Source organism: Corvus kubaryi, unplaced genomic scaffold (genome assembly GCF_017639235.1).
Source record: "Corvus kubaryi isolate FWS band 111438036 unplaced genomic scaffold, C.kubaryi_AGA036_p1.0 132, whole genome shotgun sequence".
Lineage (NCBI taxonomy): Eukaryota > Metazoa > Chordata > Aves > Passeriformes > Corvidae > Corvus > Corvus kubaryi.
The window spans coordinates 3033344-3321701 of record NW_024580666.1 but is presented as its reverse complement, the minus strand read 5'-3'; the positions used below and the strand labels follow the sequence as shown (position 1 = coordinate 3321701).

At 39.1% G+C, this 288358-nt stretch overlaps 4 protein-coding genes and 2 long non-coding RNA genes across 17 annotated transcripts; 3 read left to right on the top strand and 3 right to left on the bottom strand.

The window, feature by feature from the left end:
* The first annotated feature begins 49659 nt into the window (after positions 1-49659).
* GREB1L (GREB1 like retinoic acid receptor coactivator) lies at positions 49660-125517 on the top strand. Of its 8 annotated transcripts, none has more exons than XM_042030104.1 (33): positions 49660-49759; positions 64748-64907; positions 65182-65379; positions 72081-72257; positions 74946-75122; positions 77033-77155; positions 80341-80478; positions 82369-82506; positions 82829-82948; positions 84638-84775; positions 86565-86750; positions 92356-92682; positions 93535-93663; positions 94237-94371; positions 96295-96492; positions 97274-97454; positions 98872-99064; positions 100430-100563; positions 102631-102970; positions 105963-106078; positions 106431-106675; positions 107700-108262; positions 108720-108822; positions 111732-111887; positions 112097-112236; positions 114218-114379; positions 114677-114881; positions 115569-115734; positions 116397-116624; positions 118000-118141; positions 119239-119439; positions 121141-121279; positions 122817-125517. In XM_042030104.1, exons 2-33 carry the CDS (start codon positions 64751-64753, stop codon positions 122978-122980), a joined length of 5919 nt encoding a protein of 1972 aa, XP_041886038.1. In that variant the 5' UTR covers positions 49660-49759; positions 64748-64750; the 3' UTR covers positions 122981-125517. The 8 variants fall into 8 exon arrangements, with proteins under 8 accessions (XP_041886038.1, XP_041886010.1, XP_041885987.1 ...); XM_042030076.1 differs by having other exon boundaries at positions 114674-114881; XM_042030053.1 differs by having other exon boundaries at positions 77018-77155; positions 114674-114881.
* Positions 125518-126057: 540 nt separating this feature from the next.
* ESCO1 (establishment of sister chromatid cohesion N-acetyltransferase 1) lies at positions 126058-159754 on the bottom strand. 2 transcript variants are annotated; one of them, XM_042030115.1, is made up of 12 exons: positions 159659-159754; positions 156937-157040; positions 156580-156778; positions 154643-156005; positions 153880-153991; positions 152634-152697; positions 150444-150558; positions 141031-141162; positions 133089-133178; positions 130456-130599; positions 129410-129597; positions 126058-127029 (listed from the first exon to the last, which is right to left on the bottom strand). In XM_042030115.1, exons 3-12 carry the CDS (start codon positions 156774-156776, stop codon positions 126882-126884), a joined length of 2553 nt encoding a protein of 850 aa, XP_041886049.1. In that variant the 5' UTR covers positions 156777-156778; positions 156937-157040; positions 159659-159754; the 3' UTR covers positions 126058-126881. The 2 variants fall into 2 exon arrangements, 1 of the variants encoding a protein (XP_041886049.1); XR_006016438.1 differs by lacking the exons at positions 126058-127029; positions 129410-129597 and adding an exon at positions 133767-133889 and having other exon boundaries at positions 130526-130599.
* A 6579-nt stretch (positions 159755-166333) lies between these two features.
* Positions 166334-190935, bottom strand: ABHD3 (abhydrolase domain containing 3, phospholipase). Of its 2 annotated transcripts, none has more exons than XM_042029999.1 (9): positions 190629-190920; positions 188919-189082; positions 186115-186297; positions 184371-184416; positions 181424-181536; positions 177436-177609; positions 176749-176797; positions 176499-176664; positions 166334-168439 (listed from the first exon to the last, which is right to left on the bottom strand). In XM_042029999.1, exons 1-9 carry the CDS (start codon positions 190773-190775, stop codon positions 168261-168263), a joined length of 1221 nt encoding a protein of 406 aa, XP_041885933.1. In that variant the 5' UTR covers positions 190776-190920; the 3' UTR covers positions 166334-168260. The 2 variants fall into 2 exon arrangements, with proteins under 2 accessions (XP_041885933.1, XP_041885943.1); XM_042030009.1 differs by having other exon boundaries at positions 168357-175628; positions 190629-190935.
* Positions 190936-190944: 9 nt separating this feature from the next.
* LOC121665605 lies at positions 190945-195755 on the top strand. The gene is made up of 2 exons (XR_006016425.1): positions 190945-191113; positions 194758-195755. It is a non-coding gene; the product is annotated as an uncharacterized LOC121665605 (long non-coding RNA).
* A 6527-nt stretch (positions 195756-202282) lies between these two features.
* MIB1 (MIB E3 ubiquitin protein ligase 1) lies at positions 202283-280688 on the top strand. 3 transcript variants are annotated; one of them, XM_042029984.1, is made up of 21 exons: positions 202283-202804; positions 211726-211897; positions 214615-214744; positions 216538-216642; positions 224052-224118; positions 225369-225573; positions 227032-227215; positions 227523-227667; positions 228774-228907; positions 229931-230038; positions 233728-233925; positions 236368-236519; positions 254583-254715; positions 255097-255183; positions 257901-258029; positions 262782-262963; positions 264223-264415; positions 266721-266799; positions 268344-268457; positions 269575-269675; positions 274297-280688. In XM_042029984.1, exons 1-21 carry the CDS (start codon positions 202576-202578, stop codon positions 274435-274437), a joined length of 2988 nt encoding a protein of 995 aa, XP_041885918.1. In that variant the 5' UTR covers positions 202283-202575; the 3' UTR covers positions 274438-280688. The 3 variants fall into 3 exon arrangements, with proteins under 3 accessions (XP_041885918.1, XP_041885908.1, XP_041885898.1); XM_042029974.1 differs by having other exon boundaries at positions 257901-258062; positions 268344-268430; XM_042029964.1 differs by having other exon boundaries at positions 202284-202804; positions 257901-258062.
* On the bottom strand, positions 240850-247124 carry LOC121665588. The gene is made up of 2 exons (XR_006016416.1): positions 246134-247124; positions 240850-244734 (listed from the first exon to the last, which is right to left on the bottom strand). It is a non-coding gene; the product is annotated as an uncharacterized LOC121665588 (long non-coding RNA).
* Positions 280689-288358: the final 7670 nt, after the last annotated feature.

Sequence of the window (288358 nt, the reverse complement as noted above, 5' to 3'; positions counted from 1 at the left end):
TGTAATTAGCTCTTTTCAAGACCCCTGATCAGAGCACTTTGAGGCTGAAGAAGTTAGTTACTGAATGTAACTGTGGTCTGAAATACACTCTATTAATAGTCTTCCTTTTTAAAATGAAGATTCATCTGTGTGTCTCACCAAAAGTGGTAATATTTCCCTAGAACCTACAGTGTGAAGTTTAGTTAGATGGCTGACTATTTTAAGCTGCTGAACATTTTCCTGGTATTGCTGTCCTTTTGCACCTCCCTCTGCAGCACTGATTCTCTGTTGAATGGAGTGTACAGCACCAAAATTTCAGAGAAATCAGTAGCCTTTTTTGAATGGCTCTGTTTATGCTGCTGTTTTTCTCCAGAGCCATACTAAATTTAAATGTGGCTTCATAAAGAAGTATAAATGTGCATATGAAACATTTTACCTTTAGCATTCTGCATATTTGAGAGATATTAGGATTTGTCCCTCCCCACCCCCTTTCTTTTATAATGCTACCTTCAACTTCAAAACTTGCTTTCCTATAGACTCTTAGGTCTGTAGGCATAAGGAAACCTAAGGACAAATTTTCTGGGAGTTTGATAGTTAAATGATGCTTTTAATTAGGTAAAATTCCCTTATGCCATTCCCCCTGCTTTATTTCCAGCTGTCTTTTAAAAGATAGAGGTGGTTAATATGCAATTGTAATGCCAATGCTCAGGGAGACTGTATATACTCTGAGCTGTATGATCCCTTGTTGTGTTATCCCTTAAGAGTAATTGAGTAATTAGGAGAGTGTTTGGAAATTGCTGTGTGCCTGCTCCTCAACAGTCTTCCTAGTAAAGAGGAAATGATCACTTATTAAAAAAGTGAAGTGTGGCACAGCATTCTGGGCTTAGAGAGATCCGAGCTCTTTCTCCATCACACCCACTTCAAAGAGATGGTGTAGTGGTAAGGAACAGCAGATGGAAATAGCTGAACTTAGCTGCTTCTGATGCTGTGAGGAATTCTCTTTACACTGGAATCCCTGGTGAAATTGGGATGTTCACAGCAAAGTTCTATAGATATTACTGTTGCCTACCCTTGCTACTGATGTCTCAGAGTGAAGAGCATATGTGACAAAACTTTGTCTTGATGGGTTGACTTGAGATTTGCAGAGAGCCAAGTGCTCTGTTCCCTGTCCTGAGCCCTGTGTCCTTTTACTGCTGGTACAGTACTTCACTGCTATTAGTTCTCTACTTACTATCTCCTTGGTGATAATGTGTTTCAGTGTACGATTGCATCTCAGTTTTGCCATTCAGGAGAACAAGCCATCTACTTTTACTGCTTTTGTTCCTGCCTCACTGACCATCTCCCTGTGGCTTCTCAGGAAGTCTCCCAAACTCTTTTTGCTTTGGAGCATTAGGTGGCTTTATTCTCCTGTTCTTTAACACTTTCAGTCCACTTTGAGAACAGCTGTTTCATAAAGGAAATGTAATCTTGTAATTTCTTTAAACCACTTATACAGAATCAAATTCTTAGTGCAATTAGGTGATTCCTTTGGGAAGACTGGGAAATAGGTCTTGATTTTTACAACTAAAATGCACTGAATCAAGAAGAGGGAAACAGCTTCCTGCCAGTCATGTTGTATGTGACATTTAAGAATGTGGTGGTTTCCTATTGTAAAAAATGCTTTCAAAAATTAATTTGTATAGATGAGATGTTAAGATACTGTTGTTACTCTTCTGAATCTTAACCTCTTAGAGGGAAATTTCTGGTTGTGAGGAAATTAGATGGATTAGCCAAGTGATTAGTACCACCCCACAGAGGAGCAATTTTGAAGAAAACCTAGAGGGGAAGGGTGGGAAGGACAAAGCCATCCAAGAACAATTTAATGCCTCCAATAAAGGCACACAGAACTACCAATGGGATATTTAAAGCAGAAGTTCAGAGTGAAAAATATGCATATCCTCACAGTCCCCTTTGCAGCAGTTTTGGCAATTTTTGACAGTTAGTGCCTGCCATTTTTTTTTTCAGTAGGAGAGTCAGCACTCAATTTCCAAACCATTTGAGCAGGGTGAAGAAAACTTGCTTGCCAGACTGTGGACTTGAAGGAAGAAGGTGAAATAACAATCATGATTATAGCAGATGTGGAAGGTGAGCTGGATTTCAAGGGCACAAAGATTAAAAAACATTAGCTGTCACAAACTTTTGTGTCAAGAGCTATGAAATGACAAGGCATCTAAATATACATTTTTTTTGTTTCGTTTTGCTCCATTAACTTAGTAATACTCTTCTTTCTTACTACATCTAAAAGTGTTTTGGGTGCTGTATGATGTAGGCATAGGCAGTTCCCTCCTCCAGAGTACTCAGAGATAGAGAGGATAGTGTGTATGTTTGTGCATATACATATATGAATTAGAAAGGGACATGAATTAGAAATGCTGAGGTCTTAATATCATACTGGTCCAGTACATTAGTGGGTCTTTAAAGGATTCTTTTTCTTTAATGATTGATTGGCTGAGATGATTGATAACTGCTTTTTGTGTTCGCAGTTTGCCTTTATAGACCAGAAGTTCTTAGTGGGTAGTAGATGTGCCACTAGTAACGTTATTCAAAACAGTATGCCTTGGAAGCTCTTAAAAAAAGGCCACCACCACAGAAAAAACCCAATTTAATTTTAAGCAGCAGATGTGACCTTGTGGCAGAAAAGCCTGAGAATGAAGGGGGGAAAAAAAGGATTCTCCTGGCTTCTCTCAGCTATCATAATGAACAGTGTTGCTTGTTGACTGTCCAGCTTGGCTGTTTTATTAAGAGAAGTCTTGTGTCTGGTGTCTGTGTAGATAGATGCTCAATTTTCATCTGCAGCACAGCTGACTGGCTTTCTGTCAAGCTTGGCTTTGGGGTGATTCCAGTTGTCATGTGGATTTGGTGTAGAAAGAGGGAAGCTGTGCTTGCAATAGGAGTTAAGCACTCCCCTACACAGTGCAATGTAGCTTTCAGCTCCATTTGCTGTCACTGTAGCAAATCCATTTCTGATTTTGTGTTAAAGCCAGACAGACAACTCAGCAGTTGTGAAGTTGTGTGTGTGTTGCCAGAGTCCCTCCTTCTGGAAAAGGCAAATCTATATAACCTGTAGATTCAGAACAGTTGAAAATTCATCCTAACATTGTTGCTTTGATGTCTGTTTGAAAGCAAAAAAACCACGTTTGCTTTTGATTATCGTGTTTAAAGGATGCTGTCCCAGCAGTGTAATAAATGAGTATTGGATCTGGGACTTAGTTTCACTAAAAGACAGTGTTCTTCCAGATGCTTTTTAATAGACTCTTCCTGTGAAAATGGGCTCAACTTTGAACTCAATAACATGCAGTTCAGGGGTTTAGGGCTGAAAAAGAGAGAGAAATGCAACAGATGCTGCATAGTTTTGATACTTCTTATGTCGGATGATACTGATATTTTAAGCCTGTGTTCTCTATTCTGATTCACGATATAAACAAGTACAGCATGAACCTCAGTGTATAACCTTGACACGACTGGATCTTTGCTTTGTAGGTCACTAGCAGTTTGTCCAAATTGCAAAAACTGCATGTTGGGAAACAGATGAAGTGTTTGCATCAATAGAACATTTAATTTCCTTTGAAAAAAGCTGTTTTGTGCCTTGGGCTTTTTATTTTTAAGAAATGGACCTTCAGTTCTTGAATCATTGTACTCTAGCTGAGAATCACTGAGAACCTCACACTTAAATTTGACAGGATAATAAGTCAAAACTATCAATGCAGATCAGCCATGAACCAAAATACATCATAGTATGTGTTGTTTCAATGGGATTTCCAACATGGCCCTGCCAAGAGTGTGAGTTTGGACTGTTTAACCTTCAGACATCCCTTCCAACTGGAATGATTCTGTTGTTGGTTGCAAAGTGGGGTAGTACAAAACCCATAAAACTTGGCAGTATTACCTACTGGTAAGATAGAGCTTCCTGAAACAATTCATCTGGCCCAAGGGCTTTGCGAAGATACTCAAGGAACAGGCTACTGGCAGCCTGAACTGTTTTGGTGACCTGCTTTCCACTTTCTTTTTCTGCTCTGTGCTAGATACGCTTTTTGTATATCATCAGAAACATGCGCTGGTTGCACATCCAGTCACACACATCGACAGAGAGACTCCGTGAGTTCTGCTAGTGGCAGCTCTCTGCTGGTCTTGTCACGTTGGTGGATGGCAACAGAAATTGTCTGGTGATTGAGGCATTGCTGGGCATGTGTTAATAGGAAGGCTGCAAGGCTTGAGTGACTCCATAAGAGCTTGTTTGGGCTGTCTGGGATGGAAGATTGAGCATCAAAGGGTAATAATGATACCTGATGGATTGACATTTTTGTATTGTCTAAAATCAGTCTGTTTAAATTCATGTTGAAAATTGAATGTTTTACTCTAAGGAAACTTGAAATAAGCCCAGTACTATTAATTTTAAACCTTTTTTCAGGACTAAAATAAAGCATGCGTAAAAAGGAGATACTTGTTATTTCAGTTAATCACTTCTTATTTTGTTAATTAGTGAGATTTGGGAGCTGCAGTTTTCAATGACATGCCCTCCAGCATCTATCCGCTGAGTTGTATGTGTGTCTATATGTTTTATTTTTCTGGACATATTGAGTCTTATGTGACGATTCAGTATGTGGGTTGCAGTTTCTCCCTAGTTGCCATATTCTAGCTGAACATGCTCCATATGTAGAGGAAGACCAGCCAAGTGTGGAAAGAAGAGGGTTGTGCTTTTTCTGTTGCAATTATGAAAAGAGGAACAGAGGCTGGATGATAACATACATTTTCTTGCTTCAAATGATTAGCTGAATAAACTGTGGGAGGTGAAAGTTTTGTAAAAAACATAACAAGGAGGGAAAGAACTAGAAATTTGCAACTGCAGATTGAATTTTCTTTGAGAAATTCTATCTCAGGAAGAAATTGACTGGCAAGTTAACGAGAGCCAGAAAGCAGAACCATTTTATGCTTCATAACTAATCCTTTGCCCCAAAGAGAGAAGCAAGTGTATTTTGAGGCCATATGCCTGGAAGGAGGCTGGTCTCAGGATGAATTCATTAAAACAATTCTGTCCTCCCTGTTCCAAAGTGCAGTACATGCTGAGAGAGACTGATAAATTTCTCATTAAGAAATGCTTGTTGAAAATGTGGTCTATTCTCTGTGCTGTCACACTGCCTTTCTGATCTGGAATAAATTACATACACTGTGTTCCTTTCAGCCAGCATACAGAGATAAGAGAATGCACTGGTGAATCTTGTGTCGGTTCTGTCGTTATGTGTGCCAGGAAAAATAGTCCCAAACTAAATATATAAACAGAAAATTGTTTTAAGAGAAGCAGCCCTTTTTTAACATGGGTTGATGTCAAACTGGGGAGTAAACAGTTAAATGCAATGCCACCATATAGCCACATGAAGAATAATATTCTGGTTCTGATTTTCTTTGTTTTGGAAATGAGGCTTGCAGTTGTCTACTTGCAGTCTTTACTGGCTTACCTATCCCTGTAGGTTATCCCTTTTGTAATTGCTTCTCTGTTTCTATGGATAAACTTATTTTTACTTAGCAGAGCTTTTAACTGATGATCACTGTTCTTTACCATTCTATTCTTCTGCCCATCCTTTAATGAAGAGAAGCACTATTGTGATTTTAATAAGACTGAGGAATGTTCTTATGTTTTGAACACTGCCTAGCGCTATTATGTTCTATGGCAAAAAAAGATGGGGACTTGCTTGTATCATTCACAGATACAAGCTTTATTCTGCTGTTGAATGTCTTAGTTCAAAGTAAAGAGTCAATTTAAACTAACTATTATAATAGACTGTATTAGAAGACCTAGAGTTCTAAACTAGCAGTTTGAGAAATAGAGAATCTAAAGAAAATCTGTTGTGATTTTTCTAAGAAAGACATACTGGAATGCAGTCTCTTCAGACCTTATTTCATGGAATCATAGAATATTGACAGAGATTTGAGGCAAACTTGTGTCCTTTTACATTTCAACCAAAAAACATGCAGTGTGTCTGGAGATACCATCTTGGCCAAGGAATATGGAAATTTCTTTGGTCACTGAAGAAAAAGCCTGATGGTTTACTTAAGAGGGGAAAAGGAAACAGTCTTTCTTTCCCCTCTTAGGTGGTTCTCTCTCTCTTACCATGGCAGAGTGGTGTAAAGGACATATATTTGAATATAAGAGAAAACTCCTCTTTGAAACCTATAATAAATGCTTATGCAAAGCTACAGTGTATGTTTTTCTCCTAGATGATGGTCTGTGTATAAGCAGGTAAAGAGTATGGGGCTTTTGCTGCCATGGTATATTTTGCACCATTTACACTGATGTACAAAAGAAACAAAACCCTTGCAGTCTGTAATTAATTTAATGTTTATAGAGAAATTGCTAACATGCATTAGAGATGAGTTGTAGTTTCATGTCTTATTTAGCCATATTCTGAATGTGTTGGAAAAATAAGTATATCCGTTCCTGAATAACGCTGGGATGACTATCACTGCCTGCCTGATTGGAGAGACTAATTTCGGTAAAGACTTGGATTTAATCTACAGGTCTCTTGCTAAGCTGTGAGAAGCCAGGAAAAGCAGCTGTAAAAATGTTGATGTTGGCCATGAATTTACATAAATAACAACTTGCTTGTATGCTCAGGGTGATATTACAATGTGGACTTGGGTCTGCAGAAGATCTGGTTGTATTTCCAAATTCTGCCACTGAGAGAGAGCACATGGCTTCTACATTCGTCAGTTTCCCTCTCTCTAAACCAAGGGTGGTTGTTGGCCTGGGAGTTTCAAAGCACTATGTGACAGTAATGATTTGCTGTTAAGGTCTTCTGTGGCTGAGCCTAGGGGGCCCTTAGTTCAAGTCTCCTGGTCAGGTCCTTGGGCTGCTAAGCTTCATGCTTCTGTCAGAAAGCTTTAGACCTCGAAGAACAAGTGGTGTTCTTGGCATACATACAAGTAGCTATTTGGCTTTTTTTGTGTTCTGTTTCATTTCAATTAACTTAATTTTAATTAATTGAATCTAGACATCACACTCTCTGGTTTCCCTGTGAAAACTATTTGTCATGTGCAGAGAGCCGGGGCAGCGCCTCCACCAAGATGACTTTGTGGTGAAATGGATTTGAAAGTGCAAGGCCCTTGGTCAGTGAAGCAGCCCATGGCCAGGGCTCTGTTTACCCACCATAGTGATGGTAACCAGTATCTGCACTGGTGTCAAAGGAGTACATTAAATACCCAGTGAAAATAGGCTCTGTCTCGCAGAAGGTCTTCAGCTGGCTAAAGCAAGCAGGAGTTGAGGAGGGAGAAAATAAAGCTCTTGCAGACCACATGCTGCCACAACCTTTCCCCTCCCCCCAGCCCCCCCCCCCCCTTTTTTTTTTATTGGCCATATGTTTTAGTAGTCTAAGTATGTGTCAGCGGTAATCCAGGCTCTGTGCTTTTAAAGGATGATTACCCAGTTTGTTGCCGAAGTGAGACTTTTTCTTCCCCATTTAATTAATTTTGTGAGGGTTGTAATAGTAAACCTTTTTTTTTTTTTTTAAATTTATTGCAAATTACTTTTTGTGTGGCTAAATTTAATTCCCAATTTTTTTTGTGGGTTGCTGGTCTGTCCCCGGTTTGTATGGTGGGGGGGGGGGGGGGTCAAACAAACCGGTTTGTTCCCTGGATGCTAATCTGAATTTCAGAGGCGCTGTCCTTCACCCCCGGGCTCTGCTCCCCTCCCCCTGTTCCCTGATCTCCGCAAACAGCCTCTTCGGGTCTCTTTCTCCCCTCCATTCCACCCCCCTGCTCCAGCCCTTCTTTCCTCCCCTGACTCACCAGAACAGTAAACGTTGATTATCCTTTCCTACTCATCCCATACCCCAATTCTCACTTAGGGTGTTTGATGTACTAGCAGATTAATGCTCCTAAAATTCCAAGGGTTTAAAAGTCCGCTGGTCTGTGTGTTATATTAAAGATACCATGGTGCTTTTTTTTGGGAATTAAGTTTTATGGATATTTATGGGTTAAAGCAGGTACAGAGTTTTATGACAAGTTTTAAAAAGAAGATGGCGACCTTTTTGTCATGGTGTGATGAGGGTTTTATATAAAATAGTCATCAGGAATTCCCTTCTTTAGGGAGTAATTTCTCAGGTCTCCTTGGCCGAGCAAGGAGGGGTTACTAAGTAAAATTGGATCCTGCCTTACAAACCTGTCTTCATGGTAGTTCTCATAGCATGGATACAGTTAACCTCCTTCTTGCCTTAAAAAAAAGGAAACATGGCTAGTGGGCATGCAGAAAGGTGTTGTCATTGCACCGAATAAACCCTCCTACCTGTTATGTTGAAAATAAACAAACCCACAAACATACCGCCCTAGTAGATTGAAATGTATGTGTGTCGGGGAGGAGGGGAATAACACGTAGGAAAAGATTTATGCCTTCCTTTGGGCTGTTGCTTGGTAACAGAAAATGCCTCTTAAGCCTGTTTTTGGAGAGGGGAGGGGTGAAACTTGATTCAGTGACCATCTGTCCCAAGCTGGTTGATTTCCTGTTGAGCTCTCCTTTGTTTCTGTCAAACAATTGATTCTTACCCTTTACAGATAAGAATACTGTTGGTGAGATTGCCCTGAATCAGCAGGTTGGCTTGTGGCAACCACAAAACAGACCTATTAATTTTAGTATTTTTTTAATGTTTAAGGGATTTCTGTTTTTCAGAGGCTACTGACTGTGGTTTTACTGGGATTTATTTATCTGTGTTGTGGTTTTGGTTTTTAGCTCTTTGGGAATGCCTGCAGTACAGTAGGCAAGTGTAATAAATGTAATTGAAACATTTTTAGAGAAGATGTAATAAGCTGTTTTTTCAGTCTGAAGTTGTTGGGGAAAAGCAGCCATGGTTTTGAGCCCATTAAGCCTTTTGTCAGTGGTGGGGAGCAGAAGTTAAATCAAGTCACTATTGAAGAAATCCCCACTGTTTCTGTGAAAACAAAACCCAGATTCTTAATTGCAAATGGAGTATTTGCTACTGTTCTTGCTTAATTGTCAGAAAATCATTCTGTTTGAGTACCTCCTGATGTTTGCTTAGTAGTAGCATGCTGGATAGATTTGAACTCAAGTTATTTTAAATTTATCTGTTTTATTTATATTGCAGAAGCCCATATTTTTCCTTTAGTTTTATGCATGCAGGGTACCAGGCCCATGCATATGCCAATGTGTGTGTCCTCAGTAGCTGCAATTATTTAAAAGCATTCCGATACCATTTTCTTCCCTGCCCTGAATTTCAGCATTCAGAGAAGCATTTCATAGTCCCAGGTATCTGCTGAAGAGGAACTAAGGCATGTGTGACACAAAGAGAAAGGTAGTATCTGCAAAAATGGAATGAAGTCCCCCAATGCAGTAGTAAAATGATAGTCACTGTTACTTCCTTCAGTCATTGAAACTTTCCTGGAGTATTTCCATGATGATGTGTTACAGAGGAGGGTGAGAAGGAAAGACCTTCAATACAAATGCCTTGGCATCTTACAGGTCTTTGCTTATTTGGGTTTAGCCTACTTGTCACTCAGTAGATGAAATTTGGAGGTAATTCCCAAAGGTCACTTCACAGACTCAAAGGTGTTAGAAAAGTTAATTTCCCTTTCTCTTCTATTTTTCCCACATGCTTTCCAGATTGCTTTCCACAGGTAGGAGATCTGTTGTCTGCAGCTTTCAGCATGGTCCTGGATGCATGTGGATTCAGCTCTTTTTGAAGCCAATGGCAAAGTGCCTACTGAACATTGATTTAGTGAGTGTTGGGTCAGGGATACTTGTGAGGTTTCCTTCCTTTTAAAGGAAAGCTGCATCTGTGATTTGACTCAGTAAGGGAGGTTCATATCAAGCCATGTGAATGAGCCTGTGTGACAGGGCTGTAGTTTGTGGTCCATCAGCCCTTGATCCTTGATGGTTGCCCATTTCCTCACCCCACTCTCAGCCTTTCCCCCTGTTTTGCTGCTGTTTGTTTGGAGCATGCTGAGATCTGGCAGAAGAACTGATCCACTTGAAAAACAGCATAATTTTCCAGGTTACTTTTCAGATGGATGAATTCCTTGATCCAGTTTACTGCTGAGTGATGTGCCAAGTTTGGCGGGTGCAGTGTAATGGGGTGGAAGCGATCAGTACTGAGTAGATTTTTTTTTTTTTTCCCCAAACTGCTAGTGCCAAATGTGCTGTGAAGTGTTTTTAAACATGCATTCTCTTTTAGACTGGGAAATCCTACTTTTGGATGTTACACTGGACAGGTGTAAAATTAATTGAACATGCATATGTGCTGCTTTTTGCAGGTTTTTTTGGTAGAAAGTGATTGCTACCACCAACATGCCTTTTGGGTATTTCCAGTCTGTCTTGAAATTACACTGAGATCAAAAAATAATTTGTAGAACTAGTGCCAACTAGGTCAATGTTGACGTGGGAGTTTAAACTTGGCAGTGAAGGAACTGTTCTGAACTGTTTTAAGAACTGATTAAATTTTGTTTCTTCCTGCTGAATGAGTTCTGTGAGGGGGAAAAAAACCCCCAGGCTTGAAAGCCCTGTTCTAGATACTTGGAACACAATTTTTTGCATCTGACATAGAGAAGATGATGAGTGGTTGTTCTGATCCAGGTTTTCTTGGAACCCTTAAAAAAGAGCATTACTAAGCTGTATGACTCAAATTGTAGGGAATTGACAAAAAGTCCAGTTCTTCTGGCATCTGGGGCAAGCATCTGAGTCTGTGCAGATGACAGAGTAGTTAGAATACAGGCCTGCACTTGTCTTTGTGCTTTCTGTGCCTGGATTGTACTGCACTTTTCCCCTTAGAACAGATCTGATGCATCCTTTGTTCCTGGATAAAAGCACCTCCAGATCTGCCAGTCAGAAGGGACAGCACCTGTGGCTTGCCTTACAGACAGGAGGGCAGTAATTCTAGAAGGGGAAGTTGGTAGAAGACTGGCATCTGCTTGCATTTACCTTCTCATATTGCTTTTGCAAGGGTGGAATTATTTATGTACATTTTTTTCTCATCTGAATACAGTCAACCAGAGTCTGAAAAAACATTGTTCCATCTCAGGGTGTTTGGCAGGGTTTTCTTTTGGGAGGGGGAGCACAGAGGCAGGGTCATGATGAGCTGCTTTTCCATGCTGGGTGAGTTCATGTACGTGCCTCAGGTATGTCATTGTTACAATGTCCCTATTGCAGTTCTGACTCAGGCTCCATTTACAGAACTGACAGCAGTATCATCGTTAATACGAGTTTGAGAAATCTTCCTCTCTTGTGATAAAAAGGCTTATTTGTGGTTTGCAGGACGGAGTTTGGGCACTGTAGCAATGACTTTATGCTGTAAGGATAAGAATGATGCTACCCTTACCTTCCCAGCCAAAGTCCCCAACTCTAAAACCACATGCATCAAAGGTGTCAGTGCCAAGCTTCCCTTCTAGGAAGGTATGGCTGTCAGCATCACCGACAGGCTTTCTAGGGAGGAAGCAACTAAGAAAAGACTTTTAGAGAGCCTTTTGTTTCCAGCAAATAGCCTTCTGAAACTCCGAAATGGAAACTTAACTTTGGAAAGAGCCTCATGTTCCTCAGTGGAGTTACATGGCCAATTACTTCCTAGTCTACCACAGCCCTCTTCGGTGTTAGAAATTATTGCTTAGGTGAACACTCACCTTTAAAAGAGCTCTGGGCCTTGGGGATACTGGCGTGTGCTCTTCCTCTAATCTTTGCTTAATGTTCTGAGGCCTAAGCTAATGTCTCAAAACCTACCTTCTGCATATTGCTGAATAAAATGTGCTCTTTTGTAAACTGCTGGCTCAATGTTGTCATGAGTGCGCTTTCCTTTGTAGAGATGAGCCTGTTTCCCACTAAGGAGTGGGGAATAGCCACTTCTATATATATCTACAAAACATGTGAGTGTTTCAGAAAGTATTCTTCCATATGTAATAACTGATTTGATTAAATCTACATATTCTTTTTGATTTAACTTGTAAGTTGCAGTTGCCTGGAGATAAACTGCTGTTTTGCTCTATGAGCAGCGCTTTGAAAGTGTAACTTTGGTGTTTACTAATAACGTTTAACATGATCCAGACATTTCATGTAATGTAGTGTAAAAACAGAGAATCTGGACTACTGCATGTTAAACAAGTGTTACTTCTTTCTGGTACTGCTTTATGTGTGTGGGGAAAAGACTGCAGAAGACTGCAAATAAGCAGAGGATGTAACTCTTACGTGTGTTAATGTTATCCTGGAATGGCAGCTTCTGTGAATGGAGAAACACCTTTTCAGTTGAAAGAGAAGTGAACCAAGGCAAGGCAAGGCCAGAGTCTCTGAACTACTATTACTTTCCAGGCTTTTTGATGCAAAGATTTTTGTCACCACATGATGACCAAGTTGACCAATATTTCTACTTTTTTTCTTTTTTCCCTTCATTGAGCAAAGATATGTTACGTTCCTTCCCCACCCTTGTTCTCATAAGGCTGAATTTCTTGCTCATTTTTCCAATGATTTTGCCTGGAGATTTTTTCAGATTGTTTTCCGAAGTGACTAGATAGCAGCAAAGAGTAAGGGAATGGACTTAAAATTAAGTCAGCTAAAACCAGCAGTTGGGAGATCTTTGTTCTGTTCAGTCTTGACCACAAGCTTCCCAACAGACATGGAATCTCAATTCTTTATCTTCTTAATTTTCTTTTCCCCGTTCATGAGTAAAATGGAAATACAGTGTTACTTAAATGAGCAGCTAAATTCTTCTTAGTGCTGGTGTTGAATTAACATACTCTCTAAAGCCTGTAATAAACTGTGGGGTTGCAGAAACATCCTGGGCGGATATGCAGACTTTTTATTTTTCTTGCAGTACATTTGTTTAAAGTGAATTATCTTAGTACCATGAAAATGGGTCTTCATTTTACTCTTCTTTTTGGAATACAATTTATTAATGATATCCAGAGGGGTCAGCAGCATAAATAATGTTTGTTTCGAGGCTTGTTGGGTGTAAAGGAGGGGGGTTCACAGTGAAGAGCTGTTTTGTTTGGTGTGGCTGATGAGGAGTGAGGCTGGAATTGCTCATAGCTGTCATTCAGGTTTTGTTTCAAAGTCCAAGGACCTACTGGGAAAAACAAAAAGCTAATGAAAGCTGACTGTATTTCAGCCCAAACCCTGTGGAATCCAAAATGATGTCCTGACACTGCGTGTATTCTTATTCTCCTGCATTCCCATGGTTACTAAGGTAACAGGTTTTTAGAGGCTTTACATCTTCATTGTCAAGTATTTGCTACACTTATTGTTGCTGTTTGCAGATTAGGGCAATTTAAACAATGCCTTTTGAAATGGTGACCAAAAAAATACAAAAAGAAATATAGTAGAAATAGATGTAATGAATCAATTACCTTCCCTTGTTTAAATTTTCAGTGCTGCATTTCAGAAGCTATGTACAAGATGCCACGCTAGTTTAGTGTAGGGATTTTAGGCCGAGGAAGATGCTTTTTTGTTAAGGCATGTTAATTACAGAAGTTTGAATACAGATGTGAGGAGTACCACATGTGACTTAGTGCTTTTTTTTGACAACAGAATTGTGAAAAAACTGAAGTTCGTGTTTGCATCAGGGTATTGCCTCTCTGCTTATAGTACATCTGAGACAGTGACCCAAATCTTGTAAGCTGTGTTACCTACTGCATCGGTGAAATCATACTTGAAAAATGAAGCAGATAGGAGAAAAAAATTACTTTTTTCTAAGAAAGTTTAACTATATGCAGAACTCTGGTGCTTGAACACACTTCATTGATGCTCCTCTGTGTCCATTTAGATCAAGCAGAAATATGCTTGTTCACATCTTCACTGGAAAAATGGATTATAGATGAGATGGTCAGGCTTGTAACTGTTATCTCCAAGAATATGATATTTAAATTGATTTAGTACATGCTGACTTCTTGAAAATTAGTGCATTGCTGCAGCAAAAACCTTTAGCATCCATGCTAGGACAACTGTTGTTTTTTTTTTTTTTAATTGGTGTAACTGCTAACTCTTGAAAGTATTGAAGTCTTTACATCATGATAATTTGGGCTATGCAGCTGAGGTACAGTATATAATGATTCCACTTTGCCTGACAGAAATAAAATGTGTCTAGTTGAGAAGAATCCTGCTAGACTGGGAAAATACAGATACTTTTCTCCCTATGTGTCCTTGAAAAGAATTGTTTGCTATATGCTCAAGAGACCTTTATTGGACAAACCCATGCAGTGGGTGAGATCCTCCCGCTGCTGAAGTGAATCACCACCAGTGTCCATGCTGTCTTCGTCTAGATAAGACTCAGAGTATGCCCTTAGACCTCTTTTTAAATAAAGGTCGGTTATATGAAACAACTTTATTGCTGTTTATTTGCAATAAATAAAGTGTTGGGGGCTGTTGAGCACCATTTTATTACAGTTTTGCAGATGCAGCTGGTGGTGGTTTGTGCTCAACCAGGCACATGTTTGGTTTCAACCATCTCTACCCCCAATATCAGCAAGAGGTAACTTTCTTGAGGTAGACAAGACTTAGGAGTCTAGTGTTCAGATAAGTACAGAGCAGATTACCCCAGAAAAAGGGAGGTGACAGATGGGTGGCTGACGCCAGAGGGGTGAAGCTGAATGCAGACTGAATTAGTCCCTGCAACCAAGGATAGAAGGTGCTTGGCACGCAGCTCTCACAAGTTATCATTTTAAAGTGTTTGTAGGGAAGCCTTTAATTTGATTAGGTCATTTCCTTAATAGTTTTGTACTTGAGGTTGTTACATTGCCCCGGACAAAGGTGTGATTTGACATCAAAATGTCTGTCAACCTTTAGCTTTATTATAAGCTATTTATGTATAACAAGGTTTAAATCTTTCTGGTACATACAAAAAGCTGAATGAGTCAATGTACGTGTATGTATGAAAATAAGTATACTTCTATAAAATTACTGAAGGAAAGGTCATCTTCCTTCCATCTCACTTAAAAATATGTGTAATGCATAAGAGGAGTAAGGTATGCAACTCAAAAAAAATTATGCTGTTCACCATAGAATGACAGTTGTTTATTAAATTTTTATTTTGTTTTTGAGTTTTTTTAAACTTGTTTAAACCTGTTGTCATACTTTCAGCACTTCTTTAAGTTTTCTGGAAGGTGTAGAACTAGAAATGAATTTATTATTAATGCTTTTTTGAAGCTTTTGACGTCCAAAGCTACTAGTATTCAACATGTGTGAGCTGTAAGCTTACTAGGAGGGCTTGTAAATTCCTTAGTTGGGAAAAGAAAAAGTCTCTGAAGTGTACGATTTTTAAGGACAGACTTGAATGCAGAAGGGCCCACAAGAACTTGGTTTTTAAAAATAAATAAAATAGAAAAGCCATACTGGTGTTTCACAGACTTGGAATAATTGAAAACTAATGTGGCAGGAGGCTGTAGCACCCCTCTGGCAGAATTTTTCCATGCTATAATAAGTATCTTCCTTCCCTTCTGGAGCAGGGATGAATGTCCACCCATCTCTCATGTATGGAGCCTTTCAGAGGAGTCTGGAGTGGACCTCCCCTTCAGGGAGCAGGGAGGATATCAGGGTGCTTTGTGTATGCTTTGGCATTCCAAGTATAACCAAACATCATTTAAAAGCATTTCTATTGGCCTCAAGGGATCCTTCCACTTTGCAAATGAAAATCAACCTTGCTCTTTCTTTCTTTTTCTCCTCCATCCAAAAGGCAGGAGCAAGTCTTTCACAAAAACATATTTTTCAATCCACTTTAGTGATCAAAAAACCTCTTTTGGTTTTTCAAGCACTGTTTTTTATCCCTTTTTGGTTAACTTTTTAGATTCTGTTTTTAATTCCTGTCCAAACCTTCTCTTTCATGATAATCTTAATAAAGGAGTCTATCCAACAGAAACCTTTCTCTTCAAAATAATTGTTTCGGACAAACTGAAAGATGTTATATAATAACATAAATATATAATAACAATAAAATTATATGAAACTTAAACTTTCATGACTCGTTGGGTATGTGTTCTTCCCTTCAATGTGCTGGTCACTGATTAGATTCTAGGAGATTCTACTACTGAGTGCTTCATAAGTAAGAGTGCCAGCCTTGACAGTGAATTTGAGATCAGAATTTGGCAACCTTGATTTAATTTTTCCTTTAAAAAGCATTGCATTTGTTGTTGTTTGTTTTTTTGGTTTTGTTTGTTTGTGTTTTGTTTTAATGGAAGATGTTTGAATGCCCTTATTTTTAAATAGCAGCCAGAAGGATTTACTTCTTACTTAACTCTAGATCTTTCAACAGTAAGTTACTACCCTCCAGTGAGGTAGAGCATATTTACCTCAGTAAGATACAACTGTGGTTGAGCACTAGAGAAAACAGGGGGGTTTCTTTTTCTGTATGGTTTGGCTGTTAAAAGCAAGTTGGAATTAAACTCTGAGTTGACTTAGCTGTTTGCTTTCTTACATATGGCATGCATTTCTGCAGTTGTCTTAAAAGATTTTGAAGACTGAAAGTGTGGGTAAAACCAACAAAATTAATTAGTTGCTGGAATGTTTAGTGTGCTCCTGGCTCAAACAAGGGAATAACGTTTATTCTTTGTGGATAAAAACAACTTAATTCTTTAGCAGACATATAATTTCTAGACTCATAGCATAGTATGAAGCATAAATGAGTTATAAATTTGCATAATCTGCAGAAGATGCAAATTCTGTTCTCCTGAGCCATTAGGCAGCCTATCAGTTTATTTCCATTGACCAAGATGGCTGATGAAGAGGCACAGACATTGCAGGATCAAGCTATAAATTTAATTTCTGGCACAGTGGCAGCTCTTCAAAGTGTCTTTTGTTGGCAAACAAGAAAAGTTCTTGCAATGTAAATTAGTGTTGTATCTTACAGCCCACACTGAACAGAGATGGAACGAAATGGAAGAGTATTCTTTGGTTTTTGATGAAGTGGTTTTCTCTGGGAGAGCAGAACACAAATCATTCAAGAACACTTTTAAGGCTGCAAGATTTAACTACTTTGTATCTTCTTAGAGCAGCCTGTGCTGAACTCCATTTGCTATAAGAAACAGTAACTAAGTTGGGGGGCTTCTCCTCAACAACCGCATAAAAGAGACATTGATAAAAACCAGTACAAACTGTTCTTTTCTCATCCTCTTTTTTTCCTATAAACTGACTTTGTGGAATTTCCACCCAAAAATTCTTAAAGAATGTCCCATTTTTGACATGGCATCTCTCAAATCTGGGTGGAAAGACTAGGTCATGCACTAGGGCTAAAGTAAATTATTCATTGAGTAACCTCTTCATCTGACACTTAGTGTTATAATAGAAAAATTGTTATCATGTCTCATTTATTCAGACTGTCTAAACTGAATTTATGCAGTGATAATTAAATAGAAAATTTTTGTAATATTTGCATTAGCCTATTAATATTTTTCTTCATGAAGTGTATGGAGTGCTACAGCCTCTGTTTAGATAGCTATTGGTTGAATAACCTTAAGGGAGTAGATTTGCTGTTTTTCAGCTCTGTTTCACAAAACTAAAGTACTTGTAAGGCCAAAAAAGTACAAAAGCAACTAACTTAGGTTTGCAGCAAGGAAACCAGTGGAAACCAGAAGGCCAAGGGGTTGTCTTCCATCTGTGCTGAAGATGCAAAGTCATGCTATCTATAGGAAAAGAAAGATGACATTGCCCTTTAGCCTGGGTTTAATGTAGGTCAGTTGGGTCACCAGATGACATGACTTTAATGGCCAAACTGCTTTTAACAATTGCCTTGGGCAGTGTTTAATTTCACTGATCTTTGCCAGCCTTCAGGAGAAGAGAGAGGAGAAATCCACCTTATCTTCTGGTTTACACACAGTGATGATTTAATCCTCTTTTGTACTGAAATTTCTGTAATGAAACCTATTACCTAGTACACACTTTCTTGTTATAGCTGAACACAACACAGGTTTGTATGACATTTCAGAAGGAGTTGACATAGAGATTTTTTAGTGTTCTTGGGCCGTTCAGCTGCTATATGCAGAATTCCTAGTCTACTTAAGGTGACCTATGGTTTATTATCTCTCTTTCACATGCAGTATCTTCCTTCTCACTGCAAAGCACTGTAACAGAATCAATCACATACTGTAATAACAGAAGAGGAAGGATAGAGCTGAATTCCAGTTGTCCTATTTTTCCATCCTGGTGATGTACTGGAATAGCAGTTCAGGGAATATGCAATGTTCTCGTTTGGAAATACCTCAGTATATATCTTAGGAAGTGCATGAATGTGTGTCAGTTTTGTATAGATGCTCTGAATGGGCTATTGCTCAGAAACAACGTCTCGAGGTTGTAATGGAGGGTGCTATTAACGTCCTAGCTTAATGGTCTGTAATGGTGGGGGGGAAAGACAAAGAAAAGCAAATGTTGAGGCATTAGTGGGGAAAAAAGGAAACCAAAGCAAAAAAAAAATTATTCTGCCATCACATGCATCTTCAGTATACCTACATCTTCAAGGTCACATGGAATTTATCTCCTTCCTCTTGCTTCTGTGATAACACATACTGAGATTGGAAAAAATACAGAGAAAGAAATAAGGTTGATCCAAATGTAGAACAACTACTGTTATGTCAGGAACAACTACGTTGACTAGACTTCAGCCCTGCAAGTTAGACAGCTGAGGTCCATAAAATACTGTGGGGCAGAAGGTGAGAGCTGTTTGTGTCTTCTGGAGGAAAAGAACTGAGGAGCATCAAATGAAATTAGCAGGGGCCATGCTGAATGCAAACAAAAGGTGAAAATTACCAGTGTGAGGTGGGTTATGGCACTTCTTTCTCGGGTCACAGGCATGGTGCTTTCTAAAGAAGCTGGATAAATATATGGTTCCTGTTAAATGAGCCTTGAGCTGCAGATCAGTGGAGGTTGGGAGAATATTTCAGGTACTTATGACTGCAGGAACATCACGGAGTTTGTGTTCTTCTCTGAGTATCTGCCATTGGCAGTCACTGTGTGACTTAGGGAAGGCAGCCTGTGGTCTGACACGCTGTGTCTGCTTTTAGGTTGATCTGACCATTCCATTGTACTTCTTTGATTAGTGTGGGTCGCTGCGTTGGGCAAGGTGGGCTGCAGAAAGTGTTCCAGGTCTGTTCTTTGCTCAAAGTGCATTTCCTGCAGGCAGTGAGCCAGATGAAAGCAGCGTACAGGTGTCTTGTCTGCACCATGTTGGTTTTATAGGTAATAAAATTAAGTATTAACAAGCAATTCCAGGAGTGCCAGAACTGAAGAAGCTAGTTTCCTAGAGGTTTGGCTTTCTCTTTGTTAAACTCTGATTTAAAATGTTTTCTATATTTATGATGTGGTTAGGATCAGCCCTTCCAATGACTTCCTTTTGCACACTACCATTACACAGTCAAATGTCCTGCCTAACTGGCTAAGTTTCCTCATGAATATTGAGAAGCTGAAATATTTTTCAGAGCTCTGTTCCTTTGTTTCATTTGCATGGAATTGTGGATTTAAGAGGCGTTTGACAGAAAACATGTAGTATGAGCCATGTTTCTCGTGGAAGCCAGGCAAAAAGAAATAGTATGAAATAAATAGAAATAATACAAATAAGCTAAATAATCCTTCATCTTGCCCCAAAGTAGTAATAAAACAGTTGAAAAAGTCACATGAATATTAAAAATAGATTAATTTTAATCTTTCTGAAGTTTTGAGTGTAATACAGGTTAGTCCAATGCTCATGGTTGTGCACAGAAACAGTGGGGTATGAGTGTGACATCCTATTTTTCTTACTTTATTTAGTAACTGACACACACGCTGTGTTCTTGCTGGTTGTTAACAGCATGTGAATTATGAGGCCAAGGGGGTCTTCCTCATGACAATGGCTAATGTTTGCAGAAATGCAAAGGTCATGATCATGACTACTGTTTTTTGATGCCAACTGGATACTGATGACAATTACTGAACTAGAAGATCTTAAAGGGTCAGTTTATTGACTTATCTTCCCTGCTTTGTGAGGGGTGATGGAGTCAAAGCAATTGCCTGGCTTCTGGGCTCTCCAATTTAAGTGAGTTTAGCCTTGCATAGTTTTCCTTCGTATTCCTATGAAAAACAAGAGCAGCTGGTTCACTAGGTTTATTTTTCTGTGAGGTGCTACTTGATTAGCAATATTATTAACATCTTTAAAAGAGAAAAGAAAATCATCTTCTTAAAACAGACTTTATGCTTTTCAGGTAACTTTCTTTTCCTTCTAACCTCTAGTTTAAACTTTAATGGAGAAAAAAATTGGTGGTTTTGTACTTCCAGACTGTAAGTGCCAATGGTGACTGTAGTATACTTTTGAGAAATAAATTTTTAAAACAAAATGGAATATTGACATCTTGGAGATAAGCCCAGGATGTTCAAATAAATCTCTTTACTTACCTTTGGCTGAAAATAAGTGAACGTATATTTTGGGGTTTTTTAACAGACATAATGTGTTTGGAGGGAATTGCAGCTGTAGGACAAATGACCATGGGTTGTATCTTCTCTTTCCCAGCTCAAGTATTCAAAACTGAGCATCCATGGGCTTAAAATAGATTCTGAATGAATTCCTCTGTAATACAGTGACCTTACATCTGTGGGATGCTGGAAGTCTGCACTGCAGCGTGTTTAGTCACCCCTTACAGTGATGAAAAATTTGGAGATATGAAGGCTATTATTTGTTTCTTTGGAAACCATACTTTCCAATTACTGCACGGGGTGATTTCTGGAGTAGCAAAATACTAGACTAGTATTTTGAGAGAGGGTAGGTCACACATCAGGAAGTTGAGTCACAATTGGAGTGGGTATAGCACTAGGAAGTGTCTTTCTTAATAGCCTGAGAAGACAAGGGGTATTAGATGACCTAATCTTTTTCCTGTGAAAGTTTTGCTCTTGTGACTTTATTTTCCTGGTTCTCAAAACTAAATGTAGAGGTTGTCTTCTTTTCTTTTTTTTTTTTCCCCTTTACAGAGGAAAGTTTCATCAATATACAGCTGATTAGTTTGAACCTTGCCTGAATTTGTGGCCTTCTGATGCAGGCATGGTAGGTGTATGGTAGATCTGATACTAGAACTTAGTTTTATCAGTTTACAAAACTGTTGAATAATTACTAAAAAGAGGACCTTGTTCTTATGATGAGAATCCTTGTCTCAAGAGAGGCTGGAAATTATGCAGTCAATGACTTTGTGTTTGGTTATAGCAAATGGATATGAATTTTGTCTGAAGTCAAAGGAGTTGGTCTAAAGCCAGATGTATCAATGCAATAGTTGAGTGTAACCTTCAAAGTTCTTGTTTGCATCCTCTTGAGAGCTGGGGGATAGTGGTGGCAAAATGAAGGTTAAAAGATTTGCCGAGGTTAAAACTGGCAGTGAAGGAAGACTCACTTTTAGAAACAAATGAGAGAAAACAGCAAATACTTTCAGACAAATTATTTTATTTTATTAAGTAACTGTAAGTGAAACTTGTAATCTGCTGAGATTTGCAAGTGGTTTCTGTGACACAATTTAGCATCCCGGTGCTTTACCAGATTTCAGTCATTTGTGTGAAACCTGGGCTTGTTGAACAGCTGTTGCAGACTACTCTGTCCCCTTATTTCAGTTGTTGACAGTTTTTGGCATCAGGCACAGAGGTGGAGCAATTGGCTTGTTTGCAGAAAGGAAAATACTGTGAAAACATTGTTCTTGCTTGCTTTTCTTTTTTAAAAATCCTTGCTGTCTAATTACTTTGTACTTGGCAGGAGTCAATTTAATCTTGAGTTTGCATCTTTGCTGTCCCTTCAGAAATTAGCCAAAGCTATTTGAGTTAAGAGCCAAAACTTCTAGTTTATTCATGCTCAGAAACTTGCCAGGGCTGCACTGCTAAAATTCTGCCTCCCCTATGGTTCTGTTAGAACCTGCGGCTGCACAACCTTTAGTTGTACCCCCTGATCCTTACAACCCCTCTGAAGATCAGGCACACTGAAACTGAGGAGGTTTTTAAGGGTGAATGTTGTGTGTTGGACACAGGAACCTTCTAGCAGCTTCTCACAGCAGTCACCCTTGTACCCTTCCACCACCATAACCTTTCCACATCACCCAAATACATACTGTCAGTAAATACCATAAATCTTTTGGCTGACAGGGTCTTGCCTTATTACTAGTGTTCCACATGAAGCACCTGACTCAAGGAGAGGAACTCCAAAGACCTTTGCTGCTCCAATTTCCCAAGCAGACATGGGAGAAGTGAGAACCACAGTGTTCTCCCTAATCTGTAGGAATACTGGCAGTGCTGGTTGACTTGTGCTTGTCTTCATGAAAACAGACCATCAGCTGATAGCTGCCCACCTCCTTCCTTAATTATCCTCACAGATACTCGAAGCAGTGTGATCACACACTGCTGTAGCCAGAACATTGGTGGGTTTGGCTCAGTGGTTGTGTCAGGCTGGAGCTGGGATAGACAGAAGGTCACAGTCAGGGTCGGGAAAACCCAAGGTCAGAGACCAAAGAAGTACAAACACATGAATTTTGAGGGCAAGGCAGGGGTGTGGATGCCAGGCTGTGATGTGGATGCCAGGCTGTGATGTGGATGCCAGGCTGTGATGTGGAACTTCCATGATGTGGAACATGGGAAGTGCCGGTGTGCCAGGGTAAGCATCAGAGCCTGTAGTCTGGGCAGAGGCCAGACTCAAACTCTGCACCAGAGCACAGGAGTGCTGAAAAAGGAGGCTGGTGAAGCAGAATTGTTGGGAATGAGTCCCAGAGTATCAGAAAATAGGGTCAGGAATTAAGTGTAGAAAATGCAGCATAATACATAGCTTTAGGAAAATTGGCAAGCTCACAGAAAACCTTCTGTAAAGACGTACTTACCATTTTCTGATGGTATGGCTGAATTTGGGGCAGCTGCCAGGTGGGGCAGCACAATGGGGGACTCCTTTCAGTCATATGTAAGAAGGGCTGAATCAAAGCACAGTTGTATAAGTGAAGATAATAGTGGTTTTTCCTACCTTACTGCACATGCCTAGGCTTCACTCTGTAAGGATACTGCCACAAATGTGTTTGTAGTGTGTGGTGGTGTCCTTGTGTTGTCCCTGGTATGGGAGGTACACTGGCACAGAGGGAAGAAAAATACTGTTATGGTGAAATCTGAGCTCTGATTTTACAAAGGTTAATGAAGAAGGTTCTGAGAGCAGTTAGAAGAGTAAAATCAGTTCTCTAGGAAGCAGCTAAAGCCATAAATTATTACAATTATACACTTGACTGTTTCAGAAAATTAGAATTATTAACTTTTCTTTGAGGAAAAGAAGGAGGGGTGTGTGTGAAAGCTGGTCTGAAGGTTAAAAGAAGAAAAAGTAATTAGTGAGGTTTCATGTTGGTGAAACCAATCTCACTTACGAAGGCTAACTAGCCCCTCATTTTCATGACTCTAATAACATTCATTTATTCCTGGCTGCTGGCAACATAAAGTAGCTTAACAATTAGTGTGGGATGGGCTCATGTGTGGGTGGCATGTGAGGTAATACCAGTTATTCCTGAGGGGAAAATTCATACCTAGCTACCTAGGCTGTCATATTTTTACCACCACTAGCACACTCAGTGGACTGGAGTCCTGCACCTGTGGCTCCACTTTAGCCATGATAGAGTGAGTGTGGGATTTTGAATGTGGATTTCCACTGGATTTTGGCTCAAACAAATCAAGTGGCTTGCACTGTCTTCTGTAAGGTGGAAATTCAGGTAGAATTAAGCTCAAAAACTTGCATAAATAAATACCCATTTACAGTTCTTGAGGTGTGATGCATTCTGTTGGAATACTCAATGTTAATTCAGTGCTCTGTGTGTGGAAGGGGACAAAGTGGAAACAGAAGTGACTTGATGTTCCTTCAGTCTGTCTTAGTGTAGAACACATGCCAGAGGATTTTCCCAGTGGTTTTCACACTAAACCTTGGGTCACAGGAGATGCATAATAATTTTATTTGATTTAATTTGGTTTTCCATCCCTTAAATGTAATAGTTGTCATTGGGCGTTTGTTTGGGTTTTTTTACTTTTGAGGCACACACAAGGTCCTTTCCTACAATTTGTTTCACAAGACTAGATGATGTTTTGGTGTATGGACTTTAAAATTTTGTGGGTTTAGGGTGAGATTGCCTTAAAAATGTAATCTCTAGCTGGTAAATCAAATTGAATTGAGAAGCATTTCTATGTTAAATACAGTTAAATTAATTGAAAGGATATTTGAAAATAAAGCTATTTCTTCTTTTCTTTTTTCCTCCTCCCAGCTCTACTCCCTGAGCTCTAGGAAAAGCCTATTCATTTGTAAAACTTCATTCTTCTTTCAGGACTGGTATTTTGGGAAGGCAGTCATATTGTCAATTGTAAAGGGGCCCATAAAAACCTACAATTTTTATTTCTTTTTTCTACCTAGTGTGTTTGTCCTGCCTGCTTTTGGTGCAGAGAGCATAGAGTGGGTAAGGGAAACAGGGACAGAGAAAAATGCAGTGCTTAATTTAATAAAATTTGGTTTTTTATTTTAAAGCCTGAATTGTTATTTCATGCTTTTTATAACACTGGCTTTAGAGGAACATTCGAAATAGTGAATCCATTTTCTAGGTTGTAGAGAAGTGCTGTTTATTAGGCAGCAGTCACAGGCAATGATAGCAATTTTTTTTGAGCCTGCATGCACTGTAATAAGGTTCCAATGACAGTAAATTTTACTAAAATATTTAGTATTACTTAGGAGAACTGCCAATCCACAAATTTCCTAAGCACAAAGATGTGCAGTTGGTGGGGCCATTATTTGTTGTATCTCTCCCTGCCCCCCTCCCCTTTGATTTACTAATAACTCTGATTCTCTTGAAAATTTTCTTCCTTCCCCACCCAGCAACTGCTTTATAGCTGACAAAAATAAGCCATTTCCTCGCCTTATCCTCTACCTAGAGAGGTCATAAAAATTGCTAATGGAAACGCTGTTGCCTTCTGTTGTGTGATTCTAATAGGAAACGGATCACTGCAATTTATGGGGTACTTACCCTTTTCGGTACATGATGAATGGCTCACTTCAAATGATGTTTCCTCATTGATTTCCTAGTATTTATCACCAGAAAAGACAGAGCAGGAAGAACAGCATTTAAACATGAAGTTGATTTTGAAGATGTCGTCTTTTCACTATGGTGTGAATTCATGGCAATATAGCATTTGCTGTAGTAGAGGAGCAAAAGATGTGAAGTCAGTTCTTTACATTGCTCTTAAGATTAGGTCTCTAAACCCACTTTTTGTTATGCTGTATTAGCTTTCTTGCCTGTTCTTTGGTAGGGAGAGTGAGAGGCTTACTCCATGAAGAGGTTTTGCTCACACTCTGCTGATTTGTTGCCATGTTCTTGAAACAAGCACATGTGATATTTATATGTCAGTAGTCTCTTTGCTGTCAAGCTTTTTGGGATATTTTCGGTTAATTCCCAGGAAAATCTCTATGTAAATAGATTCTATGTATTATTTAGCAGGTGACTGAAATATTTGTATTGGTGTGATGTGTTTTATTTTGCTACAGGAAGTATTAGAAGAGACCCTCTGAACCTGTTCGGTTTCTCTCTGGCAGGGCTGGATTGAATCAAAATAAAAACCATCCCTTTAGTTTCTGCAGTGTTCATACAATCTTTTTCTGTGTGTTGCTGCATGAATCACTGGGCAAAACCACATGTAAGCAAGGTAGATCATGGACAGATACAATCCTACAAAATATGTTTGTTTTTAAATTGCCAAGATTAGAAAATGAATACATCCCTGTGCCAAGTAGGATAACTTGCTTCAATTTAGAAACATATTGCAGTTTTGCTGTTTGTAAGACTGGCTTAAATGTCCTTGACTTGAAAAATGGTTATAGCTCTGCATAACTAAAATTTACATATTTTTAAATGGTAGTGTTAAAACTTGTTTGCATTCTTCATTTTCAGAGAATACAATATTAGCTAATTTGCTAGCAAAAATGAGGCTATGTTGGTTAGAAAAAAGTGTGGAGTTTCACAAGTCACTTTGATAGCTGCTACTGCAATTAGGTTTACTATTAAATGGATATAAGCTGATTTTTCATTAAAGCACTATATGAAACCATTGATGTAAAATGCACCTGTTCCAGAGAACTTGTAATAATTTTAACTTTCATTATGTAAGAGCACATCTGTAGACCATCCTCTTACATTTTTTATCTGCTTCTTGGGATCTGTGATTACAGCTTTGCTCTTTTCTTTCTTATTGTAATGTGCTTTACAAATTTTTAGTTTCAAACCATGATGCAAACAATGGAAATGAAGAATAAAACCTGCAGGCTTTGAAGTCTGTGCAGTTTCCATTTTTTTTTCTCTTTTTCTGAAAACTGTGTTGAATAAATCTCTAAACAAGCTACCAGGCTGCATGTAGATGATTGCCAAAAAATGTTTTGTATTGTCCACTTCCATTGCTAAGCATTATAGAATGGTCTTCAGATGTCTGTGGTGTAAACACACTGGATATCAAAAGAAAACAAGTGAAGGCTGTCATACCTCTCTGATTATATTTGCTCTAAAATAGGCTTTGTATAATGCACAATTTCTTTCTAAATGAAAAAGCAAAAGCACTTTTCTATAAAACCATTCCTTTCAGCTGTCCTTTCCAAAATCAGTATTACCAAGTATTCTGTACTTAACTTCACCTGCTTTCTCATGTCACACTGCAGTTACTTTCAAAAGAAGAACTCTGATATTTGTATGAGATGTCTCATGTAAATAACAACAAAAAACTAGTTACCAGCCTTGCAGAACACTAGATTATATGTTAATTCGTGTTCTGGGCTAAAAGTTGTCCTATGAAGGGTTGCCTCAATTCCCACAGTGTTCAAGTGGAACCACCACAGTGAGTGATTAATCTGTGCTCCCTTTGGAAGCAGATGTTAATTGGTTGGACACTGAGTATTGGGTGATGGTATGAAGAATAGGTGCAGCTTTAGATCTGTGTAATATTGGAACTTAAAAGATAATTGAAACAGTATTTTCGAAACACAAAAATATTATGTCGCTTATTAGAAGGCAAGGAATAAACTGTATTCTTACCTTGGGTATGTGTAAGGATATGGGTGGAAAAAGGGAAGGAAAAAATATAGTTGGTTTTCTCTACTGTACTTTATTTCAATGAAAAACAAGCATAATTCATTTCAACATATCTGCTTTTCTTTGTAACTTAGGTTTTGTTGTACATGCTTGAATGGCAGAGAACAAAATGTACTTTTTGAAGATAAGTGTTCTGAATAATGAGAACAACATGCACTGAACAAGCACAAATCATTCAGACACCTCTCTAAATTGCACATGTTGAATTTCAGTGACTTAAAGTAATAATCTAAAAATACATAGAACCTCTTTTTTCTAAATCTTGCTTTAGAATTTATGTCCTTATTGTACATCAAACAGCTGTCGATGGCAAGTCTCTAAGTGACTGGCCCAAATCTGAGCTGAATAGTATTTTGGAATGAACCGTTCCTAGTCTTTGCTCTTCTAAACCAGCTGTGTCTCTGAAAATTATTAACATCTGTATTTGCAGTCCTGCCATTTGCTCTTGCTGTTGGCATGGCCTGCGTTGAAAAATCTCGGGTCTGGAGATCCTGACATTTTGCTGCAGCTAAATGAGCATCTAAATCTTGGTAGTCACAGAGCTGCAGTGGGCACGCTTGTAAGGTTGGAACAATGCTGGTTTTGAATAGTGCTGGTGAGTGTTGCTGGAAGATCTGTCAGTCAGGGGATTTCAAAACAAGGGCAATTGCAATAAAGCGTTGGCAGAATTTTAATAAAGTTACAATTGCTTAAAGAATGCTCAAACTTATTTAACTTGTATTTTTTACCTTCTTATTATCTGCCTCACACTGTTAATATGTAAATTTAAGAGCTGATTACAAAAGAGATGATGTAGGTTCATGAAGTATTTTAGCAATGTTACCCAATACTTTCATTGCCTTTGCAGTAACCTTTGGCAGAGCTTCATGGAAATGCCGACCTCACTGAAAAATATTGACCTGAATTATTAAAACCATGTATGGATAGGAGTAGTTTTATGAAATCTTTGGATATGATTTGGATTTTCTTTATTCGAATAATTTATACTAACCATCATAAATCAGTCATTTATCGAGAACTTTGAAAACATTTGTATTGCTGTTTGTCTTTTAGAGAATAGTGGGAGAGACTCTTGTAATTGAGAGGAATCATGTTTTCATTGGTAATTCTAGTGGGGGGTTGTTTTTTGAGGTTTTTTCTGGGAAAAGAAATTAAATGGGTGACTTAACAAAGTTGTGTTATCTCTGAAAACAATTATACTTTACTACTGGTCATGTTTGAAAGTCTTATTTTACTGTAGTCTAAAAAGCATTGGGTTTTGTTCATTGAAGCTGAATGTTTGAACAGAGGATTCTGTTGTAAATGAGAATTGCTTATTGCTTTGAGTTCCAAAAGGGCAGATTTCGTTTAATCTTTGCTATCTGTATACCACAGAAGAGCACTCCACTGGACTTCCTTCTGCGGGTGCCAGGTTCTGCATTGCCAGAAGGTGCAGCTGTGGCTGTAAGCAAAAAGTGGAGCTGTGTTAGTGCTACTTTCCAGTGTGTTCCTCACTACTTAGTGCTGTTAAATATAGACTAAACCTGTTATATGTACTGGGCTTTTACATCTGTTTATTCTATGCCTTGTGTTTTCTTTCTGTGTTGTTTTCTGCTCTATCTGAAACAAGTGTTACTTGTTTGTTGTTTAGTAACTCGTAGTTTCCCTACTTTTCTGGGGGGGTGGGTAAAGTCAAAACTCCTGACCTATAAATGAGTTGGCAAAGAAGAAAGTCACACAACCTGTCATGAAACTTCATCACCATCACTCGCCTCTAGTACAGAAATACGTTTTGTTTACAAAAATGCAAACTAACAAGTATTTGCATGTTTAGTGTTGAGCGACATGACTTTTATTTTTATGCATCAGAACTTAAATCATAAGGTCAATAAAATTGTCTGCTTGGATAAAGCTGATAGCAGCATCTTGTCCATCAGTATAGGGATGGAAAGTCATGTCCTTTGCTCTGTGAAGGGAAACGATAGTATCCTACAAGCAGCTGACTGGTGAAACCCCCCTCAGAGGGTCAGCAAGGAGAAGACATCAGTCAGAATATTCTTTTTCAATACTCTGAGGAGTCATTCAGCTTCAGGGTGGAGCTTCACTGTTGGAGTCAGCTTTCCCTTTAATGCTCCTCGAGAGACTGACATACCACCTATAGCTCCTGGTGTTAATAGGACTGCACCTCCCTCTATCTGCAATTCAGACATCGGGATGGGAAGAAGCATTTGATGTGGTTAAAACTTGTCATGGTGCTGTAAATTATGACTTAGAACCTTAAGCAAGCCAGAAAGTACTAGTGGAGGTTGTTAGTAAAGAAGCAAGCAAAGTCTCTATCCTAGCTTTTTCTTCCCTGGAATGAAATCATTGCCCAAGTGCCCTCTAGTCTCATATTTCCAAAGCAATTCTGTGTTTCTAGTGAAGAGAACCTCGCATTCAAACTCTGCTCATTGGGACCCAAGTGCCCAAGAGGTATTTAGCATGGGGAGGAAAATGTTTTGTTCTCACTGTTGTGACTGTTACTTCCAAGACAAAAGCATCCGCAACTCGGCTCCATGAATTTGCTTTAAAGGAATGTGCATATGGTAACAATCTTCTACTTAATATATACAGGGGGATAGCACCAGTAACAAATGCACTGCCTTCTTTTAAATTAGCAATTTATTGTAAGGAATTTACTGTATGTAAATGTCCTGATCCATTCTACCATCATACAGAAAACCCACAAACATGGTATTTCTTCATGTTTTTTCAGTGCAGTGCAAAGGTACCCAAACGTGATTGTTTAGAGAAAGGTTGGACTTGGATATACACTGACCCCAGGATAGCAGGGAGCTCCATGTGAGCTATCCAGTCCACTGCTCAGAACATGATGCCCACAAAGCTGCCTGCAGCTGTGGGTGGGCTTTTTCTGCTTCTTAAGCTACCTCCTCCCTCCAGATATCTTTGCTCTGCATGTGCTGGGAAGATACAGCCTAGTCAGGGCTGTACGTCAGCTCCGTGCTTTGTTAACAGAAGAAACAGACGCAGAGGCATGTCTTATCTTTGCAGGAGCCACTGCAGGTCCCAGTGCTCTCACGGTCCACCACTGGGGGAGAGCTACTCTTTGCTTTCAGGCATGTAATGCAAAATTCATCAGTCAGATACTGAAATTGTTGCATTTGTTGTTAAACTGCACCTCTGATTGACAGACCTTCAGCTTGCTTTTGCATTTTGCAAATAGGAAAGGGAATACAGACCTGTTAGATGAGCAACACTAACAATTCTTGCGTGGTTGGAGTCCCATTGAAAATAACCCTTTGCAGTTCTCTGGTGATCTTTAATGCCCTTGTCCAGTTCCTGTGATCCAGTAATACTCTATACCGTGGCAGTAAACACTTGATAAATTTTTGCCACTGACTTGACAACAGAGAGAGGAAGTGTTCAGCTGAGGAGTAGAGAGCTTTCATGGACAGAAAGCTGTGATCTCTCTACTCTGGGGAATTCACCTTTGCCTGGCCTGGGCATTTGTAAAGCTGCAACTTAGCATTTATTGATCTACATTTTCAACCACTCTAGTTGACTCAGCATTCCTAGTTTTAAGAAAATATGTGGGACTGCAATCCAGAAAAAACCATTATTATTTCTGAGGCAAACAAGATGGCTCAGGTATGAAGGAAGGCAGCTTTTTTGGTAGCTTATACTGGGAGAGTGGGGAAGAAGGGAGATAGTCTTACTTGTATTTTCACATCCCTTATATGACAATCTGCGTTAGTAGTGTTTGATATTTGGATTACAGAATAACCTCAAATTCTGCACCCTGAAGTTCCAATATTCCTTTTGTTTTCCGTAGCCTTGTGTTCCACAGCCCTTTGTTCATATTTACCTTTCCTCTGGACTCAGATTGCTTAGCTTTGCTGATCTGTGTTTTATCAATTTCAATCTAGTCCCTTCCAGTGTAGAAAGTCCTCCTTCTTTAGCAACATGCAGCAGAGACCACCTTGCTTCTTCCACCTATGTCCCTTTTGCCTCCCAGCTGGAATCCTCCCTGCATTTAACCTCTTTGTATTTGGATAGCCTCTTCACCCATGCCAGCATTCCCCATCTCTGCTTCGTCTATCCTGTTGGCACAAGGACCAAGAGGTCTGTTGATTCCTGAATCCAGATGGGGAAACTATATAAGGAAAAGTAGGAGACTGCAGGTGGCTGTTCCTATTGTTGCCTCAACATCTGCAATGTTATTCATAAAATGCCAGTGAAGAGACAGGGAGTTCTTCCTCTGGCTTGTGGTTTACAGTATTCTTGAGAAGAAGAACATGTAATTTTTTACACTTGCTCTGACATAAACAATATTTATCTGCTCCAGCCTGGTTGGTATCCCTTGAAAGTTCATGCAGTTTATGGCAAGAACGCCATGTTCACTTTTTGAATGGCTAATTTTACTCACAGAGTTAAATAGTGGTAGTTGTTCTGGTGTAAATGAATGAAAAAAGACTGCTTGGAGAACTGGTCTGGGCCAGATAGCACAGGCAGTTATTTTTATGGAAGTGTAAGTCCTGAATGAAACAGTCAAGGTCAGAGTGGCATAGCTAAACCCAGGAGTTACCAAGTTCCTCTGACCCAAATGAAGATCTTTTTCTTGGCAGCTTCAGTAAGAAAACACTGGCTCTTGTACACCTCTGCCTTGGTTGTTACATTGGTGAGACATAGATTGTGGTCTGATTTATATCTGAAATAGATCACCAAGAACCAGCAATTATAAAGAATTTGAGTTTTTAAAAGGCATGATCAACATAATGTCCACCCCTTATGTAAATATAGAAAATAATTAAGTAAACATATAATTATGCCCAAATATTTTGCTCATCTATTTGGGAAGGTGAGGGAGATGAGTGGAGAGAAACTACAAAATAGATATAAATATATATGTAGTGTGTGTATGTAAGAAAAATATGTATTTCTACATGAAACAACCAGTGATTTGTATATTAAGTATCTGTTTGTGAGAAGGGTGCAGAATCTTCTTTACATCAGGACACCTGTACTTTGGTTACACCAAATCAATATCCTCAAAGATATGTTACTAGTGTGGGGTTTGGGGTATTTTGTAGTATATGGTACCCCCCTTTTAGGAGGCATTGTATAATGTTTTCCCCTCAAAAACTGGAATTCCTCACAATCTTTAAAGGAAGATCTATTAGCACTTGGGGTAGATAAGGGAAGAGAAGGAAATTTCAACTGCATTATAATAAAAATTATTTTGATTAATTAGGAATACCTAGCAGGTCCATGATTGGGAGAGAAGGAAAGTGTATGATCCTGCTCACAAGGGAGAGTGAGAAGAAACCATAATTCAATTCAGAAAGCATAACCTCTGCAAAACTTTTTTCTTTACAATTTCTGCACTTTTGGTGCACAGTAATGCTGACTGTCTCTACAATTTGTCTGGATTTTAAATCAGATCAGTGTAATTAGCTAACTTTACTTATTAGTTTGAGCTGACTCTAGTGGCACAATGCTTGAATTGGTTGCCATTATATTTGTTTAACTGCTGTAAAGTAAGATTCTAACAATAGGTTCCTACATTTAAATAGCTCTGTCGAGCACTGGTGCCCTATCAATCAGTCAGACCTTTCCCTCCTGCTGTCTGCTCTGGTAGACAGTTCTGCTGATGTGAGGACTCTGGAAGAAGAGATCAGGAAGAAGGGATGATGGATAAAGACCATCTCCTGTCTTGGGAGGAAATCAGAAAAATCCTTTCTTTGACTATCAACAAGCTGCTTTGTCTAGGTGTCAGAAGATTAATTATGCTCATGCAAGAGGCGAGAGTGGCTGTTTTCCGTGCTGGTTTTGGTGTAATGGGGTGGCATTCTTCTGAACTGTGGCAGAGAATTGCAAAGAAAGAGGCTTAAGAGATTTCAGCCCCCTAACATCACTGTCCCATAAGCGTTTGTAAAGCTCTTAGGCACACATTGGCAGTACTGTGAAGTTCTGCCAGTAATTGATTAATCAAAGTGTTTGTTTCGAGTGCAGTATGGACTTGATCTCGTGAAGCATTTGGTGCCAACTGCTGTTAAAGTCTGTCAGCATTATGGGCAGTTAGGGTTCTTTATATAGAAAACACTTTCAAGGAAAAGATGCAGAAAACCTTTCCACAGCATAACGTGAACATGAAAACATGCAACCACTCACTAGCTTTTGGAGTTTATAAATCAGTTAAATGGAAAATCTCCAGTAAGTGTTTGGAGTATCTTGTATTGGAGCTGAGCAAGTCTGCTTCATGTTTTCTTTTATCCATCATGCTTTTGTATGTTTTTGAATAAATTGAAGTGTAATAAAAAAAGAATGATCTTACATTTTGAATTAATCTTTTTGGGAATAAATAAAATGTGCTAACTTTAATTCTGAGCAAATTAGGTTTAGATAAAAAAGAAAAAGTGGGGGTTTTTTTTAGAAAAAATCTAAATTGTAGGCTTGAAGAAATTCACTACTTGAAATATGAGGTGGTTTTTACTAAGTCAATTGATATATTAAGTAAATATCTTCAAAAGCTTTTTAAATTTGAACAAACTATGTCAGTAAAGGGACTCCTTTCATCTGGCCTAATCTGTCTCACTTAATCCCATGCTCAGATGAAGAAGAGCGATTTTTGTAATCTGCTAATTTGATATAATTTTGGGGTTTTTTTCTTGAAAGGATCAAGTCTTGAGTTAATAAACGGGAGAGTTGAAGAGCCACATCACTTTATTAGTTTTGGTTTAAGATGTTTTGAACTCTAGTATGCCGTAGTTGAAACTGTAACAAAATCAAACCTTTTAAACATGACTGTGCCTGACCTTGAAATGCTGCTGATAAAAGCTAATGCTGTTAAACTGCATGCCAAATTAACCCTCATTTCCAAATTCTTTATATGTGTGTTTCCTGTAGGATAGGCTTTGATCCTGCCAAGCAACACTTTTTCTACAATCAGTTATTTTTTAATGAAGAAAAATCAATGAACAAGTTCCAGTAACTGATTTCAGTAATGAAATGAAATGTTTTCTTTTACATCCTTCTGCCACTGTGCTTTGTCTACTGTATCAGATGCCTGACATGATACAGTGTTCTTGTGTAGAGGTAATGGTGATTTTCAACTTAAAACTTAATTTTTACATGTGTAAACCTTATCAAGGATTACAAGTTCATGTGAGAAAGGCACAGGAAACTGGTTTATTGACTGAGCAAGGAATGCTTTCTGAAACAGTGGTTTTTGGTTTTTTTTTTTTAGTCTTTCTGAGGTTTAGCATCAGTAAACTAGGGGTTTAATCTACATCAAGAGAAAAAGTGTTAATTGCCTCACAAGTGCTTTTTTTTTGAAGCATCCAGGTTCACATTATTTTAGCCGTACATTTTGGAGCGTTTGTTTTTAATTCAGAAGTTATGTTGCGGGAACATCTGCCTGCGCAATCCAGAGGTTTTTAATTTGCATCTTTTGAGAAGTACGGACTAGGTATGGGATTTAATGGGATATAATCATGTGCCTTTTTGGACCAGCAGGCCTGTATAGTGTAAACTCCCACTAAAATCAGACAACAGGCATGAGCAGAAACTGCTCACATACAGATCCTGGCTTTCTGTTTGTTCTTGTCTGCTGAGGACCTCGAGTGTTCTTGTTTTAAAATGAAAGTGGCTCTTTTTGTCCTCTGACAAATGAACTGTTGTCTGCATAAATTCATTCGAGGGGGACATTATCTTCCTGTGTGAACTTTGGCGGGAAGTGCTTTCAGGCCATAAAGTGAATCATTGGTCTCCCTGGGCTGGAGCTGATATCTTGGCCTCTCTCCCTGGCATCTCCTCCAGGATGTTTAGCTCCTGGTCCTCTGTCATGTGTCGTTTCTCTGCCGCTGTGCATGGGCCACCCAGACCATGGCTGTGTCCTGTGTGTAAGGTCTCTGACCTAGCAGTATTACCATTTCATTTGGAGAGGGAAATACCACTGTCCAAGCTTTCACCTTCCATCTGCACCACATCAGGACCACATTCATTGGACTGGGCAAATATCTCCTTATGCCTGGTCTGTGTGGCAATTGTTTTCTGAGTCTGCCACCTTGATTGTCACCTTTCTTTTTGCACTTCTCTGCAGCTTTTTTTTTTTTTTTTTTTTTGTCTCTATAATGTCAGACCTAAGCTCTTTATCTTTTCTTTCAAGGCCCTCAAAAAAACCCCCAAACCATGAGGGTTTTTTCTCTCCATTATCTGCCACTTGTGCCCCCTTGTTATTGAGATGCCCACCCCAGTGCCTAATGGGGCAGCTGACCTTGATCTAGGGCCAGCTCAGCACTGGTGAGCCTTGCTGGGTCCCTGCTCCCTGGCACTATCTCACTTGCATGGTGCTTTTGCATATGCTGTGGCATTTTGGCTGCAGGAATGGAAGTGTGGCTGCATGGAGCCTGCCCAGCCAGCTCCTGTGCCAGGGTGGATAAGCTTTCTTCAAGCCAGTGGTGGCCAGTTGCTGCACTGGCACCAGCCCTGCTCTGGGAAGGGCTTTTTTTCACCTGACCTTGCTGCTGTCAGGAGAGCTGCCTCAACCTCTCTGCGCTGTGGTCCCACTCTCTGGAGTTGGATTTTCCTGTTACCCAGTGTATTCCAGCACCCACTTGTCTGTGTGCTGGGAGTGACTGTATTCCTTTGTGTGGCCTGTTGTCTCCTGTGGATGCTTGGGAAAGCAGCCAATCTGTAGGTCAGAGCAGCATCTTTCCCTGTGTATATACTGCCAGCTCCAAGGTAACACAAACCATCAGAAAAGTGTATTGTGCTTTACCTACACACTTCGGTGCAGGCCATTTTAGAGACTCCTGGGGGTGGGGAGGTGTGAAGAGTTGGGAGTGAGTGAGTTCAGAGAGCAAGACCCAGGATTTTCCAAAGGCTCTGTTTTGTCTGTGAGCTTTTAAAGCAGCATCCTATTACTGTATCCCGCAGCCATAGGGAGGAGAGGAGAGAAGATCCAACAGGCAGGAATTGTGCAGCAAGATTGATTTTTTAATTATTTTACAAACTCTTTTATAGACTTTTTTCTTCATAGTCTAATTGGACAAAGGATCAGCCACCCCCTGGGTGGATTGGCTAGAAATCCTAAGCATCCACTGTCAAAATATTTTCCTACTGTACCATAAACATAGTTCTACAAGGTCGCAGGTGTTCATAGTTGACAGAACTTCTGCTAATCTCTTCGTGAGAGAGAAAAGTATCCCACGGGGTTAGAAAGAAGCAAGAAAATTCTTGCTAGCAGCAATATTGTATCCACAGCATCTTCTTTCCAGCTCTAAATACAAGAATTAACATTACTTCAGCACAGTAAACTTTGATGCACAGCTGTTTCTTTATGCAAGCCCACATAGCTTCCTGCCTACTTTGAAGGACCCTGGATTTGTCTCCAGGAAAATCCAGGGGCAACGTTTACAGTTCGTGGAAATGGTGGGGATTTGCAGCGGTGTGGATGGAAGCGAGGGGAGGCCTTCCCTCTGGAGCAGCGATAGATGCAGCTCGTGGGCGAGCGGGTTGCTCGTGGCAGTGCTGAAGTGCTGCTTGGAAGGGGCGTCTGGAGGTCTAGTCCACCTTCTGCTCTTAACAGGTCCGTTGGCAGCATTTGTGTTGAAACTCCTGTTAGAGGAGGATGAAAAGGTGATAGGGTATAACCAAAGATATTGCTATATTATAGCCGAGAGAACTTTAAGGAAATGCTAATAGCGAGAGGAAGAGGTGATGGGTTTGTTGTTGTCACTTCTTAGCTGCATTTCTCTGAGAATTTAAGAGAAAATGAATTCTGCTGAAGTGACCTTTTTTTCACCTCTTACTGGCCCTTGAAAATCCTGTGCTCCCTGAGCCGTCCACAGAAACACACAAATAATGAAAAATCCAAGTGCACATGCTCCAAGGGATAGTTAAGCATGTCTAAAAAAGTCCTCATCGCTGCTATTATGTTAGAGGGCAGTAGTTCCTGAGGAAAATGGATTTTTTTTCCCCCCATTTTAATACCTTAAAAATGTTTTTAATCTATCCATAAGGAAAGTGTGATAAGTTCTAAATAACTAACTAGAAGCTTTTTGAAGCCATATCTTTGTTGTTCTCCCTTTGCATATGTTTTCCCGAGACTAAGGGCTTTGTTAAAATGTAGAAATAATATTTAGAAAGAGATAAGGTATCTGATCTTGCCAAGTCCTGTACTTTTCTGTGGAAATTCAGGGTAATGGAAGATGCTTGTTTTTCATTTTAAAATTGGGTGCACAGCATATAAAAAGTGAGCTTCAAAAGAGGCTGTTCTGGAAAGGAAGTAACTTGAGAAAAATGGGCAATTGAACAGGAATTGGTTTTTTAGCTTTCCTTTGAGCAGAAAGTGTTCTGTTACACTTGCTGACCTAGTTGTCTCACCATTATTTCAGAGTGTACTTATTTTCTCTTTGCTATTTTTTCTTTCTATTCTTGGAGGAGTAATGTGCAACATTTGCCTGGTACCTGACAGTAGATCAGTCAAATCTCTGCCTTCTTAAATGAGACTATTTCTGTCTAATACTATTTTGGTTTTACTGAAAGAGAAGAACCTGTATTTTTCTGTCTTGACAGATTAATGGCCATGAATGACACCTTGCAATAAAATCAGCATTCTGGCACAGTCCCTGTTGGCTCTTTTGTATTTACAGGGTAGGAATCCCGGATCACCAGGTTGTTTTCTAAGCAAACACTGGGAGAATGCTGGGACCAACAAGGTTGAGCTGACCTTATGTGCTGGCCTGCTCACTGCCACTGACTGTCATGTTTCAAAGGTTAAACTAACTGTGGATGAAATGTAATCAGTAGTGCACTGGATCCTTTCCAGAGCTCACTGGAGGAGTGCAATAACCAGCATTGTTAGCTTTGGGAGAGCAAGAGACAGAGGTCATTACCTGTGTGCATCTGAGCATGAGGAACCAACTGCCTTTCCTGCTACCTCCCACGTATGTTTATTTAAATCTTATCTGGAATTGTTATCCAGCTGGACCCTGCTTTTTAAAAAAATATGTCTGTTTACTCTTCATACACTGTAATTTCCATCTTTCTCAGATTTGTTGCTTTCTCAGAGTTTCCGTGAGAAAAATGTTCTTCTCTCAAACCCTGTCATTAGATGGGATGAGAATCGATACTTGGGGAAGCAAAAAAGGCTGAAAGAAAGAATTGCTGTGTTTTTAGAGGACAGCCAAGTGTAGGCCAGGGTAAACCAGACAGTACTCTTAAGACAGACATATAATGCATCATCAGAGGGAAGACGATCTTGGTAAATTTTCCTTCCTTCAGTAGTGGGTAGCTAGGAAAAGAGCTGGTAAAATAGGAAGCTGGTGAGGGACAGAGAGCAAGTGTGGAAGGAGGAGGCCAAACAGAAGCACTGAAGCAAAGATAGCATTTCTGAGAATTGATTTCCTGTTTCTTTCTATACTCAATCACTCATTTTCCCCAACCCTCTGCCATTTGTGCAGTACTTTCAGTCCTCGGCATTCAGATCTGCAGCAGGATCAGATAAAAGGGCTTTCTGGAAGGCACCAGAAGCATGTAGGATGTGGGGGGAAGTACTGCTTGTTATCATGTTAGGAATTTCAAGGGTGGCAGGCATTGAAGCCAGGGTTTTTTTTGTCTATATAGCTTTTACACTACCTGCCCTCTGAAAATGCCTGTACAATAACAGTACATTTAAGTGAGGAGCAAAAAATTGTCTTCCCATTGAATTCTGTGGAAAGATTCTTTTTCACTCCATCAAAGCATTTTGTTTTCTTTATAGATTGGGGTGTGGGTATGGCCTTGAAAACCAATACATTTAGCAGAAATGGAGACTTCTCCCTTGAAAGAAGAAGAGGACAGATGGGGGACTTCCATTTCAGAGCCAACAAGAGCTGTAGAGAGGATTAGATTATTTTAATATATGTTTTGGTATATGCTTGTGATTATTGTGTTATAATCAACTGGTGGGAATATGAATGCCTTTTTCAGGATCTTTCTGTACTGGCTTTTCAGTTTGAGGTAGTTTCTAAAGAAACCCTGACAAAAATAGACCCCTGTATCAGTTTATAGGAAAGTCAGCTCCATTCAGAAAGCTCAGTGTAAGTTGGTTATGATTTCTTGAGAAGAAAATGCCATTATCCTTCTTAGCCCACCTTTATCAGACTCTCTCAGGTTTGTAATCACAAGCAGAGAGAGTTCCTTACCACTGTTTCTATCTGTTGCCCCCTCCTGTACTTCAAAATTAGAATGATCTTTTCTTTATTCGTGAGTCTTCATGAGATCTCTCTGCTTCAGTCTGTGAGAAAGGACAAGGTTACTTTTCTTATGAAATTCTTGTTTCTGAAAGGCCTTTTTTTTCCCTTGGCCATTTTTTCTTCCTTTCTCTTTGTGCCAGAGCACTGGAGATGCAGAAGAACTAAGTAAAAGCACTAGCAACTGTCTTATCCTTGTGAATGCAGAGCAGTATTCTTTCCCAGTCCTGCGTTTTTCGTGTGTCTCTTTCTCTGTGCTACATTTCTTTTCTAATTGTTCAAAGAGCAGCTTGGTTTCTCTTCCCACCTTGAGGTAGAATGCTTCAATACCCACTTTTGTAAATATAGCAGTGTCTAGATTAGATACAATTTCTTTATGAATGGTTTTTACTCTATTGGGATAACTATTCTAATGTCCGATATTTGTGGTCCAAAATTTTGCTCGAGGAAACTCTCTGGGCATTGTGCAAGTCTTCATACAGAGAGCTTCTCAACAAAAGCAGTTTTGATGTGAGAAAAGATGTGGACTCAACCTGCAGTCACAGAGGATGTAGGTCAGCATGAGTAGTGAAGATGCCCTGATCTGTTTCTGGTTTTCCTATCAGGTCTATGAGGAGCCAATCCATTTTTTTGTGTATGTGGGGGTCTTTCTAGAGACCTTGTGCCAGCTCTGCTGAGTGACTTTAGGAGCAAGAAACCAGTTTCCTCTACCTCCCACATGTTCAGTCAACTGCCCAGAACTGGGTCCATGGTATTCCCAGCTGAGGGAAGACTTGTGAGTCAAGTGCTTGCCCTATGTAGAAATAACTAGAATTCCTCAAAGACAGGAAAGCTTTTAACATTAGCATTTTTAGGAAGGTCTGGCCATACTGTGTCTTTCTGCACCAGAAACAGCAGCTAAACAGTAAGCCTTGATGGAGTTTCTGTTTTTCTGGAATATCTTAGTGATGGGGGAACTTGGGCAACACAACTTGAAATAAATAACCTTGCTTGGACAAGCCATTTGTGATTGAAACATGGGATCTACTCATATTAAAGTATTTTTTAATATTCTGAACTGATCAGCTTCTTTGTTTAGAGTGCTCTGACATTTTTATTAGAAAGATACTGTGTAAAATAACTAATCGTAATCTAACTGTTCATGACTACCAGGCATGTTGTTTTCTCTTTGCAGTATAAAGGCCAACTGCATTGAAGTGGATCATTTTATGTGATTACTAGCTGCATCCGTCTTTGTATTCAGACTGGCTGATTGCTATAAATACAAACACAAGTTCCTTTGAATGATGATAGGCTGAATCTCCTCAGTATAAGGGTTCAAGGTGAGCCAGATGTACAACTTGTGTTTCCCCTCCACCTAGATTTACACAGCACATATGTGTGCACATTTTGGCCACAAATCATATTTCTTTGTGAAATCTCCTTTTTTCTTGACTCTGATCATCACACCCTTCACATTTTCCTTCTGTGAATTTATAAAGGTGTATTTATGCCTAAGTGTTGTTTTGGATAAGAAGATACTTTTAAAAGGGCAGTAAGAGAAGAGGAGCTTCTACTCTGTCTATCTTCTGCCCATCCACCTTTTTCTCTTGGGTCCTGTATGTGGCAAAAATACTAGAAGCAGCATGGATGCCATGGTAGTACTCCAGAGCAGAATGGTTTGGAAACAGGGAAAAACCGCATGTGCACAGTATCTACTCCATACCATTGGACTTCTGGGCTGTGATGTATGTTGGTACAGATGTCCTCAGAGATGGCCATATTCTATACATAGAGGCCTGCATTACATCTTTCCCCTTTCAGATGTGTTTAATGACTTTGTATTTTGACAAAGTCACCAAATAGCAGAAGGTGTTTGCAAAGCTTTTTCTGACAAGCCTTTCAGTGAGCCTTGATAGCAGGATTTCCAGGTCAGTGCATACCATATATTTGTATCTGGACACAGCTGCAGGTTATTGTCCCCACCAGACTCTCCTGAGATGTTTTTCTGTGTCTGTTTTCTTTGCACTTGTCACTGAGAGGAATCAGTTGGCTGTGGATAGATATGCTTCACATGCAAGATCCCATCCTTACTGATGCTAACAGGTTTAGTTGCTGTATGTGTGCAAAAACCAGGGAAGAAATGTGTTCCAGGAAGCCTTGTTCCCTCACCACGTCTCAGGTTTCTGTGTTGTGTGCTGGAAATGAGAAATGCAGAGAGCAAAGCTAGCAAGCTGAAATGTTCTCTGTATACCACAGTGTTCCTCAGAAATTTCTTCTAGCTCATGAATATTTCATAGCAGGACAATGAACTGTCTTGTGAAGAAGGAAAAATACTTATTTTGGCTTTGAGTATGTAGAATTCTTAATTGTATAAGACAAAGTTGTGGCAAACTTTCCAATTTTAGCCTGGAAAGCTTTAACTTCTCTCCCTCTGGTGTCTACATTCCCTTACAGACTTTTGTGTTTGAGTTTTGCAGTTTGGTCCTCGTGATTATAGTGTGCCTAGGCTTTTTCAGGATAAAAATCCTGTTTTGAGTGTCTGATAAGGAATATAATGTGATTCTTCCCTTTCCTGTGTTGACAGTAAGTGAGACACTCATGTGAGGAGATGGGGACTGGGGAGAGAAGGCAACCTTCTAATGTAATTACACAAGAATATTGTGGTATGTGCATTCTCTGCAGGAGACTTTTAAATAGAGATAAAACTAATGTATCTTCTTTTTGTCCAGGCTAGCCATTCGTGTTAGGTCTTCTAAGTGAAATCTGTACAACAGATTTAAAAATCATTATTAGACCTTTAAAATGTCATAAAAATTCAAAGACAAAGAGGCCAGTTTGCCTCTTTAAATTATATGGCGTTCAGGGATGTGTTATTTCAGGAGCTTTTCCAAGACACTGCACTGTTACAGCTTCATTGCTTCAAATGTCACTTCAAGTAGGAGCAGTTTTTATAACTACACAGTAAACTCAAGATGGTTTAATGGAAATGATTTCTTCATGTGTCAAAATGACCCCTTTGTTTCTCATTTTACTCTTTTGTTGCCTGCAGCTAATCTGGTTTTTGGGTTATCAGATCCAAGCATCTTACAATGCTGACTCTAGCAGCGGCATTCAGCTGGAATGCTGCCTTTTGTTTACTGGTTTCACCAGGCCTCCAGTGCTTTCTTTGGTCATCTGGTGGCTCCACTAATGTGATTTGCACTCCCAGGCTCTGCAGGTAGTCATGGGCTTTTAAAGGGAATTAGAGGAAAGCCTGCCACCCTGGTTGCTAATGAATCCACAGGGTATTTCTTATTGGTGTTCTGTTTTCCCAGATTTTTTTTTCTGTTTTATGGTATTTTTCTTCTGTCTGCTTGGACTTCAGTTTCTACAGTTGGTTTACCTGGCTGTAGTGTGGTGACATTCACTTTGCTTGAAATAGAAGTACCAAATCCTAGTGTGTCTGTTTGGGGTTTTCTCAGGAACTGTAAATAAGTATGGAAAAAATAGATGGCTACACAAATATTCAAAACTTCTTTATTACAATAAATAATATACAAAGCTTGTTCTTGGTAATAGGGGATGTGGTAAAAAGAGACAAACTTCTACCTTCATGAAAACTCTATTAAAATAGCAAATGTTGGCCCATGTGGGGAAGTTGGAGTATTTTGCTAATGAGGCTGCAGCTGGAATCATAAATTTTTGCAAGCACACCAGGAGAAGATGCAAGTTTATAAACACCCTCAGCGCAATCTTACAAATTTGAGCCAGTGAAGGACATAATCAAATAATATTCTATTACAGTTTTTACAAAAAACCAAAGTTATACTGGAGAGGGTTTTTTAATATGAAAATTGTGTACACGAAAGAGGATATATTCTTAAAACATCTTTGACTCTTTTTCTGGAGCAGAGGAGAGTTTCAGACTCTGAGGAGTTAAGCTGAGTTGCATGTCAGATGCTGAGTAAGATGCCATTCCTTCTTATATCCACAACCTCTTACTTAAGTATCCTTGTGGATTTGAGTGGGGATTAATAGAGTGATTAGGGTTGGTTGTTTTTTGTTTTTTTTTTTTTTTCCAGATTAGTGCTGCAGTTTTGTTAGGGCCAGTATTTGGCTTGAACAAAAACAAGCACAATGTCAATGTTTTTAAAGCTTCACTCTAGTCTAATTACGACTCAACCTATAGTGGCAGGATGTGCACATTTTTATGTTTTCATAAAAAAAAGGTCATCCATTTCTGTTGTTCTAGAATGGAAGATACAAAATCTGTGATAAAAGCAAAATCTGAATAAGACTTTGGAAATAAATGGGCCCTTTCCATGCAAAAATAGATAATATTGAATCTATTCTTATTGTTGTTTACCATGAGAGCAAGTCTATCTGTTTACCCAAGTCTGAAGAATTTAGACTGATAAGAGTTGTGCCACTGATATGACGTTTATAGGGTTGGGTCTTAAGAGTAGAAGAAAGCTTTAGAAAGTTGAAGTACACAAACATGTTTCAGTGCCCTTGCTTTGTGCTCTTCTGTGGTGTTGGTGCTGTAGGATTTATGTTTGAATTATATGTGTGTGTTTATGTTTTTAACATACTAACTGAATATCAGAGCATTAAATTCTGTTCAAAGAATGTCAGTAAAGTTGTTGAACTGGTATTTTTGCTTCAGAAAAAAAGCCCTGTAGTAATTCAGGTGCAGGGGTTTTAAGAGTGGACATAGAAAGCAAGAGTGTATCGATTGAGTTTTACCAGGCTGACAGCAGCACTGAAGGTCCTCGTGACCCAGAAGTTTGTGACCCATGAAATCTCCATTTTCCTTCTATTGGTAATGTAACTTGAAGTACAGAGGCCTGGAAAATGCATCCTGGGTGACCGAACACATTGATTATCTACAAACGGAAAATTATTTGAGCTTATTGCTAAAAACGTGTTTTATACTGGTAAATATAAGGGATAGGCTTAAATTAGATTGTTAAACAAGTGATCCCTGAGCACAAATTCACTAAGGCAACAGCCAGTCCTTACAGGTATGAATAAGATCTGCTATATTTTCCTTTAAAATTCTGATCTCAGATGCTTGGCCATTTTGCTGATTCAGCTTCATGAGCTTACATGCCAGTACCCAAAAATCAAAATTTTGCTTTATAAATGGTACTTGTGTCAGATTGAAGGAGATAAAGGGCAGTAAGGAATTGGGCAGTTATTTCTAAAACCAGTAAATATCCAAGGTTCATGAAAAGAAGCCTGTAGCACACAGACACACCAGCAGGCAGATTTTACAGCTCTGTCCAGAGCACAGAAGGAAGATAAATCATGGCCATCCCCCTCTCATTTTTGAGATGGTTCAACCCTGGGGTTTAGCTGAAGGACTTAAGGAGTTTTTGAAGTGCAAATAGACTGGTGAAGGGTAATGCTTTTCAGAGTTTCATTTAGATGGATTTTTTTTTTTCTATGTGGATTTCTGGCACCAGCTGAGATCTGGAAAGCCACAGGATTTTTTTGTTTTTGATCAATCAAGCAAGCAGAACTTGCCATGGGGGTGTACATTCTCTGCATACATATTGATCCTATTGTGTTTAAAAGTAGTTAATTTAATCAGGGCTTTTTGAAACCTTCCCTGGTAAAACTTGCATTAATGAAGCTGTCATTTCAAGGTCATGTTTCAGTGTCAATAACTTAATGGTAATGACAGAAGTTACCTGTAAGTTTAATATCAATATTTCAATCATTCTGTGTTAAAATTGCGTTGAATGAGGACTGACTTTACATACATGCATTAAAAATGTTCAGCTTCAATTGGAAAATGTGACTCTCATTAAATGAGAGATTTTCAATGCAGTCTGGAGTTATCAAACACTTTAATACTGACAGTTCTGATACTATTCATTGCTGTTTGGATCAGTACCCTTGGCCTGCCCTATTCCATAGGGAGTTTGACTCCAGTAATCTATTTTACACCTTGTCTCTTCCAGCAAAATGATCGTAATACCAGAGTTTTTGTTCAGGACTCTTTCTAGTAGTTTTGACTTCACATTTTGTCTTGTTTAAAAGCAGCAGCATGCAGAGGATGGATTGCATATTAACTATGAACACTTCTCTCTACTGTGATAAATATTTGGAGATAAAATGTGTAAGGGCTGGCTGTTTGATAAGATGCCCATTTGAGTGCAGAGTACAGATTTTATAAGGCAGGATGCAGTTTACGACTCTTTCATCCATATCTAATGCCAAGATCTTCAAGTATTTTGGGTGAAAGCATTATATATTTTCAAGACTTTTTCCTGTGAGGATGTTAAGTGGAGACTTTATAATTTGCTTTTTTGATTTACTTGGGTTGGAAGGAGCTTCAGAAAGTTGTTCTGGACATGGTGACACTCATGGTACAGTGGAGTTAGTGGATTCAGATACCACGGCAGAATATGCCTGAACATCTCCTAGAGTCAATTTTATCATTGCTTTTTTTCTTGGTAGTTGCAGTATGCCTTGAACCCTGCCATTTGCTGAGATTTGAGGTGGAAAGCAGAGTGTTGCATAAAACTTTTTCAATCATGGATCAGTAATGGTCTTCTGTAGAGTTCCCTGTTAGTGTTCTTCCCAACTGAATGGGATTTTATCTAAGATTTCAGTGTCAGATCACTCGGTGGCTCAGAATGGGAGAGGAACTCTAAAGGTGGGCTGAGGCCCAGAGTTGGGATCCTCTTTAGGAAGGACCAGACTGGTTGTTAGTTTAATTTCTATGTGTTGGATGTCCAAAATGGTACTGCAAAGTGGCATACTATGGGAAAATGGCCTGTATTTTAAAATGGTGTATTTATACATTACTTCTGTATTTACAGTCTGGTGGTTTGATGTGGTCTGCTGTGAGAGCACAGTAGAAACATTTCACATGAGAATAGGGACCTAAAATCATTACTCATCACAAATTAATAAATGTGGCTAAATACAATCAATGAATAAGTCCTAAGAAGTCCATGTTGTGATTTTTCCCTGACTTTACACTGGACAGGAGATGTTTGGTTTTCCAGCCCCCAATCCTGGTCTTTTATTTTACAGCTCTAACTTTACATCTGTAAAAACTCACGTTCTCAGTCTCGTGTACTGTCATGATGGTTATTTCATGTGGTGTTTGGAAACTGAACATGAGATGCTGTTTAAAGCTTTACTGAGAAACAGGGAAATTCTTTGCATCTCACTGCAGAGAAGGGATTCTCAGCATTTGTGGTGTCACTTTTGCAAATATGTGACTGGGAGAAGCTAATCTGACCTTTCCATTTTAAAGTAATATTTTCTAGCGCCGCCCAGGACTCTTCAGCAAGTCCCATTCCATTTTGGGTATATTTCAAATCAGCAGTTTTTAGTTCAGTCTTACAGGCACAGAGGGCAGATTTTTGTTTAGGAATAGACATCATTCTGTTGCTGAATATGTGGGTGTTGGCTGGAAAATCTATCATTCTAATTTAATTTTTTTTTAAGTGGTGGATGCTCAAATGTCAAAACACTGGGGGGCTGCTACTTGCAGCTTGCAGATTTATCAAGCAGCTGTGACATTAAAGTAATCTTACTCTGGTTACAGTATGCATTTGTCAAGGGCACAGCCTTGCACAATGATTCTGAATTCCTGTGGAATTTAACTGAGCAACAGCTGGTCTGTAGGATGTGTAGATTTTAACAAGGTAATGTCTGTGTTTTGGCAAAGGACTTGTGTGACCTTCTGCTGAAGCTGTTCCAAAGTGCCTTCTTCCTCCATTCAAGTCTGTAGGGGTCCTGAAACAGTTTTTGTGTGAAATTTCTCCATTCTCTATTCCCTCGATTTTATCACAGGTAAATTTTACAAAATTCTTCAGTGGGTTATTAGGGGGGAAAAAAAGAAAAAAAAAAAGGCCATCAACACCACTAACTACGGCTTAGGATAGAAAGAATACTCTTTTTTGGCTTTTAATTGTGTTAGATTCCTTTTCCCCACAGTTGTCGGTTGGGGTTTTTTTCACTTGAGAGAGGTTTATGGTGCTGTGTCTGCCAGGATAACCATGTCTTAGGGTTGAAGTTGTATTTCTCCCCGAGTTCCTAGAGGTGATGTTATCTTTTGTTCACTCAACAGTATGGTCATTCCCGAGAGCATCTGTCACTTTAGGCATTGTAAGATGGATGAGTCTCAAGTGAACTGCTAGTTGAAGCAAATGGTAAAAATAAGAAAAGACATGGGGGTTGGTGGTCTTCAGAGGGGACAGACAACAAGGAAGCACTGTTGGAAATCAAAAGTAAGCCATAGTGGAAGAAAGAGCCAAGATGTGGATCATGTTAGCAGATCTCACAGGTCTTGGAAATGAAGATTGGTGGCTGATGAATTCTGAAGAGATCTTCTGCATCTTGGCAAAAATGCTATTTATTTGTTTCCTACTTCATTTGCAAATAAGAGAGGATAAAAAAGAGATGACCTAAACATAAGATGAAAAAAATTTTTTTTGTCACGTTGTGTTATAAGGTTAGGGCAAATTCATGCTGCCAGTAATCAGGAAATATTAATGATATTTTGTGTGTCTTAAGTATTGCATGATAATCTGTCGGTTCTGAGTGGACACGTACCAGTATAAAAGCCAAAGCAGCATAGCAGCAGTTTAGCTTTTGGAAAAAAAGTGTAAATTAAAAATGCATAGTTGGTGGTATTTCAGAAGGTACTTAGTATTTTTAAAAGAGGTAAGGTTCTCTAAAGCATCTCTGATTTAGCTGGACTAATTGAGTTAGACTTTTTAACACAGAGAAAGTGGTGCAAAAACACATAAACCCCAAGAAAACGCTCTCGAATGCACTGACAAGCAGATCCATACCCCCCACCCCCAAGCTGAGCAAAGGTCTGTGTTTGCAAAAGCAGCCGGCAAAGGACAAAAGGCACTTACAGCCCAGTGTGTGTCAAGGTTTGGGAAGGGTCCAGGAGGATCTTGGCTTGAAAAATTATTTTGTCACACTGTTGGCATTGGTCCATAAGGGGAAGCACTGGTTGAAAGGCGAAGAAATTAAGATGATTAGAAGCTTTAAAGCTTCACAAATGGTGGAGTATCTCTCTTCTCAATGGATGTAAATAATAGATGAAAGACCGAGAGTGACAACAAAGGCTCAGGGCCTTTAAGAGAATGTGTGCAGCCTGAATAGAGGTCTGTGGCCTAGGGCCAAAGGTCTTAGCTTTGAGTGTAATTAGAAGAAAATACAAAAATGTCATTACTAGCAGGTGAAATGTTCAGCACGTGTCTGAAAAATAGCAATTTCAGAGCCAGGAGCTGTTGGAATTGGATTACTGACATTCTGCAATCACTGAAGACTGTGCAGAGCCCTACAGTTTGGTCGGGAGTCGTGCGTTGTCCCTGTTGTCCATCTGTGCCGGGCCCGCTGCCAGCGTGGCGGGGATGTGCCGTGCCGGGCAGCATCGGTGGTCCCTGGCAATAGAGTTGTTTAGTGCCTTTCTTCAGAACACAACAATCCTGCCCAAAGCCTTCCCTGAGCCAGAGGTGAGGGTTACAGCTGCTCTCTTAAACAGGCTTAAAAAGGCTGATTTTTAAAATGGTGAGGGGGCAGGAAGCTTTAAGGCCTTTAATTTTAAAACCTGGAGTTTGAATTCTGGGTGTACGGCTGCGTTCCAGTTTTCACAGCGGGCCTGTGCCTGTAGTCCCAGCTTTAAGCCTTAAAATCCCATTTGTGAGCAACAGGGAAAATTCCTTTAAATCTTTTGCAAAATATGGTCTGTTGCTATTGAGAAACCAAACCAGTTTGTCTGCCTAAGAAAGTCTTGTCAAAGTCCACTCAATGATAACTTAATTTAAAGCTTTTCCTGATGTTTATTACTGTTCTATACAGCCCTAGGTATTTTAGGAGTTATTATTTTGCTTTCTACATAATTTTTGCCATTCCTTGGGGTATTTCAGGTGTATTTTCTCTTATAAAATGCAATCTCTATTAGTAATGTTGTCAGTTCAATACTTTTATGGAAACCCGGATAGGAGAGCAACCAGCTAATTCTGATTTCATTTTGAACATTGGTCTCCAGGGTAGATAACTGCTCATCCATTTAGTCTATCTTTTTAAACCAGTAGTAAAATAATTGCTTCTATTTTATAATATTTTTAAATGTTTCTGCAACAGTTAATTTTATCATATTAATGTGATAAATGCTTAATCTTTCATATAGTGACTTCAGTGCCAAAAAAGTGCAAATTCTAAGTTTGTACTTCTGGTAGAATATAGAGAAGCAACCAAGCACTTTCAACCAAGTATTCCTCTAAAGAAAAATGTACTTTTTAAAGTCATTGGCCCTCCTTTTTTCACCCCAGTTCAGTTTTCACCCTAGACCAGGTTTCCACAGGAAGGGTTTTTTGACTTGTTTTAAACTATATTCTGGCATGAGTAATTCTAATTTTTTTCTCCCTTTTTATTTTTCAGGTGTAAAGGAGTTTTAAAAAACTTTGCAGCAAGGCTTCACAAACTCTTAGCTGCATCCTTTAATCATGACTGCATTTCAAATAGGTTAAAAGGAATCTGAGAAGGTACCGTACTTGCCTTTCCTAGTAGACAATAGATTGTATGTTTGTGATCAGCATCTCTGCTTTCATTTCCATTGACTGCATTTTAGGAGCAGTGTGGACTGTAAATAATGATTTTATTTTTGCTTCAGGTGTGTAAAATGTCCAAGTTCTTAAAAAAAAATCGTGAAATCCAGTTCATATAATCAAAAAGCCTTCAACGGAGGGCTGATTTGTCCTGCCATTTTTTTCTTATATACCCACAGTGAGGTCAACTTCATTATTTAATGACACTTCTTTTGAAGCTGTAACAATTTTCTTCTGCTGTTTTACTTAGAGGCTTTGCAAATACCTAAGCAACTAGCTAAATACATGTTTTATGCACTTGGAGGGTGAATGTTTGTTTGTTTATTTGTCCTCTCAAAGGGTTTAAAACAAATGGGAAGAAGAATGCAGATCTTTGTAATGATTGGGATAGATTTGTGCTTCCAACTGAGATTCTCACACGTCTTTTTTTTTCCTGACTTCTGAGAGGGGGGAGGCTTGCCTCAGTACACAATATTGGGCTCACATAGTTTCTTGTTGCATTTAAATAGCCAGCGTACCCAGAAGGCTGAAGATCTGTTCCTGCTTTATGACCTGTTGTATCCCTGGGGCAAGGGCAGCCCTGAGCGGAGCAAGGGGGTCATGGCCACAGCCCAGGTTCTGAGTGGCACTTGTGGGCTCCCAAAACCTGCCTGCAGGAACATTTTGGCAACATCTGGAACATGGCATAAATCTGGAAGAGGGGGGAACCTCTAGGATTTTGCTTCGCCAGGTGCTAGGAGGAAGCAACATTAGCCTTTTTGATGGGGGGGGAAGGCAGATTCTGTGGCCCTGAAGTTAGGCTAAACAATTGCAGAGGTCAAAGGACAGCTGAGTGCGGTCAATGAGACACCCTGGGGTGTATTTTGTTACTTAGTAAAAGGAGCAGCATCCTAAAACCCTAAAGGATTCTCTTGAAAATCTGTGTTGTGAAAAGGTTTTATGAGTCTGATGGCAAAAAGTGCTGATTTAGCTAAGGAATGCTTGCTTTTGTCTAAATGAAAGGCTAATCCTTACCAAATGTTGGCAGCTATTATAGTGCAGTCAATGCAGGTCTGAAAGGACAGTTAGAGTAGAAGTGTACTTCGGGATCCCAAATGTTTATCATTTTAATTGTTGTGTAACTGAAAAGATTTCAGAAACTTTCACCTTTTATCCTAAAATTTAAACCATGAACAAAATAGCTGAAAAAGTGAAAAATAAATCTTCACTCATAATTTAAAAAAACTGTTCATTAGGGAGCTGTGCCTGCCTGGTTATTCTATATTCCCTGACAAATTTGCTTTAGATTTGCAGGGTACTGCCTGTCTTAAAGTGTAATTTCCTTTAATCTGCTAACACTTACTAATTGGCTGAAAAAAAAGTGTGGGTTTTTTTTCTGGTCTTGAGTAATTTTTACGGTTCTTGTTTCAATGCTCATGAGAAAAAAATAAAGAATAGGTTTGGGGTAATTAATTCCTGTAATTTGTTTAGCATTATCTTTCTTTAAAAGGACAGCTTATTAACACTTAACATTTGTCATAGAAACAGATAAGAAATCAATGTCAGAGCCAAGACCTTGTAAATAACCCAAAAGGAAATGTAATAATGGCTGTCTTCACCACAGAGGTGATGGGGGAAGGACTGGGCATGTGGCAGAAAAGGTTCAGTGCTTTTTGTTTTCCTTTGGAAGGGGGGGTTGCTGCAAGGCATGACCCGGGGCCTCTGACTCGTTGGCCCTACTGTCTTACGCAAACACTCATGGTTGTATTAGGAAGAAAAACGCACTTGGGAGCCAGCAGTGGTGGCGTTTTTGTACTGACTAGCCTGGTGATCTTCAGAAGAACTCCATAAGAAGAGTGGAAAAGAATAAACTGCATAATTTTCAAGGGGAGGAAAACGTGAGCAAAGAAGTTGACAAGTTGGTTTGGCTTATTTTTAAAAGAAACCTGCTTGCAAAATATTGCTCTTTGTAGAGTTTAATTTTTAAACTCTTCAGAAGTCCTCCTTACAGGTGCTTAGCATTGATTTATGTCAAGGTTAAGGCACCTTTAAACAAATAAAAGTTGGGAATGGATAAACCTACTAAATACAAATTGCCTATTAAACACAGAAGATGTTTGTATAGCATTCAGGTTGCCACAAAACTGACACATGTTCTGAAATTCTCCTGATAACCCCTTCTAAACTCATCAGGAAATGATGGCATGTGTTTGAGGGGTACACAAGGGAGCAGCCAGATAGGACAGAGATGGAAGGTCAGGCCTTAGCTTTGACTTTCTAGGCTTCAGCTTCATGCTTTTGCAATAGGGTAATGGCAAATGAAGAAAGGATTAAGTGATTTATTTATCAATGAGATTGGCCTGGCTTTTGCTGTAGGAATTCAATGAGATGTCTATTTTCAGCTTTATCCCTAAAGACAATAACTATCATGTTTTACATATCTATCTATATGGAATTAAGTGCTGTATGTGTATAATTAAACTGCTTAGAGGAGTACATATTTGAGCTGTAATGCTTAATTTTGTAACTTCAGAATTTAACTACTCAGAGTATGTAAAATAGGTTTAGATGTGTTATTATATTTTTTTTCCTCATCCACTGGAGAAATTTGTTCTGTATCTATAAACTGATTATTTATCAGGTATTTGGGTTTTTGATATTTTTTTGAAGTGGATTTTAGCCCACAGTGAGAATTTTATGCATAGTATTTAGATTCTACTGTGGCACCAGTCACAGAAAAATATTTTGAGCACTAGTTTCTTGAGTGTCAGGATGTTTTATATGCATACCATCAAGAATGCATAGAACCTGTGAATTTTCTTTGTTGTTGACTTGTTAAACCATAATAGGAGCTTTAGGAATCAAGATTGCCTGTGCTAGCATGTTTATGTTGCAGGTAAATTAATTCCAGCCTGTAAACATCATTAAGATTTTGGGGAGAAAAGTAGAGAAGTACAACTAATGTCTCCAACAAGTCAAATATTTTATTATCATTTTTTTCTTCCTGCAAGATATAGCCCTCCCTCCATCCCCCCCTCAGTTTATCATAGTGGCTGATGAGTTGCATCACAGAAAAATACAAGCATTAGAAATGGAAAATTGTTTCCTTCTCCTATTAAGTGTTAATAGTATGCGATTTGATTTTTTGGATTTCTGTTTTGAGTAAAGAAAAAGATGGATTTTTTCTTTAGATCTAAATGGCATTATAAAAATGTCATTTGTGGACATTTATCCCACAAATAACTTTTGAGATTCCTAAGTTTCTAGAAAAGGTAGCTTGGATGTGAAGACTCTTCTTTTTTAGCTATATCCTTGGATATGGTGTTCGAGTGGTGTTCTGTTGATTGCCCATTTCTTGCAACTTTCATCCTATCTAAAATCAGGGGTATTACAGATGGACCAACAGAGATGTGCAGCTTTGATCAGGGTGGCCTCTGGTAATTTCAGAGATTCTGAACAGAACTTTATTTTACAGAAGAATTTGTGGTATTCTGAGGAGGGGAGAAAGCAGAGTCAGCTTTGACACATGACAAACATGTTGCAGAAAAGGAAAAGGAAGAACTCTACAAAGCACTCTGCACTTGGAAGTTCGTTTCCACTAAAATTATCTATGAGAAATTTGGACAGTTTCCCAGCAGCAGGGAAGTTGCAAAAAGTGTCTGAATGATATTAAATTGACATTACTTGTGGACTTAAGCTGATTTTTATGGTTTTGACCCAATAGAGGGTTTTCTTGTCCATTCAGTGCATTGTTTTTTGCATAGAAATGGCCATGAAAGCAGCTGGGTTTGCTGTGTTGGTTTTTTCTTGTCTCTGCATCATGGGCTAAAAGTGACTGCAGAAGTGCTAGATATGCCTCTCTATCTAGTGACAACATGGGGGCTTCAGGTAAGAAAAATCTTGTTTGCTCCTTTCTAAAACATGTTTTGAGTTCAAAAGAGCAGACACATGATCATTTTGACTTATTTGAAAATGGTACTTTTGGAAGAGCTATGCAGGTATGAGCTCTGAGGGAACTTGACAAACGTTTTGACACAACCCTCTGTGAAAGGAGAGGGGCTCATTTTCACCTTTGCTGATTCCTTTTTAGGGATGACTAAGCTTGTAAAACCAAGGAGGACTCTTGTTCAGGCTTGCCTGTTTCCAGATGGGGATCTAGAGAGAAAAACAGTCCTTTTCAGAGGATGGGAGGAACCAACAACTTACCTAACCTTCTCTCCAAGTGCATTAATGAAGGCTAGTTTAATTACTTAAGGCTGAGTTTATTTCTTCTTGATTTGATTTTTTTTTTAATGTAGAAATCTGTGTTAGGGTTTCATTTAATAATCTTTCTGGCAATGGAGAGGAACAAAACTTGATGGTGCTTTTGGCAGAATTGTGCACTTTACGGGTGAAGGAGAAGGGGGAAATGCCATGTGTGAGTTGCTTGGATGCAGGGTGTTATCCTCTGTAGAGTCATAGACACGTTCTGGCTGCAGAGACTTTTTTTTTTTTAGTTGGTAACCCTGAAATTACTTTCAAGTTGCATATTTGAAGAAGTGCCATGGTACATCTCCAGCTCAGCCAACTTTAGGGGGGAAAAAGTTTGCTTGCAACAATGGAAAGGTTGAAGTCAACAAAATGTTACTCCAGTGCTTTATTTTTAGCGTGTTGCAGCTGTCAAAAACCAGAACATGCATCAGATAAGATGAATACTGTGGAAAAAGAAAGTATTAAGTGGATATTTGTGAAGAATTGGGTCATCTTTGTTTGGAAAGTTTTAAGAGCCAATGTAATCTGTACTGCCATTATGCCTATTATTCAGAAAGTTTTATTTTTATTAGTGTCAGTTCGTATGTGTTTTGAGAACTGAGAACTTTCAGAACCACTAATGTCTCTGCAAAAGGAATAGCAATTCGTTTATGTTGCTTGGCAATAAAAATATCTTTGCCTCCCTTATTTAGCATCACTTTCCCATGAGAAAACTTTAAAAAAAAGAAAGAAACATGGAGAAAAATACTTTTATTGTAGTTATATGTATCTGAAATGATCTTTATCAAGGATTTTCTTTTTAATGCTCATGCTGTACAGTCTGAGGTTGAGATGTGTCAGAATGGATTACATTTCAGCTTCTATTTTCTGTATCTTAATAGTGAAATTTTTTTCTGTTTTCTTATCAAGTAATGTCATCTTGGTGAGCAGTCTTTAAAAATGTCAAGCATAAGTTCCTATACAAATAGTACCTTCTGCCTACAATAAATAAATAAACTTAAAATTTTGCAGCCTAGTGGCCTAAGGATTTACAATAATTTACATACAGAGTTTTGCTAAGCCATGATGCAGAGTCCTACTCCATAGTCCTATTGAAGGCAATACCAGGCAGGTGAACATGTTCTTACAGTACTGAGTTCTGAAAGCAGATCAGGAGAACTGGTGTAGAGAAAATTTGCACGAAAAAAATGAAACACAAGTTGAGCAAACTCAGTGGTTGGAAATTACTTAAATCTCTTTAGCCTTATATGATGGTCTTTGTTAGTCCAGTTGTATTGAAGCGTTGGTCACAAACTTAATTGAGAAGACATTCAAAGTATGCCTGGGATAGTAGGTGAAGTGCTCAGCTTCCAAGTGCCCAGTCCTAAAATGCTTGATGGATCACCATCCCTTTCATTTTCACATGCAATGCCAGCTGAGATGCCATTGTGATTGCTTCTTTTTATGGCGTTATATGGCTCTTTTGAAACATTGGTGACTTTCCCTTTCAATTTCTCAGGATAGAAGCAACTGGGAAAAAAGCCCCAAACAAAAACATAATTCATAAAAGTCAGCAGTAAGTGATAATTACCAGCATTAATATTGCTGACAAACACAGACTTGTGTTTATTTAGAAAGACCATTCACTGAGCTTCCCAGTTATGGAAATTAATTTTTTTAAATGGTGGAATATTAGACAATGTTCTATTGAAATGAACGTTAAATCTTCATGAGAAACAAAGCTTTAAATTAACTGGTGCATCTGAGAAGATAGTTTACTTCATAGATTATTGTAAACGACATAAATAGATTTTATGTCTCTGATGCTTCTGAATAGTTCATTTTAATTGGTAATTACTAAATATAGTTGTTAGCTAATTTACAATAAGATCTGTGTATTAACAGAATATGTGTTGTCAGTGAGTGGCTGAACACTTATGTATATGAAAAGTATATAAAAGTAACAAAGTTTCAATTAAAATATATTGGCTTTGGGAACAGTTACTGATTTTGAATTCATTATTTGGGGAACAAATTTGTGCTTATTTTGTTAATTGCTCATATACTAAATTAATTTTATCTGCTGTGTTATTAAGAGTGGTAGCTGAATGAATTCATAGAATCATAGAATGGGTTGAACTGGAAGGGACTTTCAAGACCATCTAGTTCCAACCCCTGTGCCTCACCACCCTCACAGTGAAGAATTTCTTCCTAATACCTGATGTAAATCTATCTTCTTTCAGTTTAAAGCCATTTTCCCTTGTTCTATCACTCCATGCTCTTGTCCAAAGTCCCTCTCCAGCTTTTTTCTAGGCACTGGAGGTCTGCCTGGAGCTCTCTCTTCTCCAGGCTGAACAGCCTCAACTCTCACAGCCTTTTCTCACAGAAGAGGTGCTCCAGCCCTCTAATCAAACTCATGGCTCTCCTCTGGACCTGCTCCAGCAGGTTTACATCATTCTTAATGTGATGGAGACCCCAGAGCTGGATGCAGCACTCCAGGTGGGGTCTCACCAGAGCAGAGTAGAGGGCCAGAATCCCCTCCCTTGGCCTGCTGACCACGCTGCTTTGGATGGAGCTCAGGATGCAGTTGGCCTTCTGGGCTGCAAGTGCACATTGCTGGGTCACATTATGCTTCTTGGCAACCAATATCCCCAAGTCCTTCTCCTCAGGGCTGCTCTCAATCCATTCTCCATCCAGCCTGTATTTATGCCTGGGGTTGTCCCAACCCAGGTTGGGACTTCCATGCAGTTTTCATGGGACCACCTCTCAAGCCTGTGAGGTCTCTCCACACGGGATCCCTTCCCACCACTCTAATCCCATTGTAGAAGATTACCAAATTTTCAGGCATGATTTATCCTTAGTGAAGCCGTGTTGGCTGTCACCAGTAACCTCTTTATTTTCCATGTGCCTTAGCATAGATTCCAGGAGGATCTGCTCCATGATCTTGCTGGGCACAGAGGTGATTCAAACACATAACTGCCTGCCCGTGCGAACATTTCAGGTGCTTAGAAGAGTAAATTGTAATTATGTCTGCAACTAAATGCAAAATCAAAATTTTGCAGCAAAAATATACCTTGATCTTACAGCTAGGATTAAGCATCATTACTGATTTGGTTGTACTGCACTGGCATTAATATCGTGGTTAATACTCCTATTGATTTAGGACAGAAAGCATAAGTGGGGAGAGCTATGTATGAGCATGCATGTTCTAAGGAAGCAGGCTGAGGTTTTCAAAAGCGCTCCTTAGTGATTTATTTGTGCCATCCCTGAATGACTGTGTGAGTATATACTCCCTTTAAAATAATGAAGTCTTTTAACAACACCAAAATTTCAAAACCAAAAGCAATGTTTGTGAGTTGATAACTGTTTTTTTCCCTACCTGAAGGTTTTTCTATTGAAAGAGAAGTGTATCCCTTCTGTTAAGGGTGCATAGTAATGTTCCTTTTCCCATGTATACTGTGAAAGATTCCCACAGCATAAAAGGATTTGCTCCATCTTCTACAAATTTATTTAGAAAACCCTACAAAACCTTCACAATAACTTATCTGCTCATTTCATAACTTCATTTGAAAAGACTCCAAAAGCTTTGCAGTTAGAGTAGGCTAAATCAACATAACTAACTCATGAAAGCTTTTATATGTTTTCCTTCATCTACTTATTGCATCTGTTTTCTGAGGAAATGGCATCAAATGAAGCTTGGAACATGCTTAATCTTAAATCACCTCAGTCCTCACTAGAGGAATGTGTTGGTGCGCTGTCTGCACCAGTTTTTCTCTCACTGTGTTTTAAGAGTTTAACCTCTCCAGAATGCAGCATTTTTTTTCCTGTGTGAGAGCCGTAACCTGGAGAAAAGTAAAGCCAGTGCAAGGCCTGTACAGTTGTTGTCACAAAGCTTCATGTGCAGAAATCTTGCAAAATGACTTCCACTATCGTTGGGGAATAAGAAGAACTGACTGTTGGGTTTACGTAGCTTGATTCCAGCTACAAAGACTTAACTGTAAAATAGTGGTTTAGAACGTCAGGCTTAGAAAAAGATTGCATCTAAAGATTCTGGGAAAGTATTGTCAGAACATTTGAAAGATGAAGGAAAATGTGTAGTGTTAGGCAATAAACACAAGTGCTGAACTTGTAACTGAAAAGTGCTGAGCTGCCATTTTGTAAAACTTGACTTGAGCTCAGCTTGCAGGGACTTCTGCACCATTGTGCCTCTCAGTGTATTCTGTGTTTGATTGTGGTCATAAACTGCTCTTTGTGTGTACAGCTCAGTGGATAACACCGTTAAAAAGGGCTGAAGAGGCATTTCAAACTTTAGGTAAAAGAGATGGTGTTTCACTTGCTATTTCTTGGTGGTTTTCCTTTGCCAGCCTCAGTGTTACATCACTGCTGGTTTATTCTGTGAAGCTGAAAACTCCCAGGTCACCAAATTTCTGAAAATGCAATTCAGGCTTAATTTTTGCAGCATTTGGGGGTGATTTGAAGTTGGTAGCTTCATGCATGTAAGTTGAACTTAGTAACAGCATCCTGCATCCAGGTGTTACTTTTACCTTTAGTATATTCATTGTTTTTATGAGCCGTTCCTGAGGACTGTAGGAATAGTCTTGGGGTGGAAGGGATGGAGAAGTAAGGGCATAGCAGCCTCCATATTAAGACCACTTGTGATTTGCTTTCTGTTTGGTGTTGTGGGGAAACAGCTGCCCTGTTCCACCATCCTGCATGTGGCTCTGTAGTGTATGCATTTTTCTGTTTCTGTCCAAGGAATTGTCCAAATCCCAGATAATCTTATGCAATACTCCAAGTACAGATACCAATAATTGAGCAATAAGAGAAAGAACCTTGTCAGGAAAAAAAAAAGTGTTCTTGATCTTTCCCATTACTCTTACACATTACAATGTAGTGGCAACATTAGACTGAAAGACGAGACTCTAAATGGTATTGGATGCAAACAATATTTTCTTCAAAATAAAATGAAAAAGATGAGAGGAAACTTCACTGTAAATAAGGTAAATCCAAACTAATTCATTTTTCTTGAAAGGTATTGTGAATGACTTGTCACTTGCTACACAAGATTGTAAGCTCTTTTGCAGTTGAGTTTGAATATCCCTAGTGAAGACAAAACAGGGTGAGAGTCTCAAGATGTTGAAAAGACTGTGAGGGGGAAAAAAGGGATCTTACAGTGTTTATGAAGTGAGCCTTCTGCTCCACCTTACAGTCTTGTTTTGAGTCACTCATAAGTCTTCCCCACTGAATGCTATGGTTGATACTGTGTAGAGACTTTTGACTTTGAAGACTGCACTTTCAATTAGTGTTTGTTTTTGTTACTGCCATTATTAATTGACATCCTTTCTGCTGTATGCATGTTCATAGATCCTAGTGGTGCTCTAATGGGAAAAAATAATACAGAACATGACTAAGAATGATGTAAACAATCAAAACCAGGAGCTGTACCTGAAACAACCGGTTCAGTTATTCTGCAGCATAAATAGATGCCTGGTCTCTCTTTGCCTGAGATAACCCTTTGAGATACAGAAGCTGTGCTGGGCCTGGCAATGCCTTTGTGGAGGAACTTGCTTTCTTTTCCTTTGAAGAGACAGTTTTCTGTGGGGTTAGGCCAGATCAGAAACCAGATTATGTGTTTTGGAGAACACAATTACATTATTAGGTTAAACACAAAGTAAGGACTTGATAGAGCTGACTTAATGGAGGGTGTTTGCATCAGATTCATCATTCACTATCAGGTAATTGTGAAATTGCTTTAAGCCATAACAACAACACTCACCCCCTCCCTCATCCTCCAGTTCGGTTCCTCTCCTTTAAAGTCTCTGGGGTCATGACCCACCTGGAGGCCAAATATGTGGTATCTGGTGTACTGAATGATCTGATTATATTTTTACTAGCAGAGCCTTCAACTCAATGTGCAGTTCTGGCTACCAAGAGTTATTGAGTAACGATCCACTTTTCAGAAGTGACTTTTTTTTTTTTTTTTTTTTTTTTCAATGTAAAGGAGCATAGTCACCTTTTTTCCTAACTAAAAGTGGGTAGTTTTTACTGTACTTATACACTGTTGGACCTAGGCTCTGGTTCTTTTCAAACATCCCATGTCATGTTTCTGCACAGATCTTTTGAAACCTGGGTGACCACATGGAACATTATTTGCTTGAATTGACAAGGTTTTCTTGTAAGTTTAGCTTCTGGGTTTGAAAGAGTGATTAGAATTTCCCTGAGTCCTTCACCACACAGTTAAGTGATGCAGTGTTAAAATTAATCCTCTCTAAATTTTGCATTTGTTATTTCCATTTCTGTCTGCTTTGATAGAAGCTCATGGTAATTGTAGTTTTGCTTTCCAAAATGAATGCCCATTAATTGTTTTATTAAAAGCTATGGCAATAATCCTCCTTTACCTGTGGTCAGGTTAGAGGAATTTCACAATTGCCTTGTTCATGTGTCTTTGTAAGAAGACAGATTGAAATGTGAGAGCCTCCTTCCAGCTCTGTTGTAAGGCAGTTCTCACTCCAGCAAACCTCGTGGTTAATCTTCTAGTTCAGTGATGGGCCACTGCAAAGAAGACTTGAAGTGGGTTTAGGAAACTTGCTTTGAGGAAGCACAGCAGCAATGGAGATGTGTGGTGGTGCCTTAGTACCTGAATCTTTTCAGAGAATGCTGAGAGTGATAGCACCTGGAGATGCAAGTAATCTAAATTTTAGGAAATTCCCCTATTATTTCATGGTTTCTTTCAGATTTAATTTTGAAATGATTCAATTCTGATAATGTCTTCTAAGCCCCACAGTAAGTTTTAAGGAAATTAAATAAAATTTGTCTGTGTACAGCAGGAAAGTTATTGAGGTAGAGGGGAAGCCTTAGAATGACTGTTGCCAAATTGAACCTCCTTCCTTGGTAGGGTGGTGGGGAAGGAAAAGGTATAGCAGCTAAATACATATACCCTTTGCACATAATAACTTTCTGTAGGGTTCAATCCAAAACAGACCTCAAAAGGTTGTCAAGAGAAGTAGGCAACTTAAGAATTACACTGGTATCCATCGGGTGGTGCAGGTAAAAGGAAAGCTGAGGGCTGGAATAATGAATTAGAGATGTGCAGATTGCTCATTGCTGGGAATCTGAGCAGCTCTGTGCTGAGCTAGCTACAATTAGTGTGCATGTGGATGTGGAAATAATTATTTACCCTCACATCAAACCTCCTGCCCATTAGAAACCTCTAGGTGCATACAGGTGAGCTCCAGCAGAGTTCCGTGCAGTGTTGCTGGATATGGGACAATGGACACGAGGGTGAACCCCGATGTGCCAGTGTTGGCAGCATAAAACCAGGTTTGTGAGATCGGGGAGGAGCTCCTGAGTCAAGTCCAGCTCTGTTTTCTCTCAGTCACTGTGTCAGATCAGCTCAAATGAACTCAAGAATGGAAGGTCTTTCCCACATCCTTCCGAGCTCACTGATGCATCAGATGGGCAGAATTTTAAGAAAACCTTGTCTTAATTTCACTATAGTAAGAGGGGTTGGTTTGTTTGTTTTATTTTTACCAAATGACCTCATTTAGGAATATTGGATAGACATATTTTTTGGGTAACTTTTTTAACAATGAACATTAATTTAGTCATGTTAAATCATTGGCTTTGGTCACATTTAAGTGCAGATATGGCAGACACATGTCTTAATAAGAGGAATTGGTTTTCCTCTTTTTTTTTTTTTTTTTTTTTGCCTCCCTTTAAATTCCATCAATTTATTTTTCCTCCAGGCTCTGCTACCTCCTCAAGCCCTCTCAGCACATCTGAGCCCATTTAAAGCACATTTTGCTGTCTCCTCTGCTGCTGCTGAGGTGTGCTTGCTGGGGGCTGCCTCCCTTTTACCCTGAGAAGAGGAAAATTAACCACTTCCTAATTGCACCAGGCACCTAGGGGTAGAATCAAATGCAGAAACACTGAGGAGTTACTACCTTGAATTGGTGCTCCTGGCTTTTGAGAAGGATGGATCAAGATGGCATAACCTGATCTGGGCAGTAGCTCACTGCAGGAGGGTCTTGCCACCTCCTCTCCCTGCAGAAGGAAAGGCCCCTGCTCTCCCCTCCCCTGCTCTGTTGAACTCCAGATGAGGCCCAGCTGCCCTAATGGCCTCAGGCAGTGTTAGGAAATCAGCTGCCCCATGCTGTTCTCCAGGGCTCCCAGCTTCCTCTGCTGCAGCCCAGCAGGACCCGCAGCCACTCCGCCCTCTGATACCTCTGCCTGCCCGATGTTGCACAAGCACATCCCTGACGAGCCTTCCTCCTGCTCTGCTTCCACGCTGCAGGGACCAGAGCTCACACAAGCTGTGCTTCCTGAGCTTTGCTTTACTTGGCATTTCCAACAATCTTGTTTTCTCTTGGCAAACTAGAAACATCCTCTGGTAACATTAACCAGCTTTCTCAGGTAAATCCGTGACAATCCCCATCTACAGGCAAGTCTCCTTGTATAGATGCCAGGGAAGCAAATCAAATAGCTTTGGTTTGCCAGCACTTTTGCTGTGTGCATACTGTGTTTTATTAATAGCTTCCCATCAAAATTAAAAGAGCTGTCATAGATTATATACAACATGTAGGCTGTAGAAAACATGGAGAATGAACAGACTTCAGGCAGACGTTGTGCTGTGGGAATTACAAATTTTCTGATTCATGAAGATTGCGTCATTTTCGTTATGGTATTTTAACTAAAGTCTTTTCATTTGAATACATTCCTGAAATCTTACCTTAAGCACATCATAACTGACATAAATAGCAGAGAAATTAAATTTTATTATATGAAATTCAATAATAGTCTGTCATGATTTTGCTTATATTTATGGAAGTATATTTATGGATTTCAGTAAAATCAGTATTTCTTTCACTTAGCTGATTTTCATCAGTTCTTTTTTTTCAAAGGCACCTGACAGTCTTTAGTGTGCTGCCACCTTAATACTGCTTCAGTGTAACTTTTTCCCTAACACACTTTGTAATTGTGTGTTTGTACTCCCTACCATTTCCACAGGAAAGGAAAAGAGGATCTACTTATCTGAAGTATTTTACTGCTGAAATAGCAGAATTTGTCATGTTAATGGTTTTTTATCTGGTATTGTCTCTGGTTGGGGTAGGGAAGTGTAGTTGCCACAAAATTTATTAAAAGCCAGTCTGATAGTCAGAAATGGGGAATTATTTTCCCACAGCTGCATGAAGTCTCTGAACAGGGAACTGACCCTCTCTCCCAGGTTAGAGGTGAGTAATTTGATTTGTTTCACGCCATGTATCCAGTAGTGTAGTAATAATTAGCTCTTAGATATTTGTCTACACCAGCAGACCTCAAACATTGCTGGAAGCGGCTGTTGTGATTATTGCCCTTTAACAGGTGGCCCTGAGGACCTTGAGCAACCCAGTGATAAAGCAGGAGTGGAACTGTAGGTTTTGAAAATGCCAGCGTATCTTCTTGGCCAAAGTGTCTTCCTGTTTGTAGGGCTAGGTGACATCTAGTGAGGGGAAGTACAAAGATAATGTTGTAAGTTTTTATACTTTTCTATCTATTGATTTAACTGGGGAAAACTTTTCTCTGTGGAAATCAATTTCTCCAAAAGTGCAGTCTTGTATTCTGAATATTGGAAAATGTTAGATTGGTGTTTCTTTGGAACAAATGTCATTTGGTATAATGATCTAGCGAAGTGGAAAATTTCATATTTCAGTGAGTCTCCCTTGTATCGTTTTAAAACCTTCCATGGCCACCCTGTTACTAAATGTTTATGTTTGAGAGCCCATATCCTAGTGCTGAGTGCACAAATATAACAGTCTATGGGCTGTGTAATGCCATCCAAGGGGAAGAAAGGATCTACAGGTCTGTTTGTGCTTGAATATTTAATTAAGTTCCTAAACTTATCATTGATATAAACAGAGATATTAATTGTTAAAGCAGAGATTTAAATTATTGTTATCACCATACAAGTGTAAAGCATAATTTCAAATAAAGACGTTTCACTGCATTTGCTGCATATGGTTTAGAAGTTATTTATTTCTCTTTTATTACTTATATCTTTTGTTGTAAGAGTATGTTTAGATTCTTTAATGGACGGATTACATGTAAATCATACTGTTACACTGAAGACAGGAGGTGAAATTTCTGAAAAGACAGAGAAACTGACCTTCCATGTAATTTCAGTTAATATGAGCAAGAGCAAAAAATCAAGTTACTGGATGTCTTTGTGTACAGTTTCTCTCCAAGTAATGGCATACTGACAGGTAAAAAATCATGTAAACACACTCTTTGACAAAAACTGATGAAGCCCAACTTGATTTTTTAAAATTTGGGGGTTTGTCACATACCTTCTGTATTATACTCTGAATATCCTAAAAAACCCAAATAATAATGGTTTTATCTACCCTCCATTAATTTTTTATACCAGGCAGGTTCTTGAGGCTGTTGAGAGGTCATGTATGCAGAAGACACAGAGCAGTGTGCTGGAAATGTGCTAAAAGCTTAGTGGAACAGAAGGATACAGTCTGCCAGACTGAGAGAGAGACATCAACATGTCATTTTAAAACCTTCCATGGCCACACTGTTACTAAATGTTAGTTAGAGGTGTTGTTTCCGTAGCATATTTTCTTGCTAACTTTATATCACTCTCATGGATGATAATAAGACCTCTGTCTTCATTTGTAAATTCTCTGTGCATGCACTCTCCCATCCCCTTATCAGCTGTTTCCTTTCTGTTTCTAGATCATGGGGAATTCATATGCAGGGCAACTAAAATCTGCCCGTTTCGAAGAAGCTCTCCATAACTCCATAGAAGCTTCTCTGAGATGCAGCAGCGTTGTCCCACGGCCAATCTTCTCACAGCTGTACCTGGATCCTGACCAGCCTCCTTTCTTGCCGGAAGGTAACCATGAAAGTATGGCACATTTCACTTGTTTTTCTGTGTGTGAAAAGGGTGGGGTGTGTTTCATTAAGAAAAGCACAAAAACTGCACAGCAGTTCATTGTGTGACAAAATCTGAATGTTGGGCATTGTTAAGGGGAAAGAATGACATGCTGGTTATTTTAAAAGGAGATATGTGTTGTTGTTTTAAAAGGAGATACTGTTGAAAAGTTTAATTTTCTAAGTTATTTTAATTTTTACTATCTCCTATTATTTTTTCTATTTTTATTCCTCAGATGTGAAGCCAAAGGTAGAAGAGTTGGATAAAGAGTTAGTACATCGCTATTCACAAAATGGAAACCTGGACTTTTCTACCAACCAAACTGTTAATGAAATGGAAGATGAAGAGGAGGATGAAGACCTGTCAGATTCGAGTAGTCCACCAATCCCATACTCGCAAAAACCTGCCCCAGAAGGGTCTTGCACTACTGATGGTTGGTATCCTTTTTTTTGCTGTAGGACCGTCACAACTGATTCTAATGATAATGTGCACTCTCTACAGTTAGAAATTCTTGAGCTAGAAGATCTGAAAATACAGTTTGTAGTCAAAGCCTTAAATCTGACAAAATACGTATTAGAAGGACTTGTTTGAGGACATAAAGTTTCGTGTATCACTGGAAAGCAGTGTCAAGGACTGGCTGTGGCACTTAATTCGTTTCTGAAAGCCTCTTTTTGTCTGTGGTTATCATTGATTTGTCGTCCTCAAAGAGGTTACCTGAGTTGGCATCACTATGGCTGGTTCTCAGTCTATCCCTAGGCTGTTCTTGGAAACATTGGCAAAGCTGGATTTAGTTGCATGGGCAGAAGGAAGAGTTTGGAGAAAGAAAATGGAGAGGACACTTAGTGTACTTTCTGCTGCTGAGGTGATAAGAGGGTTGGTAGTGGAAGCTTGTCTGTTTTGTCTTCCCCATGTGCCTGCTGGCCACTGCTTCCTTACCCTGAGCTGTCCTGATTTGTTGTTGCTCAAGATGAGCAAAATTGTTGACAATACTATATTTTTTTGGGTTTAAATGTGTTAAAGAAAGGGCCATGTCATTATGCGTGTACCTACTTGTCCAAAGAAAAATTGGTGTGATTGGTTCATCTTATCCCAAAATTGTTCTATTCTGAAGGTTTAACTGCCTCAAAAAAGGAAGATCTACTTGTATTTATTGGATGTGCTTCTTGTAAAAACATCTCCCTGCCAACTTCAGACACCTGTAAATAAGAAACTGTTCCCACCAGGTCCAAATGCCCTTCTTGACATTTTATTCAATATCCCCCTGAATCTTTGTGCACAGTTCATCAAAAGCTGTAATTTATAAAATGGTTTCGAACCTTACTGAAGTGTCTGGTTATATAAAGTGATAGAAGTAACTACCAATAGCTGGTAATTCTTTGATATTTTCGGGGGGCGTTTAGTGGCATGTGTTGTCATCTTTTCCACTTCCAAATGCAGCTTATTCCGAGCACGTTTACCCTCTGTAACGCTGCTGCCCTGTAGCACAAAGAACAGAAGGGCTGGCTGGCTGCTGTAAGAAGCTGGGGAATGTTGCTGGGAAAATTTGATATTCACACAGAAGGGTGTTTTCTATTCTTTGAAGGCTAGTAAATTTGAAGGAGGAGAGAAGGAGAAAGTATAAAACGATGTATTTCTAGGAAAGTGTTCTCAGTTGAGGACAAGTATCAATAAAGTCTGCAAAATCTCCTGTGGGAAGCAGGAGCAGTAACTTTTTCACTTCACATATTATATGTATGTGTAATATTAAACTTTTTAGTATGTCCTGGAAAAATTAGACCTTCCGGGGCAGGTCTGTGTTTTGATTTTTATCTATAAGTCTTTTATGATCAAAGGACTCTAGAAGAAAGTTTTGTGTGTTATATCTGAAGAATTTTAGGGTTGTTCATTACTCATTTTTAAGTTTACCATTCTGAGTTTACAAAATCTGCCTTGCTCTTCAGTGTTCTCAAGGAGCTGATTTAAGAGAGCAATGTTTTTGTATCTGGAAAAGGAAAGGAAAACAGACTTTTTTCCAAATACTTTTGGTGATCTGTTAGGACAGTTTTACATAATTGTTTAAAATGCCCTGGTTCCCAAACATTCACACTGCAGACCATATCTCAGCAAGATATTAATCTGATAGCTCATCTTTCATCTCATGAATATGCCTTCCAGAGATGTAAGACAGGATCACTACCATTGTTTACATCCCTTATCTTAGTTATTTAATTGCAAAGGTAAATAACATGAAGATGTTAAAGAATACTGATAGACTATTTGAACTCACTGTGTTTGGATACTTTAAATTAAGCACGTATTCAATTGCTTATCCAGGAGCAAAACGTTGGTACTAGAACCTGCAGTTTATAGCTCCTCTTGCTGTAAAACCTGTTTCCCTCCTTTTGGATCAGATGGGATGAAATCTTTTTCCCTTTAAGGTATTTGTGCTGTGTGCTTTTCCTGAATTCAATTCTTTGTCTTCATACAGGCGCCTCAAATAGGCAACAAAATTCTTGCATTAGCAAGAAGCTGTTCTGAACCTCTTGCTTGCTGTAGCTTTAAAAGAGGCCGTTTCTAATTTGTGGAATAACATTTTATGCGACCTGTGGGAAACACAATAATATCACCTTTCTTTTGTTAGCAAATCCTCAATTTACCTGATGCTTAAAGAAAGGCCAAGGTAGTTTCAGAAGCAATTAGGTAAGCAGGTACTTAACACCTGATCAGTTACTGTGAGGTTACAATAGCAAGTGACAGTGACCCCTAATTCATATGTAATTCTTGGAAGCTAATTCCTTATGCAAATACCCCATTTATTACACTCCAACAAGGGCCTGGCACCCCCCATGGAAACTGTGTCTTGTTATGTTGGGGAAAGGGAGGATAGATAAAAATTTCTTTTTTAAGAAGATTCTGGCACTTCTAGTTGTTGAGAGATGTGGGGATACGTTTTCAGGAAGATGGGACTGCGTTACTTTCAATGAAGTAGTTTTGGAGAATGCAAATGTGCTTCTCAGAAGCAAAAACTAGTGAATTTTCTCTCAAAGAAATGCAGATAATGTCTGTAAAAGTTGTTAATATTTTGATTTTTGGTAAGTGCTCCTGCTATTTGCAAATCCTTAATTGAAATATAAGTGCCTATTCCTTCTTTGAAACAAAGCTGAGATCTGGTGAGAAGATGCTGGTTCTGTTTTTTTTTTAGTAGTTCAGCAGTTTAACTTTGGGCTTTTGCTTTTTCTAATTGCATGTTGGTAAGGGATTTCACAAAGAGAAGTTGGTTTGGTTTAGTGACTCATGTTTTCTCCTCTTGGTACTTAGATTTTCATAAAAGGTACACAAGTAAATTAAGGTGCCATTCTTTCTTCTTTAGAAGAAATGTGTTACTGCCGTTTGACATAGAAATGTAGGTGCCAGCGCAATTAGAAGTGAATAGCTATGAAATGTAAATGGATTTTAAATGTTTTAAGTCTTGGACATTGACAGCACAAGTTCAGCTAGTACTGAGACATTATGTCTTGTCTCTCCTAGTGTGGAAATTATTATTTCTACCAGATAATTAACTACCAATGCAAAATAATGCAAAACAGAAAAGAAAATAAAGTTGGGGTCTCTGTGGTGCTTGCTAGCTAGAAAAAGACAATGTAACAGAGAGAGGGTTAATTCCCCTTCATCTCCCTGCAGTCTGTTACTTGCTTCCAAATCAATGTGTTTTGGGTGGAATTTCCTCATTCAGTTTCAAAAAGCAGCAGAAACTTAAAAGAGTACTTTTCAGCCCTAAAAGTCAAGAGAAAGAAGGATAATGAAAGGCTCTTGAGGTATACCATCTGCATGTCTTTGAAGGAAAATTCAAACCTTTTACTGCACAGAAGCAGATTTGCATACTCTCCATATCTCCTGATGGAAGTAAGTAAGTTCCAGCTGTACCTGGCCAGCGTCTGCAGCCCTCCCTGCTTCTCCTGTGGCAGCTCTTGAGTAAGCAAGAGAAAAGCTCATGGAGGCTCTGAGGGTCTGTCTGTCTGTGCTGCCTCTCTCACTGCCCACCCATCCAGATCCCTTTCCCTCTGCAGAAGGGGAGCCAGAGGAAACCGTTTGGTATCAGCCCTGTTTCTTGTCTCACCACCTTAGAAAATGAGGTTTATGCAGTTGCCTGTGAGCTCTGAGCTGGTAGCTGCTTTCTGCCATTGCTGGCAGAGGGGTAGAGATGATGAAGGTAGTGAATTTCAGCAAGATTTGTGAAGTTCAGGAGCTGGTTGGATGACATCAGTGTCCCCAAACTTAAGTCCCCTGGGGCAGCGGAGTAATTACAGTTCTCTGACAGGCTGAACATTACAGAGGCATGTGCTGGTCAGCCAGTCTACACTTGCATACCTCTCTGATCCAGAGATGTCGCCAGCCAAAGCAGAGGAGGATGCCAAAGGAGATTGTGCAAGGAGGGAGAAGGGGGAGCGTGCAAGGGGTCTGAGAGCACTGTATAAGTAAGAGATGATACTGGAGGTAAATCTTAGGTACTGTTTGGAGATTAGGCAGGATGCAGCATTTCTGCAGTCCAGTCCTACATATCCTAAATGGTGGGAAATATTAAGTATATTTAGATCCACAGCCTCTCAGGTAAGAGGCTGCTGTTCCCATGATAGCAGGCTGTCACTGAGTTATGCTTGTAAACTCGTAAAGATGTTGTTTCTTAGGGTTCTCCTGTAGCTTCTCCCCTGGGGACTGATGCAGAATGGTGACACACAGCTACTCCAAGTGTAGCTGAAGTTGTTTTGCTCCTAGCCTGGGTAAAGCTGAGTCTTTGCTTTCACCTGGGATGTTGTGGAGCACTGCTTCACTTTACTGGGACATCAAAACCCTCAAGTGCTCCAAGGGGCTCGAAGCTTCTCGTGTAATATTCACCGTTCTCAGTGTGTTGTGCTCCTTTGGAAAGCAAGTCTGTACTGACATGCAACAACATTGACCAGCTTGCTTGTGCTAGTATTGCTACTGCTAACAATTCCTTCAAAAGCCTCCTGTTGGTCACCATTTGTGCTTCTGGGCATTTCCTGGACATTTTTAGGTAGAGACTGGGCTAGAAGCTAATTGTGTAAAAGCACAAGTGTTGAAATCTTACTGCACTTGCTGTTTCAAAATCCTTATCTACAGATTTCCTGTTTGCCCACATTGTCAGCAGTGGGTAATTTTTCTATTTTAAATCTAGATGTGAAGTGATATTTTCTGAGCATGTCAGCTACTCAGATTTCACTGAATGCCTAAGTATTTCAGGTCAGTTTTGAAAACTCAGGGTATAATACCCAAGTGGCATAAACATTTGAATAAGCAAATTTTATTTTGAATGTATCTGTGTTTATCTGTGACAGTTTCTTTCTAAATTACATCAAAAAGTCTAGATAATACTTAGCCTGGTACCTAGTTTTCTATTTGACTAGGATCAATATGTTTTTAACGAACATGCTTTAAGAAGAATTTAACATTAAAATCAAATGGCACCTAATCAGGAAATAACTAATCGTGCTTTAAATATGCAGGTTTAATACTTTCCCCCTAAAACATATGTAAGTTTTTGTTGGTAAGTTATTGATATAACCACTGATTCGTACATGAAAGCTTTAGGTACTTCATTTTAATTCATTGCCTGGAAAAAGCTGTGTGTGAGGGGTGAATCCAAGCTAGCTTTCTATGAGCTGCTGCTAGGACTGAGCTGATTGAAGAACTAAAGAAACCATTCAGCCAAGAACTGGTTCAACAAATTGTGGGTGTAGGCACAAGACTGCACCTGTATTGGACCCTGTTTTCAGCAAGCTGCTGCTTGTCAGGAAATTCATGCAAGCTGATTCTGTGCATTCCACTTTGCACAGGCTCTGTGCCTGGTACAGTTCTGAGATAAAGCCAGAACACATTAACTTCTGTAGTTTTTGCTGAAGTTGCTATAGGTTTTGGCACAGGAGCTAAGAGCACAGGCATATGTATCTATAATGGCTGAGGTGGCTATTGGTCAAGCTGTGGTCACATTGTGTTCCCAGATGCTTAGACAGTGTGTTTCTCCAGGATTTTTTCTTCTTCCTTAAAATTTCTGTGACAATTAAGGACTACATGAATAATATTTTAAATTAAGTGTAAGTAATAGGTATTGATAGCTGAAGTCTTAATGGCTGTTGAAGTAATTTCAAAATTAGTTCCACAGGCTCTTTTTTTTAACTGTGATCTTGTTTCTTGTGATTATGATTTTCTTTGTTTATTGTTTATTTAGCCTGGACACTGCTCTGGGTTGCCTTGCTATGTTTTCTGTGTGACCCAGCCTGCTACTTGCTCATTGCAGGACATAGAACAGCAGAAACTCTCTCAGGTCCCCATTTTTGCCCACTTTTGCTGCTTTAGCCCTACATTGATTAGAAGCCCATGAACAAATGTTATGTCCTTATTTTGTGTGCATATGTGTATTTGAGTGGGGAAAAAACTTAATTGAAAACTTGAAAGTTATGCAGTCCACTGAGACTTCAAGAGACTCAACTGGAGACTTCAAGAAAACATGATTCGCATATCCAAAGCTAGTGAATTATTTATTTGCTGCAATTCCTAAAATGTGTAGAGAATTTAAAATTTAGATATTTAATTATTTTAATACAATAAAATAATTTTTAGTAGCCAGTACTAAACTTCAGTCATCATTTTTTATCATTATTTTTTATTATTTAATAGTGTTTATGTATCAATGCTAGCCTTTTACGAGCAACAAAGACAAAATTGTTTCTGTTGAAAAAACTGTAAACTTAAGTTTGGGAAAGAAAAAATAAGCTTTGGCATGTTTTAAGACCTGTTTTCTGTTATTAAATCCCAAGCTTACCCTCTTATTTTGGTTCTTTTTGAAAAAATTGAGTTTTGGAGCCATTTGATGTCTAGTGTTCGGACACTTAAATTTCTTCTGTGCCTGTATATGTTCAGCATATTTAAAATAATGTTATCTATTGTCTCTGAAACCCTCAGCTAGTGGTTCTGATGAGATGCTATCTCAACTTCCTCCATTTCCCTTAAAAAGGGTATATTAAAACTTCAGTTACAGCATCAAGTTGTGAAGCCCCATTTGCTTTCGTAACTGATAAAACGAGGAAAATTAAATGAATTCTTTTGAAGAGTTATCATTTGCTTTGCTTTGTTTTGTAGGTTTTTGTCAAGCAGGCAAGGATTTACGGTTAGTATCTCTGTGCATGGAGCAAATTGATATCCCAGCAGGCTTCCTGTTAGTAGGAGCCAAATCTCCCAACCTTCCTGAGCACATTCTAGTCTGCGCTGTTGACAAGCGGTTTTTGCCAGATGATCATGGAAAAAATGCACTTTTAGGTAAGAGATCTTTTTTCCTTTATAATAATTCAGAGGGAAAAAAGCCAGTTGAAAATTATCTAATGTCATTTCAGCTAATAACCTTCTATTAGAAATATGTTGAGGAGAGGACTGATATAATCAAATCAAATCTGTAGATGGACCTGCCTTAAAAGCCCATTTTAAAACAAGTCCCTGATTCCACAATTAACCACAATTGAATCTTGTGGATTTCTGTGTGGGCAGAAGTCAATTGCAGCCCTGGCATTCTAAATGTGAACTATCCATATACTCTTTATCTCTGCTCGAGCTTAGAGCATTTTCATTTAAGAAGAAATATGCTCGTGCAAGTATTGAAAATGAACTATCTATTTTTTGGTGGATTAAGGGATGAATTCTGGCCTTGGCTTCACCAAGGTCATTGCTCTCAGCAGAAGTTCTGGGAGGAATTTGCTTCCCAAAACCCAATACATAGGGACGCTTCCCTCCCCCCGCCATTATGTCCTAATCTGTTACATTTATGAAGTTTAAAATTTTAATACAGCAATATCTCTTGGTAATTGAAGACAGGCCTATGTGCACCTAGATTTCCTGCCTGGGTCACAACTGGTACACATTTTAACAAGCTAGTAAAAGTAATTTAATGTACTTTGGCTCCTTTAGCCTGTTTTGAATTTACTCTTTCATTTCTCCCTCCTGTCATTGTTCTGCCTAGGATATATTCAGAAAGACCTTTCAACAGGAAAGAAATTACAACAAAGGATAAATACCCTGATTTAATTGCACTGCTTGAATTCTGGTCCAGACCAGCAATATTTTGTGCAACAATTGGAAACAGCCTTGTTTTGTGCTTTAATGTTATCTCTCCATTGAATCCATTTGGTATGCTACTACACACTGTAAACCTTTGGGCCTGAGGCAGAAATGCCACTGACCTGAGTTAGATAGGGGCTGTGGTGTGATGTGCCCTCGCTGGGTACAGCTGGGGATGTGGGATAACGGGGTACTCTGGTGGACACTTCAGGATTCAGAGGAGCTTCTCCCCTGCTAAGCAGGGGAAGTGTCAGGAGGTGATCAATAAGAGCTATCTGATAGACAGGCAGATGGTGTTTAAACCTGATTAAGTGTGGTACTACTTGTCTTTGTTGGTAAGCCTCCCCCACATTCCCAGCTTTGTATCCATCTATCATCTCTGGTCTCATTTGATAATGAGCCCAGTGACACATCTCTGGCATTGCTGATGTATTGAAGTGCCTCAAGGCTTCTGTACCTGGCACCTATGAGCAAAGAACTGACTCAGTAGCTCTGTGAGACCCTGGTGACTGTTTCTGAAAACTGTGGAGATACGTTGGTAGGTCCTGTGGGCTGCAAGGGAGAAAGGAAAGAATGATTCAGTCCCAGGAGAAGCAGAGCAAACAGGATGAAGAAATTTGCTTCTTGGCATGCTCGTCCAAGCTGACAATGAGGCACAGAAAGGCTAAAGACAGTGGCCTAATTAATAAGGGTTTTATGGATAAGGCATTTTGTTAAAAACACTGAATATCTTTGTCATAAACCTATTAATTTGGCTGACAGGTGAATGTCGGAACCAGCATTCTCCAAGGTGTTTGTCATTGTGGAAAATAATGATAGTAGCAAGAATGAAAAATCGATTCTCTTACAGATCTTGAACTGATTAGTAAATGGAAAAAAACCCAAACAAACAAAAGGAAAGCATTTCCACTAGGTATTAATCTGCTAGCACTTTTATAAATCATTATTGATATTCCATAGAGAATATTTTTTCATTAAAGGTTGAAAGCAGTTCAGAGATGGGTGGAATGGCAAGTGAACGAGGGGAGCTTAATTGTTCAGCATTAGATAATAGAGGACTGATTTAAACAACAAAGATTTTAAGACAGACCCATTTCAGAACATGTCTTGTGCTTTGTTCTATGAAATGTTAGACTGGTGCCATCATTATGCCAGATTCCCATTAACATAGCTGTGAATGGCACTGGTAATCAAGGCTGCTTATAATTCTTAGTCTGGACCCTGTTCTCCAGACTTCAACTCAAAGTTTCATGCCTTTCTTTGAAAGCTTGTTGGAAATGTTGCAGAGAAGCAGTCTTCTGCCTTTGTTCCTAAATTTGTAACTTTCATGAGAGGCTGTAGGGTTTTTTAACTATTTTGAAGCACTCCTAACTTTGCCATGCAAATCTTGACATCAAACGATTGCTTTCAACACTTTAATAAAATGTAAGGTTCAGCTTATTTTGTTTAAGAAGTCTCAGGGAAAATTTATTTGATTTTAAAGTTAATTTCAGTCATATGGAGTCGCTCTGATGGATTAGCCACTGTTTTGAGAGAGATGTCTGCAGTTTGGAACTCATGTTTTTTTAATGTAGAAAAAATAGCTTTTTTTTTTCCCTCATGGAAATTTCCTAGCGTGGCAACATAGTTCTCCCCCTCCCAAGTAGTTATTCTTCTCTGCGCTGTGTAGAGGGGAAAATTGGTGGTAGGATTTTGGCATAAGTCTGTATGCCCCAGAGAGATGGAGGAGTTTCAGAAGAGCTAAGACTGACACGCATGTGCTGTGCCTGCAGAGGCTGGCTGTCTGGAGGCCTCCAGTTGCTTGGAACTTGGGTGTGCAGGTAGGTTTAGATGGCCTTATTCCTAGCAGATAGTACAAGACATTTAATCTGTCTATCTTCTGCTTCATTCTTCCAGGATTTTCTGGGAATTGTATAGGCTGTGGAGAAAGAGGATTTCGGTACTTCACAGAGTTTTCCAATCATATCAACCTGAAATTAACCACTCAGCCAAAGAAGCAGAAGCACTTAAAGTACTACCTAGTAAGAAGCTCCCAAGGTGTACTGTCAAAGGGACCCCTTATTTGCTGGAAAGGTAATAAAGGTGCCCATTCAATTAGGGATGTTTTATGCTTACTAGGGGTGATGTTGAATGAAAAATTGAAAGTTGCTGTTGAAAATGTATGCATTCAAAAGCAACTGCTTGAAGGAAAAATTCTCACTGATTTCACTCAAGTCTGGATTTTGCCAAAGAATTTTAAGTCTTAATAATAACCATGCAGTTGTAAACACTCTTCCATCTCCCCATGCTTTTGGTGGGAGCCCTAGATCTGCCCATCTTAGACTGTGCAGTCATCTTGGTAGAAAAAAGGGTTACTCACTCTGATGATTCTTGTATGTGCCTGAAGCAAAGTGACTCACAGCCAGGGCTGCAACATTGCTTTTCCATTGATACTCATCTTAGCAGGTGCAATTCAATCTGTCTAATGCCTGAGGATAGCTAGCATGCTGTAAGATTAAAAAAGCTCAGGTCAGTGATCTCAGGGAAAGAAAAAACTTGGGTTGTCCTGCCATTTGCAGTGTTTTACACTTGGTCTTACCTTCTACCAGAGCAGCCTGTGCGATATTATGTGCTACAAGAGGGTACATTTGTGACCCCCAAGGCAAAGTAGCCATGGGGTCTCTTATTGGAGGATGCAGGTTTTTGGAGCTAGAACCGTGCAAAGACTCAAGGAAAGCATGGTTTACCTACTCACTGTCTACCTAGTTGGCTTATATGCAGACTGCCTGATTTTGTCATCTGCGGTCTCACTCACTGAAGACAGAGTTCCATCTGGCCCCTGTTGTTCCAGAAAGGTTGATGTGAGAAGAGGGGAAGCTCTGCAGGAGGACTGACAGACATCTGAAGAGTCACATCCTCATGTGAATAGCAGCATGACACCAGAAAGAGATGGTTATCTCCGAGCAGTATGAGTGATTATAGTTTGTATCAGTTAGTGGTTCAAAGGGATCCTGGCTTCAGCTGCTTTTCTCCGTTACAAGGACAATTAACTACTGCTTTAAAGTGGATGTGGCTTTTCAACAGCATTTTTCACAAAAATGACACAAATATTTTATTTGGTAGTGAAATTCCAAATACAGACAAAGGAAACCTTATTTTACTTTTGGCATCTTTTTTCTGGAACCCTTCCCTGACGCTCGTGCAGTTGGGGTTGGTGTGTGTCCTGGTAAATGCAGTCAGGAGTAATGCACATGTGGAAGAAGAAGATTCCAGTTTCACTTTTGGTTATATGCTAATTGCAAGTGTTCTGAGCACCCATGGAAGTTTAGAAAAATCAACCAAGAGTCAACCTCATGGGCATTACTTTGATAGGTTCTATCCCTGTATTGCTGCAATGCATGTGGTAATCTTTCACCGTTCACTTACATTATAGGTCTAACTAGAAGAAGAGTGCTTTTAAACACCCTCTTCTCTTAAAAAAAATCCTGATTAGATGTCAGTTTTAAAAATGGATTAATGTGTGCTTTTCTCCTCCCTCAACTCAATTTTCATCTAGACAGACACTCATAGTGCTGAGATCTCCCTGAAGGTTTGTGGAGGCATATTAAGAATCTGGGTTTCAGCACAATTTCTCCTTTTAAAGGGCAGCATATGACAGTTTGTGTACAGGTTGTGCCACAGAAGTCACTGAGTGTTTTGTGGGACATGTCCAATACCTTCAAGTCTCTTGGAAGCTGCGATCTGAGGGCTCTTGCCATTTTGCAGCATCTGGTCTGTATTTGCCTGGCCCTCTGAGTGGCCCCAAGGGAGGTTTTCTTAATTAGAAGACAAAGTTGACTAAACTGTGAATCCCTATTTTCGTTGAATGCTGCCATTTGCCGCTGTTTGTTGTACGTGCTCTGTGTATGCTCTCAACATTTTGTCACCTTTCACCACTGCGTTGCTGAACTTTGCTGCTGGAAGGCAGGCCCTGTTAATATGTACTGTAGCTGCTTCGTTTGCAGAATGTAGAAGCAGGCAATCATCTGCTGCTAGCCTCTCTGCTAAACCAAATCCTTCGGTGTCACCGTCCACGACCCCAGAGGGTGGATCAGCTAATGGATACAAATCAGGGTTCACTCAGACAGGTAGGAGCTGAAAGTGCTGTAAAGATAACCATTGGGGGTGGTAAGTTACCTCAGACACTGGTGGGTCAGGGATGCTGTAAACAACTGGGTATTTACCTTGAGTCATGTATAGATTACACTGGAGAGGATGCCTTTCAAAATTTGCTTTGGCAAAGGTTAAGACCCAGGTGAGGCTGAAGGTCAGATTAGTCTCAAAACAACAATTGATTTTAAAGTATTAAATGATTTTTTTATTAATTTATTTGATTCTGTGCCTCCCTGTCTTTGTTTTGTTAATTTTTTTTGTGAATCTCAAAAAACTTCAATTACACATTTATAGGGAAGTGTTTACTTAGTATATAAACTAGGCTATTTGTCTTAAAAAGGAAAATAATCTCCTTTTAGGGAGAGGGACCAGATTTGATTTTATTTACTTGCTTATTTCCTTATTTATTTAAATTTTATTGCACACAAAGGTGTACTTAATATAGCAATTTCCCCATATGCATACAGTGGGTTTGTGTTTTGTGAGCTAACAGGTGTCTCACAACTATTCTAGAAAGCTATTAATGTTACACTTAAATAAGGAGAAACTATAAAAATCAGATAGACATTGACTGACAAAGAAGAGCATCTTAATTTCATGTATTTATTTATTTACTGCAAGTAGACAAAGTGCTTTTGTTTGAGCTTTTTTCCTCATTGCTTTATTGCAACTGAATCTATGCTGTTGTATGTTTTTGTGTCTGTTCTGCTATTTCTTGAAAAATTAAAAACAGGAGAAAATGGCCTGTTAATTGTTGTTATTGCTATGAATGTCTGAAAGCATTTATTTCTTTAGAGGAATATGAAATGCAGATATAAAGCAAGATGGTTAAAATACTTTTTCCACTTAGAAAGTTTGTTAAAAGGAATAACAAACAAAAGCTGAACACAGACATTCATATGAAATTGTAGTCACTGATTAGTATGTTCAGAGGCACTTCCCTCAGGTGGTTGTCCCTGTCCCTGTCGAAGAAGCTAAATGCTTTAGGCTTTGGGTAGAATTAATGACAGAGTGGTTTAAACACATCTGCATTTCATTGCATGATCCCTTGGCTTCCAGATTCAGGCATGAGAACTGTGCAGATGCATGAGAACCTATTTATTTGGAACAACAAGAATTCTAATATTTACACAGCTTTGTCTTCTATTGTATCTGCCAAGTTAATAGATACACCTTTCATATATGGCTTTCTCCTTATCACTCCCTGCCATTTTCAGTCTGCTTGGTGTTTCTGTGTGTCACTGTTTGTACTCCTAGGTCAGGCTTGTCAAAACCTTTTCATCTCCTTCTGCTGTTATCTTCTAGTGAAGATAATGCCACATACATACACATGAATCCCCTGTGACTGGGAGAAGGGGGGAAAGCACCTTTTATTCAGTGGCATAAATTCTGACATGTGTCACCTATGATGGAGAGCTTTTCTGACTTTTTCTCTTCTAGATTTTGCATAGCTCTTTCTACTGGTGTTTGCTTCTCGGTTGTTTTAAAACAGGACTACTTATTAGCAGGTTGTTTTCTGAAATTGTTTTCAGTACATCATCAACTCATACCCTTTTTTCCCTTTAAAAGTAGTGTAACTATTTCTGGTGAGCAGTTCAGTCTCTGAGTTCTGTAAGATACATGTAGGTAATTATGGGCATACAGTATCAAAAATTCGGTTTTAGGCAGACACTCGAGAGGGGAAAGTTCAATTCAGGTGTTAAGCAGCTAGAAACAAGGCTTTACAAGAGAAAAATAAAGAATTTTAATAACTGGTATGTTAATAACAACAAGTCCTGCTTAGTGTGGTGTTTAAACATATACCAGCCACATCCACATTCACAGATAAAATTTCAAGAAAATGTATTAGAACTAGAGATGGGGAGGAAAAAAAATACCCAAAGCTTCTGGACAGTTTACTTTGATGAAACCTTTAACACTACATATTTGCTACACCATATATAATGACAGACCAGCATCTCCCTCCAAAGGCCCTGACCTGGTGGTGTATTTTGTTAGCCATTCAGCCTATTTCTTGTGAACATGGACAAGGTTTTCTGGTGAGGCAGCAGCAGCAGAGGCTTCTGTGTTTGTTCCTCATGTCAGTTACTCTGTCTGGCAAAGCAGAGCTTCCTCCCACCCTCCTTCACCAAATGGTGTGTGGCCTGAGGGTGAATATGTTTGGCAGATCAAGGTGGTCTTTGTCTTCTGTTTTCTTTAGCTGGCTGTTTTACTAGGACATCTGTAGGTGAACTTAGCCTACTTTGCCTACTTCTTGCAAACTACTTTCTGGACAGATGCTGAGTTAATATTCTTTCACTCTGGTTATAAGAATTTGGATTTGCCAGTGTATCAGCATCCAAATGCCAAATTTTTCTTGAAGTAAATTATAGCTATGAAATGCCTGATGTTAAAGGGACTTAACATGCTTAAAGGTTTGGAATCAGTTTTATACTGGGCAAATATTAAAATTTGTTTGTTCTTCAGTTTATCCTTCTATAAAATAAGATTTATAATTTTTAGCCTTGGTAAAGTGCTCTAAGAAGTTTGTTAATTCATGCAAAGAGTTTGGGCTCAAACATCCTTAATTTTTTACCCTGATTTATAAATGGGTATATGCTTTTTATAGTTTTATAGACAGTAGTGCTGTAAGGAGGCTATGTTTTTGGGTTCGTTTTCTTTCTGCCCTTAGTCAAGCTCAGCTGTGTCTGACAGAGATTCAGTGGCTTGTTGTTGAAAATCTCAGGTGATGGAGATTCCACAACCTCTTTAGGCAACTTATTCCAGTGCTTATTCCCTATGCTTGCTCTCTGCAAGTTACATAAGCTCTTTGTCTTAGCTTCCTCATGTGAACCATGAGATAATTGTGTTTACTTGCCTATCCTATGAAGCTATTTTGAGGAGCAGTGAGATAGCCCTTTCTACGGTTAAAATGTTTTTTTAATGTGTGTGTGAGTGCAAGATATTGTGGAAGAGATCATTCATGAATTCAGTAGATTGTAAGAAATAGAAAAGCCCAGTAAAACGTTTGTTATACCTCCTGAAAGATACATGGTAATTTCTTAGGAGTGTAAAAAAATTGTTAGCAATTTGTGCATAGGTGAGTTTAGATAAATGTGTATATAATAAAAATTATATATATATAATTTTAAATCATTAATTAAACAACTTGTATTCTCAGATTCTTCAATATTCAGTCCAGCAAAATCATCTGCTGCTGCTGTTAACTTAAGTGGAACACAAGACCCATCCCGGACCAAGAACGTGGTGAAACCTCTGGCTCTGTCAGTACAGCTCGTAGGAAAGGCATTTGCTGCAGGTATGGCTTTGCTTTCCAAAGCACCTGAGAGCCATCATCAGGGAATCATCAGGGAATCATCAGCTTAAGAGCCAAGAAAAGAGAGTGTAATTTTTTCGGTGGAAAAGGGAAAGGGAAACATTCACTAGCATTCTCCAGAACTCTCATATTCTTGCAGTCTTTGGCACAGAAATTTTTGCAGTTATTACTGTCCCCAAGCTTCAGTCTCACCTTGGCTTTCAGACTTAACATACTGGTAGGAGTGCATGTGATATCTCTCTCTGCACTTCCTAAGATATGTAAGAGAGCATAAATGTCACCTCTTGATTCCACACTGATTCCTGCCTCAGTAATTGAGAGCTGTGTGTAGTCTGCATTTCTAACAGTTATAGTTCCTCAACATAAATTTAGTGGAATTTAGTCTAATTTAAAGGAGTTTTAATATCTCTGGTGTTTTAATTGCTTATTTCTGTATTGTGTGTTTAATAAATTATAACCCTCAACTGCGACATCTAAGTCTCTCACTGACACTCTGTTGTGATAATGTGATTGTTTTTTACTTTAGTCTTTAAGCAATAATAAAAAAATAGCATCACACTTATTGCAGGACAGTATGCTTGAATAAGAAAATATATCCATTTATTTGGTTTGTATATGCACATGAGTATTACACTTTATACATGATGTATTACATCTGCTATTTAATACAATATATACTGTTATGGTACCTAATATTATGCTGTATCTAATAAATCATTAACAGTTATGTGTGTAAAATACCCTTTCCCCCTCCATACTTGTGTGATTTTATTTCTTCCCAGCTTTTCAACCACTTCTGTAACTGACCCATGTCCACCATATATGTCCAGACGAAATTGTTGACTCAGAGTACAAATGGGGAGCTAACAATGGGCAAGTGAGGTTACTCATGTTTCGTAATTGGCAACCAGAGAGTTTTGTGTCAGAATTTATTTGGATGTCTGCAGCTGGAGAGTAGCATTGTTTTAAGCCAAATACCCACATCTCTAACACTTCCTGTTGCAGCTGCCATCAGCAAGCTGCTGCATCATGTCCTGGTGTTGCTCCTGGAATATGTTCCTGGGAGCTACATCCTTGTGGAGCTGGCCGATATCAGCAAGGAGCTGTAGTTTCCACTGGCTCTGTGCAGTTTATGCCAATTTTTTTTTCATTCTGCAAAAACTGGGTTCTGAAAAAGAATGAGAATGAGTTCAGACAAGTGATGGTAACTTCTTGTGATCATCTGTTGTTGTACTTTAGTTTTGTGGCTTGGATACAGCAGGTCGTGCTAGAGTGTCAGGCTTGCTGGGACTGGAGGATCACCCTAGGCAGAGGTAGCAAAATTAAGCATGGTTTGCCTCAGTAATGTTCAGGCCATGTACACTTTGCAGCAAACTGCCCTGTCGTCCCCTGCCCAGTGTCCTTTGCTAAGGCTTTAGATGAGAGCCCTGTAGTGAATTACTGTGCACGGCATATGGATGACTGGGGGAAAATTATGTAGATACACACAAGCGGCTTAGAAATGTTTACAAACTGAATTCACGATGTCTGTTTCAAAAAAGATTTCACTGTGTAAAAAATGTGTCACAAATTCCCAGTAGTTTTGTGTTTGTGTAATTTTATATTGTACGTTGGTGGGGCTTTTTTTGTTTTTTTTTTCTTCCACCTACCTCTCCCCACCTTGAAATCTGGACACCCTTTTTCAAGGCTCAGATTTTTCAATCTGTGCCCAAATGTTTCTCTGCTGAGTACATTTCATGCTTTCTCTGGAGTATGGTTTTTTTCAGTGATGCATCTTGCCCTGTTCTTTTATGTCTGTGTTTGGCTGTATTATTTTGTTTGTTGTTTTCAAGATTGTCTAAAGCCACACACTCTGTATTTTATTATACTCAGCTCCTCTTTCACTGCGTGCCACGGATGTTGCTAATGGAAACGCTAATGGAGGAAGAAATAACGCATTGAGTTCTACAGTCTCTCGGCCAGTGCCTCACTCGACATCTCCAAGTCCTGGCTGTGCAGCTGGAGACCAAGGTAAAGAAAACTTCTCTGTTCTTTTATTCTAAGCTGCGTGGGATGTTGAGCTTGAAATTTGTGATTTTGTTCTTCTTCTGATTGTAGCTGTTCCTACCATTCAGTCTTTACAGATCCATTTGCTTTTCGGCATGACCATTAATGATAATGCTTAACACAGGTAACAATATTTTTCACATCATAGTCTGGTTTCATGTAAATCTAGGTATGAGGCTCTGGTGCTCTGTGATGACCACTCAACACCAGTGGGAAATGGAATGTGGGCTGGAATTTGGTCATCTGGGAAGACAGGGTTTAGAATTACATTTTCCTTTCCTTCCAGCATCTATGTCCAGTTCTGGACCACCGAAGAAACGTCACCGAGGATGGTCTCCTGGGTCCCCAGTCCCGCCTCCTGGTTTAGCAGTACCTGTTCCTGCAATCCGGCCTTCGACAAGAACAGGTAAAGCTTGAATGTTACCAAGAAGTTTTTTGTTTCAGTGTGAACTCAGAAAGCCCAGCAGCCCTGTGCTGCACCTCTTACGTGGTACACAGCAAACATAACTGATCTTGTCGAAGTCTTTAAGAACACCATGGAGAGTTTTTCAGGTGCCCCAGAGAAGCACACATGATTACCTGGTCCTTGTTGTTGTAATCTAAGATGTGACATGGGAAGTAAAACTACTGTGGGAGAGAGAGGAAAGGAAGTTGCAAGTAATATTACTAAAAATATAAAGCTAAAAGAAATCCACAGTCTCCCAACTGTAACTCAGTTGTTCCAAAATTGTGCAGGTGTATGGATATATGAATATACTTAAAGGATTTTCATTAGCCTTCACCTTGACTTTTGTGTCTCAGTCTGGTATGGGTTGATACAGAAACTGTACACTCTGTTTCTTCATGGGAAAAACAGCTTTATATAATTTTGGCCTAACAAAGGACACTGATAACCACCATGTCATCTTCGGTTAAAATCAGACAGTGAGACCAAACATTAGCTGTGCATGGAAAAGCTGTAGGAGCTTAATATCATGACATAGAATTCCTTATGAGTACTCACCAATATCCATGTGGATACCTCTGTATTATAACTGTTAATAAAACTGTTCACTATTTGAGTACTTTTCAGTTGTGAGATTAAGTATATTTTGTAAAGCAGTAACTTACTCTTCTCTCTATGGAGTGAGTGAATAAGCATCCAAGGGATGAAAAAAGCCATGTCAACATGCACAATGTATTTTTAACTCTGCTTTTGAGGGCTTGGTATGGAGATGTTTTGAAATTATTTTCAGAGACATTCATCACAGGAGGAAGGGTTAGGTGGTAGTGCAGGCCTGCTTACCTGAACAACACAAATTGCAGCTTTTGTCAGTTTCTATCTTCAGAAATCTGCTGAAGAGACATGATATAAGGCAATCTCCCCTTTTTGTTGAGTTTGTCTCCACTAATCTGCTACCTCTGTTGTGTACTCCATTTTCTATGAGTCTTTGGTAGTACTTTTTTCTGTTGGATAAACAGTTTTTCCTGGTAAAACATATGCATTCATTCATCCTGCCTTTGATGTTTTTCTTTTGATGGCATGGTTTGAAAAAGTGGTTGAAAACCACCAAATGAAGCCTAAGAAACTTGTGAAGCAGGCCTTACTCTGAAACCTGATTACAGATTACAAAATTCTTACACTTGGTTTCCTTTACTTATGAAAGCTGCTCATGCTCTTTCATGAGTAAAGCCTGCTTTTTATCATTGTAGTAACTATCTAAGGGCAGCTTTGAGATTTTGGCCTGCTTTTATTTTTCTTATCTACATATATTGTAGGTTGAAGCAGTTTGTTCTCTTGTATTGAGAGGCAGTATTGAGGGGTGGCCTTTTGGCTTAGTACTTGGCTTTGTTTAAAGATGCATATTCAAACCTGTATTTTGCTCTCTCATTCTCACCAACAATACAGTGGTCAGAAAAAGTTTTACTTTAGGGGTGGGGCTACAGGAGGATACAGGCTCTTCATTTAAATTACTTAAAACTATAGCAGGAAATGCAGAGACCTTTTGAATTTTATTACAGTTAGTGATTTGCAGTAATTTTTTTCTTATTTGTTCATAAGGCCAAATCACAGTATGAGCCTTTTTAGTAATGGAAGTTTCTCTTTATTTTGTAGAGCCTCTTTTGTCAGTCCCAGTTCCTCAATCCATGTTAACTGGAATTTTACAGCCTCAACCCATCCCAGCAGGGGAGACTGTAATAGTTCCTGAAAACCTGCTGAATAACTCGGGAGTCAGACCAGTGATTCTGATAGGTAAGTCTTACACTGGGGAATCAAATGCTGCATTTTATACTACTCCATGCTCCCCAGGAGAAAGGGGGTTTTATTTATTTTTGTTGGTTCTGGCAACAGTATTGTACTGGTTCAGTACAATACAAAGTTGGTTTGTCACAGATAGTTTCCCTTAGTTGCTCAATATTTAAAACTAAGAGTCAGGCAATTTTTGGAGAACCTGATTTGCAAAGAGGTCACCACTAGGTCAGATTTATGCAGAACCACTGGCCAAATCTAAGTTTTATACAAATAAGATTTTTGTAAAACCCAAGAAGAGAAATATTTCCAAGTAATGAAAATAGCTTTCCGGTATAAACTATAAACTAAGCAAATGTTTCCTGCAGGATTTATAGTTCAGATCTTGAAGCCCCAGAATTCTACATGAGAACCAGAAAATTGATTTGTACTGACTAAACAGAAGTAAATCATGCTAACTTTTTGTCATTTATAGTCCATAGTTCTTGTAAGCAATTGAGATAACAGATCAGGCTTCAGGCTTTTAAAATCCTTTAGCTGTATAAAGTACATTGTTAATTAGAAAGACAATGCTTTTACTTAAAGAGTATGACTTTCAATGTGAATATTCTTTTCAACCTGAGCTATTTGGGCATACTGTGTAAAAAAAGATGGGTCAGCTAATGCTGCCGAAATTTCAATGAGTGATTTTTTTTTGACTCTAAACTTCCTTTAGGTCCAATGTAGTGTAGATGGTCATATAAAGTAGCTTCAGTGACAACAGAACATGCCTATCAGTACAGTCCATGAAATAATTTACCATTCCTGGAGAAATGGAGAAGTTCTCCAAGTCCTCACTTGCACAGATAATTTTAATACACACAATTCCTGGAGAATTAGCAGGGCCATCTACACCAGTAAATCTGTCAAGGATAGGGTTACGCTTCTGGTTTGTTTTGCTTGGTGTTTTCTGGAAGCCGATTATAAAGCTCTAGCATGGTGCTCTAATGGTTTTCAGAGAAACACTTGCTTATTAAAGATGAGGGTGCCTACAGCCATCAGCTTAAGTGCAAATTGAATGCAGCCCTTAGGCTCTTGGAGAGCTGCCATTAAGTCCTCAGTCAGGCTAAATGTTAGTGGCCCTGAGAAACAGCGTCCTATTAATAGTACAGAACCAGATGTACCCAGAAGGATGGATTTGGCAAAATCTCTGTGGAAATGGTTTTTTTTGAAACGAAAAACATTCTGAAGGAAAAGAGGAGTTAGCCTGTGCTCATGTGCTTTACCTTACAGAATAGCATATTTAGTTGTTGATGTTTATTTTACTTGTTTATGAAAACTGAATGGAAAGGTGGCAAAAAAGTGAAATCAATCACAGCAATACCACAGCAGCTGAATCAATGCTAACGTGACTTAATGCTGCTTTTATAATGTTAAGATTAATGTACTTTTACTTTCATTGATTTTTCTTCTTTGTACACTATATTATAGAGGATCTGTATTTAAGGGTCAGGCTAAGGTCCAAATAGATAATATTCTCATCTGTATTTGGATAACAATAATTATTATGCTGCTGGCATGCAGTTAGTGATAGTTCTTGCAAATGTATGTGATCACTTGTTGTAAAGCACAGCAGAGGATCCCTGGCCTATCATTTATTTTTTAAGCAATTGTGATGCCAAAACCAGTCATTGATGCAATGTATTTTGCCAGACAGCTTTAAGAAGAAGCTTGGAAATGTATCATTGTACAAGATTCCATGTAATGGCAAATTTTGTGAATTTATTGGGGGGTTTTGTTTCTTTTATCATAGGCTACGGCACTTTACCTTATTTCTATGGAAATGTTGGTGATATTGTTGTAAGTCCCTTGCTGGTGAACTGCTACAAGATTCCTCAGCTGGAAAACAAGGACTTGGATCTCTTGGGTTTGTCCAGCAGTCAGCTGCTAAGTGTGGAGAACATGATACTTCTAACTATTCAATATCTTGTCCAACTAGGTAAGCAATTTGTCATAAGCACTTGGTTTTATTTGTGACTGTCCTTTTTTCTCCATACCTTCTTTATGTCCCTTTTAGGGCCAGTTTTCTGGCTACTTTTGTGGCTGGAAGAGGCAAGTGGCTCCATCTAGTGTGTGTGACTTCGCCACTTCGTTCCTGAAACGGAAGAAGTGAATTTGAAGGCTGATACTGCTTCTGCTCTCCATATGGGGATTGACCAGGTCACCTTTGTGAAATGGATTTGCAATGCAGATAACTCATTTGCTTAGGGTATCAAACCATCAGTTATCACAGCCCTTTCTAAGGACACTCGGTCTGTTTTATTCAGTTTTGTGGCAAACGCTGGCAGATGTGTGATGGTTGTCATTGTTTTGGTGACAGCACTGTTTACATGAAAACCACATTTGTTATTCAGACTAAGGCAAGTGATTCAGTGAATATCTCATTCTTGTAAATGTTTTTAAATGGACTTTTTGCAAGTTTGAGGGCAAACAAGCAAGCCACATTTTTTTTTTCCTCTTATTGCAGGTCCAGTAATTTTCCCTACCTTAGAGTAAAAAGAGCAGTGGTAACAGCAAGGTTTTAGAAGTTAATAATGGAGGGATAGTGTTGGGAAACTTCCATGGCAGTCTCACCCTAACTTTTGTATTTGAAAACATGCTACTTACCATACAGGAATGTGAAGTTACTTTTGGGAAGAGCACAGTGCATCTGTAATACATAATGGTATGAAATATGCAGGTGTTCCAAAAGCAGCACAACTGCTGATAACCTTACAATTTGGGGAACAAATGTGCTCCTTGCAGGTTTCACCCCTGAGTGCTTGCGCTTTCCTTCCTGTCTCTTACAGAACTGCAGCAAACCATTTACTCTCTAAGTGACCTGTTAGCTTTATTTATCATTCTCTGCCTCAGTAGTCCATTGGATGCCTTGTTTGAGCTGACAGAGGGTTTCTTAATTTTTTACAGAATGTTTTTCTGTTACCTTCTTTCCGTGGGCTTAAATTTGTTGTTTGACATTTATTGGGAAGTTTGTAGAGTCTGCATGTTAAAACCATGTGCTTCACACAGTTCTGGATTGATAGAGGAAGTTTGCAAATTTGTAGCCAGCTGATAACAGCATTTCCAATTAATTAAAAAGAAACTATTTACTGAAGCTTGTGAGTCAGTGAATCACACTCTATGAGCAAGTCTAACTTTAGATGGATGCAGCAGGTCCATACTTGCTGCAAACTAGAGGAGGCTTCATGCAAAGCTTCTGTAGCTGAACTGTGTTTATCAAGCACTGTGCCTTCAGCGTAAAGCAGTTCCCTTATTAGCAGGTGTTTAGTTTGGCTTTTGTTCTTAGCTGTGCAATGCTGAATAGTTTCCTATTTGACCTTATGTGGAGACAGGTGTCAGCACTGTAAGATGAAAGAGCCTAATGAGGAGAAAAGTAAAAACATTCTGTAGAGGAGAGGATCAAAACATGTTGCTGGTTTGAATATTGTTGTAAACTTAAAACTGTTGGAATTGTGACAGCTGCACTGAACTGTAGCCTTTGTCCCATTTTGTTAAATCAAAGCAGATTAAAGATGATGGGAGGGCAGCCAGCTTCAAAAGTGTTTGACAAGAAGAGACAAATGCACATATAAATTAACAATTTATTCATGTAAGCCTAATTTTTTTCTTGAGAAAGTAGGACTGAAATGTTTTTTTTTCCTCCAGAGTATATTGCAAAAGAGTAAGATAAAGGCAAAGATAAAAGCATGAAAGACAGAGTCTTGCCTAATTTTTTTCAGATCTCACTACTTGTACAAAATATATTTCCAGATGACTGTGATCACAGATGATAAGAATATTATCTATGGAAACGCTTCTTTTTTGAAAAAAAAAAAAAGGATATAGCTGAGAATTCCTATCAGTTTTCTTGTAAAATTATGACATTAATTGTAGGATGATGCTGTTGTGTTTTCAGAAGTCAGCTGAGCAACTCATGATGATATTACAAATCAAAGCAGAAAAACCAAATGCATTTCTGATGCTTTAAATCTTCTATGAAGACTATACATAGTTAAACCTGGGATTGCGAGCCATAGTGTTGCTATAAATAAATTCCACTGACTGTGATAAAGGAATAAGTAAAAAAAGATACAGGAATGTGTTTGATTTTAGTGGGCTTTTTTTAGTCTGCCTCCTGGACTTACTCAGATTTCACATTTGTTATCTTTGGCAACATTCATGGTGAGGTATTCTCAAGCTTTGTTTTTATACATCAGAATGCCCATATTTGCAGTATGGGTTACATTCCACCATCTGCAATTGTCAGCTTTTTACAATTGCACTGCCATTTCTACAAACACAATCTCAGCCTGTGCAGTGCTGAGGTGGTCTGTGTTCTGGTTGAAGGAGATTTCTGGACCCTTTGTTATACCACCTGTTTAGAATTCTGAAATCATCTCCCTTCTCTCTTGCTGTGGTACATTTGAATCATTTTGACCATATATGTTGTATGCTGTGACACCCAGAGGTGTTTTGTAGTTTTAATATCCAAATGCACATCCAGACTCAAGGCAAGAGCAAGGCTTTGTCTTGAGTGGAAGGGATGGTCAAAAGCTCAAAGCAAGAGCTTATTCCAGCAATTCTCCTGTCTTAGATGGTTGGAGAAGTATTCTCTGTGGGATGCACCCCGAAGTTTGTCTACCCAGAAATGAGTGTCATCCAGAAGTGGATGACATTTGAATATGTTGACTTAAACTGTTCAGAATAATAGAATAAAATCACAGCAGCATAGAATCATTTAGGTTGAAAAAACCTTTAAGATCAGTGAGTCCAATCATTAACCCAGCACTGCGAGGTTCACTCCTAAACTATATCCCCAACTGCCCCATCCTGGTGTCTTTTGAATGCCTTCAGGTATGCTGAATACACCACTTCCCTGGGCAGCCTATTCCAATGCCTAACCACCCTTTTGGTGAAGAAATTTATCCTAATATCCAATCTGAACCTCCCCTGGCACAACTTGAGGCCATTTACATCTGTCCTGTCACTTGTTACCTGAGAGAAGAGACCAATTCCCACCTGGCTGCACCCTCCTTTCAGGCAATTGTAGAGAGCAATGAGGTCCTCCCAAGCCTCCTTTTCTCCAGGCTAAACAACCCCAGCTCCCATTTCCGATAAGACTTCCAGACCCTTTCCCAGCTCCATTGCCCTTCCCTGGACATGCTCCAGCACCTCAGTGTCCTTCTTGTAGTGAGGGGCCCGGAACTGGACACAGCACTCGAGGTGTGGCCTCACCAGTTGCTGAGTACAGGGGGATGATCCTGCCCTGGTCCTGCTGGCCACACTATTTCTGGTGCAAGCCAGGCATTGGCCTTCTTGGCCACCTGGGCACGTACTGGATCATGTTCAGCCAGCCATCAACCACACCCCCAGGTGCTTTTCCACCAGGCAGCCTTCCAGCCACTCTTCCCAAGCCTGGAGCACTGCATGGGGTTGTTGTGACCCAAGGGCAGGACATGGCACTTGGTTTTGTTGAACCTCATACCATTGTCCTCTGCCCACTGATCCAGCCTGTCCAGATCCCTCTGCAGAGCCTTCCTGCCTTCTGTCACCTTCAAACTGCCTAAGGGGGCTCTCATACAGAATCACAGAGTATTCTGAATTGAAAGGAACCCGTAAGGATCATCGAGTCCAACTCTTATGGGAATGGCCCATATGGAGTTTGAACCTACTACCTTGGCATTATTAGCACCATGCTCTAACCAACTGAGCCAATCTCACTCAATCCCCTTGTCCATATCATCAGTATAGATATTAAACAGACTGGCCCAAACACTGAGCCCTGGGGAACACCACTTTTGACTGGACACCAACTGGATGTAACTCATATATTAATATTTTATGATATTGCTTATTTTGCAGTTTTGTTTTTGAAGTCAAGATGATCATTTGCATGCTCATTTCTGTAGAGAAGCTTCCATATATTCCCTTTTAACATAGACATATTCTTTTAGGAAATGGTTCACAATTAAAATCAATATCTATCCCTTTGTCTTACATCTCATCTGATATTAGTTCCATTATTTTTCTGGATAGTTGTGAAGGAAGGCTGCCATACTTTCTTATAAGTAATCTGAGTGAAATTCTGTGTATTCTCATACTGAGAATCTGCCCTTCTATTTGTACAATTATTTTAATCTTCTTGGATTCATGATGACCCTTGTGTTAAGAGCTTGTCTCCTAAGTAGCCTCCCTCAGTCAGGAAAAGTTTGCTTTTATTTCTCTTAGTGGGTAGCATCATTTTCACAGGTTGATATATGTTAGGTAAACTTTATTTCTGCAGAGGAACATTCTTCTCTACTGATAAATGTCTAGGGGTTTTTTTTAATTCTGAGATCTTCAAGGACCTAGAATGCATGATGCTTTCTTAGAAGGGAAAAGAAAATGCATTTCCAAAAGAGAACTCTAAAAGAGAGAATTATGCCCATGCTGTGTTAAATTTGACTCATCAGAATTTTTCAGTTTGCATCAAAAATGAAAACAGCCTTGCACTTACAAATCTATAGTTGTCTTACCATTCTAAGGTAATTGGCTGGTGGCACCTTCCATATGTTACTTCTCAAAAAGGCAAAAATGACAACAGGTGGCAGTTTTTACAGATTCTGTGCTGTGGGTTGTTTACCCATGCCCTGTTTCTCACACAACCTTTCTGTTTCCTGGCCTGGAAAGAAAACATAGAACCAAACCCAGTATTTCACATATCTCTGATATTTAAACCCCCCTGTTTTGTCATAGAAAAGCAAGCTGCTGAAGTGTGAAGCTGCCTCCTTTGGCACTGATACGAGATCTTGGCAATATAAGCTATGGTTACTTTTTACTCTGTGTTCATGAATGTTTGTTAACTGTTCCTGAATATGTTTGACAATGAGACAAAGCTAACTGAACAGAATGTTAATTGAAGTTCAGTTGGAGGACTGATGCTAAGACAGGATGGTTTATACTTCTGTTTTCCAGTTCAAGTTGACAGTACAGTTTATGGGGTCTGGGGAAATGTAGATCTAAAGTTGCATATTCTTATTTATGTTAGATGCTTGCGGATTTGCTAAATTAATTTAATTAACTAAGGAAGAGGTTAGAAATGTTTATTTGCATCCATGCTTGGTTGATTAGTATGCATGATGAGAAAAAGCAAAGCAAAGGGCACTTAATAGGCTTTGTCAAGCTGCATGGCTGTGATTAGGCTAGAAGGATAAGCATTTTGGTTTTCTGCTGCAAAAACATATGGCTGCATGCTTAATCCTTCTCTTCCAGGCAAAAGGCACATATTTTCCCACTCCCTTGTTTGTCCCACCAGTTGCTGAAGGTAGGAAAGCTAGGAGTGAGGTGGAATACCTCATTGTTTAGAGGGAAAAAAAAAGCATGATGGTGGAAGAGAAAGATTTCTAAAATGAAAAAGCAAGAATAAGCAATGTGGGTAGATATCCACTGAGCAGCAAGTGTTTTTTTAAAATATTAAAAAATGTGGTGAAGGAGCTTGTCAGATCAAGACAGACATGTAATTGTTCCTGGTTCAATAACATTTTTATATGAAACACTGTTCTTCTGTTTGTTTGTTTTCATTGTAGGTCCTGACCAGATACCCCTGAGGGAAGAATTTGAGCAGATCATGTTGAAAGCTATGCAGGAGTTCACTCTGAGAGAGAGATCCTTGCAAATGAGTGCACAATGTATCTCTGTGTCACCAGGTCAACTCCCTTGGCTTGCCAGGTTAATCGCTAGTGTGTCCCGGGACCTCGTGCATGTGGTTGTCACCCAGAATTCCCTGGCAGAGGGCATCTCAGAGACCTTGAGGTCTCTCAATGAAATGAAACATCAGCAAAAGCTTCCAGATTATGTAGTTGCCATTTGTGCATCAAAGATTAGGGGAAATGAATTCTGTGTGGTGGTTCTAGGTAAGTATATTTGCAGACTGCTTCAAATGGCAATGCCAGATTAATTTTCTTGAGTTATTGATCCTGTTTTTAAATCCCTTTTGTTCTTTTTATTCTCCTTTGTATTGTTGCACTGCAGTGTCACAGTTTACTGTATCTTCAGCAAGACTTGGAGTACTGAGGTCCATGAGGATCTAGAAAAATATCTTTATGCTAGTCATTACTACTTCTTGAGAGGCCTGAGACTTTACTGTTTGTATGACTACCTTAGAAAATATCTTGAAGTGACCCAGTGGCAAAATAGTTAGTTTGTTTTTGTTTCATGTAACAACTGCGATATTTTATGTGGCAGAGTCTTCTGCAACCTGCTTAAATCAGAACATGCTTTTCCTCCTTTTTATCCTTTTTATTCTGCACTGGTGACTGGCTGTGATGTTTTTGTGTGAATGAGTGTGTCTGGATGGAAATGAACTTTGACTAATCATCTTTCCTTTGTAGGCAGATAAATCAGTAATGCCATTTTTTTACTTTTTTTACCTCTTTTCCCACACACTAGGGATAATTACTTTTTCATATTTACCCAGAATCCTCCGTTTCATCTAAGGTACAAATACTTGCTTTGAATATCATTTGTCGTGCAAGTATGCAAAATGATATGCAATAACAAAGAACCTGCTAAAATTAGTTATATCAACTAATTCTCCAGTCACTAGTAAAGTAGACTTGAGAGACTGCTCTCCCTGTCTACTGGGTAAAGGCAATGGAGATCCATGATTGAAGATTAGAGTGCCCCACACTTCTAAGATGTGAAGGTTGTGTTGACAGTAAACTGTATTAAGGTTTGCTCTCACTCTTTTCCCCTCCCTTCTCCAGGTCAGTATCAATCTCGGGCACTTGCAGAGAGCATGCTCACCACCAGTGAATTTTTAAAAGAGATCAGTTATGAGCTCATCACAGGGAAAGTTAGTTTCCTGGCATCGCATTTCAAGAATACATCTTTAGGTAAGTGATTCTAAGAAACAGAAGTTCTAGCAAAGACAGTCATGTCTTCAGGGTTGGTGTATCTCCTGTTCAGCACTTAAAATGCACATGGATACATCTCTGCTCTCTTCATTGAGAGGCACTCTGTTCTTCTCTCCATTCCTTGTGTCTGGAAGAGAGCTTGTCTCCTTCACCTGTGCGGTGGCAGTTCATAACCCTCCAGCAAAACATTTTTAACACTGTTAAATGTAATGGCAGGGCACTCATAAGTACACAAATGTTTTCTAGTTTGCACCTCCAGCAAGGTTTTAGAGGTTGTTTTATAGTGTGTTTCTTTGTAATCATCAGATGTCACCAGTAGCTGTAAAGCCACAGAGCTGAAATTATACAACTGTGGTTCCTTTTTTTTTTATTAATCCAATTGGTAAATCAGTAGATAAAAATATTCTCCCTGTCTCTCTCCCCTGTATCTCCAGCCCCTTGCCCCAGTGCAGATTTGACATCAGCTATGTGAGAACATGGGTGTATGTAATATTTGACGTCGTTTGTCTGAAATGGTTTCCAGATAATTTGGTGTTGCTAATTCCTATCTAGGTGATGATTTGGACAAGCTGCTGGAGAAGATGCTACAGCAGCGAGGGGAAAGTGTCATTATTCCTTTTAATGGAGATGTTAGTGAGTGTGTGTCATCTCAGGAGGCAATTGCCATGGTTTCTACACAAGAACCAGGTAATTTTTTTACATGCAAGATACAGAATAAGTGTTAAATGTCAAATTTAAATGTCAAAATGCATACACCTCAGAAGAATCTGAGGACACATTTGCAGTCAGTGTGCCAACCTTAAAATACTAATACTGCCAGCTAAGTGTAGCAATACAGCAGTTTCTGAGACAGAAAATCTCTGTAATAACCCTCAGCAACTTTTTTCCCCTGATGTTTTTCTATTTTCTAAGCTAAAACGTGATTTTCTGTTAGGCATCAGGCCAAGCAGAGAAGATGTTTCTTTGTAACACTGGCAGCATGGATTCATCTCATCTTTTTTGCACTGAGGAAAGGAATGTAACCTTGAGTTTAAGGCAGAGGGGAATTGTGTTCTCCTGATTTCCTCAGGTGTCCTCCTGTCTGGTAATATGCATTAGAGACTTGTGCTCTGAGGCTTAAACTTTTAGGGAATGTGTTTTAAGATCTTGGACTGAAAGTGCCTGGCAAGTGTAATCCGTAATTTGTTGATCTGAGTTGTGTCTTGTTCAGCATAATGTGATAAGATGCTTAGGTGCAAAAGATAAGCTAGGATTTCCTGTCTAAAATTGCTAATTTCCAGAATTATTTAGCTATTCAGAGTTCTAAACATACTTTCCCTTTCATATCACAATAACAACAAAAGATACATTGAGCTGTTGTGAACACTGAGATTCTTTCAGGTCTAGTAGCAAAGCAAATTCAGCCTCTGGTAAAGCTTTTTTCTGTGAATGAAAGGTATGCTCTTAGTTCATTTTAGTTAACTTAAATTCATCAGTTTGGTGTTATATCTGAATGAAGGCAGAATGGTTCATTGTCTCCACATGGATCGGGAGATCCAACTAGAAGGGCTGCCAGGCACTTTGTTCTGGCACCCTCAGGAGTACAAGTCCAAGTCTTGAGCTTCCTCAGGGGGTTAATTTGAAGGGAGAATAATCTTTAGATTCTGGGGGTTTTTGTCTTCTTACTGTGTGCTTTTTTTTAAACCTTCATATTTTCTCAAACAATTATTCTGAGATCATTTTTTCTTTAACATACGGCTGTACAGTGGTTGAAGCTATTGAGAAACTGCCTGAATAAAAAAAATAAAGAAGTAAGTCTCCTAGGCAGTGAGAGAGAGACCTTTCTTCCATAGCAGATCTACTGAAATGGACACTGAGGCACATTTGGACAGGAGATAAGCACGTGTGTGTGCACACACACACAAACATGTCCCTGTATAAAACCAACACAGTAGAAAAAATGCCATAAACAAAAACTGTAATACCATTATAGGATTTAATCTGATAATCTGCAAGTTGAAAATACTCAGTGGTTAATGAAGCATGGGTTGTTGGACATAGAATTTACTTAATGGAAATACTGAAATGGAACCTGCTTTTTATTTTGAGGAAATATGAGTGCTCTGGTCAGTCTATCAGTTCTCTGCATTTAGTGTTACACAGAGGTTTATAAAGTCTCAATAAATCTGTTTCAGGAGAACATTAGAGCTCTGTACACCTCTCTCTCTGCTCTTTTTATCTATGTACACATGCACATCTTTATATATATACGTGCATGCATATTATGTATGTGTTGGTTCATTTAACAGAACGCATTTCACTGTGCTGGCATTGGGGTTTCCTTGGGTTGCACTGTTAAAAATCCTTAAAACACTTAGGGCATTTTAAAAAATGGACAGTGCTGTACTTGAGGTCATCTGATATATTACCACATTTTGATCAAAGAAAGAAAGTTGGCATTTGTGATCTGGACCCAACTCTCCAGAGTGTTGAGATTTGTTCTGGTGAGTGATTTTTTTTCCTGGTAATAGAGGGTAGTCGGTTTGGAGGGTAATGTTTTGCTGGGGGGGTGGGAAAGTAAACATGTCTCTTGTTGTGTTTTGTTTTCTTTTTCAAACAAACACACTCTAGATTTGGATGTTGATACCTTCCACATTTACCAGCCACAGCTCACAGTTGCCAGAAAGCTCTTGTCCCAGGTTTGTGCTATAGCAGACAGTGGCAATCAGAGCCTGGATCTGGGCCACTTCAGTAAGGTGGACTTCATCGTAATAGTGCCCCGTTCAGAAGTCCTTGTGCAGCAGACCCTTCAACGGATTCGACAGTCAGGTAAAAGGGAGGGGAGGGGAAACAGACTGATAAACCAGAGTATGTGGTGTGATTACATCATTACTGGTATAAGGGGAAATGTAAGTTGCTCCAACATATCTTTTGTCCTCATGGTTTTTGTTTTATTTTACTTTTTTTAAAAATAGTTTTACAAAATCATTAAGACCCTGGAAAATACATAATTGACCCACACTTCAGAGTAGTTTATTCCCACTTCTTTAATGCAAATGACGTTCAAAGTCATATAGATTGCACCATGCTTACTTTATGAATATGACAGCAATACATCTTTACAAAGACTAGTTGTATTGACACAAATGTTGAAGCAGAGCATGAAAAATATGATATGATACTAGTGAGAATCAATTTTATATAAATTAATGGTTTTTGCAAAAGAAAGGTCAGGATAACTTTTTCTGACTCAAACAACATATTAGCTTAATGTGGGCAAGTTTGGCCTGGGATCATGGAACACAGCCAATTGAGTGCTGCTTTGGAAATCTTTGTGGAAGCCTGATTTTTTTTTCCCCCCACTTTTTGATAATGTAAGAAGTTTTTGAAAGGTCTTCAGGCACTTTTTGCAGGAAATCAAGAAACCAAGAAGCACATTTTTGCCTCCATTGTGAGAGAAATTGCATTTGGATAATCATCTTTGTACTGGGGCCTATCAGTGGTTTGGCTAAGTCCTGACATTGGCGGACAAGCCGCAGCTTCCCAATGACCATCCATTTTTGGATGCACTCAAAGGAAAAGATTTTTGTTGTATTCTTCTTTTTGACAGGTGTGCTTGTGGACTTGGGCCTAGAAGACAATGGAACAGCATATCAGAGAGCTGAGAAGTATGTGGTTCGGTTGGACAATGAGATCCAAACTAAATTTGAAGTTTTCATGAGGCGAGTGAAGCAGAACCCCTACACGCTCTTCGTGCTGGTTCATGACAATGCCCACGTGGATTTAACAAGGTAGCTGCTTCAATCTGCTGAAGGAAAACCATCCTCTCCCAGCATCTTTCCATTAGGTTTTTCAAAAGGCTTACCATCTTAGACACCTATTGCTTTCTCTAGGCATTTTTAAGGCATTTTGTGCCTTACAATCAGAAATAATATCTTTTAGTTGCCCATGATATTTGTTAACTAATTCTGATTCAGCTGAAGGTGAGACTAGTTTCAGGTTTTTAGATGCGTAACAGGACTGTTTTGAGGGTTACATGCTATGGTGCTGAAATTGAGGGGAAAATGCTGGATTTTGCAACTTTCTTTGTTCTTCTTGTCTTTTTTTCCTATTTGTCTCCTTTTTCTGTACTCAAACCCAAATGTCTCCAATGTTCACAAGCTGATTGTGCTTTAGTTCATATTTTTATCCCTGATAATTACGTTGTTTGTGATATGAGAAAGCTTACAGACATTTAAGTCTGCATCATGTGAAAGATGCCATAGCTGCTGTAAGAAAAGAGTTTGAAAAAACAGCTATATTGAATTTGGACAGCTTTAGGTCTAAACGCAACACGTATATATGTGCAAAAACATCTCTTCACACTGAATCAAAAACTTCACCTTGAAAGAAGAAAGAAATAAGTAAAACTGATTATTCTGCTCTTGTTCCATGAATAAACTAAGGAGAATAATCTTAATGTGGTCTAAGCATGGTGTGTAAGGTTGTGGGATTCATTTCAACATCAGAAATAATGAAAAGTGTCTGTCCATGGCAGAGGGGTTGGAAGTAGATGGTGTTTAAGATCCCTTCCAACCCAAACCATTCTATGGTTCTGTAATAAAATACTTTCCTTGAAGGACAGCTGAAAATAGACAAAAGCAACATTATTTCTACCTGGTCTTCCCCATCACATTTTTGTTATTGTCTTTGCTATACTTTGAATTTGGAATTGCTGAATATATGGAAGTGAAGGCAATGCCAGGAGCTGGAAATCAGAACATTAGCAGACTTTCAGGTCTTTTCCCCAGCCTTTTACAGATTTGTTGTTTCAGTTGGGAAAAGCGATTGGATTTTGTAAAATTGCTACTGTGTCCTATGCCCACAGTTCATGGAACAGTGCTTCCTAATGAGAGGGATTTCATCAGCTTTGGCTTATTTTTGGTTTCCTCCATCTGATTCTTTTTTTAATTGTCACACTGATCCACCTTCTTACTGTCAACAGATTTTAATCCTTTATTTAGGTGTTTGTTGTTTTTCCTTGTTCTCCTGAGTTTACCCACAGAGAACAGTCAAATGTTTTTTGAAGTCTTTTACGTTTCCAAAGAGATTTTTTTGAGCTATGATTCTCTGTGTCATGGTCATTTAGAGATTTTTGTGCAGGAAGAGAATAATCCATTGAATTTCAGGATGTCAGTAAGGCAATTCTTTGCATTCTTATTTCTGCAGTGCCATTTCAAGTTCCCTGTCACATGGTGAGCCTAGTCATGGTCTGGCTGATAGAGTTATTAATTGCAGGGAGGTGCTTGAAGCATTCAACCTCCTTGTTCTTCAGGTCAGCTCTTTTCCTTATGCCCTGCAAACGCAGCACTCCAGGATCAGCTCTAGCAATGAGGTACATTGGATACAATCTGACACTGTGGTAAGTGTTTAACTGTTAATTTTAACTGTGAATTTTAATGTGGAATTCACACCTAACAGAATCTATAAAGTGTCTGTGTTAGGAGGGAGCTCTTCCTCTGCTGGAGTTTATTCTCTCAGATTCCAGATGGACAGCCCTGGGATACTGATGGTAGAGGTAGCATTGGTATTTAGGACCAGGAATTACACATTTTTCTTTGTCCAGTCATGTACAATGAGAAACTACTTTCTGTGCTCTGGTCAGACAAAGCTATGTAGACATGCCATAAAGCTCCAGAGCTGGCTTTCCCTTTTCAAGCAGTCTGAATTTTGACTGTAAGTTATATGTCACATAGCCTGTCAAGTCTGTTCATTACTTTCCCAGTCATAATTAAAGTCATGTGCTAGGTGAACAAGTTTTGGTATAGTGGGTGCAGAGGAAAAATCCTTTTGGATATCCTCCACTATTAACTTTTTTCATCGTTTCAGCCAGCTGATTCTGAAAACATTTTGGATAAACCTGCTTAAAAATAGCATTTTCTCCTATTACTTGTTTGGTATATTTATATCAGATTTGATTTAGTTTCTGCAAAGTGTCTTAATGTGGGAGCTGTAGAAAACAGTTAATGTAAAACGAGGGAGTTTGGTTTTTGGTTGATTGTTAATATAAACCACGTGGTGACCTTCTGTATAGTGGTCTAGACAATTTTTTATTTCCCAAAAGTAAAAAAATTAACAACTTTCAGTCTTCTGATTAAAAGAATAACCCACAAAAAAAGGGGAGACTGTAGATGATTAATTACATTCCTAGAGATTACTGCTGATGTAAATGAACTGGAGAACACACTGTGCTCCCATCAAAGGCTTACGAAATTTGAAACACAAATATTCTGCCTTTCTGATAGCTGTATGCAGATTTATATTCTAACCAAAAAATTCTTAACTTCTGGTTTCCGTTAGAAAAGTATGTAGACTCTGACGATCAAGAACAACTTTGGAAATTAATAGTCCTTCTCTTTTCAGAATAGAACCTGAAATAGAAATGAGATGACAGATGTCAGTAGATATAAAGCCAGAGACAGGGAGTCAGAAAATAATTAGCAGGATTCTAGAAGCCCCCTGCAGTCACAGGTAGAGGTATACTGAAAAATTTTCAAGGACCTACACCTATCTTTCCTAGCTGTAGGCAAATAATAAGTTAAGTAAAAAACAATATATATTTTATTGTATTCATTAAAATAAATAAATAGCGTCACTTTGGGAGAATGGATAAAAAGAAAGGATTCTTTGGTTTGGAAAGTGCTTTCCACTTATTTTTTAAAATGACACAAAAAATAGAAATTCGTTCCAGTTTTCCTTACATTTTTGCTGTTTGTGTGTGAAACAGGGTGACACAGCAAGTGAAGACAAGTTATACTTTGGTTTGAATGAATACAGCAAATCCCTCCAGTGGGGTGTCACAAGTCCCCTTTTGAGATGTGATGAAACCTTTGAAAAAATGGTCAACACACTTTTAGAAAGGTAAATAATAACATGGAAGCTTCGGATTCTGCCCAGTTGGGGTCTTAAGGATACATCTTTATGAGCCCCATTATGGGCGATGAAGACATGATGACCTTTGATGTTGATCTTGAAATACATGAAGTATGTGCAGTTTTATTTTTGTAACAAATTTAGTGCAGTTGAAGAAGGCAGTGGATATCCTTCGTTTGTTTTTAGAAGAGATCAGGCCCATCCAGCAGCAATCTGGGCTCAGCTGTGCTGCTCTCTTCTTTTGGCTCAGCCCTCACTAAACGCAGAAGGTACCAGAGGTTAGGTACCTCACCAGTTCTGGTGTCTCTCTTGGTGGTGGTGAGAGACATTGTTTCAAAAAGGTCATTTTTGTTATTTCGGTAGTTGGCCATGGTTTTGGTTCCTGCAGCTCAGAGCCTGTTAGTACCCTGCAGCTGCCTGAAGAAGCCACTGTCATGGCACATATCCAAGATATAATTAAATGTGCCCATTACAGGAATGAAGGGAATACTGTCATTTTCAGCAATGGGGAGTTAATCTCCTCTGTGTATCAGCAGGACAGATCCCTTATAGCACTTCAAATAATAGTTCTCATGTTTTCATATTTACTAGAACAGGATTGTTCTGTGTTCAGTACTGTGTTTTTTGTTTTAATTAGGTCAGTTGTAATAGTTGTAAATGTATCTGTATTTATTAAGTGAAATTCAAGATCAAATGTGTTAAATTAGCAACACTGATAATTAAGTACATAATTAATACTTAATATTTGTTATTATCTACAAATACACAGTAATAATTAGGTCAGTTTCCTAGGCTTCTCCTGTTCTTTCTGGTCAAATCCAATGGAAGAGATAGTGGTCATTATCACTCACTTTCTGTTAAAATGTGCGTGGGAAAAAGGATGAAGGAGGATTTATGTATGTGTAAATAATCATATGAGATTAGGATAAGACTAGAAATTGATGGCAGGTGAACCTCTCTACCTTAGAGCCAGGTGAATCTCTGCCTTGGAGCCAGGATATGTTTTTGTGTCACAGTTTATCAATTTAGCCTCTGTTTTCAAGAAACTGGGCTATTCTGTCTGGGTGGGTGAGCCATTCAAACTTAAAATCTCAAAACATTGCAGACATTTGTGTATTATAAGAAAGGCTCCATTTGTTTTAGTAGTGGAAGTGCAGCTGGCACTTTTATGGCAGGAAGAGTAAAAAAGTGTTTTAAAAACTTACTGATTTAATGAGTGGCTTATGGTATCCAGAACAAACTACTGTATCTACTGGTTAAACACAACCCCAAAACTTTCTTTAAATGGATGTCATATTGTCTATTAGATTACTCAAGAAAGAGACAAGAGAGATGTGGAACTTCTAGTTATTTTAATTATTTGGACTTACATGGCACAAGACCAGCACTGAAGGTGTAATAGTGTAGTGTTTTTCTGTACTATGGTGGCAAGTGAACTCACAGGAAAAGTCTAGAAATTGAGTGGGGTTTTTTGCTTGAGTTGGTTTTAATTTTTTTTTTCTTAGCATTTTACTTCATATTTGTTGTCACTGCATATAGCTGTAATGAAAGAAAAGATGTTGGCTGTGTAAATTAAAAGGCAAAATGGAAGTTCAGATTTGGCTCAGAGCCAGCAATTCCTATTGGTAAGTCCAGCTTTTGGCTGAGAAGTTGAGAGGTGTGAAATTATGAAGTACTTCTCCCAGAAACCACTTGAAGCCTCAATGGTCCTCAAGTTTGTAAAAGAAAGAGCTTGTGTAAAGCAAAGCAATTATTAGCATGTGCTCTTGGAATAAATCGGATCTGAGGTGTTCCTTATCTCCATCACCAAAGATCTTTAGCTGAAATTTTGGACCAGATGAGGGTAACAGAAGTTTATCTTTCCTGTTACTTGACTTGGGCCAAGTGCAGAGGATTTTTGTTCAAAACTTTTGTCTATGAAAATGGAAGGCTTCATTCTTTGAGCACTACTGGGGAAAATAAGCACTTCTTTACCATGCAGTGCTGTGTTTTGGCTGATTTTTGGACATTACTGTGATTTTGCATGTGCTAATGCAGAACTGTGTCTCCCCCAAGGTACCCCCGGTTGCACAGCATGGTGATCCGCTGCTACCTTCTCATTCAGCAGTATTCCCAAGCTCTGATGGCCCTCACCACCATGGCCTCTCTGAGGGATCACAGCACACCTGAAACTCTCAGCATAATGGATGACCTTATCACTTCTCCAGGAAAGGATAAGAATGGCTGTGGCCACATGCTCGTCATTCGGGTGCCATCAGTGCAGCTGGCCATGCTGGCCAAAGAGAGGTTACAGGAAGTAAGGGACAAGTTGGGGCTGCAGTATCGTTTTGAGATCCTCCTTGGGAATCCTGCCTCAGAGCTCACTGTTGCGAAACACTTCGTGACACGGCTGAAGGTTAGCAGAAACTGAATGTTTGTTGGTGTGCTCACTGTAGCCATTGGCTGCTGTCGTCGTTTTGTGTTTATTCCCACTTGTTTTGAGGTTAATTATGCTCTAGGGAAAGGGCATGTGTTCTGTATCTGTCGCTGTGAATGAATGCATTTCTGTATGTTGAGTATAAATGATAGACTTGGAACAAACCTGAATTGTTACTGGTCCATGAAGTCAAACACCAGCTGTTATCTCACTTCCTAAAGTTGAATAAAAGCATGCATCAGAGAGGGTTCATCTCTAAAAGCAGAGCTCAGATCTCTGTAGGCAAACTAATTATTTCCACCAACTTGTCTGTCTGTCTAGTGTATCTGTTGTCTGCTCTGTCCATCCATCTTCTGCCCTTCTGATAACTGGTAAAGTATGCTGTTTGTCACAGATTTCTTTCCTCAACCCCCTGCATGCTGAAAGCCTGAAGAGGCTGCATGCATATATGCCTAGCATATATGCCCCAGCCTAAACCTTTGCATGGATTTACAAGAGCATGGTTCAAGTAGCCAAACCCAGTTGCTGAATTGACCTCACTACATTAAACAAAGGGGTGATGGGTTGCCTGCCTTAGGCAGCAGCCTGAAAGTAATACTGGTTATTACTGATCTGTCCTGATCCTTGCTCTAAGTCTCACAGAGAGATTAATTCTCTGCTTCTATTATGAGTTATTCAGTGTATTCAAAACCACAGAGAAGAGGAATGAATTTTGTGAGCCTTTCTGAAAGAGCCTGTCTATGGCCAAAAGCAGATAAAATGTCCTTTAAAGAAGCTACGACTCTTGCTTCTCAAACTTTATCTGCAGAAGGAGAGAGAAGAAAGTAGTCATGAATGAGAAAACAACATGTGAGATAGCAGCTCTGTGCTGGTGGCTTTTTTTGGATAGGCATTAATTCCAACCCTAAATCATTCTAGGTTGAGTCCTGTGAGGACTTCTTAACAGTGCTTTGCATAATGGGTTGCAGCCCTTACACAGTGCTGAAGCAGCGTGTGAGACCTTTAGAGCAGATCAGGATTGACTGTGGAGCTGTTGCAGGTCTGGAATAGAGAAATTTTATCAGGTAGAGAGTGAAAAACCTTCTAAATAATTCTTCCTATTCCTCTCTCCAAAACATAAGGTGCTGGTTTGGACTAAACAAAGCTGTAGGATGCTGGATTTGTTTCTTTTCTTGCAGGTTACTAGAAGAAAAGCCCTCAAATCTGAACCATGCATGTGAAGGGAGTGAGGAGAGGAATTCAGTTGCCCAAATATAAGCCTGTAGTGTCTTTTTAGGTGGGGTGTCCCAGTAGTATTTCAGAATGATAAAGGCCACCCATGGGGCTTGTGCTGTGCTACCATGCCTGTTAGTCTGGTGCCTGAGATAACACAAGATTTCTGACATGGTATGAGCATGTATTTGGGGAACTGATTCCCATTTTAAAATTCATCAGCCATGCTACCCCTGAGCCTAGCTTATTGCAGACAATTTTGATTTAGTCTCCGTGCTGCTTGGCATTTGGTCTGACATTAGGTGGAGTACTGAAGCTGGACTAGAGCCAGTGGAGAGCTGAATGTTGGCTGCTTGCACTAAGAGCACCCCAACCCTTTTTTTGATGTGTGTGGGGAGAAAGCAATATGAGGCTACTGAGTGCTTTCTGGTGAGGCTGAGGCTCAAAATGTGGTCCCACCAATAAATACTCTTGGTTGCAGGAAGGATGAGAACTCATCATGACCGTTTTCAGAGGCAGGGAGGGAAACTTTATAGGCGTTAGTGAACCCAGCTGAATAGTTTGACTTAACCTAGCCTCTCTCTCAGATGGCATTAGCAGGGTGTGTGGTGCCACAGCAGGGCAGGGAGGGTGGGCAGCTGTCTCTGCAGTGCTGGTGGCTGGACTGTTCCCCTCTCTCAGACAAGTCTGCTGGTCAGCCAGACCAGCCAGACAGGTCATTCTTCTCCATCAGGGAGCCAGAGGTACAGAATGAAACAAGAGTTGGAAGACAATTTAAATAACTATTTTACTGACCAGGGATGCTGTCGTGGCATAGCCTTTAAATTACCAAGAATCAAACTGTATGGGAGACATTCAGAAGTGAGGAGCCCTGAGGGCTGCACCTCTCTGCTGTTCCTGAGTAAGACAGTCAAGAAATACATCTTCTGGATGCAAGTTTACAGCTCAAAGCCTCAGGCTCTCATTCTTTTTAGGTCCTTATGCTAGCGAAAAGAAAATCAAGGGAAATCAAAGGAAAAATTGTCTTCCCGTATTTCACCTTCTAGTCACGCACTGTCACAGAAACTTCTGTCGTTGGAGAGGCAGGGGAACACACAGCTGGACTAACCTTGTTGAGCCAGAAATTCTCTCTGCTGCTAAGGCTGCTTTACCAAGCCATTAGATACTGCTAGGTAATTGGAGAAAAAGGTTTTTTCAGTAAGCTCTGCTGAACCAGGGGAACTGAAGCGTGTAAGAACATGGGACTGATGCTACCAGCCTTTCCAGTGCTAAGGGAAAATGGTGCAGTTTGTGGTCTTGGGCCTTGATAGACTGTAGGTAAGGAGTTCTTTCAGGTGGGATTACCTCCAGGGAAAGGTGAAATGTGTTTCTTTCACGTAATCTTTCGTTGTATAAAATAATTAAACAAGGTTCATTGGTCCATTTTCGTACTCCACTTGAAAGTCTTACTTTAGCTTTACATTAATATCTTTTCATCTGTGCCAAACTGAACTCATCGACTGCTTTTTTCTCTGACAGACCACACTAATGCCACACCAGGTGAATGTTTCCAACACTGAATAACATATGCTTTGTCTTTGCATTTACTGCTTGGCTACCAGAACACAAATGCATGCCTGTACCCAAGGTCTCCTTCCTGTTGGCCATTGAGTAAGCGAGCCCTATATACAAAGCAAAAGCAGGAACTGATGAAAAAAGAAAACAGGTGAAGATATAGAAGATGTCATTGAGGTGTGACTGGAATATTCTCTGTTCACAGGCTTGGAGGGGCAATGAGCAGGATGACTGGATTCCTCGCACCTATCAGGATCTGGAAGGTCTACCTTGCATTGTTATTCTAACTGGCAAAGACCCTCTGGGAGAGACTTTCCCCAGGTGCTGTTCTTACTCTTTCAATATGACTGCTCTCTAACATGTTTACATAGGTGGGGTTTGATACCATCTGGCTGTCTTTTCACAAAAGGAGTGTATTTTTGAAGATTTTAGTTAGGGACCATTTAAAGTTTTGGGAAGTGCAATTTGTGAAAAGTCATGCTACTGTACTGGATGGGTCAGCAAATGTCTGTGTGAAGCACCAAGGAGCATAACTTTGTGTTGAATATTTTAAAATAATTCTATATGTACGGGCTAACAAAATTGTTCGTGAATATTTAGTAAGCAATAAAGATAGGGAGTATTCTTCAAAGTCAGAGAAAACAAAAACTTCTTTTTGTGTTGGCTTTTCCAGGTCATTGAAATACTGTGACCTTCGACTAATTGACTCCAGCTACTTAACTCGTACTGCGTTAGAGCAAGAAGTAGGCCTGGCATGCTGCTACGTCTCCAAGGAGGCAATTCGAGGGCCTATTGTAGCTCTTGACCTCAGTGAGAAGGAGCAGGAGAAGGCAAATGGTAGTGAGAATGACTCTGACGAGCTGCTTATAGACTTGGATCGGCCCCAGAGCAACAGCAGCGCTGTCACTGGAACCTCAGGTCGGTTATTCTGCTGTTGGTCTGAAAAACAAGTCTTTATTCCTGTGTCATTGGAGTTTGGATGCAAACAGTGAGATGTTTTCTCAAATGTGGGCTGCTTAGCTGTATCCAGCTGCAGGCTAGACAATGAAATGTTAGTTTCAGATTCTTCACACAGTGAACAATTTTCCTGTCTAGTGCTAAAAGGAGATGGTGTTTCAGTGGGAGGGATGGTATGCCATAGCTAAGCGTCCCTTGTGATTTTAATTTTTAAACTTACATTCCACATTTGTTGCTAGCTTTATTCAGGGATCCTGAAAAGATCTTAAAAATCAAAGCAAAAAAGGCTAGTATAAAATATAAAATAGAAAAATGCTCTGTAACTCCGGGAATACCTATGGATGAGGATGGATATTTGCCTCCTTGCCAAGACCAACAGAATGATTGGGTCTTGCCCTACCTCTTCAGGCATCAGTGAAGCCTCACCTCCCACCAAGCCTTCCCTTTGCATTCTGCAGACACTTCTGGGTCCTTCCCTTTGTTTCCCTATGAGTTTGAGGCATTAAGACAGCTGAACTGGGTCTTTGGTATGCACCAGGTCTTCCCATACACTAACTAAACCTGACTGGTATGGAAGAGAGGACATAGAGCAGTTCATGTCCAAGTTGCAGTGAAATAAATGCTCTGTTGTTCATACAAAGGAAGATGCAATTGATCTGTGTATACAGTGGTTTGTTAAATTTGACTTTCAGAAAACGTGCCATCAAATTCCAAATCCTAAATGGGAAATGATGGCTAGAACACAGAGATTAGGGTTGAACACTTGGAGCTTGCACCCTGTTGCAGCAGGATGTTTGCCTCTCCAGTCAAAGGGACAGACAGATGTAAATGATTTCTTTTTACGTGGTGAAACACTGACCTAAGCCACAGCAGCACTCACTGAACAGAAGTATTTGTATGTTAGGATTGTAGCATAAATCAAATGAATTCATGGTTTTCTTGCGTCAGTCAGTAACTTTTCATTGCCTGCTTTTTGTTTTCCCAGGTTCCCTGGCTGACAATGGTGTGAGCTCCTCAAGTGCCGCAGACAAGTCTCAGAAGCAGGCACCATCCCTTAACTTCCAGACTGTGGCACACAGCTCAGTAGATGAGGGAACTTACTCCAGTTTTACAGCCAGAGAGACCCTGAAACAGGAGTGTGACTCGCTGGGTAACCAGATGGCGAGCAGCACCACTCCCAAACTCTCCTCACTGTCTTCAGTCTCTCAGACCTTTCAGTGGCCTGCCCAGTCAGCCAAGGACAGCAAGGCCCTCCGTGTGGCACTGCCACGCATCGTCATCCTGTCCAAAGCTGCATACTGCCTCCTGAGCTCACAGAAAAATGGGAACTTGCCTTCCTCCTCTTCCCTCCTGCCTCATGCTGATGTGTCTTGGCTGAGCTCTCTGAGGCCTCTGCTTCACAAGGACATGAGCAGTGAAGAGCAGTCTCTGTACTACAGGCAGTGGACAACAGCCCGACAGCACCACGCGGACTTCAGCAATCAGGCTGAGGCGTCTGGCACCAGGACTTTTCACCCCAGGAGGCTGCTTTTGACAGGACCACCACAAGTAAGAGCACAGCTCCTTCCTCTTGCAGCAACCTGAGAGGGCCAAGTTTGCAGTGATGTGTTTTCAGGTTAAAAATCTGAAGTCAAATTTTAAGACCAAGTCCACGCTGAAGGTGGTAAGGAGAGGATGGGTGATGCTTTATGTCATGTTTTAGCCTAAATGAAACACATGTGGATGGCACTGGGCATAACATTGCCATGAGCACATCAGGAGAGAAGCAGTTACCACTGCTGATCTCCCTGCATACAAAAGTGACACAGGCTGTGGCCAGGTTGTGCTCAGAGACCAATTTAGTCAAAGTGTTTTCAGCATAGTGGGCAATATTACATCTTGCAGTGTTTTCAGGCAGAGCTGAACACAGAGCTTTGGGGTAAGCCCAGAGGCATTTATCTCAAGTTCACCCTTCCATAGTAATAGTTTGGGTTGGCATTTAGACTTCTTTCCATCTCTGGCTCAGGTCGGAAAGACTGGTTCCTACTTGCAGTTCCTAAGGATTCTCTTCCGCATGCTGATCCGGTTGCTGGAAGTAGATGTGTATGATGAAGAAGAGATTAATACCAGTAAGTATTTAGTCAGCATTCTTAAAATGTATCATAAAGAACCTATGTTATATATTATTCAGCAAGGAAGTTTTTAGGCTCACTAAAAAACTATGAATTACACCTACTACGTGTCCTCTCCATTGGTGTGTAGCTAGACTTACTCTAGGTGTCTGCATATATTTCAATATAGATTAATAAAAAAGTAAACTTTATAATGGGCTTATCTGAGAACTACTAAATGTATTTTGGATTGATGCTTTTGTATAGCACTCAAATGAAAGTGTGCACAAAGCTGTAAATGGCAAACATCTGCCCATGTATTCTCTTCTTGTGGGTTTTTAAGTGCTGGCTGCTTTTAAGCAGACGGAACATTTAAGAACATTTTGTTCCTGGCTGAAACGTAACTATTATTTACGTTTATTTATAAGTTATATAACAACTTTCAGTTAGGCTGTCTCCTGTCTGCAGTTTGCAGGTTTTATGCTGAGGATAAAGGGGAACGGGATCCTCTTTTGATTTGTGCTCCTTTGTCAGATCTCACAAGATCCATTAACTGCTGTGGCAGGACTTTGCCTTGAGAAGAGCAAAACCTTTTAAAAATTAGTCGTCTTCATGGTGTTCTTTACATAACTCTGTGGTTTTGTAGGGAAATTTCTGTGGTGCATAGCTCTCATGACCATTAGACTGACATACTGAGAATGTAGTTTTTGTCAAACCTTTGAAAAGACTGATTTATATTTCTGTTCATACAGTGCTATGAAATTTAAAAAAAAAAAAGAAAGGAAAAAGAGAAATATTTTCATTTGATTTGGAGCTTTGGGGGCAGTTATTCCCTCATTATTTGAACTAAAGTACCTCAGAAACTTAGGATGAAATATCACAATGTAAGAGATGTTCTGCATCATGCCGACTGGCCTGTTGAGATCACAGCAATGTGTCACACCCCTGCCAGGAATGCATGGAACTTCAGCACAAGAGCAGTTTGGGTTTGGATGGGGTTTTTGGTTGTGGCTTTTTTGCTCCCACTACTTCTGTTGGAATGCTTCTCCAGAGCACTAGTGTTCTCATTATTTAAAATAATACTTTATTCTCCAACCCAAATATGTTTCTGTCCATTTTATATACATTCTCTTTGGGACCAAAAAACATACTAATTTAAATTAAAATACTTTTTCTCTTCTTTGGACTGATCAGGCAGCTATCTTACCTCCTCTTCAGCATTCATCTAGGTAGACTGTGTCTTCTTACAGGATCCTCACAAATTACAGGCTCTTCATTCTCCTTGTCAGTTTGGTACTTTGGCCTGCACATCTATTTTCAGTTTATCCTTCTGGTGCATGGGTGAGCAGAACTGAATGTTTAACCAACCCAGCCTACAACAGCTCATGTATTCCCCCACCCCCACTGAAAGCCCCATGATTGATGGACCTGTAACTGCCTTTTCCATTCTTCCTTTTCACTGGCTTTGATGCTTAGCTTGTACTCCAAGGTTCCTCAGCAACTCAGTCATTTCCAACCAAGGTGCTCCCAACCTGCTGCAGAAATGCTGTTATTAGTCCTTGATTGTACATATGACTCACATTTTTTTCTGTTAAATATCACCAAGTTTTTGTTGCTACAGTGTTCGAGGGCGTTGAATTCTTTCCAGTTATCTTTGATTCCTTCTCCATGTTGACAGTGATTCTTAGCAGTTGACAGTGACTCTAAGCAAACTTAAGCCAATTTTTTGTTTAAGCTGGTGACATAAGTGAGGATATTAAACAGTGTGTCCCTCTACCAACCTTTTAACTTCATTGGTAATCTCACCTGCCTTAATGCTTACCATGTTACATGCTGCCATCTTCTGTTTAGTCAACTCTTTCGATTTACAGACTATTCCCTCTCTCCATTTTCTTCAGCTGTATTAATAATTTGTCCTATAGAACCATACTAGAGTCCAGAAGGATAAGATTCAGCGCATGTCCTTTGTTCAGAGAAATAGGTGTTTCATAGCCATATAAAGTAACACAGGATTTCTTTAGTCAACTTATATTGCATTTTATCCCATTTTTCATTTAATTAATTATTTCCTTCACCCTCTCCAAATTTTGAATATTACCATGCTCAAAGTAATGGACTCAGAGCTCTGTAGATTACTGTCTCTCTTCTTGCATCAGGGTAGGGTGAGCATGTGCTTGTCCGTAGACCCAACCTTCATTTCACCTGAATTCACTTTTCTAAAATCAGTAACGTCAGTTACACACCTACTTTCTTGTGTTCTTCCATCTCATTTTGATCTGAATTGACTCATGTTCAAGCTGCATTCCGAAGTTGTTTTCTTTGGCTAGTGTTTTCTACCATTCCCATTGCTTAAACTTGATTTTCTACTTGAGACTTATCTCTGTTGGATCAAAGCAATAGAGTTTCATTTGATCCTTGCTGGCCACATCCCATTCTGTAATAGGAGTGTGTCTTTTACTGACTTTATCATGTACCACCAGCTACTAGTTCATAAATACATACAGCCTCTTTTTCCATGCTTTCATCCTTCTGCCTTTGGATACTTTTGCTTCTCATTTACCCAATGCTCTTCATTCCATCACAGAGAGGCTCAAAACTACACCTGTGCCTTCTGCACAAGTAGGACCATTCATCCCAGCATTTATGCTTAAACCAGAGTGAGTTATACCTCAGCAGCATGATGAGGAACAGAGCAGAAAGATACCTAGGAGGTCCCTTCACCTGCACGCAGTTTCTAAGGAGTTGCCATGTCTTTGAAATGGCTCCGTGTGGATTGTAATTTCACTGGTAACATTTTTGACACTCAAAGATGTTGCTTTGTGTGTGTGTGCCTGTGTGAGTTCAAGTGCAACTGGAAAGCAGCAACCATCACGTAAACATAATTTGGTGTGTATCTGATTCTGCTTACCTGAAGTGTGTTGTTGCAGATCATACTGAACACAGTGAAATTACTCAGTCTAGCAACGACCACTGGCCAGACATTGAGATCTTCAGCAAAATATCTTTTGACCTGAGTGTACATGATCCTAAGTACAGAAATATAAGTCCTGTATACACAGAACAACTCTCAAGAGTGAAACAAGGTAAGTAATATGTAGAAATTTTTAGGAATACTTTCCTACAAAGAATCAGTTTTTATTGGTTTGTTTGAACATGAGTTCGCAAGAACCTTTAGTCTCCAAAATTATATGGAACAAAACAATTTGTGTGTTCTGTACAGTTTTTACCAGGATCACAATCTCTGTTTTTTAACACTCCTAAAATTTCTGTTACTTCTTTTCTTTGTGCACAGAAACAAGCAAAGAAACAAAATCAGAGGAACCTAAGAAAAGGGAGACCGTGTCCATGATGCTGACTAAATATGCAGCTTACAATACCTTCCATCACTGTGAGCAGTGCCATCAGTACATGGACATTAATCCTGCTGCACAGGTTGGTGTCAAGGTCCAAGGGTAAACAGTATCCTTGGTATTTTATTGTGGTCCCTCCAGGCATACTGCCCTCATCTCAGGATTCATGCTTTCACCTTCCCCAAGATGGAATTGTTTAATTCTTCCATTCTCAGGGGAGATATTGAGCTACAGTCCCAGGAGCATCAACTGTGTCTGCCACATTCTGAATGAGCAGTTTTCCTCTGCAGCTGCCTCTGGCAAAGAGTGAATATTGTGATTAGTTGTCTGAAGCCAAAGCATTATTCAGCCTGCCCAGAGGGTTTGCAGTGTCTCATGGGAAAAGACTTTAAAAATTAAGAGAAATGCTTGTCTTACCTAAATTCCAGCCATCCATACCTGTGATGGGAGATGGCAAGGCCTACTTCTTCCCCCCTTTGTTCGTAACTGTGCATCCTTCTCAGCAGTAGCTTATGAGTCACTGGACAGAAATGAACATTTTAATCTGTTTAGTTAAAAAACTTTTAGTTTCTAAAGCAAACAGTTACGCTCACAGGAGACTGGCAAGTAAGATTATTCCTGGTTAATAGCTCACACATTATTTCTTAACCGCTACCAGCAGTTTACCTGGAAGTTTCTTATCTCAAATCATTCCTTCCTTGCTCGCTAATGTTTTCTAACAGCTTGCTATTAAGATATGGCAGTGTAGACACCCCGACCTGGCAGTGCACAATGCCAGTTCCCTCAAAGCATCACCAGCAGGTCTGATCTAAACCTCATGCTTCATTAAGTCCATTGACAGAAGCAAATCCTCCCCAAGGACATCTGTTGTTCCCTCCACTCATATTTGTGCTTGTGGTCAAATATAACTAGTAGTAATAAATATAAACATCTACTTGTATGTGCCAGTGTGAGCTGTGTATATAGAATTAAGATAATTAAGCTCAGGGAAATTACACTTTCAGAGGAGAGTCATTGGATAGCAAACATTATGAAGGGAGAGAGAGTCTTAAATGCTTTAGCAGAACCTAAATAAAGTCCCTTGCATTTTCCATCGTACGCTAATTATTTCAATTTTTAGCAAAAATTATAGGAAGCTCATTTGTAAGTGATTTGACTTTGTAGTAAGACAGATGCTGTTACAGTGGGGAATACTGCAACACGTGTATCAGACAACGAGGGCCGTGGAAGAGAAATAGATATGGACTGATTCTTGGTAGATGTTTCAGAGATGTTTATTTCTCCAGCTGCATGGCCAGGGCTCTGCCGAGGAACTGCTCAATCAGGGGACTCGAGGGTCCTTGCCCGTGCAGGGGAACACAAAACAACCAATGGGGAACGAGCCTGACCAGGGGCTAGGGAAACCCTGTGTCTCCCCCCCAGGGCCCTTCTCCCAGGACCACATGGCAGGGGGAGGGCCCCAACAAGATGCTTTTGTAGGATGAAATCTATCAGCTGTGTAGGCATTTGTATACAGTTACATGGTTCAGTGAAGTCCTGTGCAAACTTAAGTTCACCCAAATTCTTCATAGCCTTGTTAATGGTGTGGTCTGCTTTGGTCACACAACTGTTTAGGAGAGTACTGCCACAGGAAAAATACCATACGAATACAGTAGTGCTCCTGCTGAGTTGTCTGAATGGCAGTGCATGCTGCTGTGGAGGCACCCCATGGGCTGCACTGCTCTTTGAATCTTCTGAGGAAATCTATTTGGACAGTTTTTTTCCTTTTGTGTGTGTGTATATATTTGACTTCTCTTTGTAAATATTGATAAAAAATTCCTAGCTGAAATGGACTTCAGAAGAGTCCAGTTTGGCCAAAGACCATTACTGGTACAGAAATCTGATTCTTTTAATAGCAAGGCCTAAATAATTTACCTTACTGTGAGGAAAATGGTTACTGAAAGAGAATGTTTTGTTGTTCTTCTCCGATGGCTTCCAGTACTGTGACTGTAAGAGCTCCTCCTTACATACTCCTTATGTATTACCTGCTTGGAAATCTCTTTTTGCTGTTTGTTTGTATTCAGGTGTCTGACTCCACTCTGCATGCATTCACGTTTTCATCCTCGATGCTGGGAGAAGAGGTTCAGCTGCATTTCATAATCCCCAAGTCCAAAGAGAACCATTTTGTCTTCAGCAAGCAGGGAAAACATCTTGAAAGCATGCGACTCCCACTTGTTTCTGACAAGGTGCGTGTGCTGCTCTTACCCATCTGCTGCATGCAGTCAGCTTGACATACATTTGCAAATTATTGGGGGAGGTTTTTTCTGTTTTCTTTTTGTTTTAAAGTCCTTTGTGTAATTCTCGCCTGACTGTCCCCAGTATGGGTTTTTTGAAGGCAAACATCCTTTTTTCCGTTCCTAGTGTCCAGTGTTGCAATAATCAGTGATCTTAAAATGTGGTATAAAAAATAAACAAATAAAAGTCCCTATTGGGAATAACCTGCTTCTTACCTAATGTTGCTAAAATGTTTTGTGTTCCAGCAGAATTTGAATGCAGTCAAGAGTCCTATCTTCACCCCATCAAGTGGACGCCATGAACATGGACTCTTGAACCTCTACCATGCCATGGAAGGCATCAGCCACCTGCACCTCCTGGTAGTCAAGGAGTATGAAATGCCACTCTACCGAAAATACTGGCCCAACCATATCATGCTTGTCCTGCCAGGCATGTTCAACAATGCTGGAGTTGGTAAGAGACACCATCAGTGCATTGCTGTGAAGGTATAAAAATCTGTGTTGGACAATGTGAATCGTGCTGTTGCAGGAAACATTGCAGTAGCTCCTCACATTCCTGCTGTGAAAATAGCAGCAATGTCTGTGCATAAATGTGGAAGACTGCTGTCAGGGGCATGGAATATATGTTTGCATGGATCACTGCCTTCTCAGTTTAAAATCTGATGTTTTATAGGCCATATTCACTCATTTTACTCTGCCCTGCTGTGTGAATGTTCATTCTAGATGTTTTACACATATTCAAATTGCAACATTTTAGTTAGCAGAAGGTAAATATTAACTGCAGATGGACACTGGGGGCTTGAGCTTTGGACTTTGTTTTCATGGACGCCGAGTTTATTCTGCAAGAAGTTTTAAGTAGCTTCAGTTTTAGAATCTCAGCCCCCTCTTGGTTCCAATTACTTCATTAATGCCCACAAAATTGTGTTCTGCAGTGTCTTAAAGCATCCAGTCTTCTTGGAATCTGCCTTTTAGATTTAAGCACACTGAAAAAGGGACATACAGATTTCTTTTTAAACTAAGGTGTTATGAGCACTAAGTTCATAAAGGGTAATGACTGCAGATGTTCATGTAACCTTCCTCTGGGAAGAGTGATAAAGTCTAATAAAGATGTCTGCACATCTTCTTTATGATATTTCCTCAGGTGCTGCCAGGTTTCTTATTAAGGAACTTTCCTACCACAACCTGGAACTGGAACGGAACCGCTTGGAGGAGCTGGGAGTGAAGCGCCAGTGTGTGTGGCCCTTCATCGTGGTCATGGACGACTCCTGCGTCCTGTGGAACATGCACAGCCTCCACGAGCAGTCCAGGTTGGTACCCACCCACGCTGGGTCCTTGCACTGATCCAGCCCTGACAGCAGCACATCTGTGACCCAGGCTCATCTGTAACATCTGGCAGTAGGAAGGCCGTATGTTTGTCTTGTTGACCACCAACATTCAGCCACCTGCTGCTGAACACTTCCACCTGACCGTCCCTTTATATGTGTGTCAGTACTGCCAACAGACCTCTGCTTGTGTTTGTTCTTCGCCTAAAGCCACTCCTGATCCTAGTGACTGTTTGAGTGATTTTTCAATGTTACTTTGTTTTGATTCAATTTATGTTTCTTTGGGGAACTTAGAAGGCATCAAGCTCTTGACCTTCTCAGTGCTTACAATATCCAGTACAGAGAAAATAGCATTCCAAAAATGATCTGTAAGGTGACTTCTTTTCCCTTCCTAAATTGCTGTGTAAGAACTTACTCTGCTGAAAGGCTCCTTTTCTTAATGGCTGCATTTTCTTGATGGCTACATTCCCTGCTGCTTAAAAAGTCTGCACTTATGTATGTATTTTTACAGCATCTGGAGTAAACATTCTCAGTTGTCAATGGAATTTCTTGGTTCTTTTTATACACACGTATGTATATATATGTAGTGTATGTTATATAAAAATAATAAAATGTATTTGTATGTTGTGTATGATCATGTTTTGCAGCCAGTCCCTGGAGCCTGGGGGTTTCAGCAAGAATGTGTCTTTGAAAAGCGTCCTCCAACACATTGAAGCCACCCCCAAAATTGTTCATTATGCAATACTGGGTGTTCAGAAATGGAACAGCAAGCTGAATACCAGGAAAGCAAAGGCTCCGTTCTCCAGGTGCCACGTGCGTGACTTTATACTGCTCAACATAGACCTGACCCAGAATGTGCAATATGATCTGAACAGGTAGGCAGTACATATATATCTGTGGAAAAATAGCATCTTGACTTGATAAGAACTTTGTCACCATGTTTCTGAATGCTGTTGAGAAAAACAGAAAGATCCTGCCTAAGGTAATGAGTGCACAATCACAAAAATAAAACACAGTGTGATATACGTTTCATGTGAATGAGTAAGGCATCAAAATAAACCTGCCATAAGCCAAGAAAACCTGGGGTAGACAGACAAAGGGCAAGGGAGGGCTTTAGAGGACTGAAAAAATGAGGAAAGAAGAAACTTTGGGCAAAAAAAATAATTGGGAGACCAAAAGTAGAAGAAAGGAGGCAAAATGGCATCAGTCACAGGAAGACTGTGGAGCTTCCAGAATGCTTAGGAGAAGGGATTCCTTGTATTTCCTTCAGAGACAGTTACTGTCCCTGTTGCCACTTGAGTTTGCAAGAACAGAGGAAAAAATTACTTTCCACAATTTCCTTCCTTTTTTCCCCCCCTCCTCACCTAACTTCATCCTAAAGCATTTGCAATAAAGCACCACATTTATTGTGGGTTTTTATTGCTAGTTCTCATCACAGATTGAAGAAATACCCAATTCTTCCTCTTCCCAGCCAAGTGAGTTCCAAATAAACCCTGTGTCTGCTGGCCACAGATGGCTCTCAGGCTTCTCACCTTGGACTCCTGCTGCTGTTTTCAGGGATCCTGTGTGTTTCAGTGAGGAATTGTAGCCACCGCCACCAGTGCAAGCTGGTGTGACTTTCAGAGCTCTTGATTTCACATTCCGTGTCAGGTTGAATCATGAGGTGGGAGTCAGCCCATAGAAATGAGCAACTACATCGTGAATAATGCAGGACTAAGGTTACTTCTCAGCAGCTTTTTCTCCCATAGCTAGATATTTGTTAAAGCCACATTTTTCCCCTGACTCCAGTTTATGAAGAAATATGTCAAATGGAACTGGCTTGTTCAGAAGTGGAGGTTGGTCATTGGAGAGTTTCTGTCAGGTCCAAAAGACATACTTAAAAAACCAAACAAAAATCCATAAAATAATAATAATAAAAAACAAGTAAAGGGTGGGGAGGAAATGACTGATGCCAGTACGTGATGAGGATGAGAGGGCAAGCCAGATTTGGTGTGGGGAAGAAGCATATAGGCACACTGAAAAGTGAAGTCTAGTTTGGTTTTAGGATGACCAGCAGCTGCTTTCCTAGATCGGGAGCACATCAAAGGAATGAGTCTTCAGAACTCTGCAGAGAATTTGTACTGGCACCATATGAGATGATTTCCAAAAATCTCTGCTGAGCCCATACCGGTGCATTTCAGCAGTGGGTGTGTGAATGCTTGTGCACAGCAGGCACACAGCTGGTGCAGTGATCTTGTGTTTAATGTCCAGGTATTTCTGTGAAGATGTGGATTTTAATCTGCGGACCAACAGCAGTGGCCTCCTCATCTGCCGCTTCAACAACTTCAGTGTCATGAAGAAACATATTCAGGTTGGAGGACAAAAGGACTTTGTTGTTAAGCCAAAAATCATGGTACGTCTGGAAGTATGCTCTGTTGTAGTTAAGGGGTAAAATCAGGACCTGTTTTCCCTAGAAATAGTGAATTCTCTAGTCTTTTAGATTTCTTTTGTGTTCATTTGACATCTTACATTCATGGCTTAATCCATTAATAAGATGGTAGAGCTGCCACATCAAAAATAGAAAAAGAGAAACATTTTGCTGTTTATAAATTACTAACAAAAATCCTCGTAATCTGTTAGAAGATGGACCGGGATTGGGAAGAGTTTGGTCCATCTCTGATGGAGGAATAATTTGCAGACTCTGATCAAAACCAGGCAAGTTGTACCAGATTCAGTTTTAAAAATGTTAGCACAGCCACAAGTTTCTGGTGTTTGCTGGTTTGTGATGACTTTCAATCCTTGCACTTCCTGACAAGAAGAGGCCTGAGGAAAGGCTCTGAAAACTGCAACATTCTGAAATCCACCCAGGAAATCCAAGTATTTATAAAAATATAACAAATATTTTATACAGAGTATGTTATACCTATGCCAGCTTTAAATGGAGATGTATTTCAAAGGATTGTCTTTAATCTAGGAACCTTACAGTTTGTGTTCCTGGTGGTTTTGAACACATCCCACACCATCCCTTTTTTAAAAAACCACCTCCCATACTTCAGGATTTAACTGACTAAACCCTGGGTTTGGAGATAATTTTCTGATTTTCCTTTTCTTGTGGTTGCAGTGGAATCTGTAGTGATGGACTGGCCTATGAGAAAACTCCATAGAAAACACTGTTCATGGATGACTCCACACAAGGAGTATGTAATTTCATGTAATGCCCAGGAGTAAGGCAGGATGAAGGCCACTGTGACAGTTTGAACTCCCTGTTTTATGTCCCCTCTTTAGGCAAGCAGATACCGACCGAAGTACTTAGCAAGCAGAGAACAAGCAATTCATTTATTTCTGTGCTGTGGTGCTATGTGACAATTGAATGGGAGTTTTGATCCTTTTGATCCTCTTCTCTCTCTTCCTGCTCTGTCATGGCAATCCCTTCCCCAGTTAGAGGAACTCCTGCAGAGCAAATACACAGAGCAGGTTGGTTAAAAGGGGTTCCTCTTGCTTTCACTGCAGGTTTCGGACAGCGTGGCACCAATAATGCCTCTTCAGTACGTCTGTGCCCCTGACAGCGAGCACACGTTGTTGGCAGCCCCATCTCAGTTCCTCCTGGAGAAATTCCTTCAACATGCGACCTACAAACTCTTCCCCAAGGCCATTCATAACTTCAAGAACCCGGTACTGGCCATTGACTGCTACCTGAACATCGGGCTCGAGGTACAAAAGATTTGCAGGGATGATGGGGATAAGGAAATGCAAAACTTGACTTCAGTATCTTTCTTGTGTTGGAAACCCCTTCAGCATCAAGGGTAACGTTTGAAGACTTTGGTCTCAAACGGATTCTGCTGCTGGAAGCAAAGGACCAATTCACTGGAGGAGCTGGTGGTGAAGCCTCCAGCTGGTTGGTGTGGGTAGAGGCCAGAGGTCTGTGATGGATTAATGTGACTGCTGGACTGTGCCAGGTCCTGCATTTGGGTCACAACAACTCCAGGCAGTGCTACAGGCTGGGGGCAGAGCGGCTGGGAAGCTGCACAAAGGAAGAGGACCTGGGGGTGCTGGTCGACAGCAGCTGAACATGATCCAGCTGTGCCCAGGTGGCCAAGAAGGCAAATGGCATCCTGGCTTGGATAAGAAATAGTGAGGCCAGCAGGATGAGGGAGGGGATCATTCCCTTCTACTTGGCACTGGTGAAGCCACGCCTCAAATCTGGTATTCAGGTTTGGGTCCCTCAGTTCAGGAAGGACATTGAGGTGCTGGAGCATGTCCAGAGAAGGGCAGTGGAGGGTGAAGGGTCTGGAGCACAAATCTGATGAGGAGCAGCTGAGGGGGCTGGGGTTGTTTAGCCTGGAGAAAAGGAGGCTCAGGGGAGGCCTTATCACTCTCTACAACTCCCTGAAAGGAGGGTGCAGCCAGCTGGGGGTTGGCCTCTTCTCCCAGGCAACAAATGATGGGAGAAGGGGAAGTTTAGATTAGATAGTGGGAAATATTTCTCCATGGAAAGGTTTGTCAAGCACTGGAACAGGCTATCCAGGAAAGTGGTGGAGGTATTTAAAAGATGTGTAGATGAGACACTTCGCAACATGGTTTAATGGTGAACTTGACAGTGCTGGGTTAATGGTTAGACTCAATGATCTTGGATCTCATGGATCCATGGTAACAGTGGAATCTCAATGAGTGTAACCTAAACAATTCTATGATTTGCAAAGGAACTGGGCCTGTCTGTCTGAAATATTTCGTACAAAGCAAGAACCCGAAAGCAATGCCATTCTTGAAAGAACTTGGTGTTTATCTTTTGACACTACTCTTTTTATGAACCCAGGTTTCAGGGAAATTAGCTTTTTGCAAATATGTTTTAGATGTCTGTAGGTGGGGAGATCAGAATTTTTGAGCCCAGTGGTCAGTTTGAACTGGGTCTGGAGCAGGGTCAATGTCTAAGAAGGGTGTTGTTCAGACAAATTTTATGGAGGTCAGAGGTAAGATAGAGGAGACACCCTTTGATATATAACAGCCATTACAACACTCAGACACGAGAGTGCTTGGAACCACAAGCGTCAGCAGTTCCCGTACTCATGGAATTGCTTACTTTGTTTGACAAATGTGTCCTCCTCAGAATAACCTATATAAACTATACAGTCATTATAAGCAGGTAATTCATAGAGAAAGAGAAAGTCAGACTGAATTACAGAGAGCTCTGAAATAACGTGATGCAGACTTGGTGACCAGATCTGAATCTAGAGGTTTCTTCCATGTGTTACTTCCTTGGGGAAGATTGCTCAGTACTGCAGTCTTGTTGGATCACATTTTTACAAGCACCAGCTGACTCGCCTGTTATCACTAAGTTATATTCCATTCCATGTAAGTCATCCTTAGACATTGCTAAGACAGAAGTGCCTCCTGTCTTTCCCCCTTGTGTTTCAGGTGGCCATATGCTACATTAGCTCTCGCCCACACTCAGTCAATGTCAACTGTGAAGGGGTTTTCTTCAGTGGACTTCTGCTCTATCTCTGCGACTCCTTTGTCGGTGCAGACCTCCTCAAGCGGTTCAGGTTTCTCAAAGGTAATCTCACTGCTCTGCTGGGCATCCTGGGTGCTTCCTGCCAACTAATAATAGCATGGAGGAAAAGGGAAAGGCAGAGGAATAACCCACTTCACTAAATAGCTCCATCATTTTCACAGTTTGTTTTGGCACTGTTTTCAAAAGAAATAGATGGAGTGGTTTTTGAGGGGTGTATCAAACTTCTGTTCCTGTTGATAGATAATTGAACCTTAGGTAAGCGTTGATAAATTACATTCATTATTTTAAAGTGATATCAACAAGGACTGTGGAAATCAGGCAGTGAATTGTGCAGTCAGCCACTTGAGAGTTTTGAGCATAGGTGTTACTGATGAGGACAGGAAATTCTGGCAATCACTCTATAATGGCAATAAATTTTCAGTTCTGTAAATGAGGACAGCCCTTAGCTAGAGGATGATTGGGTCTACCCCCACCAGAACTTGATAAATCTCATCAAAATCTTTCTTTTTGTCTTAATGCTGACAATTAGCAAATTGCCAGACGTATTCAGTAATGCTGAAGTGTGTTGCCAAGTTCCAGTGCAGTTGTGGTGGCACAGTTGAGCCGTTTCCCTCTCGTGCTGACTGAGAATGGTGCATGTGAAGGGGAACCATGGGGGTGACCCTTAGCCAGTCCCAAGAACCACATTTTGAAGTTTGCTCCTGTGCCCTCTTGGGCCCTGCAGGGCAGGGACAGAGGAGGGGGGCACAAAGTCACGCTGGGGTTGGTGCTGCCCACCACCAGGTCCCCAGAGCTGATGCAGCCTGAGAGGGCACTTTTGTAACTCTTGGGCAAGGAGTGGCTTCTTCCCAAAAACAGGCAGTGGATGTCTGGTAGGAAGGGCCTTTCCCTGCTTCAGTCAAGCAGAGGAGGGATCTGAACTAAAACTTTCTGTGTGTTGGGTGCATGGGCTGGGGAACAGAAAAGAGAAAGTCCTGAAGGTGTCCAGTTCTCCTGCTCATTAAATGACCATCTGTAACACCAGGTGCAACAAAGTTTTAAAGTTTCTTAAGCCACAGAAGAAATTAGGGACTCTTGGAGTGCTTTAACAAAGGCGGTGCTCATACTTAAGAAGTCAGTGGATTTTCTTAAGTCAGTTGTGGGACTGGTTTGGCTTAGTAGAATTTCATCACTGACCTTCTGCAAACCCAGACATCCCATGAAACAAACAAACAAAAAAGTAGGCTTTATTATTTGGGCATAATTATCAGTAGTAATTTAAAGATCCAGTTAATGTTCTCTCTGCTGCAGTTGATGATATTAACACTGCCTGTCAGGCAGTGACATCCTGTGATCCAGAGCAGACCCCATGCCACGCTTGCTTCTACATGTCTGTGCCTTCCTGCAAATGGACACATTAATTTCTGTCCTGGGGCTCACAGGACTGATCTGAGCCTGGACTGGACAGTTGGTGGTAGACCCTTCTAATACTACTTTTTCCTCTCTAGCAGCAGAGATTTCTTTGAAATACCTTAGGAAAATCAGTGAAGGAAATTGTTGTTATTGTACCCCAAGAACCTAACGTGCTTTTCAATTGAAGGTGCCACCCTGTGTGTCATATGTCAAGACAGAAGCTCGCTACGGCAGACAATAGTCCGGCTGGAGTTGGAGGATGAGTGGCAGTTCCGACTTCGGGATGAGTTTCAAACTGCAAACAGTAGTGATGATGAACCACTCTATTTCCTCACAGGACGCCACATATAAGCTTCGCTGAGACACAGCTAACAAAAAAACAAAATAACTTTTTTCTTAAAAAAAAAGTACAATCACTGTGGAGCAAAGTGCAACCAATATTTATCTAGACTGCTCTAAAGGATTCCCCACAATTCTGAAGTAGCTTTATTCCTTGGGATAAAATTACCACATCGGTTATGATTTACAGGATCCTGGATTCATTATTTTCATATCAGTCACAACCACCACCATTAACCACACAGCCAACCAAGGATATTGTTTGGTCAAAGAAGAATCCTTTTTATATTCAGCTGAGTTAGGGGAAGAAGCTGCTCTCCTCTTGCAGCTGCAAGCTTGAATGTGTTACATGAAATGCACCCCAGCATGTGGAATTTATCGAAGATAGGGGGAGGAGAGCCCACCGCGTCTCTTCAGCTCTGTGCTGTGGTACAGGAATACTCAGGGGTTTGAAACTACAATATAAAGTAGATATTTGTATTACAAGGAATAGTCTTGTTCTCTGTGCAGTGTTAGTTTAAAATTTGTAATTGTGTACGTATTGAAACTGTCTTTGGCAAAATTTCCACAGGTGTTCAAAGTTTACTACTTAAACCTGAACAAATGGGCAAACGCATGGCAGGCACTGTGCACCCTTAGCAATGGTATTTTGCCCCAGTAGGCACCCCCTCCTCAGCTCCATGGGCCGAAGCAAAAGGCTTCTCGGAGCTGCTCTCTTCAGTTAGAGGCCAGAGTAACTTCCTAGCAAATCAGTTTCTCACTCTCCTCAGCTTTGGAAACTTGTGGTCCATCTTCCTGGCTGTCCAGTGCCTTTGTGGTGGACTGTCCGCACCTCACTCTCCATTTCCTTTACACTCAACTCCAGCTGGCTACAGAGCTGAGATCAGGTCTGAGTTGTTCCCTTACACGAAGCAACAAACCAAGAAATGTGCAGGAGAGTAACAGTGCCTGAGCTGGATCTGAGAGAAACAAAGTATTCTACAGAAGCTCCAGGGGGAGTAGTGGAGAAACCCCAGGGAGCTGGGACTGCTCAGGAGGGACTCTCCAGAAGCAAAGATCGTGACCACATCACCCGACCCCGTCATCTGTGTAACTCCTGGCTCTGCAACAGTCGCACACTGTTCTGTTTCCAGCCGCAATAATGATCCTTGTGAAGGTGTTCTGGAATGAACTCGGTGCAGTAGCATTTGGCTGTCACGGTTAAATGTAGCAGTGCTCTGTTCCCCTCACAGCAGGTGTTACCTCGCTGCAGTTTACACACACACACCCCCCAACAATCATCTTTCTGCACATTGTGACCCCCTTTATCAGTAAGAAAAATGGAGAGTTCTTAAATGCTATTCAGGAATATTAATTTACTCCCCAAAAAGCAATGAAATCAACACATCTTTATACCTGACCTGCAGTCATTGCAGAAGGACCTGCCAAAGCTGCATTTTTTTTTAACGCATAGTGTTAATTAAGCAACTTTTTTTATCTTGTGAAGAGATGTTTACAGATGAATAACCATAATATATTTGACAGAGACCAAAGGAAAAGGGTTTGCATATGTCTGTGTTGATGTAGCACTATTTCTGATGCTGTAAATTTAACAAATTTCACATGAACAACCCATTTCTGTAAATTTATTTTTTATTTTCCTTCAGATACAACCTGCCTTACCTATTTGAACACTGGGAAGAAGTAGGGATATGAAAGATGATTCTTGAAGCATTTGCTACACGCTTGAATGTATTCCAGTAGCTCTGGTTTTGCCAGAGGGCTTAAGGCCAGCCCTGAGTCTTAGCATGGCATAGAGAAGTATCAGGTATTACATGTTCAAAAATGGTTTCCTGTTTGTTGTGTATTTGATGTTTGCACTAAGTTCTTGAAATTCCAGGTGCTGAGACTACTAGGAGGAGTTAGCCCGCTGGTGGAGCAGAGCAAAATTGTCCTGAAGGCTGAGAGTGCATTTAGAAAATCAGTGTATTTGCCTGCCTTTACCAGCTCATAGTAAACCCATTTCCTTAGTGCTCTCCCAGATGGAAGCAGGGAGTTTTGGTAACGCTCTGGCCAGAGTGCACTACACCAGCCCTAACAGCGCAGGCCTGTCCCGTGGAACACTTTAGGAACACTTTAACCGGCTGCCTGTGAATTCCTGGCAAGGAGATCCTTGTTTGACAGCTCCATGACTGCTATTCCATTTTGGTTTTAAGCCTTGCCATTTAGGCCATTCTTATGAATGTATGAAAATTGGCCAGCGTTATATTTTACCTGTAGATGTTCTTGTCTATTCACAGGTTAAAACTGAATGTAAACTAAGATATAAAGAATCATATGCAGATGCTTTTTGCTTAACTTATGTAATTGCTTTTTGTGACTTTTGGAAGAGGGTTAAAAACATTGCTTTCCTAGTGTAAAGTTTTCTTAACCAAAAACTTGGTGAATTTAGCTTCACTAGTCAGTCTACCTCATGTTATTGTTTATGAACTGAAACTGTCTGAAGTTGTGGCTATGGTATGTTTATAATGTGCTTTCATTAAATTTGAATATATTAAGTTACCATTTCAGGCTGCCTCTCTCTTAACTGGTCCTGCTCTTGCTTTCTGAACCCACCACAGAAGATCACTTCCAGAGTTCCTGTGCACCTGCACCACTTTTCTGACAAAGCCCTTTACGGTCTGCTCACCATCCCCTGGAAAATCACACATGGCAGCCTGGAAACAAACAGCGTCTGGAGCCCAGAATTCACGGCTGTTCTGCTACTCCAGCTTTAAGTACTCTGGAGCATTGTGGTGTGAGTTCTTTGCTTTAGCTCTAGACCAAGGCTAAGGACATCACACCATAAACCAGTGCATCCTGACTTCACATAGGTTCCCAAATCAAAACAAACTAAGTTTAACTGAACTAAATCTTTCCCATCTTCCATTAGGCTTTTAAACTTTTACTTGAGACTGAAGGGTATCCCCTCTCACCTTACCCTGAACCTTGTATGAGGATGGTCTTGAGCCAGAGCTCCTGGGGCACTGATCCTCAGGGTGTTAGGTTTCTCCCACCAAGGAAAGTATGAAATAGACTAAAGATTCATTCACACTTAGTATTATACAGAGTAACTTTAAAAAAGCTATCAAGTATTTTATTTTTAATCTATCTACATTATGTACAGATCAAGAAAGGCCACAGCAGTTTTTCAACATACAAACCCTTTAAAAGAGGAGAGATTTATGAAGGAGTGACAAGTATCAAAGTGAAGTCCACTAACAAAGGTATATACTCAGTACAATACTTGAAGAATGATGAGTACACCAGGCCTTGGGCTTTTTGTTCCACCTTTTACTCCACAACTAATCTGAGGGAGAAAGGGACAGGGCACACAAGGTTCCAGGGAGCAGGCGCCCTGACACGGAGCAGGGTACAGGGGCACACCAGAAGGCACCGAACAGCCTCTGAGGGTTGTTGCCCACAATGTCTGCACTGTAACACCTCCTGCCTCGATGCCACTGGGCAGAGCCTGGAACTCTTGTCAGACAAGTGCTGGCAGTGGGAGCTGGGCCAAGAGCCCAGCATTCCAGTACTGGGAAGCACTGGTATATCACCTCAGTAAGAACTTCAGCATGTACTCGTCAGCCAGACTAGAGTCTTTGCATTAGTTTACAGTCCACTATGAACAATTTTCTGCTGCATGTAAACATGACTAACTAGATAAAATACAATCAAACTTTTGTAAAAGTTAATAAAATATCTTTCTTTTAAAAAAACCAAGTTAGCCTATTACTGCATTGTTTACAATTTTAATAAAATAGTACAACCGTTTGGTTGTTACCAGTCCTGAGTTCACTGTAATAAAAATGGCCCTGGCTTCTGCTGAAGGTCTGCACCCACTCCATACAGTTTGGCAGAAGTGTCCAATAAAAATGGAATTCCTGCAGAGCAGTTAAGTCTGGTGCTGTCCATTGAGGAAGTTGTATACCAGGAACTGGCCAGTGCCACAGTACTGTGTTGCAAAGAGTTTTCCATCAGGAGTGGGGTCAGAGAAAGCAATTTCTTCCTTGCTTAAGTATGAGCCATATATGAAGTTGCTCCTGTTTAAAAGAGGGGAAAAAGGAAGAAGAAAGAAGAAAAAAAGATAATTACCCTCAGGGAATAATGAAAAACATTTATGCTATTAGGCCACAAACCATTAATTAAGTGGCACAGACATTCAAAATGAAGTTCTGTTAGGAGGAGATGGCTCTAAATAGCGTGAATCCAAAGAGCAAGGAGGGTCACTTGCTCTGGGAGGGGCTTTATAAGGGCAGTCTGGTGTTTTACAAGGAATGTTTGTACAGAACAATTGCATCAAGACCTCAAATTCATGGTTTAAAATAAAACGTTTGAATTTATTCCAAATATGTTTTAATAGAAAAAAGACCACGAGGGCTGTGACTACAATCACTAGGAATGAAAACAAGCTACAGAACAAGTTGGGGTGCTTATGAAGGGGCCTCAAAGGACCAACCTCAAGGCAATAATTCCCAAATACACAGTAATAAACTGTACAAAAAGAAAGAATCAATTTGCTTAATTTGTTCATGAAGACTACTTCCTGTGTGCTTTAGCATTATTTGAAGGAAGAGTGGGAATCAAGGAACACCATTCTACGTCTCTGCCTCGCTATGTGAGCAAATTTAGAAAACTGAATTCAGGCTTTAAGACCTTGACTGGGGGAAGAAGGAGGTAATGTTTATCCTTAAAAACAGAAGAAACTCCCTTTGACCTTCAATCTTTTAGTTTCTGTAAAATAATCATAAATGTACTTGAAGAGCAAGCATGAGCTTCACTCACTTGGACATCTCCATTAAACACTAAGGAAAAGATAACAGGAACAAAATCCTTTTTCATTACTACCAGCTTTATTCTCTTCTCTTTCACGTGTTCAGGAAGATGATTTTGCAAGGTTCTTAAGACTATCTGACTGGGTTTCTGTGGCTCCAAGATACTGTGAAAGCCTGAGTGAAACAGGGCAGACATTCTCAAAATGGACCTCAGTCTGTTACAATGCCTTTAACATTGTGAACTCAGGATTTAGCTGGTTACCAAACTCATCCCATCCCAAGTACCTTTTGCTATGTTTAGGTTGAAGTTTCACTGGCAGCTGGGCAGATCTGACTGCTTACTGCCATCCCAAAGCAAGTCTCACTCCTTTCCTTTGCCTCCTGCAACTTCCTGGGCTCCCTCATCTACATCAGCTCTAGAGGACATCAGACCTTTCTACAAACCAATGGAGCACCAGAGTAACACAAAACTTTTTAGTGAACACAGCATGGGCTACTGGAAGGCCAAACAAGCACCAGAGCACAACAAAAGAGGAGGTGCAGTGCACAGTTAAAAGGAAAACTGAGGCCTTACTAGCTGCAACAAACCATCAAAATTCATTCTAAAGACCTTTTAGGGCTGCAGCTGAGGAAGGAACTTCAACATTGTTTTGGGGGAGAAATCTCTCCTTTAGAAATAAGTTTCTAGGAAGCTACAGAATACAATATTAATCTGCCAAAACCATAAGCAAACCATCAAGTTAATATGCTTATCTGAATACACCTTTACTGTCAATAGGTCAGCCAAAACATGATCTGATCATGCTTTGCTCCACCAGCCAGGCAAGATGCATTGTGCAGGGCAGAACAGCTTTGCTAAGCTCTCCAAATACCCAAGAGGGTGAGGACTGGCAGAAGCAGCAGTGCCTGTTCTGGAAACTCCAACAAGATGGGGTGAGTACAAACCTGACAGCCCAGCAGGCCTAAGATTTGAGCAGTTCTTGCCATTACTCAGAACTGTCATTTAAACTTCTTGGAAAGAAACCTAAGGCTTGGAGATTCAATATTTTTAACATTTGTCTAGACAACAACACAGATGTTTGAATCCTTTTTATGGATGTAGCATGAACTTAGCATTCAGCTGGAATACACTCACTGCTAGCTACTAAAGCTTCATGGAAATTGAAAATATCCATAAGGCTCAGTGAACCTGACTATATATAAAAAACCCAAACCAACAGCTGGAAGCCACCAGACTATATCCAATAGTTTGGTGCACTGGGTCTCTGTTCCCTCCCTCTTTCTACCTCTAAGGAAGGGACAATCAGACAATGGTTTGGTCCCAAGTCCATGAGTAATCTCACATTTTGACCAAAGACAGTCCTGTGTCCTTTACTCATAATTACTGTGGAGGAATGTCCCCCTGGCAGTCTGTCAGAGTGACTCACTAAAATTGCATTCTGAGATTTCTGTGGAAGACAAACTATTGTAGAGTGCTGACGTTAGTTACTGAACTCCACCTAACACCAGAACTGTCAACCGTGCTCAAATCCATATCCCCAGTATCACCAGCAGCCTGGAAATACAAGCCTGAGACACACAAAGCAATCAGCATCTTGGACTGAATTCCATCTAAACCATGTGTAGCTGAGGAACATTTCTGTCTTACCTAAGACACTCTATCATCCGAGAAGCAATCTTCTTCCGGCGCATCATGCTGAACACCCAGATCCGACTGATCCCACAGATAGCAGGTTCTGGAGAAGTTGAACAGCACCATGCTTTCTGTCTCTCAAATATGACCTTCTCATTTTCTGAACTGACTTCTGGAACCTTCTCCTCTATAACTCTGTAGCCCTGCAGATGATGTAAAAAACATGCGTTCCTTTATAAAAGCATCACTAATGACTGAAGAAAATAATTAATGTTTAATTTATTTCAGTTAAACACACTTGGCTGCTAAAATGCCTTACCAAAAAGACTTTATACTTTTGTCTCATTTAAGTTCTCGTAACAGTTTCAAAAATGAAGCACATGATAAAAGAATAAACAAACAAAAACCCCTCTAGAGTTTATCTCACTTAAAGTAACAGCAACAAATAATCCAATCCTTATTACCATCTGTATTAAAGTGTTTGCATAGATTTCTCTGACTTTGGCTAGGATTGTTTTGCTTGTTGTCTGATACTCCCAAGGGACAGTAGAAAACACGACAGTTTGGAATGGAACAGACAGGTAATGTGACATCAGTGATTAGTACTGCAACAGGAAGCATGACTTCTTGTCCCACAATCCAGTGCAGTTCTGTCCTCTGATTCTATTTCCTGTGGAGCTGTTTCACCCTGTGGTGATTCAACTCAATCATACAGAGCATCCACTCTTTCAACCATGTTGGCTCTCTGCTGGGTAGGAAGTTGAACCTGCTTGTTGACAAGCAAGAGCACAGCCAGAGCTGCATAACAGCAGAGAAAGAAAAAATCCAGCCCTCAGCTCTGGCAAGTTTTTAGATGATCAGATCTGTCTGAGCCAAGTATGACACCATCCATGTGTCTCACCTCAGCATCAACCACACAAAACTGAGTAATTACATTTCAGAATGGTCCAACCACCCAGTCTCTTCCTCTGTGGAAAAGGCCTACAAAGAATACTAATTTGCTGTGAAAAAAGGTTATTAAGTACTAACACAGATTATCTTTTTCCAATTCAATCACTTACCCACTGGATATGTTCTGCAATTAAGCAGCCAATAACTTTTTTGTCATTAGAAATAAAAAGAAGAGTTTTAGTTCTAGAGTAGCACATGAGAGGAGCTTGTTGAAATCCCAAGTCATTGTCTACCATTTCTCTGATTTCTTCAACCTGTCAAAATAAGTTTAAATGCTTTATAAGAAATACGTGTAAATGCAGATTTTTATAAATTTACATTAAAATCACAGATTTGCAAAACTGTATTAGGGTATCTAGAACACTGAAAGCTACACCTGAAGTTAAAGATTAACCTAAGCAACCTGCAACACATCATCCACATAAATGTTCCTTAAATAATGCTCATCTGGAAATAGGAAGAGTAAAGACCCCTTAGTCAACTTCCATTAAGTCCAAACTTCATTAGTCAAAGGCTAATAGAGAGAATGCAGGTAATCAAAGTGTGAGCTCTGACATTTTAGAAGTAAATTAGACCTACAAGGAAAGTTAAAACAGTTGAAGATTTTTTGTTAAAGTCTTGAAAGAACTAATCCATTAAGGGTTTTGAGCAGATGACAGCAGGCACAGTGCCAAGGCAGGTAAAAGTGTATGCATTTGTTCTAAAGGAGAGTAATTGTTGTCTCTTTCCTTCAGCTTTCTATTCTTCCACTGGGTTTGCAAAGAGTAACTGAAACTAAAAATAAAATTTAAGTATTAGCAAGTCTAGAAGAAACAGATAAACTCCAGCATGAACATAAATGTAAGCTTATGCATGAGCTGGTATTTTACTGAGGGATTCCTGAACCTGCACCTGGACATTGGAACAGCCTCAATCAGGCCTCATCGCCTGTAAGACAAATAAGGTGCCTTCACCTATGTGGTTCATTAAATGGCATAAGCTTCTTGAATGCATGTTGTAGTCACAGTAGTAATGCAAAAATAGAATTACTGATGCTATGAGTATCACAGAATCACAGAATGGGTCAGGTTGGAAAGTACCACATCTTGTCCAACCTCCATGCACAAGCAGGGCCATCCCCGAGCACTTGGCACAGGACTGCATCCAGACAGTGCTTGAGTATCTCCAGTGAGGGAGACTCCACACCCTCTCTGGACAATCTGTTCCAATGTGCAGGCACCCTCACAGTAAAGAAAACGGCGTTAAAAAATGCTTTAAAAATAATTTTTTAACAGGTATGTTATGAGTTACTATTTTCTCACTTAACCTTCAGGTACTAATCATTTAATGACACATCCAATTATCTGATTTGAAACACTAAGTAAAATTATTCTTGAAATCAGTCATCCATGGTTATGACAGCTGTAGATTCTATCAACTTCAGCTACACAGAACTACAGAACTTTATCCTGAATGACTTAGTTTGCTACAGTCTTTCTTCTTTTTCTTCAGCCATTACATTAAAAAATGAATGTGCAACAAATGTACTAAAATTAAGGTAATCCCACCAGAAAAATAAAACTAAACAAATAAACTTATCGGCATTACATGTGAAAATTTGTAGTTTCTTTTCAATTCAGTAACTTTGACTAAAGAAACCTGCTACAGCCACACCACCAGCAAGAGCTGTCGGGCTTCAATTCAGCCTCCAGAGGTCCTTTCCAACCTAAACCATTCTGTGACCCTGCGACAGTGGTACTGTAAAGAATCCCTATTAGTGACAGCAAATCCCCAGCTAAACAGAGTCAGTGCCAGGCTACAATGAAATGACACTTTAAGATGTATGAACACAGATCAGCCAGCAGGACACTGAAGTACCCAACTGCTCTAAGTCTCCATTAGTGTGCTGGGCCCAGTTTTAGAGCTTCAAGAAAGACATGAGTCATGGCACAAATGGAGACAATCTAGAAGAGAGCATGACAATGAATGGAGCTCTAAAAAACATTATTTAGGACTATAAACTAAAAAACAGCACATCCACATCCGGTCAATCTCCTTAAGGTAAAAAAAAATCATTTTGTTCAGGCACAAAAAATCTGCTGCAAGGAGGAAAAGAAGGACATTTTCTATAGCTATGGCAGTACAATTAGTACTAATGAGTTTAAATTGCAATATGGAGAGTCTGTTAGACATTTAGGGAAAATTTCCTAACGTTATGGATAACAAAGCACTGTAATACAGTCTGAAGAGATCAGACAAATCCCCAGTGGTAGAATTTTTTGAAAGTTGTCAGATGCATCGTAACCTGTTTTGGACATGGCAATGGACTAGATGACTCTGAGGCCACTTCCCACCTAATTCTGTTTTTATCAGAAAGTCACCTAGAGAATGGTGCCATATTTGTGCTGAGTAATAGTTAGTAAACTTCAGTTAATTTAAATATAATGGGAAGTTTTTATTACATAAAATATTTGTCAGACATTTTGCAAGTATATTTATAAAAAACACCAAACTTTAAAAAAGTCTCTTGGCTGATGCTCTTCCCACCCCTGCCCAGGCCCAGCCTCTCTATGAAGAGAGCAGCAGTGCTTAAGCATGAGGTATCTGACCTGTCTGTCAAAAAGGGAACAGAACCACTGCAGTTTTGAGTCCAATTTCAACTGTTCACATGTAAATTACACCAACTTTACTACAAACATTCTCATTATTTACATGAAAACATCAAACAAAGCAAGACATACAAGTCCGGTCCTTCTCACCATACCTTTTTAAGTGCATACTTTGGGTCATCAGGAAGAACCATTATTATCTTTCCATCGGGATATTCAGCCAAGATTCTCTCCTTTTTCCAACCCTAAATAAAACAAACACTTATCTAAACCATATACAAGATGTACTTTACAAGCAGAAGTGGCAAATTATTGTTCTAGACACTGAATTTATGCAGATTTCACACAATTTAGCAGTTGCTTTGCTAGAGAAGGAAACTTCAGCTAGCATTTTAAGATAAGCACAACGGATAAAATATGTTACTTATGCAATAATTTATACAGTAACCTAACTATACCTAAAAACAATGTGAAAGTGTCTTACAATTTCCCAACTAGATTTTTTTCCCCCAGAACTGCAGTGCAACTCAATTTAAGAACAGAAGTAGCAAATTCAGCTCACATAACTGATTTTCAAACCTACGTAAATACTTTATTTTTCCAAGTCCAGTGAATGAGAAAGCCCTAAGTTTTATTAGAAGAATTCTTTTTAACATAGTTACCTCCACAAATACACACTCAGTTTTAAAAGTCTGGCATGCGAAAGACCTCCAGGAGGTTCTAAGTGAACTGATTGGCATGCAGTTGCCCAAAATGTAAGGAATAGTTTATTCTGTTACTGATCATAACTGTTAAAGCCACAAGAAGGATACTAGAAAAAAATTTATAACTACCTTCTAAGAATCTAATAGGGAAGGAGACTACGTTGTGTGTATCTGAAGTATAAACATACTCAAAAAAATAGAGGTAATTAACTCTTCTTCAGATCCACACTCGTGGTGAATAATGAGCAGTACCTGCATGGAAAAAAACAAAACAAAAAAGCCACTTAAATCTAGCAAGATGGGACTGGTAGATATTAGAACTCAAGTTGCTTTGATGGGACCTAAAAATACTGAATGCAGAAGTAACTTCAGCCACTAAAAAGGCTGATCTAAAAGTCTTACTTCAAAGCAACTTTAAATAAAAAAGTCTTTGAAGAAACAATACTGATGGAGTGATTCTCATTGAAATCTGTACCTTCCCATAAAATACCGTTTGACTAAAGACCAAGCAATGGAATTTGGCACTGGATGAATGCCATATATACTACCACAAAAAATGTTAAACTTCAGTGTTGTAATACCTGATCTGCTCCTCATTTTATTCTTATTGATTTTATTCTCTTACCCCAAGGAGGACATGAAGAGAATAATTTTAGAAATTTATCTACTCGCTGCTAGCCCTGAAACTATTTAAGTGTTAGTTTAGCACCCAGCATGGCAGTGGTTGCAACACAGACACCATTTTAATCCTGTCTGCTTTTCTTCTCAGTAGTAATGCACAAAAGAAGAACCTGCTAGAATTTATATGTATTATGGTCTGAACACAAAGGGCAGTAAACAGCAGTGTCATAATATTCAGGGGAGCAGAAAAGTGCCATCTGTGGGATTGTGACATGCTTTTTGAAACTGTCTGGAAAGACATCAAAAAGTCAAGCAAGGATTACTACTCTCCAGCCTCAAACCTTACCCCTCAAATATTTTGTCTTCTTCTGCCTTTTGGCTACCTGTTTGCTCTGCAAGAGCTTTTTATAGCCTATTTTAAACCATCACTCAGGATATAAATGCAATATGTTTGATAATCTTGCCATTACAGCATCCAGACTACTGAAGCCTAGGTCAGAAAATTCAACACTAATTTTTAGGTTAAGATACCCTGTTAATGTTATAGCCAGGTATTTCCACAAAATGAAATCCAATATTGAACGGAACACTTCTCAACATCACAGTATTTATGCTTTTAAGCAACAGTATATTAGCACAAGTCTAAAAATAATTATGTAAAAATGCAATAATTGATTCTCATATGCGTAAGACTGATTCTTTTCATTACTGTCCACCTGTTCATCTTCTGAAGTAATTTGTATAATATGGAGACTGATGATATTCACAGGCGGGGTAGTTTCTCAATTGAAGCATTTTGGAATTTATTCAGAAATGCATCTTTTAGATGCAACGTTCCAAAAAGTTTCTGCTAACCCTATGCTCATCCAGACTTTTAGTGAAGCCATTTTAAAGCCATATTGAGCCTTTAAAGTCATATGCAGCTCTAATAATTTTAAAAAGAAAAACTATGATTTCATGCATTTATTTGCACCTTTAGCATCCTTATTGTTGAGTTTTGCTTCCTTCACACCAGGCAAATGGAAGCTATGCACAAGATTGGTCACAGCTCTGTCATATTGTAACATTAAAGGGAAGTGCTACAGCTGCAGCTGGGACTAATCCTATAAGATATTTACAGTACACAAAATATGCTTTAGTGACAGTATTTTGCATGTGGTCTGAAAATAATTTCCCTAAACACACCTATTAACACATTTTAACCAACCACCCACTACTTTAACACTACTAAAATACTAGAGTCTGCAAGGTATTTCCATCACTGACGACTGAAGTGGGCCTCTTTCAGCAGACAGATGACAAGAACACCTCAGCACAAGAAACTAAAGTCCTATGTCTGCAATATATAGCATTCTACTGCAATGTCAGACAAACTGCTTTTCCTTTCCTTTTAACTGACATTAGTGTAGGATATTAAGACTTACTTACTCTTAAATCAGATGCCCAAGCATTGACATATGTGGCCTGTGATGACCAAAGAAGTTAAAAGGAAAGCTACTCTTCCCACAGGGATACATGTTCCCCAAGGCCTGGAGTAAAACCACATGATTTCAGCACTCCTCCCTGATACTGCAAGTCCGTGCCCAACAACAGATTACCTCCAGCCAGCAGCAGCAAGGCACGCAGAGACCCTTCACCACAGCTGGGCAGACTGGTGCTGTAACGGGTGTGGTAAGAGCTGTTACAACACCCTCCTCCCCTCCATGTTGGGACTATTTATCCTACAAGTATTTGTAATTGCTTCAGAAAATAAGGCAACTCTGCAAGGCACAGTTAGCTCCTTTTTAATCTACCTCTAACTTCCTCCCAATTCAAACAAGAATAAAGGTTGCTTCTGCTTGTTTTTTAAGGTGCAATTGCAGTAGGATTACAAAAGAAAGACACCATTACAAAAACGGCAATACAGACAAGCAATTGCTACCACCTCATGAAATAGTACAGACAGTAGCTACCACTACAGAGTGCAGTGCATTGCTTTCACTGCATATGATGTATGTATATAAAGAATGAGGTAGTAAAGATGGCTCCAACATTAACAGCACAGTAACTAACTGTTCAGTGCTGTTTTTCATTATCTTCTGCTTAATAGTTTAAAATAATCTCTGATGTAGATTTGTCTTTAAAAGCGTAAGTCAGCAGAAGTGACAGCCTGCTTCCCATGAATTTCCTAATTTTTTAGAAATTCTTACATATGAGTAGGAAACAGGATAGCAATGCTGGCGCCTTTCTGTGTACGTCAGTTCTGGCTTTTCTGTACTCAGTATTTCTCAAGTGATTACAAATACATGAAAAAAAACCCAGTGCTGTTTCTTTCTTAAAAAGTTCTTTTTCCTCAAAAATACTGAGGTATTGAGGAAAACATGGTTAATACTGTATAATTCTTGGTCTTCACTAAAAAAAAATTCATTAATTTTTTCTCTAGTAATGAAGTCTAGTGTGAAATCCTGTAAACTATTGTCCTTGACAATCTGCAGCAGAGAAATGGGTCTACTGCATTCTTCTTCCTGACAAGTACAGATATTCTGCCTCTCTTTCCTATGAATGGAATATAGAGAATGTCTTTTTGACTGCAGAATGCTTAAAGATCCTTGGATGTAACTACCAAATATCATCCTCTATTAAAACTTCTCACAGAAGACAGCTAATGGTTAAGAACTTCATTTGTAACATTATTTTTATATCATACAGATGCATTACTTTTGGAATTAATGCTAATCAAGACAAGCATGAAATCCTTCCAAGATGACATGAAGTTCAGCACCATCTTCAATCCCAATATCCTATTAATTTTAGATGTCAAGAAGTCAAATATTGCTTTTTTTTTAAAAATGTGAAAATTCTAAGAAGTTCAGAGATGAACTTGGGTGCTGTTACAGCAGAACAGCTGTAAACTTATCAGATCACACAGCCCTAATAACAGTTTCCTCCATTTTCTTAAGATCAAGATGTTCTTAATCAAGAAGATGAGCCTGAAATACAAACACATTAACTGCAATCACACAGGCATTTACTAACTTAAGTTTCTGGCTTTGCAACTTCAAAGCACCATTAAAAATGCCTTGCTCTTACACAAAGATTTTGCAGAAATACTAAGTTGATCTTGTGTCGTATCATAGAGAGGATGCAGAATTGATACTGTGTGGTATCACAGCTAGAGGATTTTATAAAACTGTATCATTTATCCATCCCACAGAGTTGCCCATTCTGCTGGAGCTACCACCTGATGTGTACATCACCACTCAGTGCACATACGTGCTAGAATGGCATCATCTGTCTGGAGACTTTAAGGTGTCTGAAACCAGAAGAACAGTGAGACAAATTGCTACATTTGTCTGCAGTTGGAGGCATCTCTCATTCCTGCTCCAGTGCTATACCTTGTCCATTTTACCTTCTTGCTAATTTAATCTGCACACTTCTATTAATAGCAAATGTCACCCTTAAGAAAACCTGTATCAATCCTTGCCAATCTTCTGTTCCTAAAATCTAGAAAATGTCATTACATTTGCCAAACTTCCTCTCTGCACAAAAGGACTATAATTTCCTTATCATCTCTATCAGATATCCATGACAAAGCAAGTATCCAATACCATCTCCTTGTTAGCCTGTCCTTCTTTTGGGGGCATCATGATATTTCTAGAGACCTAAACAGAATTTTTTACTACAAGAAGTAAGATAGGCCTTTAAAAAAACCCACCAATCAAAATTTTATTTTGTTGAGGATAAAAAATAATTTATTATTTACATGCAAACTACCTTCTGGCTACTCAAAACTTTTAAAAAACCCACAGAGCAGCTGCGTGCAGGTGGGCAAGACACTAACAATAATGTCCATTTTCACAGCTCACAGCAAGAAGCTCTAGCATGATAATGTATACAGACCTACTTTTTTTGAGTCCGTGAAATGAATCATTCATAGAACGACTAAGCCCATAACAAGAGATGTTTAAAAGGGAGAAAAAACTAAAAAAAGTTTTTCTCAAGTCAGACTGGGACCTCATCATACGACATGAAGAATGTGAATGACAAATGCTTATAAGGTATCTTAGAATGGCCTCTAAATCACAAGTAATGCCAAACATATCAACTACATATAAACAAGTGTTAGGAGAGCTAATCAAGTAACACACCAAGGTCACCGAGACCACATCTTCCTGGACCAGAAAGCCTAACCAAGGAGTTACTGGGACACTCCCTAGTACACTTTTTTTAATCCCCTGATGCTACTGTCCAGCTAACATTGTCAGGGCAAGGAAGGAAGGCAGTTAAAATTTCAACACAGTACCGACATACAAATATCCAGAAACCTATGAGCCATCCTCTCAACAATCCCCACAAAAAACCTCCTAGCAAAACCAGGATAATTAGCAATCATTCTGGTATTTCTGGATGACTAAGAATTAACAAGTAGTCACTTGGTGTACTAATTCACTGACAAGAAGGCTTATCTTAAATTGAAATTATTTTCTAAGAGGAGGTGAGAATGTTTCTGTCACAATACTATCAACCAAGAACCACTGACTCCAGATCAAATGACTAGTGGTATAAACTTATCTATTTAGCATGGCAAAAGTTATTCACCCATGCAGAAAACAGTGTTAAGATTGTTTGAGGGAAAAATATTGTTATGAGGGGAAAAAAAAAATCAGAGGGGAATTTGAAGACCCGTTAAGAGTTCTTCTTTTGCCTCTTACTCTGCAGTTTCCATTACAGAATAACCATCTAAATCATGGTGATGCCTTGAGAGGCCACCTAAAAACAGAGACTGGACTAAAATAAGGAAATAAAGGTGGGTATTTATTTGAAAGGCCTTCAAAGGTACACCCTGGGAGCCAGAAGCTACTGCCAAGATGGATCCCAAGATGGATGAGAGCTCACGAGTTCTTCACACTTTTGTAAGTTTGGTTCATTTGTATATCAGGGTTAATTCTCCAATTAAAGCTTCAGTTAATGATGTGGTTTCCCCAAGCTCACCCCCCTCTTAAGATGTTGGTTTACATATTTTGGGCCTAGGACGGTCTGAGTGTCCTTGAAGAGCAGGCCTGGAGAGGCTTTGTTATGTCTACCTAGCGTGAGAGAGCAGAAATTAACAGGCTATAAGAAACTTCAGAGTTACACACTAGGCAGCACAGGATTTGAAAAATATGAAAGTTAAAACCTAAGGCATTAATGACTCCATGGTTCTACAGTTGTCTACAATGTCATAACACACAACTAAAGCCTCAGAAGATTACAGAGAGAAAACTGTTTACTCACTGAACTGACAATACAAATAATTTGCTTGAGTACATATTGTTGGAAGTTTTAAGAAGATGGCTAGCAAGTGAGAAAATAACAGGGAAAGTTTTTCTCCAATTAAAAGCATGCCTAACTCTGTATGAAGTTATTTATGACTGGTTTAAGGCAGCGTGCTCATTCACTTTTATGTTAATTATGTTGTTACCCTAGACATACACACAAGTGTGAAATTCCAGCTCTTTCAACTTCCAAAACTTTCAGAACTTCAGTACAGCTTCTTACCTACATGAACATAGCAGCTTTAAGTAGCTATTGAACTCATGTGCCAGCTTCTGTCCAAAAGAACTAAACACCATCTTCTGTAAGTTATGTTTACATCTTTGGTAACATTCAAGATCTGAAAGTACTTGGGTGGGGAGAGGGAGGAAAAACAGGATAAAATGGGGAAATGTATTTTATGCTGCCATTATAATGCACTGAGTTCCATCACACTTTCTGCCCAGTCCCACCCTACGATGCAGCCAATGTGTATCAGAAGAGATCTTTCCAGACATCTGGATTATTTGGCGAAAACTAACCAAGGACAGAATAAACACCAGAACTATTCACCAGGGAGTTTCAAGCACTTTAGTTATGAAGTTACATCTTTTTATTTGCAAACAGTGTGATAAAGCTGTGCTTGAGATTTAAGAGTAGCCCAACAGCCATTTGGTACCTACATGAAATAAATAGGTGGCCTCAGTTCAGTTATCCTGGAGGTCTTATCTACTCGAGTGTAGAGTACTGAAGGTAACATGTATGATAAAGAAAATAAACTTCGTGGATTCTATTCTGGATTTCAGACATGTCAACAGGCATTTCCTATGTCTTGTAATATCAGCTAGTGTGAAGTAGCTGATTTTACAATGTACTTGAAATTATACAGCACTTTTCAAATCTGAGATTTATTATGAGAGATATAATCAGAGACAGCATATCTAATGAAGCTTTGAAATAATACTTTGTATTTTGGAGATCACAATCTCATTATAAATTCAGTATAGCTTCAATACACTACGAAGTTGTATCAGTTGAGTTCCTAGGCAGTCTCTCCTCAAATTACACATAATTAATGGAAAAGTAATTTGTAAGTCATCTAAGATCACACACTTACAGAAAGAGGACAGTCAGCCCTTCATCTGACTATTAAGTTAATCGCTGCAAACACCAGTGGTACAGAAATCTGTATTTAGTACTTTCAGAAGAGTGACATTCCTTTGTTTTCCTATCGCTATCCTCACACCTCCCAAAGATCAGGTAATTGTAGCACAAATAGTAATATGGCAGTGAAACGCCATTATTGTACTAACTAATTTTATACATAACATATAACCTGTCTACCACGGCTTTTAAAAACATTTATTTCCCAAAGTGGATGATTTGTGGCCTACTGTGATAATAATTTATTAAAACACAACTTAATGTAATATGAATTGTAACTAGTACACCGCGAACAAAAGATATTGTTTATGTCTTTCAAAAGAGAAGGTTTTCTTACCACATATTTAACTGCACTTATGAACTGGTTGTGGAATAACAGATGTTGGGTTTCATCCTCTGGATTTGACACAGTGTAAAGCATTCCACAAATATTACAGGAAATAGCACCAAATCTCTTCTGTCCTCCATCCTATAAAAAAAGAAAAACAACAAAACCAAACCAACAAATAACCCACAAAACAGGTATTTATCAATTCCTTGCGCGGTAAATACAGTTGAACAGAACTTCCATTGAATTGGATATCCCTCCTAATAGCATATCTTCTGGAAATTCAACACAAAGGCTAAAACGGGGTGAAACAGGAGAAACACCAAGCACAGAATTTAGAATTTCATCTTTCAAAAACCCATATACCCTTAAAAGGCACAGGCATCAATCACAAGACAAACTCCACCTAAAAAAACTACCTCCACCCCCATAACTTCTGAACAAATTACTTTTATGACATATGAAGAACAGAGAATTCTTCCTTCATTTTCCCATCTGCAGAAATATAAACATCTTCCACAAAGAAAATTCCCATATCCAGCCCCACACTATTTGGTTTTCCCCACACTTCTGCTGCTGCTTGTCTTTTGGTTGTGAGCTGCTTGGAGGTAGGCCACAGGTGAGCCATTTTCCTGAAAATCTGGAAGGGTATTATAAAAAAACAAAAGCTATGGAAATAATCATTAAGATCAGCAATATGCCTGCAACAGCTGATCAATACCAAATCTTTCAAGGCAATTTTTGAGACACCGTATAGCAGCTACACTGCAAATGGAAAATCCTAGTACTCATGACCTTCTAGGTTATCCTCCTACTCTGTATGCAACCATTACCAAACTCAGGGCACTACTCTACCTATTGCTTTATGTTTATTCATTAAAAGTGTTACTAATTTGGAAACATCCTCAGATTTCAGAGTCAGTGCCTAAAAAAGAGTGAAGTACCAGGTGCTGGAGTTGCCTTTTGCAAAGAGCAAAAGAATACCAGTTAGAATGAAATCCCTAGCCAAAAAGGCATGTTTAAGTTACCGCTTAATGCTCAAACTACTTTTCTTTCTCTTCAACTACATCTGGAAATTGAGCTTATGTAAGCAGCAATAAATGTCACTTTTAATTTATTTAAACATACATCACAAGCAATAGAGAAACGAGGTTATTCTATTCTACTCTAAACCAGTACACTACATGAGGAAAAAAAGATTTGAGGGTGTTTCTTAACATTAAATTGATCTGTGTGCGCAATTTGCAAGGAAACAGATCACATGAACTTAATTTTACAGAAGTTAACATTTTGCAACACAGAAGAAGTATTTACAAAACATTTTCTATTCCTTCCATCTTCAAAGGCATGTCTAAGAGCTAAACAACAGTTCAATTCTCCACACAACAGCAACTTATTTCAAAGAGACATTAGTGCCATCTAAAGCGTAGGTATCAGTTTCTTTCCAAGAAGAAACTAAAGGCACAACAGGCCAGACAAACTCAGAGTTGAACATCTCCTTAGGAGCACATCTATGGAACTCAGCCAAAACAAAGAAGCTGAATCTAGGAAGTCATTGCTTTAACCATACATCAACATATAGATTCCTACTCTATACAGAAGGAGAAACAGGAGTACATTATGCTTCTGAAGGAAAAGGGAAAGATGAACCCTGAGGTTAGATTTGTAAAGTCAGAATAAGACAAGCTTTTTAAAAGCGCAAAAATCAAACCTAACACATTTTATTTCACCTGCAGACCTCCTCTAAAGCAGTAAAACAAAGTACCTATTCTAGCCACCAAAAGATACTGCATTTCAAGGGTTAATACCTGAATGATAAAAGGCAGTACAGCTGACTATCTAGAGATGAACCAACTGAACCAAACCTAAAAATCCTATCTTGAACACGGAGAACATAGCCCCTATACCTAGAGGAGGGTAAGTGAAATGTACTTTGATGCTTGGAATATATGCCAAGAAACCCCACCATTTAAATTAGAAAATCAGCTACATAAAGCAAGTCTTAAGTATTTGTACTGCAGTAAGTCTTGTAAAGTGGTTTCTGTTCAAATAATGAAGAAGCTCAAGGTATTAAACTAACCTGTAAGTTTACTAACAAAAATCTCAAGCCAAAAAAAACCTAGTTATGTAGGAAGTCATCAGAAAACTCAAGGCAAGGATATTTTCAAAGGTCTCTGGCTTCCTAGCTCACCCCATCTTGCCTTGTAAATACATATGCTGTTTTGCAAGTTTCCAGGAATAGATTACTTCCCTGGAATAGTACTGCCATATTGTATTTTACAGTCAGACTTTCTCAGATGTTGCTGGTATCAGTGGCTTCGAGTTTTGGGGGGAGATTTTCCCTTTGGATTTTGTTTTCTAAGGATTTCACGGATACTACTATTTTACACATATTCAGTTGTATCATGGGCTAACAACATAGGTTAATATGAAAACCCTGCTTCATGAATTATCAAAAAAAGCACACTGTACTACCTAAAGCAATCTTTTGAACTGCACAGCCCTGATAAATGTGGAGTACAGCCTTTAGGAAATATTTTACAGTCTCCTGAAGACAAGGAAGAAGATTTTTGCATAACTGAAGTATTATTTCAAAGCCACAGCACAGGACATAATACTTCAGCCAAAAATTAAAAGCAGGAGCTTTAAAATCCAACACAGACTACAACAACAGAAAAGGACATGCAAAATAAAGTAAGGAATTATGAAGAATGCATTTTTGTACTTCAATAAAACATCTAGAGGATCTGACTATTTTTAAACTGATGCCATTGCATAAGCAAAAGTGGAAAGGGCATGCATCCAGAGGAAAAAAGTCCCAAATCATAATACTACATTAAAGCTTGCCAGACCTTCCTAATGGGAAGAGCTCAACAACAACCAACCAAAAAAAACAAAACGAAAAAACTACAAAAAATGCTGCCAAAAAACCAGAACAACAACAACAAAAAAATCCCAAGCCAAGTAAAACAAACCCCAAATAAAACAAAACTGAAAAACCCCAAACCCCAACAACCTAGGAGCACCTTCTGTATTATGAGTAAATATAACTAGGATTTGAAAGTGTAGGGGTGGAATCTTCTCAGCAAACATCAGATACTGAAAAATAAAGTGCTGACTTGTCACAAGTAGAAAAAGATGCAAGAGGTTTGGCATTCAGAATTTACAGAAATGTTTTTCAGATGAATATTCAAGAAAATGTGGGGTTTCAGGCAGAAAAAAACGTGTTACTCCATTACAACTCAGTTTTCTAAACAATAACAATAAAGAGAAAATATACTTTTATTTCCTAAGCAAATTCTGCACGTGTAGATGGCAATTAAGCATTCCAGCACCTCAGGCAATCCTCAAGTACAGGATATCCACTGTTTCAAGGCTAACTGTAACTGAACATTGAGACAACACTGCCTTAAATTCAGAAGGCTTTCTTAATTCTGTGTTAGACAGAAAGAAAAGTCTTACCAATATCTTCTTTGAGAAGGTGCATGTCTCCTGATCCTCCATATGTGCAATAAGGAACCCTGCAAGCAAAAAAGGCATTTGGTGCCTCTGTAGGAGATGAAAAGGGGCCTTTTCTTTCTTCCTTTCTTTTCTCTCTCTTCAGGCACAGATTAGGTCACCTTCGTCTTGATTAGCTAGTATTAGTTAGAGGAAGATTGTTTTTTCCTCTTCTCTAGTCTTTTCACAGAACAAAGAATAAAGCCCAGCCAGAGAAACAGGCAGGCTGGAAAGGAAATACAAGAAGTGCAGGAAGAAACAACACAAAGATTTTGGGGCTCTCCAAAGAAAATTAAAAGGTCAAAGAATGCTATTTCAGTGAAAAATGCATTCAAGACTGAAGCTGATGGATAGATCCCCTTGCTGACCAGGAGGATCAGAAGACATGTCCCAACTCAGAATAAAATCCAGTCTTCATTTTGAACAAAAAACCCAAACCAACCAAGAAAAAACCAGCCCGTCGCCAGTGCCCATCTTCCTAAAGAGCTATTCTAACAAAACCAACTTGAAACTTTCAAAGCTGTGATGTTTCTAGTTTTACTTAATATACTTGAAAAATGAAAATGGAGGGTCATCACCCATCACGAAATTGTATCTTCACTAGTCATTGGCTAAAGCAAAATGAAAAACAATACAAAGTAAGAAAATAAATCTGCACAATATTTACAATGGACAGGTTCTTAACCTATATAAAAATATTAATCAGGAATATCACAGAAAGTGTTCTGATGAGCACAGGTTTTGGCTCAGATAAGGTTAATTTCCTTCACAGCAGGTGCTGCGGTGCTGTGTATTAGATCTGTGACCAAAGCAGGGCTGATAACACAGGGATGTTTTAGCTATTGCTGCACAGTGCTTACACAGCATTCAAGGTCTTTTCTGTTTCTCACACTGCTGTGCCAGCAAGGAGGATGGGGGTGCCAAGAAGCTGGGAGGGGACAGAGCCAGGACCAACTGATCCCACCTGACCACAGGGCTATCCCACGCCGTATGGCATCGTGCTGAGCAATAAGAGCTGGGGAAAGAGGGAGGAAGGGGAGGGTGTTTGAAGTTAATGGCATTTATCTTCCCAACTGTCACACATGATGAAGTCCTGCTTTCTCAGAGAAGGCTGAACACCTACAAGCTGATGAACAGTAGTGAATGAATTCCTTAATTTGCTTTGCTTGCATGCACTGCTTTTGCTTTACCTGTGAAACTGCTCTCCCCCATCCCACTTGGGGGCAATGAGGGAGGAGCTGCATGGTGCTCAGCTGCCTGCCAGGGTTAACCCACAACACAATGTTAGTGGCCTTGGGGCCTGAATTCCTGTAGCAGCTCCCAGCTAACGTTACAAAACATTCCCACCTCCTGTCAGGACAAAGGACACCACTTACAAGCCACCTGAATTTGCAAGACTAAGCTGGGTTGCTGCAGTGAAGAAGAACCGGGAAGAAGTGAAAATAAGGAAGAATACCATCCCTGTAATAACAGAGCTATCCCAAAGGGTACCATTTGTGTAGGAAGAAAAGTAACTGCTCTCAAGTACCAAACTCCCTCCCTTATGCTTACACAGCAGTCACTGTCTCGTTTTCACTGGGCTTACAGGACAGGAGAGAGGCAGTACTGAACTAAAGAGAACAATGAGAGATTGCCCAAAAGCCATTCTCTAAATCTTCAGAGAAATTGCCTAACCAGACTATATCAGTTTAAGGAAGAAAATAGCAACTTTAAATGATTGTGATGCAAGTTTCTTCAGGCTCATAAGAAATCACTCTTACACTTATTATTTCCGCTAAGGGCTGCGTTTTCACCTTAAATAAAAATATTTATTTAATAGATAACCTATTTCAGTCAAGCAGGAAACTGTGTTCAATTTTAATCAAAATATATGTAAAGAAAAATTCAAGTATAATATCCAAATGTGTAAACTGGATCAGCATGCACATCACATCCACATGTAGCACCAACTCAAACCTAAGAATCAAAAGCACCTTCCATCAAGCAATCCTGATCCATGCACTTGCTGATACTTATAAAGATCAACTACATTTAATCACATTTGCTAGCATCCAGGCATTAACTCAGAGCTCTAGAAAGGCAAAATAGGTCTCCATAACTCTATACTATCCTTCTATCACTTTGGTGATTTGTTTTCACTGTTCATTCATTTTACATATTTTTTTTCTAAAACTGATGACTTATTTTCAAAATACTAGCCAGATTCAAAGCAACAGACCTCCTCAAAATGGAGTAAGTATCCCTGTGCTTCATAGGTAATTATTTAGGACGTTCCTTTGTAGCATTAATGCTTTTATGAATTCTTATTTTTATGGTCAAAATTCTGTCCTAGGTCGGACAGGCAAGCAGAATTTTTACAAGATGAAAACAACTGACTTTCCTTGTCTTGGTTGTACAGCATCTCTCCTTTGATCAAAACTGAAAACATGTGCTTTGTGCATTTATATTTCTATTTCAGAAGTTAAAAGAACAGATGATTTCATATTCAAGTTCCCGTATTTGCAAATCACATTCATGTAATTGCAAAGTAAAGAACAATTCCAGTGCATTAGTCTATAAAGCTTCCTATGGAGCTTCATGCAACCTGCTGACCTACCAACTGAACTTCATTTAAATGAAGTGTAAGGGGTGCAGTTCACAAATATTCAGAACAGACTATTCCATCAAACACTAAGTCACGGATTTGGAATGCAGTGGATTTTAAGCCTCAACCTTAATTTCTTTCCCGCAAAAAAAGAGATCATACTCTCCTCAGTCTGAACCTAAGTCTTTGCATGTCACTTCAAACACCATTGTTTTCTGGCACTGTTTGCTTTATGAAGTTTGTTGGAATATTAGACTCTTTGCTGTTCTCAGCTGAAGTTCCATGCTCTGAAGAGACTTGCTTTTTAAGATGTGTGACAGCAAGCAAATCTGAACAGAAACAACCCATCGTTTGACTTAGATGTACTTCTACAAAATGAAGATAATTTTATGTTTGAAAGTTGCCCAGATAAATAGATGATGTGTACCAAGAAAGACTGGTGCAAGTGCAGCTACTAAAAACTTCTTCTACGAACAGATTTGTTATTTCACTTCTCTTACAGCCAAACAGCCTTAAAGCTAGTAAAGATTCTATTACTTAAGAAAAAAAGAAAACTAAGCTATTCATTATAGCAATCATATGGGAGAAGAAGGAGGCTAAGATACATCTTTAAGGATTAAATATGAAAAAACCAAAGCATATTGTGAAAAACAAAGCCCAGTTTTACCATAACACCTCTCTAAATATAGCTCAGGGACCAAAAAGATTAGAATACACAGACAATACTGTAACATTCCAGATTCTGAGCCTCAGATACCACAAAGAAAATTAAAAAGACAGGTGTCAAACGTACATACAAAAGACTAGGAAAATTCAGTAGTAAAAAAGCAGCAAAATAAAGATACTGCATTATGTGACTAGTCAAATAAATAATTAGTTTTTCAGCTTTGGTTACAAAAAGAATAAAGGATTCTGTACATACATTAAGATGGACTGGCTTGACAGATCTGCAAGAGAATCAGATCTCACACTGGAGAGCCCAAAATTGCATCTTTCAGGCATTTAATTTTTTTTTTTAAGCTAACAAAGTGCTAATTAAATGTCTCTTGCTAAGAATAAAAGCATGACTTCCCAACTTTGCTCAAGGTAAAGAAAAATGCAACTGCTTCTCTTAACATGCCAGACACTTAAAATAAAAATGATTTCTAGCTATTAACTATAATTTTGTAGACACTACAAATGCTAATTTAAGTGATTTGACCTTGTGTAGTGAGACTGCTCTCCACATAGGAGAAATTTCAATCTCAGCAGTTTTTAAACCAAATTCATAATTTCGCTGTTCTCACAACATAAACACCTTTGAAAATAATTACAACTACTAATAGAAAAATAAGCCCAGCCATTCTGAAGCCACATTTTAAAAACTCACCATGGTTTTGCAAGCAAAACTATTAAATTACAAAATGTACCCTTATTTTATTACATGCATTTATTCCCCAATCTTTTGAGTATTTGTAAGAGGAAAGTCTAGTACTTTAGAAATGAATTTAGCCACTTTTCACCTCCAGAAGCTGGCACAAACTATTCTAAATGTAACTGCATCTCATCTCCACTGTAATCAAGGTCAAGGTCAGTATTTTACAAAGTGGCTTACCTAGTATTTGGGTTCCTCTCTCTGTTTTGACAAAAGAGCAGTTTTCCCCAAGGTAAAAGAACAACAGACCAATACCTTATCTAATGTTTTCTTGGTAAACTGAAATACCAATAAAAAGGATTAAAATGCCCTTTCCACACAATAAAAAGCCTACTCTGAACTCAATGAAATCAAAGTGAATTAGATTTGTATGAAGTGCTGAAATACGCAAGATACTGTGAAGCTGTTACTTGCACATTCAGAAATTAAATACAATGCTCACTTGCATTTTCCAGAAATACACACAGAAAACCACAAACTAAGTCTCTCCCATTCTTCCTCATTTTCCCCATTGCTCTTCATCAATGACCCTTTCTTTAAAATTTTGTTTGGTAAATAACTTTTATTGTTGTATACCTAAAGAAAAGATTACTCTCCTAATTCTAGCTGAATACAAGGATACTACCAGCATAGTAGTCAGTAACTTGCAAAAATTCTCTTTGTATAATAAACACTGCAGAGGGCTACACAACCCCTCTTCAGTAGCAAAGCAGGAAGTTCTGTATTTCTTCTTGTCAAAGATCCTAGCAACTTTTCAGCCAAGTTCTATTACTGTGTGAGTAAAAATTAAGTTACTTTTACAGAAATGAAAAGGGATATTCTTATAGTCCTTTTAATGTAGTTAAAATATTTAATAATTTATTTTAATTTTGTTGGTAAAATGAATTTCAAAGAGGCAGTAACTGAAATACTTCTTAAACGTTAGACACAGTTCAGTTATCCTGCGGCTGGGCATTCACATGCCTAGATTTGTATGTGCCTAGATTTGTGTAACTTCAGGCAAATGAAGGATATATTTATAAATTTAGTTCTAGGAAGCTCTAGTTTTAAAATATTTCAATATGGATATAAGACAGTGTTCAGAATTCACTTGGTTCTATTTCAGTAAATACTTCCATGTGTATAATCCATGTATTACATGAAAAAATAACGATTTAGTAACATCTCCAATTATATATATGAGAGGTATAATTTCATAAGAAACTTGCGTCCTTCCTAATGGCCTGGATTCCTCTCCCTCTCTAGCCTTTCATTTCTCAAGGATTAGCTGACATGGGGGTTATTAAAAACACAAACCAAAACAACTAAAAACTCCAACTCTCTCACAATCAAGTTGTGTGATTCTATAAGACGACAGAACAACTGTGTCACTCCCTTCTCATTTTGCACTTTATTGTTACCTGTATTTTGTAGCTAACAGTCAAAAGGGTAAGAATAAATAACCTAACTGGTACTGTTGCTTAAATACTATGGTAAAAATAAGTGCAGGCACTGGGAAATCTTTAAGTTGGTCTCAGAACAATGGACACTTTAAGGACACAGGAACAAATCTGTTGGTATTAATTTTGCACGCAATCTACCAGATGCATCTCCTCCTATAAATCTGAAATTTTAAGAAACTGATAATTTACACGGAAGTAAAGGCACATTCACTCTCCCTATTTTCCAAGAACAGCCATTCTATTTAGAAATTGCAGAAATTTATTTTAACAAGAAACATTAAACATTAAGGCTTGCTGCCACCAATCTCCCATCAACACTGAATGGCAATTTAGTACAGGTTCTACTTTTACAAGTCATTTACAGTGGTGGTAAGTAGTATGAATAAGTAATGATTTTTAGACAAATTTGTTAAAACACAGCACTGCAAATTCAGAAGTAATTTCTTCGAGAAGCTATAAGCCTTACTAAAAGGGTATTACTTACTGTGATCAGCTGCTTATCACCATCTTTTCCTGCTTCTTTTAGCTTCTGAATATGTTCCTCAGATGATGGCAAGTTACTGCATTTTGATGCTAATGAAGGATTTGACAATGGAACCCTTGAAATACAAACACATTTCATGTTAAAAATGGAACTGCTTATACACATCATGCTAGATATTCAGAACCACTGTGATTAGTACAAACTTTACCAAGATGCTAATCCAAATTACTTACATAAAACACAGTCCTGTATATTTTTATCTGCAATTCAAATGGAAAACTAAGGAAATAAAAGGATTAATCAAAAAACACAGTTTGTGACTAGCCTAACTACAAGAATTTTTTGGTTTATGAGGAAAAAATTATTATCAAGTGGGTCAATTAGTCACAACCATTAGCACCAGCATTTAAAAGAGGAACTTCCAGAGCATGACCAATGGTGTCTAATACTATATATTTCCAGTGTAAGGTTTAGGTATCATACATCAGGCTGCTAAAGCAGACCATGTAAATACATTCTCACAAATCTAAACCAGATGTCAAATCCTTACAATTAAAACTTACTCTCTTCTAACAACTGACAGTGAAGGGAGGAAGAAGAGGACCCAAGGAATAAATGCATGGGTATCACTGCAATCTCACTGAGTTTAAATTTCCCCTTGTCACAGCTGAGAGAAAACACTGGAAAATACGTCACCAAAGTCATTCTATGAACTTGCCACCGTATTCAGGGGAAAAAAATGACATTTATTCCAGGTTTGGATAAAACTCGTGGAGATTGCCAAAGCAAAACACACACAAAAATACACATACTTCAGTACATACTAGATATTTACATATTTTCTGTTTCTGAGCCAAGTAAGGACACAGGACCAAACACTTAATTGTGGCACCTGCTGTAGCACAGGTAGCAGGTTAATCCAGAGAGCTTTTTAAAAAATAACACTCTTGCCAGACATTTTTAAAACAGTATTTTTTGTGTTAAATTAGGGTTAATTATTTATTCCTTTCATGTGCCCTAAAATTTGCATTAAGTAGCTACTTAAAGGTTTGCCTTTTCCTACAAAGCCCTAAAGAGAGCTACGTCACTGTTGATGTGCACACAGATAACAGATTACTCTATGTTATGGCGGGAGTACCACAGAAAGAATGATGGCTTAAATCTTGGACATCATAGAGAAAGCAGGGTAAGAAAGGTCTCAAAATTAAAATATATATTCAGATAATAGTAAAGCAATAGGAGCCTGTTCAGGCAGTAAAGGTAATAAATTTAAGTTAGATACCATAAACCTGTTTGACCGTTGAGAATAAAAACATGAAAAATCAAAGTTATTGTAATACTTATCAATACATTTTAAACCACTCATTTAAGTAGTTTGCATCTATCTACCTTATCCATCTTCTGTGAAGTTCCATAGTAGTTTAGTTTTTCAACATGTACAAAGGAGTTGGTTAGTCAGAATTGTTAATGGGGCCTCAGAGAGATGTACTGAAAATTAACCTGAAACATTTCTTTTTGTCCCCATTTTGAATAGAGAAAGCAGTAACAACACACTGACCACTGCTACTGCTCAAGGTACCAGATAAAAAGAAATTTTTGTCTTTAGCTTGTAATTGACTAAAACCAGAGTCTATGCCAGGACTGCTCAAAAAACTGTAAGTCAACGTGATCAAGGCTAAAATGCAAACCTGAACTGTAAGACAAACTTAGTACAAAGAACTTTTTCTTTTTAATATGGCTGCTGACACCTTCATTTCACAGCAATCATGAAATTCCAAATTAAATCCCCTCTTCCCCACCTAAAAAGATTTCACATGTACAAGACTCCCATAGTTCAAGGAGTAAAAAACTCCAAACCTAAGTGAAATAATTCAGCAAGTGAAAATCATGTGGCAAATCCTTCCCTTACTCTCTGGTTCCCATCTGAGGAAGAGACCAGTAAAAATGTTTCTCCAACTCTGTTAAATAATACTTTTTGAAATAAATGCACAGCTAAAAATATCTTGATGATTTCCTTAGCAAAGCAAAAACATCCCTTAACAATGGGGTAAAATGAAAGTCCGTATAAACAAAGGACAAGTCACTTATTTGAAACTGAAAACTGAGGCTGGGAGACAACAGTTTTGTAATAAATTCTCTCATAACTCTATGCAAGGTTACTGCAACTTCCTAATGTATGAAATACTATACCTGTTCTCAGATTCAGAAGCTTGACTTGTAAGTGATGTTTGCATCAACTGCGTGGGAGCCAAATCTACAATTAATCAAAGATCGTAACTTCATTATAAAGTTTTTAGTTGCAAAGGAAATTTGAGTTACACAAACAGTGAATTTCAAAAAGCATATTCAAGACAACTTTGCAACCTGTTCATGGCCTAAAAAAAATTTCAAGTTTGAGGCAGTATTTGCATTTTTCTCCAGGTATACTTATTTAAAAAAAGGCATTTTTCTCCAGCATTTTGACAGCAATTCTGCAGAACACTTTGCAGCAGCTAAACAAGGCCAGCAGTAAACTATATAGATTTTAAATATGTTTATACTGACACACATATATAAATAGCTGTATATATTTTATCAGAATAATAAATGTATAGTATGCCCCCCCTGAAGCATGTTCTACAACACTTAAGAAAAACACTTTAAAGAAAAACAATCAAGAATAACAAAAGAAAGAAAAAAAATTTTTTTTTAATTCTCCAAGAGAAATTAAGAGTGTTTACCCTTCAAAAGTATCCTACAATGGCAGGAAAGAAACCCCAACTATTTAGTTAAGCTAAATAATAGAACAGTGCATTCAAACTTAGGTTCAGACTAAGAAAACACACCAAAACCCCAGAACAAACCCCTCATCACTAAGAACAGAAAAAAAATTAATGAAAAGTTAGTGACCCACTGATAGTATTTCTTAGTCAAATGTACTTCAGTCAAAACATTCACATCACACTCATCATAAGCTTTCACAAACTGCATTCACGTGCTGATAAATGAAGACTATGTAATAAAAACAGGAGAATGATTACTGAAGTAATAATTTGGTTAAGATCAAGTAGAAAAACTTAGAAGAAATGCAGATACTTATTCAAAGGAAATAGAGCAGAGAAGTAACAAAAACCAAGCCAAGAGAAGAAGCCAACTGAAATATGGAAGTTCTACTGCTTTATTACATGGAAAAGGAAAGAATCTGGTTGGGTTTCCCCTCTTTCTCACTGCACAGCCCAGAGAAAAAAATACATTTTGGTTCAGTACATTTCAGCTACTCAAGTGGCCCTGGGTGTCACACAAAGCCATACAAAACCGCCGGTCAACAGCTCCACCCCCAGAAGTTCAGCTGTGTGCCAGCTACACCTTACTCTGTGAAGCACTCCTCTTAAAGGGAGACTTATGCTTCCCACAGAACTGATCAAACCAAGTGGAGAAATTCATACTAGACAGTTACCTTGAGGTTCACTTTCTCTGGGTTCTTTTTTCAATTGTTTTGGTGGCCTAGGAGCTGTAACACACTTTACTGGAGAACTTTCTGGACTTGATTCCAAATGTAATCGAAAGTTCTAGGCAAAACAGAAAACATTAAATAAAAAAACATGCAAGCTATCCAATGTCTTTAACCTATTAACAAAACCACTCATTTAACTAAGTATTAACATGCTGAATACAGCACTGGTTTTCTGATTCCTGTGTTAATTTAAGCAGACAAAGTGCAATTGATTAGCTAGTCCATGTTGAACTTTGTGGTATTGATTTTGAAAAAAATCTTTTTCATTTTATATATAAGCTTGTAAAATATTTCCTATATAACAAGAGTTTCCTTAAAATCCTAAATTTTAATAGAAACTCATTCAGATAGGGAAATGAGAGAGAAACAAGTGCTCTCCTAATACACCTTTGCAGAACAAAGCAGCTATAGAAACTGAAGGCACAAAGAAGTGTCCACATGAATCTGTACAACCTTTGGCTCCAGCACAAAATTTTACTGATCAACATTTAGTTAACAACAGAATCTAGGAGGGTAAAATCGATTAATTTTTCAGTTTACTATCACCCATCTATGACAACACAGCAGTAAATCTTTAATACATTTGAAAATTTCAGATTACTGTAAAAGAAAATCAGTGTTAAAACAGTTCTGAGCATGGGATTCTCAGAAAACAAAATAGATTTAGAACAACCTCCCACTGAACAACATAATTAAAATAACTTACCTCATCTGGTCTTGGCTCACATAAACGTTTTGTCAAGTTAGGCAACAAACCATTTTCTGCATCTTTCCTTGTGGGCTGTTTTGTTTCTAATGTCACTTCTTTAGCTTCAGCTCTTTCAGATGAAGTATTTGATTTCTCCTGCACACAAGTTGTACTTTCATTCTCAAACAGTCTTGTTGACAGCTTGCCTTGTGCCTTTGAAAGCTCTGCTTCTGCAGCCATTTGACTTGCCTCTGAAACTTCAGGAAAATCTTTCAGAAAAGGAAGCTTGGGGGCATTTGGAGAATTTGAGTTACTTTGCTTCGCGTTACTAGCTTTCAGCAATTTAATTTTGGTCCATTTAGAGTTTTTGTTCGAGGAGTTATTTCTACCATTCAGAGTACATTTGACAGGCATTGCTTTTTTGCTAGGGAAAAACCGTTTGCACTGAGTACTTTGACTGGGTTCTTTCTGAGTAAGCATTTCACTTTGCTGTAACTGCGTGTCATCATGCTTTTCCTCTGTTTTGCTATCCTCTGCATTAGGGGAATCTTTTTTCACTTCTACTGTATCTGACTCAATCTCACCTGCAATTTCTTCACAAAGTTCAAGGATGCTCACCCTTTTAGATTTTGCATCATTCTCTGGTTGATCAGCCACATTTGTCTCACTTACAGATGGCTGTGGAGTATTTTTTGGTTTTGTACTGGCTTTTACGGTCTGATGTGTTTGTTGCTTTTCCTTAGATGCTGTAGAATTTGGCTTAAGAGAATCAATTTCTACTTTCTTCGTGTTGCTAGAATTAGGAGATACAGGGCCTGTTTGGTCTTTCTTGACCTCCTCAAGACTCTCATCAGGACATGATGAGGACCCTTGAAGATTGTGCTGAAAGCTACTGGCATTATCTTTTTTATTGCCTGCTTTACACTTTTTCTCTTTCAGAGAGCTGGTCACTTCTCCATGTATTTCTTTATCCTCGTTTGTATTGTTTGGCTTTATGTTTTTCTGTTCCGTTTTCCCTCCAGCAGATTTCAGTGGTTTTGCTGCAACACTGTGAGCCTGTCTTTTTGCCTGGCTACCGTGCTTAACTTCCAAAACTTTTTCTTCTTTAACTTCTCTGCTGCGCAGGGATCTTGCTGGAACATGTACATGTGTTAACTGCTGCAGTCTCTGTGATCTCCTTGTTACTGGCTCGTTTGGTGCAATTAAGCATTTTGACTTAGGAATTTCTTGCACAGATTTTTTCTGGCATACCTCCTTTTTTTCTGCAGATTTAGGCTGCTGCTGCTGGACTGTTTTGCCAGGTATTGTTTTATTATTTGAGTTCAATGCTGATGATCTTGTAGTCATGCGTGTTACTACTTCAGGTTCATTGGTGTTATCACTGAAAGATTCAAATAATATTTTTTTCAGCATCCAGAAAGTAGAATTTGTCATAAGATTCTTTTCATTCCTCCTCTGCCTCTTTTTTTCTTTTCTTTTTAAAAAACACTAGATCTTATACACTCAATAGTTTTAGAAGAATTTGCCCTAGAATTGTTCCAAAAAGGAGCTCACTTCCACCTGGTTACTCTTAAGTGTTGTATTTAATGTTATTTATGCATTGCAAAACTGAACAATGAACCCCAGATGAACGCGTTTTAATATGTCTAGCAGTTTTTAATCACTGATACTTGTGACTTTCAAATGAAGTATGAGCTTAGATAATATTGAATTTATTTTTACTTCAGAAACGTTTTTGAAGGCGGTCTTTCTGGATTTCAAGACACTTACATGCTTCCAGAGAAAAATCCTGTAGCAGACAGCATACATAATGATTTAAATCTGATCTCCCTTCTAGCACTATTTAACTATTTAGCTGCATCTTTAACTCAGATTCCCCCTGCTTAGATTGTTTCTGCACTAGTGTAGTCTATCAAGATAACACAAAACAATTACGTACTTTTTTTGTCACTGACCTGTTTGGTTTGACAGAGGTTTTGGGTACAGTTTTCTCCTGCACTGCACACTGATTGGGCTTTGATTTATTTGAGCCATGTTTTGTATCCGACACCTCTTTTTCCTTCTTTGACAAAGATGGTTTGCTGTTCTTGTCCAGCTTTGGACGTTTAGCAGAAGGCTCTACTAATGTAGACTTCCTTTTCTGAGCTGCCATTTCTGTAAAAAACCAAGTGACTCAGCTTTTAGATTCTTTGTCAAATATCATAACTTTTCACTTTTATATATTCACTTTTCCTTTTATAGCCAGATCATGCTGTGATCAGAAAGCAAATCATCAAAGCAATCTCAAACCAAATTACACTTATTTTACTTACAGGTTTTTACAAAAGGCAATCGATGTTTAGGCCAAAGTAACTTATCAAGGTGTGCCAAGAGCATTCCTTATGCATATGCTTACAAACAGGACGTTTCATGCCACCTATGAAGAACAGAAAATGTTCATACAGTAAACACTTCATTAACTTCCTTCTCAGACTCTGAATTCCCACCCTCTTCCAGCCCCTCAAACAATGCTTAGCTTTAAAGTTTCATTGATAAGGAACTAAAAAAAAAAAAAAAAAATCCAAGCCAACAACCAACCAAAAAACAACTGGCAAATTTTATTTCCTATTTCCATATCCAACAATTTTTGGCACTTTGCTGTCTTAAACACTACACCCTTTTACCTTTCGAAAGGTGGCAGATAACAGTACAATTCAAAAACAAGTTTCTCAGCCTTTCACCTTTTTCCAGAAAATAGTGTGCTGCTCTCTTTCCCAGCCAATAAGAAAGTGGGACTGCTGTCAGTCTTGTGCTTCACAGTGACAGGGAATAAACACATTAGACTCAGTTACCAAGTTTTGTGGCTGCTACAACAGAACTTCACAGACATTAGCAACCACCTACAACTGTTCCTTCTAACATGACTTAAACTACAAATCAAGAGATGGAAAGCCTAGAAAGTAGCATTATGAGAGATATTTCCCTTGGGCAGTTAATGTCTTCAAGAGAACTGAAATGATGTTAACGATGCAGAAGTTACTCTGCACAAGAGTCTGAAAACTAACAGAGATTCTTGGTAAAAAATCTTCACCAATTTGGCTGATCATCCCTTTCATATACATTTTTGACTTCTGAAACTTTTCAGTTCCCTTATTCAAAGACACTGTTACTGTATTATGGCATAGATAATAATTGCTCAATAAAGTTTCAGTAATAACTCTATAAAATTTGTAAAAAAAAAAAAATTTACTGGAAGACTCAGTGGTCAGAACTTCCACATCACCATTTTCAATCAAGAATTACCTACTAATTTTTGTTACTGACAGACTTACAGCTTATATACAGATTTCTATGAAACTACATTGCTTTTCAAACCTTAACTGATCTGATGTTAAATCTCACAGATTTTTAAGGTCAAACAGGAACAAGTCACCAGTTGTGCAACACAGACCAGACACTGTCAGTTCATTACAACTAAAGTACAACTTCCAGTATTGACAAATGAGTGTCTTTCTCTAATAATTTGAAAGACACTTATGTCAAGCTCCTTTTAATAATTAGTCATTATTCAAAAGGAAAAAGTAAACAACTGCACTTTTTCTTTTCTTTAGACTTTATATTGTCCTTCACCTCATTTTCACTTATCCACTTACGAAAGCATTTCTAACCATGCAAAACAGGTAATTTTATTAAAAAGCTGATTGAAACGCAGATTCCAGACACCAGTGCTGTCTTCTGACCTCCTCCTTTAAAGAAGATACATGACAAAAACCCATATTTGAGGTATATTTTTTAAATTCTACCCAGGGAAGAAATCACTAACAGCGCTTTTTGTGGTGCTATTTTCACGTCTCTCCCTAACGAACAGGTAACAGAATTTCTGTGCCTACATTCTAATAGCTCATGAGCTCCATAACATCTCACACGCCTATGGGTTTCCACCAGTCAAAGAAAATCTGTCAGAGCTGCGGTATGGCCACTCATCCTGAAAATAACAGCCCAGCTGCTGAATAGGTCTTTGGTCTCTTAGAGCACAATACTGACCCTCAGAATCTGAGAATACCATGACACACACTGTACACACCTGGACCTTTTTCGGTTTTTTCCAGACATGACATGGCACACTCACAGAAGACTTTCAAGTACAACACAGAAAGTACAAAACTTCCCTCACTGGCACTCCTCAGGAAACTACAAAATACACTCTCCTCCCACAGAGCTCTTGAACTGTAATTTCTTTCCTACTAACACTTTGCACAACAGAGCAAAGTCTTTTCCAGACGTTCCAGAACTGGCAGTCTCTGCCCTGGAGAAGTCACCCTCTAGTAAAAGCCGGATTATGGAAAGCAGGGAAGACACGCAAGTGCAGAACAAACTAGAACTCAAGCAAAGGTTTGGTGCAAGAATTACAGGGGAAAAAAAACGGAACAACAGAACAGAGCAAACAAAAACATCAAACCAAAAAAAAACCCAAACCGACAAACGAACAAAACAGAGAAACGCGAGTCTTACAGCCTCCGGTCCTTAAAGCAGGGGCTAAGGCTGGTTGCCCACCTGCTGGACAGGGCACGGCGTCTCGAACCTGAGGCGTCCCGGCTAAGGGCCACGGCAGCGCCTGGCAGCCCCTACGGCACAACTCAGGGGGAAGGGAAAAGAAGGGGAGGGAAGGGCTGGGCTCCAAGCGTGGCCCGGTGTCAGCCGCCCCAGCGCCCCGCAGTGACAGCCCTCCTGGAGCAGGGCCTGGCGGGGAGCCCCCTCTCCCGGCCAGGAGCTCCCGCGGCCCGGGCCGCCGGGGCAGGGCGGGGGTGCCGGGATGAGGCCGGACGCCGCCGGGCGCCCGCTCCGGTTCCCGCTCACGACAAGGCACGGCCGGCCCGCTTCCCCCGCGACAGCGGCGGGCAGGCCCGGGGAGGAGCCGCCGCCGGGCTCTCGGCCCCGGACGGGGTGCACGGGGGTGACGGGGCCCGCCAGGACACGGGTGGGGTGGGGGGGGAGTGCGGGGGAGAGCAACTTCCTCGGGCCCCCCCGTCCCCCGATTTGCCGGCGGCCGCTTACCTCGCGAGGGTGTCAGCGACGTGCCGGCGCTGGCGGAGGCGGCGAGCCCGAGCCTCGAACCCGCCCACAGCCGGGCACCGCCGCGGCACCGCCCCGTCCCGCCCGCCCCGCCGCCGGCCCAGCCTCCCCCGGCGGGGACGGGGCATCTTCCGGCGGGAGTCGGAACGGGGAGGGCGGGAAGCGGCGTGGTGCGCGCATGCGCAGTCGCCTGTGTGAGGGCGTCGCTGCCGTATGGGAATTCGTTCAGTAAGGAATCCAGAGACGGTACTAATTAAAACATGCATCTAAGGAATGGAGGATGCTTACAAGAGCATATATTGACAGAACAACGGGGAATGGCTTCAAACTGAGAGAGGGTAGGTTTAGGTTAGGTATTAGGAAGAAATTCTTTACTGTGAGAGGATGAGGCACTGGAACCTGTAGCCCAGAGAAGTTGTGGATGCCTCGTCCCTGGAAGTGTTCAAGGCCAAGCTGGATGAAGCTCTGAGCAACCTGCTGTAGTAGGAGGTGTCCCTACCCACGGCAAGGGGATTGGAACCAGACAATCTTTAAGCTCCCCTCTGGCGGCGATGTCCCGGTGGCTCGGCCCACTCGCACTGCTGGGTGCCCGGGTGGGTTGTCCGAGCCTCGTCCTTTGCCGAAAACAAGGAGGGAAAGCGGCGCCACGTGCCATGGGGCCAGTGGGGACAAAGTGACCGCGCTGGCGCCCGCGCTGTGTCAGTCAGCAGCTGACACCTCACAGCTGGCAGCCGTAGTGAAATGAAAAGTGAAGAGTCGACTTGAGAGGGGACCTTGGCAATGTATATAAACATCTAAAGGGCGGTGCCTAGAGGATGGAGCCAGGCTCTCCTTGGTGGTGCTAAGCAGTGCGACAAGAAGCAATGTGCAGAAACTGATGCACAGGAAGTTCCACCTGAACGTGAGGAAGAACTTCTTTACTGTGTGGGTGACCCTGCTCTGGAACGGATTGCCCAGAGAGGCTGTGGAGTCTCCCTCACTGGAGATACTCAAGAACCATCTGGGCACAATTCTTTGCCATGTACTCTAGAATAACCTTGCCTGGGCAGGAAGGTTGGACCAGATGACCCTCTGTGGTCCTTTCCAACCTGACTGATTCTGTGTTTCTGTGATTCTGAGTCCCACCAAGTTCCTGGTGGTATTACAGCAGATGTGCTTGCAGCAGCATTTCCTCAGAGTTTGCAGACCCCTTCTCACAATTATGTTTGCAGACACCTCTGAAGTAGGTTACTCAGCTGCTGCTCGGCGGTGCAGGTGCGCAGACAGCTGCCAGCCCCCTTGGTACAGGTGTGTCATGGTGCCAGTGTATGTCACTTGGGTGTAAAGCAGGACAGACGCTTGCTTGTCTGTGTCAGGGAGATTAAAGAGGGTTCTTGGGTGTGTCTTGGTCCTGTGCAGTGTCCACTCCTCTCTCCAGAGCACCGAGTTCACCCAGAGAGCTGCCTGCTTGAGTCCACTTGTCCAACTTGTTTTACTTTCCTAAGTTTGGCAGTAACTCTGAATGTGCCAGCTAGCTCTTTTGTTCTGTGTACTCTGCACAGTGTTTCACAACTCATTCTATAGCGTAACCACCTATTTGTGATTTTTGCCAGAGTCTGGGATATTTCAGTCCTTGCTACACTTGTCAAGTGTTTATACCTCACCTAACCTTACGTCATGGCTTCTTGGCCTCGGGATATTTCTGTGTCTGAGCCTGTTGTCTACATTGGCAAGTTCTGAACAAAAAGCTGAAGATCTGACATCCATACCACTGATGTGGCAGTCCGGACCAGCTTTGTCACTGGATGCAGTGACAGCTGGAGTTTAAATACATTGGGGATGTTCTGGGGATGTAACTGTGGGTTTGGGTTCCTTCAAAAGGAATCCGTTATGCATGCTCCAAGACCCTGGATGGTAAGTGGAAGCCATCAGAGGATTCCCTTCAAAAGTGAGCTGCTGATCCTAACTGGAATACTAACGCAGAGGTACCTCATGCATACCTAATGTGCTCCATCCATATGACTTTCCTAGGGGTAACCTGAAGTAGGTCCTACCTGAAATGCAGATAAGTGTCTGTATCAACATCTCAACATTCGGCATCTTTGCTGGGCATGTCCACTCTTATCAGTATGTTCTACTTGCCAATATAGACACAGTCTCAGTTTATTTGACCATGAATTCACCTAGTGATGTGTATACACCACTGGAGAACAGCGTGAGGAACCTCAGCCAATCGCCAGGAAAGGTGTTAGAAGAAAAGGTTTTTAATGATAGTATGTGAAAGGGTTTCTCCCAGAGATTTATGATATACTTTACAATTTCTGGTAACAGTTCACTGATCTAAAAGAGATCACAAAAGTATTTTAGTATTAGGTCTTGTAAATATTCATTTGTTAATACCTGCGGTATTTAAAAAGGGGTTATTTTTGTTTTTATAATAAACTTTCTAGGTCTGTTTTATAATCTTCAAAACATTTTAGTGATTTCTATTTTTATTACATTTGTGGGATCCATTGTTGGAAATTGCTGTCAAGTTTCTGAATAGCATACATTTATTTGTATAAACATAAAATTTACCCGGAGATACTCTGTTTTGCCTGTAAAGTTTTTTGTCTCTTTGTTAACTGAAACAAGGAACTGCCTTCCTTGGTATGTCCTCTTTCTGGACACACTTCATTGAAGCACAGTTTGTCCTGGACAAATGGGAATTTTCAGCAGCTGTAGTTTTTTTTAAAAGCGGATAGGAGGAGATGTTATTTATAACTCCCTGTAGCAGCTCCTCTTTAATGCATGATAATCTGCTGTGACTTTACAATGAACACAGCAACATGTGGTCTCCTGCTCTCCCTCAGTATCTGACAGAATATTTTCCAGATGAAGGATATTTTAATCACTGGGCTGCATGTAAATTTCCTGGAGGATGGTAAAAGCATTTCTTTATGTAACCATTATCTTTATAAATTTAAAATAATGTTTTCCCATGTCTCTTTCTTAGGAACATGAAGCAAGTAAACCTAGATATTTTCACATCCTTCCATGAAATAGTAATTTGCTGTATAGCAGGGAAATAGTAAAGTAGCAGGCATTCTTATAAAGCATTAAATTCCAAAATTTGGAAAAACTTAGTTCATAGGATAGAAGACCAGTAATTTTCCAGTTTTCCACAGAAGGTGGCAGCATTTTGAAGCAATGATCTCAGTGTGAACTTGCTAGCAAATGTCATTGTTGAAAGAACACAAACCTCACAGAAATTTACTCTCCTCGGAAGTTGTGGTGAATATAAACAGGAGTCCTTGGGCATGAATTGTTGCAGAACTGGGGAACCTGGGGACGGAGGAGAAACTGCATTCACATAGGTGGAGTATGTAGGACAGATTTAACCCCAAAAGGATTCTTTGTTAATTTAGCCATATTTACCACTGCAGTAATACTGCTGGAGTGCCTCTTGTCTGCAGCTAAGTGAAAAATTACTTGCTTCTAGGTTATGCCTTTTTTCACGGAATAACTCAGCTGATAATGGAACACTCCACTAATTGCAGAGAGTGCCCCGCTGGGCTACAGCTTTGGGAAATGACTGTCACCAGAGAGGGGAAGCTTCTCCTATTATTTCCTCCACTTCTTTTCTCCACTCCCACCAGTGTTCTCCAGCTCCTTACCTCATGCCAGCCTCCATCTAACACCTGAGGGACCCCCATAGGCAAGCAAATTTAACTTCCCGAGCTACCAAAAAAGTAACCCAGTGGAAAAAGTGAATCATACTCTACCAGAGTAAGAAAGGCTGAGAACCGTATGACTGGAATCAGGAGGATAAGAAAAGACGGGAGGAAGCGCAAGCCTTCCCCTTTTGGCATGAGGGAGCTGTTAACATTGACAGCTGCTTGTGAAACTGCAGCCTTAGGGCGGGCTACGTAGTTACAGGACTGAGCGCTTGATCCCAAGCTCAATCCCAGCGGTCCTGCCAGCACGCCGATTTTACAGCTCCCTTTGACATGCAAACGCACTCCCAGCCTGCCCTGCTGCTTATCAGACATCTCATCTGAGCAAGGAAGTGGTGACAGACAACCAAGAGGCAGGAGCTGCTTAACCTTTCACTGGTAATTAACCTTGCAGGCACCGCTCTCGCCTCAGAATGCCTCAGACAGGTGAGGTAAGGCCACATGGGCAGCTCATTTAAACCATATACATTCTACATATACAGAACATTTAAGGAACCGGAGGAGCAGTTGAGACAGCACAGGGCCCCAATTTCCCTCCGTTCAGCAGATTCAAAAAGTCCCTCTACCGCAGGAAGAGGGGAGAGGCTGATTTTTGCATCTCCAGTAGTAGCAGGAATGAGACAGGAAAATTGGATCCTTCAGAGGAAGAGATGCTTGCCAATGAAGAACCACTGTCTGGTAGATTTTTCCTTCTGTTGGAATGAAAATTAAACAACAACAACAAAAACTCAAACCGTAGCTGAGATATCCCACAGCAGATTGGCTGCAGGAGGAGTTACTGGGGGGGGACCCAGCATGTATGCTGGAGGTCAGTGGCAAGTCCCCAGGGTGAGTCTTTTGGGCTTTTTTACACCCCCCTCTTTCTTACTCATTGCCTTGAGCATTCCAGTGCTCTCTCTGACCAGCTGGCATGCTGGGATGAGAACCCCAGCAAGTGGCACAGGTTGAAGGGTGCCCATGTGTTACAGCAACTTGATGACTCAGGGAACAAATGTTTCTTTTCCTCAAGGTGATGATGCATTCAGCTGAAGTGACCCGGGGAGAAGCAGAGTGCAGGGCTAAAGTCTTCTTTCTGGTAGGTGTGAGTCATTGGCATGAGCCAGGTAGCTACAGGAGTTGTAGGTGAAAGAGGCAGTTCCCCTCTGAAATTCCTGTGTAGGTGGCACGTGGGACAACAGGGATTGGAGAGTGCCCTGACTACCTGGAGTTAATGAGCTTTACAGGGCAATTAGCTGAAAAAGCAGGGGGCCACGTTCAAAATGGGGGGAGGTAGAATTTGAATAGTTGGTTTTGTTTTGGTGTTTTTATTTATGCAGGGAGGCAGGAAAAAAAAAAAAAACCTGGGCTGGGACTTGTCCACTTTGCTTGCATGCTGAATGTGAAGTTTGTGGAGTTTTCTTTCAGGGCAGGAGGGGAACAGGGATAAAAAGGACTGCAGATAGCTACAGCTGGAGGGAAGGCTGGTACAGCTGGCTTACAGAGATTTGGGTCTGGGACAGAGAGTGGATGTGTATGTGAGTGGTACACAGGGGTCCAGACCATTACAGGAAAAGGGGAGGAGGCTGTTGTCTTAAACACTTGGGAACTGCTGAGATAAAGTAAGCTGCTCTATTCTGTTGACTTGAAGGGCTCAAACAGTTGACTATTAGATTTCAGCTAGAAATTCCAAGTTGCAGCACAGAGGAGGAGAAGCTTCCTGAACCACATCTGGGGAGTAATTCTTGAATGTAGAGCCCTTTTCCAATCTCTGTAATGGTGAGTCTAGGCCTTGGAGGGACTGCACTCTGCAACAGTCAGCATGTTGGGATCTAAAGTGTGACACTCAGTGTCACACTGACAGACCATGCCGACCTGCCTGGAGTCACCACTGCTTCATTGGCGTTTTCTTGATACCAGCTCCTGTGGAGTTATAGACTGTCCTCCACAGCCCTTTCTAAGTATTTTAAATGGTGCTGTTACATGTCATGGTTTCCAAAAAGAGCATTAATTCATCTGTTCAGTGTGAAATGTATAGTATGGGTTAGTTTCTCTGTATTCAAAGAACCATATTGTATATTGGAAATTTTCAGTTTTTCCAAGTCCTTTTTTTTTGCCAGGAGTGGACATAATAAATGACACCTTAAAATCTTGGTCTTTTTGATCTGGTGCTTAGACAGCTGAGATCACGAATGACTCTTGGGTGACTGAAGGTCTCACAGATAAAAAGAACTGTACCATGCATTGATGCCAAGGGCAAAGTGAGAAGAGGTGGATGTTCTGGAGCATGTATGTGGTATCTCCTGTTTTGGGCAGGAGGGCTGAACTAGACAGTCTCTAGAGGACCCTGCTGACTTCAGCTACTATGGGATTCTGAACTAGGAAGAAAGTTTTCTTTAAGAGGTAGGTGTCTGCAGCCCTTGTGGCTTGGAATTTCATTTTCATTCTATTTCATCTTTCCAGTAATGAGTACATTGATAACTAACAACTTTCTTCCATCATCAGCATTACATATCCCTGTTGATGCCTGGATACTCAGATCACATGAAAAGCCAAATAAAGACCCTGTGAATTCACAGTGTTTTGAATAGAGGGCACATTGTGGACTTTGGCTTACTTGTGAAACTGTGTGAGGTACAAAGTTATTGCACAGCAAAAATGTTTATGGCACTTGTTTCTAGATTGTGTGTACCCTGTAAGATCTGAGGTAAGTGTCTGTGTTTTTTGTTTCAGAAGATCTGACTGGGAAAGCTTGAAGATATCCATATTAAAATTTGATTGTTACCACCTTGCACACTATGGTTTGAACAATGTATTTTCCCTGATGGGGTCTAAGGAAAAACACTGTACATTTGGGGGGGTGGAGGGGGGTGGAAACCCCAACTTTACTGATTTTTGCTTAATGTAGCTTTAAAGATAAAAGTCCCATGGAGATTTGTATAGGTATTGGATCTAAATTAAGTAAGACCGTGCAGAGAGAGAGAAATTCTGCCATTAATTACTTTATTTAAACAGTAAGGTGTGATTTAATATAAGTGGTTTTATCTTTATTAATACTTGATGCTGAGTTTTGAACAGTACTGCACCTAAACAATTTTACAAATATAACACTAAATACAGTTTATTGCTCATTGTTTTTGCATGACCATAAAACCTGGAAATGAATACAAGAATAAATAAGGCACCCTACTAATATGCTGATTTTCTGTATTGTAGTAGCATGCACAAAATTTCATTTTCCTTTTGCAAGTCACTTTTCTAATTTTTCTTATCAGAGAAAAAATAAGTTAGAGTTCATTATTTGGGCAAGTGACTGTTTGAAAAGTCAAAACTTGAAAGAACTTTTTAATTTTCTTAATTCAACCGTCCACCTTACAAAACTGCTTTCGTATATCATGTCCCAATTTCTTTTTCTAAAGACAAAAAGTATTTTTGTTCTTCCTTTGCTGTTACTAGGAAACATGCTTTGCAAGGGGAGTGTTCACGTACTGCTTGAGACAAAAGACCTGACTTGCTTTTTTTAGCTGCATTTTCTTCTTGTACTGACCCCGCTCAAAGATAAAAATAAAAATGCAGAGGCATCTTTCCTGACTTCTTATTCAGCTAGGCCCAAATCAGTGATCAGCAAAAGGTAGGAGCTCCACAGATGCTGCTTAAGGGCCTGTTTTAAATTTCAGTATGCCCTAAATTAGGGCTTCCCAACAGTTTCAAAAGATATTCTGTCCAAGTGTCCTTTCTCCTCAAAGGCCCGCGCTGGCTGTCACTCTGTGTCAGGGCTCAGGAGAACAGCGATGCCTTGGCCACCCTCACAACTCGTAAGCCGCTAGGGCAGAAGTTGGTTTGCAGTGGCTTCAGTGATTTGACAACCTACTGCCAAAATGCTGACAAATGATCAAATATAAAAACCAGAGGCACAGCTCTGACCTCCATCCCAACTTTCTTTAAACAATTTGTTCCATTCTTCTCAGAAATGATACAAAACAATAGCAGAGATAAAAGGTTTGAATTTGTTGGTTTTTTTTTTTGTTTGTTTAAAGCAGATTATATAATAATTTCCTGATGCTCTAATATTTATTCTTTAAAGCTGAAATGTTCTTGCAAGGTAATATAAACATAGCCGGTTCAATCACCGAGTTTACCATTTATATGAAGTATGTGTTACTTATGTGACAACACCCAGTTTTACATAAACTCTAAAATGCAAAATGTCTTTTAATTACATAAGTTATTACAGTACTGTTTTAAAGGAATCTTTTGGTTATATGTAAACACTGTAAATTAGCTCTTTAAAAAATAACCATGTAAGACAAGTATGGCATTGACATAGTTTAAAAAACAATAACCAGCCCTAAATCTGGATACTCTCAGGGCAGAACAGCAAAAGCAGGTATCAATCTAATGCTATGGAATAACATGCTGAATTTTTGACTTATTTGAAGAATCAGTACTTTTATTTGATCCCTCCTTTTGTTTCCATATTTTAAGATTTTCACCGTCAGTGCCCTGAGGAATGGGCCAACTGGTACTATATGTGACAGGATAATATATAAGCTATTTTGTGTGTTGCCATTCTAATAGTAAAAGCCATCTAAATAAAGTCTCCTAAATACATACTGGTTTAAATTAAAATCCTGAGGAATTATAATCTCTCTACTTGATAGTTTTGGTTAAGTGCAATTTGATGTATGCAGAACACTGTTTCATTTAAGGTCATTCTTAGTAAGGCATATTAAAAATAAATATAAAAGTGACAACATAATATTTAGTTTCTTGCTACAAAATCTTAGGCAAAAATATTTTTGCATGTAGTAATGGACTTTATCCATTTGCTGGCTTACAGGAGTTAAAATCTGTGCCCTAAGCTTAACTGCCCTTGTCAGAATGTGCCACTGTGCTATAATAGTGGTCCAAAGCTACATGCTAAAGATTTTATTTCCATGCTCAAACACAGCTTGCACAAACTGCTTGAAGACTCTGTCCATGTAAGTGCACTTCCTTGGCCATATTCCTTCCAGAAAACCGATATGGCCTCCGCATGAAGTCAGAACCAAAGCAACGTTTGCATTTTGTTTGGCAGTTTCTACTGGTATAGCTAAAAGGGGTGGAAAAACGTTTTAAGTCCTTAAGCTTCTATGAAATGCCAGCCATTGAGTAATTTCTCATAAACATTCCTCATATTATATATGAATAAATAGGAACAACATTAATAGATCCTTAAATGTCTTACAGGGTTTGGAACTACAGCTGTATTAAAAGCCATTTTTCTCTTCATCATTAACTCACCTTACCTGTGTGATTTTTTTTTTTTTCCCGTGGCTGCTGTAAAAATTTCAGCTTCATCTTTCTTTCAGTCACACTGATGGAACAGCACCCATGTTAATGCATACTTAGGATTTGCTATAAATAGTGTAAGTAAAAGGACAGTCAACCCTGTACTGTTACTGCAATATTCACCTTTAGGAAAGCTGAGGAACTGGGACCTCAATTGCAATTGTACGAGACTCCAAGCACAGAACCTTTAATGTCAGGGTTAAGATTTGGTCAGTAAGATATCCTATCAGATAACAGAAAAGATTATCATTTTATCTGATCTGCCATACATTTACACCTGCATGTTTAGACACACCATACAAACACACTGGGAGAGATGGTTCTTGCCCTGAGGAGCTCATAATCTAAGACACAAGGTAAACAGAGAAAGAGGAAGGGGGAAATAACTCTACAAGGACGAAGAAATCTGTTCTGTGCCACCCAGGAGATTAGTGGTTCTCTACTGAATAGTGACTGCTAGAAATTATTTTAGAATGTAGATTATTAGACTGGATAGTACAAGGATTTTTCTTTTGCTGGGTTAGTTTTCCTGATCTGATTAGCGCCCTAACCCAGTTCCCCATGTTAATGCCAACATATGAATAGTGGCAGCCACAGTCAGATGGAGCCTTCAGTGAGGGGGCCATTTCAGCAACAGCCTACAATTAGCTTAAAGGCATCAGTGAATGACACTTGAGATATGCACTGATCTGGAAACAGGCAGGAGGCAGGCTTCAGTGCCTCTTATTTTGACTGCATAGATGTGTGGCTTAATCAATTCCACCACCTGGGCAGTTCCCTTTGTGAAGGAAAATAGAGGTCAGTTAGCATAGACTGACACAGAGGAAGCATATGACTTTACAAAGGGTACTTGGTGCGATGGGATGACCCTGTTATCATTTGAACTGGTTGACACAGCAGTGCAGCTTTTTATCAAGAGTGCAAACACTACAGATCCATAAAAATTAAGTTATTTAATCAAGTTCCTCTGGAGTTTTAGGTATGCCAGGTATACTTCTGAACAAGCAGAAATCTCAATACATTATTTCAGTAAAGAATGCCTTTCAAAGTTCCAGTTTTCAAGTGAGAAACTTTATGAAATGGGAAAAAAAATCATACAGATTTTTGATTATTCAGGATTGACAGAAAAAGCAACAGCAAAAGAAAAATACTTTGTCCCGAAAGAAAGGAGTAGTAGTAGTTTCACTGTGTTACCTAAAAAACGTTATGACAATAAAGCTGATTTTAAGTCATACACTGCTCAACTAAAAATGCATTGTCCCTACAACACAAAGCAGCAAGTCATTCACAAGAGTTATATTACTTCCTCATTTACTTTAAAGTATTTTTGAATCAGGTTCAGTTTTGGGGGACTTCAGTTGTTCACATCCCTTTCTAACTGCACTTCCTTCAGAGACACCTTCCACTCATTCCAATTTCTAGGAGTCTGTTCCTTTACCCCTTTATACATTTGCTATGTCAAAGGTCATTATCCTTGAATAGTCCCTATCTCTGCATATTACTACCTTCTTCAGAGAGATGTGCTCCTTACTTTCACTTGGATGCTGGCAGACTCATAGCTGTGTCCTTGAGATGCCGGTTTGCCTTCATTTTCAGCAACCATAGTAAGAGCACGGAGTAGCTCTTTGCTTAGCCAAAAAATGACCCCCAGCCAGAGCAAGTCACAGGAGAACTTGAGTGTAATGACTGTGGCGAACAGCTGTGCAACTTAAAATAGATCAGGGCAGAAGCACTGGACCTGTGGAGCCAGGGGAGCAGTCTGTGCCTCAGAGGTCCCTACCAGCCGTGCCTGAACGACATGCTCTGTTCCACTCCAGGGCCTCAGCACGGAAGCAAGACCAACGCCTGCATAGCTGGGCTAGTGTCTTTTGTGAAGGTGTGTGACAAGCTCCCTGCCTGTAACATGAGGTACCTGACCATGCCCTGGGGGAGCAAAGACTGAGCTCCAGAGGGCAATGGGGATTCTCTTGCCGAATATAGGAGGTTCTTTGCTACTCAGTGCTATCCATTTCTTCCACACTTTCCCTCCTTTCAAAATTGCATGCATCTAAGTAGTTTATAGCTTCCAGCATTTACTAAGTGATTCTGATTCTTTACTAGGAGGAAGTAACCGTGCTTCTAACAGTCTCTGCAAGAAGTCCTTGGCTTTTCCTTTGTTCAGTTGGAAATTTGAAAATACTGTATGTGGGATCTGGGCCTTTTAAAGCAGTACTGAGGCCAGACTAAGAAGTCAATGATGTAGAAGCCTAGACTGAGGAATAGCACACACTGAGAACACGAGATGCAGAAAACAATGTGTTATTTCTTGCAATCCAACACATGCATCATTTTCAGACTCAGCAAGCGCTTGTCTGGAGTTTTGCCTGAGTTAATCTGCTCAGCAGTCTCTGATCTGCCTCTCTTGGATTCTGTGGATGAACACATTGCCATGTACAGAGAGTGGCTGCAATTCATGTCAGCTTCTGCCGACTGCATAGGAATTTGCTACTTATCTGTACCAAGCGATCTGTTCCTCTTCCCCCCAGTAGCCTGTGATCCATGTCAAACAGAATCCCAAGAGAGAAGTGGAGATCAGACACAAACCCCATGCCTGCTTCAGGCAATGAATCACACTTTCCACACCCATTCTGCAGCTGTCTGCCTGGTCATTTTTTAGTCCCCTCTGTCTGAGGGGACTAATAAATAGGCTCCTGTGCAAGAGTATGGGGAAGAATATGTGAGGAGAGACAGATTTGACCTCCAAGAATCAGAGACAGGCATGAGAACTCCATCAATCCTAACCGATTCGGGATCAGCTGCTAACTGGCCTGAACATACCTCTTCACTAGCTAAAACGTGCAAAAACATGACAGTCATTCACTTCAGCAGACTAGTGCGAATGTGTAGGGAGAATGTTCTTTCCTGTAAGAAACTGCTTTGCTGGGGGATTAAAAGGGAGATCATAATAAATGTCTCCTCTACTGTGTTAACCTAGCTGGGGAAGCCCTTACAGGCCAATGTCCCTGTGACCTCTGCATACCTGTCATTCAGAGGTTGCCAGTGTAATCATAGCTCCCAAATCAATTTGCTGGTGGTCATTCATTCCCAAACTGGCTGGAAATACTGTAGTGGGTGCCATGTGCTGCCTGCCTCTGAACAGCTACAGTGGCTCTTTCCTAGAAGCTTACCAGTCCTGCACTAGGATGCTGGTTATTTTCCACACCTGGTAAGGTGCAAGCCACATGCAGGTCTTTACAAATGTCATCTTCCCCATCCTGAATTTCCCCCTATTTGTCCATGTAACTCCTCCCCAGCAGAGTTTCTTGCTCTGCAGGTTCTTGGAAGAGAATTGAATATGTTGTGTTGCTCCTCAGTGCCAAAATGCAAATGATGCTTGGCGGTGGTGTGGTACTTTTCTCAAGGCTGTTTCTAGGGACTGTTAGCCATCCAATAAATAAAACCACAATGCAACAGAACAAATTTTACAATGTAAAGGACAAATGAATGGAGCACCGGATGTGATGTATTCTAGGAGATAGGATGGCATGCCAAAAGATACCACCGTTCATTTTTGTCCACATGTAACCTTCTAGTTCAGTTTTTATTGACCAAATCTGTACTGCTGTTTGATCCAGCAAGCACAGACCTGTGATTTGTGATCACAGAACTACAATGTAAATACTTGTATGCAGAATTACTTCATTCAAAACCAATTTGTTGTACATTCTTTGCCAAAAAGAAGTTATTCTTTTTTTAAAAAGCAAAAGAAAAAAACAGATAAGTCACTGCTGTCAGACATTCCATTGTTTGCTTGAGTTCTCTCTGTTCCCTAAACTTTTAACCTAATTGTTATCTGTCTGGCTATTCTTTGGCCATTTGGTCTCTCCTGACAACTTCATTCAACTGTGCTGTTTACATAACAGGATGCAAAATAACACCTAAGAGCAATTACTCGAAGTTTGGATTCAGGGGGACAGAAAAGCTTCAGAGAGTTCAATACAATATATATAACTGAGCTTCAGACACGCACTTATTTGTCACAGTGGATCAGGAAGGACCTGGCATGGTACCTAGCTCCAAGGGCAGGCTTCCAGCTCGGGCACAATGCTCACCAGCAGCAATTAGCTAAGCATTAGTATAGTGAAATTTAAGTCAGATGCCTAATACCCTGCTTAAAGTCTCTTCAGAGAAATATGCCACTTCTGATGAAAAGTTAAATGTGGCAGTGATAATGAATGCTAACACCCCATTTTCCTGATTTATTTTTTACATTTAAAAAATACAAGGACTTGACTTGGTTTTATTACGTATTTCCTGAAGCAGTGGCTTGTTTAAATTAGTTATGGTGAGAGAAGTGTCATGCAATGAAGAAAGCATTTGTTTTCATTAGTCAGTATTATGCAATATGAGAATTGCATTCCAGAATTAAACTACAGATACATCAGCTGCCAAGCTCTGTGAACTTTAAACAGCAACATTAAGGAAGGACTGCAAATTGATTGCTTCTTCCTAATACTGGATTGAGATCAAATGGCACATTTTCACAATATATTTAAAAATAACTTCTGGGAAATACAAAGCATACCAAAAAGCACGTAAGAAGAAATGATCAGGTGGCAACAAGCAACTGAGGCAGCATCTGCACTTTTTAAGGGAAGTGTCTCTTTAGGTCCTCATTGTGTAGTGACAAAGCAGACTTGGTTTTGCATCCCTCAAGCTCTGTTACTGGAAGATAGATGTGCCTGGCTTTATGGAAACTATTTAAACACAAAGGAATTCTGGCATAGCTCTCTCCCTGGTGAGTTTTCTAGGCTGGTTTCCCAGCTCTTGGAAACTACAGCTATCTACAACAGAATTGGAAGGTAGCTTAAAAGCTGGTAGGTATTACTGGGAGAGGTGAGGCATGAAATAACCAGTCCCCAAAGCCAATAAAAGGCTGGGGTTTGGATGAGTATGAATTTTGTGGCTTTGAATCCATTATACAGTTGTGGGTGGAAACTGCTTGGTTGCCACAGGCTTCCATGTGTCCACACATTTTTAAGTCAAGAAAACCAAGCCAGTTGCCAGAATAAAGTCACCTCCAAGAGTAACACCAGCCCTTTATGTTTGCTAACATAAAACAGCTTGCAGAAATGTGAAGATGAATGAACTCCAGTAACTAATGGCAGCAGACATAAATCCCAGGCTGCGAGTTGGGGTGCTGTGTCTCCTGCCAGCACAACCATTCCTAATGAGGGTGCACAGCACAAATGAAAAAGGAGCCAAGGACAGACAGATGTAACAGAGTTGTGCTGTTAGCTGTAAATCAACATTGTCCTGGTTGCCCTTTCTGAGGTAAACTTGTCTCCACAAGTACAAGGGTTTACAACTAACAGCATTAACTCTGTGAACAAGGAATAAATGAATGCCTAACCACCCAAATATCTTAATGGAGAAAGGCTGGTTAGGGTCAGAATTTCAAGAGACAATTGACAGTCATTACAACAGACTTAGCACTTCTTGTTTCAGAAGTACTGGTGCTCTACCTCGCCCCCCTATACACTTCAAGACTTCTAAGGCATCGTCACAATAGTTTTGATACCTAATTTTACACAACTAACCATCCCACTGTTCACAAAGAGTTGTGTTACTTTTTAAAAACAGCTTCAAGGATGGAGAGATTTGCTACAGCTGTACTCTAGGGGACTCAATCTTTTGAGTACTCAAACAACATATCACAGTACTGCTGAGGCTGTAAGAGACCTCTTGACATAATCTAGTCCAGCAATAGCAGGGTTACCAACAGCAGGTCTTCCAGGGCTGTGTCCAGTAACATTGTGAGTATCTCAGTAGATGGAGACCACACAAACTATGCCAGCATTTGACCACTCTCACAGTAAAAAAAAATGTTTTCTTGTGTTCAGATTGAATGTCATAGGGTCAGATCAATGGCTGGCTCTTGAGAGCTGGAGGTAAAAAGAGGATGGAGTATCTGCACTAGCTTTCATCTAGCTAAAAAATGTCCCAGTTCCAGTCATAATAGGCTGGAAAAGGTTAACGAATCTTTCAGGGAGTGAGGCACACTGACTGGTTTACTGCTGTTGTCACTATGCTAACTAGGTAGACCCTGCCACAGTTATTACTTAACTTTAGAGCAGAAACCACAAACTAAGTGGTTAAGCTAGTGCTAAACAAAGAGGTGAAGCCATTGTTCCCTGTCTCAGCTACTGTGAAAGAAACATGGCACAGCAGATGACCTCCCTACAGTTCTATGAGAAAAGTCATGTCCAGGGTCCAATTTCAAGGAAAAAAAAGTCCCACAGAAGCTAGTAAATACAAAGGGATTAGCTCAGTTTCAGAAAGTCTTTGAACTGCAAATTTTTTAAAGGTTAATACAGTATTCTAGAATAATATTGCTGTGTTTACTCAGACATTATTTCTTTTATAAGCCTCTGTTTTGGCCAGTGTAGGGGATAGGTAGTTTGGCTAATCTAGAGTGACCATTTTTTCCCCTCATATTAGGTGTCTGTCATCTCTTTACATTGTCCATGCAAAGCACAGGATGCTTTTTGTTCCAGAGAGGAAGAAATCAGACTGTCTTTTTCTAGTGCACTCTACTGGAGCAGCCCTTTTCATGTCACATTTGTCTCTAACTGATCTTTGAACTATAAATAGTAATGTGTGTGCATGTTTCTGTATGTGTTGTACATCTGCACACAGATAAACTGTACACACAAAGTCTCTTCCAATTCTTTAATTTCTGCTTGTTGTTCTAATCTGTTTGCCTGTTCACTTTGGTTTCATGACTCATTCTGCAAGCATCTCACTTCACTTGTGGTGGCAGAAGAAAACTTCCCTAAAATAAATCAGTTGTATAAACTTCATTTTTAAAGGTGTCAGGTGCTCACTGCTGAAGACTGTTGCCTCAACCAGCTGTTCATTTTAGTGGTTTTCCTCTACATTAGCTTTTGTTCTCCTTCTCTTCTCAGAAACTATAATGAAAACACAGACCACAGGAACAAGCATATATTTTCAGGATAGTTAGCAACAGGGTTTTGATCTTCAGAGGAAAAGCAAAATGTTCATAATGATCATGTGTTTAGCATGAAACAGAAAGAGAATGGAAAACAGAATTTTCAGCCTGTTACTTAGCTGATACTGCTGCTCCTTATTGATTTCAACGTTCCTCCTTCTAAGAGCTCACCTTGTGTGTATCTCTTCCCCTGCCCTAGGTTTTGGCCTACATGATTAGATGTAACTAATCTAACTTTGATTTTTTCTTACTTTTAATTTACAGGCACTGGAGGTGGCACTGAGATCAACAGATCAGGATTTCAAATCATCTCAAACATAAGCAACTCCCAAACATTCTTTGTAGGGCCTTAAAGAATGGCAGTAAAAAACCCTACTTGTTTCCAGTTTGAATTCTGAATGTCTATATCCAAACATCTGAATCCAAGTTCCTTTTTTTGTGGGTTCTCTTCATACTTGGTGAACAGAAACAGGTGCTTCTGAGAGGGCACTACATCTGGTATCTTCCTTACAGTGAGGTAACTCATACCCTAAATGTGCGTATTTCTTTCTTTTGACTGTAAAGACTCCACTAATCCCTAATGAGGCCACCCCATATACTTCTGCATTCTTTTAATACTTCTGTATTAATCAAATCTCTCCATCGTCATCTGCTTTATATGTGTCTTAAACTTAATTGCAAGACTGATCCCTCCATGGAATTTTGATCCTACAGCAAGTAACATTTAAATACACTTCTACACGTAGGTCTGAGTTTATTCTCAAACCTATGTAGTTTGTCTTAATGACTGCATATACAGACAAATACATTTTAAAAAGCCTAAACTTACCATGAGCTGGTGAGAAAACATCATCCACAGAGTTTAGACATAACACTGGAATTCCTACTGACTTCAGCTTGCGACATGGGCTAGCATCTTCATAGTAATCATCAATTGAACGGTAGCCAAACATGACTGAAGTGAACTGTTTATCAAATTCTCTAACAGTTCTAGCCTGAAGTACAGAATTCAAATAGGGAACTATGTCAGCATTTGGAAAACAGCATCCAGCTCAAGCAGATGTAACATTTTCACATACCTTCATCACAAGATCCATATCAAATAATTTCTCCAACATTTGTCGATGCCTATAAAGAAGGATAGAAAAATCAGGGCTTGTTTTTTTGTTGTGTAAACAAACACAGAAGTTCTCTGCTTTACAGATACATTTATAGAAGTAACTGTCTAACATGCTTGCTTTTAATTTTCTGTCATATTAAAAATCTGTCTGGAATCCGAGAACAGAATAATTGTTCATCTATATGTTGGCACATCCAGAAATATGGTAAAAATCTGTATAAGCCACGAGAAAGATGCCAAACATAAAAGAACTTAATATTTGGGAATACAAAATACAGTCTGGTTTTATAAAGTCAAGGATGAGCTAGGCTTTTCCGTGCTTTTGCAGTCAACACCAACTTAAAACAATTATTATATATAGAAATCTACTCAAAGTCAGTATGTGCAAGTCTAAAAGTTTTAAAAATCCATTTACTTCATCCATAAATACAGAACATTGGGCTTGTTGCGAGTCCTTGAGCAGCGGATAAAGTCATATTGATGACAAACTTTCTTGAAAAGACCCCTTTGATTTCAAAACTTACCAAATAATTCACAAAGAACAACTAGAGTTGTTACAGCATTAATTTTGCCAATATTTTTATACCTGCTGTGGATCTCATGTTAACATCCTTCCACCTGCTAAATAGTTCTGAAGGCAACTCACCTGCTGATAGAGGATTGTAGACAAGTGGTCAAGTAATAGTTGAAAAGAAGCCAGTTTAGTGGCTTCTCCAGAGATTCTACAGATTCAAAAACATTCCAACCCGCAGAGAAAATTGCAGCTGCCATTAAAGGAGTGTCTCTGCCAGTTTTGCCCAGGTAATTTAAAAGAAGCATGCTACAAATGAAAAACAGAAACATATATACTATCAAACTGTTTGCTTCAATTTAGAGTAAATAGAACAGTCAGCCATGTTTTTGTCTGTTTTTCAGTAGTTTCTCATATGAGTCCGACAGTTGTGCCTAGTACACCTAGAAGATAGTCACATAATCAACATATGACTCATGAAGTTTACTTGCTCTCTCTACTATCAGAGACGAACAGGGTGTGCTGTGTAGGGTGTGAGTAGGAGTGCATTTAGAAACAGAGATGTACTAGTCTTACTTAGATCACTAAAGGGAGGGAAAAGTCAAGTGATTCTTACTCATGGAACAGGTATTCCCAAGTGTTAGTAACTTTTACCGTCTTACAAGCTCTTGGTCTTCCTGATGTGATAAATCTGATCAGCGTGCCTGACAAATGCAAGCTGCCCCTGGCACACCTGCCTCACTATGAAGTCTTCTGAGATTAAGGTAGTGCCATTACCTCACCTCACACACATGAAAGAACACAGCTGTTCTTTAACACGAAGTATGTGAAGAATGAAGTCTTGGATAATGAATAAAACTACAGAAACAAACTTGTGACCCAAATAAATGGTCTTTCTGACCAATTGCAGCTTATAGTCTCTACTGCTAATGTATACTTGAGTTGCAAAAAGGGGGAGTTCACAAGCATCTACCCTTCAAATGTAGAAAAAATAAAATAGCAGGAATAGAGTAAAATAAAAATACTGCCAGAAAAGCTCTAAGTCTTACTTTACTGCCTGAGACCTCAAAGTTTACAAAGAGCATTTTAATACCAAGTCTTTAACACAAAACACTACAATTAATTAGTAATGTTAATATAACTCCCTGGATTGCCACACTGTATCTTGGCTTCGTCTATTGTACTTCAGGAGACAGCAACCTTTAGCAAAGGCATTATGAGCCAGCCTGCTACCACAGAGACTTTATCCCTCTGCACTACCTACCAGATCATAGAACAGCAGTCCAATAAACCAACCAAAAAAAAATTGCAGTAATAGAAGAAGCACTTCTCTAACAGAATTCACAGAGTGTATGTAGTAGAGAGAAGGCTTAGGAATCTTGATGCTACAAAATAAAGTCCCTTCCAAAATAATACCTACTGAAGATAGACATTCACATCACAGACATGTAAATGTAAATGAAAGACCACCTGTTCTACTATTTTAATTCTTAACTGGGGCAAATATGTCTTATAAAGATTATCTGGCTATTCAGAAAATTCTGAAAAGCAACAGATGATAAAAACTCCTGTAAGATTAAGACAAGTGGATGATTTTTGCAGTATGTCCCTTGTGACATCTTTGCTCCTGCTAAATTTTAAACATGCGGTGCTCCAATTAATTTTGAAGTGTGGAAACAGTTCTCATGTAGATGATTAGAGACTATTCTGGTTTTCTGTACAATTAAGCATATGCTTTCTGGTTTTGGTTCAGGATTTTAAAAACATATTGGAGGGGGAAGGTGGAACACCTTGCCTAAAATTGCCCAGCGGTGCTGGTGAGATATAAGCTAGGAACACAACACAGATTCCCTGTGCCATACTAACAGACTTTGCCAGTATTTTGGATACCATAACTAGGTTAAGCCAAGGACAGAAATGACACTAAGGGCTGATCTGGCCTTTTGTACCAGTCACAGATTTGCCAGCTTCTACCACACCTTCAGCCCTTCATAATTGCCAGGCACAGGGAATTGTAGCCATCCTGGCATCAACTGCTGCAGCAAGGCACAAGCAGGCCAGATTTCTGGAGAGTAGAGGACAATATTTTGATACACAATCAAGGACCTAAATAGGAAAAATATTCTATGGGTCTGCTATTCATATGTAAGGAAGAACCCGTCAGGTACGAGAAGATGCAGAACAGTCTTGGCCACTGAGATTATTCAGTGGTGGATTTTTAAGGTCAAAAGTAAGTGGGTAAGGTAAGCAGCAGAATTACAACTCTGGAGAGTTGGCTTTCATTTGCTTAGGGATCTGGTTTGCAGGATGCCACATGAGATGGCCCTGATGAGCAAAGGGGTCTGGGAGACCTGTTTGACTTTAAGGATAACCAAACATAAAGCACATGTGTGATACATTCTGATATGCAGGAAGTTGAGCAAGAGAGGCAGAAGATCACATGGAGAAAAAAAACCCTTCTGAGCAATTTCAAGGAGGAAGTATCCTTAAGATAGACGAGGGGTGGTCTGCCTGGGAGAAACAGTCATTGCCCAAGAATGCAGGGATGCAGTTAGGAAAACTGAGGTTCAGCTGGAGCTGGAACAAGCAAGGGATGTACAGGACAACAAGAGAAAGGTTTCTGCAGCAAGAAAGGCTTCTCTAAGTCTTTTAGTACGAAGAAAGACTCAGAACAAACAACATCCTCAGAACAAACAACATCCTCTTCTTTCCCCTCATCAGTGAAGTCAGTCATCTCATCATAGAAGGCAATCAGATCACCTTGGTATGTTTTGCCCTTGATGAAAACAGTCACCTTCTTATTCCCCATATGCCTGGAAATAGCTCCCAGAGGATCTTCCCAAAGAACTGAAGTTAGGCCGACCAGCCTTTTTCCCTCTTGGAACCACTCTTCAACAGAACAGGGAACCTAGTGACTAAAGATTTGCAAAAAAGCAGAGGCTACCAGTCTTCCCTGTCTTTACTGCTGAGGTCTGTTCTCAGGCCTACCCAGTCCCTTTGCCTAGTGGCAGAGTTTGGGACAATGGCAGCAGAAGATCAAATTAGGGTCCAAATTAGGGCCCAGTTATGCAAACTGGGCACAGACATGACAGTGGGACCAGGTGAAGTGCACCAAAGCTCCAGAAGGAGGCAGCCAATGTCATCATCAGACAACTGTCTATCACTTTTGAAAGGCTGCAGCAACATGAATGGAAAAGGACTGGCCTGATTTGAAAAGCTTCAAAGTTAATTATTTATTTCATTATCAATAACTCTATTGCTTGAACAAATATATATTTATCTCAAAGCTTCTACATGTCACTGATAGATTAATGTCAATATATAGTAATATATATTAATATCAATATATATGGGCTATATCTGCCCCCCCCCGGCCCAATTTATCAGAGAAAAGGGAAGTCTCAGGAATTTACCACTGTGTCTGCAGTATTTCTAAGGAAAATTCTCCTCTGCTACGATTTTTGTTAGAGAGGCTGCTGGAACATTTCTGCTAGCTTCTAACAGTGATTTTTTTTCCTAAGAAACTGTGCTATCATTGTCTGTTCTAGCTGTGCTTTCTGGAGAGAAGCCAGGACACAGCAAGTCTTAATACCACATGCTGTACCAACCCATACTGGTTTGAGCAACAATACTACTTCTTGCTTCTGAGCCAGACAGAGCAGATACCCACACCTCTTCCAGCCTAACCTACCCACACACTGCAGAACGCAAACAGAGTGAAGACAAATCTTGTTATTGCCAGAGGTTGCTATGAAACATGGTGTATTAGCTCAAGATTCTATTTTATATCCCTCTGTTCCAAAGGCAGCCTCCATACTTTCCAAAGACCGTATTGCCTACCTGTTTGGCTGTCCATCTGCCTGTCACAGTTTCCTGTCTTCCTCTACCTCCCCCCACAATTTTTAAATGTTAGCCAATTTCTACCTTCCCTGACACAGACGAAATAGCCTCCAAGATATGAAGTTTCTAAAAGTCTTCTTCATATTAACTCTTGGAGAGAAACCCAGCTTGCTTGCAGCTCAGTTAGTAATGCAAGTATTCCAGAGTAATAATTTACAATCAGGCTACATCAGTCTTATTTTATGACCACAGTTAAGCTGAGACTTGTGTTACACAACCTTACCCGCCCATAGAAACACCTGCTGCCATGAATGGAGCTGAGGGGTGCAAGCTGTGCACATAATGAATAACAGCCTCTAAATCCTCTGTGTTAGCTGCACAGTAAGTCCTTGGTGTCTGTAAGGAGTCAAGAGGGAAAAAATGCCATCATAAGCTTTTGTATTATCCTTTAAGGACAAAGCAAACTGAACAGTGGATCATTATATAAGAAGATAAATTTAGCATTTATTGTGAAGCTTCACTAAATGGCAAATATAAATCCAGAGTGTTTCACAAGGAGGTGAAGGAAGGAGTTATACTTGTTATCATTACAAAATAAAAGAGGTGACAGGTATCTTCAGTATCTGCAACCTCCAGGTCATTCAATCTGAACAGAGAACAATGTGCTAAACTAGACAGAACTAGATCAGAACTAGATAGACACTGATTATTTTTAAAATACCCCAAGGAAATAGAAACATATTATAAAGGCTGTGATTTACAGAAAATGAAGTTAAAACAACAATGTTACTATATTCACCCACATTCAAATGCAAAAGAAAGCATTAGATTTCAAGTTCTGTCAGCCAGCATTTGAAAACTAACCCATATTTAGATTCTACATACAACAAAACAAAATAAACAGATAAATAAATTCCCCAGTGTCATTTACCTAATTTAGTATTCTATTAACTAAAGCAACGAAACATATATTAGCCCTTCTTTATCCATCACTGGTGTCTCTTTAAATCCTGAATCGAGGCTTGGAATGACTTCCACTGGCATCAGATTGAGTAACCCCTTGGGTAAGATTCGGTTAACCACTTCCCTGCTATTGAAGGATAGGCACAGCTTTTGAGCCTCCCCTGCAGAGACACCTGGAATAGGTCACATAATCCAACCTGAGGGACTATCTGGAGCAGTATGAGGGAGACAAGTCCATCTAGGCACCGTAAGAATCACAGTAATGTAAGGTTTTTTTCTAATGGTGTTGTCCAGATCTCATCTACAGCAAAATAAAGTTTTTAACTTTAGAGTTGCTACTAACATGTTAGTGACTTGGACTTAACTACAGGTACTGACTGAACTGCCAAAATTCAGTAAAACATTAAAACTAAATATAAAAATACATAACTGTGAGTTAATGGAACTTATCTGTTGCCTGAAGCAATGACGGATTTCAAGGGTGTTTTTTCTTAAATTGCTTTCAGTTAAACTGCCTGGCAATTTGTGGGTGATTTTAACAAATTTAATTACATTAAACTAATTAGTTAAAATACATTTAACAAGAATATTGAAATGTTGACGCCAAAGATTAAGAAATGGAAAGAAAAGCTAAATCTAGATAATTAAAACTGAAGACATTTTTAATTTCCATTTATGTTGCATTTCCAGTTCACATCTGCATGAATCACTCTTCATTGTTTTACATCTTATTAATTATAAACATTGTGAATGTGTTTTATTTTAATTAAATTGTCAACTTTACAAGGAAAAATAATTATTTTTGGTAGCTAGGATCTAATGCATTCTAAGTGTATTTGATTAAAGTTTATATAGCTAGAGATTTATCTTGCATTTTAAATTCAGTTAATTCTGGACAGTTTAACATTTAGCTATCTGCGCTTTGTATGAAGATCTTTTAAAACACCGTCTTGGCTCACATTGGCTGTGGTCAATATAATATTTGATTATTCCATAGCAATAATTCACAATAACTTTCAATAATCAATGGGAACAGTATTCTTTAAATAACTATTATGCATTGTAAATCTGAATCTGTCTTTAAAGTGACTAGAAAAAGAACTGCTTACATAACTAATTTCTACTGTGGTGCCTAACTATGCTTCAGACTCATTAACTAGGGATTTTATACTAAAATGTTGAAACCTCTTTGCAGAAAATGTGGTAATTTCAGCTAGTTTGCTGCACCACAAGAACTTATAAAGCTTAAAGATGTAAATCCGATTACAGTAAAATACACACAATGTATCCAAACAAGGGATCTTTTCTCTTAATGATTCAGAAATTCATCAATAAGGACTTTGTGTGTCACAAAACTGCTTTGTAGATCCATCTCCAAAAGTATGCAGAAAACTACTCTTAACATGGCAATATTTGCATTGAAATGCTTTATCTGATTATGGGAAAACATTCTGAGCTTTTTAAAGTTTGAAACCAGGGGATTAAAAAAATGCAAAACAATACTGAGTATTATGCACATTCATTCCAGCTGCAGAACTGTCAACAAAACACATATGAAAAAACAAAGCTTATTCAGCAATATTTCATCATGCCTTGTCCCTAGCTGCAGAAAACATTTAGCTTCAAGATTTTTTCTTCTGAGGAATGGCCAGTTATTGCTAAGCTAACATGATATGTCTGTCCCAAAAAAATGTCCTCTGTAGCTGAGTTTGTGTCAGAATTGTTGAGAAAAATACAAGAACACATTTAACTTTTAGGATACAGCCACCCATATAAATCTAGTTCATTAATTCACTAGCATGCAGTATGGATCAATTTTAATGTCACACCTTTTTAACCATATCAAAAATACATTTTAAACTGGGAAAAAATTACACTGGATTGTATTTGGATATGTATGTTAAATCAATGGGAGAAAATTGCATTGACTGAACAGAGATTTGCACATTTTAGATACTGCAGTATTTTTGGACAGAAAAGTGTAAGGATTGTTCATTTTAATGTTACAGATATTAATAATTGAATAATTTCCTAAACTGAAATGTTCAGAAAAAATCATGTGTTGACCAGCTGACCCTCTAGGGTTTCAAAATAAAAAAATTAATATTGGCACATGATCGATCTACCAGATGGCTGAATTCTCTTCTCTGCATTTTCAACCCATGCTCTGAGTTTCTCTCATTTAATCCAACTGTACAAACAGGCACAAATGATTTCATAATTACCACTTATAAGTGAGAGATGTTTATCTTAGAAGTCATCCTTACCAAAAGCTCCTCGCCAGCAATTCCCCGATTGTTAAAAACCACGCATCTAAAAATTGAGACAGTAAATTCAATTGTACACATTGTTAAATTCACCAAAAGAGATAAATACACCAAAAAATGAAAATGCATGAAGAAATGTGAGCCACTTCTATGAATAAGCTCAGCACATAAATATTTACAGACCTACAGATCCTAGAGGCTGACAGTGTGGAACAAGCTTTATACCAAAATGGAGTTCACTGATGTCAGTGGACTGTCTGAGCTCCGTGATTTGTTGAGGTCAGACTGCAGGGTGAGAGCCCCAAGGTTTAGCTGAAGATGGTACAGACATGCCCTGCCTGCACTCTGCCACGAGCTCTGCCAGTGAAGGGCTGAGCCTAAAGCTGTGCTCTGAAAAAAGAACGTCAGAGATCCGTGTGTAGACATCCCCCAAAGCTACATAATTCTATTAAATTGGAAGAAATGAGCCAAGTCAAAATTATAATGACAGCTGGATCTAATTTGCAGGTTCTTGGGAATGTGGGTTTTTTTTGTCTGGTACAGCAGAAGTTTCTGGTCTCTCTCTGTTGGTGGGAGTCTCTGAATCTTCTAGCAGTATTACCATGATTTAAGAATCAATACTTTCTTAATAAATACTACTTTTCTATTACTCTTCTACCATCTCACTGAAATAATTTTTTAAAATAATATACATAGTTAGATGGGTTAAAGGCATGAAAGAATACTTATTTGGTATTTTTCTCAAATGTTGCTATTTAAAAACAAAATTATAGCATTTTCTTGAAATCTGACCTAAAGCTCCCCTTTTTAACGTTCTACCTTCTTCTCTTAGGTGACCAAATGCAGATATTACTTTCAGGAATACTTTAAAAATTAATAGTAACACGTTGTTGATTTCAGGGCTTTCCTCTGATATTTCTTATTGGTAAATTTTAAAGTGATTTAAAAAGTACTTTGTTAAAGTGCTGCTTTACTTCCATAAATTAGTAAAGTAGTTATCCAAGTAGAGAGGAGATAGCCAAACATGTAGATAAAAGCTAATATATCCATATTTGAAGAACTTATTAGAGTCAGTACCGGAAGCCAATCTGCAAAGACAAAACATAATATTCCAAATAGAGATCCTGGAACAATGACAATTTATTTTAATGTGCAGCAGCAGCAATATGGTTACATAAAGGAGTCTACTCATCGAATAATCCACTTATGTTACCCAACTGACCAGAAGCCTTAAGAATGAAACTAAATTACACAGTGACAATGAAGAGGTGACAGACCCCCTTAAACACCACCAGTAAAAGAAGGCTAGCTCTCCTTTCTGCACCCAGGAATCTGAGGCTGCTGAATCAAGCAATTTTGGCATTCAGAAGCTGACCTCCTCCAAGGCCTACTGCCAGCAACCCATCCACACGACTTGGAGCTGAATACAAACGCTTTCTCTAGAAAGTGTAAAGGTTAACACAAATACTGATAAAATAACTTAAGAAGCAGCAGCAAAGCCCTATGCAGACTTATCTGGCTTTCCCTGCAAGCTCTGGGGTACATCTGTAGGTATTAAAACAGCCCTTCCAAATGTACTGCCTGTTATATAATTCCATTATGATTATTATTACTAATAACACTTTCTTACACAAACTACTGTATTCAGATCTCGTTTGCCTTAGGAAAGCATCTGATACATAAAGATACTGATATGGATCCTACCAGAAGCAGCAAAATGAATAGCAATGAAATACAACAGTACCTGTATCCCAGTGTTTCACTTTGATGGATCATATGAAGAATGTAGGATTCCTTGCTTGTTCCTGTCAGGCCAGGCAATAACAGGACAGTGGGTCTTGTGCTGGCATCCGGATAATATGAGCTGTCATTATTATCAAACCAATCCAACGAAATCTGTCCTCCATCTGCTGTTTTAATGAGCTCACTGAAAGGTACATTTTAATACAACACTGATTAAATTGAAAAATACACGCTATTGAGAGTGCTTGCAGTCTACAAATTACCAGGTATGAATTCTGCATTTCTCAGTATGTTTTAATACTCACAAAGTGCCACCTGACTAGGCATGTCTGCATTCAGAAAGAGTCACACCTACAGCTGACAAGAGTTAGAACAGTCAATTTGCGGAGTAATTCCCATTCACAGTAAATGAAGACACGGCCTTTCATAAATTGCTGCTGATGTACTGGAAGCTTGTAACTAATGTGATTTTTGGCACTGCCTTGTGTTTTATACAGGCATTTTTGTGTACTGCAGATTTCCTTTGAATCATCTGAGAATCTTTTGATAGCACACTGGGTAATGCAATAAACATTTATCACTTTTTTTTTTCCTCTTCATCCAAAGAAGCAGAGTGTATAATGGATTGTTATGTTTTAAACATGCAGAACACAGACACACACTACTGCATCTTTCACCCCAGATCTTTACAAACTGAGCTAGAATGCATTCTTACAGAATATATCTTAACAATGCAACAAATATTATAATATTTCAATAAGCTAAGTATGCATTAAACAATGACAAAAAAGTTTCATTCTTTTTTTTAGAAATGTACGACATCTTCCCACTTCTGGGAAATTTGAACAGTTAAAGTGCTACTTTACTTTCACAATTTAGTGAAGTAGTTATCCAAATGGAGAAGAGATAGGCAAACATGTCGATAAAAGCTAACAAATATGTATTTGAATGGTTTGAGAGAGTTGGTCTAGAAACTACCAGAATGCAAGCCTACCTTGCATTTGATTTTTCTTTTGAAATTCTTGGTAGTGACTACTCCAGATTTTAAGGGTGACCACCCTCGTTGGACTCATTAGCTCAGCTTTGCCCTTTTTCCGTAATGGGAAGTAAATGCAATGCTAGTGAGTACTGCCAACACAATCTCAAATGGTACAAAATAAGCACTGCCCCATGGAACTATGTTTCTTCTCTCAAAACCCTTGAAATAAAAGTGTACAAGGACTAGAAAAAGTGGACATGGCCATACCACTGAAATGTTTCCTAGTTACTAAAACTAAGGGAAGCTGCTAAATGCTAAGTCTATTCTACCATGCAAGCAGAGCTGAAACAACTTGTGTTGCATCCAGGTTCCGGCGCATAAAAGTCCTTCTCCTTAGGTCTTGTGCCAAATGCCTCATTTGCCAGACTAAGTCTCATTTCTGTGTGAAAGAGATCAGCTGAGGACAAACAATAAATACAAGGGGTTTTTTCCCGTCTTAGAATTTCAGCATGAAAAAACACAACACAAACTCCACAGGTAAAAGTTACTCTGAAAATCCCAGAAGTTCTGTATATTCAAAACAAGGCTGAATGTGGCCATGCTACAGTTAAGGTAGGACATGTTGGTTTAATGGACAGACACAGTGACTGCATGACCTTGGCAAAACTATGGCATTTGAACACCGGAACATTTGATACGCCAAGTAATTGTGCTGCCATCCAGAGGGACCTCAACAGGCTGCAGAAATGGGCTGACAGGAACTTCAGGAAGATCAATGAGCAGAAGTGCAAAGTCCTGTGCCTGGGAAGGAACAAGCCCATGTACCAGTAGAGGCTGACCATCTGGAAAACAGCTTGGCAGAAAAGGACCCGAGGGTCCTGGTGGACACCATGTTGAACATGAGCCAGTAATGCGCTCTTGCAGGAAAGAAGGCCAAGAGTCTGGAGGCTGTGGAGGCTTAGGAGGAGTGTAGCCAGCAGATCAAGCGAGATGATCCTGCCCCTCTATGGAGCACTGGTGTGGCCACACCTGTAGTCCTGAGTCCAGCTCTGGGCTCCCCAGTCCAAGGAAGACCTGGACATATTGGAGAGAATCCAGCAAAGGGCCACAAAGATGACAAACAAACTGGAGCCTATCTCCTATGAGAAAAGGCTGGCACAGCTGGGACTGCTCAGCCTGAAGAAGAAAAGGCCAAGGGGGAACTTAGCAATGTGTTTACATACCTGAAGGGAGGCTGCAAAGAGGATGGAGCCGGGCTCCTTTAAGTGGTGCCCATTGACAGAAAGAGAGGCAATGGGCCCAACCTGAAACACAGGAGGTTCCCTCTGTATGTAAGAAAACACATTTTCAATGTGAGAGTGACCGAGCACTGGCACAATTTGTCCAGGTGTATTGTGCAGTCACCATCCTTATGGAAATCCAAAAGCCATTTGGACATGATCTGGGGCAACTGGCTCTGGGTGACCCTGCTTGAGCGGGGGAGTTGGACTAGGTGACCTCCAGAGATCTTTTATGACCTCACCCACTGTGTAATCCTGTGAACATATATAACTACATCACTTCCTATATTGTCACCCATATTTCAGTGCTGCAAAACTCTCTGAGCTAAAATAGGGCCATTTGGGAACACTGACCTTTCAAACCTACTTCATATTGAATCCATGATGAAGACGGTTCCAAGTCTGTGGACAAAGTCATAAAGGTGGGCATAAAGCAACAAAAATAAACCAGGCACAAAGTTGAGCAATGACAGTGGGTGTGACACAGTCAGAATAAGGGAACAGCTGGGTATCAAATCAATCACTTTCCAGAATAAAGGCACTTACTTCCTGTACTGTACTTGGGGTCTAGATGTGATAAAGGGACGCAGGAGCGTCTGTACCCGACCTTCCCAGCACCAAATCGTGGGATAGTAAGTTTCTGTCACAACGGGGCAATATTCCTCGAGAAAGCGGCAGAAACGGTCATTGCTTGCCACCAGCTGGGGTTTCTAGGAAAAGAGACTACAATCAGACATGGGCATTCTTATAAAACAAACTAAAAAACAAAGAAAGAAAGAAATGAAAGCTTATTTAAATCCTCTCTCAGTGAACTAGTTTATTTCATATAATCATTTGCAATGCTTTTACCTTTCATGGTACAGAGATAAGTAAATGAAAACCAAACAAAATGCCAAAATGCCCAAGTGAAAAGTGAAACCCATTAAGCATAATGGATTCCTTACCTACTTCTAATAACATACTGATCTAGCTCTACTTTTACCAGCATTTTATCTTCACAGACAAATTAAGTAGGCAAGAAAGATTTCTCCAAGTCTGTTTTCTTGGACTACACAGAAATGGCACTTAATCCGTGCATGCACTTTGGCCGTGCACCCGTAGTACCTTTTTTAACATGGTAGGACACTTCTCCTCCCATCTCATTCTACTACACTACACAAGTGCATCGGTTCCTCATCTCTAATAATACTCTGCATGCAGACAATTTGCTTACAGTTTCCATTTGTACACCAATTAACATGGAAAACTCCCTGTATACCAAACACTGCATGTTTTAGCAACTATATTTCTTATACCTCTCTGTCACAGTGACTCCCCAACATGCAAGCATTAATAGGACAATAACAGATGCTTTGAGGGAAACCATTCCACATAAACAGCTGTAATGGCACATCCTCCCTTCGTTTTTCTCCTCTGACCAAAATCAAAATCAAGTACCCTCTTCTCCATGAAGAGGAAGTCTATGTTCCCAGCGGTTCTCTGAAGGACTGTGGCAACACTCAGGTCCTCAACAGTCAAAAACCTTTTGATATGCGTATTTCAGTTGATTACGCATTCAACGAGGCGCTCTTACCACGGGCCACTTCAGATCGCATCAGGCTCACCGTATCCAAGTAATTTGCGACTGCCTAATTTATCTCTAAAACCACTGCTGACAAGGAGTACCCAAGAGTGCTCCAGCCCCCAAAACACTGCCATTGTGCCTTCAGAGGTACTTAGGATGGTACCGACAGGGACACAAGGACAGCAAAACTACTTTATCACCTGCCCTGCTATTAAACCAAGTAGGTCGGGTTGGTACTGTGGAGGACGGTCTCCTAACCTCCCTTTCCAAACCATGGCACCCAGCCAAGCTCTCCAACTGGTATAACTGCATTTTGGGGACTGCCGAGGCCAGAGCCCCTTCCCCTCCCAGACCGGGGACGACCAGGGGAGCCCTCCCTCACCGCAGGCCAGTGGCCTCCGGGGGTCACCGCGGCCCCCGCGGAAGACGCAGCCCCGGCGGGCGGGGGAGGCTGCGCTGCCGGGCCCGAGTGGGGCTCGAGCGGGCTGTCGGCCGGCCGGGACCCCTGAGCCGCACCTCCAGGGGGACGGACAAGGGATGAGAGAGGACAAGGCGGCTGCAGAGCCCTGCCCCCCCAGCCATTCCAGGTGCGATCCCCTCGCCTACGGGCGGTGGGTCGCGGTGACCTTCGGGACTGTCCCCATCGGCGGGACACCTGCGGAGCCAGCCCGCCCCGCCGCCCTCCCGCTCACCTTGGCGATGCTGTTGAGGTAGTAGCAGGCGTAGGCGACGCCGAAACCCAGCACCAGGGACAAGCCCACGCCGGAGCCGAGGAACCCCACGCGGACCTGGCTCTCCAGATAGAGGGAGAGCTCCCTGGTCAGCACCTGCCAGTCCATCGCACACGGGGGACGGCACGGCACGGCACGGCCCCACACCCCGGCTGCCGCGGGCAAGCCCACCCCGGGGCCGAAGGAGGAAGGGGAGGAAGAGGAGAAGGAGGAGCTGGCGCCCGCCTCCCGCTGCCGCTGCCCGCGGCCCGCTCCGCGATACAGCGCCGCCCCGGGACCGCCCCCGCCGCGGCCGCCGGGGCCTGGGGCGGCTCGGAGGGGCCGGGATCGGGCTGGGTCGCAGCCTGGCTCTGCAGGGGAAGCAGGCGGCCCGGGGTGCCTCAGCCGCCGCCGCCAGTGCCGGCTCTTCCGCGGCAGTGCCGCCGGCATCGGCCGCTCCACGGCAGGTGACATCTCGGGGCTCCTTCGCTTTGCCGGGAAGGCAGGGAGGGCGTGTGGGGTCAGATAGGAAAGGGACCCGTCCAAAATCGTAACAAGCAGCTGATGCAGGCATGTGGAAACTCAGTCACTGCCGGGCAGGGAAGAGGGAACATGGGCTTCCAAATGAAGCAGTGGTTAATCAGCAATCTCTCTCTAAATCTTTTACGTGAGACAGAAGTTATCTGCTGTTACAAGGCATTAGTGAAGACCAGAGAGGAGTACAGGTATCTTTAATTCCCAAGAGAATTTTGGTCAGCTCCCTTTTGAGCTTTGTGTATTCTTGCTTGGAGGCCCTCTTGTTCGCTAACTCAGATGCTCCTCCCTTCAGCTTCATAAAAAGACACACAGTATCTGCGTCTTTTCCTAGGCAAAATCCTAGGAGCACAGCTGATAACACGACGATCCTGGAGCTGAGTATCTGCTATTTGAGATGCATGCATGCACCACAGTACACAGAAGTACTTCACCTCTCCTTATTTTATGGCCCAGCTCCATGAACTGCTGAGAGAAGACAGATGTTGCTCAGTGAGACTCTACAGTTCTTACATTACCTGTGTTTTCTTGCTATATCCAAATTTTAAAATCTAGAAGAAAAAAGAAGAAAAAAATATAACAGCACATAAGGACATGTGGCCTTTTTCACTTGCTCCTCCTAACTAGGACAGAGCTTACCAGAGAGATTCTGCTCTGACATAAAGCATCTCGGTCCAAAATTTTCTTGTTCACCATGAAAAGACTAATAAGAGTGTATTGCAGATATCTGAAGAAATTTTAAAATACCTATTCTTCCTATATAGTCACCTATCCAAAGTTGAAAAGAGTGTGGGAATTGGTAAGCAAAGGCAGGGGTGGTCTGGGGTTTGTTTGTTCTCCCCAGAGCTGTTACAGAAACAGGAAACGGTGGAAACCTACTGTCATCAACACTGCACTTCCTCTGCTGATGGAGAACAACCATACCCAGGTTTTGGTTCTGACTTGCTGGGAGTATGTATGTGTGCTGTACATCCCAGATAAAAGGATTTATCATGAAGGGACACTCCAGTGTGAGAGCTGGAGTAGATAGCTTAGTTTGAGAACATGTAGGCTTCATCTACACTGGGAACTCAAGAATCTTCAGAGACAGTAATTTGGCTGAACTGACAACTAGATTTTAGGATGCAGAGAAACCTGCTACATCTGAAGGAGGAACTGGTTGTTGCTTGCAGCAGACTGCTCTTTATCTAAATCCTACCCCCTTTAAGATGAAGAATGCTTGAGTCACCCAAAATCTAGAGAAAATAAAAATCCCAATTGTCTGAGAAAGAAAAGGACGTAGCTTGTGTCCTTGTGTCTAGAAGACTTCTAAATGCATATCCACACATTTAACTGAAAAGTGGAAGGCGTGGCTGTTATGGTTAGAGAAAGCCTTTGAGTCATACAAAACCAGTAGTTTAATGACTTGATCAACAATCAAGAGAGATTGAATGCATGAAAAAAGATCCAGACAAAAAGGTTGATGAGGTTTATCTGGTCTTGGACTTCCACCTGCCCTGTGTTGGTTACTTACGGGAATATTACAGAGTCAGGCTAAACTAAAATAAATGACATGTACTGAGAAGGGCTGAGAGGTTTGGGTTTTTTACCATGTAAACATGTTTCTACACTGACAACAGCAATAATGTTAATAACTTCCTTCTGCTTCAAGCAATCCCCATCAGATCCTCCAGTTCTGGTGTTGGGTTTTTTAAAGTCTTTAAAAGGTTGTCCTTTGGCCTACAGCACGTTGCAGAGCTGATAAAGAAAAGGCTGTATTCTGCTCATATTACTACCACTTCCAAGTGACTGAGTCATTGGAAATCATGCACGTGTGAAAAAGCAAGGTGGTCACTATGGTGTTTTGAACACTTACTGCATTTTTTTCAGAGAAAGAGAGTCCTGCATTCCCAGACAGAGTTCCTGTTTGCACTATGCTCTCTTCTCTCCAAGTGCTTCATAATATTGTTGCTTTAAACCAGCACTAATGGATTACAGATAAAGCAGAAATTAAAGGGCACAGGACTGTTCTTTCATACTCTCTCCCAGTTTATTTTGCTTATGCAATATTTACTAGTTGACAGAAGCAATTGAAGAGTCAGTTTGATTTGCTTTTATCTCTAGAAACTATGCTGCACTATGTTTATGTTATCTTTTGTTAAGGGAGGTGGTTCTATGATCATTTGGGGTTTGGGACAGAATCATTATGTTCTTACTGACATTCCAATGGACAGTGGCAAGTTGGTCCCACTGCAGTTCTCTGTAGCCCCACTCTTGGAATGGATTTCAATGGGCAGCACCTCTGAGGAGGAGCAAAGTGACTTTTAACCTCAGAGCTTTAAATTTGAGGTTCTGTTTGTTTATTTAACTTTAGTATTCATCTAACAATGGGAAAATATCTTTGTGTCAGCATAAACGACTTGGGATACTTAAAAAGCTCGAAATCCATACATAAAACATCTGAAAAGTTTTCCATTAACATAGAGGAAAAGGCATCCAATGTTGGTGATATTTATTATCAGCAAGGGAATGGGAGAAAAAAAGTGCATTTGAAAAATTCAGTTCAGCATTTCTCAAAACTTCCTCATGCATATTATTTATTTGTCTTTTCTTAAAGTATGAATGAAGTCAGTGAAAATGCTCTGTGTTGGAGGCCCTTCAAATTTGAGATGGAAAAAGCCAGGCTGTGTTTATGTTTGTACTCTTGGTGCTCATGAAAAAATCAATAATTGTGGCATTAGAAATAGCTGCCTCTGTTGTCCCTTTCTTGAGCTTTGCTACTCTATTATCTCCATATTCCCATGCATCCATATATTTTTCTTCCATGATTCTCTTCACTCCCTCAAGAAGTATGGTGGTAAAATTGGAAGGAACGTAGGATTAAGAAGGAATCATTTGGGTCATGTGTTGGCCGATGAGAAACTCAACGTGACCTGGCAATCGCTTGCAACCCAGAAGGCCAACAGCATCCTGGACAGCATCAAAAGGAGTGTGGTCAGCAGGGAAGGGAGGTGATTCTCCCCCTCTACTTCGTCCTTGTGAGAACCCCCCTGAAGTGCTGCATCCAGCTCTGGAGTCCTCGGCATGGGAAAGATGTGGACCTGTTGGAGGGCCACAAAAATGATCAGAGGGGTGGAGCACCTCTCCTTTGAAGACAGACTGAGAGAGCAGGAGTTGTTCATCCTGCAGAAGAGAAAGCCCTGGGGACACCTTAAAGCAGCCTTTGAGCACTTGAAGGAGGGCTACAAGAGAGCTGGAGAGGGACTTTTTACAAGGGCTTGTAGTGGTAAGACAAGGGGGAATGGCTTTAAACTGGATGAGGGTAGATTCAGAGATTTCAGAGTTGTTGTGCATGTCCCATATCTGGAGGTGTTCAAGGCCAGGTTGGGCGAGGCTTTGAGCAGCCTGGTCTAGTGGAAGGTGTCCCTGCCCATGGCAGGGGGGTTCAAATTTGATGATATTTATGGTCCCTTCCAACCCAGACCACTCTATGGTTCTATGATAATTTGATTTAACGTCTTTCCTTAACTATGTTTCCTTCAATTAAATGTATTTCAATTCAGCAGATGTAGCAGGTATTGTTTTACTCTCTGTTTAGGTGATTGAAGATACCTTCAACAGCTGCTGCAACAGGAAGACTGCTCAGTATTTGTCTCCCTTGGGATGACTCTCGTAGGATCTAATCTGCATGAAATCTGCCTTTGACTACAGCTGGCAAACTGCTAAATACAAAATCATGGTTAATAAAGGATCAGACCAATTTGACTCATCATTGTAAAAATAATAAAATTTAATATTTAAATAATAGTGATGAAACTTTGTTTTTTGTCATCTAAAATATTCACAGAAGAGTTAAAATGAAGGGTAAAATTCTGTGATGTATAGCTGAGTGTAATTCTCAGAAATGTGAATTAATGTAAAATTGTTTTGTTCAGAAACCAGAGATCCAGGGCATGCTGAAAACTGTGGATATGAGACAGTACAGTATAAAATAAATGAGCAACTATATTGAGGGCATTTGTCTTATCAATTTTTCATCAAAAATATTACCAGAAGCTGCTACAGAACTTAGAGAATTTTTGTAAGAGTATAGTAGAGCTGGATGTTGAATCTATGTTAAATTTCCTCCTGTCTTCAAGGAAGATTTATTGCAGTAAAGCATTCTCAATTTTATTTACCTGTTTTCATTCCTTCCTAATCACTTTAAAGAGGATAAAAGAATAAATAGTTGTATTTCACACAAAAGACCAAAACATCTTATGCTTTACAATCACGTAAAACCTCCCTCCCCAATGAAATAACTTCCATACACATTTGGTAAACTCTTTTTCTATTTACATCAGCAGTATGGTCCCAGCTGAACTCAGTGCAGTCAGAAATACACTCAATGAATCTTCTTCCTTTAGGCAATTTCTTAGATTTTCTTTAGCATGTTAAGAGTGAAAATTGTTTATAAGAATTATGTACAAATTTTAATGAGATGTATTTTTAAAATGTTTACTTTATGCAAAGCATTTTGCCTTGTTTAGCAAAAGATTTCTTAATTTAAAAAAAATTTCTAGCCATGTTTTTGATAAATACAGATTTCAACACATCTATCAGTGTGTACTGCAAATATGACTTCTTAGAATTTAGGATTACATAATGTTGTGACTGGAACTATTTTCTTATGACAAAACATAGCAAATTTGGATTCTGCTTGAGTTGCTCAATGTTTGTTACTATTTTGGAGGATTGTTAAAATTAAACAGAGATATTTTGCCTGAAGTCATCTTTCAGGCATTACTTAGTGCATATTGAGTGCCTTTGTAATACAAGACAAACTTGTACTTGACACAGGATACTGTAAGCACATGATTAGCCCCATTGATTGAAACAACAATTAGCATGCACATAAGGTAGGAACATTCTTAAAATATCTTGATGACTCAGGGAGACAGTTTATCTTCCTATCAGTCTAAAAATATGACCTAGCTGGTTCTGATTACTTACAGGTAAGTATACATTTTTGAATCCTCTAAGATGCATTAAAGTGGGAGAATTTGTATAGATGTGCAAACATGAGTACGTGGTACTGTAGTGTGTATGCCCTAGATGGCTACATAATTTTTAGTTATTTTATTTTATCTTTAAATATTTAAAACTTCAAGATTAACTTCACAGGTTTCTTGTTTTTTCTCCACTCAAAAGATTTCAGCACAGTAAAACTTAAAACCTTAACCAAGAAAGAAGATTGTAGGATACTCATTATGGAAGGGTAATCGTTATCCTCAACCACTTTTTTCAACATGTTGAAGTTTTTAGCCACATCCATTCTTTTTTAGCAGATTTCCATAGTACTGCTTTTGTTTCACAGCAGGAAAATGAAATGATGTATTTATAATCTGTTCTCTGCTCAGCTGTTTTTCTTTTCTAGAAAAGAAGTAGAAGATAAAACTCCTTAGGAAAAAAAAACAGTGCCATGGACACTGTGGGTTAACACATCTGTTCTAATTAACAGTTTCATAGAGAATGCCACTAGCATAGTGAAAACCAAGCCCACCAAAGCAATTTGCTCTGTTTCATGACAACTTGCTCACCATCTGGCATTAAAAATATTTTAATCTGCAGAAACTAGGAAAAAAAGCAATGCCAATTATTAATGACATTTCTGAAAATTGAGGAAGAAAATTGGATTGTGCCGGGGTAATCAATCTGGTAAATAAAGCAGAGGATGTAGAGTGCAACAAGTTCAGAAGACGAGTGAGTTTTAGCATTAGTGAGAGATGGTTCATGGCCGCGCGATGGCAGCAGAGGCTGCGGAATGAGGGTTGTTTTTAACACTAAAACAAGGATAAACTGGATAGGCCCTGAAGTTCCTAACTGGCACTTCAGGTTCCAGAAAATAGACGTTGTGTACATTTTCACTTAAAGAAATGGCATGTTCATCACACCACAAATTTCTGTGGAGAGGGATTACATACTTTCCATTAAAAAAACCAAACAAAAAACCAACCAACATTTGGGGTGATTTTTTTTTCAGTAAGACAGTAGCTTTCATCTCATTTGCCAGTATTTCTGTCTTTCTTCCTCAGTTACTTGAGTCAGTTCCACAGAGAAGAGTAGGCCTATTTCGATAAAAGCAAGGCAGTTGCTTCCTTTTTCCTAATTTATTTTCCTGGTACTTTTGTCCACAGGAAAGAACTGTGGTATAAAACAGTTTTTGGGGAAACCAGAAAATGAAAATCTAGAATGCTTTCAGTTTTCAAGAGGAGGACTAAAAAACCGTGCTTGTTCTAAAATAAAGTCTTGAACTTAGGAAGCAGAATTTTTGGACTCGGATCAGTATAAATTAATAAGCTCTACCTCTGTAATTTAAAAAGAAAACTACCATCTGCTCATTATATCCAAACTAGATGTTCTTTTTCAACTCCTAGGAAGCTATTTATATATATACACTTCATATGACAAATTCTAAGAACTCAGGATTTGTGTAAGATAGTAAGCAAAACCTCATAACTCTGCAAGTTAAAAATTATCTTTCCAAGAAGTTGAGATTTTTTTCTTCTGAAGCATATAAAAGCAGGTCTTTCATATGGAACTCTTTCCTGCAAAAGGCACAGTCCCCTTTCTGCATTATGTGTTCCAGATACTATATTGCAAGTTCAGCTTTAATCAAACAAGACAGTCCAGAAAAACTTCTATCAATGCCTCTCTTCAATCCATGCAAATACTTATGTTGAATTTCCTGCTGGAGCATGACATTTTGTAGATCTGAAAGGCAACCAGGCAGAGTTTAGACAAGCAGCTTTCTGGATGGCTTAGATGGGCAGGAGCATGGGCTGGATGTTCTCAAAGTCCTATTTCCTGTGACTCTGAGAGCTGTCTTGAGGGTTGCCCTAGCCTCCAGAAGGGCGGCAGCTGCTCTTAGAAAAAGTCAATATACTTTCCAACAAAACCAAGGCGTTTCCAGGTTATGCACAGCACTGAATTCTGCACAGACTAGAGCTCTTCTCTCTTGGCCCCTCACGGGATTGCTCCAATATGGCAGGGAGTGGTGAGGAAGACCATAATCACCAGCTGGAGGATTGACCCAGCAATATATGTAATTTTAGGTAGCCAGAAGAGAACTTGCTCAGTAGTTAGTTTTGTGCATCCAAACTCCTGCAGTGAAGGCATATGAATGAGTCTTTGCAATTACAAGTGAGTTTGCCTAAAGCACTGTGGATTCCTTTCCTCCAGCCTGTGATTCAGCTGCTCTGTTACGACTACCTGAGATGTTCAAAGGCTCAGGCAGCCTTCACTGCCTCACAGGGCCAGCAATACTGTTCAGGTAAATAAGACTTTGGCAGATGAGCTTCGGTTGCTCCTGATGCATTACTGCTCTGCCAGTCTGAATAGTGGAAAAAAAACCCACAGTCCCATTCCTCTACTGGTCCCAGGTTTGAGGGGGATTATAATTTTTAGATTGTAGACCTGAACAGCAATGAAATAAATTGTCTACTAACTCTAGTAGTGAGGTTTTAGATGGCATTTCCCCCCACAACCTGAGGACTAACAGATAAAATTACCTGGAGTGTGAGCACGTGGATTCACAAGGGAAAGTCCTGTTTAACAAATTTGGTATCTTTTTATGATAAGGTCACACATCTAGTGGCTGAAGGGAAGACAGTGAATGCAGTTTTTCTTGATTTTAGTAAGGCTTTTGTATTGTCACTCACATCATCCTTTTGGACAAGTTATCCAAACATGGGATGAGCCGGTTCACTATGCACTGGGTGAAGAACTGGCTGAAAGACAGTGCTCACAGGGTTGTGGTGAATGGAGTCACATCTGACCGGTTACTGGTCACCAGCAGTGCTCCTCTCCTCTCCTCTCCTCTCCTCTCCTCTCCTCTCCTCTCCTCTCCTCTCCCTCTTTAAAATGGCTGTTCTGTGCAATTAGGGGCCAATGCACATTTAGGAGATATGAGAGATGAGAACAGTCCTGTTGAGGGACCAGAGACTTGTTAGAGACAACTGAAAATCCACATGCATTTATTCTGTGTACAACCAGCCAGCCAGGGAGCTAACCCCTTCTGCCTCACAAAAGGCCTTAAGCCAACAAGGGTTTGTTTTTTCAGCTGAAAAATTAGTATGAGTTCTTTCCTTAAGGTGTTACTGTAGCTAGTTTCCCAGTCTAAAGAAAATGCTGATACATATCTGAAAATGCTGTATCTGTCACTTTACTTGTCACAACATATTAATTGTATCCAACTTCCTATGATATCTCTATCTTCTTTATACATTTGCTTGTTTTAGTTATCCCTAATTTTACTTCAGCTTCTTTTCAAAACTCAAAGCTCTCTTTTTCCTTTTGCTATCACATTTTGATTCTTCTATCTACATCCTTCTGTGAGTCTCCAGTAGTCTTCAGGTGCTTACTCAGATTCTCTTGCTTATTATTCTAGCCCTAATGCTGGTATATATTCTTGTGGTTGATACCAAAAAAATATCAGATAGGACCACTAACTGTCCAACATAAGTTGACAAATCTTGCCCCAAAGCTATATCCTTTTCTATGCCCTGATGTCACTTTTTAAATCTCCATCTGAGAACAGTGTTTACTTCTTATTTTGAAGTCTAATTCAAATAAAATATTCAAGAGATGAGTACCTTTTTTCCTTACTGGTTGGTTAAACAGGTGCATAGAATATAGAATACAATGTATGATTCAAAGAGATTATACAATAAAATATTTGGGATTCTGCAAAACTGAATCATGTAGCCAATCACAATTTTGCACCTTCCACAACTATCTGGCCATATAGGAGCAGAAATGACAGGAGATTAGAGAGCAGAAATCAGTCATGTAGTCACTGGCAAGTGAATGTATCAGATCAGTCTATCCAGCCTTTATTTTCTACCACACAAATGGAGTTGTGCAAGTCTCTGTATTTTGAGCTGGTAAAGAACTCCCTGTCAGCTATTGGGGGAGCATTCATATTCAGTCCATTAGATGCTGTGTTCCAGTTATTACCTATGTTCCTGTGTGTCTAAGACACCTCAGAAATAATCCAGGCATCTTTAGAGATTCTGGTTTCTGCAAGTAAATCATCTGATAGAAGAAGCAGGTGAGTAGGAGGAGAGGCAGGGGTTATTGTGATAGAGCATGAGTTGTCATAAGGATTATTGGGAGAGAAGAAGCTCCACGATAATATCTTCCCACATGCATTGCTGCTGAACTGCAGCAACAGCAGACTCTCTTAAGGTCTGTAATTTAGGATATATCCTTTGTGCAAAAATTAATGTAAGGGATGAACTTTTCGGATTCTCTCCAGGAGAACTAATTCTGATCTCAGACTTTATTGGTTATTTCTGGCATACATTTCCTGATTACAAAAAGCCTTTTTAATCTAACTGTACCAGAGAGTAATAGAAAAACACGCTCTGAGTTATCCTTAGGCATGGGTGAACCTTATACTTGTCCATAACTATCAAAGCATGAAAAAGTAGAATGAGGCAGATGGGAAAATGATGCCCATAAGAGCTCAGCTAGATCCTTTGGTATACCAAGAAACCTCCAGAATTTCTGGGAAATTCTTCCATGTTCCAATGTAATAAGCTAGTACAAGCTGTGGGTAGCTTTTGTATACGGAGAAGCATCTGCCATAAAACCCACACTGCCTGGCAATTGCGTGGTATCTGTTAGGGTTTTGAGGTTTCCACTGCAGGAGCAGAAATCGGACACTGCTTGGGATTGCCTGTTGTCAGGACAAAATTTCATGTTTGAGGCAACATTCTTTAGCCTTAGCAGGGGTTAAGAAAGAGTAAATTATGTGAGGAATGTGGTGGCCTGGTGGTTACATGTTCATATTATTCTGCTGTATTATGTTTTGTAAAAAACTACATAAAAGAAGTCAGGAGATGACCTCACAGACTCTTCTAGCTGTATGAATAACCACAAAGGTGGAAGAAAGCACAGAAACAGTAAAAATACCCAGGGCATAAGGTAGCTGGGCTGCCTTTTATCAGCCATACCCCTGTTGAGTAAGAAATGGTTTTCTTTTGTTTGGTTCAAACTTGTCTGTCCTTTAAGATACATGCTTTTTAAAAGGTAACATTAAAAAAAAGGAGAGACAAAAGCAATGGAGGACCATTTTTGAAATGAAGAATCATGTTCTATAAAAGATTAGCAAGGATATGTAGAGTTAAAGGAAATCTTTGAGTGTCATGAGCCACACATGAGAAGAGGGTAGTTTATGAAGAATTGCATTGCAGGTACTGGCTCGAAGTTTGAGCAGGTACATCCCCTGTGAAGGGTGCCCCAAGGTGGGAAGGGCAGGTGGAGGTACTGATTCCTCTCTTTGGCAGACTAGAACACCAGCTTAAAATGCTCCTGGGCTACAAAAGTATGACCCCACCAGACTCACCTCAGTAGCACGCAAGACTCACATCCACAATTTGAAAAGAAAATGGGACTTGAGGACACAAAAGTAATTCAAAAATGAGGAAACTACTACATAGATTTAGAATCATAGAATTGTAGGATCATAAAATGCCCCATCCTTGGAAGTGTTCAAGGCCAGGTTGGATGAGGATTTGAGCAACCTGGTCAGTGTCAATGAAGACGTCCCTGCCCATGGCAGGGGGGTTGGAACTGGATGATCATCAAGGACCCTTCCAACCCGAACCATTCAATAATTCTGTGGTTTACCTAAGGTAGATCGCTCATGACTTAGTTGATACAATTGAATTGATAATGCCTCTGCCACTGAAGCACAGGCGATAGGACCAACTCGTGGATGGAGAAGGAGGACGGCGGTTCGGGAAGCCCGGCCGCAGGAGCGGCTCCCGCCGCTGCCACCACATCATCACCTCAGGGCCAGGCGGGGCGGTGCCAGAGCTCTCGGCGGCAGGACGCCGCGATTCCAGAAGGAATGGCCAGGCTGGAGACCTGGAGAAGCCCCAGGCAGCCCTGCCGGCAGGGATAAACAACGCCCGCTCGCTCCGCCGCTTCCTGCCCTTCCCTCGGGCACAGCCCCGGGGCCCGTCCGGGCCAGGGCGAGCGGGGCAGTGCCCGCCGCGGCTCCGCAGGGGGCGCTCGAGCGACGCGCCCGCCGGGCGGCCGCGCATGCGCAGCGTGGCGGGGCGGGGGCGGCCCCGCCGGTCTCCCTGGAGCCGCCGCCGTCGCGGCCGCAGGTCCCGGATGTAGCAGCGGGAGCGGGGCTGGCGGTGGGAGGCGCCGCTGGGGCCGCGGAATGGGCGCGTAGCGAGCAAGCGAGGAAGGAAGGGAGGAAGAGAGGGAGCGAGCCAGCGAGCGAGGGAGGTAAGGAGGAGAAGAAGAGCCGGACGGAGATTCCCGCCCGGCGCCCGAGGCAGCCGCCCCCATCGAGGTCCCTCTCCGCCGCCTGCGGGCTGCGCGCCCCCTCCATCCGCCTCAGGGCGCCGCCGCCGGGATGAGCAGCTCGCGGAACAACCGGGTGATGGTGGAAGGAGTCGGGGCCCGGGTGGTCCGCGGCCCGGACTGGAAGTGGGGGAAGCAGGATGGCGGCGAGGGCCATGTGGGTACCGTACGCAGCTTCGAGAGCCCCGAGGAGGTGGTCGTGGTGTGGGACAACGGCACCGCCGCCAACTACCGCTGCTCCGGGGCCTACGACCTCCGCATCCTCGACAGCGCGCCCACCGGTGAGCACCGGGGAGGGAATGGAGGGACTTCCACCCCCACGGCGGTTGGTCCGGGGGGCAGCACCCCGGGGTGCTGGGGGGTCCCGTCCTGTGGAGCGGATTGCGCCCTTCCTTCCTTTTTTAGAGGTGTGCCTTTCCCTTGGATTTGCGCGGGGAGGAGTCAGGCACCTTCCCCCCTCCCCGCGTGTGGATGTCTGTCTGTGCACGTCTGTGTGTGTGTGTACACACGCGAACTTGGGACAAATCTACGGCGCGGGGCCGCGGGAACAGGAGAAGCTGTCCCGGGACGGCTAAATTGGGGTGGACAAAGCAAAAGTGATCTGCCACAGACAGCAGGCTCCCGTTGTGCCGGGGAGGAGGTGGAGAGAGGGAACCGAGAGGGTGATACATCAGGGTTTGAGTTTGTTTTCACGCCCCAACCACCCTTCTTGAATTTATATTTCAGAGCAGTTTTGTGAAATAGTGATAGTCATCCTTGAATTAAGTATAGGGAGGATTGCAGAAGAGATGTATCATACCTTTTTTTTTAAAGATTACACTACGTAGTTGAAATACTGTGGTTTTGTGCCTGTAATCTGTATGTTGCCTTTTATCTGTATTGCCAGAACTGCTGTAAAATAGTAAAGGTACTAAAAAAAGTGCATTAGTTCATTCTTTTAATTACTTGGCTGCTTGATATTTATGCTTTAAATCCAGTCATTTTGGACAATGGAATTTGATCTGCACTGACATTATGCGGCAGTGTTAGTGTTGCAAACACTGCAGGGAAATGTTCGTTTTAGCACCTGTTTTTACATTGAAAACTCGCACAGAAAAGTATAGATAGTGTTAAGTTTCATCAGAAATATTGTGAGATGACTTTTGGGCCGGTCACGCTTGCCTCAGTAATGAGGTGTTTGGACTGATTTGTTGAGGCACTTGGGCTGTACTGCTTTTGTAATGTGTCTTTCATTTAGAGCGTGATGGAGAGACCATCTTTGTGCCAGCTGTGTAGTGTTACAGCAAGGAAAGTGATAGCAGTAGGATGAAGCTAAAAGACTTTTGAGGAGACAGAATCATGGAATTCATTATAATTAATTACAAAAAAAATTGCTAAGAAAAGAGCCCCAATTATTGCACGGAGGGGATGGATTTAATTTTTCAGTGTCTGGCTACCTTCCTCTCTGCTGGCATGATGATGATGTTGGTTTTTTTGAAAATCCTTTTGAAATGGGCTTTAAAACAAGAAAGAGGAGTCTTTCAAGTTGTTAGTCCTTGTCTTGCAAATGTTTATGCTTAAAACTTTTACTTGTGTTTGATGTCCTATAGAAACCAGTGGGACTGCTTCTGCTTAGAACTGAAGTGTATGCATAAATGTTGCATATGAGCCTCGAATGCTTATTGTTCTAGCCCTGCCTGATGTATTTGCAAGCAGATGGTGTCCTCTTAACTGTATCCGGAAGCCTAGACTTAATACTCAGTTTTAAAACTGTCATGGGTTTTTTTCCGGTTTCTTGCTTTATTCCTTCTGATTTTCATTTCTGCTTATATTTTTGTATTAGAATTTTAACTTCTCTTTCAGATAGAACCGTGTATATTGTGTCACAGACATTGCTGTTGTCGGGCTTAGCAAAATGGTATTTCTCTTCCTGAGGTTTCTGATGAATTGTGCATCATCCTCATGGAACTGTTGTGTGGAGCTACCCAGGGCTGATTTTTGCTAGAGGGAGTTGCTTTTGAGGCCCTTTTTCCCTGGAGATAGGAAGAGTAAAAAACCTGTAAAGTAGTAGGAATAAAAGGGTAAACTTAGTGGAGTTAGGCTGCTGTCAGTTTGGACTAAAATCCTGGCTTTGCTACTGATTCACTTTGTAGTCTTCTCTAAATCACTTCCCTTCTTCACCTTTTTGTAATAATTGATTTTTTCTCCACAGTTGTGACTGTCCATTGTTTTAAATAAGGGAGTGACTTTGGATGATAGGTTGATACTTTCTCTAGGGACATTAATGTACGTGGGATTAGCTGACAGGAATTTCTTGTGGTAGTATTAATAATGATGATGTTGAGCAAGAAAATGTTATAAAATATGGGGCGGCTTTTTGTTTGATAGTACTTAGTGGAGTGCATGTCATGGCTCTTATAGTTTAAAATGAAAAAAATTCTCTGGTTCATAAATTTACAATCACAATGTGATTGTAAGTAAAAAGAAAAAATGGTTAATGCTGGGAATTCTTTTTATTAAATATTCAAAACCAGTCTTGATTATAGGTTCTTAAAAGTGGTGCTTGCAGTCAGAGTTGCTGTTTTGAGTTAGAGGCCTGTGCGGTGAGGAACAGTAGTGATGCATCAGGAACTTCCTGTGGTATAAAGTAATGTTTGAAGGTCATTCTATTAAAAAAAAAAAAAAAAGGCAATTGAGTTTGATACATGTATGTGCATATTTATGTGTATGCCAAAACTATGCTTCCTAGGCTTAAAAAATACACCATTTTTGTCTTTTAATGGTTGTAGGCTATTACCAGCATTTTGACACTATGTTAACGTCCTATACAACTTTAATAGCCTTAGTGCTAAGATACTAGGATGGTCTTCTTAAAATAAAAACTCATTTACATGAAGAGTGTCTTATAAGCTCTTTGCTCCTGTTGTAGTCATTTGGGTTATGAGGGACTTGTGATAAGACGTTTGGGGTTGTTTTGGTTATGTCTACCAAGCTTGCTGTATTAGCTGCCCCTTGGTGTGGTCATATTTACATTGCCCCGCATTGCTTTAAGTGAGACAGAGCCAATGAGAGGGATTGGTAAACAAAGGATTTAAAAAGAATCAAAATTTCACACAGAAGGAAAACTTCAGGTAGGTCCTGTGCAGTGGGCTCCTCAGTGGAGAAGGTCGTGAGATGTGATACATCAGTAGTGCAGTGTGGTTGGTTGATCATTTGCAAATAAATCCTGGTTTTTTGTGTAAAGTAGCCTTTTTCCTGGATATATGAGTCTTGAGTGTCCCCTTTTTTTTGGTAGTGTTGTGGAAAAGGAACAGAAAGGAGTAGTTTTCTGAGTTGTTGAAGACAAGCAAGAAGGTTATAAATCCAAGCTTTTTATTTAGAAGGGAAGGCAGCCTTTTGCCTGAGGTAAAGGCCAGACAAGTAGCATGTTTGTAGAGAGCACATCTGGCTATGTTCACATAATAGTCACGAGCATTACAGAAACTTTTTCCGTTTATTCTCTTTCTGAAGATTTGCTTTCTATAGAGCTTAGACCAGAATTCATTTGTCATTCATTTCCTTTTTTATACATTTGGTTCAAAGTAACAATACTATTTTCCTGCTGAAAATATTTACCCAATTGTGTTTGAATAAGGGGAGGTAGCGGAGGGGCTGGGGTCAGGAAAGGGAAATATTGATATAGAATTATCCCCCAGCTGGAATGTGCATCAGTGCAGCGTGGAAAGCAGTATGTGGTGTATTCTGGTAATATTGAAAATTTAGGTGTTACCTGTGGAAGATGAGTGGCTTTCTGTACTTGCATTAATAGGTTTTTGTATCTGAAAAGTCACATAATTGATCATGAAGTCAAACATGTTAAAACATTTTAAAAGACAGACCACCTATGATTTATCCTGTGTATTTGTTTATTTGTTCTTTCTTTTAGCACATTGAGTGTAATTTATGGCAAATTGTCTTAGTCAAGGTTTTTTTAGTGGTTACTTATAAATACTTATAGGAGCCCTCACAAATTAAAAAATTTAGTAGCCTTCTGAGTAGTGGTACTTGGGAGGCATGTTTTTTTTTTAATAAATGTGTTCTTTGTTCTTCCTGCCCTTCCCCCATGTCACGATAATCCTCTCCCTTCCTGTGTATCTTGTGATACCCTTACCAGATAGGACACATACTTTAGCAAGTCTGGCATTTTGTATCTATAATAGTAATTGGTCAGCTGGCTGCTTCCAAACCAGTGTATTTAATAGATGAGTTACGTTTGTGGGAACACTGATTGGAGTTTTCATGAAGTTTTTCAGAATCTAACTGGTTATCTCTAAGAATTCTTTGTTTTCAATTTATCTGGTGTCTGACTGTAGTGTAAAAATTGTCTGGGATGGAGGAATAGGAAGAACAAAACATTGTTACTGCTTTTTAAATTGGGGTGTAAACAAATTTTTTAAGTTGCTTATGTTATCCCTTAACTGATGGTAGTATTGTCGTTATGGTGTGAAGGGATTTTGGCTTGTTACAGTTCTGTAGAGAGTAATGACTCCTTTGGAAACCAGATTTTGTTTGTTTTGAGAAGTGAAATCACTATTGGTGTCTTCTGTGTTTAACAGTGAGTGATGTGGATACCCCTCGTACATCTGATTTTACTGCTAAAATCCTTTTACTGGACAGCTGTATATTGCTGTCTAATTACCTTCAATACAAAATAACTATTTGTAACAAATTCAAATAGCAATTTGAGCAACATTGCTTTTATTTCCTTTTGCAGCTGTAAGAGTGAGCATGGGTTTCCAAAACATGTGAAAGGCTGTAAAACTGATGTATAAATGAATGGTGACAGAGGAATGGTGGGCTAGGTAATCCAGGGAGGGTTTTGGAAGAGATGACGAAAGTGAAGATAACCATGGCATTCAGGTAGAGAACTAATATGAAATTCAAATAGTAAAAAGCATTAATTACGAGTGGACATCAGGAGTATTGGATTTTATGGTGTACTAAGGGTGAAGGGACATAAGGAAATGGTAGCTGTTAAAAAGTAATTAGGCATGGTGAAAGTACACTTCTCATTACCTGATTTGTTTTGGTTTTTTTAAGTGTATATGACACAAAAGCTGTTTCATTTTGAAATAGCCTGGTTCTAGGAAATTTTGAAGACTATTTAGAAGTTTAGTTTTTTTCATTATCTCAGTTTAGAGAGCTAAAGTGCTCTTTTTTGCATATCTGGTTAGCTACAGGGCTGCTGTTTGAATTTTGATGTTCTTATGGCACTTTAATTTATTCCAGTAGTTTAATGAAGGCATTCTTTCCTCATATAATCTTTGCGATGTTTGTGTTTCTCAACCTTTCTTAAACAACCTTCCTTTTGAAGAGTGGAGGAATTTATGTGACAGATTTTGCTTTTGGGTCAGGATTTTAATTTGGCTCCAGAGCCTACACTTGATCCAGTCTCCTGGTTGTTCTTATGTACTGTGCTTTGATTTACATCATGGATGGTTTTGGAGTGCGTAAACTGCTTTGCTTTTTGGTGTAAGTAAATTGAAATACATGATCTCAATGCTGATGAGCCTTCAGTCTGCTGGGGTGGAACCAAGCTAGTCTGAAACACAGGACATAATGTCTCCTTCCCTCCCCCTGAGTATCTGTAGTGCTGCTGTCAGCTCCTTAGTGCTGCGTTTTGATGTGTACATGGCTAAGTAGCAGATGGAGACCACGGGCATGCAGGTTGTCCCCTTGCTGCCCATGGAGGGCCACAGTGGAGCAGGGCTCCTTACTGCAGCCCATGGGGGAGCCCATGCTCGAGCAGTGTTTTCCTGAAGGAATAAAGCTTGTGGAGAGGACCCATGATGGGGCAGGGGAAAAGTGTGAGGAGCTATTACAGATTGACCCTCCAGTCCCCATCGTCACCAAAAGGATTGTCAGGCACTGGAACAGGCTGCCCAGAGAAGTGGTTGAATAACCGTTCCTGCAAGTATTTAGAAGACATCTAGGCATGGTACTTAGGGACATGATTTAGTGGTGATCTTGGTGGTGGTAGGTTAATGGTTGAACTCTATGGTCTCAAGGGCCTTTTCCAACCAAAATGATTATGTGATTTTAATTTACCCTGGGAATAAGCAGGGAGATAGAGGAGTTTGGAATGGAGTACAGTTGTCTCTGGGAAGAAGATGAAGTGAAGTATAGGGAGAAGGTGTTTTAGTTTTTGTTTTCCTCACCATCCTCTTTTTTTTTTAAATTAGCTATAAATTTTCCCCAAGTCAAATCTTTTTTGCCTGTGATGGTAGTTGGTAAATAATCTCACTTTTAGCTTGACCTAAGTTGTTTCATTTTGTTTTCACTCTTTGTCCTGTTGAGGAGGGAGAGTGAGAGACTGGTAGGGTGGACACCTGACAGCCAGCCAAGGTCAACTACCACACTTATGTACCTATAATGTCTAGAAAAACTTAAAAATAGGTAAATTCTTTCAATCTTCTTTAACACGTATTATTGATCTAATTAATTTTGTTTGTATTATGACCATGAATAAGAGTTTAGTTTCACATTATGTGAACAGTAGTAGCACCTTGTTTTACCCTTTTTTATTAGCAGATGAAGTTTAAGGTCTCTTAGTCCACTGTCACCAGAAGCACACAAATCTACTTCTTCCTCCCAATGTCTGGTGCGGCGGTTAGACATTCTGTAACAGGATTGCTTGCCTGCTCCTACCCTGCAGTTCTTTGTTTCTCATGGCGGTAGTGTTGTGCAGCACCTCAAAGAATGGGATTGGGAAACCAGTTCAGCTGAATATTTTTCCTCCTGACTATTTTCTGGCCTGGTATGTTTCTTGATGCAGTTTGCATCCCAGCTCTGCAAAAACCTTTTGCTCGCATAATGGAAAGAATGGAGCAGCATGGTCAGGTGAGGCATGCACTGAAGTGGGTGTTGCTGCTGGAATCGTGTCAGGGAACGGATTAAGAAAGGCCGTATCTATCAGGATGGTGTTTAGGGATCTGTGAGATCCAGATATGTCCCTTTAGATCAGACACTTCAAGTACAGACATGTACTGTTCTTTTTTTAAGTCCCAGACACTATGGTCAGTAAAATGACTTGAGTCAAATATCTTTGTACATTTTTTTTCTTGATCTTTCCTAAAGAAATTTTGCTGAGTTTTTGCATAGCAGCTTTTGCCTCAGTGGCTAGAATTGTTTAGTTTTTATTTAAGTTTACAGTGAGATGACCTATGTGTCACAATTGTGATGGCCAATTGTGTCACACAATTCCTGATTATACCTCTTTTTGCCCTTTTTCCTGCCATTTGGTCAAGTGGAAGAATCTTACAGCATCCAATTCCTTGGTCCTTTCACATCCAGAATAAATGTATTCCTTGGCCAAATGTCTTTCCTGAAGTTCAGCAGGCATTGAAAAAAAATAAAATCCAAAGATGTGTAACTTCTCTGTTTCTATGTGAAATACCAATTTAGCAATCAGTTAGAAATAAAAGCAAAACAAATACCACCTCTCAACCCCAAGCACCGTAACTAGTTAGACTTTTTAAACAAGGTGACAAAAACACTAGCAAGATATCTCAGTGCTTTTAATGTACCCGCTCTTGAAGAATTTGGCTTTGAAGCCAAAAAAATAGTAAAATGCTTCAGTCCCCCGTGTGAGAGAGATGTACTGAGAATCAAGTGAAGGGCTGCACTTGTGTTGTAAAGAATCTTAAGAGCATGTGGTACAGGAAGAGACTGAGGGGTCTTGGTGGTGCTTAGCCTCGAGAACAGAAGGCTCAGGGAGATCTTAAGAGTGTATATAAATACCTTATGAATGTTGTAAAGAGGATGGAGCCAGGCTGTTTTTAGTGGTGTCAGGTGAAAGGGCAAAAGAGGCATTGGGCTCAAATTGAAATACAGGAATTTCCACTGAAACATAAGAAGAAACATTTTTGTTGTAGGGATGGTGTGGAACATGCTGGAATATGCTGTGTTGTGGAGTCTGTTCTTGGTGGTGCTCAAAACCTTGACTGGATATGGTCCTGGGCAGCCAGCTCTAGTTTACCTTGCTTGGAGCAGTGGCCGTTGGAAGAGACAATTTCCAAAGGTTACTTCCAGCCTCAGCTGTTACGTGTTTCTGTGAAATGATCAAACAAGAAAGCATTTCCTTCAGTTTTGCCTTTCCAACTGTTGGTTTTTCTTTGCTACAGATGGCTTAGCTGTTGGATGTAAGTGACTAATAGCTTTACAGTGAATTTGGCAGTCGTTTCTCAAAACATCCCTTCTGGGGGGGGCAAAATCCATTCTTTTTCCTCACTTAATTTCAAGTTGATCTGGGTTTTTTTTAAGGGGGAGTGGGAAAATTCTGTGTTACTCTTAGTGCTCGTTTCTGTCTAGTGCTACAGACTGAATCGTAGTGCTTCTCTCTTCTATTGCTCAATTTTTTTCCAAACAGCAGCAGAATTTGATTTTTTTTTTAGTAAACTTGTGGCTGTTCACTGAATTCAGAATTGGTGGATGGAAACTTTGTGACTGATCCTTTTCACTCTGGTGTAGCTTGGCAGAGCTCTAAGACTGCTTCAGTCTTGGGATCAGTTTTTGTGGAAGGCTTGGCAGAGCCCATGCTGGTGGGTTACATCTGGTCTGTCTCTGGCACATTCTTTCTAAAAACAAAACCAGAATAACAATAAAATGCTTCAAAAATGGTAAGAGATTTTCATGAAGCTAACGGCATCTATCCAAGAGAGCTTAATTTTTTTTTCTGTGTAAAAAAGAATAGAGACAAGCACTCATCTTTTCTAGTGTACAAGATGCGTAAGTCAAACCAGTAATTTTCAGGCTGCCGCACACAGTTGAGCGCAGTAGTCTTTGTGATATAATGTGTGTTGATAGCCGTACTCCAGAGAGAAAGTTCTAGATTGCCCTGTGTATTTTGATAAATGCATTACTGACCCTTTAACTTGTAGTTAAAAGATTTCTCATTTTCTTTCTCTCCTTTGTATAGATGGAAGGAAACAGACATAGCTTTCTCAGTTTTTTAAGCTGAGAGAAGATAGAATATTTCCGGAACAGACTGACAACTGGAGATATGAGGCAAAGTCCTCTATCTTTTCCCCTCAGTGATATAGGCGGATAGGGTATCAGCAGCAGCCTTTCTTTGTTGTTAACTTTCTAGTATATGGTTTCAAATTGTAATGGTGTACAACAGAAGTCTGTGTAGTGATGCAGCAAAGTTTTTAGTTTTTTTGTTCTTTTTGTTTTCCTTCCACAGGTATCAAGCATGATGGGACTATGTGTGATACTTGTCGACAGCAGCCTATCATTGGCATCCGATGGAAATGTGCTGAATGCACGAATTATGACTTGTGCACAGTTTGCTATCACGGGGACAAGCATCACTTGAGGCATCGTTTTTACAGAATTACTACACCAGGAAGTGAAAGGTAAAACCTAACTTTTTCCTCGTGAAATCAAGTAGAAACAGGTATTTGTAGTAAGCTTTTAAACTGAACATTTGGTTGCTGAAATTTGGATTAGGTAAGAGAGTGGCTTGAGGTTTGATTCTGTTTCTGGTTCTACCCCCTTGTGAAGGAGGATAGCTAGGATAAGTCTTTGGATCTTGGAAAACATGGAAATTTTAGGAAGAATGGAGTACAGGAAAAAATTAGGATATGATTATTCAGTTTTACTTAATTTCCTTGAGGTCTTCCTAGTTGTTGTGTTCTCATATGGCAGCTTTAAAACAAAGGCAATTACCTTTACACTATATGTAATCACAAAAAGATTTGTCAGTGAATTTCTGAACGTGAAAGTTAATTAGGTTCAACAATGGTGTGGACAGACTGAGGGAAAATACCCTCCTTGAAGATTGTGGAAAACAGAATGATCTGGAAATAAATACTTGGATTTGAATGCTTAAACTGCTCACTACAGGAAGCAGAGAAAAGATACTATGAAGGGTTGTTCTACCCTTGCCTTGGTTTTCATGTTCTTAAGCATCTGTTATCATCTCTCAGTGGAAAACGCTGAACAAAATTGCATTTAGTGTGTTCTTGCATAGCTGTTCTTGACTTTAAACAACTTATCTCAATCCAAAGCCCCTCTCTGTCATGATTTATCTACCACATAAGTGAGAACAGTGATATTTGCCTGCTGCTAAATACTTGGAGATCTATGGAAAAGCACTGCGTCAAGGCTACGTGCTCTGGTGTCACCTCTGTGATTTGTTTCCTGAATGTTCTTTCATTAAATCATCAAAATCTTTTTTTTTTAGATATGGTACTTGTTTGAATGTGACACGTGTAAGACAACACTTGTATATTTTTCTTGGAGAAGTTAGACTTACAAGTATGCTGTAAATTAGTAATGTGCTTTAATCAGTTCTTTTACAGTTAAGGGAAGTGGCTGGACCACACAACCTGAGGTCTCACATTGTGTCTTGTAGGGTCTGTGTTTATATTCTCAAGTGTTTGCTTAAAAGTTTTAACTCTGGCTCAGATGCCCAGGTCAGTGGCTGAATCAAAATGTAAAAACTTTGTTGTTGTTGTTTGTTTTTGTTTCTGGTTTTTTTGTTTGTTTGTTTTTTTGCAGGATCACACCAGTATATTTAGGTACCAAATGGGTATCATAAACTTATGCTCAATTGGAATGTTGAATGCAGAAGAAGAGTTAGAAGTTGTACTTAGAAATGCTGGCTTAGTGTAATTAAAGAAGAATAGGTGACAAAATACAAATTTGTTTTCTATTTATTTCTCTTTTAAAAGTCTCATTGCTTTTGAGAATGCTTGCCAGACTTCTTTGCTTTCTTAAGCTGAAGTTTCCTTTGTAGTTTCAAGAGGTTGGTTATGGTGAATGCAACACAAGTTTTAGTTTTGAAGATAATTGTACACTGTGTATAATACTGCTGGAACTTTTTTGCATCTTGTCACTTTCTCCTTTCTTTGTTTGCTCTCACTGAGCTCTTATCTAGAAGGCAGCTTCTTCTGCCAAGGAGCTGTTTCTATTGGATCAAGCTTAGCTGAGAAAAAATGATGGAAGTTAACTGTTTTAGGGAGGAGAAAAGGGCAAAGCAGTGCTGTTGAATTTGAGGGATATCTCACAGGAAAAATGGCAAGAGGCGTGTAAGAAGGTTTTGATGAAGGGAAGCATAAGCTCTTAATATTTTATTTTTGAGTCTGGGAAATGATTTGGGTGGCATAATGAAGTAAGGTATGCAGGTTTGTGTCTCAGTTTTGTAGGTGTTGAGAACTTTTAAAGAAGCTTCTCTAAACAAGATTTCTTTGTGTTTTCAATAACTCTTCTACTTTTCTTAGGAAAAAAAAAAAGACCAGTATTTTCATGCGCTCTTTGCATTGATTGTAACGGTTGAACTTTCTCCTTGTGTGCCATCTGCTGGATGTTAAAAGTTAGCAGGAGGCTGAGAAATTTCCTGAAGTGGTCAGGAAATATTCTGAATGTCAGCTGAAAAATTCTTTTGTCTGGCAACATGTTCCTGGCATGAAGTAAGAAACCTTGTTGCATGAAAATTGGTGGCTTTTGAGATGATTATTTCTAGTTAAATAGTCGTGAACTATTCTGTTTAGGCTTGTCTACTTCAGTCCTGCTGAAGTCAGAAGGAAAAGAAGAGGTTTGCTTTAAAAAAAACCCGATATGACTGAAAAAATGGATGTTAACATATTGACTTAAATTTGCCAAGAGATGCTGTAAAAAGCATGTAGAATATAAACTGAGGGAGGAGGGAAAAGAGATGCTCTTAATAGCATAATTCTGAATAAAAGTGACAGGGCAGTTGTGGGACAGAAGTATTAGCTATGGGTACATCTAAGAGAAACAGAAATGTGTTTATATGACTGCATGTACTTTAATGAATTCAATAATATAAGTACAGATCTATATGCAAGCATTTACAAGATGAATGCTGGTAGTAGAAAGTTCGGAGAAAAATTGTTATAATTAAAAAACTAATTGTAAATATACAATAAATCAGATTTTGGAAGCTCGTGGTTTTTTGTCTTGTGTACTGCTTGTGTGATTCATGCACTGAAATCTGCAGCTGTGGGTTATTTTTGTTTTAAGATGCTCTCCTTCCCATCCCCAAAGATTTGTTTTGGACTTCCTTTATTATCTTGACATTTGTGGGTTCTTCTTTTAATAACTTCAGGGTATTGTTGGAGTCTCGACGTAAATCAAAGAAAATTACAGCAAGAGGAATCTTTGCAGGTGCCAGGGTGGTGCGAGGAGTTGACTGGCAATGGGAAGATCAAGATGGTGGCAATGGGCGTAGAGGAAAGGTAAAAATAAAACTGGTTTAAATAAAAAGATGCACCTGTTTGTGCTTGTGTTAATAGCCTCAGAGGCCTTTATAATTGTAGAGTAAAAATACAATCAGAAAAGTTACTATTTTAATTGGCTGGACATTTTTTAATCTTATCGTGTAATACTTAATCCTTTAGAAAGAGGAGGACGTGTATACCATAGCCAGTTCTTTTACATTTCCATTTTTTACAATACCAACACAGAATTTTTTAAATTATTATATTTTTGTCATGGTTGTCTGTTGAAGACTGACTTGTAACAACATTAAGATCTTGAGCATATTTCAGCATTACTAGAGAGGTGGTATACAGAGCTATCAAGAGTAACTCTTTCTAGTCATCACTGCATTCTGTAGTCTTACTGCTTGTGGGGCAGCACATTTGTGTATCTCTTGCTCTTGGTTTTCAGTGCTGGCACCCTAGGGTTTTGTTTTTCACCTAATGATTATAAGGACTTCTCCAGTTTAAAATTAAAAGCTTTGTAAGTTCTGGGTGTGGATATTACGTTACTGGCTTAGGACAATATATTGAGTGCTTTTGATGCAGTGCTATAGTAAAAATATTTGAATTTATTGAAAATTGTATGGAATGATAAGTTACTAATCATAACCCTTGCATATTTGCCTTTTACAACTTCCATTTACCTTGAGAACTAATGAAGGTTTGTTGTAAGTATGAACATACAACAGGCAGTGTAAAATACACTATGACTTTTTTCACTAAGTTTGAGAATTGGATGCCCTTATATCTTGATAACCTGGTGTTTTCTGTTGAATTTATTTTTAGTACACTTAAACAGCATTTAAAGGAGAGTGAAAAGTTCCTGAATATGATATTTAGCCTATTTTATATTCTTGTTTAGCTGATTTTATATCCTAGACATTTATGGAAGCCTTAGGACTTCTGGGGATTTAATTTTGAATTTTACTGAAAGGAAATAGTAAGTTTAAATCTCTTAAAGCAAGGGATATTTAAATGCAGCTTTTTTCATCTCGATTATTTACTGCTTCCCCATCAAGATACATCAAAATCTCTGAAACTTTGCAAAATAGGAGTCTTATCCTGCACAGTCTGCTTTGTGTACTAAATTTGTATTAGAGGAGTTGTTTGCCTGTGCATCTGAAAACATATATAAATGCATATAAATGTTTTTAAATGAGGAAAGGTGTGTTGTAGACAGAAGAAACACTGTTTAAATAAATATAAATGAGTGAAAGCAAATTCTGGAAACGGATTTTTTTTTTTTTAAAAAATGGAACTGTTTTCAGAATTTGGTGCGTGGCCTCCTGATTTCAGAAATGTCAGGGAAAGACATTTCCACTCTCCTTTTGTACTGGTGTTAAACATATTGGCTTTGGAAATAAAGCTTTGTCTCTTAACACAGTGTATAACCACCAGGCTAATGCAGGTTAAACCAGACATACTGAAGCAATTAGAATAGTTTTCATCCTGTTTTTCTTAGTTAAATGCTGCTTCTGGTAAAAGAAAACATATCAAAGCAGTTCAGATTTTGTTCTCTGCTTGTGTAGTTAGATAACCTACCAAATACACAAAAGAAAAATAGGCCTACAAAGCATTCAGGCTGCTGTCTTAACACACCTAGGGAACACTTGTATCAAGCAGAAAACAGCTTCACAACGAATTTTATCAGGTTTAGTAGAACTGCGATATCATTAATTAGTTTGAAGAGATGAGTAAATTTTTAAGTTCAGATTGTGCTTTTGAGTCTTTGCTCTAGAAACCATTTTTGTATTCTTACAACTGAATAGGTGACTGAAATCCAAGATTGGAGTGCGTCGAGTCCACATAGTGCAGCATATGTTCTTTGGGACAATGGTGCTAAAAACCTTTACAGAGTTGGCTTTGAGGGCATGGTAAGTATAAAAGAATACAAAGGGTAAAATGCATGGTGGGGGAAGGGCGGTAAGAATAACTTGTGCTTTATGGTCCTGCTTTATAATATGCTTTGTCAGTTTGCATGCTGGTAGTCAGGTCGTTGTGAATCCAGCTGTGAGGGTCATGCATATGTATTAGTAAGAAAGTCTGATCTGGGAATTTATTAAATATGAATAACTACAAGTTAAGAGCTGCTTTCTGCCATAGTAAATATTTGTATCACACACGTTTATCTTTCTGTGCTACTGTTGTGTTTAAATTAAAATTCAGAAAAGAAGGGCAAGCGTAGTTACAAACTTTTAAAAAACCCCTGTTTCTTCATCTCCTGAACTCTTCAGATGACTTCAAATTTTGGTGTGATTACTGCAAGATTTGCAGTTTTTAAATTACCGTCAACACTTGGAATCCTATTGAGAGCAATTTTCTTTTTGCAAATGGAAAGGTGTTGAATTAAATTACGACCTTAATTTGCTTTAGCACTAAATTTTTCTGTTTCCTTTTGAAGCTTCTCCAGCAACTTTTCCAGCTTTAGAGAGAAAATGGGTCAGACTCTAGCCTAAGTGCCTTCTGTTGCTGGGTTTTCTTATCCTAATGTGGGTCAAGGAAAGGTTACTTTGATTATCAGCTGCTTAAAACATCTTAATTAGCATTTTCTCTGCATGATTTTTGTTTGATTGTGCAGAGGAAAACCATGTTAACTTAACATTGAAGTGTCATCTTGTCAGATGTGTAACAACAGTAATAAGATGTTAAACAATGGCTAGTTACTTTTTTGAATGTAAACTATTTGGCCTTATCGCCTCACTTAAAGTTTATTTTTAAAAAATGAAAATAAATACCACTTTTGCGGTAAATACATATTTTAGTGTTACTTTTAAAAAGAGTAAACATGTTTAGTGCAGGTGAGCTTTTCTAATGCATGAAGATGCTAGGGGTAAAATATGAGTCAGTATTAAATTATGTGCTTCATGGTGTCCCCCAGTTCTAAAGAAAATTCCTTATATACTGACCAAAATGAATGTACGTTGTGTTTTGTAGTATAACATTAAATTAATGTTTGGTATCTTTCCTCTTGTGTTACATGGAACAGTAACACAGTTACAAAATCTAAATAGAATGAGATACAGATCAGCTGATTTTTTTGTTGTTGTGGTTGTTATGATTTCAGTTGCTATGTTAAAATTTTTGGACTACATAGTAAAAGGCTGTGGAATCATTGAAGATTCCTTCTGGCCTCAGGAAAAAATATATTTGAGATAAGTAATATTCTGTTTTGATATAGTTATTCCCTTAATAAGAAATAAAATATTTTAAAATCAGCTGTATTCTGTTTCCAAACTTTTACCACCTCTGAAAGTGTTAAATATATCTAGGAAACTTCATTAAGTACTGCAACTGTAAATTTGAAGGGGTGAGGGTGACCTTTCACACAAGTTTGATAGAAATAGAAGTATTTGGTCAGTCAAGTAAAAAAAAAGCCTGTTAAACTGTGTGAGACTACATATATAGATGTTATATTTAGGATAATAGAGAAAACAGTATGTACATGTGGATGTACGGAAAGGATAATTTGAGGCTGTGTAAGTAGTGCTACCTGATAATGTAATTGTAATCCATTCCTACACTAATTTTATCTTTGATATTTTCATCAAATGCAATTTTCACTTCAGACAGAATGGATTCTTGGATATCTATGAGAGTCATTTGAATGTAATGCTTAATTTTATAACTGATTAATAACTTGCTAAGTGTACAATTCATGATCATTATGTACTACTATTTATGTGCTGTTATGTAAAGCTGAGACTGTCAGAAAGTTCACATAAAGTTGGGACAAACTTGTTTTGGTGCTTGGAAATTGGTTTAAAAGGTCCAGAGAATGTGGAATCAACAATACTCAAGAGTGTGTGCCCATGTAAATACAGCTGGGAAGAGACCCTGACTTGCAAATGGATGACACTTGACTCATGCTAATGGAGCTGATTAAAGAAACACAGCTCATTATTGTAAGTCAGTGTTTTTGTTTGATAGCTGATAGGCTGCATCTGGTCCTCAAAATTAATCTATCTGGCCTGCCAGCTTTGGAGAGATGAGACTTGGCTTGTGGGGCAGCAAGTGCTGGCTGAAAACTTGCATTTATTTCTGGTCAGATACTTGGAGGTTTTATTTGTGTTTGCTGTGTTTATATATGAAGTGGCTGGGTGCATCTTGTCTTTTTTTTGTGAAGTCTGACGTTTAAATCTGGGAGTTTCTGTTGCCGTAGGCCACAAATTCCTGAATTGAAATCTGTGTTTATGATGCTGTTAGGTCAGGTAAAATGCTTGCTACATACATCCTTAGTAAGAACAAACTACTGTTGGCTAGTATAGTTCGTTACACTACTCACATTTCTTACCTATATGTGTTCAGAGTCCTGAGCCAAACTGAGCTGTTAACCACATAACCTGCTTTAGAAATGTGTGGATATATCCTTTTGCAGTAAAGAGAGGTCATATGGAATTAAAAAGTTAATGGAAAGACTGTGATTTTGCTTTTGGGGTTTGTGTCTAGGTTTTATTTCTTCATATCATGTGAGCTGAGGATGTAAAGTTGGTAATGTCCATTGGTTTTCAGTGGAAAATAGTTCCATTGTCAGGAGTGTCCTAAATCAATTTTATTATTTAGGAATCAGTTTCCTTCAGTATTTCCTTGCTCTGTACCACTTGCCTTTTTTTGCTGCGATTAGCCTCTCTTTGTTTCTTGTTATGGAGGATTGCGCTTTTGTCTGCGTAGCCTCTGAAAGAAGTATCTGTAGTTATTATCCATCATTGTCAGAGTAATCTGTAAGCTATCTGTGTTGGTGTACTTTTTTCCATAAATTCCAAATAGTGAGTACATAGGGGAAATTGAGATTGCCTGCCTCTGGGTGATTGATAACTAATGTCTGTTCATCAACTTTTAGTTTAATTACCCATGAAGTTATTATTTGAAATTGCTCGAGAAGATTTTAAGAATTACTTGTTACCACTTCCTTTTTTTAAATAAAATCGAGGTAAATGTCTTGGTATACTGGGCATTTTATGTGAGTGTTACAAAATATACAGAAATATGCCTTCCACTGCAGTTAAAATTTTCAGATCTGTAACGTCAGTCAAATCTTCAGTTCTCTGATCATTTGTCTTGTCACCACAACAATGAAAGTAAGGTATTTAGGAAGGAAACACAAGAATTTTCATTATTTTTTTAGTTTAGTGTCCTTGTACTTCTTCCAGGTGCTGACCATAATTGTTTTAAAAAACAAAATCAAGACTTTTTGGCCACCTTTACGCAAGCAGCAGATGTTTTTTAATACATTACCTGTGGTGTAAGTTAGATGTCAGTAAGAAAATTAAGTGATCAGTTGTTTTGGAATCCAGAGAAGAAGGAGATACTTGTGTTAACCTCGTGCATTTATTTGCATTGTCAGTAGACTTTGTTTTGCTTCTTGGTGTAGTCACATTTCTCCTGTAGACTCAACGAAATCAAGTTTTTCATCTTTCTGAGTTGTGAAGAAAAATATTTCCATTTAGCAGAAATGTATCTATTGATCGTTTTCCAATTTTATTTATAGTATTAACTGACAAGGAAGACTGCATCTTCCTTTAAAAAAAAAAGTAACACATGCAAAACTTTTGTAAGTGCCTATAATAAACAGTAAGGTTATAAACCATTCACTTGGGATTTGCCTGAAGTCTGGTTTCCTCTGTAAGAAACTGTTGTTATTGTTTCTGTACCTCATACCTCTTTGTCATTTCAGTCACTTTCTCTACCATCTTCTACTTTCTCCTTTTATTGCTTCACTTCTCAGTTTCAAAAAGCTGGGAAAAGGATTTGAGTTCCCGAAGTTTGAAATATGGTATTTCTTATAAACCTTTAGCTAAAACGTACGGATTTATCCAGTCTCTTGTTGCCTTCATCTGGTGACAAAGCAGCATGCACTGAACGTTTTCCATGTGCCTCCTAAGGGCTGATTTCCTTGCCTAAAGCTGTTGTGAGTTTAAAGACTTAAAGTGACCTTTACTGTGTCTAGTCACCTTGAACAACTGCAGCTGTGGCACTATTTGTGCAGGTGTATCTGTAAGATCAGTGTTAATTTCTCCCCTGATATTTGCTGCTGGTGTTAGATGCTGTATTAGTGCATCTGGATCAAACATTCCTCTTTTTCTTAGCAGCCTCGGTTTTCTTATCAAGTCTGTAGACCCTCCCTCTCTGGTTTGATGGATGGCATTCCATATTGATTGGAATAACTTAATAGTTATTCCTGTAGTCGACTGCTCCTTCAGCTTTGTTTTCCTCCTCGAGGTTGGGGATAATGGTGCTTTTACACCATCTGCCAGCACTGCCGACCTTGCTCTACATTTTTTCATTCTCTAAAGTTTTATGAAGATGAAATTACTGTTGTTTATTTTCATTGGTGTAATTGGATGGTATGTCAAAGTGAAGTGTTACATTTACTGTATTTCCCATTTGACTGAGGAAGTCGTGATCTCTATGTGATACAGTCACATACTGCTGGAATGCAGATTTTTAGGAAGTTAAAATGTGGATGCTAGAAGACCAAAGTTCTCCATTGTAGGCAAGAACCATTACTACCCATTCTTCATGTGCATCTGCTGTTACTACTGACCTGTGGGCTGTGCTGTCCAATGTCTGGTTCCCATGCAGTTCCTTGAGTTCTCATTCATTGCCTGCTTAACTGGGCTTTCCATCTCTAACTGTACACAAATTCTACAAAATCTATAGTTTGCTTTTCTGTTTCCCGAAAGAATCCTACTTGGGATTTATCAAATGATTTCTCTTATCAAGTCATTGTAGAAAAGCTGATTTGTGCATCTCCACCATGTATTTACGTTACACTCGGCCTCAGTTGTTCTTTTTCTGGTGGTATCACTGTGAGCCTAAAGCTTGTATTCTAACATCCCGTGTTTTGGTACTTCCCCTTTTGCACTTGCACGTCTCCAGACAATCTGCTATTTTGATTAATTCAGAAGTCTCAGGGTGACTCATAACTTGTAGAAACCCAGTGGTGTTTTCTGAAGTGCAAAGCCTGGTGCATCCAGGCTCCGTCCATGTATGGTTTTGCTCCATGTGCACTAGGGGGGCCTCTTGCTGTGAGTTCTCAGAGTAGGGTGACCAGGAGCTTACCGACATCCCTGATTTTTTGCTTAAACTACTTGAGCAGGAGAGAGCTTATTTTCCTTTTCTGATTAGTGTAACAGCTGCATGCTAGAAGGAAAACTGTAGTTGCTTACCCAGCTTTTGTGGTACTGAAATACAGCTAAATACAGGTTTTTTTCTTAAAACTCCAGAATCTTGTTTGGGTTTGGTTATATTTTAAGGCATTTGCAAGCCTTTATCATGTTGATAATACTTTTCTTAGTAGTGCTGTTTGCCAAGTTGCCAAAGGAACTCATATGCTGTGTATGTTTGTTTTGTACTGCCTTAATATCTGTCAGTGTCTTATCTTTCTGTGTGGTTTGGGTCCTCCATTTTTCTGTTTAAGGCTTCTGGGAAAAGAGAAATAAAAAGAATGTTCCCTTGCTTTTCTGCAATAGTTAGATCAGGCTCTTGTTTTATTCTTTAGCAATATAACATTGACTACATCATGTAAGTGAAAGGAAGACAGTTGTGAAGCTGAGGTTGGACACCAAACTACCACTTAGTTTTTCAACCAAGCATATCATTATACTCCAGAAATAAACTGTGTGCAGGGCATAGTACAGGCAGGGTAAAATACAAGTGCAGGTTTCTGGGTTTGGTTTTGTTTCTATAAAGTTTAAGAGACTGTAATGGGCTTCCTAGTAATGTCAGCTGCAAAATAGTAATTAGCCTTTTAATGAACATTTTGTTTGTTCTGCTAGCTTTTAGCCATCAGTCTGCTCAGTGCATTAACACTTACTGTAACACAAGTGATCTTTCACCCTGATTTTGCCTGGCAGGGAGGAGAAATTTTTGGACCCTCCTGCACTCTATTCTTAGTGTTCTGAAGAATGTGACAGCAGCTCTTGCATGTGCGCCCCTCCTTGTCTCCTTCACAGACAGCTGGTTGTTGCCTGACACAGAGGGCTTGTATTCAGTGGGTGAGACGCAGTGCTCCCGGGCACATTCAGTCTCCCTCGTTCCCGGGGAATGAATGAGTTTGCCATCTGGGGTGGTCCTCGCAGCCCCTTTGTCTGCAGCCGAGCTAAATCCAGCACCTGCCCACCGGGTGGCAGCATCCTGTCACAGGCCTGCTGCTGCTGCGCTGAGCAAGCTCTTTCTCTGGTTTCTCAGGGGATTTGAAGGGCGGCTAAATCTCATTATTTTCCTCTGGCTGTCTTCATCATTTTTCTAAAGTGGCGTTACATTCTTTGTAGATCAGGACATACACTGAATTTTGTATTGTTTCTGGCTGCTTAACAGTTGCCAAGGGTGGTATTGTGCTCATCAGAGCCTTGATGATTTGGAAGACTTCAGAGTTTTAATTTTAATCTTTTTGCAGGAGAACAGTCTGTCAGTAAATCTTAGGCATGGGTAAAAGAATTGTCAAGTATTTGTTTAGTTATGGTTAATTATATCATTACCACCACCTGTCCCCTACTTCCTCCCCCGTGCCATAGAATATTCTGACACATTTTGCAGTTTCCAATCTCCTTCCCAACTTACTGTGCACACAAAAATGCCCTTTGTTTAGTGAGAATTGTTTCATAAGGAACAATGGCAGATGGTAGCTATTTGGAGTTAAGCATTACACAGGGCAAAAACATAAAGGAAAGGAGACTTATAGAAAATCCTCTGGCTTTGTGAATAGGAGTTGGTTATCACACTTGAAATTTCTCTTTCTCATAATATGAAACAATTTTATGGAGGATGAGCTTTAGAACTTCTCTCTTTAAAAAGACCATATTTACCTTAGTGTAGTGTTTTGTTGGTTTTTTTGAAGTAATAGCCTTCTAGCTGAAAAGTTTTATTTTATAGAATTTGAGTGACAGGTTTTCTCCAAGTTAAACACGGATCTGTCAAAAAGTGTTGGGAAGAGTGGGCAGCACTGGCATGCATTAAATGATGTTTCCTTGCTTGTGTTCACGGAATTCTTTTTTAAAAGGAAAAATAACTTCATAGAACAATGCAAAGATGCTTTGTGTTATTTTAATTCCCGTCTTTGAACTAAAACTGTCTCATCCTTTATAGCCTCCTATATTAGTAAAGGTTATTAAAGTCTTGGGAATGTCAAGGCTGATTGGAAAGTATTTGAGATTGTGTGTATCATGGGACATGTTCTTTGTACACATAGTTTTCAGCCTTTCTTAATTGAATATTTCAGTTCTAGTTTCACTGACCTGGAGACTTGGTCACTGAGGACTAAAGTTGTCTCAATCTCTCTCTGTAGTCTGACCTGAAATGTGTTCAAGATGCAAAAGGAGGCTCTTTCTACAGAGACCATTGTCCTGTGCTAGGTAAGTTGAAGGTGAAGTAAATTAATGTTGATTTGTATTAATTATACTCACTCTGGATTTCTCTTTTCTTTTTAAATGTCTTTTAAAAGGACTGTCCTTACTAGTGAAATGTAGATAGTAACATTTCTATGCACTAATGATAAATCGTCATACTTTTCTAAATTGTATTTGGTATTAGTGTGCCGAGGGGATGGCAAGAGAGCTTTTAAGTGTTCATTAAGTTATAAATTGTGTTGCTTGTCCTGTGCACTGTATTTCTAAAAAGCCAAACATAGGTGTGCATTCTTAAAAAGGGGGCTTGAATAGTCAGAGATGTTCAGTGAAGCAGCATGTGTACATGGCCATAAACAAGAGTCACTTGAACATATGCTGTAACCTGTTATTTTGTAGTAATACTCTGGTGTATGTTGTGGCATCCTGGTTCAGATTTTCTGTATCAAATGTTGCACTGACTCATTCTTCTTAGTGTCTTAGTTGTGCTGTAGACATCTACAGAGTATAAAAAGGCTTGACAGGTGTTTTGGTTTTTTGAAATATGGGCAAGTTGGGATAAAGGTTGTAGATCATTGGGCACAAATGTACTAATTATTAATGTGCATTTCCTTGGCAAAACACTTGGTCATATAACTGTATACTACAGTAAGTTTTGCTTTTCTTCTTGAATTTCCTACTCTACTTATATGCCTAAAAATCGTTAGCAGATAATGCTGGTTTTTCTAAAGTGATGATAATTTTCTGTTTACAAGTCTTAATCTAACTCCTTGCGCAAATGCTTGAGGTATGACCAACAAGCACTTTTGTTTCATTGACACCAGAGCTTTTGTATTTATAGATGTCTAACACCATATGATACCTTTTAAGATCCCAGTTAGAGCCCATAGTGGAGCTTGTCACAAATATTTAGCATTTGCCAGCATCATTGCTATTTGCCTTGAAAACTCAACAAGAAACGCGCAATTCCATTGGCAGAGTTTCAGAAGCTTTTTTACCTGTTGGCTGTTACAGTTACGGAGACTGGTGTGGAGTCACCATCTCTGGAAGTGTTGAAAAAGATGTGGATAGGGTACTTGGAACATGGTTCAGTGGTGAGTGTGGTGGTGGTGGTGCTGGGTTGGTGGTTGGATTTGAAAATCTCAAAGGTCTTTTGCAGCCTTAACAGTTCTATGAGACTTAGAAATTAACATCTGTTCTTTAAATTGCCTGGAAAGTTAGTATGGTGATGTAAACTTTTTTTCTTTACTCCCTTTCAGGTGAGCAAAATGGTAACAGAAACCCTGGTGGACTGCAAATAGGTGACCTTGTAAACATTGACCTCGACTTGGAAATTGTGCAGTCTTTGCAGCATGGCCATGGAGGATGGACTGATGGCATGTTTGAAACTTTAACAACAACCGGAACAGTTTGTGGCATCGATGAGGACCATGACATTGTAGTACAATATCCAAGTGGCAACAGGTTTGTTAGATAGCCTTCATTGTTGCTTCTAACAAACTTCCCTTGCCTTCAGTGCTTGTGATTACCTGGTGCCAGAAGCTTTCTCTTCTCCTTTTGTGTCTGTTAAGATTTCCTTCTAGATGTGTAATGAGGGCTTGTCTTTGGGGATGCTTTAGTGGGAAAAGAAAGTGTGCTGCCCCTCTGACTTGGTGAAAATTTGAGTCCAAAATAAGAAATTATGTTCTGGACTATCTTACTTGCAAAATGTAGTGTTTTAAGCAGTAACTTCTTTTTTAATTACAAATTATCTATCCCATGGTTTCAAGAGGAAAGGTAGTAGCAATTCATTGTGGGTTTTCAGGAGAATAGGTTAAGAAGACAGGTGACAAACTTTGGGGAGATCTTGTCTAAACTGGAGTCACCTTGGCGTGATCCATATCTAACTTTTTATTATTCAAAGGAATGTTAGTTTATGTAAATACAGACCAAGAATAGGTGGCATTAGGGAAGCCAAAACCACTCCTTGCAAGAAGTTCAGGTTTGAATTTTGCTTAGCTGCATCCATGTTAACAAGATTCAAACCCAGCTGTGCAGCTGGGTTTGAATCTGATATGGCCACGTGGTTTTCTGTTCTCTTGCTCTCAAGTATTTGGCTTACCTTTAAAAAGTAGCGGTGAACGGAATATCATTTCAGTTGTATATGGAGCTTGACCTGTTCAGTTTGTCCAGAAAGAATTAACAGTACATTATTCATTCAGGATTTCCCTCAAGATATTGTTTGTTAATATTGCAAAGTAATGAACAGCAAAGCTGTTTTCCCAGCTAAAGAGATGCAAGTCGCTTTTCTTCTCGTAGTCATGTCAGCAGTCAGTGACAGGAGCTGCTGTGTCTTGTGGTTTCCTCCCTGATTAAATAGCTAAATGCCTCTAAATCAGTAAAATTTATAGTACCAATAGGATAGTTTTATTGAAATTTGAGGTGTATCTGGGACATCCATTTAGTTGAAGAGTACTTTTATAACTTAATGTTGCATCTTTTAACCTTGGGGGAGGGGCCAAAATTCTGTGTTCTTCCCATGTTGTTTCCTGACAGTTCAGTCCTTTGTGAGACAACTTGGATCTCCTGCTTTTCAACCAGTTATTTCCTATTCTCAGAAAAATAAATCAACTGTATAGCTACTTTCAGGAGTTTTACATTGGTGTCAGCTTGCTTCCCCTTAGGCAGGATATTTCTTAATTTCTTACAAATGTGTATCTCTGAAGATTATCCTTGAAGTTAATTAATGAGCCACAATTAATGAATTAATGAACCACAGGCAAGTTTAAGGACAAAAAATGTGTAACAACAAATATAGTATCCATAGTAGCTAATCACAGAAAGTTTGTAGGCATACAAGCAGAAACTTGTCCAACAGATAGTTTTTAAACATATATTTCACTTTGTATGTTTAAAATCTACTTGAAATGATTCATTGTTTAGGTGGACATTTAATCCAGCTGTTCTCACCAAGGCCAACGTTGTCCGAAGTGGAGATGCTGCTCAAGGTGCAGAAGGAGGTACCTCTCAATTCCAAGTGGGTGACCTTGTTCAAGTATGTTACGACCTGGAGCGAATCAAGCTTCTCCAGAGAGGCCATGGAGAGTGGGCTGAGGCAATGCTTCCAGTGAGTAGCTGTGTGTTTGCATTCATAGAATGGTAAAGCTTGTACAGTATTTCTGGTTATGGTTGGTAATATAACTGGAGGCTGTGGGAGTCTAAAAGGGATTTTCTTCCAAGTTAAAGTGTATTTCATGAAACACAGTGTAATATTTGCTCAGGTGTAGCAGTCTGCTTAGCCTAATGAAACCTATCTAAAGGTAGCAGTGACTGTACTGCTAAACAATGGACTTCATAAAATTTATATAAAACAATCCGATTTCTAAATATTTTACTTTTAATATTATTTGCATTTGATATTTTTTTTAATTCAGACTTTAGGTAAAGTTGGTCGGGTTCAGCAGATCTATTCAGACAGTGACTTAAAGGTAGAGGTTTGTGGGACATCTTGGACCTATAATCCAGCAGCTGTCTCAAAGGTGGCATCAGCAGGATCTGCTATAAGTAATGCATCTGGTGGTAAGTTTGAAGAATAACCAGTAATATATATATGACAAGTAATTGTATTAATTAAAAAGTTGTTATTAAGTACTAATACATTGTTTGTATGCAAGGTTAGTGATAGACTTGGAGTTTAGGTAATTGAAGTTGTACTTGAGAAAGATAGGAGAAAAAGCTTGCAGTCAATATGGAGATGTTGTTATACTGGTCAGGTGCTTCTGTTTGGTCACAGTGCAGGTGTGTCTTTGGAGGTCCAGTCTAAGGACTTCAAAATGATTGGAAGGGACCTTAGATTGAAATGGGGACTAAGGCATGAAGACAATGTTACTGGCAGTAACAAGCAGCCTCCTTCTTTAATAAGTGGTTTAAGATAGCAAGCATAAGCAAGGGATCTGTTGCAGGTTGTTACTCAGGATATTTATTTCTTCAAAATTTCTGTCTTAAAATTTAGTCAGACATCCTCTGACTAATTACAGTGGGATTTTTTGGTGTCTATGTAATCACGCTTCAGTTTTGTTGAACATGCTGTCATTCATATAATAACAAGGCAGAAAGACTGTCCAATGTGTTTTATGTTCTGTTGGCAGTTTCACAGATCAATTGAAACTAGAGTTTTTCCTTTTTTAAGTCATAGCTAGTTGTTTTTTCCTCTTCAAATATTTGCTTTAATGCCAATAAACCTTCCTACATAGTTTTCTGGATTTTTTTCCTAAGGAGTCATCGATGCAGTGAGTTTTCTCAATAAAGAACTAAGTCACAGTGGCCATAAAACTATCTAGAAGAGTAATACAACTCAGTGTTTCGAATCGCAGAAGACAGGCTGTACCTGATGTTTTAGAAAGTCTGTTATAGCAAGCTGTCCCCGCACTTTTGTGGGAGAAAAGCTATTCGTGGTTCAATCGTCTTTGTTCTGAAGTGTCTGATGTGGCAGTCTGCACTGTCTAAAGGGTACAGGGATGCAGCTCTTACTTTGAACTCAGTAATATTTTACAGCTGCCATTTTATGGTGGTTTGTGTATTAATATGTACATGGCCTTAGAAACACCACAAATGTAGCCAGGTTTTTTTCTGTTCTTGTGTAATTAGAGTTGTAATCTTAGTTATCGTTTGTTTAATAATTACAGAGAGATTGTCCCAGCTATTGAAAAAATTATTTGAAACCCAAGAATCTGGAGATCTCAATGAAGAGTTGGTTAAAGCTGCTGCCAATGGAGACGTTGCTAAAGTGGAAGACTTGCTAAAGAGGCCAGATGTAGATGTGAGTGTTTTGTTTTGGGAGTACGTCTTTTGGGGACCTGTAGTGCTAAAGGAAGTGCAGCTGTCCTGAATACTCCTTGCCAGTAGTGTGCCTTCTTAGAAGTAGTACAGTTAGTTCCAGTGTCTTTTCTCCCATTTGTTGTCCTATGAAATGTGTGTGGGCTGTGTGAACATAGAGCTGTACATACTTTTGTGCTGGATAGATTTTGTATTCTTTTGTCTGCCATGAATTAAAATACTTTTCAACCTCTGGCTGCCAGAGTCGGTGCAGAGACCCAAATGTTCAGAATTACTGAAAGGTCTTCAAATTCTTGTGTTTCAAGGGGGATAGAAGGAAGGAGGGTAGATTTTTCAGGATGGTTGTTGTTGTTGTGAGTTTTTGTTTAGTTTTATTAACTCATGAGGTAAATCATCTAATCTGTTCTCGTTCAGATTCCTTTTACCAACTTGTCTAATCACCTAATACTGAAAAGTCTGAAAGAAAATGCTTAATAATCATAGAACTTCATTTCAGGAACATGTTTTAAAGTCACAGTTTTTCTCACTACAGCAGTAGTAATGCTCACAGTTAAGAGTCTGAACTTCAGTTTTGAGCACTGATTTGGAGTTTAAGATTTTACAAAATGTGGGGTTTTGTTCAGACTCTCTCTTGTTTTTGCCATAAATTAGGCAAGGAAGTTACATGTACTGTAGAGCAGAGGACAGGTATAAATCTGAGACTTGTCAAAAATCTTGCCTTTACGGGAGTCACCCAAAGATGGACACTTTTAATCCAAGTATCGTTAATGTCTTAATGTTTGTTATAAATCCATTTCTTCTTCTCTCCTTCAATCTAGCTAATACTATAGAAATGAAATAAGTGATCTCCTAAATCTTCTCTATCTGTGCCAGGAAGGCAGCTAAGAATTGTTAATTTGATTCTGTGATATGTGTGCTGTTGCTTTAAGTTTTCTCCTGCTAAACAGCCTCACAGGTACATACGTGTGTGTGTCTTGCAACTCACCTCCACGTGTTGGTGTTCCAGGTGAATGGGCAATGTGCTGGACACACAGCTATGCAAGCTGCAAGCCAGAATGGCCATGTCGACATTTTGAAGTTGCTTCTGAAACAGAACGTGGATGTAGAAGCAGAGGTAACCTAAAAATTTCAAGATATGCTTCATGTATCCTTAAACTTAGTTACATGCATGACAATTCTACTCGACTTGCCTTCTTTTTAAATGTCAGAGAATTAAAAACTGCTTTTATTATTGTGATTGTGTGCCCAAATTAGACTCCTACTAACAGTATTATAAAAGGTCAATATCTAATTTTTTAACACTTCTTATTAAATGAAATACAATACTGACATAATAGAGCTATGTAAACCAGTATGTGTTGAAGGCCCTTCTTTCTTTCCTTTGTTTCATTTCAACAATAGAACGCAATAGGACCTCTGCCTGTGGCATTGAGGGAAAAAGATGTTGTCAGATGCTGCATCTCTGACTCCACATGCTTGCCATGCTTCTTATACAGTGTTCAGTTAGGAGAAATCTTTCAATTCTTAACTAAAGCAGATTTAAGCAGAAAGTAATAGCAGTATCTTTGGGTAGGAACTGCCAGCTCTGCTTCCAGATTTTCAGTGCATTTTTTCTTAACCTCACTGAAAATGGAAGGGTTTCTCTTGTTTAGGCTTTTTAGCATAATTTTTTGTGAGAATTCTCTATCAGCATACTGTGATACTTGCATTTTGAGTTGATCTTTACTCAGTTATTTACACAGAATGCACTGATATTGCAACCATTTCTCATTTTGTGATTCACAAAAAGAATCTATCAAATTTGATTTATTAAGAATAAAAATTGAAGCCTTGTGGAATGGTGAGAAACTAATTGTGCACCCAGTTGTTGGCATAACAGAAAAATGACTTCACATGCTTGGGCATCTAGCATTATATTGTATTTGATATACAGAAGTTATAGAATATTAAAACGTTAATGAAGCAATGTAATTCTTGGAACCAACATTATTTTTATATTTACAGATACACCATTAATTTATAAAGATTTCCTGCTGAATTCTAAAGATGGCTTAGATTGATGCAATACATACTTGCTGTGGTCTGATTTCTGTGAAGTAACTTCATTTTAGAAGTAGTGCTTTCACTGCAGTACAAAGCATATACTGTTAAAATTAGACTAAACTGCTTTTCATCTGTACTGTGGTGTTCAGAGCTGCCATGTTAATCAAGTAGTGGACTGAAGAAAGGGTTAGAAGCATTAAAGAGGTAGGTAGAAGCACTACTTAAACAGTTGGAAGACAATACACCTGGTAATCTGCTAGCACTAGAATTGTGAAGTTCATGTTTGCTTGGGCTTCAGAAGCACCATCACACCAGCAGAAAAACACTTGTCAGGGATTTTATTTGCCTTTTAAAGCCTTTTTCATGTAACTGTTGCTTAAGTGAAGGTGGTATTCCCACTTAATTATATAATTGCCTTGGTTATTATAATATTAATAATTCTGATAATATTATTAGATTAGTAGTTATAGTTTTTAGGCTTTAAAAAATGTAAGCTGTTTATAAATATTTTTATATAGTTATAATGTTTATAAACACAATTGTTTATAAAATGCAAAGATCCAGCAGAGCTATCCCATTAAGCAGAGAGCAAAAATTTAGTCCATTTACTTCACCATTGTGGTCTGTGGTATGGAAGCAGAAGATAAAAATCCTTACTTTCCTTGCTTTATAGCTAAGTTGGATATTTTTACATTTAAATTTACAGTCGTTGTATACGTTCATGATGACATTTTCTGGGGATGCCCTCGTTGTCTCCTGTGTTTTTCTCTGATGTCTTAATGTAGAGTACAAGTGGCCTCTGTTCAGTCAGAAAACAGTTTGTTATTGACATAGCTCAAAAAGCCTGATATAGATACTACATAGTAAAAATATGTAACTTTCTAGGCTGCAGAAATTACTGGTTGTAAGTTATGATATTGACAGTACTGACAATATTGTACTGTTGGCATGTATAGAAATGTAGTGCTTTTACTATCGAGATTTATATCTAAATATAATTCTTAGGACAGATGACTTACTAGATGCTAGCTTTTTCTAGATGAATTATTGCTATTGGGTAGGATTTAGCTCCTGAGATTATTTGTTTTGTTGATCTTGGACCTCTGCTCATTAAAGTAGGAATTCTATACATTAAGATGTAATAACATCAGGGGGCTGTGTCTCAAGATTTAAATATGTTAAAACTAAAACATTCAATAATTGTATGGGGTTCATTCATAAATATGTTGGTGTACTTTGCACACTGCAAATATGAAAAGACAAATTACCGTGCATCTGTGAAACCAAGTGCTCTGTAAATACAAGTCTTGTAGCAGTTTAGGATTACTGGCATACTGTTGGTAAGGTTTGCCTTATAATGATCCTTATACCCAAATGAAAAATATAGAGAAGTTCCCCTTTCTGATCCTTTCCCCTTCCAAATGGGCAGACTTTGGCTTCTTTTGACTGTTTGTTCATGTTAGATGAGCCTGAGAAGGAATCCTGAGATCTGAGAAGGCAACTTGGTAGAATGAGTTGATTTGGAAGGAATAAAAGTATCTTTTCAAAAGCTGTTGAAACTATTTAGTGCCCTGACCATTTGAAAACCATATCCATATTTTCAAAAAGGTACATTTGAAACTTAGGGCATAAGTCTTCTTCCACCATTTTAAACGCTGTAACTAGTCTCGTTGTGCAAATACAGTTTATGCTAAGAGCTATTAATTTTTGCATCAGTGTAAAATATATTAGAAATGTGTTTTATATAATAAAAAATACTTTTGAAAGATGTTGCTGAAGAAGCAAATTGATGAGAAACTAAGCTAACTCAGGAGAGCCAGTGAGCCCTTGATAAGTCATGGGTTTTATTTTATAATTTTCAGTGTTTCTTTTTTTTCAAAATTGAATCCTACAAATGGATGGTTATATGAAACTATGCACAAATACTCAGAAACTAGGTTATGGAAGTTATTTCATCATGTATAACTTCCATTTTATGTTTATCTTTTGTATACTGACATTAATGCTGAAATCGCTTGATTGATATTTAAAAATGATTCATGCTGTACAGTCAACTTTTATGAATGTTAAAATAGCCTAAACTGACAAATTTTACTTTCATACTTTAATTCTCAATTTGGGTGAAACTGAAACAAACTGAATCAGAGTTTTAATGCTGTGAATCATCATCACAGAATCAGAACTTCTACTTAATGTCATCATCAATCACAAATCTCCTTTGGAAAATGTTTCTTAAATGAAAACTAAGACACATAATAAATCCTTATAAATACTAACCTAATTGTATGAACAAAGAAATACTCATGTCTTGCATTATGATTTGGAATCTGTAAGGCTTCCCAGGTTACAGGAAGAACTACCCTGGGATATTAAGTGTAATACTGTTTGGGCATTAGATTTTTTTTGTGGGTTTTTTGGTTGTTTTATTTTGAGTTTTTTCTTGACAGTGGTTGTTTTGTAGTAGAAACCCAAATAAATCCATTTGAGTTTGAGGAACACATCACACAAAGATTCAGGGCAATAGTTGTACATGCTGTAGAGTATCTTATGTTGTAGAAGATGCGTGTTTATATATGAACTGATTCTTCATCCTCTGTTGCTGCTGTTTGAGCAATTATTTAATTAGGTATTTTAATGGTATTATGGTAGTTTAATTTTTCTTCTTATATCAAATATGTACAGTTGTTAGTTGAAATTAATCTTATTTAAATGCAAATAAAATGTGAAATACACTGGGTCAAATGAATGTTCCTCTTTTAGGACAAGGATGGAGACAGGGCTGTCCATCATGCAGCGTTCGGTGACGAGGGTGCTGTGATCGAGGTTTTGCACCGAGGCAGCGCAGATTTGAACGCTCGCAACAAGCGCAGGCAGACTCCACTCCATATTGCGGTCAACAAAGGTCACCTGCAGGTTGTCAAGACTTTACTGGACTTTGGCTGCCATCCCAGTCTCCAGGTAAAGTAAATTTTAAAGTAGGTTCGCTTTTCAGCTACTGAACTGTATGATTTGCTGCATGGAGGTGATAAAAATTTATGGAAAATGGGATTGAAAGAAACAGACACCGTAAAGTTGTCTGTCTCAACTTTTACCCCAACTTGTGATCAGCTGTAACAAAAATGCTATTTAAATCTGTTTGTTTCTTGACAGCTAGATTGACACCTGGTTTACTCTAGACAGTTGATATTAATTGGTATTTTCACAGACTAGTTATTTCTAATTGTTAACCTTCCCTCCAGATTAATTACTCGTATATTGAACCCACAACTGTTTGCTCCTTCTGCAAGCTACAGTTTAGCAGGCTGATGATACTGTGGAATGTTTTGCTAAAAGAAACCTTTAATTTTTTTCCCAAAATTGACCTATCATTGATAGAACTATTTAGTCAGATTCACTTTCAAGTATTCAGCTTTTTATCTGGAAAGCCCTCGTGCATAGGATCTCAAGTACTGTAATTTCATCTGTAATGAAGGTGATGGAAGCAGCAACATAAGTCCTGTTTAGAAGGTAGAGTGGAAATGTGCTGTCAGATAAGGAGGTATCCGTCCACACTGCTGAATGCAGCTGCATGCACTGCATTAGTTAAACAAATGAGAGTGGGTAAATTTGAAGAGATTTGCATCAGAAAGACAAAGCTGTAGTGGCCTGGGCAAATCAAGATATGCAGTAATAACACCTTGCCTCCGTGTTTTGCCATGTCAGTAATCAGATTTTTTGGAAGCTGTATATCCACGTAAAAGAAGATGAGCAAAAACTTTTTTGAAATTAGTGAGCATACTGATTGTTCATTTATCTCCTTCTACCTGACTCTTAAGGTTCTGTCTTGATCTTGCTGAGGTTGAGCTGTTATGTCCATCCAGACCCTGTTTAGTATTTGTTGAACAGTAGATATAATAAGGAATCTGATGTGCTGAGACCAGTAAAGGGTGACTGTAAGTCACATAGGAACGTATGGGTAGCCAAAGTGGATTTGCCTGAGTTTAGATTACAGAATTCTGTTTCAGTTGAAAAAGTCAGTAGAATGGTACTATGACGCTCCATCTGGAAAAATACAATTGCTGTTGAAAAGAATGAACTTACAGATTCAGCGTGTGTGCTGAGGAACTGTGATGTGCAAATGTGAGTAGGTGATTGATTTGGTCAATGAGAGCACAGGGGAGTAAGACTGAGGCATGACTGGAATTTAACTGGCCAGCACTCTACTACTGCAGCAACTTCACTGTGTAAACAGAAACATACGTTAGTTTGTAAACAGGAAATTCAGGAAATAAGATCAATTAAACCATATAAAAGCTACATGATTTAGTTCTGGCTAATTGCTTCACACTTATTCAAGTGTATCCATATTGTGGCACTTTTTGTTTGGCAGGTTTTGATTCTCACTCTAGAAATCTGTTTTCATACTAGTGTACTGCTAAAATGTTCAGTTTCTGTGTTAGTCAGCTAGCAGTTGAGTCAGTGTTGGTGACAAAAGACTTCCTGACTTATATGGTGCAAGAATTTTACTGGAACATAAATCTAGTGATTTTTGCCTATGTAGCTGCAAATAAGCTTAAATGGATGTGTTTTCTCGCTGTAAGTCTAGGGCATTCCTCTTCAGTCCAGCCATTTGAGTCCTTGAATATGTACAAAGTCCTTTTCTAGGAGTAAAAAGTATTTTTTCCTTATTTGGGATATTTGAAACATAAAACATCAAGTTAAAAATATAAATTCTTTGCCTGTTCAATTATGCAGTTAAGTATTATCATGTATCTTGTGTAATATAATTTTGTATTAGCCATAACAAGTTAAAAGTTTAGTATTACTTTATGACATTGGCTTTTGCTTCATGGAAAATGATCTGCTTCAGTTGAAACAACAGATATGCCTACGTTTAGTCCTTGGATTGCATTTTATTTTGATTTGCCTGTGCTTTTATTTCACACTGTCACTTTAGTATTGTCTTTTACATGGTTAATTGTTGGCTTAAACTTAGCATTTATTACTCAAAATTCCATGCCTCCTTCTGCCTGGCTAGTCTTCTCTCTGTCAGTGTTAGTTTTTGTTGCCGTCCTGTTACTCATAAATTGTAATTTGGCCATCAACTCCATCTGGATAAGAGGCATGGAGAAGTCACTATCTACCCCAGTGTCTTCAGTAAGACATCTATGGGATGCAGAGCATAGTTCTGGCAGTAGTGTGAGTGTACAATTGCGGAGCCCCGGGTAGGGTTTCCCACTGAAGCATTTGCAGAACTGGAGCAATATGAGAAGCAGCTTGCTCTGAACTCTGCAGTATAACAGCACTCCCAGGTCAGGAAGAGCTGTTTTGTGTTTGTGTAGTCATTTCTCCTAGTGATATTTTAGCATCTTTTTAATGTGGATGCATGCAAAAATTGACGTAAACTGTTTTTGGTTTTAGGATTCTGAAGGAGACACTCCACTTCATGATGCAATAAGTAAAAAGCGTGATGATATCCTTGCTGTACTGTTAGAAGCTGGAGCAGATGTTACTATCACCAACAACAATGGGTTTAATGCTCTTCACCACGCTGCACTGAGAGGAAACCCTAGGTATGGATTTCTTTTTAAAGATTTTTTTTATCCTATGTAAAAGGAAAACAAGTGCATGTGAGGGTAGAACTATGGTATTCTTTCAGAAGACCCTTAAATCTGCATGTAGTTGTGTTTCTTAAACGTCGATGTTGCTTAGCAATGCATCTTTCTAATGCTTGGAAGCCCTTACTAGAATGAAGCTGGGAGTCTGTTCAGTTTAATGCTGTATTCAGGTAACTCCAAATTCCTGAGAAATTTCCTGTCATTGCCAATGAAAGTTTTGATAAGTAAGTTAATAAGTAAGGTCTTGAAGATGGAATCTTGAAATAGGATAAAAATAGTAAGTACTGCTGTGTTTCCCCTCTTGACTACTAGAATTGGTAAAGGGATTTGAATTTTTTAGAAATACTTATTTCTGGATAATTATTAAGTAAACCATACAGTTATAAGGCACTCTCAGGATTGTTGCATTTGATTATATTTTTCAGTATATGAAACTGTTAATTATATTTTCATAGAAGTATATCTAGAAGGAATTTTGTTTTTCAGCTTTTATATAGCAGTTCAACTGAAGAAGTTCATTTTAAGGCACAGTTTGTTTATACAAGCTGCATTCTGTATGTGTACATTCAGTTTTCAGTTAAGGTAGCTTTTGAAAACTACTGCATAGATAGAACTTTAAAGAAAGGCTGTGTTGCTGATTCCTTATTACATTGTGGATAAATGTTATTTTTCAAAGCTCTCATGCTAACAAGACTTCAGTAGTACTTTATCCTGGGGTGGAGTATTCAGTACAGTTTACACAAAAGAAGAAATGTATGTGTTTGCTTCTTTACTACTGAATTCAGCTTTTCAGTTGGGAGAAGTTGGGCAAATAAGGCTGTAAATTTGTATAAATTCCGCCTATATTAGTATATGGGATTAAAATCTAGGTTAGTCTCTTAGAACATAGCTATCAAGACTGATAGTTAAAAAGTAAACATAATTATTTATCTATGTCTGTGGAACGGAATCATTTCACGAAGTAAAATTAGTGGTTGGAAGTGTTGATAGGATGAATAAATGTGTTTACCATTTTCTACAGTACTCATAAAAGGTCTTTAAGAGAATATGTCAAGGACCAAGTGAAGGGAGTTTCTTTTGGCATTCAGAAGACAATTCTTTCAAGTCTGACTTGGTAACTTCTTCCTGTAATGTGGATTCTTCATACTTATATAACAGCTTTAGCAAGGAGCACTGCTTTGTGTCTCAGTTACCTAGGTGGGGTATTTTTTGTTAGGTTTTTTCCCTGCAACGCTTTTCCTTAGCTCTTGTGGTAGTTGGTTTGTGTGACCATAATCTCAATATGAGATGCAGGGAAAGTGTATGGGGAAAAAATGTTCTTCATAGGCATGTGCTGGAGATTTTTCGGTGGGTGAGTGGTTTAGGAGTGACAGACCATTCCTTTGGTGGAGAGATCCAAGTTGTAGTTCAAACTGAGTCAGTTCAGTGGTTGGTAGAATGTGAGCTATTGTGCAGTTTTAATCAGAATCCTCTCTCCTTTACAGAAGTTTTTATTGAAAGTATAGGAAAATGTTGCAGTTTTAGTGATTTGAATGCTGTGTGGGTTCTCCCCATACGTGGAGTTTCACTTGAATCTAAAACAGATATTCAATATTCTTTTTTGGTTGCAGTTCTGTCTGAGCACTGCTCAAGCATGCAGAAAAAGAAGTTTGTTTCCCATCACAGAAGTAATAGTTTCATCAAAAATATCTAATGCTTGCAGCATTAGATATTTTACCCATCAGCCTGGGAAGAAATGATTGAAAATGAAACCAAAATAAATCTATTTTGATTTCTTCCCCCGGCCAAAAATTGTCATAATAGTTTGATTCACTTAATAGTTGAGTTTTATATTCCTTGAGACTTCAGTGGTACTCGTTTGTTTCATTGCTGGTTTTGTAGTTCTGCCACTTGCCTGTTTGTGAATGAAACCAAAGTCTTAATATTTACCACTTTGTTTTTCTAGTCTGGTATACAACAATGGCTATTACTGATCTGTTAAATGCACTAAGCACAAAGCTATTTAAAACACTGTTTAAAATAACTTCCTGATCTTTAGCTTGTTGCTGCTGTGGGTCACAAACAATACATTCTGCTTGAAATCTTACTTAAGGACCTACCTTTCCTCATCTAAGCTTCCCTGCTCCACCTAAATTGGAGTTTTTGTGGCTTCAGGATGTGGTGCATTATATTAATACAGTGCACTAAATTCCCCTTATACTCAAATGTATAGATATATTATGTAATTTCTGTATTATTTTATAAAAGTTAGACATGTATTCATATGTGTATATCAATGTGTATGCATTTGTGTGCATATCTAAAATTCTCAAAATTAAAAACATGCTATGGATGCAAGTATTGATAAGTTCACATACCTCTTCCTTGTTGAGGATAATAATATAAATGCATGTGTTAAGTGCATGGGTACCACAATAAACTGAAGTGGATTTCTACAGTATTTTTTCCAGTTGATGTCAAATAGGTATTTGGAACCGATTTCATTTTCAGAGCAAAACCTCTTTTTTCTTGATTTCTTACTTTTATAAATAATAGGGAGATAAATGTCCAAGAAAAAATCCACAAATTGGGCTGAGAAGAACATTCCAAAGTTTTTAATTTTTCATATGAAAACAAATACATTCTATTTTAAATGTCCGAATATTGGATAAATATTATAAGAAAGATAGCGATTTTTGTCAAAAAGCTTAGATTTTCTCAGCATTTTATCTTCCATGGCAGTTTGGCTGTGTTTTCCACAAGTCAAAGTACAGTGTGTTTCGGAGAGCATCCTATTCTTAGTATAATATTTCTCCTTATTGTATTTTGCTTCTCTTTGTATCTTGTGAATTGGTACAGAAGGAGAACTTTTGGGTTTTGTGCTAATGTATAAAGTTGAAATATAGAATGGATGTTAGTGTATGCTGTAGGTAGTTTTAAACTTGTGCATGGGAGATAGAGCTAAAAAGAAATTTTAAATTAAGTGTGGGGAAGTTAAACTTCTATTTAATACATGGTTTCTTGTTCGTGATTTTTAACTGAGTCAGTCATATTAAAAGTGCATTTATTTTGGACTTTTTTCAAAGTACTGTGAGCCTCAAAGCTTGGCAGACTTCGCCTCTTCAGTGTTAATCAGATTTTTTTCAGACAGAAAAAAGGGGAGTAAAATTTGAAAATACTGTACAGATTGGTTATTTTTGCCATGTTATCATCTCTTGCTTGTGTTTGATCTATTCGCATACCTGTGACTTCAGATTTTTGAGCTGAAGACATGACTGTGAAGTGTAGGCGTATTTTATATCCGTTGCCCCAGTTAGTTTTAGATTTGCATTGTATCTTGTGAAGAGAGCTTTATTCACTCTGCAGCTAGCATCTTAAATAGAGGCTGCTCTTGGAGCTGACCTGACTTCACACATGTGTATGATTAGTTCTTCAGAGCAGTAAATTCTGCTGGACTTCAAATCAAAAAATTAAAGTCCTGGAGTAAAATGTAGATTTCATGTATTGCTCTCCAGTAGCAAGGAGTATGTCATCTTTATGTTCATAAACTGGCAAGTAGGAGATTGTGGTTTAAAATAGAATTGTAATTTTTCCCCATGGTTTTCTTATTATTTAGATCTCCATTTGTTTTTAGATGTGCAGATGGTTTGAATGGGTTGGCAGTGAAATTTCTAATTGTGGCAGTTTAATTGAGAGGCGGGGTTTCTCACTTCTATGTAGTCTTAATGACTGTCTTCAGGAAGTGTCTGCAGGACTCACGGGCTGTGTTGTCATGGAGGTCCTCAGAGAGACAAGTTCTGAGGTAATGGGAGTAGTACAATTATTTTCTAAACCAGTCAAAATGGTTTTTTGCTTTTGTGTTTGCAGTTTGGACAGTAAGTGTAGGTTAAGCTTAGTTGAAGCTGAGTGCAAAGAGAGCCTGTTTTTAAAATTTCTTATTAAAGTATTATGTCAGAAAATGCTTTGGAAAATGCTTTTGTTCAAGTTGGTTTGAAGAAAGAGTATAATCTCCATGAGCAGACCTATAATTAGATGGCAGATCAGCATGTAGCTGTTGAGGTCGGTGACAATTTTATTATCTTTAAATAGTAAATAATGTACCTGACAGATACAAAATGGCAAATACAGTTCCTGCCCTGTGGAGTTTCCTCCCTTGTGCAATGAAAACAAGGGGAGAGGGGTGGCTAGAAAATAAACCTGCCCTACCAGTACTGTTCATGATAGTTTCCTTTTGGTTTTTGGGGTTTTTTCATCAGTTCTGCTAGAAGGGGCACCAGACTTGAGGAAAAATACAAGAGGCAGTAAATCATTGGGAAATGTTTATTTCACTGCTTACCTGCCTTCTTTATAAATGTTGTAAGAGATGAATTTTCACTGCATATGGACATAATATTAAACACCAGTAGCTATTTATTTACAAATACAAACTTGAAATTTTGGAATACAGAATTTGCTATGCTCCTGGTTACCTTCCATCTTCAGGCTGCCTAGAAGTTGAGCTGAACTGCGGAGAGGACTACGAAACTGCTCTGAGCAGGTTTCTGTCCAGTTTTAAAAACATGAGAAATCCTGTAGTGATCAATGCATAGCTACAGCTGGTTGAAGGGGACCAAATCCATTGAAGAGGTGATTTGGTTCCATTTTACCAGCTTTAGCAAAGCATTGGAGTGCAGGAAGCTTATAATTCGGTAACACATTTTAAAGCACATGAACAGTGCACAAAGAACATGTGGCTTTCTTCTATGTTACACAATTTGTTTCTTGTCAATGCAAATTTTTAACTCTTTCACTAATTTGGAGATGGCAAAATGAAAAACTGTGTACTAGAAAAGCTTGTACAGGTTTGTTCTGTCCTTGAGTATTTCCTTGATGATCTTTGGATGAGTCTCAAATCAAATCAGAGTTTTAACTTTTTCCTGTCTAGTGTAATCAAATTTTAGACTAGATTAGAAATTCTCAGACTGCAGTTTCTAATCATGTCGAGCTCCCTTATTTCTTTATGTTAAACTTTACTGGGGAAGAACGTTTCAGTTTCCTCGTCACCCTCCTCCCTCCCTTCCCCCATTCATTTTCTGGCAGGTTCCCTTTTGCAGCTGCTTTTATGCTGTAATTGGTTAGCACAAATATAAATGTCAAGTGCTTTCAATTCCATTGCTATATCTCTGGTTAGTATTAACTTTTTAGGAATGATTATATAATATAGCAGGATAGATTTAATTTTTTTTACCCTGATACTATATGTAAACACTTTTAATGCCAAAAAAATACAGCTTTTAAAGATTTATCTGCGGTTGCATCTGATTTCTTCTAAACTAAGATCTTTAATACAATTGTGCAAGCTCACATAGCTTTTTTATGTCATACTGAATTCTTTCTGAGCTTTGACTGCGGTGGAAAGTAGGGGATAATGTTAGTTCAAACCATTCCCTAGTAATGAGTATGTCAAGGATAGTCTACATCTGTTTGTTGCATAGTCTGATGATGGTGAGAAGATTTATGTAAATATATTCCCAACACCATGTATCCTAATAGAAATGTAGCAGGTGTGTCACTTGGACTTAAGCATCAAGATGGCTATAAAATGAGTTTCTATTTTTACCAGTTATAGAGGAACTGTTTTACAGATACAGCTGCTCAAGTGTGCTTTTGGATGGCAATACAGTTTCATGTACTGGCCATATCGGGACAAAAAACGGCTGTGGAAAAAAAGCCGTGTAGCATTTGATAATGTCAGCATCTGTTATCCCTGTCAGTCACACAGCTGAAATGTTTGAGTTACAACTGTGTCAGCAGATGCCCAAAGTTCAATGTGTGCTCGGTTAAAATTGAACAGCTGATCTAAGTGATGGATGTGACATTTTAGAGTGACTGGATATGTATTCTTAGAGATATGCTAACATGAACTAGCAGGAAGCAATGTCAACATATAATTTTAACTTTTGTATCACTCCGAACTGTCATTTTGTGTCAGAATAGCGTTGCAATTTTATACAAGGGAGAACAGAGTATGATAAATTGTTACCAAAAACCTTTCAGATAAATTAAAGCTATTAAAAAATTGGTCTCATACAGTGGAAGCTAAATCAGTTGGTGGGGAGCACAGGAACTCTTCAGGAAAGAAGAAAGTGCTTAGCAATTAACCCCTCAATGAAACCGTTAGTAATACCCAATTGCTTCTGTGAACACGATCAAGTTTAGTAGCGTTGCTTTATTCCGCAAAGCTACTGCAATTTGATTTGTTATCCCACTCTAAACCAGGTTTTAATTTAGGCGTTAAGATACTGTAGCCTTCGTGTCGAAATATCTGCTCCTAAGAGAAAGAGCTTTAAAACAAATATTGAAACTTTGCTTTCTTAAGCAGGTAAGATAGTATTTCTTCTTGTATATATATGAATATGTAGTTTCAGGTGTTAAAAATATCAGGCTACATATATTATTAGCTGTTTGAGAATTATGGGAGTATTTAAAAATAAGTTCTCCATCTAAAAATCATGCATTGCCTTTGTTTATTTTTCTTGTTTGTTTTGGTTGGGGTTTTTTTTTTTTCCTCCCAGACATTTTAGTAAGCAAAGGGATACAGTTAGAATTTTTAATCTGGGCCAAATGTGCCTACTTATCATGGGCATATCGTATTTAATAACTGTTTTTAGAAGGCTGCTGTCATGAATAGAAACGGCTGGATTGATGAGTGGGGAGTTCTTTCCTCATTTTTTTCCCTTGTTCCTGAATTTGATGTTGAGTATCTTTACTTAGGGATGATATGCACCACTATATTTTGATTATCGCTTTTAGAACTTGAAACTGTTGCAGAACTATTTCTCATGTAGTTCCTTTAATTTTCTGGATGCTACAACGTCTTTTTTTTCCATGGCCAATTTTCTGAAATTTGGATTTAAAATAAATTCAGCTTATTTGAAAATAGTATTTAAGATAACTTACCTTTTAGGCTGTAGTTGTCATTTGTGTTTTCATTTAGGAATCTGTCAATAGCTTTAATCCGCTGACTAGCAACTCTGGCCTAGAAATCTCTGTATTGTGACTTTCTGTGCATAAACCTGACACTGCACTTTGTATCGAAGAGCTCAGTGAGCATAATAAGTGCTGATTTGGAGAAAATTCTAACTTAAGTCTTACAAAATTGCAGAAGTTATGCTCAATTATTTTGGCTATCATTTTCTCTAGATCACACCTGTAATTCTTTAGCTCTTAATGCTTGTCTCAGTTGCAACCTGTGGATTAAATGTTCTATGGTAGATGCAGATTTAAGTACTACCATCTGAAGTACGCAGAACAGGCTGTGATTACTAGAACAATGGCTTGTTTTTATGAGATGCATTTTGATAACCAGCCTTTTAAGTTTAGTTTAAAATCTATTAAGTGAGGAGTACTGGTAATGATGAATTTTGCAGCTATGCTGCAGTCTTAATTGATGCATTTCAAGGTTTTATTTCCAGCCTTACTTTGAATTCTGTTTGCAGCTAATATTCTGCTTATCAGCTGTTAACAATTCTTCCTACCCACATTTATAATCACTTAATTTAATGTTTTGTGATTTGTTACTAGCAAGTATGAGTTATTTTGGCAATACCAGCTGACCCTTAGCAAGCCAATTTGTCACATGAATGTCATTCAAACAAGAGGGAAACCTGTTTCTTCCAGCAGCTGTTTAGTTTCCTCTTACTGGTTGTTCCTTACCTGCCAAAAATACATACTTCTTTACATTCCATAGCATTGTATGTTCATATGGGTACATAAAGAAGTATGTGCTCTGAGCAGGTACACACAGAGTTGCTTGACTGCCTGTCAGATGAACCTGAAAAGTATTTTGCTGCTTTTTATTGCTGTCATTAAGTAAAACTGGCTGACAGTTCATTGGAAGGACAACAGTTCTGATTAACTGATGATAGAAAATAAACTTACTATGCTAACTGAACTTTGCAATGTAAATTACCTGCATAGTGTCTTAAAGCTGGGCATAGTTCATTGTTTTGGGATGGCACTGATGTTAGAAGTGCTTTTCCATATTTTTGTAGCCTCTTGCTGTTCTGAGTGACCATGTTTAAGTAGAGTTGAATCGCTGGTAGGTTTGCAATGTCTTTTCTTAGAGTTTGTAGTCCACTATGAGAACTTCAGCTTCCTCCCAGGTCTTCTAGTGGATTTTCATGCTGGGGTAGAGTTTGCACCTAGTGTCCTGAAGGGAAGCATAGACTGATCTAAAATAGCAGTTATAAACTTATTTTCTTACCCCAGATCCAACTTCTATGCTTTTGGTATCCCATCCATTATTCTGCAAACTCTCTGCAGGTTTATACTTATTTACGCTGTATTTCAGAGTAGTTTAAAAACCAAAACAAAAAATAAAGCAAAACAACAGCAAAAAAACCCCCACAAAAAAACCCAACCCAAACACAAAAGCACATGTCGCCAGTGATCCTGCTTATCGTAAAGATGGCGACATTGAATTAAGAAAACAACCTCTAACTGCTGTGACAGGATTTGGATTGTTAGGCCGAAGGTCACATGTGAAAGCTAATACCTATTCAACAGTTCTGCAAGCAGCTTTTCTTGTTTTTAAAACTGGCACTCACCTGCTTCAGTCAAAGTCTTGTCCACCCTTGAAATATTTATGACAACTAAAATAATTAACTAAAAAAAAATTAACCTAAACCAAACACAAAAACCTCACAGAAACAAAGCCCAGGTTTAACCTTGTCTCGTAAGATTTTGTGCGACTTGGTTTGGAACAGTGGTTAAATACTTGATGTGCAGTACAGCTTTGACTTCTGAGGGACTGTCGAATATAGCTTATGGTTGCTTAATATGTATTTCAGGAGTTGATTTGGGTTACAGTAAAGAGTAAGCTTTGTCTCTGTAGCATTAGAAGGTAAATTTGAAATAAGCTTAACAATTAACCGTAATAGTCGTAAGGAAAGCTGAGAGCAGAGGAAGTAAGAATTTCTGCAGCTCATGACAAAAACCTAGTGCAGCTGATAGAGAGCAAATCAGAGTGTAGCAGTAGCTAGCACAGTAGTACAAGGAGAATCAGCAATGCAGCATTAGAATCACAGCAGTCACATTCTAGTTTTTAAGTAGGCTGTTTTCATGTACGTCTGATATAAAGCACCTTGAAAATTTTGGCTAGACCTATTTGAGAACTCAGTATTGCACTACCACACTGTTTATTAGGTTCTCTTTTTCAAGTTTGTACATTTTTAGTTGTGCATAGGAAGATAAGAATATATTTCACTGAAATGAACAACCAGTTAATGGCATTACAATTTATTAGTTTATCTTCTTTAAAAAGAATTCTGCTTACTGAGCAAGTTGGGATTTGATTTTATTTTGTTTCTTCTTTTTTTTTTTTTTTTTTTTTTTGCTATGAAATTTGGACTAACAGTTTTTTTCTTTCAATCTCCTCTTTACACTACAAATGCTTGGTACTTTAACACACTCAAAATCAAGCTGTTCCCAGAGTAGAGGGATTAATATAACAATTTAAAAAGCAGTCTAGTAAATAAGATATACATGCAGAAAGTCATAGGCATCCTTTAAACGTGCAGAATAATGCAGGTCTCCTGATGTTCTGTTACCTGTAAGCTTAGTATCATGCAGCATTTGCAGTTGGAAGAGAGGTAATGACCTAGAGACACATCAGCAGCAGCCATCTCATCCTGAGTGCTCTCTCACTCTATTCGCTGAATCAGCTCTTCGTTACATGGGAGGGGGAGGCAAGGGGGGGCGAATGTCGGTGCATACAGTACCTCACCACCTTAAATAGATAAAACTTAAAAGAAAAAAAAAAGGCATGAAGATGGGTGCCTAATTGGCACCTTCTTCCTTTCTTTTGAATGCTAAAATATGGATGATGTTGTATAGAAATTATACCTTATGTCTGCTGGACTGAGAGTTAAGACTCCAAGGATAGATGCTAGGAAGCCAAGGGAAGGTGAACTTAGCCCACTGTCAGATGAAGATAATCACAGGCAAAAAGAAAAAATAAAAACCCAACAAAAGACCAAAACCAAGCCCCCAAAAGTTGGAGTTGCTTCCAAAAAAAAAAAAGAGAAAAAGGCACCAAAAAAATAGCGATCGTCTCCCCCCTCCCCCGGCAAATATTGGTTTCTTCTAGTTCCTTAGATATTGCACTGCATCTTTTCTTGCTTGAGGTTATGTTTCCAGGCTTAACTGTAGGCAGGTCTGTGTTGAAGCTACTTTCCATCTTCAGAGGTCAAGTCTGCTTGCGAGGTCAGGGCTCCCGCACACACACTACAGAAGTCACCAACTGTATTTCCCACTTAGAGGGCACGAGCAAAACTGTTACGGCTTTATAGGCAGCTAAGCATTTGAAACATGCACTCCCAGGCAAACAGGCTCTCTTGTGCCTCTCTCTTCCCTGACCATATTTAGTCAACCATTGCAAAAAATAGTCTCTCAGCTGTCGATTGTCGATCTGGCAGCAAAGGGAGCCTCTATCCAGCTCTCTGCCTATTGATTGTGCAGCCTGCACTTCCACCGCCGCTTAGCCATTTGTCCCCAGGTTTTTTTAGCACTGCCAAATAAAGCTCTCTCTCGTGTTTCCAGTTAGATTTCCCAGGTTTTCACTGAGCTTGCGCTGCTACTAGTAAACCCTGATGAGGTTGTCACTATACTTAGAAACGTTTGGGGCGGGGGGGGAGGAGTGGAAGAGGGGAAAAATAAAAGGCAGCCCTGCTAGTAACAAGGCAGGGACTTCATGCAGATATAGAACAATAAATATCCTGCGCTGCCACAGCAGGTTGTGTAACCTGGTTTCTTGATCAGTGAAAAATGCCGTGACTAACATGTCGATTAACCCGAGCTCTGAGTGGCCTCAATCTAAGTTTTCAACTGCAAATCATACAGCTATTTTATAAATAAGAAGTCTGTGCCCATTTGTAGCCCTGCATTTCCATATTCAAATCAAGTTAGAAGTTATTTGAAAAAACTTTAATTATTAAATTAATATAATTCCATACCATTATGTTTAATAATGCCATAATATTTTGTTTGTAATGCTTATCCATAAAATAACATCTAAAGGAAATAAATGCATGTGTAAATTAGGTGCTACTGTTCTTTAAAAAAAATTATAGAAGAAAAGAATAAAAAAAGAAACCAAGGGAACAACTCATTGCATTAATCTTTCATGTTTACAAAATTGGCTCGTGGCAAGCCTAATAACTGCACATTCAAAATATGGAGATGGATTTTCATATTCATGGGAAGGATATGCAATATTTTCTTTGAAAAAGAATAACCGAAATGTAGCCATTTAAATACAACAGTTAGGAACCCAAATACTTCAAGACTTTCTCTGTATTTTGCAGACAAAATCTTTGCTGGGGAGCAAGATGAAGAATGAAAAAGGTGAAAATACCTCAGTCTAAAATTAAACAAACTTATTAAATCAAAATACCATCTCAGTTAAATTGCTGTAATTAGTAGTTACATATTTCAGTATTGAAGGGTAGAGAGTGAATTGCGAAGTCCTGAGCAGACCAGTATCTTGGATTTATACTTCCCTTGCTGCTTCTTTTTATGTTGATTTTATCCTGTGCTTGGTAACTGTTTACCCTGTAACTTCTGTTGCTTTCTGGTAAAAGTCAGATTTTTTCTTTTCTCTTTGATTTCATAATTATACACTGAAGATGAAGTCATTGTGCAATACATTTTTGTGAATTCTGTGTAAATGTATATACCTCACTGCTTCTTTGGTTACGTATATATTGAAATTGATTTTTCAAAACCAAGAGATGCTTGAAAATCTGAGAAGCAAAAAAAATGGAAACAGCCTGCCTACTTAAACTTGTGCTAACTAGGCCATTGGTCAGATATGAAATATTAAACTCTTAATTTCAAGGTACAGGGTGCTCAGTAATACCAGTCTAAGGTATTAATCTCTTCCTGTTGCTTGTTCCCAAGAGATGGATACTTCCTTCTTCATTCTTCCAGTGGTTCTCTCTGTACTGCACAGCGAGTATGGTGTGAATCAGATCAGGGAGCTGATTTGGCTTGAAGTTGTGTGCTGACGTGCACTTAGGATCGTATGGTTGCCAAAAATAGCACTGTCCTGCTCCTGTGTTACTTCTTGCACTATGTTGGTACAAATGTTTCTTTGGCTTCACAGTGAGCAGGCTTGGAGTACTATTCCATACGAGAAATCATCCAGCAGAAGGGGATGACCTTTCAGATGCTGTGTTAGGACCACTTTTTGGTGGAGGTTTTTTTGAGCAGAGATGGTAGTCAAGAGGACAAAAAAGGGATTTAGTTAAAAGTAGTTTTGCTTCTGTTGTGCTGTAAAATGCATGTCAGACTACACAGTCTTAAAAGAAGACTTTGCTATGGAAGCTGTCCTTAAATCTGAACTGTTTGAGGCTCTCACAGGAGGCAGGTGAACGGGTTCAGCTGAACCAGGGTTGGGAGTCTGGAGAGGAGTATGTGGAGGTGGGAGGTGGTGTGTGTGTGGAAGATACTTCAAGCCAGGATTACTGTAAAATATATTATGAAACCATGTCACACTGAGACAGTGGAAACCTGAGCTGAGGGAGGAGAACAGCACAAAAGTAGAAAAACCTGTAATAGAAAGTGCAGTGAATCATTACAACCTCTGGTGATAGGATTGCTGATAAGTTTATGCTGATCTAAGACTTTGCTTCTGGAAAGGGCGGTCTGCCCTCCCCGCAGCTCTGGCTTTGTCATTTCCTTACTGCTTTTGCTTTTAGTGATCATGAAGTCGCGGGGTAGGTTGGATTATCTCATTGATCTGTCTGAAAGCAAACTTGCCAAATCAGGAATCTGGCAGGTTGTTTCACTTGCTAGAAAATGATGTGTCTGTAGAGCCAACATAATGCAGGAGCTGAAGTGCAGGGAGAAAAGTGGGGTTGTGTCTTTCAGTAGTAACTTCAGTTAAATGTGCTTATGCAGATTGTGAAGTAGCTTTTCTAATTTTTTCTGCCTAAATACCTGTTTTTGAAAAACCTTAACAAACAAACCCTGATAGGCCAAACAAACAAACCCACCCCACCACTATCCCACAAACCCTCAGCCTTCTTCATTTACCTCATTTTGCAGTCATATTGCATTTGGTGGCAGAGAATCTCCTCTAGTTTTTGTTCATGTATTTTTTAAACAGGATGTAAGGATGCCTTTGCAGTTGAGACTGCTAAATCTGGAATTGTTTTTATACAATGAGGTGCTAGCTTCATCTTGTTTACAAGTACTTTTATCTTGTAGATTTTCCAAATAAACGCGTTATTGTATGTTGCATTCTCAGATAGTGCTGATGAGCATCTGTAAAAATTCTTTAAGCAAAGTACTGCATAAACCCCAACATTTTATCTGTAGGTTGGTAATGAATAATATACTGTATACTAACTTTTCATCATAAGAATAATTTTCTTTTTTGTATGTCTAATGTCGGTAACTGGTGTTGAAACAAGTGCTCTGTTTGGCTAAAAGTGAATTAGTGTATTGTTCACATCTGTGAGGTATCTTATGTTGCAAATACACAATTCATACTGCTGAATTTCCATGGCAAGGTGGTTGGAATGAGATGATCTGTAAGGTCTCTTCCAACCCAAACAGTTCTATGATCCTATATATGTTATGCTGTGGTTCCAGACTCTCTTAAAACTTGAATTTAAAAAGAAAAAAAAAGTATTACTCGTGTGGCAAGGTCAAATAAAGATGCACGCAACAGCAGCATTTGCTGTTACTCTTCTACATCTCAAATTAAATGTAGCACCATATTAATGGATTTTCCTTCTACCAAATCACTTGTAACTCTTAGAGTCTGGACTGTCATTTCATGGGGATGAATTATGTTGGGCAGTGTAAATCATTATACCCCCAACAGCTGTGCCTGGGAAAGCAACAGATACCTCAATCTCAGCCCCCTATATACACATGAGCTTTCTTGTTCCTTTTTGACTGAGCACATGTTTAGCTCCAAGAAAAGAAGCAATAGTTTACTCATCCCTATTAAAGCTTTGCAGATAACTCCCTCAAAAATTCTCACTGAAGTTTTTCTTTTGTTGTTCCATTAGAAATTTTCAGAAGTTGAAAATGGTCATCCAGCTAAAAAGGCCCAAAATCTTTATGAGCTTCCTGCTAAGGTGAAAATAATGCATACCAGCAAATACCAAAGCTTACCTGTTACAAAATTTTTTTATTGGTGATTCTTTAGCAATAATATACAAACAGCATAGTGATGGCATAAGTTCAGGGTTTCAGTGAAGAGTTTTAAGCATTTCATCAATAATCTTTGCAGCTCCTCAGTAATCTATTACAGTTGAATACACTGAAGGTGATAGTTTGAAAAGTTTCCTTTAGCTGCTTTCATGATCAGGGTTGCTAATATATTTGCTGATTTCTTGATCTTTTCAATACAACTACAGTGAAAGCAGTCTGTGGACTGTTTAATGTATACAAGATAAAAGCAAGTTTTCACATCTATGTTGTGGTCATAAAAACAGAGCAGTACAACCCAGCTTCTTCTATACTTCATGGGGAAGAGTGAATCAAGAATTACTGTGTAATTGGCAACATCAATTCACTAATATGACTGTTTATGATGCAATGTATGCCTGTTCCAGTGAGTGCTGCTCTGAATGGTAGCCACTTAGCTGTCAAAATTTTGGCAGCAGCTCGAGAAAATCCTGCAAAAATTGAAAGAAACTACCTCTCATCTAATGAGGAGGAGGATGCAGCCACTGAGCTGAATTTACCATTGTAGCATATTAATATCTTGCAGAATTTTAAGGTGTCATTCCATGAAACAGTCCTTCTATCCTGCTGTCCAGTAATATAGCATGGTCTGGAAGAGAGAGGGAGTCTTTTTCTGAATAAACAGAAACAACTCAGTATTGGTTCCTGGCCCTTTGATGATTTGCTGTGAACAGTAAGGTAAAAATCCATTCCACACAGAAGCCATTTATTTGTTTTGGTGGTCCTTCTGTTTTTTCCAGTAAGACCAATGCATCTTAAAAGCATCCAAAAATGCAGCAGGCTTCTCATTTCTCTGAAAGCAAGATACCTCCAAATATTTTTCAGTCAAACTTCAGATAAAAATTTTTCAAATATAAGACAGCAAACTAAAGATTTGAAAGAGGATATGGTAAGGATAACACTCACACAAACATTAAGATGAGTGATTTTTCTTCACAGCATATGAAATACTGAGTTGATTGGTTTCTTTTTTTTGTTTCAAAGATGAGATGTGTTAAAGAAATGTCAGTAGTATTTCTGAAGTACATTTACTTATCGAGGCATCTGATAAAGTGTGTCAATGTACTTTAAATTCTATTTCTCTGTGGAGTTGGCAATTTTCTTATTTTCTTACTGAAGAAAAAGATATAAAATATCATTGAGTTGGTTAGGACAGTTTCTTGTTTAGTGACTAGAGCTACTTTGGGGAGAAGCTGGCTGTAATTAGAGTATAGTGTTGATGCCCTTCCACAGTGTTCCTCAAGTTGTAGTTGCAGTTTTAAGAAAAATTTCTTGGTTTTTTTTTATTAGGTTATTGTTGCTCCACCTTTTCCTGGTCACTCAGAGTAGTCATATTGCTTCTGTCAGTCACAGGGAATTTTCAGGAATTTTTTATTGTGTTTTAGACTATCCACAGTAGATACCCTAGAGCTTTATGGGGTCTTTAGAGGCGCTGAGCCTGGCAGGTGAAGATAAAGAGCTTACATGACATGATGCCCTGTGGGAAGCCACTGTAGAAGGCTTGTTGTGCTGCTGGTTGGTACTGTGTGCTTTTTATCAGCCCAGCATTCTGAAGAGCTGGTGTGGTGGTGTGCCCAGATACAGTCCAGCTACCAAGCAAACCACAGTGCTTCAGACTTGCTCCCTGCCTAAAGCAGCTAAACACAGTTCTGATGGTGCCAGCATTTGAAAATACGGTGTCATTTCATTACAAAATAGACTATGTTTATCAGTGCAACTGGTATTAGTTTATTTTGCCACGTTTCATAAAGCTTTGGTAACTTGAGTTTTACTAAATTATATCCTTAATTTTGAAAAATCCTGCGTAAGTGAATCTCTCAAAGAATTAATGTTGCCATTGTTTGGTTTTTTCTGAAGTATTCTAGTCTTTTCTTCCTAGCATGTGAGAGAGCTGTAGAAGGCGTTATGAATAGAAGCTGAGCAATGGCTCACAATGAGCAATGTACAATCTGTTAAGTGTTGTTGTCTTAAATTGTTGTGTTTAAAGTGATTTGGACTGTGAGGAAGTGAGAAGCTTTCTGCCAGGAAAACAAAAAAATCCTAAGAGGCTGAGATTGTCTTCTGTCCACTCTGAGGAGGACAAACATCCAGAGCAGCCTGGCTGTGGATGCTCCACAAAGCAGTTGGTTTCCTGTGGGTTTGTATGATCCTGTGGCCTGAAGATGCAGTTGGTTATTTGTGGTTCCTTTAGACACTCTGATTGTGGGCGGGGAAAAAGTGTCACTTAATACACCACCCTGGCAGCTGCATCTTAAGTGTGAAACCAAGGGTTATGTTGTGTACTCAGTAGCAGGAGAACTTGGAGATACGTAATAAGCAGGGTCTCTTATGGGAGCGTCTGAACAGTGTGTAGGAAGGAGTGCACTTCCTTACTGGTACAGTAATCTACCTCACAGACTTTTTTCTGCTTTCCAGGAGGGCTTGTTAGGGTGAGCTGTGCCCAGACACAGCTTTTAGGGGCTTTTTAATAGGAAATGCATTGGCTTGCTCTAAAAAAACAGCTTAGGAGTGAATAGTGCTTCACCTCAGTGTGGATGTTCAAGGTGACAGATGATTGGAATGAGCTGGGAGCTCAGTTATTACTTGACAGGGCAGTCATTCATACCTGTTGTGAGTATTTTTAAGCAAAAGCTGAGAGGTTCAATTTATGAGGCTATTTCTGAGGATTATTGAGATCCCACATTTTTGATACCAGAGGTCTAATGAAGAGCTGTTTAATTCACATACATTATCTGCCTTGCAAGGCACTGTGTGACTAAGTGGTTCCACTTGCATTAGCAACTATTACTTGGGTTTTAAAAGTTTGAATTTTGTGCAGCAGCTCTGTTTCTCCTGTAGATAGCATGTTCCTTCAACACTCTGAAAACATCAGATGACAGAAGAGATTTCTTGGCACAAGATTGTAGCAGTTTCTGGTTTTCTGTTTGTCTTTAAGAAACTGTCATAAGGGAGCTGCATATGCTGTTTATAAAGATAAGACAATAAGGGATTTAAGTTTGGTAACTTACGTATTCCAAAAGCTAAGTGAAGACATGTAGGCTGAAGAAAACTCTTCCTCAGAGAATACAAGATAAACATATTGCTCAATCTAGCATTGTGTTGTTAATACCCTTAACACTTCAGTCTTTGGACTTCATTGATTTTGGTCCTCATTAATACTTGTAGTAATCTAGTTGCTTTTCCCCGCCCTACCCCCTGACTACCAGACACTGCCATGGTATGTTATACTCAACCATTATATGTTAAGAAAATATCCCACTAGTACTCACTTCACAGTTTCAGCATTTATTTTGTCTGTGCTTAAGAGATCTCACTCCATTTTTTTTTTTTCTCAGAAACCGAGTTTTAACTGTTACAGCCCATGGCATCAGTTTATAAACTGATGATTTTAAAGAAATCTAATGTAGTGGAACTTGGTCATTAAATACTTAAGTAAAGGACACTATAAAGATTTTGAGGAAGAAAATCCTTTTGTCTGTGTTTCAGAATTTGTTCGAATACTTTCACAAGGTAATTTTTACTGCTAGATAGCACTCTTTTATAAAACAAACCTGATCCTCACACTGTTCAAGGCATTGTGTGGTTTGTTTGTACTCTTTAACTAGAAGGAAGTGAACATGAAATTACTGTGCTTTGAAACTGTTGGTATAGCTTTTCACCCACTTTCTCTGTTTGAAAAAATATTAGGGTTATTTTAGCTACTGCTACATAGTTCTGAGAATTAATATTGTTCTGCTGTTGTCATTCAACATACATTGTAGGAGTGTTTGTGCCATCTCTGCGTGTTTTTTTCAGTGCAATGCGTGTGTTGTTGTCCAAGTTACCACGACCGTGGATTGTTGACGAGAAAAAGGATGATGGTTACACTGCCTTACATCTGGCAGCTCTCAATAATCATGTGGAAGTGGCTGAACTTTTGGTGCATCAGGTAGGACTCTTTTCTCAGGGGGATTTAAATGTCATGCTTTGGTTAACCATCTGATATGAATATAGTTGGCTGCTTTATGCCTGCAGTTGCAATGCAGAAGCAGTGGAGCAGGGAAGGATGTGTTGAGCTCCAAAGGTCAAGCTTGCCTTTGAGATTGTTACAACGGCCTAGTGGTGCAGAGGGACTGAAAAATTTGATACCTAGTTTCATTCAACAGATTAACATCTGTACAGTGAATAATTAAAGTATTTAATCACTTCTGTTCTCAACTCCCCTAACCAGAAATCATATTCAGGGTCATAGTCAGTGTCCTAATGGACTGCCTTGCCTGTAGATGAATTGCTGGGATGGTAATGCTCTAATGCTTTGAATATCTTGCAGGGCAATGCTAACCTGGATATCCAGAATGTTAACCAGCAAACTGCTCTGCATCTTGCTGTTGAACGACAGCATACACAAATTGTTAGGGTAAGTATCTTATTTGCAGTAAGCCATATGGTTAATGGCATTTGACTAAAGCTGATGGCAGCTGTTAAAATATGGATACTTCATGAACATTTAAAAATTATTTGACAACATGTAGTCACTGCATGTTTGTTTGATGTATTTTGTTTAGTTCAGACGCCTGCCAACTTGCACAGAAGGTCAGTCAGCAATATGAATGACACTTCAGGAGTGCTGAATTTTTGTACATGTACATTATGGTTTCCTCTACGTGGTTGCCAATTCCAGCATCCCTTCTTGTTGAATAAGGAAGAATGTGTTCTGCTGTTACTTGTCTGAATCTTGTGGTGCTGTAAAGGGACCTTCAAATAGCATTTCTGGTGCCTCTTGCTGTATGAGTAATTATTCTTGCTCATAACTTTTGCAGATTGTAACACAAAACATCTTTTTTATGACCTTAACTAGTTTTCAGTCTCTGAGTGTTAAACATTCCCTGCTCTTAGCTTGGGAGAGCTATAAGTGGTAACAGTAGTACCTTATTGGTGAAAGGGCTGCTATCCTGGTTTTTTTGCTTCCATCTTTGCAAAAGTTAATACTTCAACTTAACAAAGCTTTGTTACTAGCACAGGAAATGGGAGTCTGGCATAGCTTGTCGTTTCTGGCCTGTGTGCACTGTCATACAGGACCTATGTGACTGAGTGCTTGCCTTGCTGCTGTGGGCTTTTGAGGCTCAGAGAGAGCACTCACTGCTCTCAGAGTGGGTACATCAACCTTGCCTTGGCCTTCGGCGTAATTTTTTTGTCTTTGTAGAGTCATCTAGTATGAAAAACTGTCTCTTATTCAGGCCTACAGAGAATTGTCCCCCCTAGGCAGACCTGTATTCTGTTAAGCGTTATTTTACCATAAAGGTTTCCCCCTCTCCGAGGGCTGATGGGTGTGATCCCATTACAGTGAAACATGTGATATGGCCCTATATCTGGAACTGCTTGCTACCAGAAGAATGGTTTCCTAGAGTCAGTGCCACTTGCATCCTGCAAGGTATTTGGCAGCTATTTGGTGAACTCTTGTGCCCTTCTGGAACAGACAGAGTACCTGGGAGTACAACATTAATGTAGCAGATGAGCAGGAAGGTAGGCATGTAGAACTAGCATGTGCATTGGACTGACATGCTTATATCTGAGAATGTTTAAGTGAATGACCCCGTATCCGTTTTTCAGAGCTGGATTAACTTTAAGGAGTCCTAAAATAGCTCATGCAGCCATGCAAAGAACATGTTGGCTCCGTATTTCAAAATTAATTCCTACTGGATACCTTCCAGGGCTGGGTTTGTACCCTCAGGCATTTGTGGAATAGTGGTCAAAGGTAGCAGGGTTCTTTTAAAAGCCCTGCTGCCATGACAAAGGGTGGTGATGACAAAGGTTGCCTTTTAAAAAATTACTTCTTTTTAAACTTCTGCAAAGACTCTCAAGTTCTATGGCAGTCAGGGATTCCAGGAGAAACTCTAAGCAGTAAATAGCTAGTGGCAGACACAAGATACGAATATGAGAAAAGAAACTGGACCAGAGTAAATCCATTTAGAGAGTGTAAGAAGTTGAGACTAGACTGTCTCAACTATTAGCTTGTTTTCTTGGTTTCAGTTGTGGAAGAAAAGGTTGGGGAAAATGATAAGCTGCAAATGATTGGAGGCACATACTTCTTGAAAATTAGGCTTTGAAAATTCCTTTTAAGCTATTTTCCTTTTAGCCTGTTCTAAAGTCTGAGATGCTTTGGTTCTGAGAAGCTGATCTCCTTGCCAGCATGTGGGTTCCAAAGACGGAGATCCCTCTTAATGTATTCTTGTTTTTAGATTATGCCTTTTGTCTCTACTGTTAATCCCAATTTTGCAGAGTAGCAAAATCTCAAAAACTAAAGTTAAAACCTCAGCTGCTGCTTACAGGTTTCTGAATGGTGACAGTGACAAGGTTTAATTTTTAGGGGCAGTTGGTATTTCTTTGTCAGCATGTGTTGATTTTTGTCTAACAGCGTATTTAAGAAAGTTCTGGTGGATTGAATTATGGAAAGGCTGTATGTAAAGGCCATAGGAATAGGAGGACCTGTGCAGCCTTGTGCTTGTTTTGTGTCATGTGACCAGGAATGGGTGTCTAAGATTAGCCTTAGAGACGAGTCTCACAGTTCATTGCTTTCCAAAGTGTTCTGAGAGAGTTTTTAATAGTGTCATTGGTTTTTATGTCTTCTGCTGAATTAGGGTACACTGTAGTACGTGCTTAACTGCTTCACTAATGTGAAGACACTGTAAATTAAGTTGTAAAGCTTAGCATGGTGTGAAAGTAGGGATTTTTGAGGTCATTGAAACCTAACAGTAAGGAATATGTACCTGTCTAAAGTATTGCACATATTGCTGTAATACATTACATTGTTTGTAGGCTGCCTTACAGGAATTAAAGTCTAAGAAAGTAGAAAGAATCCTCTAAAATTGTGTCTTTTGTAGCGCTCAGAGGACAGGCAAGCATTAGGCTTCCGCTGAAATAAGCTTGATATTTGAGACAGATAAATGTTTTGGTTGAGGGCTGAGCTCCAGGTATGGAAAAGAAATTTAAATAAATGCAACTGTGAATTGTAGCAAGATAAGAGTGGCCCTTTTGAACCTCCTAGAAAACCCTAAACCATAGTTTTCTGAAGTTAATTCTAAATGGGAGGTTTTTTTGTTTTTTTTTTAAAATTTCGATTCTCTCTCTTTTCAGCTCCTAGTCCGTGCAGGTGCTAAATTGGATATTCAAGATAAAGATGGGGATACTCCCTTGCATGAAGCCCTGAGACACCACACCCTGTCACAGCTCCGCCAGCTCCAAGACATGCAAGATGTGGGCAAGGTAGATACTGCTTGGGAGCCATCAAAGAACACAGTAAATAAACCACATTTATTTATTCCTTTTTTTTTCCCCCTGTATATTTGTCTTTGTCTAGTTTGTCTAGTTCTGTACTGTTGGACTGGTTTTTGGCAACATAAGTTTATGTAGACATTCTGCATTAAACTGCAGTGTAGGCAGAAATCATGTTGTTATATGTGGCTTTTCACATGAAGTCATTACCTTTGTTAAAAAAAAAAGAGGGATATGTAGTTCCAAAATATTTCTGGAAATCTCTCTTCTATAGTGAACATGTATGGCTGCCAAAAAAATCAAAGTAGCTTTTTTTGGAAAAAGAATTAAACAGTATTACAGTACAGAATAAGACTGAAATAGTTTTCTGTGATCCAGCATCTTGCATGTCTTTATAGCTTTAATTGTTCCGTTGCTTTTATAACTTTCTAAGAGTATGTTCTGTTAGAACAAGGCATTCTTAATTTTGTATGTTTATTGATATGTATATTTTTGACAGAGTTCATTTCAGAAATTGTGCTGCAGTAAGGAAATAGTCAAAAAGCCTCCAGGTAATAAAAAGCAGAATGTTTTACTGAGAAAAAGAAACTCTCACACCCAAAAAGCTGTGTGAACCCCGTATGCAAAGGTGAAGTTTATAGTTTACCTGAGAGACAAAGGAGAAGTAAAATTCTGAAGCAATTTGGATTGAGAAAAACAAACAATTTTTTCTTTAGATACTAAAGATGCACCACATAATGGTGGATCAGATCTGCTGAACCACTAGTACAGTGTTTTTTCTAATTTCAGCTGAGGGTGATGTTTTTGCATTTCACAAACATACCGATGTTATTAAAAAACTTTGTTCAAAACAATAGTTCCACTGTACAAATTTTTTTTTTCAAATTGGTTACTTTTTCTTACTGAAATACACTGGCATAAGCTTTGAAGGAGATTTAAAATATGACTAGCATGTGTAAGAAAATGCTTGTGTCCTTTTAAATGAGACAAGAAGAGCAGTTACAGCTCAGTTTTTTCCATGATCTGAAATGGACTCTATGAGAGGTGGCCAGAATACTTTGTGTTCATGTATTTTAACTGTAGAATGAATGAAAGGGAGATGAATTTTTTTTTCCCAGATTCAGCATTTTATGAATTGGTTTCTCTGCCCCCAATGGCATCCACAATGAAACTAGAGTTGTGTGTTGAGTTTTGAGGGTTTGAACACAGGAAGTGGGGTTTCTTTCCATCACCTTTTAAACTTCTCTGTGGGGGGGATTTCAGGTTTTAGAGAATTAAGTTTTATTTCTAGTTTTGTTTGACAAGTATCCTTAGTTGGAACCAAAAGTGTAATTTATTTTTTAATTTCTATTGAAGTAATAAGACAAAGGGAAACAAGGAAAAAGCTCCCTCATCATTGTATCTCTGATCACCTAAAAATGTGTTAAAGTTTTAAAAAATCATGATCAACCAGTACCTTCTCTCCTTTTTTAGCATGATCAAACTACTGGTCATTTCTTTGCACTTTGTTTAGCTGCAGAGAAAATTTTTGCCTAACTAACAAATTTGGGAGGTTTAAGTGGTGTGGAGAAGATAAGTTCCATCAGAGAGATGAAAACCTGCTTTTTTTTATTTTATGTGATGTGTAAAAGATGGAGTAAATATACCTGAAAACACTTTAAGATGATCAGCAAATCAAACTATCCTGAAAATGTTTTGTGAAAAACAGTAAATGAGAACAATACCTGTACCTGTCTACCTTTATTTAAATGAAAGTAAGATAAAAATTCTATAATTTTCTATTAAAAAATTCTGTATAAAATTCTACAATTCTATGGATTTTTCCATTAAACGATTTTAAATATTAAGCCGTCTTTGGCCCAGAATTGAATATCAACAAAGACAGAATCAAAGCTGTGAAAATATGTGCAGGCATCTGGACCTTTAAAGCTATCCAAGGACACATTGGTAATTTGTCTTGTGTGGAATTGCAAATACAGGTGATGGATAATAGAAGATAAATAGGATTAATAATTTAGCCTGGGAATCAGTAAGGCTTTCTTTTCATAAATGCGATGACTTATATTGAGGGTTTGTTTTGGGAGGTGTTTTATTATTCTTCATTAATTCCTTTAAAGATTGGGAAGTATGTTGGATTTCATTAGGCTATGTGATAGCAATGCACCTCTATAAATATTTAATATTTTAGAGCTCATTTTTGCATGGCTAAATTTTAATTAACTTTGGACTGCTGTCTTGGAGATTCCAACCCACTGAGACCTGTAGGGTGCCTCTTTGTAGTACATAGTACTTCAACAAATAATTATTTCTATTTTTGTTTCAGTTGAATAAACAGATTTTAGGGCTTTTTTGTATTTGATCAAGTTGGTTGGACAGCAACTCATTGGAATTGTACCATTTATTACTTTTTACTTTGACCACTGTTTAAAATACGAAACAAAACATTTTACTGATAATCATGAAGTTACTTCATAAATGGAACTATATGGAATGAATTCTTTAACACTGATTTTTTTTTTTTAGTAGTTCCTTCTGAATGCCAACATTAGGCCTGTTGGAACAAGCTCCCCAGGAACAAGCACCAAGCCTGCCAGAGTTCAAGAAGCTTTTGGACAATGATCTCAGGCACCTGGTGCAAATCTTGAGGCTGTCCTGTGCAGGGGCAGGAGTTGAACTTGATGATGCTTGTGAATTCCTTCCAACTCAGGATATGTTATATCTAAAACAATTTTTGTCAGGTTTCTTCAGTTGATTTTTTGATAGACTATTTACAATGCATGTAGTGAACAATCTTGATAGTACACAAAGCCCTACTCATTTAGGTACCATTCTGAAAAACACTTCTGTCCTCAAACGCTATGAGCAGTGAACCCCATTTCTTTAAATAATTTTTTAGTTTTCCATCCAGCATATTGTGGTGACTGTACAGCTGGGAGGAGGAGAAATTTTCTGAAGTATAGTTACCACCACCACAAAAAAGTAATTTGAATTGCTTTATTACAGATGCACTGTTCTGGCCTAGAGTACTTTTTATCCCAAGTAAATGTATTATTCCCAGGGTCATTTTGTGCAATTTATTTTAATATGGGTGTCTTTCTGACCCTTAAAATGCTTTTAAGTGATGCCACTGCCTAAATCCTAACTTAAAAGCAAGAAACTAATGTAAAGTGTTTACTGCTTCAAAGGTAGCTCACTAGTTACAATTACTTAGATGATATTTATATGGCTCTTGTGGGTTACACTCAGGCTTCTCCCTCACTGGTGAATTGCCTGGGACTGGCCTGTGTTGATGCATTTCAGGGCTAGCCCCCTCCAGAGGTAGCTTGCTGCAGCCATACTGGGCACTAAGACAAAATGGCTTGGTTTTGTGGTATTCTCATTCTTTGTGCCTGAAAAGTTGCAGGCTTCCTGAGAAATGTCACAGGATGATGCACTGTTGTCCTGGTGTTTTCAAATTGTACAGCATGCAGAGGCATTTTAGGACCCAAGGTTTTTGTGACCAATGTAGATGTCTGTTCCATGGTGACTCTGCCAACCTTGGAGCAAGTCAGTTTCACTGGGCACTGTGCTGCCTTGGCTGGATTAATAACATGGTCCAAAGTACCAGGACTGAAGCTGGATAAAAATCTCTGCTTCACTTCAGCCAATACTCTAATTGAAGTGCAGAAAAATGGTCTCAATTGATAAATGAAAATTTTCTGTTATCTGAACGCCACAAAACAATTTGTTTCCATAACTTACTGCTTTTCCTGGTGTGTGGCCTTTGGAGCTGTACTGTTCTTACCTAATCATAAGGAAGAATACAGGATCAGTATCTGAATTCATAAAGTAAGCTTCAAGAGTCTAAGAGTCTTGTAGCCTCAGCGATACATATTGATATAAGAACTCCTAATTAAAAAACCCAAATGTATAGACCGAGGTTTAAAAAAATGCTTTCCTAGACAACTGGGTTTCCTTGAGTTGGAGCTGCCCTAGCTTTGCCAGAGCTCTTCCTTTGAATACAGTGTAGTGTAGTTTGCTGAGGGATTCTTAGTGATGCCAACAGTTCTGTGTTCTGTGTAGTCTGTGTTACACTTAATGCATTTTATCTGATCAAGCTTTAATACAAAAAGATGTTGGGAGCAGGCCCAGAATGCTCTGGAGTAGGGGAATCTTTTTAGCCTTTTTAGAGTTTCTAGCTGACCCTGTGAAGCAGTAACCCAAGGATACAGCGACAGCTGTAAAAGGGCAAAGTAGCATTATGTGATTAGACAGGAGGGACAGTGTATGAGTGTTCATCCATCCAGGCTGAGAAAGACTGAAATTCAGTTACTTTCTTGGGCAGGTGTGCGTTCCTTTCTCTGCTCAACTGTGTTTTCAGTCCAAGTGCAGTGGTAGCATTTTGTCTGAACTCAGCAATTTGAGTATACGGAAGTGTGTTCTGAATATACCCACTGGAACTTTGCCCTTTACAGTGCTTGCATAGAAGGACAGCCACTTCACATGTGAGTATAGGTGTGCAGGAGATTGAGTGCTTCAGTAGTTGAACTATTCCTTGCTGAATTTTAGTTCCTTAAAGGAAAGCTGAATATAGCTGACTCGGAATAAAGCAATTGTTTTTGATTTTATTTCTAGAGACACTTCCTTGGGCTTACAGATTTATGCATATATGTGCATGTGTGTGTGTCAAATAGCTTTCCTTTAGCCAGACGATTCTTAACTGTTTGGAGAGTCTTTCTTGCTTATGTATTTGTTTTCTTTCAGTTAATAATGGGACTTGGCACTCAAGGAGCAGAGAAGAAGAGTGCTGCATCTATTGCCTGCTTCCTGGCAGCCAACGGGGCTGACCTTGGCATTCGTAACAAGAAGGGTCAGTCCCCTCTCGACCTCTGCCCTGATCCGAGTCTCTGCAAAGCCTTGGCTAAATGTCACAAAGAAAAAGTCAGGTTTGTATATTCATAAAACACACAGTTTCCAAACCCCTGCTTTCCACAGATTAACTGATTTATTTAAAATGTTTTGCCTGTAATTACCAATAGCTAATTAAAACACACAAGTTTGGGGGTTTGGTGGGGGGTTCTGTGTGGGTTTTTTTATTGGCTTTTTTTTTTTTTTGTGTGTGTGTGCTTCTTTGTTTTTATGGTACATTGAATGCTATTGACAAATACATTAATTGAAACGTACCCAAGTCTTAGAGGATTTTCATGCATATTAATTTGGGAAGGGGGAGAACGGGAGGGTGACGGGAGGTAGAACTTCACAAGAGGGTTGGGGGAAATCACTGGAAGAGTAACTAAGCGTTGCAAATAGGTTGGCCTAGGAAGTTGTGAAATCTCTGTCTGTACAAGTTTTGATGACTGAAATGGGCAAAGCCCGATATAACCTGGTATGAATTCAGAGTTGATGCTGCTTTGAGAAGGTGACCTATTTAGTACCTGTTAATCTGAACAACTGTATGATTCTGTAAAAAGAGAACCAGGGGGTGGCTCTGATATCTTTAGGAATTAGGATTTCAGTGAAATACCATGTTATCGGGTCCATGCAGTATCAGATGGTTCACCTTGTCCTAGGCTGTGTTCCACCACTTTGCCCTAAATGATTCTCATCCTTAATTCCTGTATGGAAACCAAAACTGTACTTTTAAAATGTGCCAGAGAGCGGCTGTTTTTATTGACGTTGCCCTGGTAAAGAGCAAGGTGCTTATTTCCTTTCGGAGTCTGTGTGTGTGTGTCCATGTGTCCCGGTCTCATCCCTCGGCTGTTCTCGCCGCCCGTGGCGGGCGGGAGCGGCGGGAGGTGGGGCACGCGCGCCCTCTGCGGGCGAGCGCAGCGCGGAGCCCCGGCCCGGGGTCGGGCACGGCCGGGCGTGGGGACGGGCGGGGCCCGAGCGCTGCTTCTGCGGATCGGAACCACGGGGCATGTCTCTGTTAGTAAAGCGAGCTTTTAGGGTGAAAGGGAGCAGCTTTTTACGTTCACGACACGCTATCCTGACTTGCGTGTCCTATTTCTGTACAATGTTTTAGCCGAGTTTGTGACCTTGCGTTCCATTGTCAACTGTGCTTCTTGGAAAAGGTAGTTGAGATTGCTTTATCATCATACATTGATGCCCAAGTGCATAGGAGTATATGAGCAGCCAGCTGATATGCATTCTAAGCTAAGTGGGTTTTTTTAGTTCTTAAAAGTTTGACTGCAATGTTTCTTTGTAGTGGCCAGGTTGGTTCCCGAAGTCCGTCTATGATCAACAATGATTCTGAAACCTTAGAAGAGTGTATGGTGTGCTCAGACATGAAGAGAGATACTCTGTTTGGCCCTTGTGGCCACATTGCCACGTGTTCTTTGTGCTCACCCCGGGTGAAAAAATGCCTCATCTGTAAAGAACAAGTTCAGTCTAGGACAAAGGTAAAAAAATCTCTTTATTTTTTTTAATGGAAAAGTAAAAAAAAAAAAAAAGAAAAAAGAGGTTGAGGAAATATACAGCTTATTTTATGTGGTATTATGCCTTACACATGTCTCACTGGATGGAATTAATTTTGCATCATAATGATATCTTGCTCTTTTCTGTTTGCCTGTCATACCTACCTTTCCCTGCCTTGCAATATCTTCATTGTTCAGGTCCTCAGAGTTCCCTAATACAGTCACCTGAGGATGCTTTATTGAAATAGACTATTTCCCCCCTGCCATTGGTATTCTTTTTTTCATGTTAAGCTAAATTGCTGTTTTCTGAAATATGATTTCCCTCAGTAATATTTAGTTCTTCTGAGTTCTTTTATTCCTTGGGGCTGCTTGAAAGATGATTTGGCTGTAAACTGAGTTAATATGTGCTTGTTTTTGTAGTTAATAATTACTTTCAGCTTTCACCTTTTCTTTGTTTGGAAACATGAGTTGCATTATGCTGTCTTTTTTCTTCAGAGTATCAACCCTGATACTGAGCCCTATTTTGGAGACCAAGGTTTCTCAAATGGTTACTCCCAAGTAGTTTTGACCATATGGGTACATCCCCTTTGCTTTTCTGTTTGAGTACTATTTTATTCTTTGTAATAACCAAGTCTTGTCCTGGTTTTTGTAGCTGCTGAAAAAAAAAAATTGCGTTCTGCACTTCGGTTTATGTTTGGTTTTGGATTTGCTTTGGGGTTTTTTTTAGCTTTTTGGGTTTTTTTCTGGTTGTTGCTTTTGTTTTTTGGGTTTTTGGTTGGTGTTTTTTTTTTTTTTTTTTTGGTTGGTTGGTTTTTTAGGAAATTTTTTTTTTTTTTTTACTTTTTCCAAACATATTTGATTAGTCTGCTTCTGTGGCATGTTGTTTTTTTCCTCCATCTCAGAGCAAATATAAGAATTGTAAATATAATATTGTACTTTTTTTACTACTGACTCTCTTATTCTTCTTACACCATTCACTGCTCTGCACTGTGTATGTTCAAAAGCCAAATGTTAACATAGTGGGAGCTCCTTTTCTCTAGACTTTATAATCAGTGAAAGGGTTCTGCCACCAGGTGATTTGGAGCAGTAAAGTGAGGCTTCTGCCCCTACTCTCCATTTAAAGAAGTTAATCTATGGAAATCAGCTTTCCCAGGTGAAAGCTAAGCTTTGTGGATAACCTTCCTTTGATTTCTTTGCTGAATTGGTTTGAAAGATTGGAATGTCTGGTCAATACTTCTGTTGTACTTTTCTGTATAAAAACTTACAGTAATATCTGCAAGGCTAAGGAATGAATGAATCAGGACAATGGTTCTATGAACTGGAATAGGTGGTCCAGGCCAGTATAAGTGGAATTATATGTGATGTCTATGATCATACTATACATACCCCAACCCTGGCAGTGTTCAAGGCCAGGCTGGATGGGGTCCTGAGTAACATGGTCTAGTGGAAGGTGTCCCTGCCCATGGCAAGGGTTGGAACTGGAGGGATCTTTAAGGCCCTTTCCAACCCAAACCATTTGATGGTTCCGTGATATATACAGCCCTCACATTAAAGGACTTGAGAAACCCTAACCCAGAATATTAAAACATTTCTGTAGAAGTTCTTTTAAGTGAATTTCATAGGATTATAGAATGTTGGAAGGGGCCTTTAAAATCAGATATGTAACCGACATCTAATACCCTGCAATGAGCAGGGACATCTTCACCGAGATCAAGTTGCTCAGAGCCCTGTCCAGCCTGACCTTGAATGTTTCCAGGGATGGGTCATCTAGCACCGCTCTGGGTAACCTGTTCCAGTGTTTCACTACCCTCATCATAAAAAATTTCTTTCTTATATCTAGTCCAAATTGGCCTTCCTTTAGTCTAAAACTATTACCCCGTGTGCTACTGCAACGGCCCAGCAAAAAAGTTTGTTCCCATCTTCCTTATAAGCCCCCTTTAGATACAGAAAGGCTGTAATAACATCACCCCATAGACTTCTCTTCTCCAGGCTGAACAACCCTGATTTAGGTATGTGTGGTGGAATAAAGAAGGAGAAAAGAATAAAGAGAAAGAAATGTATGCGGTCCTAACTGCTTCTCTGTGCCTGTCCTTGTACTGAATGTGTAAAAATTGCCAACAAATATGTGTTCTTAAAAGTTAGTGTTATAACTCACTTAAGTTGCGTTTTGAGGTGCTGAATTAGTTAAAAAACCCCACTAGATAGAGATTCTTGAAGTCCACATACCTTGGGAATTAATGTAGAGAGCAGGAGATAAATTTTACTCACGTGTGTGTGTTGTTATTGACAGATTGAAGAATGCGTAGTGTGTTCAGACAAAAAGGCAGCAGTGCTCTTCCAGCCTTGTGGTCATATGTGTGCCTGTGAGAGTAAGTAACGTGACAAAACCTGTTTTTGAAGTAATCGTGAAACAGAACATTTTTAATCTGATTGCTAAAAGGTCATGAGTAATCTGATTTCAGGTTCTATTTACTTGGTAGTCTGGTGTGATCATCAGAATTTTGGTATTATTTGTCATGCTGGTAATAATTGGAGGACAAAGTGGAGATTTTCAAAAATTCAGAAAGCATGTGCTCTTTCATCTCAATTATTTAACTGTGAGTAGGCTTGCTCACATTATAGAAGCCTACTGTATATCATTCACACTTCGGAAGTAATTAGAATCAATTTTGTTGTTTTGTTGCAGCTTTTTGAGGGCATTCAGATATGCAAATAGTGTTTTAAAAAAATACTGTAAATAAATACTTGGTATGCTTCATTACTAATCTACAGATTTGCTCAAGGGTTGTACTTTGCCCCAAAAGTCGCATCATATATCTTTGCAAAGAGCACTAGTTATGTTTCACTTTGGTTTATCCTGTGTAGTGAAAAAATACATAGAAGATTTCCAGAAATTTTTTGGTTTTGAGTATATGTGGATGAGAATGCAGCTATGACCTTGTCTCCAGACATTTCAGGGCTTTGTTGAAGGGTCATTTTCCTAGAGAAGAGCAGTCCTTATTGGTGAGAATCTACATCAGAGGGAAGGTAATCATTCCCATGAGTAACTGCTTACTTGCTGAAGAAGTCTGGTTTCTTCCTCTGTTCTGGCTGAGGCAGCTGACATCAAATCACTGACTATAGTTATCCTGATCTGGCCTCTTTCACTGTCTGCAGTTGAAAGATGATGAGAGAAGTTTTTTTGAATCATTTCCCAGGAAAGAAGACAACAAAAAGATTGATTACTGTAGTGAAGGATTTCAGCAGTGCAATATACATTACCAAGTCTAAGCTGTAACAAGGACAGCAAAAGGTTTAACAGTTGTAGATGATTCCTTTCCAGATTTTTTTCTGGACATCTTGTTCAAGCAGGATGAGAGAGAGTCTTCAATTTTGTGTATTTTATAGGACCCACTCTCATGATTCACAGTAACCTTTCAGCATTTATGAGACAATTTTATGAGACCTTTTGTAGAAAAATTACAGTCCCCTTTCTAGGATTATATCAAAATATGTTAGTTTACTCTTAAGGGTAAAGAGCTGCACCTCTTTGCCCCTGGAGCATTGGGACAGTTAGTGAGATCCATTGTTCTAAAGCAAAAAGTGGATAGCCAGGACATTCTTGGAAATTCTGGTCTCAAATGTGTGATTACCTTTTAATTTTTTTAGTTCTTGTGGACTGGACATCCATTTGGAGAAAGAGGAATCTGTTCACTTGAAATATCTTAAAAAGAGATAGAGATTAGATCTACTTTGAATCCCAAACAGGGCATTGTTTAGGTGTGATTTGCAGAAAATTATGTGAAGGTAAACTCAAGTAGTTTTTTGTATTAAAAGCATCTGTTAAGTCATTGCTGTATAGTTACTGTGAATAAACAAACTCATGGATAGTAAAGAAGAAAAATGAAATTGATTTATTTCTCTGTCCTCTCAGATTGTGCAAGCTTGATGAAGAAATGTGTACAGTGTCGGGCAGTGGTTGAGCGAAGAGTGCCTTTCATAATGTGCTGCGGAGGGAAAGGTACAGAAGATACCAGTGATGATATTTGTGAGTGACTCCAGAGCCCATACTCTTTCATGTTCCTCCACCAACTTATTCTCATTCTCTTAAATGATCTAAATCTTCCTCTCCTTTCTGAAGAAAAGTTTAATGAAAACAGTGTTAACCCAGGTATTCATTTGCTGTTTGCATTACCTTCTGCATTGGTAGCAGCAAATGTGGTAACACCGGCAGTCATTACACTGGAGAATTGCTTCCAGCATTCAGACTAGAATCCAAAACATGTGTGATGACTTGGCCACCTACTAATGCCTTAAGAAATAAAAGCTGAAGATTGTCTGTAATTGTGCAAATGAGCAAACAAATGTATTTTTTTTACCTCTGGAGCTCTGAAGGAATGGTAAGTATTTTGCATCTAGGTACAAGCAACTTTCCTGACAGAAATTTGTCCAGTTTTATATCTTCTGCTTTGACTAGTTTTTAAGCTTCATGTGACTTCTTTGAGTAATTTCTATGAATTATTTATATTTGCTCTGTGTGTATATATGATACACAGTATTTCAGTTGAGTTTATGGGAACTGGAATATTAGTTCATTCTTATCATAATGTTCTGAAATAAATACAAGAATAATCATTAAAATCAGGCTTTCAATACTCACACTGGAAATTTAAGACTTGACAATTTTTCTGTTTCATATAGTAATATTGCTTCTCACATCAGTCAAATACAGGAATATTAATCTGAGCTTGTTCAAATTTTGAATAAACTACTTCCAAGACACTTGTGCAATTTTGAACACCAAAATCATCTCTGTAGATAAAAATTCATTTAAATGGGAAAGGATTTAGCTTTTTTTTCTTTAAACATGGGCAAAAAATATTTATGTCAGGAACTTCACTGGCAAATAAGAATTCTGAGAACATTAAGGGACTACAGACACCGTTATTATGGAAATACTTGTCAAAGAAGTGCTGCCAGTAAACTCAAAGAAATTCTTTGTTGAGCTGCAGTGATGGTGTAGTGAATTTAATTAGATTATCAAAGATGTTTGACTAACATTGTTTTAGATAGTTGAAAAATTGTAGCTGTGACACTGGAAGTCATTATTCCTGGTTCATTAGATTGCTGCATAATCATGTGTCTTTATTTTCTTTACGTTACAGCAAGTGGAAACATTCCAGTTTTGCAGAAAGACAAAGACAACACTAATGTCAATGCAGATGTACAGAAGCTGCAGCAACAGTTGCAAGACATCAAGGAACAGGTAAAAGTGCTGGATAAAAATTGTAAGGACCACTAAGCCAATTGAAAAACCCAATGCATCCTCTATTATTTAAAGCAAAATGAATGTTGAAGTGCATCAGCTCTTGAACTTAAGTTAAAAGACGAGTATTTTTTGTGTCATGTGGCTTGTATGTCCTCTATGTATGGGGTTAAAAAAAAAAAATCAAGTGGCCATGTTTGATAATCTATCTGTTAGAGCATGTGTGTTGATATGACTAAAAAAGGATTCTCTGCCCAATCAGTACATGCTCTGACTGTTTAGGTTGACCTGAGTGTGTAGGAAACAGCAGAAGCTGTTTTCACAGAACAGTGATAAAAATAGATAATCTTCACTGTTCTGTATGTACCTTAATCTTGACTTGTCTGTTCATTAAGTGCCTTGGAACAATGGCTGACAGTTATCTGTCATATGAACAGTGTAGTGAACACACTCTTCAAAACACTCTGTGACTGCAAATTTAAAACTTTGAAATTACTGTACATGTAATTTGAATATTTGGAATTTAAATGTTAAGGTTTATCTTCTGTAATTATGTTTGCAAATCTCTCAGCAGTAAGGGATCTGGAGTATCTGACTATTGAATGAACTTACTCTCTTAGAACCCTGATAATGTGATCTTTTTGCTTCCCTGTGTATAACACAATTGGCAAAAACTTGTCATAGGTACAGGAAACTGAGGTGTTCTAGCTTGCCTTTTCCTCTGGTAGGCTTAAAATAGTCTGTAGTACTTCGGTGAGGGCAGCATCACATCTAGCCCTGATAGTTGTTGGTTTCAGCTGTTCATGTGCATGAAAGCAAGGGCTAAAATTTTAGATTTCCAGTCTTAGGGCCGGTGTCTCTAAATGCCTTAAATTTGAGAACTGATATGCTCAACTGAATGTCTGTGAAGAGCTGTTTCTGTCATATGGTGACTGGACTAGCACCCCAGTAATACATATTCAAAACAGTTTTCTGTGTAGTTATCTGTAAAGAACATGGAGATTGAAAATCATCATTTGAAAATGCATGTCTGTCTTACCTAGAAGCTCCAGATGTTTCTGTCATCTCTTATGTCTTGCATCTCCTCTTCAGCTTCTGCTTTACTTTCTAGCACTGAGTGGAAAGAAAGTTACTTTTTTGGCACTTGAAATGATACGTGCAGAAGATGCAGATGCATGCTTAAATGCAAGTAATCTGTTTTCTTCAGATATATTTTTTCAGGGTACTTTAGGAGTTATAGAAGGTTAGAGTTCTGTTTGGGTATGCTGATATTCTTATGTATAGGCACATGAAAAGAAAAATACTTTATGTTACAGTTTTTCTTCTTGATTAGATGTGATATCAGGGGGTTTTTGTCAGTTTTCCTTAGGTGCTGTTTTATTCTCTATGATCTTGTCTAACCTTTGGGATTTGCTAGCCAGCAGCCAGAATCGTTCAGTGCATCTGACTAGAAAGAGATGGTTCTGGTCATTCCTTGTGTGCCTCTTGGTGTGAGACTCTTGTGCTTTTAGTGTCTTTTGTGCTTAGGCTTGCGGCAGGGCAAGTTGTATATCACACTTGTGAGTAGCAAATCCACACTTGTGGATTTGATTAAAATTGATCATCTCATCTTTTAAATTAGTGCTTGAAGTTATGCACAGCATTCCACTGTAATTGTGTATTCTTTTAATTTGTGCTGTAACAGTTCAGTCTTTGTGTTCAACTGATATTTTTCTACCTAAAATTAATTTGTTCTCTTTCAGCAGGTATAAGCCTTTGTTTCAAGTCAAACCTTCAATGATAATCTAATATGTTAGTGCAGCAAGCTTTTAAAACTATTTCTGGTGCCAAGCAGAAGTGATGCTGATGTCAACAGAATCTCCCACATCTGATGACCACACCATTCTTCAGGGATTCCCTGAATGTGAACCCTTTTGACTGTAATTGCAATACCTTCACTCCATTTCATACATAATCACCATCATCCATCTAATATCTTATGTATGTTCCTTCACCATACTTACATCATTTTCTTCTTCCTTAAAAATAAATTTATTTTGTCACTGTGCACCTGTATATTGTTGTAAAAACTGCTTTTGATAGTGAGGAATTCATACTTCAAGCAGTTTAAAACACCTTGTTAGTTAGAAAAAATTATTTGGATTGCAAACCCAATTCTGCTTAAGGTGCAATGAACACTTTTCCAGAGTACTTATCTGAAGAAGTAATTCTCATATGTGTCAGGCAGGTAGAAAATGGGATTTCATGCAGAGGATGTTCTAACAAACTAATAGTACGATAGTTACAGATACTGCTTATTTCTCACTCCGTATTTTCTATTGCCCAAATGGGGCATAAGGCTTGCAGTGAACTTTCTTTCACTGTAAAACTACATGTAAGATGGTGGTTAAGTAAGGAATTCTCCTTCAGAGTTGGCTAAAACTCAGTTAGCTGGGCTTTTATCCCACTGGGAAACTGCTGAACTAATTGAGAAAAGCCTGTCAGAATAGAATTGTGTAGCAAACAGGAAGCTGCTTGTTCCTGCTGGCTGAGTTCTCCTACTGTGTGAAGTAACTTGTTAAGATAGTATCGTGTTAAGAAATTTAACAGCTAATGTATTTTATATACTCTGCTTTTGTACTAAACAAGAGAAATTGGGCAATTTTCTAATACTGCATATCTGTAAAGTGAAAATGTTGGGATTTCTGTACTTTACGGAATGAAACAGTTCAAAGTAATGGTGTTTCAACAGATTTTATTTTTTTGTTATTTCTGAGTCCCTTAGTGGATGTTTTCATTTTTAAATGATGGTGCAGCATTTGGAGAGAAACAGTCTCTTGTAGCTTCAGTAATTCTGACATTACAATTAGACAGAAAAGCAAATAATTAGCTAAACGTAGAATAAAGGCTACACATTGGGGATTTTCCCAAAGATAAGATTGGTGTTTGCTTTGTCAGTCCTTTGTGAAAGGTTGTGATGCCAATGCTGTCAAGTTATAGATACTTGTCACACAGCTGTGTATTCATTGCATTGGAAAGAGCTGTTCCATTGATGTCTGAAGTCTGTGAGTTACTGAAGGAAGAATACTCTAAGGGTCCCATTGATGTGTGGGATGTGAAGGTGGTGACTTAGTGTGAATGGAAAAATGAGCGGGACTGACAGACAGTCTTCTGTAAATTTTTAGTTTGAGAATGTTTTGTTACAGTACTATGGAAGTTCTGGCAAAGCTGGAGCGCACCCCCCTTCAGGGTTATTTTTAAACATAAATTCACTTAAGGTTTCACCTGGAAGTTTTATTTTCCTACATTATACTAGTATCCTGGAGATTAAAATAGTAATTTGGCCAGATTCCATGCCAATTTAAACTCTTAAGCAGAAATATGGTGAATTTTTTTTGGTCTTCAACTAAGCTATCTATCCTAGAAAGTAATACCTATTGATTTCATAGAATATGTGCTTCAGGGTTATTCTGAATAGGGTGCCTTGGTATGGTTTCTCTCTTATGCAATGAACAAATTGAAATAAAGCCCCAATGATGAATACAAAAACAAGTCACAGGTGCAAGATGGTGATAAAATGAATTTTTATTTGAAATATGAGCCTTGTCCGTATTTTGTATTATGTATGAGATCAACATTTATAATTGTTAGATATATGTGATATGTCTCAGATCTGAGGACCTCTTAGATTTGATTTGATGTACTATAGAGTGGTCTTAACAATTTTCATCTGGTGTAACATCTGTTCATTTACTAACATTTGATAAACTGTTATAAATGAAATCCTAATATGGCTGCAATGTGTTTATGGTGAAGGAACATGCCTTATGAAAACTTCAATTTCTGCACATGACAAAAGATGAAGGACATTGTTCCTTAGTGGCTTGGTACAAAATGAATTTTGCCATTGAAGAACTTAAAAAAATCTTTTTTGGGCATTGGCTATCACTTTACATTCAGCAATTAAAACTGATTTTAAAAGTTTGCTGTGCTGCTGTTATGAGTTAAGGTTACAGATTTACTAAACTGTTCTTTAGTTGAAACTTGAGGTGTTCTTTTGGTTGAAAATCTAGATAACTTCCTCAAACAAAGTACTAAATTTTTGCATATCATATTGATTATGCAACATTTTTATTCCTTCTGTGGGTGTTGAGTGCTTGGTCTTTAGAGGTAAGTAAATGAATGGCTAGAATGGCCTGAGAAGAAATTTGTAAATCATTACTCAAGCATTGCATACATCAAATTGTTTGCGTTTTGTTCCCTGGAATATTACATGACATAAAGGAGAATATTTCTGAAGAATGTTTTAATATTGCAAACTTGGGTAATGATATTGAAAGTATGATGTCAGCCTACGACTAGATTGTCTTAATAAAAGGAATCATATTTAGAAAAAATCTACATAGTTACTTGTGTCTTGATGGAGTAGGAAAAGCCCATATATTGTAAGTCAATGTGGAGTAAAAATGGGATTTAAAGAAACATCAGTTTAGCTTAATGGCTGGGTTATGCTATGGCAGTTTTCTGCGATGCTTAGCATCACGTATTTGTTGTTAAATTTAAACACTTCATCTGTTGCATATTCAATACTGTATAACAGCTACCACTGACTGTGTATGTAACCTGTCAAAATCTTTTCCAGACTATGTGTCCTGTCTGTCTGGACCGCCTGAAGAACATGATCTTTCTGTGTGGCCATGGAACGTGTCAGCTTTGTGGAGACCGAATGAGCGAGTGCCCCATATGCCGCAAGGCAATCGAACGGAGGATCCTTTTGTATTAAACAGGGCCAGTGTCTTTTACTAGGTTGTGCAAGAGTAAGGACATGTTGATGGATTAAATCTCTGTAAGTTTGAAAGGCAGTAAAGGGTTCTAATGGAAACATTTCTAATACTGTAGCACAGGTTCATTACATAGTAATTGTTTAAAGACTCTGAATGCACCAAATAAAAGAAACAGTATTTGAACAGTCAGCTTGTAGCTTTACTCTTAAAAAACATCTAAGCCTACTGCTAATTTAAAGCAGTCTTTTTTTCATTTTCTTTCTGTCTTCTTCTTCCCCTTAAAGTTTAAAGGGACAATCTTATTTTGGTTTTGTTCATGTGTATCATGTATGTATCAGATGTCAAGTGATGTAAGGGAATTTTTTTTATATTGTCAGTTACTACCAAACATAAATATTTAGGATTTTTTTCACTTTAGGCTTTTCTGGAGAGTGTCAACATTTCCTGTGACATTTCTGATTGACAGTAATTTCTGTCTTGAAATACACAGTCATGAAAAATCTATACAAAATTATACATAGTAGTAATAAATATACTATTCCCATAAGGTCAGGCCTCAGAATACAATGTTAAGGTAATTCTGACTTTATCATGCCCTTTGTTCCTGAGGATGGGTTGTGTAGGAAACAGGAAAAGGAAAAATCTGTTTTAGAAAAATTATGTTTCCAAAACTGCACTTTAGTCTAACAGGTTCGAGCTAAGTAACTTAAATAGTGAGTTCCACAATTCTCCTAATTACTTGACTTTGCATGGAATTGCTTTTAACTTGAGTGGAAAGGAGGACATTTGAGCAGTGGGTCAGTTATCCCTTTCAGATGAGTGAATTTGATCAGTTGTGGAGAAACTTACACATGTGGAGCCATTTAAAAATTGTGGGTCTGTGAATTCGGAAAAAACCAAGATTCTGCAAGATTTTCTTTCAAAGTGAGTTTTATTGTCTCCAGGCAAACAGTGTCAACAGCAAAAGAGAATACTTAATATTGATTATTCATCTAAGTGGGGTGTTAACACCTGAACTTATCTGTGAGCATTACTGAGTAATACTGCAAATGAAGATATTGCTGACAGAACAGTGAATTTTGTGAGCTGTGCCTAGTTGAGCTGAATCTGGCTGAAGGAGTTTGCTGTCACTGATGTGATAAAAAACTGCTCCTGACCCCCAAAATAAATGCTATTGTCAGGGACTGCAAACTATTAACATTTTTAAAACAAAAGCATCCTTTCATCCTTTTTTGTGGTAGAAAATAGCTGATTTAAGGATCTCTTGTAGCTAAAAGGAATCTGTGCTTACTCCTACGTGATTCAACAGTTTTCTGAGTGCATAGTTCACATAGCCCTTTGCCATTGTGCAGACTTCATTTGGATGTGCTCTTGCAGAACAATAAAGACATCCATGCTGGAGTCACTTAGGTGCCTTACTAGCAGCTAAGATGAATTTGTCATTGAATTCTCATTGCATATGTCAGAAATGTGGACAAAAGGATAGTTCAGGGAAAGATCCAAGTAAAGATAAAGATGCAGTTGTGGTCTTCTCAGATAAATCAGTCTGTCTTCTGAAGCTTATGTTGATATGCCTCAAGTGTGCAAACAATGGCAAATGCCTCAGAAGACTATTACTAGTAAACTGTAAAGATAGATAAACCTTTAAGCAATAAGATTAAACACTGAATAAAGTTTTCCAGGAAACAAGTACAGTGATATATTGGAAAAGTGTATGTAGAGTGGCTTTTAACACCATGAAGTGATGTAATACACAGCCTTACAATAGCCATCTTTAATCCTCATCCAGCATTCCAAATGTTCCTCATTATTTTCAGTGTTTTTTCATTGGACACAATCACATCTGGAGTCACTGTAGTAGTCTGTTTTATTTTGTGTACTAGTGGTCATCTGTTCTCAGATAATCTGCATCTGTATTCTTGGCCAAATGAAGCAGCCTTCCCTTTTTTTTCTTCTTGGTTCTTATTCTAAAATATCAAGATTTCAAGGAGTTCTGGAAAGTTTTTGATGTAAGGCCTTTTTTCAGTTCAGCATTTTGCTATCTCCACTTGAACTCCACATGCATCTGAGTGTTCATTGCAATTTTCATTTGGCCAATATGCACATCACTAAGGTTTTCGGTTTGGTTTTTTGGGGTTTTTTTGGGAGCATTTTTTACAGCTGAATTTTCTATAGTAGGCTTCAGTTTCTTGTCAGGCTTCTCCTGGAAATACTTCTGTAGTAGAGTGTGCCATTTGATGATCCATTTTGAGTTTTAGCCTGTCACTCGTCAGATTTGTACCTTGGTTTCCTCTGTCTCTGGCTTACATATTTTGTCCTCTTAATTCCTCAAGGGGACCTCTGCAAACTTGTCAGCACAGATGCAGGGTGGATCTCTTCTTGATAATGCAACTCAAAACTGAAACCTCAGTATGGCAGTTTGCATTTTCCTAATTCTTTTTTGCTGGAACAAGCCAGAGTTACTTGAAAGTATTCCAACTTAGCATCAGTTGAATAATTCAGCTGAGTTAGAACAGATCTGAAGCATCCTGAGTAGGAAACTGGAGTTGAGTGTTAAGTATTCCTAGTCTGCAGTAGGCACATACTTGTAGCATAGGTAGGTAAATGCCGTATTAGGCTTGTCCTTTCGAACAGAGAAGATGTAAATTACTGTTTAACACCCTCACTACTTGAATACCATCACAGTCCTATGGAAACAGAGACAGTGACTGAAGGTACTGCTGTAGAAGCAGCTTTAGTCTCCTGTACTGCAATCACAGTAGATTTATGTGACTGCATAGGAGTTTGTGATTGGACTCATTCAGCAGTGTTGTGTGCCAGTTGAAATTGAAATATGTCAGTTTGATGCTATTTCGGTGCCAAGAAGAACAACGGAATTAGAAAAACTAGAAAAGCTAACCAAGGTGCTTGAATTATTTATATAGGTCTCTTATTGACAGCTGCAAGAGCTGTATCTTGTCTGGAGTTTGCCTTTCAAAAAACTTAATGAGAAAAAATGTTTCCAAATCCAGTATCATTTATGGAAATACATATTTGTATTCAGACCCTCTCTTTTCCTACAGATGTAGAAGGTGAACTAGTGTTGAGGAACCCAGTAAGCTCATTCACTTAATTCTGTTGTTACCTGTGCAATCTGCACAGATTGCAGATGTTTAATTGGATAGAACATATTTGAAGGATGAGAATTTCACTTGAAAGCCAAAGGGGATCATAACAAGTAGTAGAGTTGAGGAAATACCACTGTGCATGTGTCTGCAGCAGAAGATTAAAGTCTAAATTTCACCTGAGTGAAGTGAAAATTAGAAAAATCAGTAAGGTGTCTATCTCCAATTTACTGTAAAATCGTAGAATGTAAGGGTTGTAAGGTTTGTTACATCTATCCCCCAGCATTTAATAGCAATTTTGAAATTAAATGGATTGAAATATCTCCGTTTGTTTCTTGAAACAAGTAACAATACACCTAAAAGTTGTTCCGTGTGAGGTATGCTCAGATGTTTAGGTAAAATACTTCCTTTTCCATTCATTAAGAGACATAAACAGTCATATCACTACACAGTGATTTAAAGTGTAAAGACGACCTAAGAGGTTAACAGAATAAGCTTAATAGTTGTGGATTGTTAACTTTTGTATAACTATGTTTGACCTTTTTTCCCCCGCCCAAAACTTGTGTCATCACTTCCTGTGGCCCAAGCTCATATGGCACTTCTCAGAATCTGGGCTGTTGTTACCTACTTTCCATTTGCTGGATTACTGTGTAAATGTATGTTGGGGTTTGGAGAAATCCCTTTTTCCTGAAGTGGATACTGAAAACTACGCTGGTGAGATAGTAAACAAGTTACTTTGTAAATGTGGAAGTTTGATTAGAAGGTGGTGTTCTTAACTTGGACTGGGTGAGGATATAGCAGATTTGCACAAGTACTTGTGCCTTGTTAGCATAGTCTTACAGTTGGTATATTAGCTTCTTTTAAAGGGGTGAAATGGTCTTTTAAAAATAATTAAGTACTTATTGTGTAGATATTTTCTAGAGATGAAGGGTTATGTATGTCTAATTATTTTTAGCAGTATTAATTGCAGTTAGTGTAAACACTAAATTGTTTGAAGAAGCTGCTTTCAGCTAGTGATCTGAGCTTCCTCCACGAAACTAATTGTCAGAAATTTAATTTTACTCTTCCAGTAGCAGCTGGTGAACTGAAGAACCTATCCTGTTCTTTGTGCTCCAAGGGTCAAGTTTTCACTTAAAAAACCAAACCCCAACAACACTACAGTCTAACCTTTAGCAGTGCTACCTCCTTTCTGTCAAAGTGCTGAATTCTTCTCTAGCTGTTCTTTGTCTTTGGGAAGGGATGGGGAATGCATCAGTTTTCTTTTGCTTCATCAGTTTTGATGTCTGAATACATTGGGAAGGTTTTTTACTCTATAAATTTACTGTGTAAATTGCATACAACAGCAGTGTGATTTGCCACAAAGTACATTGTATACCTGTCTTGTATAAGTTGCTGGAATTCATACTGTTGTCTTTTTGTGCATTTCATAACTTGTTTGTGTTGACAAAGCTAAACTGTTGTTTGCAGAAGCTTTAGTATGTGCCATTTTTATAGCTAAGCCTGTGGTAAATACGCAAGTTCTCACTCAGGGCTTTTTAACAACTTAAACACGTTCACAATATTCTTCAGCACATCTTGGAGAATACTAGAGATTTAATGACTGCACAGTGCCTTGATAGAACTACTGAATGGGCAGCAGCCATAGGGTCTTTACAGAATGCAAGTATCTTTCGAATCCAGTTAATGAGTTGATGTTAATATAATTGTAATGTTCCTGCCATGGATTTATAAACTTGTATATACTTTCTGTAAAGGAAAATTGGCAAATTTAGGTATTGTTAAGCTTTCTGAAAGCTGTTTAATTGTTGCACTGGTCATGAGGGTCTGAAGGGCGTAATATTCAAATTTACAGAAGCAGCTTTTGTGTCAAAGACAGCTGAGAAAATTTTCTGTATGTGACATTTTTAGTGTGAGGGAGAGGTCTTTGTATAAACATGTAAAAGTACCTGCTTTACTCTGATCTAGTAGATCTTTTGTAAGTGAGAGAGAAATAACCAACAACAAATCAGTATGTTTGTATGCCATTTCATAGTTAAAAAACTTTGTCTCATTTTGAGCTTCTAGGAAATACTTAATTTGTCCCAAGTAGTGTCTTTGTGAATGCAAATTATTCATGTTAGAAAACAGGTTTTACTGAATCACACGAACATTTTTGCTTTTGTTAAAACTAACTTTGTATTTTCAGTAAACTTTAGATTTTGACATGACTGTTTATTGGAGAAATTTAAGGTTGCCTGTGTGAATGTAGTGTATTTCTGTATGCAGATAGCATTATGTAATTGCTTACTTTAAAACTGCTTAGGACGGCCTAAGCTTTTCAAGGGAAATGCTGATGTACTGTATGGTTAGTAAACTGACTTTTTCAAGAGCTTTGATTTAAAAGTATACTTGGACTGAATTAATACTGATTTTTTGCACACAACATTGGAAAAAGGGTAGTGGCTCATTTGTCTTCCTCCTTCTTAGTTGTAATGATGTTAGATGTCATCATGAAATTAGAAAATTGTATACCTGAAAAAGTATTTGCAAACTCCGTTACTTGTTGGCATGCAATGTTTAAAAGTGCACCAGACTTTTTTGAGAAAGTTTGCAGTCCCAAGTTCTTAAAAAACCTGGTTCTTTTATGATATGTTCCTGAAGAATGAGTTTGTGGAAGCATCAGAAGTGCTATGTGCCTTTGAATCTCCAAGGTACTCAAACTTTGCTAAAGCAGCACAGTAGAAGTTCGAAGGGTGGATTATGTTTTAACAACAAAAAGGTTGATTTAAAATGGTATCTGTATTATGTGCAAGTTTTCCTGTAAATATGCAGTTCATAGTACTGTTCTACTGACCAGAGTTGCTGTTTAAGTGTACGTTAGACTCTGTTTACTTGTAATTGAATGGCCTTTACAGATCTGGCTACATGAATGTGATCATTTAAACATCTCCTGCCAGATACAGTAACTTCCATATTCTGAGACAACAGATGCTGCATCATAGTTTGTACTTTTAGGATTCAATTTAATTGATGCATTTGTACAAAAAAAAAAAAAGTCTATGTAATCAAAGGCAACAAAACCAACCAGTCTTATATGGCTTAGTGTTTTTGTCTTAGTGTACAGGTGAAAAAAGGAACTGACAGAATAAAAAATTTGTTGCTCTCTTTCTTAGTTTCTTTTCATTTTTCAAGTTTCTTCAGCCTTGGTTTATATGAGAGGTCTGTATGAAAACATAGTGTTTTCAAATACTTTTGAAAAAAGCTTTATTTTAAAATAATTGATGCAAATTGTTGAAATACATTTGAAGTAGCCTCTTGTTCATTGCTTTGGGATTTACAAGCTGTTCGTGTATTTCTCTGTACATGTTCATCGAACATGATGGGAGCAGTGTTGGCATTGGTTCAAGACTTGATCTCTGTGGTCTCAAGGGTTTCAGCCGCTGCTGTTGATTGCAGGGGAAGCTGCAGGTTTTGCTGGTGTTTGGTCTTGATGGGTTTAGATTTTGAGAAGGCTAATTCATACTGTACAATATAAATAATTATATTGTTAATTGTATTATAGTGGTAAATATTGTTATAAATGATAATAACTTTATAATATAAATACTGTGCAATGCAGTTAATTTCTGTATAATGCACTTTGCTGTTCTCTTTCCAGCTGTATCCCATATACAGTCATTGCTTTTGATGGCCATGGTTAAAGTGCATGGAGATTTTGTTTGGATTTGACATGAATTAAGTGAAGAGGGTGGTTCTTCATGGGTGTACTCTGTTTCATTTAGGGAGTAAAGATTAGTAGTAGTATTGGAATAAAAAGCATTAGCCTTCCTTTTCAGACTTGGTTTTCCACCATAAGGAAAGGAAATATAAGTTGTCAGAAACAAAATTGTTGAAGTTCTTGTTGTACTTTGTGCAGCCCTGCTCATGACAGTGACATGCATTGGAAAACTTCTACTTTCAAGAATGAATCATATCAACTTTTTTTGATACTTACAAAAAGATTTTGGCTGGAAAATACTTCAGGGTTTTAAATAGTTTGTTCCCTTTTCAGCAGAGTAGTATTTCCTTGCTTTCCAGAAGACACTAGGGTGGGGGTTTTTTGCAATCTTTAGGGATTGATGCTGTGATGGATTAAAATAGCTTAAATTACATTAAAAGTCGAGAACTGTGCCAACTGGCAGTGTATAAACTTCAGTCTTTAACAATGCAAGACTTTGTTATGGGAAAGTCAGTGCAATATCTATTATTGTTAGGATTTGTTGACACTTACTTGACTGCCTTAGAGAAGCCAATAAACCTTAATTTCTGTAAAATTGCCTAAAATTGTGAAAATACACTTGGGAGACTATAGTGACCTCTTGGAACACTATAACACCATTTCACTGATTTTTCCTTAAAAATAAATCTGTGGGAGGTAAGGAGACAAACTTAATTCTGAGCCAATTTCCCCACTGATGCTTGTCCATCCTAAAGTGTGTATTTCTCCCACAAGGGGTCAGTAGCACCCTCCCTTTGGCACAAGTTTTTATTACACTATAAGCAGAAAGCAAACAAGGGATAAGGATAATGATGATTGCATTAATAGGTGGGTGGACCAGACCTCTCTTGTCTCCTTCTTCAAGCAGGCTAAGTATAATTAGGTTATTTGCTGACTTCAGTAAGCACCGTATTCTATCCTCTGACTCTCATGTGACATGAACATTGCTACTATTGATTAGGGCAAAGTTCCAGTGGAGTGTTTGCCTTTAGCTCTAGTTGAAAGTATTCATTTAGTCAAGCTTTTTTTCAAAAGCCTGCAGTTGGAGCAGATAAACTATATGAGAGAGCTTGTCCAGCGGGCAGGGGAAAAGAATTCTTGTATGAGTGTCCCACATATTCTTAATGATAGCCACAGTCTCCCTAGATGGCTAGAGCTGATTAGTATTTTCCACTCTGTAATAACACAGCTTATAGTTAAATATGCTTTGAAGCCTATCAGGCTGCTCAGTGGAAGGATTGTCCAGCTTCTCAAGGCTTCCCTGAGTATGCAAGTTACTTGAAGGTCAGAAGTTAGAAGTAACCCATAATCTTTCTGCCAAGAGGCTGAAGAGACCAAAGAGCTATTCCTTCAACAAAAATTTGCAACCCTTGTAGCAAAGTCATGTTTCACAATTGGGAACCTTGAGATGGTCAATGTCGTTCAGGCACAGGTTCTTACATGTGTTGAATTTAACAAGGCACCTTCCTTACCTTTGTATTTGCAACTCTTGTTACTCTCTCTGTCACATCTGTTGTGGTTTTTGTATTTTGTGTCCTCAGTGCTTCTGTTCACACTATGCAAATCCTCCATTTCAATTATTTCTCTGTCTGTATTTTTGATAGCAGAACTGTGTCCCTTCCTTCTTGTATGTTCCTTCTGAATGTCCTCCTGTTTTCCTTTGCACTTGAGGTTGGCTTAAGCATAGTGAGGCCCTGTCCTCATGTCCCTAACTCCACTCTTCAATTTCATGTACTGACAGGAGGAATTCCTGAATTTGGTCTTGACATAATTTCACATTAACTTATTGACATCCCTTATTTCTCTCCATTGGTGGCATAAGAAAGAGTTTTGGCTACCACCTGAAGAAAGGATGGGGGCACTTCTTTTGTCTAGTTACCTCTGATCTCAACCATGTGAGGAAATTCAGAAAGAAGTAGATGTTTCAAGGTTGTTTGGTTTTGGTGGTGTCTTTCTGTCCTATAGGCCACCTGTAATTTTCGTTCTTCTGTATCCTGGGTTCGGTTTTTGGTGACAGCTGAAGGGTTTCTTATCAAAGAAACTTAAAAACAACTAGAAGACAGAAGCTTCCATCTAGAGTGTCTTGTGCACTTATGTTGCCTGGAGGAAGTTCAGTAGGACTGCTTGCAAAGAGGAGCAGTCTGATTTTGGACTTCTTACTGCTTCCATAAAGCATTAGGAGAAAAATTCCATCTCTTTGAATAAAGTAGATCTGAAACCACGTTCCAAGTAATACTTTTCTACTAAGATTTCATAGCCTCTAACTGTGTATATACCTTACAGTTGTAAGGTATTATGATATTCCATGTGAAAGCTATATACAATTAATAGCAGTTACACAGCATTTATTTCCCAATGGCCATAGATTGTTGGCTTTGAAATACAATGCTATTTATTCTTCCTCTCTTCTTCTTCTGTGATGAGACTTGTAAAATAAAGATTACTTCAGGTTTATGTAGACAAGGCTGCTTTTCCTAACATAAGCCTGTAGTTCAGCTGTTTGGGGAATAGCCATACAATTCAAAGCATCATGCTCAAGTTTTTTGACTGTTTTTCTGATCTATAGCACATGGCATTTAAAACACCTAATTTATATTGATCTTGGGTTTTGGTCAGGTGATTCTGATTGTATGTAAGGCTGAGGAAGTCTTCATATCGTTGTTGTCCTCTGAAGCTGCATTCTCCCACCTTTTCATGTGGAGGACATAGGGTCTGGAAGCACCATACTTTTTTGTTGAGGTAGAATAGTATGTTAGAATAAGGGCACTGGGAAACCTAAAGCTAAAATACAGTCATAGGCCTAGTTCTTCTGGAGTTTGTGAGGTAAGAAACTCAGGTGGCAAATTTGACTGAGAGAAGAGTATCTACTGAGTTTTAAATTCTTCTGTACCCTCTCTGGAGAGCTTGTAGCATGGGTACATTGAGTCCTGCTGTAACCCTGCCGTGTCCTGCGTGTGCCACCACCCTGGATAGGTCCCTCCACACCAAATCTCCCTGGATTAATATGTCTTATAGTACTACTGAAACTATTCCACACATGGAGAAGAAAAGGCGTGGGAGTTAAAAGCCAGTCCCTGATGCAAAAGTTGTGGATCTGCTGTTCTATTTAACACAGCTGTCTTCCCATGGCACACACAGAGGATGTAAAGAAGTGATCTTGACTCGGATTTACAGTGAACTGTGGCTGTCTGCACCCAGGCAGCAGCATAAAGGAGCTGCTGCAAATCAACTGCTCAGTAATGAGCTGTTTGAGGTGCCTGCCCTGCAGCAAGCAGAAGTTGGGAGCCACTTACACTTTTAAAGTGTTGCAGCCAAGTAGGGTTGAGTGGGCCAAGCCCTCTGGGCATCTACTTATCCTGAGCTGACATTGCTTTATTGGTAAGTGGCATGGAAGTGAATTAGATTTGAAAAGCATATCTTCATTAACAAGATTGGGATACCAGACATTTAATTTTATAGGTTTTATCTGCTGTGCTGAATCCAACAGTGATGCCAAGATTTGGCAAGCAGTTGTTGAGCAGTCCAGGAAAGGTTAGTCATTGCCTTTTGTAGGAGTTTCTCAACTTTGAGGACGTAGTCAAACAGTCCTCAGGAAAGAAAAAAATCATCTAGCAGGAGTGTTTCAGAAGAGTTATCTTTTTTTTTTTTGGTTGGTTTGTTGGCTTTTGATTTTTTTTTCGTTGTTTTTTTTTTGTTCTTACCCTCTACTACTGGATGGGAGCTGTGTCTGGTTTTTCATTTCTCTTGCCAGTTTTCATTTAGCCAAAAATGCTGCCATAATTGCTACTTGCCATCTGAATTCACCAAAATCAAATAAAAATCCCATGTGTCTGTTCCTGACCACCACACTACCTCTCCCCAGAACATCCTTCCAAGGGGATGAATGTGCACTTGTGGGCTATAGGAGAGCTAGTGTTATCCTCTGTAACTTTCCAGGACAAGGAAAGAAGTGTAAATGTTGATTTGGTCTGATCTTTTTCTTTCTGACCATCTTCAGTTATCAAATGTTGGGATGCCTTTTTTTCACATGGCATTTAATTTTGAGAGGAAGTCAATGGGGGCATCATTGCTGTGCCTGGAATTCTTGGATTTGGGCTGTCCTTTCCTACAAAATCAGGCCTGTTGGCCTAAAATAGGTTGTTTTCTGAGGTACAGGTATTTAAACATTAATCTAGCCAGCTCTGCTCACAGGAATATTAAGAGATGGCTTGGACCTGGCAGGTTTTTCTAGGGAAGGTAAGGAAGTGCTTAGCACATCCCAGGTTAAGCTCTTCCCGCTCACAGCTCAGTGCTAAATGCTGTGTGACCTGCAATGTCTGAAGGGTAGATACAGCTTAAGGCATCTTCATGGCACAGTGCTGTGTCCTTAGGATCTCGCAGTGGGAGCAGAAATGCACTGCATCCATGATAACGTAGTATTTTTCATGAGTTGGTGCATCTGGCTTTTCTAGAAGGGTAGATGGCCTGAGACAAAGTCAGTAGGTACCCCAGGGAACCTGGACATAGAGCACTGGGTGGTGCTCGGTGCTCTTAGCCCAAAACTCTAGAACAAGTTTCCTTGTGTATCTGTGGATTGGCTGTCAGTGAATTAGAAACAAGAGAATCTGTAAGGCACCAGCTTTCCATGTTTGAGTGAAAAGTGTCCTTCCCTGTGCGTTATTAATTTGCTTCCTCCTGATATGGAAGGAACAAAGGAAGCTAACAAGCCTAGCTTGTTTTGCTGCAAACTGTGTATATGCAGCATTGAACATCTCCTTAGGTAGCTTTGAATGTGGACAGGCAAAAAAAAAAAGGGGGGGAGGACAGGGAGGTCTTTAATGATGTGTTACGTTATTGATGGTATTTCTAACCCAGAGGAGAACTGCCTGCCTCGGAGCTGTGGGCAGTGTTACCCACAGTAACTGCTTGCTTGTGCATAGTTCATTTTTGTTTTATTGTTCAGGAAAGATAAAGTGGTGTCTCTGCTAAGTGTGGTGACTGGCTGGGAAGAGCAGCCTGGTTCTGTTGAGCACAGCTGCCAAAACTGGAGCAAGCCAAGGGAGAGCGGTTCTTTTGTCAGGGACAGAAATGTGGTCTGACACAGCTTTCTTATCAAAGGGAAGGATTTTTCACTTCAGGAGGAAGTTTGGCTGGGAAGGCATCGGATAACTTTTTTTTTTTTAGCTCTGCGGGAAGTCCTGTATAAATGTGTTTTCCATGAATGTAATAGTTCTGCTTCTGACTCTCTGGAGAGAACATTAGTGGCTGTATATGAAGGAAATAACACAAAGGTGACTAAAATACTTTTCATCTGAGTAAGTCAGCAAACACACCTTGCACACTCACAGCCAGGAGCCATTTGCTCTTGGCTCGTGCCATGGGGTAGACAAAAAGTTGTTCTCTTTTTTTTCTAATTTTTTATTCTAAGTATTTCTGAAATTTCCCTTGATCCGTTCCAAGCCATCATGTTGTAGTTAAATTAAAACTTAGCCTTTTCTTCTGGTAAATACCTTGTGTAACAGGAGTGGTTTGTTTGTGTTTCAGCTTAAACTTGCATAATTTTGTTTAAACTTTAAGAACCTATGTGTATTATAGAGAAGTTTCTCTAATACCATTGAAGAAACAAATTGTCCTCTAGCTGAGGCCATTAGATTTGTTAGATTTGGTTTCTGTGGTTTTCCTGTGAGTCTTTACACAAGTCACTTAGTTTTGTGTTTCCTCTCTTCCTCAAGTGTGAAATGAGAAATTACTGCTTGGGGGTATGAAAAGAAATCTGCTGGTGTGTGCAGGGAATCCTACAGCAGCCTTAATGAGTTCCTGAAGGTAAGATGCCTCCCCTGCCCGCCAGTCACACAGTGGTGTACCTGCTCAGTTTAGTGTTCTCCTGATGAAAAACTGAAACCTGGTACTAGTGCTACTTCAGTCTTGCCACAGAGCAAATAGGCATAAAATAAACTAAAATCTCCCATCACCCAAGCAATGGGAGTAATTAATTAACTAGTAATTATATACAAATATGTATTTTATTATGCTTAACAAGTAACTGATTGATCATTATTTCCTCATTAAAGCTGTTCATGAGAAAGAGCTGTATTCAATACAGGTACTGAGTTATAACTTTAAGTAAGCTGACAAAATGCCAGCTTTTGGGTGGCAGCATTTCTCTGACGTTCTGTCTCTGTGATCTTGTCAAGTGTACTGAAGCATTTTATTGAGTGCTTTCTGAAACTCCACCTCCCACAGCCAGTGGGTGTCACTGCAGCATTGCAGTGAGGGAGAACAATTTTGGGGAGAAAGAATAAAAGTTCAAGTGTATGTTGTATTTTCTTTAAGTTAGAAATAATTGCAGAAGAACAATTAAATCCTAACTTATTAACTTGGCAATTTGCATAGATGTTTCTTGGAGATGCTTAAGGGTTTGAAATACTTACTAAAAAAAAAAATTAAATATCCTAGATGACCAAGGCAAATCTTCTGATAGAATTTGTCACTGGCAACTTCCATAGTCATGCTGGCCCCAAATGCTGGCTTGCTTCCTAGTGCTGAATGTTATGCACCTCACAGATGATGGTGGTTTAAAAAAACCTAACAACAAAACAACCAAAAACAAACACCAAAGAACCCCAAAAAGCCTTTCCTTGAATTCTTTAAAAACCACTTACATGGAATTCTTGGTGTTTGCAGACCTAAATCCTTGTCGTGGTTTGATGCAGCTGAGTGTCAAGCACACAAAATCTGTTATTTTTATAAGGGGAAAATAAGAAAAACTAGAGAGCTGTGAGGCAAAACATGTTTCAACTTAAATGGTTGAGGTACAAAGAAAGAGTTTTATTACTAATAGAATTAAAAGTAAAAAGAAATAACAAGAAATTAAAGCAAACACCCCCCCTCCCCCCCTTCCAGCACTTTCCTCCTTTTACCCAACTCGCACAAAGGCTAACAGAACATGGAATTTTAGACAGTGTTGCAGTTCTTGAAAAATCTCTTTCTTATGCTTAAGGAAAAAAAGGGTTTCTTCTGCTTCACGTGGTTCCCAAACTGCCACCAGCAGCAGACCCACACAGAAAGAAACAATCTGCTGTGGTGTAAAACATCTCTCTC

Coding starts and splice junctions, on each gene's coding strand:
- MIB1 (XM_042029964.1), top strand. CDS start 202,576: ATGAGCAGCTCGCGGAACAACCGGGTGATGGTGGAAGGAGTCGGGGCC. Junction 258,063..262,781: donor GGGAGCCATCAAAGAACACA/GTAAATAAACCA, acceptor GTTTTCTTTCAG/TTAATAATGGGACTTGGCAC. Junction 264,416..266,720: donor AAGTTCAGTCTAGGACAAAG/GTAAAAAAATCT, acceptor TGTTATTGACAG/ATTGAAGAATGCGTAGTGTG.
- ABHD3 (XM_042029999.1), bottom strand. CDS start 190,775: ATGGACTGGCAGGTGCTGACCAGGGAGCTCTCCCTCTATCTGGAGAGC. Junction 181,537..184,370: donor TTGCTGGCGAGGAGCTTTTG/GTAAGGATGACT, acceptor GACTCCTTACAG/ACACCAAGGACTTACTGTGC. Junction 177,610..181,423: donor GCAGGTGTTTCTATGGGCGG/GTAAGGTTGTGT, acceptor TTTCATTTGTAG/CATGCTTCTTTTAAATTACC.
- ESCO1 (XM_042030115.1), bottom strand. CDS start 156,776: ATGGCAGCTCAGAAAAGGAAGTCTACATTAGTAGAGCCTTCTGCTAAA. Junction 153,992..154,642: donor GTGAGCCAAGACCAGATGAG/GTAAGTTATTTT, acceptor TGTTTTGCCTAG/AACTTTCGATTACATTTGGA. Junction 127,030..129,409: donor CGGATGATAGAGTGTCTTAG/GTAAGACAGAAA, acceptor TCTTTTAAACAG/GAGCAACTTCATATATGGCT.
- GREB1L (XM_042030031.1), top strand. CDS start 64,751: ATGGGGAATTCATATGCAGGGCAACTAAAATCTGCCCGTTTCGAAGAA. Junction 100,564..102,630: donor GTCAACACACTTTTAGAAAG/GTAAATAATAAC, acceptor GTCTCCCCCAAG/GTACCCCCGGTTGCACAGCA. Junction 108,823..111,731: donor TGAAGAAGAGATTAATACCA/GTAAGTATTTAG, acceptor GTGTTGTTGCAG/ATCATACTGAACACAGTGAA.